The 275,059-nt window shown below is 48.5% G+C and overlaps 22 protein-coding genes, 9 pseudogenes and 10 gene segments (V, D, J or C); 15 read left to right on the top strand and 26 right to left on the bottom strand.

Annotated features, from left to right (window-relative positions):
- The window catches only part of LOC136567169 (histo-blood group ABO system transferase 1-like), an 8,747-nt gene extending 4,660 nt beyond the window's left edge, over positions 1 to 4,087 (bottom strand). The window contains exons 1-3 of the mRNA XM_066566669.1: positions 4,023 to 4,087; positions 2,115 to 2,183; positions 227 to 265 (exon numbers count right to left, since the gene is read on the bottom strand). Coding sequence (XP_066422766.1) covers positions 227 to 265; positions 2,115 to 2,183; positions 4,023 to 4,087 — 173 coding nt within the window. The remainder of the gene's footprint in view (positions 1 to 226; positions 266 to 2,114; positions 2,184 to 4,022) is intronic.
- A 3,188-nt stretch (positions 4,088 to 7,275) lies between these two features.
- On the top strand, positions 7,276 to 11,147 carry LOC136567168 (olfactory receptor 6B1-like). Its single transcript, XM_066566668.1, has 3 exons — positions 7,276 to 7,325; positions 9,936 to 10,011; positions 10,099 to 11,147. Exon 3 carries the CDS (start codon positions 10,188 to 10,190, stop codon positions 11,145 to 11,147), a length of 960 nt encoding a protein of 319 aa, XP_066422765.1. The 5' UTR covers positions 7,276 to 7,325; positions 9,936 to 10,011; positions 10,099 to 10,187.
- Positions 11,148 to 14,885: 3,738 nt separating this feature from the next.
- Positions 14,886 to 18,261, top strand: LOC136567167 (olfactory receptor 6Y1-like). Its single transcript, XM_066566667.1, has 3 exons — positions 14,886 to 15,799; positions 17,758 to 17,807; positions 18,251 to 18,261. Exons 1-3 carry the CDS (start codon positions 14,886 to 14,888, stop codon positions 18,259 to 18,261), a joined length of 975 nt encoding a protein of 324 aa, XP_066422764.1.
- Positions 18,262 to 20,363: 2,102 nt separating this feature from the next.
- On the top strand, positions 20,364 to 21,308 carry LOC136567166 (olfactory receptor 9S13-like). Its single transcript, XM_066566666.1, has one exon. The coding sequence runs from the start codon at positions 20,367 to 20,369 to the stop codon at positions 21,306 to 21,308; it is 942 nt and encodes a 313-aa protein (XP_066422763.1). The 5' UTR covers positions 20,364 to 20,366.
- Positions 21,309 to 23,878: 2,570 nt separating this feature from the next.
- SDR39U1 (short chain dehydrogenase/reductase family 39U member 1) lies at positions 23,879 to 29,415 on the top strand. The gene is made up of 6 exons (XM_066567061.1): positions 23,879 to 23,916; positions 24,401 to 24,507; positions 24,837 to 24,919; positions 25,937 to 26,058; positions 27,100 to 27,243; positions 27,461 to 29,415. The coding sequence occupies exons 1-6, from the start codon at positions 23,886 to 23,888 to the stop codon at positions 27,874 to 27,876; spliced, it is 903 nt and encodes a 300-aa protein (XP_066423158.1). The 5' UTR covers positions 23,879 to 23,885; the 3' UTR covers positions 27,877 to 29,415.
- Positions 29,416 to 31,785: 2,370 nt separating this feature from the next.
- LOC136567377 (olfactory receptor 4D9-like) lies at positions 31,786 to 36,212 on the top strand. Of its 2 annotated transcripts, none has more exons than XM_066566978.1 (2): positions 31,786 to 31,845; positions 35,200 to 36,212. In XM_066566978.1, the coding sequence occupies exon 2, from the start codon at positions 35,209 to 35,211 to the stop codon at positions 36,196 to 36,198; it is 990 nt and encodes a 329-aa protein (XP_066423075.1). In that variant the 5' UTR covers positions 31,786 to 31,845; positions 35,200 to 35,208; the 3' UTR covers positions 36,199 to 36,212. The 2 variants fall into 2 exon arrangements, with proteins under 2 accessions (XP_066423075.1, XP_066423076.1); XM_066566979.1 differs by lacking the exon at positions 31,786 to 31,845 and adding an exon at positions 32,704 to 32,728 and having other exon boundaries at positions 35,237 to 36,212.
- Positions 36,213 to 39,258: 3,046 nt separating this feature from the next.
- Positions 39,259 to 47,971, bottom strand: LOC136567253 (olfactory receptor 10A5-like). Of its 2 annotated transcripts, none has more exons than XM_066566784.1 (3): positions 47,937 to 47,971; positions 41,039 to 41,137; positions 39,259 to 40,209 (listed from the first exon to the last, which is right to left on the bottom strand). In XM_066566784.1, the coding sequence occupies exon 3, from the start codon at positions 40,207 to 40,209 to the stop codon at positions 39,259 to 39,261; it is 951 nt and encodes a 316-aa protein (XP_066422881.1). In that variant the 5' UTR covers positions 41,039 to 41,137; positions 47,937 to 47,971. The 2 variants fall into 2 exon arrangements, with proteins under 2 accessions (XP_066422881.1, XP_066422882.1); XM_066566785.1 differs by lacking the exon at positions 47,937 to 47,971 and adding an exon at positions 41,440 to 41,461.
- LOC136567254 (cathepsin G-like) lies at positions 45,763 to 47,935 on the top strand. The gene is made up of 4 exons (XM_066566787.1): positions 45,763 to 45,854; positions 46,308 to 46,606; positions 46,723 to 46,980; positions 47,519 to 47,935. Exons 1-4 carry the CDS (start codon positions 45,797 to 45,799, stop codon positions 47,696 to 47,698), a joined length of 795 nt encoding a protein of 264 aa, XP_066422884.1. The 5' UTR covers positions 45,763 to 45,796; the 3' UTR covers positions 47,699 to 47,935.
- A 2,022-nt stretch (positions 47,972 to 49,993) lies between the features above and the next one.
- On the top strand, positions 49,994 to 52,411 carry LOC136567165 (cathepsin G-like). The gene is made up of 5 exons (XM_066566665.1): positions 49,994 to 50,086; positions 50,525 to 50,678; positions 51,174 to 51,315; positions 51,432 to 51,689; positions 52,232 to 52,411. The coding sequence occupies exons 1-5, from the start codon at positions 50,029 to 50,031 to the stop codon at positions 52,409 to 52,411; spliced, it is 792 nt and encodes a 263-aa protein (XP_066422762.1). The 5' UTR covers positions 49,994 to 50,028.
- A 2,001-nt stretch (positions 52,412 to 54,412) lies between these two features.
- On the top strand, positions 54,413 to 56,792 carry LOC136567255 (cathepsin G-like). The gene is made up of 5 exons (XM_066566788.1): positions 54,413 to 54,470; positions 54,909 to 55,062; positions 55,558 to 55,699; positions 55,816 to 56,073; positions 56,613 to 56,792. Exons 1-5 carry the CDS (start codon positions 54,413 to 54,415, stop codon positions 56,790 to 56,792), a joined length of 792 nt encoding a protein of 263 aa, XP_066422885.1.
- Positions 56,793 to 64,008: 7,216 nt separating this feature from the next.
- LOC136567164 (olfactory receptor 6E1-like) lies at positions 64,009 to 64,947 on the bottom strand. The gene has a single exon (XM_066566664.1). The coding sequence runs from the start codon at positions 64,945 to 64,947 to the stop codon at positions 64,009 to 64,011; it is 939 nt and encodes a 312-aa protein (XP_066422761.1).
- Positions 64,948 to 69,514: 4,567 nt separating this feature from the next.
- On the top strand, positions 69,515 to 71,605 carry DAD1 (defender against cell death 1). The gene is made up of 3 exons (XM_066566922.1): positions 69,515 to 69,756; positions 70,811 to 70,961; positions 71,422 to 71,605. Exons 1-2 carry the CDS (start codon positions 69,546 to 69,548, stop codon positions 70,939 to 70,941), a joined length of 342 nt encoding a protein of 113 aa, XP_066423019.1. The 5' UTR covers positions 69,515 to 69,545; the 3' UTR covers positions 70,942 to 70,961; positions 71,422 to 71,605.
- Positions 71,606 to 80,330: 8,725 nt separating this feature from the next.
- LOC136567194 (M1-specific T cell receptor alpha chain-like) lies at positions 80,331 to 189,789 on the bottom strand. The gene is made up of 7 exons (XM_066566695.1): positions 189,709 to 189,789; positions 188,999 to 189,295; positions 103,966 to 104,016; positions 85,832 to 86,095; positions 84,501 to 84,548; positions 81,668 to 81,777; positions 80,331 to 81,224 (listed from the first exon to the last, which is right to left on the bottom strand). The coding sequence occupies exons 1-7, from the start codon at positions 189,758 to 189,760 to the stop codon at positions 81,219 to 81,221; spliced, it is 828 nt and encodes a 275-aa protein (XP_066422792.1). The 5' UTR covers positions 189,761 to 189,789; the 3' UTR covers positions 80,331 to 81,218.
- LOC136567192 (Ig heavy chain Mem5-like) lies at positions 137,779 to 150,288 on the bottom strand. Its single transcript, XM_066566693.1, has 8 exons — positions 150,231 to 150,288; positions 149,619 to 149,930; positions 148,804 to 148,815; positions 142,595 to 142,639; positions 139,645 to 139,920; positions 138,905 to 139,012; positions 138,448 to 138,564; positions 137,779 to 138,364 (listed from the first exon to the last, which is right to left on the bottom strand). Exons 1-7 carry the CDS (start codon positions 150,286 to 150,288, stop codon positions 138,449 to 138,451), a joined length of 927 nt encoding a protein of 308 aa, XP_066422790.1. The 3' UTR covers positions 137,779 to 138,364; position 138,448.
- On the bottom strand, positions 158,091 to 165,975 carry LOC136567193 (Ig heavy chain Mem5-like). Its single transcript, XM_066566694.1, has 7 exons — positions 165,918 to 165,975; positions 165,377 to 165,683; positions 162,825 to 162,877; positions 159,862 to 160,137; positions 159,158 to 159,229; positions 158,750 to 158,866; positions 158,091 to 158,666 (listed from the first exon to the last, which is right to left on the bottom strand). Exons 1-6 carry the CDS (start codon positions 165,973 to 165,975, stop codon positions 158,751 to 158,753), a joined length of 882 nt encoding a protein of 293 aa, XP_066422791.1. The 3' UTR covers positions 158,091 to 158,666; position 158,750.
- LOC136567197 (Ig heavy chain V region E1-like) lies at positions 172,910 to 174,695 on the bottom strand. The segment is given in 3 exon segments: positions 172,910 to 173,582; positions 174,180 to 174,297; positions 174,598 to 174,695. Coding segments are annotated over 3 exon segments (285 nt in total).
- Positions 178,132 to 180,058, bottom strand: LOC136567196 (T cell receptor alpha variable 26-2-like). The segment is given in 2 exon segments: positions 178,132 to 179,495; positions 179,967 to 180,058. Coding segments are annotated over 2 exon segments (549 nt in total).
- Positions 180,341 to 182,465, bottom strand: LOC136567139 (T cell receptor alpha variable 4-like). The segment is given in 3 exon segments: positions 180,341 to 180,374; positions 181,644 to 181,989; positions 182,414 to 182,465. Coding segments are annotated over 3 exon segments (432 nt in total).
- A 3,054-nt stretch (positions 189,790 to 192,843) lies between the features above and the next one.
- On the bottom strand, positions 192,844 to 194,707 carry LOC136567163 (immunoglobulin iota chain-like). The gene is made up of 3 exons (XM_066566662.1): positions 194,656 to 194,707; positions 193,567 to 194,141; positions 192,844 to 192,867 (listed from the first exon to the last, which is right to left on the bottom strand). The coding sequence occupies exons 1-3, from the start codon at positions 194,705 to 194,707 to the stop codon at positions 192,844 to 192,846; spliced, it is 651 nt and encodes a 216-aa protein (XP_066422759.1).
- A 1,491-nt stretch (positions 194,708 to 196,198) lies between these two features.
- On the bottom strand, positions 196,199 to 197,284 carry LOC136567162 (T cell receptor alpha variable 4-like). The segment is given in 2 exon segments: positions 196,199 to 196,743; positions 197,233 to 197,284. Coding segments are annotated over 2 exon segments (597 nt in total).
- Positions 197,285 to 198,770: 1,486 nt separating this feature from the next.
- Positions 198,771 to 199,870, bottom strand: LOC136567161 (probable non-functional immunoglobulin lambda variable 1-50). The segment is given in 2 exon segments: positions 198,771 to 199,315; positions 199,819 to 199,870. Coding segments are annotated over 2 exon segments (597 nt in total).
- A 322-nt stretch (positions 199,871 to 200,192) lies between these two features.
- Positions 200,193 to 202,478, bottom strand: LOC136567160 (T cell receptor alpha variable 4-like). The segment is given in 3 exon segments: positions 200,193 to 200,226; positions 201,525 to 201,870; positions 202,427 to 202,478. Coding segments are annotated over 3 exon segments (432 nt in total).
- A 322-nt stretch (positions 202,479 to 202,800) lies between these two features.
- Positions 202,801 to 204,759, bottom strand: LOC136567159 (T cell receptor alpha variable 4-like). The segment is given in 3 exon segments: positions 202,801 to 202,834; positions 203,852 to 204,197; positions 204,708 to 204,759. Coding segments are annotated over 3 exon segments (432 nt in total).
- Positions 204,760 to 208,503: 3,744 nt separating this feature from the next.
- On the bottom strand, positions 208,504 to 209,600 carry LOC136567158 (probable non-functional immunoglobulin lambda variable 1-50). The segment is given in 2 exon segments: positions 208,504 to 209,048; positions 209,549 to 209,600. Coding segments are annotated over 2 exon segments (597 nt in total).
- A 102-nt stretch (positions 209,601 to 209,702) lies between these two features.
- LOC136567157 (T cell receptor alpha variable 1-2-like) lies at positions 209,703 to 211,619 on the bottom strand. The segment is given in 3 exon segments: positions 209,703 to 209,725; positions 210,447 to 210,722; positions 211,564 to 211,619. Coding segments are annotated over 3 exon segments (348 nt in total).
- A 1,302-nt stretch (positions 211,620 to 212,921) lies between these two features.
- On the bottom strand, positions 212,922 to 214,039 carry LOC136567156 (uncharacterized). Its single transcript, XM_066566660.1, has 2 exons — positions 213,988 to 214,039; positions 212,922 to 213,550 (listed from the first exon to the last, which is right to left on the bottom strand). The coding sequence occupies exons 1-2, from the start codon at positions 214,037 to 214,039 to the stop codon at positions 212,922 to 212,924; spliced, it is 681 nt and encodes a 226-aa protein (XP_066422757.1).
- Positions 214,040 to 214,155: 116 nt separating this feature from the next.
- LOC136567155 (T cell receptor alpha variable 1-2-like) lies at positions 214,156 to 216,051 on the bottom strand. The segment is given in 3 exon segments: positions 214,156 to 214,173; positions 214,866 to 215,161; positions 216,003 to 216,051. Coding segments are annotated over 3 exon segments (363 nt in total).
- A 1,309-nt stretch (positions 216,052 to 217,360) lies between these two features.
- Positions 217,361 to 218,478, bottom strand: LOC136567154 (uncharacterized). Its single transcript, XM_066566659.1, has 2 exons — positions 218,427 to 218,478; positions 217,361 to 217,989 (listed from the first exon to the last, which is right to left on the bottom strand). Exons 1-2 carry the CDS (start codon positions 218,476 to 218,478, stop codon positions 217,361 to 217,363), a joined length of 681 nt encoding a protein of 226 aa, XP_066422756.1.
- Positions 218,479 to 222,381: 3,903 nt separating this feature from the next.
- LOC136567276 (feather beta keratin-like) lies at positions 222,382 to 223,594 on the top strand (annotated as a pseudogene).
- Positions 223,595 to 225,366: 1,772 nt separating this feature from the next.
- Positions 225,367 to 227,779, top strand: OR6F1 (olfactory receptor family 6 subfamily F member 1). The gene is made up of 3 exons (XM_066566813.1): positions 225,367 to 225,407; positions 225,504 to 225,579; positions 226,835 to 227,779. Exons 1-3 carry the CDS (start codon positions 225,367 to 225,369, stop codon positions 227,777 to 227,779), a joined length of 1,062 nt encoding a protein of 353 aa, XP_066422910.1.
- On the top strand, positions 226,935 to 232,140 carry LOC136567273 (feather keratin Cos1-1/Cos1-3/Cos2-1-like). Its single transcript, XM_066566814.1, has 2 exons — positions 226,935 to 226,973; positions 231,814 to 232,140. The coding sequence occupies exon 2, from the start codon at positions 231,835 to 231,837 to the stop codon at positions 232,138 to 232,140; it is 306 nt and encodes a 101-aa protein (XP_066422911.1). The 5' UTR covers positions 226,935 to 226,973; positions 231,814 to 231,834.
- Positions 232,141 to 238,546: 6,406 nt separating this feature from the next.
- Positions 238,547 to 239,350, top strand: LOC136567249 (feather keratin Cos1-1/Cos1-3/Cos2-1-like; annotated as a pseudogene).
- Positions 239,351 to 241,310: 1,960 nt separating this feature from the next.
- LOC136567153 (feather keratin Cos1-2-like) lies at positions 241,311 to 241,619 on the bottom strand. Its single transcript, XM_066566658.1, has one exon. The coding sequence runs from the start codon at positions 241,617 to 241,619 to the stop codon at positions 241,311 to 241,313; it is 309 nt and encodes a 102-aa protein (XP_066422755.1).
- Positions 241,620 to 244,580: 2,961 nt separating this feature from the next.
- On the top strand, positions 244,581 to 245,314 carry LOC136567152 (feather keratin Cos1-2-like; annotated as a pseudogene).
- Positions 245,315 to 249,492: 4,178 nt separating this feature from the next.
- On the bottom strand, positions 249,493 to 250,269 carry LOC136567327 (feather keratin Cos1-2-like; annotated as a pseudogene).
- Positions 250,270 to 253,061: 2,792 nt separating this feature from the next.
- LOC136567248 (feather keratin Cos1-1/Cos1-3/Cos2-1-like) lies at positions 253,062 to 253,811 on the top strand. Its single transcript, XM_066566775.1, is given in 3 exon segments — positions 253,062 to 253,100; positions 253,102 to 253,194; positions 253,482 to 253,811. Coding segments are annotated over 3 exon segments (462 nt in total).
- A 3,962-nt stretch (positions 253,812 to 257,773) lies between these two features.
- Positions 257,774 to 258,546, bottom strand: LOC136567369 (feather keratin Cos1-2-like; annotated as a pseudogene).
- A 2,720-nt stretch (positions 258,547 to 261,266) lies between these two features.
- LOC136567302 (feather keratin Cos1-2-like) lies at positions 261,267 to 262,041 on the bottom strand (annotated as a pseudogene).
- Positions 262,042 to 264,790: 2,749 nt separating this feature from the next.
- On the bottom strand, positions 264,791 to 265,586 carry LOC136567362 (feather keratin Cos1-2-like; annotated as a pseudogene).
- Positions 265,587 to 268,349: 2,763 nt separating this feature from the next.
- LOC136567403 (feather keratin Cos1-2-like) lies at positions 268,350 to 269,115 on the bottom strand (annotated as a pseudogene).
- A 2,757-nt stretch (positions 269,116 to 271,872) lies between these two features.
- LOC136567368 (feather keratin Cos1-2-like) lies at positions 271,873 to 272,649 on the bottom strand (annotated as a pseudogene).
- Between the last annotated feature and the right edge of the window lie 2,410 nt (positions 272,650 to 275,059).

The following is a 275,059-nucleotide window of genomic DNA, read 5'->3' as shown; positions in this document are numbered from 1 at the left end:
AATATTCACCATCATTTCTCGGTTTCCTTTCTGAAAATAACAAATTACAGATTCTTCATCTATGCATTTTTGATGGTTTCTGGAAGAGCTGCTTTTCTAGTCAGGCTTTCTATTTCATTCAGTCTGGCTCCCAGGTGTCCTGACCTGTCAGTGCCACTCTGTGTTTCTGACATCAATTGGATTTCATGGTCATGATATTCCATTGTACCAGAGCAGGTGCACTTACCATGGAAGCATCAGAGATGTTTCATCTAAGTCTGCTTTTCTGCAAATGAAAATTAAAAAATATTAGAAATATTCTATAGGGAGAAATAAAAGGTGCATAAATGCATCGTGGCACAGAAGTTTCAGATTTTCTTTTTCTGAGAGATGAGCCCCACAAGAGATCTTTGTGTGGTTCAATGTCAGTGAGCATCCAGACTCCACCACAAACACTATTTTATTATTGATATGAGTTCATATACAATGTGAACTACATTTAACAGGCTGGTGGAAGTAGAGCTGAATGCAAATTAATCAGCTTTACAATTATTTTCAACGTGTCTCTTTCTTCGGTGCATCTTTGGAAAATCCAGTTTTACTTCTACACAGTGAGAGCCTGGTCCAGTAAGGCCAAGTTTATATTTTTGCACCAAGTTTGTATTTTTCTGACAGGTTTATGTCCACAGGACACAGAGCAGAGGTCACTGCTCTCCATTCTCATTGCTTGTGCAGGCTCCTGTGGATGGGTCACTGAGTGGGAACCCACCAGTCTTGATTCCCAGATTTTCCACCAGGAAAAACAGGTTCTGTAAAGTGGAAACACTCACTAAAAGTAACAGATTAAACAGGCTAATAGAGGGAAATTGAAAGAATCACATGTAGAAAGACATCTAGCCATATAAACTTCTTTTTTTTAGGGTGGTGGTATGAAAATGTTCTCATACTGCAATCTTTTAAGTTTCAAATGAATTACAAAAAGACTGGATTGCTTTTGTCATATTGCTTCACTGGCATTAAAGTTTATTTCTCTCCATGTCATATGTGCTGCACTCCTTAGAGCAGCATTTCTAGAGGATTACACAACTGTGTGTGTTCTAAAAGAAGTGATGAAGAGGGGAAACCACAGTAAAAAAAGCAGTGGGGATAAGAAAAGTGGAATTCATAAGAAGTGTAATTTGTAGGTGCAAATCATAATTAAAAAAAAAAAAAAAAGAAAATAGTAAAATAGGGTTCAGTTAAATGAAACTAAGCATTGAAAACCCATTAACCTACCAGGTTAAACTCTTTTTTAATTCCATGTCTGGAATCTCTTCCTTCTCATCAGGTTTGTGGGCAACACTAAACCAGAGGGAACAGACAATCTGCCAAAGGGCCCAAATTGTTTTAATTAATACACAGAAACCTGGATGAGGTCCTGGTTCAGGGACAGCAGCTCCCAGGTGTCCAGATCAGGTGGGATTGAGCTCCTTTTTCACTGCATGGTTTTGGGGGAGCTGCATCGATGGATTCCCATTTCCCCATATGAAATCTCAGGAACCTGAGCCTGCAGGGCCCTGCAGGATGGCTCCCATCAAAATGGAAATCAGCACTTCCAGGGCATGGATCTGGTGCCTAAAAATGAGTCTTTTAGGTGAGTGTTGTCTTCATGGCCTGGAATGATCCTTTGGGGAACTCTCTCCTGTGGTGGTGCTCACAGGGGGCCCAGGACGAGGGGAGAGATGAGAATCCTGACTCCGTGTTTCAGAAGGCTGATTTATTATTTTATGATAGATGTGATATTAAAAGAAAATGATATATTAAAACTATACTAAAAGATAGAAGAAAAGATTTCAGCAGAAGGCTTGAAAGGAATGGAAAGGAATGATAATAAAATCTTGTGAGTCTCAGAGAGTCCGAGACAGCTGGACTGTGATTGGCCATTAATTAGAAACAACCACATGAGCCCAATCCCAGATGCACCTGTTGCATTGCACAGCAGCAGATAACCATTGGTTACATTTTGTTCCTGAGGCCTCTCAGCTTCTCAGGAGAAAAGATCCTAAGGAAAGGATTTTTCATAAAATGTGTCTGTGACACTCTCCAGTATGTCCATAACTCTTTTATTACTTTTTTATTTTGCAGGATGAACTTACAGGAGTGAATCCTCTCCAGGGGAGGCTTTTTGTTCCTGAGTTCTGGCTGGGGAGAAAGGGTAGTGGTACCTTGGACAGGATAGGAAAACAATGAGTCAATGATAAAAACCAAAAATCGGCCTCTCCTCCACTTCCTTTGTGACTGAAACTTTAAAACAAATCTAACAGAGCACACATTTGTGGGGTCAATGTGGTGATGAGGATTTGCAAATCTCAGCTGTTTCAAGACAGGATGTGAAAAATGTGTATTTTATGATTGGCTTTTGGCAAATATTAAAATGAATATTATGTGTTATGTTAGAAAGTTATGCTGTATTAATCTTCTTAAGTAGTGTGTTAAATAGAGTTTTAGGTTATAACATAATGTTAAAATAGAAACTATGCTATGCAAGATACTTTTTAAAGAGAGGACTCAGCAGCCACAGGACACCTGAATCTTTCAGAGAAAGAGAATTTATTGCTCCCTTATCAGAAGAAATGAACTTCTTCCTGCCTTGCTCAGCCCTGAAGACTCAGTCAGGATTCAGAGGAAGAAGCTGACAGTGCCCAGACAGAATCCTGTGTTTGAATGGAATTTATGCACCATGTATGAGGTGTATGAATATGCAACAGGCTGTAGCTTTTAAGGGTTAATCCTCCGTTAATGTGGGTCCTTTTTCAGGCTTATTTTGCCCAGAAAAGGTACCCGGACTGTCCATAACTCTTTTTTTAATTGTCTCATATTGTCCTAAATCCTAATTGTCCAAATTTTTATTACTCTAATTACATTCCTATTTTTATAACCATTTTATTACTATTAAACTTTTAACATTTTAAAAGCGAGCGGTTGGCGTTTTTCACACAGGAATTTAGCCTAAAGTTATCTGCAGGTCAATCAGCCCCGAGGATCTGTGAATGATTTAATTTGCCCTGGACTACTTGCACCAAAGGAAACGTGGGTGCTTTGCAGCAGAGCTCCTCTGCAGCTCCCTCTTGAAGCCAGGTGTTCACAGCATCACTTTGATCCGGCCAGTCTGTGGGATCTCAGTGTAATTTTAAACAAAAATGTGAGCATTTGAGCATTTGTGCTCACATTTGAGCATTTGATGCTGTGCTGTGGAGAAAGAGTGGCTGAAAACTTTTCCTAATTCCTCCAACTGGAACAGATCCAATATTGTTCCAGCCAACTGTGAATTAACCCCACCTGCTCTGATTTCAGGCTCCAGAACACTGAATACACACCTGTCCTGGTGTGAAAGGAAGAGAGCTTTTGGGAGTTTGTAGTCAAACCAATCAGTGCTGAGATTTGAATATTGGCATGAAAGCAACCACCATGAAACAACTTCTTTAGACTGAAGAATATTTGAAATATTCTTGATAATATATATAATATATTTTATATATATATGTATATATTTTTTCTTTATATTATTCTTGATAATACAGGTGAGGGGTTGTTCATGCACACTTTCTGTTCCTTATTTTAGAAGAAGAAAAACTACTTTCAGAATGAACAGTCCAGTGAAACAACTAAAAAATCCTTGCAGCAAACTTAACAACCAAGGGAGACTCAAACCAACCATGATAAATAAATACAGCAAAATCAAACACAGCTAAATTCACTGCACAGAATTCCAGCATCCTTGTGCTGGTCTGGAGCACAGAAGTGTGGGATGTAAACATGAAAACACACATTTGGACTCACAGGAATACACAGAGATAATTAATCAGACTTTTAGAATGTCATAGAAGAGGTTAAAAATGTCCACACCTTGTTTATTTTCATCTTTTGAATGTAAAAGGGGATTTTGAATTTAGCTTTGTGTAAATGCTCACATAGGATCTGCATTAGTTAGAAGAAACCTGTCTCAGCCTGGGCAAGAGAAAGAAATTCTTGTTGAGAATAATTATCAAAAGTTAAACACCCACCAGATTGCACCAGTGATCCCTGCTGTCACTAGAATAGCCAGGCCATGTAATTTTGTCATTCCCATCTCCTCAGTGCTGCAAAAAAAAACCATTGTGAACTCTGGATTGAGAGCAAAGTGGAAAAAAACCAAAACAAACACAAACCCAAAAAAGCAGCAAACACTGCAGTTATTAAATACTGGGTAAGTTTTGTTTTGCACTGCAGGTTTGGACATAATACAGAGAAAAATTAGTTTTGCTAGATGGAAAGTTTTACATCTAGGTATTTATAACACATACTACATCTTTCAACACTGAGCTCTCATTTTACAATAGCATAGTAAAGCATTTTTAATTGTTCAAAGCAATAATTCACATTTCAGATTTTCTCTGAATCAGGTTTTATTTTTTTTTCCCAGCCAGTGCCCTCTCTGCTCTTCTGCTCTTTGTCTTGTCTTTTCTTTTCTTTTCTTTTCATTCTTTCTTCCTCTCCCTCCCTTCTCTGTTTTCTTTCTCTCTTTCTTTCTCTCTCTATTTTATTTTATTTAATTTATATTTTTTTGTCTAGCTCTCCTTTTTGACCTTGCTTCCTTGTGTTTCCTGCTCTGCCCCTCACTGCTGCAGTTCTCTTTTTCCTAAATTGAAGGTCACACACTCCTTTTCTCTGGGTCAGCTTTTCCATCCATTGTGGGGCTGTTCACAGCTGGGGTTCAGCCACATCTTCCTTTGTGCCAGCCTTCTGAAAAGACTTTGGGGCGTTCTGTTTGTCCATATTGACCATCCCCAGCTTTCAGCATCTCCTCCTGCTGTCACCCCTTTCTCAGCCTAATTTCTTATTACATTTCAGTCTTACAAGCCATGAGTTCTACAGCATTTCACTAATAAGCTACAAAATGGCCCCATCTCTCTCTCTACAAGGTCTTTTAGGGGAAAAAAAAACTTATCCAATTGAGAAATGACACCTCAATTATTTTTACTTTTAACCCAATAACCAACCAGTTGTGGCCCACAATGTGGATTTTTTAATCCAATTACACAAAACCACCCAAACCCATGGAGAAGAAGGAGAAGGTGAAGGAAGAGAAGAAGGAGAAGGTGAAGGAGGAGAAGAAGGAGAAGGAGGAAAAGGGAAGGAGGAGAAGAAGAGGCAGAAGGAGAAGGAGAAGGGGGAGAAGGAGAAGGAGGAGAAGGAGAAGGGGGAGAAGGAGAAGGGGGAGAAGGAGAAGGGGGAGAAGGAGAAGGGGGAGAAGGAGAAGAAGAAAGAGAAGAAGAAAGGAGGAGAAAGAAGGAGGTGAAGAAAGAAGGAGGAGAAGAAAGAAGGAGGAGAAAGAAAGAAAGAGGAAAAAGAAAGGAGAAGAAAGAAAGAAGGAGAAGGTGAAGGAGGAGAAAGGAGGAGGAGAAAGGAGGAGGAGAAGGACCAGCCACCACCCTAAAACCTCCATCTTGCTCTTTATTTATTTCTATATTCACAAACCCCAAACTCTAAGTTTTCCACCCTGTGATGTCACACACTTCTACTCAAACTTCACACCCACAATCCCAGTTCTGTCACTCAATTTTGGAAGCTTCTCCATGGCCTCAGGTCAAATGCAGTGTTCTCCTGGGGGTCAGTGCCTGGCAGCACAGAAAGTCTGAAATTCTCAGTGTCCAGGGTTCCAGCACTTACCTGTGTTTCTGCCAATGCTCACAGCCCAGCAGCTGCTGTTCTCTGCTGCTCCCAGCCCTGCTGAACCAGTACCAGCTCCCAGATCCTTCTGTGTGTGTCAGCCCTGGGCTCGGGGCCAGCAGGAACCTCCACCCAAATCCTCACCTTTTGTGGGAGTGCTGTCACCTGAGCAATGGGGAAACAACAAGAAACCTGCAGCAGGCAGTTATTCTCTGACACTGAAACATTTGTGGGTTACCTAAAAGCAGGGACCAGACAAAATTAAGGGGATGAAAAGTGGTTTTATTGATTAAATATATGTGTTTATTGAATGTTTGGGTGTCTTCTCTCTGGGCTGTATCTCACTCTAAGCTGGAGGCACGTTCAAGGAGTTGGATTTCCCCTCTGAATGGTGGCTTTCACACCTAAAATATTATTGCTACTTAATTCTTGAGTACTACTGCCTCTGTGGAACCTCAAGTAATAGTCAACACCAGTGCAATAATAATTTAATTTAAGAGTTGAGACAGAGACAACACAGAGCAACACGCTCCATTTTCAGAAGGCTTAAACTCTTTTTTATTATAGCCTGAATGCTTTTTAACCATTCTTACAAAGCTCATAAGTTTACACTTTACTCATTGGTCACCAGAGACAAACAAAGTGCTCATTGGAACAGGCACTTGAAGTTTCTCTTATTTCTCCTTCTTTCTTTCTTGGTTTCTGTGTCAGCAACCTTGGTAGGAAATTCTTTCAGGGGTAAACATGGATCCTCTGATCCAACTGTTTTCTGGCTCACAGAAGTTACTGTAAAACCTCTTCCACAATTTTACGTACAGAGAAACTAAAGCATTGATGAGTGAAGAGTTTGACTGGTCAGAGCTCCCCATCATGAGCCACCAGCAAGGTACAAATGTCCTGAGCTCTGCTCTGATGCCTTGTCACACAGACAGCACTGACTTGGGAGAAGGGAGAAAGAAAAAAAGAATAATGCTACAATAGTTAGCACATAAAAAAAATAACAAGCAAACAACCAACAGCAGCAGAGCAACACCTTCCATGAGGTTTAGAATAGGCAGTTGAAGTTTCTCTTATTTCTCCTTCTTTCTTTCTTGGTTTCTGTGTCAGCAACCTTGGTAGAAAATTCTTTCAGGGATAAACATGGATCCTCTGATCCAACTCCTCCCTGGCTCACAGAAGTTGCTGTAAAACCTCTTCCACAATTCAATGTATGGAGAAACTAAAGCACTGATAAGTGAAGAGTTTGACTGGTCAGAGCTCCCCATCATGAGCCACCAGCAAGGTACAAATGTCCTGAGTTCTGCTCTGATGCCTTGTCACACACACAGCACTGACTTGGGAGGAGGAAGAAAAAAAATATGAATAGTGCTACAATAGTTAGCACATAAAAAAATAACAAGCAAACAACCAACAGCAGCAAAGCAACACCTTCCATGAGGTTTAGAAAAAAGAGGGGAAATTATTCCCTCTAATTCTGTTCCCAGCTCTCTTGGGCTTTGAAGGATAATGTACTGGGAGATATTTTGGCATCCTGGGAAATCTCCTGCTCAGCTGAAGTGACAAAAGCCTGCAGGAACTGTTTGTGCTCTCTGATTCTAACAAAGCAGCCACCAACAAAGCAGCTTCCAGCCACTGGAGAGAAACAGAACAGCACAGGGGTAAGGTTTAGCTAAATGGAAGCGAGAAAAACATAGATATGATCTCTTGTTAGACAAAAAGCCTTTAATTTCTTTTTCTTTAGGTTTGTTAGAGGTGTTTCTTCTCATCTGATCTCACCTGAGCTCTAAGAATTCCAAGATAAGTTGTGAGTGTCTTGGAAATGGCATCCCCAGTTTTTATCAGGAATTGGAGCAGGACAAGGGGGAACGGCCTCAAACTGAAAAGGAATGAGTTTAGATTAGATATTGGAATGAAATTCTTCCCTGGGAGGGTGGGCAGGCCCTGGCACAGGTGCCCAGAGCAGCTGGGGCTGCCCCTGGATCCCTGGCAGTGCCCAAGGCCAGGCTGGACACTGGGGCTTGGAGCAGCCTGGGATGGTGGAAGGTGTCCCTGCCATGGCAGGGGTGGGTTGGGATGGGCTTCAAAATTATTCCAACCCAAAACCCTCTAGGATTCTCTGATTCTGTGATTTTGTGATTCTGGGATGCTGTGAGCACTTTTCAAGAGAAACATGGACATGTTTGTTAAAGTGTGAGAGAGAAGAGAGAGAGATTGCTTGGAAAGGAAAGCAGAGCTGGATTTAACAGAATAAAAGACCAGAAATATGGAAATTTCTTATTGTACTTTATGTGCTTTTAAAAATCTTACAACCTCTGTTGAGAGTATAAGTTAAATATAACCTTTCCCTCACTCTGTCTCTGTGTTTTCTATGCAATAGCAGTGCTTCTGAGCATGTTTATGTGGTAAAAAAGGCATTTCTATTCTACTTTCAGTGGACTAGAATGTAAAAAAATCATCATTATTTTTACATTGAAAAGCTTCATTCTTGAAACATGGAAATTTTCTTTCTGTGCCACCTGAGAGTGATCTGTTAGTTGAGGGCAGGAACCTGAAATGCTCCAGTTAATCACCCTTTTAAAATTAAAAGTAGTGTCAGTCAGTTCTGACAGTTTAAATTATTTTAATTTAAAATGAAAGTACTGCCAGTCAATATCCTAAGGTACTTTAAAGTAGATCTGGAATTTTTAAATAGAATGGGGAACTATAATTTTTCTTTTCTCTTTTTGATATCCTTTTGGTTCAGGCACTTTTCAATTATGGTTTGTATTGTACAGCATGCTAAATCACTTAAACTAGGGTTTTCCCTTGTACTGCTTGAATCTCTACTGGCTACACTGGAAAATGAGTTACCCGCCCTTCCTGTCAGAATTTACCACAGCTTAAATCTCATGGAAGGCTGGGAGATGTGAAAGCCATCCTTAGAAATGAAATTGTATTTAGTATTCTGTCACTTTATTATCTGGAAGCAGTGATGCACTTGTAATGAAATAAGTAATTATGTAATCAGATTGATTCTACACAGATTATCCATATGAAAGAGAAAAATCCTAATTTGAAATAAATATTTTGAAACCCAAAGACAAATGAATAATGATATCACAAAAATATATATTTCCTTCTCTTCAGGACATAAATGGATTTTTTTTCTCTTAATGCTTTATATGAAAAATATTTTGTGAATAACAAATACTGAATATCATTCAAGAAAGTCAGATGAGTATTGGATAGGAATGTGCAGGAATAGATAAAAAAAGTTGTTTGAAATCTTCCCTAAGAAGTGGAAATAAGAGGCATAAACATCAAACTTCAGGTATTTTGTGAAAAATTAGGATTAATTCTATCAATTAATGCAAAAGAGAAATGATGGATGGCTACTTTAATTATTGTAGCCTAAAACTATGTAAAAACTGTTATCTGGGGGAGAAGTGGCCTATTTTAGTCAATCCATTGAAAATGAGAGAAATTTTCAGCTGCACAGGTCCTTTCCAATTTCGTAAGAAAACCCCAAATCCATAAATCCCTTAACCCTAGCAAACTTATTGAAAGTGCTCTGTGTGGGAGAACAAACACTTATTTTCTTCTGCAAATATTCAGGAGCAAGGGAGATGTGAAACAGCTCAAGCCAAGTTTGCTGTGCATGAGTGCAGGACTGTGCTTGTCTGCGGGGTAGCTCAAACTGAGATCAAATACACATTTAATAACGTTGTCTCTTCCCCTCTGACTGTGTTTTAAGTGAAGATAAGGTCTGTGAAGAATTCAGTGAAGCCCAAATATTTTCTTGGAGGCAGGATCTGAATCACCAATCCTGCTGTAGGCCACAAAAAAAAAAATAGAATTCAGAAGTTAAATAATAAGGAATGGTTAAATAATAAGGAATGTCAATTAAATAACTGGTGTGGAATGTCTAGTTAAACTGTGTATTTGAAAGTCAGGCGTGAAGAGGATGCTTGGGGGAGATAATACAAAATGTTCCCTTATTTCTTTCCTTTTTGCTCCTCATACATTCTACTGTATTTGCAGGGATTTTCGTGGCAGGGAGGAATGATGAATCTGACTCCATGTTCTCAGAAGGCTAATTTATTATTATATTATATTATATTATATTATATTATATTATATTATATTATATTATATTATATTATATTATATTATATTATATTATATTATATTACAATACATCATGTTACATTATATTATATTATATTATACAGAAAGTATACTTACCAAATGCTAAAAAGATAATAATGAAAACTCATCATTCTTTTTAGAGTCTCGACACAGCTTGGCACTGATTGGCCAATGAGTCAAAACAACTCACACCAGAATCCAATGAAACAATCACCTGTGAGTAAACAATTTCCAAACACATTCCAGATGAGCAAAACACAGGAGAAGCAGATAAAATAATTATTGTTTTCCTTTTTCTCTGAGGCTTCTCAGCTTCTCAGGAGAAAAATGCTGAGCAAAGGGATTTCTTAGAAAATGTAAATACCACAACATTCCATGTCTTCAAGGTCATCATGGCACAAGAAAATGATACCCACATCCATGAGTTCATCCTCCTGGGATTCCCCACCAGCAGAGAGCTGCAGGCTGTGCTGTTTGTCATTTTCCTGGCTGTGTATTTGCTGACTGTCACCGAGAACATGGTCATCATCACTCTGATCATCACCCACCCCCAGCTCCACAAGCCCATGTACTTTTTCCTGGGCCACCTCGCTTTCCTTGAGGCCTGCTACATCTCAGTCACCGTTCCCAAGCTGCTGCTCACCTTGGTGGTGAGGAACAAGAACATTTCCCTCATGAACTGCATGGCCCAGCTGTACTTTTTCATCGCCCTGGTGTGCACTGAGTGTGTCCTGCTGGCTGCCATGGCCTACGACCGCTACGTGGCCATCTGCGCCCCGCTGCACTACGCCCTCGCCATGGGCCACAGGGCCTGCCTGCAGCTGGCCGTGGCCTCCTGGCTGCTTGGCTTCCTCATAGCTGTGCTCAAGGTCTCCTTCATTTCCCAGCTCTCCTTCTGTGGGCCTGGGGTCATCAACCACTTCTTCTGTGACATCAGCCCGCTGCTCAACCTCTCGTGCGCCCAGCGGCGCCTTGCCGAGACGGTGGATTTCATCTCGGCCTTGTTTACTTTGTTGATCCCCCTCTCTGTCATCATCGTTTCTTACACCTGCATAATCAGAACTGTTTTGCTCATCCCCAAGGCTCAGAACAGGAAGAAAGCCTTCTCCACATGTGCTTCTCACCTGGCTGTGGTCATCATTTTCTTCTCAGCCACTCTGTTCATGTACGCTCGGCCCAGGAGCGCAGGCTCCAGGGATCTCAACAAGCTGGTTTCCATCATTTACACCATTGTCACCCCAATGCTAAACCCATGCATTTACTGCCTGAGGAACCAGGAGGTGAAGGACACTTTACTGAAGGTCTTGTTTAGCAGGACTGCTCTCTCCAGAGTTTCTGCCTCTGATCACTAATGAATGCTTGGGAGAGGATCTTCCAGCTGAATGTGTCTGAATCCTATGAAAACCTAATAAGATTTTTACTTTGACAGAAAGGGTTATTGGGGTTTTCCAGTTATTGGTAATTGGAGTTAATCTGCATGTTCAGCTAAAATCTCTGAATCTATGTGAATGTAAAAGGTTTTTCTAACTGAACACATCACTCATCATTCCCAAGGAGTGGAAAAGGCAATAAACATAATTGTCTTCTCTGAATGTATTTTTTGGGTATGCATCAAAGAATAAAATTGCATTCTGACCTTGATTCAACTGAATATGAAACTAGGATTCAAGAACTTGAGACACCAAATAAATAGTTATGTCAACTTTCTTCATGGGAACGAGGATGGGAACTTCAGTAATTCAGAAAAAACCAGTCACTTTAGATAGCTGTGATAGGAGACCATGAACCACCACAGAGAAGTTTCTTCTTCATTAACTTCAAATGAAACTTTGGGAAGTAGCTCAGATTCAGAAACCAAACATTTATGTTTGGGGAAGAGAGTTAATTTGCACCATTCAATTTCCATTTTAAATGCTAAATGAGCCTCCTGATTTTTAAATGTTATTTTCCTGTGGTCCTTCTACATTACTTAAGGAAATATAAGCACTGAGAGAACAATCAGTTGCCTAAACACAGATCTTTCCTAAAGGAACATTCAAAGGAGAGGGTCAGGAAGAATGTGAAGGTAATTTAACACACAGACACAAAATCTTGCACCAGCAGGCCTGATGGTAAATGATCCTGGGCTCTGTTTGTTACCCAGGATTACATCAACATTACTGTGTCCAGTTTGGCACTTCCCTCGAGGAGAAGGACAAAATGGACATTCCAGCAGAGAGTTACCAAATGACAGAAGGGTGGGAGCACACCCAGAGACAGATGGGAGCAGTTTTTTAAGTCTGGAAAAGATCATGTTGAGGAGGTTTTTAGCTGCAGTCTGCCACCACCTGAAGAGGGTTAGAGAGGAGGTAGAGGCAATTCTTAATTGGGCATGACTGAAAAGACAAAAGCAACAGGAACTTGTTCCAACCAATTAAATTTAGATAAGATAGAGTGATGAAGCACCACAACACAGCCCCAGAAAGGTCATGAAATCTCTGAGCTTTGCAAAGCTTGACTTCACAAGTCCCTGAAAAACCTGACCACCCTGAAATATGTTTGTGACAGCAGAGTCAGTTAAAATATTCTGGAATTAAAGCTGTTTTTGCAACCCAAGTTTTTGTATGATTCTTTGATCTGGATGTTAAGTGGAAAAGCCTGTGGCACCTCAAACTGCAACAGAAATGGATGTTTAGGGAAGTGAATTTGGCTGTAGGTACCCACAGAGCAGATTTCAACATTAAGCAATGTGTTCAATTCTATCCAGGGAATGGATCCATGTCACTCTTCACTGGGGAGCCAAGAGCTGGGTGCACTATTCCACATGTGAATATATTTATAATTTATATTTTTATAGCACAACTCTGCCCATGTCTCTGTTACATCAGCTGTGCCTTGGTCTAGCTGAGAGCTGAAAATGTCAGAGGTACTAAAATCTCTCAGAGAAGCTGTTTAAGCACTGCCCTGACCTCACATCTAATGGCCCAAATAGCAGCTACTGAGTTGCAAATCATTGTTTTTATCCCCTTTTATAGCTTGTCACTGTTAGACCACAGCACAGCCTCCAAAACCCCATACTGAGCAAACCAAATAACTTCTTTTCATGCTTCATATACCCTGACTCATATCTTCACATCCTAGCAGGCCTTGGTAAGCACCTCTCTAGTTCATCCACATTTTCCTTGAATTGCAGGGTTCCCAAAATTGATCCATGGTAGCTGGACCCTCACCAGCCTCACAGAAATGAGGTAAGAACTAACACTACTCTCCCTTCTCCATGCACTGACATTATTTTAAAGTTGTCTTCTTCATGAGATGCCCTTACATTCCTGAGCATGCACATGTGGCTTTGGCCAGAAGTTAGAATTCAGCAGCACACCATAGGGTATGTCAAATGTCACTAGATTCTTACATATTTGCAAAATAAATCAAACTATGCCCCAACAGCCAAATAACTTCTGTAATTCCAGCTCTCCTAGATGTTAAACTCCCAATATTCTCACTGTATGAATGTAATTTTAGTCATGGTTCTGGCTTAAGGAAGATATCTAATTAATATGAGACCAAGTGGAGGGAGATTTTACAAACAGCTGCTCCCCCTGGCAGCATGGAGGGGACCACATCAGGTTTTGTACTCTTCATGCTACAGAGTCCTGCAGCAGCTCCTCAGCTCTGTTTGGGAGGCAGCTGACCTCATCAGGGGACAGATCAATGTTAACTCTGATCCTCCCTTTGCTCTGAACATATTTGCAGCGTATTATAAAATTCAGAAAATGCATAGCTTGGCTATTTGTGTCTCTGAAGATTGTACACATAACTCCAGTGTGGGTGAAACTACACTTATCCAAAATCACTCACTCCAAATGTGATTATCAGTTAAGGTCACTGATTTAGATTTGGGCACTAAAATATTTTTCTAGGTTACGTTTTGGTAAAAGACTGCCATATCCTCTGCCTCAGGGTGTGTTTTTACTTTCCTCTGCCCTATAAAAATGAGCAGACAACAGCTGCTATTCTTTCATTGTTCAGTGTCTCAGGAAAAAAACCTTCAGAGTTTCTTCTGCTCTGCATGGAATCACAGAGGAAACAATAACATCCCTCCTCTTTCTGTGATTGCTTCCATTGGGAGGCTACTACAATTTCTGAATCAGACCTCCTGAGACACCACAGGTAAATAAAGAGTTGATTTCTCTGTGCTGGTATAAATCACAGCACTGACATATCAGTCCACATCCAGCTGTACCCTACTGATCACATTCTGCAGGACCACTGGATTCCCACTACAGAAGGTTGAGAACAGTTTTGGTTTTAGCAGCACAGGCTGAGCCACTCTTCTTTTTGAAGGATTAATCTGAGTTAGCTGCAAACAAACCAGACCTAGAATTGGAATTTGCTTGCACTTATGCTGTATCTGAGATCTCTGTGTACCATCTCAATAGATTTGTGTAGATGTAAGTGTGCTCAGAGCCAGATACAGAAACCTCTAGTGGGCTCCTTCAGGTGTGTTTGGAGAGGTTTTTTATTTTAAAAATGAATATAGCCTTGTGGTGCTTCACACTTCTCTTAGAGTTCCTGGAAAATATAAAATATAACTTTAGAAATGCTTAGATGTAGAAACTAAAGCATTGGAAATGTGAATGTCTGTCTATAAGCTCATGACCTGTCACTTCTTTATACTGGATGAAAAATATATTAGCATCAGTCATTATTTGTCTAAGGTGAGATTTGTAATGTATATTTATCTCCATGAAATGTAAATTTGTAATGTATATTTATCTCCATGAAATGTAAATTTAAAAGCATGCTTTAATTTCTAAAATGAAAAATTCTGCATTGAGCACATAAATTTCACAAAGTTCTGTAATGTATATTTATCTCCACGAAATGTAAATTAAAAAGGATGCTTTAATTTTTAAAATGAAACATTCTGAATTGAACAGATAAATTTCACAAAGTTCATTTCTAAAAACCCAGCCAAAAAAAAATATGACTGAGCTTTTACAGAGTCTTTAAGTGGTTGTGTAACTTATGGCTATGAATTTAAGCCTGGTAGTCAGGTGTCATTGTATCAATTTATTGCAGGTGGATAAGGTTCATCTTTCTTCTGCAGAATGGGTGGGAGGAATGAAACCAAAGTCCTGTATTTCATTCTCCTGGGTTTTCCAACCACTGGTGAACTGCAGCTGCTTCTCTTCTCTGCTTTACTTCTGGCTTATTTATTAACTGTGTTGGAAAACTTCCTTATCATTCTCGCCATCCGAAATAACCACAGCCTGCAAAAACCCATGTATTTCTTCCTAGGGAATCTGTCTTTCTTAGAGATCTGCTATGTCTCTGTCATTGAGCCAAAGATGATCACAGATGTCCTGTCTCGTGACAAAAGGATTTCATTCCAGGGCTGCATGGCACAGCTGCATTTCTTTGTGACTCTTGTTTGCACTGAGTATGTTCTGCTGGCCGCGATGGCCTACGATCGCCTTGTGGCCATCTGCAAACCCCTCAGGTACCCCCTCATCATGAGCCACAAGCTCTGTGCTCAGCTGGTGGCTGCCTGCTGGGTGTGTGGTTTGACCACCTCCTCCATCAAGCTGAGCTTTATAGCCAGGCTCTCATTCTGTGATGTGGACAAAATCAATCATTATTTCTGCGACATTTCCCCCCTCCTGAACATCTCCTGCAGCGATTCCTCTTTGGCCGAGCTCGTGGACTTCACCTTGGCTCTGCTGGTCATCCTGCTGCCTCTGTGCACTGTGCTGGCCTCCTACATCTGCATCCTGATCACTGTGCTGAAGATTCCTTCTTCCCAGGGGAGGCAAAAGGCTTTTTCCACCTGCAGCTCCCACCTGGCCGTGGTGATTTTGTTCTACTCCACCACTCTTTTCACCTACGCCCACCCCAAGCTCATGTACACCTACCGTGCCAACAAGCTGGTGTCAGTCCTGTACACGGTGGTTGTGCCACTTCTGAATCCTCTCATATATTGCCTTAGAAACAAGGAAGTCAGGGTTGCCACGAGGAAGACTTTTACTTGCAGAAGAGACACCAAAGAAATCAACTGAAGAGTCCCACAGAAGGGGCTTTGCTCATGAAGATCCCCTGGGAGCGCTGAGGAGATGAAGTCAGGAGGTCCAAACTTTAATTCATGCAACCACTGCTCATATTTCTTGAACTAAACCTTGATATATTTATGTATATACTATGGTTTTGACATGAGGTGTGTGGGTTTGGGGTTTTTTTGCTTGTTTTCCCCCTAAGAATCTATGCTGTCACCCTTTCTTAAAAGTCTCCAGCTGAATGACTGCTCTGTTTTTAAAGGTGTTTGGAAATGCTGGAAACTAAAGCCCAGATTTGTTTGCTGTAGATGGAATAGAGTCCAGAAAACACTGTAAAATGCATGTGAAAATCAGCTAGATGTGATTAATTTAGTCCAAGATATTGTGATTATCCCTTGAGAGAAATAGGCAGCAGAAAAGGATGGATAATTGTAACATTCTTAGATTCCTGGTGTAGGATAAAAGGAACCATCCTCTGAAGAAGAAAATGTTTCTGATATGGCATTAGAGAAGGTATAATGTGAATATTCACATGGTGCAGCTGCATTGTCACTTGGCCTCTGTCTCAGCTCCACAACTCCTTCATGAGTTTTTAATTGAAATTTTGCAAGGTTTGAAGTTCCTTGAATGCAGTGATTTCTTTACACACATTGACTGGTTTTAAAGCACTGATCTGAAGTGATTGTTTTGAAATAATGTCAGGGAAATCCTTCAAATACACTGTGAAGAGGATTACCATCCAATTATTATGGGCTTTATGTAAACTATTAATAATATTCTTAGATAACCTGAAACAAATAACTCATAACCTATTCTACAGGGGTTCCTTAGGGAAGGAGAGAATACAGAAAAGTCTTACACAAACCTTTTGAGAAAGCAAGTTCCCTCTTGCATCTAGGCTTATTTCTGGAAGTTTTCCTAATAAACACTTTCACAAAGTCAAGCACCTTTAAAATACTGCAAATAAGTCACTACCCACAAGTAAAGAAGGTAAAACTAAATCCAATCTCAGCTTTTGAGAAACTTTCCTTTTCTCTTAATCTCACTGTCTGCCTGCAGATAAGATATACTGATAGGAATGTATGCAAATGTGAGATAGTCTTGGTTTAGAAGACACTGATCAATTTTCAGTCACAAAATTTGGGAAGCCGTTATATCAAGAACAGGAACATCTATTTCATGCAGATTTATTTAAAACCACATGCCAAAACAAAGAAAATGTAATGTAGTTTGCTGTAACTAAACGTGACACTCCTGTGCTGAGAAGAATGCGAGTTTGCTTTTTGAAAAGCAGCCGTGTCCTGGGGTGTGTGAGATACCCAAACAGGAGCTGGGAGAGGTTTTTCCCTTCCTGGGGTGATTGCTCACCCCAGAGCAGGGTTCCCGTAGAGGCTGGGCCCTCGCCTGGACCAGACTCCTCAGTTTCAGAGGTGAGTGCACTCCTGGAGTCAGAGAAGAGAACACATTGTGTGAAAACTTGCTTTTGTTCAGAGAAAAGAAGCATTATTGCCTGGGGAGAAGGCAAGGGTGTCTGTTCTATTTTGATAATCTGGAAGAGCTTTTACAGTGACTCCTGTGAGCCAGAGAGCAGTTTGAGGAGAGGATCCATGTTTACCCCTGAAAGAATTTCCTACCAAGGTCCTTGACAGAGAAACCAAGAAAGAAAGAAGGAAAAATAAGAGAAACATCAACTGCCTGTACCAATGAGCACTTTGTTTGTCTCTGGTGACCAATGAGTAAAGTGTAAACTTATGAGCTTTGTAAGAATGTATAATAAACATGCAGTCCATAATAAAACCAGTTTTAGAAGCCTTCTGAAAATGGAGTGTGTGGCTTTGTGTTGTCTCTGTCTCAACTACAACACAAGGAAGCAGATTCTAATGGTTAATGAGGTCTTGATTAGGTCCACAGTGTTTTGTTTAGCAGAAAAAAAAATCTACAAGGGGCAGGAAGGGTTCTGCATAAGAAGCAGAGAAAAAAGTAGGGGCAGAAGACACACAGAAACAGCTTTACACTTTATGGTTTGTGTTTGTTATTTTATTCCTTATATTTTTCTTATTTTGCAGGCAAAGGAAAATGGCACAAGGGAAAAATATCTCATTTGAGATTTCAGATGTTTGCTGTGAAGGTCCAGGACTCTGGAAACTGAATCCCTGGTGTTTTTTATGTACACTTATTAAAGTATATATAAGCAACATGCTAAGGAGAATGCTCTTAGAAGCAGTCAGAGGAAAGGCCAGTGATGTATTGGTTACAAGAGAAAAATCAGCTGAGTAGAAAAAATGTTCAGTATTTTTTGGCAATGTGTTCAAGAAACCTGAATTCCAAAAAAAACCAAACCTGGCTTTAATAACTGTACTGCGAGGTATGTGTGTATTGTGGTGTGTGAAATCTGAGCTTTGCTTTGTTGATTGTGGTGACAGAACTGGATTAAGAGTTTCTGCTTGCTCTTTCTTTCATTATATAGAATGTAGTAATCAGGGCTTATGTATACAGTTAGCTCTTCTGGAAATTAAGCACATTATCAGGAAGCCAGTTTTTAATGTGTCTGCATTCTACACTTTCTGTTTGATCAGTCAAGGGGCAGACAGATCCAGAGACTTCTCAGGTGAATCAAAAATCTTCCTTTCTCACTGGCTAAAAAGTATCTCCAGCATCTTCATTCTTAGCTGAGCTGTTTGTTACCCTCTTTAAAAAAGCATTTTCTTCAAGCAGTAGTAATTGTTATTTCAACACAACAATTTTGGATAGGATGTAGGATATCCTTCAATGGACAATATGCTTGATTTCTATGAAATTATATTTCATAAGTTTACACCTACTACATTTAAACCATTGACACTTGCACATAAATCCAGAACAAAAATAAGAATTTAAAAATAAGGTCAATGACATAAGCCAAGACCACACATCTGTTAAATGGCTGACCATAATGACGCAGGATTTTGATGTTTTCTTTTACATTATTGTGGACAAAAGTATCTCTTTTTTTCTTATTCTCTTCTGGCTGGCTTTATTAATTTTTTTATCAAAAACAGCTACTTCTCAGGGACAGTTTTTCCCCTGTTTTGAAGAGGCACTAGAAGAATCACAATGTGGATGCATCTATTTCTCTCTTTTGACAATATGGGAAGCTTTAGGGATTGTGAAAGTTGTGGACAACAAGCTTGAAAAGGCTTTGACTGGATACTTGACCTGACTGCCTAAAACTGAGCTCTCTGCACACAAAAATCCCCAGGAAAAGTAGCAAAAATACTTGATGAGCAAGGTTACACAAAAAAAAAAATCTTTCTCCAAATTTATTTCCCTTTCCTAAGACTCGTGGGTAAATAAGAACAAAGGATTAAATAGAACAAAGGATTAAATATATTAAATACCTTCTGAGGGTACCTAGAGGTGAGGTTGCATTTCAAGGACCATGGAGGGATAGCTGGAGAAATTGTTAAAAATTAATTCGATGCTTTTAAAAGATTAGGTACATGCTGGTTAAGAAAAAGGATCTAATGGAAATGACAGCAAAGCAAATAAAATATCATTTCTGTCACTCAGCTTTTTAGAAAATAATAGAGTTGGAATTTTTTAAAACAATTATCTACATTAAAACATTTCTTGTCTCATATTTTCAATTGTTTTGCATCATCTGAAGTAGCATTTTTCCTTGTTCTTTTGTTTAGGGGAGAATAATCTTGTGGGTTAGTTGCAATCTTAGGGTGAATTTTTTTTCTGCCAGTTAAATCTGAAATAGGTCTTCAACTGTAGAATGAAATGTCTGTTCCTAGTTGGTTGTAAAGTTTATTAAATTAAAATAGGTTGGATAAGCTGCATGCAGAATGTTTCTTTATATTGAAGATAATATTATAGGATTATTAGCTTACAAATTACCCTGTAATAGTTGACAAAAATCTGCAGATATGATATATCAATAAATTTTATACTTTTTCCCATATCCCATTTAATTTATTAATTAATAATTATTTTATAATAATATAAATAGAATATAATTAATATATTATGGTATATACTATATAAAATATATTACATTATATATCAATCATAATTATTATAAAAATATTGATATATGAATTTGTTATTTATATTTATTACTAATATGAATGCTGATATTAATATCCTCTATATTATTTTAATTAATTATATCTAATTAATAATTCTTACAATATTATAGCTATATATATTATTTACATTATATTAATATTTTAAATACTAAAATGTTATTTTATATTATTTTCTATAATTAATACATATAATTTATAATGAGCATTAATTTTATTATATTTCTTATGTTTCATATATCATATATATATATATTGATATCACATATTGAGATATATATTGATATAATATATATTGATATCATATGTATTGATATCATATGTATTGATATCACATATTGAGATATATATTGATATATATTGATATCATATATAATGATATCATATATTGTTGTCTTCTCATACAATTGCTTCTCCAGGCAAACTATCTGCAATCCACTGCATCCTTGTTTCATTTTGGAAAGCAAAGATGGAAAACCACACCAGGATAGGTGAGTTCATTTTGGTGGGGTTCAAATCCCACCCAGGATCCCAAGTCCTTCTCTCAGTTCTCTTCTCCACAATGTACTTTGTCACTGTGGTGGGAAACATCTGCATGATCCTCGTCATCAGGATGGACCCCAACCTGCACAGCCCAATGTATTTCTTCCTGGAGAACCTGTCCACCTTGGACATCTGTTATTCCTCTGTCATCACTCCCAGGGCAGCACTGGCATTCTTGCTGGGCAGAAGGAGCATTTCCTACGTTGGCTGTGCTTCCCAAATGTTCTTCTTCTCTCTCTTTGGCACAACAGAAGCTTTTTTCCTGGCTGTGATGGCTTACGATCGCTTCACTGCCGTCTGCAACCCACTGCTCTACCAGGTCATCATGAGCAGGAGGCTTTGTGTGCTCATGGTGGTGGGCTCTTATCTGTCAGGCTGCATCAACTGCACCATCCAGACAGGCTTCACCTTCAGTCTGTCCTTCTGTGGGCACAGAGAAATAAATCACTTCTTCTGTGAAGTTGCTGCAGTGATCCACACCTCCTGCTCCAACACCCTTGTCAATGAGCTCGTAATGCTGGCTGTGTGTGGACCAATAATTGTGGGCACTGCCCTGGTGGTTTTTGTCTCCTATGGTTATATCATCGCCACAATCATCCAAATGCCTTCAGCTGAAGGCAGGCACAAGGCCTTCTCCACCTGCTCTTCTCACATGGTGACAATCTGCTTGTTCTTTGGGACAGTGTTCTTCATGTACGCTCAGCCTGGAGCTGCATTCTCACCCAGCAAGAGCAACATCATCTCCATCTTCTACACTGTGGTTATTCCCATGCTGAACCCTTTCATTTACACCCTCCGAAACAGGGAGGTAAAAGGGGCTCTGAAAAAACAGTTTAAAAGAAAAGGGTTTTTTAAGCACCTTTCCTGAAGTCGAGAATGAGCACGATGTCCAATTTGTAAAATAAAGGACATCAGGACCTGAATGTAAAATAAAGGACAGGATGTAAGACAAAGGACATCAGGACCTGCTTTCAAGAGTCTTTTGTGTTTCTAGATGGTCAGTAAAAGCAGGATATATAAACAAATCTATGAGACTCTATTGATTGTTATTTCAACTAAACAATTTCTGATAGGATATCCTTCAACGGGCAATATGTTTGATTTCTATGAAATTATTTCATACGTTTACATCTATTACACTTAAATCATTGGTGCTTACACATAAAACCAGAATAAAAATAAGAATTTAAAAGTAAGGTCAATTAAGTAAGTCAAGACCATACATCTGTTAAATGGCTGATCACAGTGAAACACAATTTTGACATTTTCTTTTACATTACTGTGAACAAAAGTATCTCTTTTTTTCTTATTCTTCTCTGGCTAGCTTTATTCCTTTTCTAGAGCAGATGATAGTGAGGTTTCATTTAACCATAATTAGACATTTACAATCCATCTGATCTATAATTTAGGGGCCTCTTATAGCCATTCAAAAGATACCAGCATTTTAAAGCCATAATTAACACGATGGGTTGGACAATTTGAAGAGTACCCAAGTGTACTGAACATGTAAAATAGGACACAAACTCAGATTCTGGCAGAAGAATCTGCTGCCACACCTAAGTGTACTGAACATGTAAAAATAGGACACAAACTCAGATTCTGGCACTTATTTCTGGCACACAGCCAGTTCAGGTGGAGGCATTCTCCCTCTGAACATCCACAGCTAAATTAAGTCAGAGAAGAGTGGAGCACAGAGATGTGCCTTCCTGTGCAAATAACTCTTACATCTCAAATTTCCAGGCTGGCTCCTTGCAGAAAACCCATTTCTTCTTCTCCTAACCACAGGACATGGCACCTTCATAGAGCTGGTGGCCAGAGGGATAAGGAGAGCTGTGGTTGCTTAGTGAAGCAAGGGAGACACCACTCCTGGAAGTGCCCAAAAAGAAACTGGACATGGCACTTGGTGCCATGATTTAGCTCATGGTGGTGTTCAGTCAAACACAACAATCCTGGAGGTCTTTTCCAACCTTAATGGTTCTGTGAGTGAGTGTCAGACTGGGGCTGGGGGAAGGAGGATGGATGGATGGATGGATGGATGGATGGATGGATGGATGGATGGATGGATGGATGGATGGATGGATGGAGGGATGGATGGATGGATGGATGGATGGATGGATGGATGGATGGATGGATGGATGGATGGATGATGGATAGATGGATGATGGATGATGGATAGATGGATGATGGATGATGGATGGATGGATGGATGATGGATAGATGGATGATGGATGGATGGATGGATGATGGATGATGGATGGATGATGGATAGATGGATGATGGATGATGGATAGATGGATGATGGATGATGGATGGATGGATGATGGATAGATGGATGATGGATAGATGGATGATGGATGGATGGATGGATGGATGGATGGATGGATGGATGGATGGATGGATGGATGGATGGATGGATGGACTAAGCTGGATAGGTAGGTGGAAATATCTCTGCCATTTGTTCCTGCTCCAGAAGAGCCTCCAGTGTGTAGAGATCTTGCCTACAGGCTGTTGTCACCCTCTGTTCCTCACAGGACACAGCTAAAAGGAGCTGACAACACGGGCAACTCTGCATGAAGCAAAGGCTGCTCCAGCCGCCTGCAGGTGGGAGGCTGTGTCTCCAATGTGTGTTTCATGGCATCTCAGAAGAGACATTTCAAGCCCAGCGGCAGAATCACATCCTTGAATGAATTTATTTTTCCATGACCCCAAGGAGACATGCAAGTGGGTGCCAGAGAGAAGGGAGGCTCAGGGTCAATGAGAACAGCCCCAAATGCACCATTCTTTGTTTTCTACTAGCAATATTAAAAACACTTAATAGAATAACAGAATCATAGAATCTCAGACTGTTTTGGGTTGAAAGGAGCCCTAAAACTCACTCAGCCCCACCCCTGCCGTGGCAGGGACATCTTCCCTTGTCCCAGGCTGCTCAAGCCCTGTCCAACCTGGCCCTGGGCACTGCCAGGGACGGAGCAGCCAGAGCCTCTCTGGGCGTTCACTCCTGCGCTTTTAGCGAACTGATCAAGTGCCCTGACAATTCCCCGGGCTGCTGTGTCCGGGTGCTGCCCTGCTCAGCTCCGAGCCAGGCACAGGGGCCCAGGAGATCCTCGAGTGTCCCCTCAGCCCCGCTCTGCTCCGTTCACTGAGTGTCCCCTCAGCCCTGGGCCGTTCCCCGAGTGTCCCCTCAGCCCCGCTCTGCTCCGTTCCCCAAGTGTCCCCTTGCTCCCAGGCCGTTCTCCGAGTGTTCCCTCAGCCCCGGGCCGTTCCCTGAGTGTCCCCTCAGCCCTGGGACTCCCCCCGTGTCCCCAGCCCGGTTCCAGCCCGGTTCGCCGCCCATTCCCGGGCACGGCCCCGGCGCTGGGATGCGCTGGCCCTTTAAGGGCCTCCGCGCCGCTGGGGGGCGCTGTGCGCGGCGCGGGGCGCACGCGTGAGGGGCGCTGCTCGGCGCATGCGCGGCGCGACAATGCGGGTGGTGGTGGGTGAGTGTGGGCCTGGGGGAGCGGGAGCGTGAGGGAGCGGCGGACAGAGAGAGAACGGGGCCCGTGAGGGAGCGGAGGTCTGAGGGAACGGGGCCCGTGAGGGAAGGGTGGCCTGAGAGAGCGGCGGTCTGAAGGTGTGAAGCGGGGGCCGTGAGGGACCGGGGGCCGTGAGGGAGCGGAGGCCCTGAGGGAGCGGGAGCCGGAGAGAGTGGGGCGTGAGGGAGCTGCGGCCTGAGGGAACGAGGGCCGTGAGGGAGCGGGTCCCATGAGGGAGCGGGAGTGTTGAGCAGAACGGAGTTTTGGGGAAGGGCCAGGCGGGCCTGGGTTGTGGGTGCTGCCCGCTGGGTTGGAGCCAGGCCGCCGCTTCCCCCCCGGGTATGGGGGCTGCCGTGATGCAGCCCCAGGCACGGGCCGCCTGTGCTGCAGAGGGGTGATGGCACAGGAACACAGCCCTGACGGTCTGTCTGTCTGGCTCTCTCACCAGGTGGTGGGACAGGCTTCGTGGGCAGAGCCCTGACCCAGCTGCTGCGGAGCCGAGGGCACCAAGTGACCCATGTGTCGCGAAGAGGGGGCAAGGATCGGATCAGCTGGGTATGAGCTGAGAGTGGTCACAGCAGGGGGAATGTGACAGGGCTGAGAAACCAGGCTGCGTGCCCTGGCTTTCCATGGCATGGAGGGACCCTGCCAAGGGAGGTCTGGCTCCTCTGGATGTCCTTTTGCTGGGTGTTAAATGGGTCACAGTCACTGGAATGGGTAACTGCTGTAGCACCAAGAAGCAAAGCCTTATCCATTCATGCTTGTCTCTCCAAATGTCAGGAAGAAACTGGCTGAAGTTCTTGGGAGCCTGCTCTGCTTATTTGCAGGGAAGGCTTGAGCAGAGGGGAGGCCTGATGTGTGATGTCTCTGTCACTCCTGCCTAGGAGGAGCTGTCCCACTCCGGGCTGCCCCAGTGCGAAGCTGTGGTCAACTTGGCTGGTGAAAATGTCCTCAACCCTTTCCGCAGGTAACTTGATGTTCCATAGTGCTCTTGGGACAAGGTGGAGGCAAGACAGGCCAGTGTTGTCAGGGAATGTGGAAAGGGAGGAAACAACATGACCACAAAGCTCTTGAGTTAACCAGCTGTTGACATTTGCACCCTCAAGTAACCAGAACATTTCTGTGGGCCTGGTAGGTTCTGAGAGATCTTTGGAAGAAAGGTTTCCTCCTGTATCTACAGCTGGAGGCCAGAACCATTAGTTCCACATTTCCAAAAGGACATTGGGTGGCATGCCTACATCCAGAGTTTGACTTCTGGGAAGAACACCAGCTTTGGTGTCTAGCTCCTCTGCTGACTTTGTCTGAAGCCAGTCCAAACCCCACAGTCTTGTAAGGAAAGTGAAGAGCCACCATCTCCCAAAGTTCCCCTGCCTTTGTGCTGAAAGATGACGTGTCCTCCCTTTGCTCAGGGGTGAGGGGAGTTCCTGTGACCTCTCCTTAATGCCTTGTTAAGCCTGGCCTAGAACAGAGACTGGACAGAGCTAAAGAATAGAGCAGGGATTTATTAGGAGGCCTCAATGGATCCACCTTGGGCAGCACAAGGGCCCAGCCAGGGCTGCACCCAAAATAGTGACAAAATGCCCCACTGGTCACGGGGTCTCTCACTTTTATAAGCTCTGCACCATTTGCATATTGGAATTAATTGTCCATCACAGATTTAACCCATGAAGCCCCATCCTGCTTGCTTTTCTCTCTTCAGCCCAAGCTGTTTATGCTCTTGGGCCTGAGATTTGGATCATTTGTCCTTGGTCCCCAGCTGGAGCAGGAATTGTTTTGTCTCCCTGCTCTGTGCACAGAGCTCACCATCCCCTGATGTGAAGCCCAGACCCACCCACTAAAGCAGCACAGAACCTGAAAAATAGAAAAGCCAAAACCTGAGGCATCACCCTGAGCTTGTGAGCTGGTGTTGGCCGGGGCCCCCTTGGTGGCAGTGCTCCTTGGGGTGTCCTGTGAGGTGTTTAATCCCTGGCTCTCCCTTTCCCAGGTGGAATGATGCCTTCTGCAGGGAGGTCGTCAGCAGCCGGGTGGAGACCACCAAGGCCTTGGCCAAAGCCATCGCTGCTGCTGAGCAGCCTCCCCGTGCCTGGGTCCTCGTCACTGGCGTAGGTATTGGTTGGGCTTGGCCAAGACAGCACTCATGCTGACCTGGAGAGGCCTTACCTGCAGACAGAAACACAATTCCTCAGGAGCACCTTCTTGCCTTGAAATGTCAGCTTTGTTGCCATCAGTGTCACTGTGTTTAGGCAAGCCTTGATAAGCTTTTAGTGCTGCTGGAGAGGAATTTGATTCCCTGTGCTTTGTCTAGGGCAGTTCTGTGTTTTCCTGTGAAAGCCTTTAGGCATCTTGTAGAATCAATTTATGTCAGTAAGGCCTCAGCTGAAGCCCTCTGCATAATCTCCAACTTCTGCTTGCTGCAGTCTTTAAACCTGAGGTTTATCATTAAAGCTGCCATGGTTTATCCTCTGGGATGCCCAATACTGAAGCAGGCACCTTCCAGCCACCTCAGTGTGTTGCTTGCAGGCCTGTTTGGGTTTTGGGGCTGCCTGAGTGTTAGTGCATCCTGCTGAACCTGTAGAGCACATTGTAGTCCAAAAACTTGCCAGCATTGCCATCAGAGACCCAGTGCTGTTCATGTGAGGGATCCCTGGTGGAGTGGTCAGAATCCCAGAATGGTCTGGGTTGGAAGGGGCCTTAAAGCCCATCCAGTCCCACCTCCTGCCATGGACAGGGACACCTTCCACTGTCCCAGGGTGCTCCAAACCCCATCCAGCCTGGCCTTGGACACTTCCAGGGATCCAGGGGCAGCCAGGGCTGCTCTGGGCGCCCTGTGCCAGGACCTCCCCACCCTCACAGGGCAGATTTCCTTCCTAGCAGCCAGTCTAAACTGACTTTCAATTTGAAGCAATTCCCCCTTGTCCTGGCACTCCAGGCCCTTGTAGTCTCTCTCCAGCTTTCTTGTAGGCTCCCTTCAGGTATACTGGAAGGTTGCAGTTTGGTCTCTTTTTCCAGGCTGAACCATCCCAGTTCTCTCAGCCTTTCCTCACAGGAGTTCTGGGCTCCTGGAGGCAGAGAAGATGGTCTGATGGGGAAGGGGGGGGCTTGGTGTGCCTGTTCAACCCTGACCCCCTTTCTGCTGTCACCCTGCAGGTTTTTACCGCCCCAGCCCCACAGCTGAGTACACTGAAGACAGTGCAGGAGGGGATTTTGACTTCTTCTCACGCCTGGTGAGCTCGTGGGAGGCTGCAGCTCTCATCCCTGGGAGCCCAACTCGTGGTGTTGTGGTGAGATCAGGTGAGTTGGGGCATCATGCTTATTAATGGTGATTGCTTTACTGCTGGGGCAAGAGTGGGAAGAGCTGGGTAAAGGGCACCAGTTCTTCTGTCTCTCCTTGTTGGGGTGCTGTTCCAGCCAGTCAGCCCCTTAAGGATTCTCCTGCTGGTAGGTGTGGGTGTGAAGGGGGTTTTGCCCTCTGGCAGGGGCACCTGGTGTCACTCTGTTGTCCCCACAGGTGTGGTGCTGGGTCGCGATGGCGGCGCAATCTCTCAGATGCTCTTGCCTTTCCGCCTGGGACTCGGAGGCCCCATGGGCTCTGGACTGCAGCCCTTCCCTTGGATCCACATCCAGGACCTGGCTGGGATCGTGTGTCACGCCCTGGAGAAGGAGTCTGTGCGAGGCATCCTCAACGGCGTTGCCCCATCCTCGCCTGGCACCTCCAATGGCACCTTTGCCCAGGAGCTGGCGGCAGCCCTGGGCCGGCCGGCGCTGCTGCCGGTGCCCGCCTGGGCCGTGCGGGCCGTGTTTGGGGCAGAGAGGGCAGCCATGCTGCTGGAGGGACAGAGGGTGCTGCCCAAACGCACCCTGGAGAGCGGCTACAGCTTCATCTTCCCTGAGCTGCCTGCAGCTCTGAAGGACATTGTGGCTTGAGGCCTCCCTGCTTGGGCTGGGCCCTGATGGTGTGAGCTCACGTGGCTGCCCATCAAAGAGGGGAGCCCTGCCCCTTGCCACTTCCCCATCCACATACAGAGGGGGTGAGCAGTCCTTTCCCCCGTATCTCACTGTGTGCATCCCCAGTTTAGGAATCATCCCTCTTACTGCCACCTGAATGTTAACATCACCTGCATTTGGGGAAGGGCAGGAGCCCCTCACAGGACTGTGACTGTGGAGTTGCCCATCTTCCCTTTGCATGGTCTGGCAAAGCAGCTGGGGGTGTCATGTCTTCTCCCCTGAGAGATGTGGCAGCAGGAAACAGGTCCTAATGCTGTTGGAATTCCTCCATGGTACTGGAAGTTGCCCTTCCTGTTTTTCCCCATGATGACAGGCAAAGCAGAAGAGCTAAAGTCTCTTTCTTGGTCTTGGTGGTTGTGGGAGAAGATGCATCTTTGGGTGCTGAATACAAACTGCTTGGAGACTCTGCCCTCTCTTGTGGCTGGTAGCAAGTTGATGTGTCAGTACCTTCAGCTGAGTCTAATCCAAAGAGTTACACCCTTCCAGGGTTCCATTCCCCTTGTGCTGTGGCAGGGATGAGGGAGAACCTTGCTTTGCCAGCCTCTAGAGGAAAGGGTGACAATCAGATTGTGGCCCCTGGACTGCTTTGCCTTGGTTGAGTGCCCATCTAAGCTTGAGCTCAGGAAAGCTGGGTGGTACATGCCTGTGTGAGCTTTAGTCTCAGCTTTAGTCCAGAGGAGCATTTCAGCTGTTGCCTTCCTTGTGCTCACCTCAGACCAGGGTGGTTTTCTTTCACTGATCCCATGAGGTGGTGCTGGTGTTCAGGTGTTCCCTCCCTGGACACTGAGGATATCCCAGCTGCCTGCTCTGCCTGGGGAAGCAGTACCTCTTCCCTTGTACAGCAAATTGCAGTTTCATCACCTCACAGTGACAGAAAATGTATCCACATGCTTCCCTTGACCCACTTCCATATCCCAAAGTGGGTTGCAGGGTGTGAAGTCCACAGAGCAGTGAAGTTTATTATAGCAGTACTTCTGGAGAAATTCTCCTATTGTGATGTAAGCTGGGGCTAGAAGATTCTGTTAAAAGGCACTTGAGGCAGATAAAGACCTACTCTTTGCCATCCACAACAACAGCAGTCCACTCATTCCTGGTTTATGCCATGCTGTAGTCAGAGTAGCTGAAGGATCAGTCTTGGTGAAGTGTAGATGACCCTCCTGTCTCTTTGCTCAGTACATGCTGGGGACATCTGTGTGACATCTGTGAGCAGGCTGACCCTGGAGTTTGGGTCTCATTCTGGCAGGGCTGAGTGATCTGCACTGCTGCCTTGCTTTGGGGCTGGCTCTGGCCTGACTGCTAAGTTGCAACACAGTATTAAGGACAGCAAGGCTTAATTCAGAGTTTTCTGCAGCAGTGGTAGTTCTGCACCATTTGTATTGTTAATCTGCTTTACACATTCTTTCACTAATTGTAAGACACTGATTTCCCTAATTAAAGTTGGTATTTCCCTTCCTTGTACCCCTTAATTTCCACTGAACCATGGACTTCAGTAAAACCTTTGACTCAATTTTCCACAGTGCTCTCCTGGCTGCTCCTGGCCTGGATGGGCATTCCCTCCCCTGGGTACAAACCAGCCTGGCCAGCTGAGTACGGGTGGGGAAGGGTTAAACCCAGCTGGTGGCCCATCAGAACTGGTGTTGCCCAGGGCTCAGTACTGGCACCAGTCCTTTTTTGTGTCTTTCACCAGTGATCTGGATGGGGCGGTTGTAGTCAACAATTGTGGTGTTGTGTGGGTTCCAGGACAAGGTGAGGGATGAGAATTGACTCCGAGTTCTCAGAAGGCTGATTTATTATTTTATTATATTAAAAGAAAATGATCTACTAAAACTATGCTAAAGAAAGAGAAAGGAGACATCAGAAGGCTAAACAAGAATGAATAATAAAACCTCATGACTGACCAGAGTCACAACACAGCTGGACTGGGGTTGGTCATTAAGTTAAAACAATTCACATGCTGTGTAAACAATTCTCCAAATCACTTTCCAGAGGAGCAAAACATGGAGAAGCTGAGGCTTCTCATCTTGCCAGGAGAAGAAATCCTGGCAAAGGGATTTTTCATAAAATATCACAGTGACGGGGGTGGAGTGCACTCTTGGTAAGCTGGCAGACACCAGCCTGGGTGGTGGTTTTGGGAGGCTGGGAAGGCTGTGCAGAGGGGTCTGGGGACCCATGGGGCAAGGCCAGTGCTAGGAGGCTCATCAGGGCCAAGAGCTGGGTCCTGCACCTGGGTCACAGCAAATCCATGCATTATATGAAATATTAATCCCAATATTTCTGGGTGGGATGTGCCTGGCTCTGTGACCCTGGCTGCTGGACCAAAGGCGGCAGCTGTGGTGTTTTCACCTCAGAGACACCTTTGGCCAGCTGGGTGCTGCAGCTGGGCACTCACAACAAATCCAGGCAAAATAGGAACTCAGTTTACCTCTGGTGGAAAAGGTTCAGGGGACGGTGAAGAGAAAGGAGAGGATTCTATTGTAGAGTTTTAATCCAGAGTTTTATTCCAGGATGACAGACTCTGAATCTTGTAACAGCTCCCAACAGAATCCAGACCCCATGGTCCCATCTGCTTTTAAGCCCAGGGACAGGGGGAGGGGAAGGGACAGGTGAGGGGAAGGGACAAGTGAGGGGAAGGGACAGGGGAGGGGAAGGCACAGGTGAGCCACCAACCAGGTGTGAGGAGGGGAAGGCTCAGGGGATACAGACACTTGGACAGGCCAATGAGCCCAGACCTGAGGGGCACCTTTGAACTTCTGCCAACCACACCATGACCCTGCTGGAATGTTAAGATTGATGGGCAGCTCTTAGCAGGAGGGCAAAGGGGAAAGGAGAGGTTGGCACACCTGGGGGGTTGGGATAGGTGAACCAGGAAATGGCATCACCCTGCAACAATGCCGTGCTCCAGGCTCAGGGAGGAGGGCCTGGAAAGCTGGAAGGACCTGGGCGTGCTGGGTGACAATGGCTCAGTGTGCCCAGGTGGCCGAGCAGGCCAGTGGCACCATGGACACACAGAATAGAGATCCCTCACCCAGGCAGGAAATCCTGCACTGAGCAGCAGCAGGGCATGGCCAGACAAGTGTGGTTCCTCCCCTAAACATCCCTAGCAAACCTTGGAGCCATCTCAGATGCTTTTCTCCCTCCATCCCATAATGGGTCCTTTATCTCCTGGGCATTAACTCTGCCTCAGGCTGTGAGCTGACCCCACAGCTGCTCCCACTGACCCATTGGAACAGGTCCCACACCCAGCCAGGGGCTGTTGGATCTCCTGGGACAACCCTTGAAGAGCTGGATCAGTGTCCATTTCTCTGGTTAGGTTTCTCTCTGGTTTCTCTACCTGCTGGTGGGCACCTGTGCCCCTTTGTGTATGTGTAGACCAAGTTTTTATTGTATAACCAGAAAAATTCACTTTGTAAAGGAGCAGAGAAGTGTTTTAATCACTGCCCTGAAGGCATTACTGATAAACAATCCTGTAGCAATGACTGAACTTTTTTATTTCAAAGCACAGTTGAACACAAGCTCCAGGCAGCAAGTTGTGAGAGTTATAACTTGAGTCCGTGGTTGGGAGTTATAATTTGCATTTTTTCATCTTGCAAATGGGAGGAGTGACTACACTGCCATGAAAATTCCCATTTTAGTTCTGCTCCAATTATCACAAGGTTCCTTCATCTGCACGTGTCCTGATGCACATGACATGAAGCACTACAAGAACTTTTTAATTAGCCCCATGGTGAGAAAATCTAGTTTTGCTAATTATATTATTGTTATTCTTTTTTGAATGACCAGAAGTGCAAGGTGATTTGGGATTTTGCTTTCTTTTTGAATCCCATCATTTCCCTTAACAAAGGCATCATGAATCCTATAAGGGAAGGTTGTTGGAGTCTTCTGTTGGAGGTAGGTTTGCAATCATCTCCTCTGAGTAGAGCTGTGCTGTTTTATCTTGTAATTTGAGAATGACTTCTTGTAGCTTGTGTGAAGTTGGATCATAGAAACAGGAGTTTGCTGAAGGTATTTGCTCTTTCTGCCAAAAATACTGGAAGGATGAATAATTCCACTTGCTGCCTGTGGCAATGATTATATTGTGAAAGAGGAAATGACCTGAAAATGCTTGTTTATCTTTTTAAATATATAATCTTAACAGAGTCAGCTTCAGAGACACTCCCCATATGTTGGGAGAGGTCTGAGGGAAGGCAGGCATGAATCATACCCGTCTCAGCATTTCTGTATTTCAGGTTTTGCTGGAGCTCAATCTCACTTTTGTGTTAGGGGGATTACTGAGGCAAAAGAGAAAGGTTGGATTAGAGTTGAAAGCAAATTGCTCTTTGTCTCCCCCAAGCTTCTGTGAAAATACTATTTTTGTAATGGAAAATGAGAACAAAGAATCCACAGCATTAACTGTGGATTGTTAGAAAATGTGATTTCCTACCAAAAGTGGTTTTTCTTTTTGGGTCTGTGGAAAAAAAATCTGCAATTTTCAAGCAGAAAATAGGATTAAATATGTAAGGATTTAAAATGGAATTATTCACTGACACTAACGAGGAAACTGTTATAGAAAAAATTACAGTATCCCTTCAGAGTATTCACCAAAGGCAATGAAAATGTGCAGAAAGATCTTGTTTCTACAATTCTCTGAAATTCCATTTTGGGAAGTTTAACAGTTTATAGGGGAAAATAAAAAAGTTGTGGTTTATTGTAAGAAATTGGATTTTTGTTTCAGCAGCCAAGTAGAGGTAGTAACTTCCCATCAGGGAAATGGCTCAGTCATCCTGGGCTGTGGGTGCAGGTGAGCAGCTGCCATCTTCTCTTAGAACTTCCCCACAGGGTCTCCAAATTCACTGAATATTACAACATTCATTTTCTAAAACTTGAGACACTGTGATTTTTAACTCATTTATCCATATGCCATTTATCTGACTGAAAAGAGGTTTGAAAAAGCACTGTGATGCAGAGATCTTTGTAATAATCTAACATAAGGGAAGACCAGAACTTGGCAAGAAATTGGGGTTGAGACTGAGCTGTCCATGGAGCCATAAGGAGGAGTAGCATGGCCACAGTGATGTTACCTTTAGGGTGAGCACATTCCCATTCCCTCTGCAAACTCCCTGACTCTGATGGGAGCTGAGACAGCCACCTCCCCTATCCTGACTTATTTTTTAGTGCACAGATCACCTGGCCTAATGTGGGCTTACCTGCCCAGCCAGCCCAAAGGTGGGAGTGGAAGATTAGCAAAGGCAGGTCCTGTGTGGGTGACTCTTCTGTCTGTATTTACACAGAGAGCCCCTGCAGCTCCCTGGATAAGCTTCAGCCCAGCCTAACTTGCAAGTCCTTGCTTTGGGTGAGGTGCATTCCAGGCAGAGGTGCTGCTCCCCCAGCTGAGTGCTGTGGTCGATGCTCCAGAGGGAAGGGATGCCCTACAGAGGAACCTTGGCAGGACAGAGGTGGGCAAACCTCAGAAAGTTCAGCAAGGGCAAGCACAGGGTCCTGCACGTGGGTGAGGCCAATCCCAAGGCTGAGCAGTGCAGGGATTGAGAGCAGCCCTGAAGGGGAGGACTTAAAGGGTGTTTGGTGGATAAAAAACTCAGTGTGTCCTGTCAATATCTACTCACAGCCCAGAAACTAATCAAACCCTGGGCTGCATCAAAAGCCAGCAAGTCCAGGGAGATAATTCCACCCCCAAGTCCCCTCTCTTGTGACCCCACCTGCAGAATGGTGTCCAGCTCTGGGCCCCAAGCTAAAGGAGCACATGGACCTGCACAGATGGACCATGGACCTGCTGATCAAGGAGGGCCACAGATATGGTCAGGAGGCTGGAGCACCTCCCCTGTGAGAACAGAGCTGGGGTTATTTAATGTATGGAGGGAAGAGAAAGCTCTGGGGAAACCTCTCAGCAGCCTTCCTGCACCAGGAAGTGGCCTGCAAAAGAAATAGAGAGGGACTTTACACAAATTCATGTGGTGATAGGAGTTGAGGAGAGGAAAATGGGGGAAAGGAGTCAGTACACTGGATGGCAGGGCTGGTATTTGTAGGGACAGTTGGGAGAAATAGGTTGGTGTGAAAGTTATAAAGTCTGACATAAGTAAATATCTCATCCTGCTTCTGGGAAAGGACAAGCCTGTGCAATCAGCAGAGGCCAGAGGCCAGGAAGCAGCTTTGTAGATAATTGTCATAGCTGAGATAGAGACAGTACAAAGCAACACTCCATTTTCAGAAGGCTTGAAACCCAGTTTTATTATGGCATGCATGTTTTTTATACATTCTTACAAATCTCATAAGTTTACACTTTCCTCAGTGGTCACCAGAGACAAAGTGTTCATTGGAATAGACAGTTGCAGGTTTCTCTTATTTATCCTTCTTTCTTTCTTGGTTTCTATGTCAATGACCTTGGTAGGAAATTCTTTCAGGGGTAAACATGAATCCTCTTCTCAAACTTCTCTCTGGCTCACAGAAATTGCTGTCAAATCTCTTCCACAGATAATGACCCTGGCAGACAAGCAGCTGAACAGGAGATGGGAATGTGTCCCTCTGTCATAGAAGGGGACAGCTTCAGCTCTGCCAGCAAAGGTCTGGCCAGGTAGAGCAGGGAATGATCCCAGCCCTGCTCAGTGCAGGGAATGATCCCAGCCCTGCCCAGTGCAGGGAACTGATCCCAGCCCTGCCCAGTGCAGGGAACTGATCCCAGCCCTGCTCAGTACAGGGAAATGATCCCAGCCCTGCCCAGTGCAGGGAACTGATCCCAGCCCTGCTCAGTGCAGGACTGGGTCAAGGCCAGCACTCCAGGACAAGAAGGACAGTCATACATACACTGGACTGACATCCTTGGAGGGTCTCCAAATTAATCACTGGGCTGGGTACATGGCATTCAAGGAGAGGCCGGGAGAACTGGGTTTGTTCACCCATACAGGAGAGAATGCTGAGGGGAAATCTGATTTCTGTGTATAACTAGCTGATGAGATGAGGATACAGAGGAGATAGAGCCTTCCTGGAGATGTAGAGCAAAAAGATGAAAGGCAACAGAGACTAACTGGAACATCCTAAATTCTCACTGAATGTAAGGGAATTTTTTTTTTTGTTTTGCTTTGTTTTGTTTTGTTTGGTTATATACTTGAACAGTTCACAGAATTTGTGAGATTTGATGACTTCCAGAAATCCCTCCTGGATTAATCATAAATTATTCTATGATTTTGTGTTCTAATAATTCTATAGTCCAACACCCATTTATACTCATCTTTACTGCTCTTGTTTGTGCAGGGATAAAGAATGGAATCAAAGAACATCACCACCACAGTGGCAGAATTTGTCCTGTTGGGCCTGACACAGAGCCACAAGGTGCAGTATTGTCTCTGTGTGATCTTCTTTCTCATCTATGTGCTAACCTGGCTGCTGAACGTCACCATCATGGCCACTGTGGCTGTGGACCACCACCTCCACACCCCCATGTACTTTCTCCTGGCCAACCTCGCTTTCCTTGACGTCAGTGATTCCTCAGTCAACACTCCCAAGCTGCTGTCAGGCCTCCTCGCCCAGCACAGAGTCATCTCCTTCCACCAGTGTTTCCTCCAGATGTTCTTCTTCCATTTCATTGCAGGTGCCTTGGCGTTTCTGCTCCTGGCAATGGTGGTGGATCGCTACGTGGCCATCTGCGAGCCCCTGCGCTACCGGGCCATCATGAACTGGAGCACCTGCACGGGGCTGGTGGCAGCTGCATGGCTGGGTGGATTTCTTCATTCCATTACACAAACTGGCCCTCTCCTGCAGCTGCCATTCTGTGGCCCAAATGTACTGGACAATTTCTACTGTGATATCCCCCAGGTCATCAAACTGGCCTGCACTGACACTCGCGTGGCTGAGCTGCAGATGGTGTTTAACAGTGGAGTGATCCTCATCAGCCTTTTTGTAATCTTGATTATTTCTTACATTGGCATCTTGCTGAAGATAAGGACGTGCATCACAGAAGGGAAGCGCAAAGCTCTGTCTACCTGTGGAACACAGATAACTGTTGTGAGCTTGACCTTCATCCCCTGCATCCTCACCTATGCCCAGCCTTATAAGAAATCCCCTGGGGACAAGGTGGCCTCTGTCATTTTCACTGTGGTCACTCCAATGCTGAACCCAATGATCTACACACTCAGAAACACTGAGATGAAAAAGGCCATCAGGAGAACACTGGGCAAAATGTTTCTGTCAGCAGGAAAACAGAAACCAGAGCGGACAGTAGATCCAAAGTCGTCAAATCTGGTGTTCCCATGACAAAACTGGTGCTCATGATGCTCATAAGTTCATCACTGATATTCCTGTATAAAAGAATGTAGGGTGCCCCTGACTCTGGGAATGATTGGTATCTGACTCTATTGATTCAGAATGCTGAACAATTGCTTTAATAAACTATACTATATTACATTAAATAAAGTTTTCTTTGTCTCTTCAGTGTGTTGGTTGTTTCTGGCTGCAGGGGGTATAATTATAGAATTGTGGCATCAGCTATGGCTCTGGACTGCTAACTCAGGTGCCTTAGTTAAAGCTGTAAGATGCGTGAATTTATTTGTAATTATTTATTGTATTTATTATTTCTTGTAACTTATACAATTCCTGAACCATGTGGTCTCTAGAAGCCATTGCTAGAATTCTCCAGATCATTTATTCATTCAAAAATTCAATAACTCCAACAATTTTCTTTCTTTCTTTCTTTCTTTCTTTCTTTCTTTCTTTCTTTCTTTCTTTCTTTCTTTCTTTCTTTCTTTCTTTCTTTCTTTCTTTCTTTCTTTCTTTCTTTCTTTCTTTCTTTCTTTCTTTCTTTCTTTCTTTCTTTCTTTCTTTCTTTCTTTCTTTCTTTCTTTCTTTCTTTCTTTCTTTCTTTCTTTCTTTCTTTCTTTCTTTCTTTCTTTTCTTTCTTTTCTTTCTTTCTTTTTCTTTTCTTTCTCTTTCTTTCTTTTTCTTTCTTTCTCTCTCTCTCTTTTTCTCTTTTTTCTTTCTCTCTTTCTTTCTCTCTTTATCTCCCTTCCATTCTATACTACATAGATACATGTATGTTAATAATTCCCTTGTAATGCAAATAAAAAATTAAACTCAACGCTGAACTTTAATGTCATAAGCTGAACTAAAGAAGAACATTCCAACAATGCTAAAACTTCATTATGTGGTTCTAAAGTGAAGAATCAAGTACTGCACCAGCAACACACAACTAATGACTAATTTAGCTGTTTTCTTGGGGCTTCCTTAAGGAGATCAAGTGCACCCATGGCAGGAGGTGATTTGACAGAACCATAAACTGTGGCAGCGTGTTGAGCTCAGCAACCCATTTAAATCAGTACCAATTTTTGCCAGAAAAAGTGAATTAATTAGTTATTGAATACCCCTTCACACAGACTTCTGAAAATAATTAATAGAAAGAAAGTAATGTGTTAAAATAAACTATTTTTTAAAATGCATTCTTCCATAAAAGTGCTAGAATCAATAGTTCACATATTGGGGCTGGGGAGATGAATCCAGGCACAAACTTCTGCCCTGCTCTGTTTTTGAAGCTGTGATGCACTGAATGACATAATTTAACCAGAATTTCCCTTTTTTAATAGAGGAGACAGAATGGTGGAAGTGTGAGCTCAGCTCTAGCAAAACCCATGGCTGTGGTCCTTAGGGACCAAAAATCAGGGCTCCTTGCTAGAGGTGAAATTCTGATTTACAGCAGCCAGAAACCTGCCTTGTTTCCTACCACCCCCGTTTCTGTTTGGGGCATCCTTCATGCACATGTGGAAACAGAAGAGAGGAATTCAGGAAAAAGAGAAAGGTGCTGATAGTGCTTGGTGAGAGGGCACTGCAGCAGGAATAAAAAAGGTTTGTTCCAGATGGATGAGTTATTGTGGATGTCTCTTTCTCCTTGGACCAGAGTCTGAAACATCTTTTAAAAAGGCAAATTAAAAGCTTTAACCATTTGGAATGCAATGTCCCTTAAAGTGATTAACACTACTGTTATTATACTAGTGATTAAACTATTTTTTAAAAGAAATGCTTTTTTCAGTGTTATCTTTTTGAGTAATAAAACAAGAAAAAAATATTCTCTGTTTTTAGAGAGGTAAAAGTAAATCAGCTCCCAGAAGCAAAGTCTGTGGAAATGTAAATGAAGTTTCATTAACTCTTTCTCCAGTGTTCCAATTATAAAGGAAAAAGTGTTTCAACAATCCAGAGACAAGTTAAGTTCCCTAGAGGAGTCTAAGAAACAACATTGCCAAATGCAATTAACACTCTGTCATTAACTCGTTGTTGTGAAGTTTCTGAAGTCAGGCAATGACTTCATCCTGAGATGTCTTACGTTGCCTTCCTCTTTTACAAGCAAGCTAAACCAAAAAAAGAACATTAGACTCAATTTTAGTGCCCTTTTCTGCCTTTATGGCCAGTCAGATGAAACAGAGAGACCTCAGAGGTCAGCATGGCCACATTGGTAGTGAAGATTTCTTTTTCTTGACCTCAAGATGGAAAGCACAGATTGAATGCTGCAGGCTCTGGCCCAGGCTATTCACCAAGCCAGAGCACTTCTTGTATCCAGAATAAACTGCAAAACCCTCCCAAATAAATACTCCCAGGTTGTAGCAGCCCTTTTCTCTGTGTGCTAATCCTCTGGCTCAGCTAATCCTCTGGAAATGCTTCTTTTCATGCCTGGATGAATTTCTCCAGCTGGGACTTGCAGAATGTTCTTATCCCATGGCTCAGACTCCGCAGTGCTTGGAGGGTGTGGGCACTGCATGGCATTAAATGCTGAGTTCTTGCTGGAAATAAGGAATGGCCATCAGTTAATCTTCCTTTCCTTCCCTTTCCCCACACCTTAAATGAAAAACACAAGGCTCTGAAAGAAGTGAACTGATTTCCTCACTACTGCCATTCAGTGGATCTCTTTTCTGCCGGAAGGAATGGAAAACATATAAAAGGGGGGGAAAAAAAAGGCAGAGCAAAACATGGAGTCCCTATCAATTAATGTGTGCTTAGCCTGGAAAATTCACTTTAAAAGTATTTCTTCAGTAAGAGGGTCAGGAGAACTCCTGCAATGGAAGTGAGGAGCTGCAGCCTGGATATCTGAATTAGACATGGGAAGTGCTCTGCTTCAGAAGAAATGTCTGGTATATATATTGTACTCCTAAGGAAGAGATGGAGATAGAAATTCCAAATAATTTGCTTCTGAAGCAAAGAATAAAGACAAAATATTTCCAAGTGTGAAACAGAACTTTGTGCCTGTAGTTTCCCCTGAGCTAGTAAACCATCAGAACTCACCAAAATTGGAAATAAGGTTTTTAATCCACACATTCATGGACAAGAAAATCTTTATTTCTTCATCAACACAGCCATCCCTCTGATTAGTACTTCTTTCACTTCTTTATTCCTCAGGCTGTAAATCAGTGGGTTTAAAGTGGGAATGACAGTGGTGTATATGAGAGCCAGGACTTTCTTAGCCTCCTGTGAATTTTTGGATTTTGGCTGTAAGTAAATCAAAGTCCCACTGGCGCAGTACAACGTTACCACAGTAAGGTGTGAGGAACAGGTGGAGAAGGTCTTGTGCCTGCTCTCTGCAGAGGAAATCCTCAGGATGCTGGAGATGATGCAGGTGTAGGACAGCAGGATGAGGCAGAAGGGCGTGAAGATGACGAGCACCGTGGCTGAGATCAGCTGCCGCTCGTAGCGCGACGTGTCCGCGCACGCGAGCAGCACCAGCGGCGGGATGTCACAGAAGAAGTAGTTGATCCTCCTGGGCCCACAGAAGGACAGGGTGAACACCCAGGCTGTCTGCAGCACCGACACCACCTGGCCACTGCAGCAGGAGAGCAGCACCATGGAGAGGCAAGCCCTGGTGCTCATGATGGCCGGGTACCTCAGCGGGCGGCACACGGCCACGTAGCGATCGTAGGCCATGGCTGCCAGCAGGTACCACTCAGTGGACGCCAAGGAAACCACACAGTAGAGCTGTGTGACACAGCCCAGGTAGGAGATGCTCCTGTCCTCTGACAGGATGTTTACCAGCATCTTGGGGACGACCACTGAGGCTGTGGAAATATCCAGGAAGGACAGGACGCGGAGGAAGAAGTACATGGGCGTGTGGAGGGTGGGGTGAGCTGTGGCCATGCAGATGAGGAGGTTCCCGATGAGAGTCATGCTGTAAATGAAGCAGATTGTGAAGAACAGCAGGTGCTGGAGTTCTGGGTGGCTGGACAACCCAGAGAGGATGAATTCACTCAGCAGGGTGTGGTTTCCTGCATCTTGTTCCTCTGCTGGCTCCATCTGGGAGGAATCAGACAGACTGTCAGACCAGGATCACACTGCTTCCAACCAGGAGCCTCTTGGGGATGCCTGGAGATCTGCTGGATCAAAGGGAGGAAGTCTAGAGCAGGCTGGGCTGAGCACATTGAGAAGGAAGTGGCTGGAAATGCGTGGTGCCAGTGCCCTCCAAGTGTCATTGTTTGGTGGTGTCCCCAAGCCTTTGACCAAGAGGAGCTGGCATTGAAGGGGTGGCTCCATCCTGGGTGCAGGGTTAGCTGCTGAGGATCTGCTCTCCCCCCACATGTCAGGTCTGTGCTCCCAGGCACTTCCTGCAGTCAGGGGAACGCCCAGGTGACAACTGAAACACCCACAGACCACAGAAAGAAAGAAAAACCCTTGTGCTGCCTTAGGGAGCAGTGGGAAATGCTCCTTGCACTCTGTTTCTCCTCCTGAGTGGGCTGACAGTGCAGGCAGCCTCTCTCCGGGACATCTGAAGTTCAGAGCAACCCAACTTCAGATGAGAGCCAGGGAAGTTCAGGCTGTGGGAGGCTTTGGCTCACATTCACATCAACCCCCAGCTGCCAGGAGGACAGAAATGTTTCCAAGAGCCCAGCTGTGGGCAAAACACTCCCAAATGGAGCAAGCAGAAGCTGTGAAGGGAAGCCCTAAGCCAACTCCTTGTCCACAAAAACACCCACAGAGCAAAGAAACCAGCACCAAAGTAAACCAAACAAAAAATCCTGTCTGTAGGCAGGCAAAGGAAGAAGGAATCATTCCAGGCAGAGGTACCCATGGGGAATGATGAGGAAATGCAGAGGGAGAAGCTCAGGACCATCCATTCATGACTCACATGGCCTTGTTCCCCTGAGAAGTGCTGCTGTGTGAGGGATGATCACAAAGTGCTGGACCTGCTCTGTCTTCTCACTGCCCAGGATGGGAAACTGAGGCACTGAAAGAGAAAAGATCTGTTGAGTTTGTGAGGGTCCTCAGGATGAGGCGAGAGATGAGTGAATCTGACTCCATGTTCTTAGAAGGCTATGGTATTATTTATATTATATTATATTATATTATATTATATTATATTATATTATATTATATTATATTATATTATATTATATTATATTATATTTATACTAAAGAAAGAGAAAGATACAGACAGAAGGCTTAACAAGAATGAATAATAAAAACTTGTGACTCCTCAGAGCCTTGACACAGCTGGCCATGATTGGCCATTAAGTTAAAACAACTCACATGTTGGATAAATAATTTCCAGACCACATTCCAGAGCAGCAAACACAGGTGAAGCTCAGGCTTCTCAGCTTCACAGGAGAAAATCCTGGGCAAAGAGATTGCTTTATTATACTGTATTGTTCTATACTATATTACCCTAGTACTATATTACACTATATTACACTATACTTTCTCCCTCGGACAAGGGGTGGGAATGATGCATCTGACTCCATCTTATCAGAAAGCTAATTAATTACTTTATTATACTTTATTATTCTATACTATATTACACTATATTATACTATATTACACTATATTATTCTATACTATATTACACAATTACTATGTTACACTATATTGCACTATTGCTATATTACACTACAGTACACTATATTATTACTATATTACACTATTTTATAGTATATTACACTATATTATTTTTATATTACATTATATTATTACTATATTACACTGTAGTACACTATATTATTACTATATGACACTATTTTATACTATATTACACTATATTATTATTATATTACATTATATTATATTATAACTATATTACACTATATTCCCTCCCCCTGACAAGGAGAGAGAAATGATGCATCTGATTCCATGTTATCAGAAAGTTAATCAATTATTATACTTTATTATTCTATACTACATTACACTATATTACATTACATCTAAACTGAACCTGCCAAGCACTCACTCTGCACACACTGCACAGAATCTCGTGGCTGTCAGTGACAGTCCTGACACACACACACACACACACACCTGGCCCTGACAGGCCAAGGAAACAAATCACCATCACTGTGGGTAAACAATCTCCATGTTGCATTCTACTCTGGCACAAACACAGGCACAGCAAATAATAAGAATTGTTTTCCCTTTCTCTGAGGTTCAGAGAATGTGAAATGCAGAAATATTCTTGGGGAGAATTGTGCCTTGCTCTTCTCTGTGAGGAGAAATGTGGTGACACCACTCTGTCTGTGACTGACACAGGACATCTTCCACCCCTGGGTTTTATGACCTAAACACAAAGCTGTGGATCCTGGAGCCACAGATTACTGAAACACACAAGCACAATAAGGCAACTCCCAATATTCTCAGATATTGGATGCTCTGATGTATTTTAAAGGGATCTTTCTGGGTTTGGCTGTTTCCATTACCACAGGGATGAAAGGACACTTTTGGAGTGGTATTTCAACAGAGCCTGTGCATGACAGATAGAGAATGACATGAAAAGCTCCCTGCAGTCTCTATCAGCACACATTCCCACTGCTTTTAACTTGTTAGATCCATGTAGCTGAAGTGGAAACCACCTAACTCTGCCCTCCAAGCCCATGTGAAAGTTTTAAACTATTGCTGTGATCTTTAGCTCTTTATTAAAGTCAAAAACATCCACAGCAGCCACTGTTTTACTGACAGTTCATCTTTTATTCCCTAATTCAGAACACCTCTCAGAAACAACTCTCAATTTATGTAATTTGTGTAAAAACAAGTAAACTTCTTTTTGTAGTAAGTTTTGGCCTTGGCTCTTCCTTGGATTTCCTTTATACGTTCACAGTAGACATGTTGAAGTAAAGTGTCCTACCTGCAGCAATTCTGCTATCCAGTGCCTCCAAAATGGTTCATTCCAATTTTGATAGAAGTATTTCCCTTGTTTTCTTACATTGGGAATGGTGTTGGGCTGATGATTCCTACTGTCAGCTTACACTGAAGATTAAAAATTATTTAAATTATTTTAATTATTTATAAATGATTTCAAATTATTTTAAATGCAGACAGTCTTCTGCCACAACTGGAATAATCTGTTGGCATTAGCACATGGCATATACCATAGAAAGTCAGCCAAGGACTTGTCTCACAGAGAGGAGGAAAGGGAATTTGTTAGATTTGTTTCAACTCAGTTGAAAGCTGATAGGCCTCAAAGCATTTCTATTTTTTGCCCATAAAGGGAACAGCTGAGCTGCCTCTGCTGCTTAAATAGAGTCTCTTGAAATCCCCAAATCCCCTAGAGGTGGGGTTGATTTAATCTGATTTCAGAGCTGTCAGGGATGGTTGTTCAGAGCTGTGCTCCCTCTGTGGGCAAGGGGATGTAGCAAACATCCTCCCACCAGCACTGAAACGCTGTTCTGGATGGAGCCCTCCCTCACTGTCTGCAAAGAGGGACCCGAGGGACTCCTGCACACACACAGGCATTCCTCTCTTACATGCCCAGGGCTGTGAGCTCTGCATCCTCACCAGCTGGGGACTGATTGTTAACCTGAAAGGGCTGAGCAGCCGCTGGAAGCATCAAGGGATGTGTGACTCCAAGGGCAGAATTAGCCTGGTGCTGCCTTTGTTTAATTGGACTGGTGCCTTTAGAGGCAGTGCTGTCTCTGCTGGGAGAGTTTTCATTCAACTCCAGCCTCTCACAGCTCATTCTTCAATTTTAGTGACTGCTTGTCAACTGTGAATCCTTCCTTCCTTCCTTCCTTCCTTCCTTCCTTCCTTCCTTCCTTCCTTCCTTCCTTCCTTCCTTCCTTCCTTCCTTCCTTCCTTCCTTCCTTCCTTCCTTCCTTCCTTCCTTCCTTCCTTCCTTCCTTCCTTCCTTCCTTCCTTCCTTCCTTCCTTCCTTCCTTCCTTCCTTCCTTCCTTCCTTCCTTCCTTCCTTCCTTCCTTCCTTCCTTCCTTCCTTCCTTCCTTCCTTCCTTCCTTCCTTCCTTCCTTCCTTCCTTCCGCTATGAGGAGCATCACCCTCTGATGTAGTCAGAGACAACTGGTCTGGGAAAAGACTGAGAACCAGAGAATGAGAACCAAGTTTACATCAAAGGAAAAAGGATCAATAACAAAAAGGAGATTGAAGTGAGAGGGGGAAATGAAGCTTCTTCATTCGGTATCAGTGACTGAATCTTTTAATTCCACAGAATTTGCTTCTTACCCATACAAGAGAGGGTAGCAAACAGAGGTTTCTTTTCTGTAGCCATCTGATGGCAGGCAAATGCTGGTGATCTCCTGAGCCAATCACCCTGTGTGGTCAGCAGAGAGGAAAAAATCACTCTGAAGATGGACTTCATGTGAATTTTCCAGATCTTCCATTCCTTCTGAAATTGTACTTTCCCCCAAACAGCTTCCAGGAGGATCCCCAGGACAGGCAGTACAGCCCATGGCCTTTTTAGAACACAGGGTAAGGGGCAATGCCAGTGTGCTCTGGAGGATTTATTTGTGGGCTTTCTCTAGATCAAAGCCATGTAAAATTGGGAACATCCTGGAGGTTTCATTGGAGGCTCATGGAAACAGGGGCTGAGTCCCTTCCAGGCTGTAACACCGAACCAGAGCTGCCAGGGAGGACTCCGAGAGGGCCCAGGCAGGGCTGCTCCCTTCTCATGGGGACACCCTGAGCCTGGTCCTCACCTGAGCTCCAGCTGTGTCTCAGCCAGCCCTGCACCTGTCACCATCACATTTTCAGGAAAAATCCCTTTGCCAGGATTTCTTCTCCTGGGAAGCTGAGAAGCCTCAGAAAAAAAGGAAAACAATAACATCTCATTTGCTTCTCCTGTGTTTTGCTGCTTTGGAATGTGGTTGGAGATTGTTTATCCAACAGGTGGTTGTTTGGTGAGTTTCATGTGAATTGTTTTGACTTGATGACCAATCACAGTCACGCTTTGTCAGACTCTGAGAAGCGAGTCATGAGTTTTAAAATATTATCTTGTTAGCATTCTGCAAGTAACCTTTCTCTATTCTTTAGTATAGTTTAAGTATAGCATTCTTTACTATAATATAGTAACATAATAAATTACCTTTCTGAGAACATGGAGTCAGATTCATCATTTCCTCCCCACGATGGGGGACTATGAAAATACCACATTACACCTGGCCAGGGTTTCTCAAGGACATCTCTGATGGTAATCAGCCCCTCTGATAAAAACCAGGAACTATACCTGACCCTGGCCAGCTCTCCCCATTGCTATCAGGGGATGGGGAAACAAAAAACAAAAAAACCCAACAACAACAACAAAAAAATCCAGTTGAAAGCAGCCCACATGCAGGGTCCCAGAGGCTCTCTCCAAAGGTCTCTGATGGGATTTGCACTCAACAAACACCTCTTTCCTCTCCCTGTGCACTGTGGGTGCTCTGAACCAGCCCAGATCTCTCCATTTTTTGAGAAGATTGTGACAAAAGCGCAGAGAACGTGACATGAGCCCCTCACCAAGCCACAGTTTGGGGGTTGTGAGAACAAAAGCAGTAAATGACACAGCTAGAGGCAGGCTGAGGTTTCCTGTGTCAGCTCCACATGACATATATACAGGTTCTGGACCTGCCATTCTGTACCTGTCTCCTGCCTGGCCACAGCTACTGCTTTGTCTCATCAGGACAGTGGTGGGAGATGCTGCTGCTCCTTCTGCTCACAAATGCTTTTGTCCTTCTGCCCTGGGCTGGGGCTGGTGAGTACACAGAGATGGGCCTTGGGCAGGAAGATGCAAGGGCACAGATGGACTCTGAGCAGTCAGTCTCAGGCAAGGCTCCTGCCTCACCTTCTCTCCTGTCTCTGCTCTCCCACTTTCCTCTCTCCTCTCATCTCCCAGCTCAGCCTGTGCCTGAAGCCAGTGAGGCATTAGAGGCACTAGAGCTGTGCCCTTGGTGGCATTTGAGTCATCCAGAGCCAGGGCTGATCAGACTCCCGTCAGTGCTGCTTGTCTTTCTCTCCTTTGGGCAGCCCCATTGCCTTGGACAGCCGCAGGAAGGAGAATTGTTGGGATCACTGGCACCTGGCATTAGAGGATGAGCCTTTCCTTTCATGCAGCCCCAAACTTGACAGGAAACAGCAGCATTAATTAAATAAATAAATTAACATTTATATTTAACATTCATATTAACATTTCCCATCTCTCTTCCAGAAAGGATCATTGGTGGAAAGGAAGCTGATGCCCACTCCAGACCCTACATGGCTTATTTAAAAATTCAAAGTGGCTCAGCACCCAGTTACTGTGGCGGGTTCCTGATTCGCCCAGACGCAGTGCTCTCAGCAGCTCACTGTGTGCATAAAAAAGGGAGGACAGTGAGGGTCACTGTGATTCTGGGGGCCCACAATGTAAACAAACGAGAACGAAGCCAGCAAAAGATCCGTGTGGGACAATGGGTCATCCATCCTGAATATTCCCCTGATGACTTGAAAAATGACATTGTGCTGCTGAAGGTATGGCCCAACAGATCCTTCCTGCCTGAGGGATCTCCCCCTGCTCACCTCCCCAAACTCTGGACTTGCTCCTAATCCTTTGCTGCCTCTAACCCCGTGTTCTCTCTGCCTGACAGCTGAAGCCAAGGGCCAGGATCAATAAGAATGTGCAGTTTATCTCCATCCCCAGGAGAAATGAACGTTTGAGAGAAGGAGCTTTATGCACAGTGTCTGGTTGGGGCTGGACATCTGTGACAGGAAACAAGACTAACGTGATGAGAGAAGTGAAACTGAAGGTGCAAGAGAAGAAAATCTGTCAGCAGCTTTTCCCTAACTACCAGCGTCAGTCTATGATCTGTGTTGGTGATGAAAACCATAAAAAATCAACTTACAAGGTAAGTGTTGTTTTGGGCTGCAAGCTTGGGAGGAGGTTGGCAATGGAAATTCAGCTTAGTTCCCGGGTGAAAGCAAAAGGACACCAGAATGAACCAGGACCTTCAGAATGATGAGCTGAGGGTCCTCACAGAAGCTCTGAAGCTGATGTGCTCCCTGAATTGGGGTGCATTTTCCAACTATCAGCAACAGTTGCTTTTTTACTTACCTGGGGATGTTCTACCCAGCCTGACCAGTGCTTTGGGGTGTAAATTCCTTGTGATATCCTTGCTCAGATGGCTTAGCTATTTCCCCATGTCTAACGTCAATGTTCTTTTAGAGTTTTTGAAACTCCGAGAGCCTCCAGGCCTGAATTGCTTCATGGGTGGCTTAGAGGAGTAGTGAGGCAGCTACAAACGCTGGGAGCTGGGTCTGGAGGGAGGGAGGTGCTTGGAAGAGGAGGTTCATCCCCTGGAGGGAGGGAAGAGGAAACTTCCTGCTTAAGGCAGGGAGAGCTGAGCTATGGCATGTCTGACCCCTCTCACTCCTTTCATGGCACAGGGTGATTCTGGTGGCCCATTAGTCTGCAATAAGAAGGCTCATGGCATTGTTTCTCATGCACGTGAACAAAACCTCTTCCCTGAGGTATTCACCAGGATCTCATACTTTGAGCCCTGGATCCGTAAGGAGCTGCAGAAATTTTCACTCCAAGATATTCCTGGCTCTCCATCCTCTGACTAAAATGCTCTTTGCCCCTTCTCCACAATGCATCCAACACCTGCTGGTGCTCAGAAGCTCCCAGGGGCAGCTGAAGTGGAGTCAGAGAAGCCCCTGTGGTGCAGGCACAGCTTTGGCACTGAGTCTCCGTGGCAAGCTACAAATGCAGCTCCCAAGTACACCCAGCTTCCCATTGCTCCCTTCCTCCCACTGCTGCTCCAGCTCTGCTTCTGGCCATCAATAAAAGCATGTTCAAACTCACTTGTGTCTGCAGCCTTCTTGGGAGCTGGATTCAAACCCTGAGTGTGAGAATGAGGAGGTGACTGACATTGTGTCCTGGTCGTGGGGGTTGATTGGCACACGTGCCAGGAGTGGCCGTGCCCTGCCTCTGCTGCTGGCAGCCAGGATCGCGGTTCAGCCACTGGCTGGGGTCCTAAACCACCAGAGGCATCCGATAAATGTGGATCCAAGCCCGAAGCATCAGTGCAAAGGAAAAAAGGAAGGACTCTTTCTTGCTTCTTCGAGCTGCTTCAGTTCTTTCCCACGCAGGAGCGGTGCCGGGGTGGCGCCGCGTGGCATCGGCAGCGCGGCACAGGAGCTGCTCCTTCCCGCGGCAGGAGCAGCGCCGAAGCGGGGCAGGGACACAACAGCCGTGGGCAGCGGCAGCGGCAGCGATCTCTCCCAGGGCAGGAGCGCGGCAGCGGATGCCACACTGTGGCACACGCCATGGAGCTTAGGAGAGCTCCACGGAGGATTGAGACTTAACAGCAGCAACTGCTGAGTCATGATGAGACAGCAAAATAAGCTCCTGTCTTCTACCCCTCGCCCCAATGCTTATCTCTGTAACCTCATAGGTCGCTTTTCCCTAACCCTTACCATTGGACAGGTTTGGATCCCCCTATACCCTATAAAAAGGGGCTGGTTTAGCCCATTCGGCAGAAGAAGAGCTGTCGCTGGAACCCTTCGCAGACTCCCCAATAAACCATCGCTGTGGAACCACCAGGACCTCTCCTTCTCCTCTCTCGCCTCTGCTTCTGCCTCAGCCAAAGGCGCCCTAGCAAGGCAGCAAAGAGCTGAAATCCTGAGAGAGCTGAGAATCACTAAAGAGCTGCAATCACTGAGCTTGCTCAGGGCAGCCTGCGGCGGCTGCGAGCTGAGTGGGTATCCGGGCACTCTGTCTCCCACAGGGACTGAGTTATCCGGACTGTCCTGCATTGCTCGGTGATAAGGCCAGGATCGGGACTTATCACCCCGTGGGTGTTCTTCTTTCTCGCGGCAGAGAGCGGTGCTGGCTGCAAAGAGCTGCCCCATGCAGGTGCCGGCAGAACACAGGCGAAGCCACGCGGCTCAAAGAGGGGGCAGTGGCAGAGAGTGCGCAAAAGAGAAAAACAGTGGCGTTAACGCAAGAGGGGATGGAATCCAGGGAGGGACTGTCGGGCTAGCAAGGAGGGGTCTGGGGGACACATGTAAACATAGCCTAGAGCGGGAAAGCCGCAGATCCTGGAGGTTTCATTGGCTCATGGCCAAAGGAGGCTCATGGAAACAGGGGCTGAGTCCCTTCCAGGCTGTAACACCGAACCAGAGCTGCCAGGGAGGACTGAGAGAGGGCCCAGGCAGGGCTGCTCCCTTCTCATGGGGACACCCTGAGCCTGGTCCTCACCTGAGCTCCAGCTGTGTCTCAGCCAGCCCTGCACCTGCCCAGAGCACCTGCTGGACTGGACTGGGCTCACAGAATGACTCCCCAGCTGCACCTCAGACTTGCTCATCACCATGGACTTGTCAGATCCCCATGAACACCAGGGCTGAGGTGATGGGGCTCCACTGGCCTTGTCCCTTAGTGACCCTGACTGGTGGTTTCTGATTTCCCAAGGACATCTCTGATGGCAGTCAGCCCCTCTGATAAAAACCAGGAACTTTGCCTGACCCTGGCCAGCTCTCCCTATTGCTATCAGAGGACAGGGGGAAACAAAAAACAAAAAGAAAAAAAAAATCCAGGAGGAAGCACCCTTCATGCAGGGTCCCAGAGGCTCTCTCCAAAGGACTCTGATGGGATATACACGTACCAGACACCCCTTTCCTCTCCCTGTGCACTGTGGGTGCTCTGAACCAGCCCAGATCTCTCCAGCTTTTTGAGAAGATTGTGACAAAAGCGCAGAGAACGTGACATGAGCCCCTCACCAAGCCACAGTTTGGGGGTTGTGAGACCAAAACAGTAAATGACACAGCTAGAGGCAGGCTGAGGTTTCCTGTGTCAGCTCCACATGACATATATAGAGGTTCTGGACCTGCCATTCTGTACCTGTCTCCTGCCTGGCCACAGCTACTGCTTTGTCTCATCAGGACAGTGGTGGGAGATGCTGCTGCTCCTTCTGCTCACAAATGCTTTTGTCCTTCTGCCCTGGGCTGGGGCTGGTGAGTACACAGAGATGGGCCTTGGGCAGGAAGATGCAAGGGCACAGATGGACTCTGAGCAGTCAGTCTCAGGCAAGGCTCCTGCCTCACCTTCTCTCCTGTCTCTGCTCTCCCACTTTCCTCTCTCCTCTCATCTCCCAGCTCAGCCTGTGCCTGAAGCCAATGAGGCATTAGAGGCACTAGAGCTGTGCCCTTGATGGCATTTGAGTCATCCAGAGCCAGGGCTGGTCAGACTCCCGTCAGTGCTGCTTGTCTTTCTCTCCTTTGGGCAGCCCCACTGCCTTGGACAGCCGCAGGAAGGAGAGATGTTGGGATCACTGGCACCTGGCATTAGAGGATGAGCCTTTCCTTTCATGCAGCCCCAAACTTGACAGGAAACAGCAGCATATTAACATTTGTATTTGACATTCATATTAACATTTCCCATCTCTCTTCCAGGAAGGATCATTGGTGGACAAAAAGTTAAGGCCCACTCCAGACCCTACATGGCTTTTTTAGAAGTTCAAAATAAGACAAACAGTAGTAAGTGTGGAGGGTTCCTGATTCGCCCAGACGCAGTGCTCTCAGCAGCTCACTGTATGGATATAAAAAAGTAAGACTCCATTGTTCTTGCACAGGTGATTTTTTCCAGTCTCACATTGTCCCAGAGGTCACAGCCCTGCTCTGGGCTGAAACAGTACCCTGTGTCTCTTGAGGCAGAGCAGGGATCTCTGGAGCTGAGCTCTCCTCTGTGAGTGCAGGAATTGTCTGCCTGATTGGGGCTGAGTGTCCTTGGGGACAGGAATGCTCACAGGGGTCTCCAGGGTCATGGTTCCTCCCATGGCTTAGAGCTGCTGCTGCTGCTGCTGGAGAAGGGCTCCAGTGTCTCCCCTGCCCTGCTTCCCTTTGTGCTCAGCACGGGGCAGCTGCCACCTGTGTCAGTGTGGGGTGAGGGATCCTCAGCTGGGCTCTGGAAGGAGCCCAGGTGAGAGAGGAGAACTTGCTGAGAGCTGCTCTGGGGGGGTTTCTCAAACACCACCTCCCTCAGCCACCTGCCCTGGGGCTGTTCCTGTCAATGCAGCTGGGATGTGTTGGTGTTTCCTGGCAGCATAGTGAACGTCACTGTGATTCTGGGGGCCCACAACATAATGGACGAAGAATGTAGCCAGCAGAAGATCTGTGCTGCAAAATGGGTCATCCATCCTAAATATTCCCGTAATGTCGGGAAAAATGACATTGTGCTGCTGAAGGTATGGCCCAACAGATCCTTCCTGCCTGAGGGATCTCCCCCTGCTCACCTCCCCAAACTCTGAACTTGCTCCTAATCCTTTGCTGGTTCTAACCCCGTGTTCTCTCTGCCTGACAGCTGGAGGAAAATGCTGAGATCAATGAGAATGTGCGATGTATTTCCATTCCCAAGAAAAATGAACGTGTGAGAGTAGGAGATTTATGCACGGTGTCTGGCTGGGGATGGACATCTAAGAAAGGGGTGATGAGTGATGTCTTGAGGGAGGTGGAACTGGAGGTGCAAAATGAGGAAGTATGTGAGCAGCTTTCCAGGAGATACCAGCGTCACTCTATGATCTGTGTTGGTGATGAAAACAGTGAAAATGTAACTTCCCATGTAAGTGTTGTTTTGGGCTGCAAGCTTGGGAGGAGGCTGGCAAAGGAAATTCAGCTTAGTTCCCGGGTGAAAGCAAAAGGACACCCCAATGAACCAGGACCTTCAGAATGATGAGCTGAGGGTCCTCACAGAAGCTCTGAAGCTGATGTGCTCCCCGAATTGGGGTGCATTTTCCAACTATCAGCAACAGTTGCTTTTTTACTTACCTGAGGATGTTCTACCCAGCCTGACCAGTGCTTTGGGGTGTAAATTCCTTGTGATATCCTTGCTCAGATGGCTTAGCTATTTCCCCATGTCTGAAGTAGGTAAATGTTCTTTTAGAGTTTTTGAAACTCCGAGAGCCTCCAGGCCCGAATTCTTTCATGGGTGGCTTAGAGGAGTAGTGAGGCAGCTACAAACGCTGGGAGCTGGGTCTGGAGGGAGGGAGGTGCTTGGAAGAGGAGGTTCATCCCCTGGAGGGAGGGAAGAGGAAAATTGCTGCTTAAGGCAGGGAGAGCTGAGCTGTGGCATGTCTGACCCCTCTCACTCCTTTCATGGCACAGGGTGATTCTGGTGGCCCATTAGTCTGCAATGAGAAGGCTCATGGCATTGTTTCTCATGGATGTGGTGGCCGTCTCTCCCCTGAGGTATTCACCAGGATCTCATACTTTGAGCCCTGGATCCGTAAGCAGCTAAAGAAGTTTTCACGCAAGGCAATTTCTTGCTTTCCATTCTCTGACTAAAATGCTCATTGCCCCTTCTCCACAATGCATCCAACACCTGCTGGTGCTCAGAAGCTCCCAGGGGCAGCTGAGGTGGAGTCAGAGAAGCCCCTGTGGTGCAGGCACAGCTTTGGCACTGAGTCTCCGTGGCAAGCTACAAATGCAGCTCCCAAGTACACCCAGCTTCCCATTGCTCCCTTCCTCCCACTGCTGCTCCAGCTCTGCTTCTGGCCATCAATAAAAGCATGTTCAAACTCACTTGTCTCTGCAGCCTTCTTGGGAGCTGGATTCAAACCCTGAGTGTGAGAATGAGGAGGTGACATTCAGGTTCCTAAAACCCTCTGCTGCTGCTAATCATTCTGCGTTAAAATAAAATAAAATAAAATAAAATAAAATAAAATAAAATAAAATAAAATAAAATAAAATAAAATAAGTGGAAAGAGCTATCAGGTCAAAGTATTCAAAGCCATGAATCAGCTTCAGCCCAAATATTTCAATTAACGGCTGTGGCCACGGCATCCCAGAAATTTTCTCAATATTGGTTGATAATTATCAATGGATTTTTAATAATTGTTGATTTTCTTTAGCAGTTTTTGTTTCAGGATTCTGCAAGTCTGTTTCATGACCAAAAGGACCTTTCAGGGATGTCAAAGAGCAACATCTCCAGTCAGTGGACTTTCTCCTGAAACTCAGCTGTTTGGACTTGAAACAATGAACAGTTCTTTGCATTGACTTTTGCATTTTCTATATTGTAAGCCTTGTTTTAGTGATATGATAGACGTTGATGTTCTACATGTAAAGAATCTCCTTGATCATTCCACATCAGCAATTGATGGAGGTTTTGATTGGCAACGGATAAACCTCTCGAGATGTGTTTGTTCTTTCTTCTGCAAGGGCCCAGCAGAAGAATTACAAACACAGTGTCTTTTCAGTTTAATTATACAAAAAGGGTGAAATGTCACTGTCATATTTTCAGGAAAAAACCCTTCACATGGAGTTCTTCTCCTGGGAAGCTGAGAAGCCTCAGAGAAAAAGGAAAACAATATCATCTCATTTGCTTCTCCTGTGTTTTGCTGCTCTGGAATGTGGTTGGAGATTGTTTATCCAACATTTGAATTGTTTTGATTTAATGACCAGTCATGGTCAGGCTGTGTCGCACTCTGAGGAAAGAGTCATGAGTTTTTAATTATTATCTTGTTAAGCCTTTTGTAAGTATCCTTTCTGTATTCTTTACTAAAGTTTCAGTATAGCATTCTTTAATATAATATTGTGACATAAAATAATAAATTAGCCTTCTGAGAACATGGAGTCAGATTCATCATTTCCTCCCCATGACGGGGGACCCCAAAAATGCCACACTGCACCTGCCCAGAGCACCTGCTGGTCTGGACTGGGCTCACAGAATGACTCCCCAGCTGCACCTCAGACTTGCTCATCACCATGGACTTGTCAGATCCCCATGAACACCAGGGCTGAGGTGATGGGGCTCCACTGGCCTTGTCCCTTAGTGACCCTGACTGGTGGTTTCTGATTTCCCAAGAACATCTCTGATGGCAGTCAGCCCCTCTGATAAAAACCAGGAACTTTGCCTGACCCTGGCCAGCTCTCCCTATTGCTATCAGAGGACAAGGGGAAACAAAAAACAAAAAGAAAAAAAAATCCAGGTGGAAGCACCCTTCATGCAGGGTCCCAGAGGCTCTCTCCAAAGGTCTCTGATGGGATATACACGTACCAGACACCCCTTTCCTCTCCCTGTGCACTGTGGGTGCTCTGAACCAGCCCAGATCTCTCCATTTTTTGAGAAGATTGTGACAAAAGCGCAGAGAACGTGACATGAGCCCCTCACCAAGCCACAGTTTGGGGGTTGTGAGACCAAAACAGTAAATGACACAGCTAGAGGCAGGCTGAGGTTTCCTGTGTCAGCTCCACATGACATATATAGAGGTTCTGGACCTGCCATTCTGTACCTGTCTCCTGCCTGGCCACAGCTACTGCTTTGTCTCATCAGGACAGTGGTGGGAGATGCTGCTGCTCCTTCTGCTCACAAATGCTTTTGTCCTTCTGCCCTGGGCTGGGGCTGGTGAGTACACAGAGATGGGCCTTGGGCAGGAAGATGCAAGGGCACAGATGGACTCTGAGCAGTCAGTCTCAGGCAAGGCTCCTGCCTCACCTTCTCTCCTGTCTCTGCTCTCCCACTTTCCTCTCTCCTCTCATCTCCCAGCTCAGCCTGTGCCTGAAGCCAGTGAGGCATTAGAGGCACTAGAGCTGTGCCCTTGATGGCATTTGAGTCATCCAGAGCCAGGGCTGGTCAGACCCCAGTCAGTGCTGCTTGTCTTTCTCTCCTTTGGGCAGCCCCACTGCCTTGGACAGCCGCAGGAAGGAGAGATGTTGGGATCACTGGCACCTGGCATTAGAGGATGAGCCTTTCCTTTCATGCAGCCCCAAACTTGACAGGAAACAGCAGCATATTAACATTTGTATTTGACATTCATATTAACATTTCCCATCTCTCTTCCAGGAAGGATCATTGGTGGAACGGAAGCTGATGCCCACTCCAGACCCTACATGGCTTTTTTAGAAATTGAAAGTGGCTCAGAAACTACTAAGTGTGGAGGGTTCCTGATTCGCCCAGACGCAGTGCTCTCAGCAGCTCACTGTGTGCATAAAAAAGGGTAAGACTCCATTGTTCTTGCACAGGTGATTTTTTCCAGTCTCACATTGTCCCAGAGGGCACAGCCCTGCTCTGGGCTGAAACAGTACCCTGTGTCTCTTGAGGCAGAGCAGGGATCTCTGGAGCTGAGCTCTCCTCTGTGAGTGCAGGAATTGTCTGCCTGATTGAGGCTGAGTGTCCTTGGGGACAGGAATGCTCACAGGGGTCTCCAGGGTCATGGTTCCTCCCATGGCTTAGAGCTGCTGCTGCTGCTGCTGGAGAAGGGCTCCAGTGTCTCCCCTGCCCTGCTTCCCTTTGTGCTCAGCACGGGGCAGCTGCCACCTGTGTCAGTGTGGGGTGAGGGATCCTCAGCTGGGCTCTGGAAGGAGCCCAGGTGAGAGAGGAGAACTTGCTGAGAGCTGCTCTGGGGGGGTTTCTCAAACACCACCTCCCTCAGCCACCTGCCCTGGGGCTGTTCCTGTCAATGCAGCTGGGATGTGTTGGTGTTTCCTGGCAGGAGAGTGAGGGTCACTGTGATTCTGGGAGCCCACAACATAAGGAGGAAAGAAGAGAGCTGGCAGAAGATCCGTGCTGCAAAATGGGTCATCCATCCTAAATATTCCCCCGATGACTTCAAAAATGACATTGTGCTGCTGAAGGTATGGCCCAACTGATCCTTCCTGCCTGAGGGATCTCCCCCTGCTCACCTCCCCAAACTCTGAACTTGCTCCTAATCCTTTGCTGGTTCTAACCCCGTGTTCTCTCTGCCTGACAGCTGGAGGAAAATGCTGAGATCAATGAGAATGTGCGATGTATTTCCATTCCCAAGAAAAATGAACGTGTGAGAGTAGGAGATTTATGCACGGTGTCTGGCTGGGGATGCACATCTGAGGAAGAGGTGATGAGTGATGTCTTGAGGGAGGTGAAACTGAAGGTGCAAAACGGGGAAATCTGTCAGCAGCTTTTCCCTAACTACCAGCGTCAGTCTATGATCTGTGTTGGTGATAAAAACCATAAAAAATCATCTTACAAGGTAAGTGTTGTTTTGGGCTGCAAGCTTGGGAGGAGGTTGGCAATGGAAATTCAGCTTAGTTCCCGGGTGAAAGCAAAAGGACACCAGAATGAACCAGGACCTTCAGAATGATGAGCTGAGGGTCCTCACAGAAGCTCTGAAGCTGATGTGCTCCCTGAATTGGGGTGCATTTTCCAACTATCAGCAACAGTTGCTTTTTTACTTACCTGGGGATGTTCTACCCAGCCTGACCAGTGCTTTGGGGTGTAAATTCCTTGTGATATCCTTGCTCAGATGGCTTAGCTATTTCCCCATGTCTAACGTCAATGTTCTTTTAGAGTTTTTGAATCTCTGAGAGCCTCCAGGCCCGAATTCTTTCATGGGTGGGCTTAGAGGAGTAGTGAGGCAGCTACAAACGCTGGGAGCTGGGTCTGGAGGGAGGGAGGTGCTTGGAAGAGGAGGTTCATCCCCTGGAGGGAGGGAAGAGGAAACTTGCTGCTTAAGGCAGGGAGAGCTGAGCTGTGGCATGTCTGACCCCTCTCACTCCTTTCATGGCACAGGGTGATTCTGGTGGCCCATTAGTCTGCAATGAGAAGGCTCATGGCATTGTTTCTCATGGATATGGTGACCACCTCTCCCCTGAGGTATTCACCAGGGTCGCGTATTTTGAGCCCTGGATCCGTAAGCAGCTGAAGAAGTTTTCACGCAAGGCAATTCCTTGCTCTCCATTCTCTGACTAAAATTCTCCACAATGCATCCAACACCTGCTGGTGCTCAGAAGCTCCCAGGGGCAGCTCGAGTGGAGTCAGAGAAGCCCCTGTGGTGCAGGTACAGCTTTGGCACTAAGGAGAGTCTCCGTGGCAAGCTACAAATGCAGCTCCCAAGTACACCCAGCTTCCCCTTGCAGTCCCTTCCTCCCACTGCTGCTCCAGCTCTGCTTCTGGCCATCAATAAAAGCATGTTCAAACTCACTTGTGTCTGCAGCCTTTTTGGGAGCTGGATTCAAATCCTGAGTGTGAGAATGAGGAGGTGACATTCTGGGGGAACCTGGGCATAGGTGGGACATGCAGGACAGGTCTCAGTCCCCAAATGCTCCCCTTGTCTCCATCAGCCCCTTGCAGTCCAGCCAGCAGGTACAGCCTGTACAGAACATTTATCCTTTCAGAAACAGGCATCTCCACATGCAAGGGGAGATCAGGTGGGTTTCTAGTACCAACCTGAATCCCTCTCAGGATGCTTAGACAGAATGAAGACCAGCCAGCCTGTTTACACCCTGTTTCCCTTTCAATTTCCTTGAACTCCAGGTGAAGCATTTTCTTTACACCTCTAAAATGCCTGTGGGTAGAACTGGAAACTGTCTCCCACTGGATCAGCTGATCAGACCTGACTGGGCCAGGAGGTGCCCTTGTGGTGTGGTCATGGGATAGAAAATGTCAAATATGGGGGAGGTCAAAGCAGTATTGCAGAAACAAGCCTGGTCACTTGTGTGAGGAAGAGTTGCATTTCTTTTAGGGTTTTTTTTTTCCTGATCATTTATCTAAGAAGGCACAGAATGTACCCCCAGCATGTTTGATGATGATGCAGAACTGGAGGCTGTTCTGTCTTTCAGTGGGACTTTGACAGGCTGGAGAGTTGGGCAGAGAGAAACCTAAAGAAATTCAACAAGGACAAGTGTAGGGTCCTGCACTGGGGGAGGAATAACCCCAAGTACCAGGCTGGGGGCTGACCTACTAGAGAGCAGCTCTGCCGAGAAGGACCTGGGGCTTTTGGTGGGTGACAAGGTGACCATGAGCTGGCAGTGTGCCCTTGGGGCTAGGAGGGCCAAAAGGATCCTGAGGTGCATCAGGAAGAGTGTGCTCACAGGAGGGGACAGTGCCCCTCTGCTCAGCCCTGTGAGGCACACTTGGGGTGCTGTGTCCAGCACCACCAGCTTCATTGAGTGGCTTAACCCTGGCCCAAGGTGGGTCACACCTCTGGAACTGTGTCTGGTGTCAGAGCAGTGTGAAGGCAGCCCTTGGTCTGTTCTCATGGTGGTGACTGTGCTGAACACCACATCCCTGCTCACCACCACATCCCTGCTCACCACCAGCTCCCTTTCCTGCTCTGATGGTATCACCCCAGAGCTGCCCCCACTGTAGCCTTTCTGGTGCAACCACTGTAGCATTCCTCACCCTGAAGACACTGTCTGCAAACAACTGGTCATGCACAGGAAACCTTGCATGCAGATGGTCACCAGAGCATCAACGGGAGCTGTTTTCTACTCTGCTGCACACTGACACTGCCCTAGAGTCACACCAAAGGATCGAGATGGGAAGGGACCTTCAGCTGTTGTCTGGTCCAATGCCCCTGCTCAAGCATGGCCACCTAAAGCACCAATTGCTCAGGACCAGTTCCAGCTGGTTTTGGAACATCTCTAAGCATGGAGACACCACAACCTCCCTGGCCAAGCTGTACCAGTGCTTGGTCACCCTCACAGATAAAAGTGTTTGCTGATGCTCAGACAGAGCCTCTCATGTGTCAGTTTGTGCCCATTGCCTCTTGTCCTGTCACTGCACACCACTCTGAAATTAACCTGTATTTCTCCTACTTATATCCTACCTTCAGAGATTTACATCCATGGGTAATGTCCCACCACAACCTGCTCTTTCCAGGGTAAAAACTCAGCTGTACCAGGCATTCCCTGTAGGAGAGATGTTCCAGTCCCTCCATCATCTCCAGGCCCCTTTGCTGAACTCTCCCCAGCACATCTGAGTCTCTTTTACTGGGAGCTCAGGACCCACAGTACTCCAGGTGCCATCTCATTAGTACTGAGTAGAAGGGAAGCATCACCTCCCTCAAGCTGTTGGAAACAGCATCCTAGAATAATTTCAGTAGTAAGGGATCATCTAATTCAACCCCTAAGCAATGAGCAGGGACACCTTCTGCTAGACCAAGTTACTCAGAGCACCACCCAGCCTTGAATGTCTCCAGGGAAGGGGCATCTAAAGCTCTCTGGGCAGCCCATTTAATTGTTTTGACACCCTCATCATCAAAAATTTCTTTCTTATATCTAATCTAATAATTAAGATGCTAATCATCTTCTTTATATACATTCTAATAACTAAGTGGTTTATCTACTGTCTTTTAATTTAAAAGAATAATTTTATTTTATTAGCCTTGCAGTATTGCAACAGGCCCCAGTACAGACATTTGAGTCACACAACTCATCTTGATCACCAGGTAGATATTCGGTTTTTCTTCATTTATTGTTTAATATTTCTTATTCTTAATTGTGCCTGAAAATTTCTATGAGCTGTCCATCTCCCCACTGAGCCAGTTCTTTTCAGGGTTCATGTCCTGGGAAAACTGGAGTGCAGGGGAATCAAAGTAAAATATATGACATTATTTGTTAATTAGGATTTTTTTTCTTTCACTCATTGCAAAAGGCCTTGAAAGCCTTTTGCAATGGCGATGAATATTGCTTCTGTCTCTGTGTATAATTAGTACAGCAAGTAAAGGTAGTGCTAATTAGAGCAGAGAAAGGCTTTACAAACAAAGCCTTTGGCACTTCTGTGGGTTGCAGTAAACAGGAGAAGAGGCTGGAATAAGAATTGTCTTATTGCCAGCACATGAATCAAACTTTGACTCAGGTCTCTCCCTGCTTGGTCCCAAAGATATTTTCCTCTCTCTGCCTGATTCCCACCAGGGTATAAACAGGACTAATTCCCTATTAAAATGTTTCCATTTCCATTCTCCCTGTCACAGGTAATTAGAACAAAAGACAAACAGAAATTAAGCTGTAGGTATTCACTGAAACACCGCTGGGAGCTCCCTAATTAACCACACAATGCTTCCAGCACAGGAACAACCACAGAGCTCATTATGGCTGTCAGCTTTTTAATGAGCCCCTGCAGGACCGTGGTGCCACATCCCAGTTCCTCGTGGCTGTGGCACAAGCTGGCAAAGTGCCTTGAGGAAATGACAAGGCAGGAGCAGGAACAAACTTACTGTGAGCTTTAATAGAGCCCAGTGCGAGGTGAGAGAGTTGGACAAAGTGTTCCCAGCAGGGCTCATTAGAGCACAGACTCACAGACTTTGATTACAGACAGCTCAGCAAGCCTCAAACGTCTCCTGCTCCAGCGTTCCCTCTCAGAAGTCAAAGAGCAGGGCCCAGGCAGTGCCAAGGTGGTGCTTTCTGTCAGCATCACCCCAGGCAGGGCAAAGGAAATGGCACGGACACAAACCTGCTCTGCCAAGCCATGGGCAGAGGCAGAGCCTGCTCTGCAAGTGTCAGCTGCAGGGCTCAGCCCAGAGCTGTCACTGCAACAGTGTGGCTGCAAGAGAGTGACTGCAACACTGTGACTGCAACACTGTGACTGCAAGTGTGGCTGCAAGAGAGTGACTGCAACACTGTCACTGCAACACTGTCACTGCAACAGTGTGGCTGCAAGAGAGTGACTGCAACATTGTGACTGCAACACTGTGACTGCAACAGAGTGACTGCAACACTGTCACCACAACACTGTCACTGCAACAGTGTGCAACACTGTGACTGCAACAGAGTGACTGCAAGAGTGACTGCAACATTGTGGCTGCAACAGTGTGGCCACAACACTGTGACTGCAACAGAGTGACTGCAACACTGTCACTGCAATGCACAGCGACTGCATCACTGTCACTGCAACAGAGTGACTGCAACAGTGTGACCGCAACATGGTCACTGCAACTCTGTCACTGCAACAGTGTGACTGCAACACACACAGTCACTGCAACACTGTCACTGCAACACAGTGACTGCAACAGTGTGACTGCAACACTGTCACTGCATCACTCACTGCAACACAGTGACTGCAACAGTGTGACTGCATCCCTGTCACTGCATCACTCACTGCAACACAGTGACTGCAACAGAGTGACTGCATCCCTGTCACTGCATCACTCACTGCAACACTGTGACTGCATCACACACCGCCGACCCCTTTGGACCCAGCAGCCACCCCAGCTCCCAGCTCCCTCCCTGCACCCTGCTCTGGGTGAGCCCTGCATTCAAACATGCAGGTTTAAATGCAGCCCTGTCCTCTGTCCCATCAGAGCTTCAGCACATCCCTCTCTGCTCTGTGAGATAAACCTTAAAGAGGATGCTGGTAAATTCTGCATGTCTGTAGAACTTGTGTTAACTTCTGCCATCAGTGTTTGGCCTAGAAAAGAAAAGTTTTGAAGTTCACATAAATGGCTGAAAACAGCTGGGATGTCAATTACAAACTAATATGAATATGAAGTGTATAAAAGTGTGGAACCAGTTAAGACTTACCACATGTAATTTAATTTTTGAAAAAATATGCCCACTTGCAGCTGTGTAGCATTCACATCCACTGAGACAATTCTAGTCATGTTGGTATAGTTACTTTAGACAAGAGATTGGATTGTTCCCTCTGAATTTGATTTCATTCATCTTTAGATCTATCTTTAGGTGTCTAAAAAAATATTCCTTAAATCTAAAGATTCAGCTGTCCTGAATCACAGAGTGAAATGGGACACTGTGCAGAGGAGTGGGATTGCAATCGGCTGATTTGGGGAATCACTGCTGAGATGAAATCTGAACTGGACACCCAGGCAACTGGTGCAATTAATAAAGAGACAACCCTTTTCCACAGAAAAGTGCCTCATCCTCACTTTGGGCAGTTAAAGTCACTCAGATTAGCCAATTTGATAGTAAAGAGTCAAGGGTAAGTATTATTAGTCACAGGCTCTGAGGGCTAAAAATGTAATGAGAAGTTTTCCTCAAGAACGTTATTTTCTTTCATTGTCTTTTAGGGAAAAAATGCTTACAGTTCCCTAAGCTTTAGGAATTATTCACATTTCTTGATCACTTTGCTCAGAGTATCCTTCACTTCTCTATTTGTCAGACTGTAGATGAGCAGTGGAGGAGCAACAGTGTAAAAACCTGAGAAGATTATTCAGTGCTTTGAGAGCCCTAGTTGTTGGCACATGTCAGGCTGGAATTATACCCAGGGGAAAACATACAGTAAGGAATCACAATTTGAGGGGGTTTGGGAAACTTTGGGAAAGAACACTCTCATCCTTGCATAGGTTTATTGTTTTGGCATCATCAGTGACCTTGGATGTTCAACCACACTTGCACTGTCCAGGAGATTGGGGATATGTCCAGACTTGGAGTGAAGAATCACTCAAGGAAAAGTGGAAAGGACCATTCCAAGTTCCCCTGACTATCCACACATCTGTCAAAATTACTGGTGGAGATTCCTGGATTCACTATACACAGCCAAAGCCAGCCCCAAACCTGGAACTGCCTTTACAGCTAAGACTGAAACAAAATGTTCCATGAATTGTGCTTGGCATCAAGGATTATTGTACTTGGCATCAAGGATTATCTCTACTGAATTAGAGGGAGGACAAGGAATTCTGTTGAAGGGTTCAGGTGCGTATGGTAGTGATTGTAAACACAGCTTTGTGGAAGCTGAAGTTCTAAAAACAAAATTATTAATAAGAATGGTGTTTCTGTACTTGCTTTGTGGCTTGGTAGCTCAATGTGATCTCTGTAGCGTGTGGAGGACCCACATGCACTGACCATAACCCTCCCCACCCACCCTGTGTGCTGGGCACAGTGCTGGAGTACTCTGGAACGAATGAACAAACTTGTTTATTCAGGTGTTTAGTATTTAATTTTGTTTCTCACAATCTAAACTATCTTAGTTGGCAATAAATTACATTGGTCATCCCCAAAACCAGTGTGTTTCACTCCTGGTAGAAATTAGCAAACCATCTCTCTGTATTTATCTCACTCTATGAGAGTTTTTGTTTCTGTTTTTCCTCTTTTCCCACTGTGGGGTGGAAGGTGTGAGTGGGAATTTGGTTACTCACTCAGGCTAACCCATCCCAGCAAGGGGGGAACGCTGAGGCAAAGCTGACACCAGGGAACAGAAGATTAGAAAATCCTTTCTGTGCTGGCATATTTTCATTGCCAACAGGAGGAATTACATAACATCTACAAAGCACAAACCATTTCAAATCAGCATCTTTAATTCACAATACAGATGTTGCACCTGGGAAACAATTCAGATACTTGGATGGGCTACTGCACTGTCACCATCATATTTTCTGGAAAAATCCCTTCACCAGGATTTCTCTCCTGGGAAGCTGGGAAGCCTCAGAGAATAAAGGAGAACAATATTATCTCATTTGCTTCTCCTGTGTTTTGCTGCTTTGGAATGTGGTAGGTGATGGTTTCATTGGTTTCATGTGAATTGTTTTTACTTAATGACCAACCACTGTCAAACTGTGTCAGGGCTCTGGAGACAGTCATGAGTTTTTCATTAGTATCATTCAGCCTTCTGTCTGTATCCTTTCTGTATTCTTTAGAATAGCTTTAGTATAGCATAATACAATACAATATAATATAATATAATACAATACAATACAATACAATACAATACAATACAATACAATATAATATAATATAATAATTAGCCTTCTAAGAACATGGAGTCAGATTCCTTCATTTCCTTCCAACTGACTTGTTCTTAATTTCTCTAACAATCCTCTCAAACTTTTCAATAGATGATCCCAGCTCTCTTGCCATTTACAACGTCTATGAGGATCTTGTACACCAGACTTACTACTGCTGCTCTCTGCAGCTTTATTGCTTCTCAGCTTCTCCCTTGAATATCTTTCCTGCAAACATACTGGAGGACAGCCAGACTGCTGGTTGGGAAGATCTATGTTATAGGAACAGATTTTGGCAGTCAAAACCTGGATATATCACAGTGAAATTTGTATTAGAGCACATCTAGTATAAAAGAAAAGCACCCACTCTGGACAAAGGTGGGATCATATGAAGCAACCATTAGTAAGAGAGAGATAAGCAAATCTTGGCTTATATTTATTATTTTATGATGAGAAATTATTATTATCAGAATAATTATTATTTTATTATCAGAAAACACAAGACTCCACCATTCACATCTGCCTCAGAGAGCCAGAAAACTTCAGAATTTTCTCCTTTAAAGCTTGCTTGACTTGCCTGTTCCTGAGTGAGTAGATGTAAGGGTTGACTGTCTGAGTCAGCACGGAGAAGAACAAAGACAGAACTTTGTCAGAGTCCTGCCCACCTCGCTGGGCAGGGCGGATGTACCTGTAAATACAGGTGCTGTAAAACACCATCACCACCAGGAGGTGAGCTGAGCACGTGGAAAATGCCTTCCTCCTGCCCGCTGATGATGGAATAAGCAAGATGGTGACAATAATGCAGCCGTAAGAAACAGCAGTTACTATCAGGGTACCGGGGAGGATGATGATGAGTATGATGAACATCAGCTCTTCGATGAAGCCTGTGTCTGTGCAGGACAGCTGCAACAACAGGGAAGCGTCACAGTAAAAGTGATTCATGACATTGGGACCACAGAATGACAACTGCACTGTCATGATGGTGGGGGGAAACATCAGGAGAAAAGTCAGTGCCCAGCAGCCCAGGATCAGCTGCAGGCAGAATCTGCTGCTCATGATGGCTGGGTAGTGCAAGGGGTGGCAGATGGCAACATAGCGGTCCAGGGACATCACTGCCATGTAGAAAAGGGTGCAGGTACCCAGGCAGTAGAAAAGCAGCATCTGGAGGAAGCAGCCAGGCAGGGAAATTGTCTTCCTCTCTGTCAGGAGGCTGTACAGGGTGCTGGGAAGGAAGGTGGAGGTGAACGTGATTTCCAAAAGGGCAAAATTCCTGAGGAAGTAGTACATGGGGGTCTGGAGGAAGTTATTGGTAAGAGTGATGCTGATGACAGAAATGTTTCCAAGCAGGATCAAGAGGTAGGCAATGCCAAGGAACACAAAGAGGGTGATCTCCCACTGGCGGCTGTTAGCTAGTCCCAGGAGGACAAACTCCACTACAGCTGTGTGGTTCATTGAGACACCATTGAAAAAGCTGGCAAGAAAAAGAAGAAAACCTGTTTTGGGAACTGTTGGAAAACAGCTGAACATGTGTCAGTTTGGCTTTGCTAACATTACAGGGCAATACCAGCAACAAACCTCTTGTAAAAGACTGCAGCAGCCACAATAACCATGTATTAAAAATCCTGGTCATGTAAAAGGAGTCCCAAGCTCCATTTGTAAGACTCAGTCCTCACTCCAGTTAAAACAATTCCTGAGAGGTGCAGAAGCTGTTATTGGGTCTCTCTGAATGATCTGACAACATCCACACTCCAACAAACCAAAAAAAAAAAGAGCCAAATGCCCAGAATGGGAACTTTGCTGTGTCCAGAGACTTACCACAGAGGAATGCAATCATTCACAGACTGACTCTGAAGCAGGTTAGATTGGTGCAAGGAAACATTAATATTGTAAAAAGAGCAAGTTACTGCAGTTAAAAGGAGGCAGGGAAAGAGAGAGAGGTAGAAGAAGAGAAGAGAGAGAGGTAGAGACTCTTCAGAGAAGAGGCAGACAGACAGCAATGCTGTAAAGTTGAGGCTTCTGGCTACTACTGAGAGAAGGCAAAATGCACAGAGCAGTGCTGGATGTTACAGCAGGCACCAGTGGGACTGAGGGAATGGCAACAACTGTGAGGGCATTGCCTGTTTGCTTACCCTCAGCTCCACACTGCAGTGGATCAGCTCTGATGCTGATCCTTCTTCTTCAGAGCCCCTGTGTCCAAGCACCCCACCCAAGCTCAGTGTTCTCTGCCCAGTGACCCTGTCCGTGGCTCTGCTGCCAAACTCCACCATGGCATCACCTCCTGAAGTGAAACCTGGAACCTCTGTCTGATCCCCTTCAAGCACAGTCTGTTCTTGCAGGTTGCCAGATCCCATCTGTGGTTTTTCAACTCTTCCTCCCAGACACCAGCCCTCCTTGCCCTGTCTTGTTTTGCACTCATATAATCTATTATGTTATCTGGATAGTTTAATCTGGGTTTAGATTAATTTCAGACTCATTGCAGATATTTCTGAATGACTGAAGTAAACAACAACACAATGAATTTCCAGGAAAAGCAAGCCCATCTTATTTAGCTGATAAGCCATATCAAACAAAACACTCACATTTTCCTCCTGAAATGTTAAACAAAAGGATAGCTAGAAACTGGGATGGTACAACCCTTCTTAATGCACTATTCCCACCAAATCTTTCCCCTTAGAGCCCTTTTCAAGCAAAACACAGGAGTTTATTGGCATCATCTTATGGTTGTTTCTCAAAAAACACCAATACAAAACTTCCCTCTAACAAACTATATTAAATATAGGACATATATTCAATGCCACAGATGGACTGATTTAACTTGAAGTTGAGAGAGGTCCCCTAAGCCAAAAAACTCCCTCAGTAACAGCTAAAGGCTTTTACTTTAGTTTGAAGATTAAAAGGTCAGTTTTCCAAGTCAATGCTCCTTTAAACTTTCCCTATTCTTCAGAAAACAACACCCAAACTCTAAGAAATGCTCCAGGTAGTTACCAGTATATCCACAACAATCCAGGATGCTACAAAGAGAATTCTGAGTCTGATTCTGTTCCTCCTTAACTTGGTTTGACAATTGATTTCTGGCAAAAAAAAAAAATTTCCTCTCTCTTCAGCTCCTTTATATAATAGTGGCAGGGTATTACAGTCCTGTGTTTCCTCACTGTGTCAAACCTCAGGGACCAATTAGGTATCAAAATCTGAAAAAAACACCTTGTGGGAAAACACTCGTGAAAGAATAGCAAGAGTATAATCAAACCACAGAGAAAATGAGATTGGGAAGGACCTCTGGAGGTCCAGTCCTTGCTGAAATCAAAACAGGACAGGGTTGCTCATGCCCTTCTCTCAGTAAGTGTGGATATCTCCAAACAGGGCATGTATAAACTTCCCTGCAGTGCCACAACTCCCCTTGTGATTTTTGTGCAGAAAAGATTTACTTGAAGCCCTTTGTGAGAGGTCTGGCTCTAACTTGTCTCTGAGTCCCCTTCAGTGGACTCCTCTTGACTTTGTCTTCTCTCTGCTTCTCCTCAGGTGTGACGTGCCCCAGTTCTCTGATAAACTTGCTTGTCCTCCACTGGACTCACACCATCCTAATAACACCTTTGGGGTTTTTTTTTTGTACTGTGCACAGCTGTCCCAATACACTCTCACAAGTGCCAAGCAGCAAGAATTTAGTGCCAGATCAGCCCATGGGTGCAGCCTGGCAGAAGGCTCACCCAGTGTGCATCTGTGTGCAGACCTGGAGATGAGAAATGCTGACTTGGAAATGCCATGGAGCAGGACAGACACTGCTGAGAGAGAAATGGAAATAGGAAAAAGTTTCAAAGGATGGCATTGACAATACCACTGGATAATTTGGAGAAATAGAACTGTGAAAGATGCATTGTAGTAAGAGCCATGAGGAGTAATTTTAGATGATTGGATTTAAGGCATTTACAGCATGGTGTGGCAAAAGCTGATAGGCCAAGGAATGCTTATAGTGTATTGTAATTAAGAAATAATTGGGTTCTGATTGTGATTGCGTGAATTATAACATCTGTATTGTCTCACCCTTCTCATGAGACTGAAATGGAATAAAAGTTTTTAAAACACCTCTGAGTTACCCCATCTCTGGGTCAGAAAATGGATTGATCCAACATAAACTCAGCAGGGAGTGGTGGCTGACAGAGGATTGCCTGGGGTGGTGTTCACAGGGGTCCCAGGACGAGGGAAGAGATGAGAATCTTGACTCTGTGTTTCAGAAGGCTGATTTATTATTTTATGATATATATTATATTAAAAGAAAATAATATATTAAAACTATACTAAAAGAATAGAAGAAAGGATTTCATCAGAAGGCTTGAAAGGAATAGAACGGAATGATAATAAAATCTTGAGACTGACCAGAGTCTGAGCCAGCTGACTGTGATTGGCCCTTAATTAAAAACAACCACATGAGACCAATCCCAGATGCACCTGTTGAATTCCACAGCAGCAGATAATTATTGTTTACATTTCCTTTCTGAGGCCTCTCAGCTTCTCAGAAGAAAAAAATCCTAGCAAAGGATTTTTCATAAAATAATTCTGTGATAATTGCCAACGCCTCAGAGCTGACCCTGGCCTGGAACAGCTGCTGTACCTCACACAGCCAAAGTGATTCCCACAACCCAGCCTCAGGCCCATCAGATCTGTGTGACTGTTGGGATCAAAGACTTTTTTTTTATGGTTTCCTTGCAGTGTCACTGAAACTGCGAGAAAAGCCCTCCAACAACATATTTAGTGTTAGAGAATGAAGGCATTACTTCATTCTGGCCAGGATGTGCAACAGAAAGAATTTCATCCACACATTGTTGGTGATGAAGAGGGACAGAAAATACCGATTTGGTGATCAGAATCCAAATTTATTGTGGACTACCAATGCTTATATACTTTTTTAAGAAGACTAGCAATGTTTACTACAATGATTAGGTTAAAATCACATACACAAGCATATTACAACTTTTCTTGCTGGCAGAGTTTAATGAAATTTTCTTTTCTGGTAAACCTCTCTGATTGAATCTTCATTTAATCCTCAAAGTTCTGTTTGCTCTTGCCAAGGCATCCTGTTATCAAATCTCTTATGCCAACCAGGTCCAAAGTTGATCATCTGTCTTGTATCCAATATCTCAACAACATATTGCCTGGGTGTGCAGACAAAATCCTTCCATCACACATCACTTTTTACTGGATTTTTCAGATACTTACACAGTCAAAACCCATGGAAATTCATTGTTCAGTGTTCATTGGTTTCAAGTTATGCAGCTCTTAGCATTTGGTTTCCTATTGGTTATGGATCTGTTGGGCTCTGATGTTAATTAGGTCCTCATTCCATGGTTCTCTCATTTTTTCTCAGACCAGGTGTCTCTGACCATGCCAGGGGTGAGGTTTGAGTTGATGTTCATTAATGGTCATTATCTTTTGTGTCTTTTCTGTGCTGCTCCCAGCCTGCTGAGATGTTAAGCTCATCACACCTTGAGTGACAATCCTTTGAAAAGAAACTTCAACTCCTTTCTCCCGGCAAAGGGGAACAAAAAACTGACTAAAGTTACAAAAAAAATTTAAATTTCGTATCATTTTCCAACAGCAGGAGGCAGACTGGGATCGTTTTGCTTTTACCCGGGAGGGGAATCAGTGTCCCCTGGACACTCCTTCAGCCAGGAACCCCCCCCGGACACTCCTTCGGCCACAAACACCAGGACATTCCTTCGTCCAGGAATCCCCCTGGACATTCCTTCGGCGAGGAGCCCCAGACATTCCCTCAGCCAGGTATCCCTGACACCCCCTCAGCCAAGCCGCCTCAGGCAAAGCCCCGCCCCCAGAAGCAGCGCCGGGCTCTGATTGGCTTTTGGAAAGAAAAATTCTCTAATCTGCCCAGCAACAGCCAGCTCTACGCTCTTATTGGCTCTTTGCAAGCACAGGGGTGCGGACACCGCGAACCCCTGAGCGCATGCGCAATTCCCCCTATAGCTCGCCGCCACGTCAGTACGCGCCCGCGCCGTGCGGGCGGGCGACGCGGCGCATGCGCAGAGCGGAGGGCGGCGGTCATGGCGGGCTCGGTGCGGGCTGTGGCGCGGCGCTTTCTGTCCGAGTACGGCGGCGGCACCGCCGGGCGCCTCAAGGCGCTGGACGCCTTCCTGCTCTACGTGCTGCTCACGGGCGCTCTGCAGTTCGGATACTGCCTCGGCGTCGGCACCTTCCCCTTCAACTCCTTCCTCAGCGGCTTCATCTCGGCCGTCGGCAGCTTCATCCTGGGCGGTCAGTGCTGGCCCCTCACGGCCGTGGCGCGGGTCGGGCTCACCCTGAGCCTCTGCCCGGAGGTGGCGGGGAGCCTCAGGAATCAGCAGCGCTCAGAGCTGGCCCTGTAGCGGGGAGCCCCGGGGCCCTCAGCACCCCTGGCCTTTTCCGAGCTCCCCATTCCCCTGCCCGCGGAGCCCCGGGGCCCTCAGCACCCCCGGGGCCCTCAGCACTCCCGGCCTTTCCCAGGTCCCCGTTCTGCTCCCCTGCTCTGCAGCTGCAGGGCCGGCCCGGAGCGTTGTCCCCCGGCTGTCCTTGCAGTTCGGAGGGACTGAGAGTCCCGCTGGGGCACCTGCACGGTGCTGCTGCCCGAAATACCCCAAAGCCGCCCTGTTTCTGTGCAGGTTTGGAAGAGCTGGGGGTGTTCAGGACAGGAGAAGGTTGCAGTGATATCTGAGAGCCCTTTCCATGGCCTAAAGGGGCTCCAAGACAGCTGGAGAGGGATTTTGGACAAGGGCTGGAGTGACAGGACAAGGGAGAATGGTTTCCCACTGCCAGAGGGCAGGGATGGGTGGATAGTGGGATATTGGGAAGGAATTGTTCCCTGTGAGGGTGGAGAGGACCTGGCACAAAGTGCCCAGACTGCCTGAATTCCTGGAGGCATCCAGGGTGAGTTTAGGTGGGGCTTGGAGCAGCCTGGGATAGTGGAAGGTGTCCCTGGGATTGGAATGAGATCTCTAAGGTCCTTCCAGCCCAAATCATTCTGTGTTTCTGACACACCCAGCAGAGGACAGAGGAATATCTACACTCCTGTGTGAGTCCAGGCCTGCTCTGAGCCTGTTCCCCTCAGGATTTGGGCGCCCTGTGGTGTGTGTGGTGCTGTGGGAGCACTGAATCCACCACAGCCCCATCCAGATTCCCTGCCAGTGTCCTGCTCCTCTCTAGGAACGATGGAGTAACTTCTCCCTAAGGGAACAGTGACTCATTCTGGGCTGGGCTGCCCCAGGAAGGCTTTTCTTTCCTCCACGATTTCCTCCTGTGCTCACTGATGGCTCCTTCTTGCTCTGCTGTGCAGTTTGCCTCCGGATCCAGATCAACCCCCAGAACAAGGGCGAGTTCCAGGGCATCTCCCCCGAGCGGGCCTTTGCTGATTTCCTCTTTGCCAACACCATTCTCCATCTCGTCGTCATCAATTTCGTTGGCTGAGCTCTGGGAGAGCCTGACAGGTACTGAGGGGTCACAAAAGGGGCAACCACAGCACTGCAGTGCTTTTGGGGAGAGCTAGAATGAGAATAAATCCAGGAGTCCCCTGAGCTCCTCTGGCCAAGCATAGCTGAGCTGTTGGCCTCTGGGTTGGCACAGAGTGAGGATTTATTTCTGATTTTAACCCTTTTTTGGATTTTGTAATTAAAGAGTTAACTAAGACAGCTACAGAAACCTACCCACATTCCTCTCTTAGGGGAGAAATTCCCCATTCTTCTTTGGGAAGAAGCTCTGTGAGGGGCATGGCTGGGGTTCAGGTCTGGAGTTGTTTGCACATGGGGCAGCAGGGGACAGGGACAGTTGGGAGTGGGGACATTCCCTGTTGTTTCTCTTGCAAGGTGCCACAGGATCACTGGGGCTTGGGGGAGCTCTGTCCCTTCTGCTCTGCAGTGACATTGCTGATGTTGCCTCCTGTCTTTCCAGGTCTTGAACTGCTCCTGATGGCAAAGCCTGGCATGGGGAAGTGCCCAGCTCACTCTCACCTTCTTCTTTGATGGAAGAAGGGATGCAGGGCTCAAGATTTCCCCCCCTCAGAGTGTCCTGTGGAGGGGTCTGCAGCCTCATTGTGTAACTGTGATCCTTTCCATCAATAAAACCCTTTATGACACTGCAGCCTTTTCCATACTGGGGACAAATACAGAGCTTCTCCTGCATCCTGCTTCCCTCTTAGGCATGACTCCCTGGTTTTACCTCTCTCCCTTCCTTTTACCCAACAGGCTTTTTTCCTGTGCCCCAGTTTTGGAGGAAAGCAAGAAACAAGTGGTCATGGAAACTCAGTTGTCATCCACCCTTTTCATCTCCCTCTTTCCTGCATTTTGATCTCCCACAGTCTGTTGCCATCTTGCCCCTGGGCTTCAAAGCTGTGGAAAATTCAGATGAGGCTGTGGTTGGTGGTCACAAAGGGAGGGAAGTGTCCTCCAGCAGATCCCCAGTTTCTGCAGAGGCTCCCACATCCCTCAGAGACACAGGGGACACACCTGGAGAAACAGGGGTCTTCTTGAGCCAGGTCTCATCAGCTCTTGGAGATCTATTTCACACCCAAGATAGCTCAGCTACCTTAGAAGGCATAAAATCAGTAGGATGGCTTCTGTGGTAGTGTTGGAAACAAAAAGGTTTTAATAAAAGGCAAAATAACAAAACTCTACAAAGAAAAACCGAGCCAAGTGCAAGAGGTTCTTGCTGCTGGTAAAACACCTCACAAAAGTGATTTTTTTCTTTGTTTTCTTATTTTTCTAGTAAATTGCTCAGGTGAAACTTTTTGGTTCCTGTCCAATTAGCCATCCTGAAGCTTGAGGTGAAGTCCTCTAAGCCCTATGAAATGTCTCTTCACCTAATTGAAGAGAAAAACTAAGCTTATTTCCTTTTTAAGGGGACAAAAGATACTTTTGTCGCTCCATCAACAAAACCCACATTTCTCTAACCTGGGTGTCCCAGCTGGCCTTTGAGGCTCCCTGAGGGTGATGTGTGGTGTCAGTGTGCCTGCACTCTGCCAAGCACAGGGCTGTTGGGATGGGCTGCCCAGCTGGCAGGGCCTTGGGCTGGCACTGGAGCTGCTCAGGGGCCAGGGAGGAGCTGCCCCCCTCAGAACCACAGAGCCAGGGCTGGAGGATTGTCCAGTCCAGCCATGAACCCAGCTGTGACCCTGTTCATCTCCCTCGGGGTGAGGGAAGAGACGAGGATCTGACTCCATGTTCCAGAAGGCTTGACTGATTATTTTATGATATAGATTACGTTAAAACTATACTAAAAGAATAGAAGAAAGGATTTCATCAGAAGGCTGGCTAAGAATAGAATAGGAAGGAATGATAACAAAAGCTTGTGGCTCGGACTCTCTGAGCCAGCTGGGCTGTGATTGACCATTAATTAGAAACAACCACATGAGCCCAATCCCAGATGCACCTGTTGCATTCCACAGCAGCAGATAACCATTGGTTACATTTTGTTCCTGAGGCCTCTCAGCTTCTCAGGAGGAAAAATCCTAAAGAAAGGATTTTTCATAGAAGATGTCTGTGACACCCAGCAGTGCCACTGTAATCAAACCTCATCACCCAGTGCCAGATCCTGGCACCTCCTGAACAGCCCAGTGTGGTAAAAACAGACAGCCCCAACTCTGGGAATGATTGGCATCTGACTCCAAGGCTTTAGAATGCTGCACACTCACTTTATTAAAACTATACTATATTACATTATACTATAACTATAAATCATACTTATTTCTAACTAACTGCTCAAAACCCCATCTGCTGACAGTCCTGACACCCACACCTGGATCCAACTGCTCAATGAAACAAAACACCATCACCAGAATCCAATCAAGTGATCACCTTGGGTAAACAATCTCCAGAACACATTCCACAGGAGCAGCAAATGAGATAAGAATTGGTTTTTCTTTCTCTGAGGTTCCTTGCTGTGATTCCCAGGAAATATCCTTGGGAAGTTGTGTCACGGACATATTTTCGGAAAAATCCTTTTGCTAGGATTTTTCTCCTTGGAAGCTGAAAGGCCTCAGAAATGAAATGTAAACAATAATTATCTGCTGCTGTGGAATGCAACAGGTGCAGCTGGGATTGGTCTCATGTGGTTGTTTCTAATTAATGGCCAATCACAGTCCAGCTGTCTCAGACTCTCTGGTCAGTCACAAGATTTTATTATCATTCCTTCCTGTTCTTTGCTAGCCTTCTGATGAAATCCTTTCTTCTATTCTTTTAGTATAGTTTTAATATATTATTTTCTTTTAATATAATATATATAATAAAATAATAAATCAGTCTTTTGAAACAGGGAGTGAAAATTGTCATCTCTTCCTTCCTCCTCCAGGGACCCTGCAAACACCACCACAAACTCGTGCCTTGCTTTTGTCTGGGAAGGGAAAGTGGCTCCACCACCTCCCTGGGCAGCCCTTCCAAGGCCTGACCACCCCGATCTGATCTGAATCTCTCCTGTCTCAGCTCAAGGCCATTCCCAGGTCCTTTCACTGCAGGCACAGCACAAGGGACTGACCCCACCTCACTACAGGTGTGATGTGACCCCCCTGAGCCGCCTCTTCTCCACAGAGCAACCCCAGCTCCCTCAGCCACCCCCCAGAAGAGAAATATTTTCTAGTCCTTTTGTGAGCCTTGTTGCTCTTTGTGGAAACCCAGGGATTGTTTCTCTGTCTGCTCTGGGGTGCCCTGAGCCCCAGGGGAGCTCTGACTCTGACCCTCATGCATGGAGAAAGTTTCCCAGATTTCAGGATGGACTGGAATCCACAAAAGTGTGAAATAGATTATAGAGAGTAGTGTAGGTGCATCACTTGGTGAGAAATTGAGGTTTTGGGGTTTTTAGTGTGCTGTGGATGGGAGCAAGATGGAGGGCACAGGGTGTTGTCCTGGGTTTCTTCTTCATGCTGCTTCTTCCTTCTTCTTCATGGGTTTGGGTGGCATTTTGTAATTGGGCAGAAGAGTCTACATTGGGATCAGTTATTGGGTTAAAAGAGAAAATAATCGAGGTGTTGAGTCTTAATTGGATAGTTTGGTCTTAAAAGACCTTGTAACCAGAGATTGTTGGCCATTTTGTGCCTTCTAATGAAAAGCTGCCCAACTCACAGCAGTGAGACTGTTTTACTGATAAGAAAAAATAAACACCTGAGTCTGAACACGAATTACTGTCTCAAGTGCCTTCAATCCAGACCCAGAAAAGCCAACAACTGGTACCACCACAGCTCTTCACCGGACACACTCCAGCCCCTCAAAATCCTTTTTAAAGTGAGGGGTCCAGAACTGAGAGCAGCACTGGAACTGCAGCCTCACCAGCACATACAGGGGCGATCACTGCGCTGTTTTTGGTACAAGCCAGGCTGCTGTTGGCCCCCTTGGCCGCTTGGGCTCACTGTTGGCTCGCAGCTGGAGCCAGCACTGCCAGGTCCCTCCTCCTGAGCAGCTCCTGAGCCTCCCCTCCCCAGCCTGGAGCTGCAGGAGCAGCCCTTGAACCTCATGCCCTGGAGCTTTGCCCACTGATCCAGTCTGTTCAGGCCTCTCTAGAACCTTCAGGAGGTTCTGTTCTCAAGCTGATGCTGCTTTGTGCTTGTCTGGTTTTCTCTCAGCTGAAACGCTGGGGAGGTAAAACCTTGAGAGCCTTGAGACTCCATGGCATGGAAATGTTTGTGTGCTGCACTGAGGAGATGGAGCTTTGGCTCTCTGATGGCTTCAGGACCTCTCAGAATTCTATTCTGGCTCCTCTTTATCACCTTTTTAACATTTCCAGCTGCGCTGCAGCCGTTAAACCTGTAGCCAAAATCTCTTTCCTGACACAGGCTGTGAGATGTGAGGGGTCAGGGTTTTCACTGTCCTGGGTGATGGAGTCTGGCTCTGTGTCAGGGACAAAGAACTCGTGCCAGCACTCCTGGAGTTGTTTGCAGTGGCAGCAGGGCAGGGACAGCAGGCAGGGACTTGTCACAGCCCATGTCACAGTTGAGATGACCATGACACACAGAATATCAGCACAGAGCATCAGAAAGCTTCAACCCATACACGGTAACACCACAGCACTTCAGAAGGTTTCAAACCTTGGCCCTTCTTATTCTTTGGCTAAACCTTTTATCCCCTCATGTGTAGGAATGCGTCCCCTGTTGACAGAGTGACTAAATCATCCTTTGTCTCCTTAAAAAGGAAAAAAAAAGCCCAGAAGTTTCTCTCCTCAATTTAGTAAAAAGACACCTCATAGGACCTTGGGGACTTCACCTCAAACTTAAGGATATCCAATTGGACATAGGCCAAAAGGTCCTGCCTGAGCAATTCACTAGAAAAAGAAGAAAACAAAAGGAACTAATCACTTTTGTGGGGTGTTTTAGCAGGAGCAAGAGCCTCTTACCCCTGGCTCAGGTTTTCTCTGTGAAGAGTTTTGTGTGAAAAACGCCAATCACTTGTTTTTGAAATTTTAAAAGTTTAATAGTAATAAAATGGTTAGAAAAATAGTCATATAATTAGAGTAATAAAAATTTGGACAATTAGGATTTAGGACAATATGACACAATAAAAACAAAGAGTTATGGACAGTCTGGGTACCTCTTTCTGGGCAAAATAAGCCCGAAAAAGGACCCACGTTAACAGAGGATTAACCCTTAAAAACAATAGCCTGTTGTATATTCATACACCTCATCCATGATGCATAAATTCCATTCAAACACAGGATTCTGTCTGGTCAGTGTCAACTTCTTCCTCTTAATCCTGGGGCATCTTCAGTGCTGAGTGAGGCAGGAAGAAGTTCCTTTCTTCTGATAATGGAGCAATAAATTCTCTTTCCCTGAAAGATTCAGGTGTCCTGTGGCTGCTCTCTCAGTGTACCTCATTTCTTTCTTTGAAAAAATATCCTACATACACAGTTTCCATTTAAACATTATGTTATAACCTAAAACTCTATTTAATACACTACTAAAAAAATTAATACAGCATAACTTTCTAACACAACATATAATATCCATTTGAATATTTGCGAAAAGCCAATCATAAAATACACATTTATCACATTTGTTATTTTGCCTTTTATTCAAAATTTCTGTTTCCAACACTGCCACAGAAGTACCACTGAAAAACAGAAAAGCTAAAACCAGAGGCATCACCCCCCCCTACACTTTATAATGCATTTCTGCCCTCCTTTTCCTGCCCACTCTATTCATAGCTCAATCCTTCCTGCTGTGCCCAAACCAGCTCCCCAGGCGCAGGCTGTGGTGAGTTTTCATTCCACTTTGCCTTGTGGTCTAACGTCTGCTGTTCTTTTCCACAGCCTCTCCCCTGCCTGCCACGTGCCGCCCCCAGGCCCTTGGTGCTGCACTTTCCAGAGGAAGTGGTTTTTGTGGTGGGCTGCAGGCGGGCACCAGTGGTGACCCAGATCTCGATTGTGGCGTCATGGAACTCGTGCTGTGGCCTCTTCCTGCCCCAGCTGGGCCACCAGCCCCTTTGCACCCTGTGAAAAATGGGTGGTTTGTGATTGGCTCGTTGCAAATATTCGATTTTTTTTTTCAGATATTTTTTCAAGCTTTGCAAATATTTTGCAAATGCTCTGTTATGTCAAAAAGTTATGCTGCGTTAATTTTTTTTGGTAGTGTATTAAATAGAGTTTAGGTTATGACATAATGTTAAAATAGAAACTATGGATGTGGGATATTTTTTTAAAGAAATGAATGAGGTACTTGCACCAGATAGCAGCCACAGGACACCTGAATCTTTCAGAGAAAAGGAATTTATTGCTCCATTATCAGGAGAAATGAACTTCTTCCCACCTTGCTCAGCCCTGAAGACACCTTAGGATTCAGAGGAAGCAGCTGACACTGCCCAGACAGAATCCTGTGTTTGAATGGAATTTATGCATTATGGATGAGGTGTATGAATATGCAACAGGCTGTTGCTTTTAAGGGTTAATCCTTTGTTAACGTGGGTCCCTTTTTAGGCTTATTTTGCCCAGAAAGAGGTACCCAGACTGTCCATAGCTCTTTGTTTTTATTGTCTCATATTGTCCTAATCCAAATTGTCCAATTTTTTATTACTCTAAATATATTACTATTTTTCTAACCATTTTATTACTATTAAACTTTTAACATTTCAAAAACAAGTGATTGGTGTTTTTCACACACATCCTGTCCTGCTGGGTTATTTCCTGGCTTTGCTTTGCTCTGTGGTTTTTGTAGCTTGAAATAAACAGGAAAATGAAGGGAAGGGGGGGCACGTTGTGGTGGTGGGAGATTGGCAGCTTGATATCTGCAAGTGGCTTTTGAGAAAAACACCAATCACTTGGTTTTAAAATTGTAAAATTTAATAGTAATAAAATAAATTCTTTTTCTCTGAAAGATTTAGGTGTCCCGTGGCTGCTATCTCGGTGTGAGTCCTCTCTTTAAATAAAGTATCTTACATAGCATAGTGGTGTCTCTTTAAATAAAGTTTCTTACATATTTTAACATTTTGTTATAACTTAAAACTATATTTAGCACACTGCTTAAGAAAATTAATACAGCATTACTTTCTAACATAAAGCAAATATTATATTCATTTTAGTATTTGCCAAAAGCCAATAATAAAATATGCATTTTTCACAGCTTTGAAGCAGACCTTGCAAATCCAGGGCTTTGCAGGTCACATGCCTGAAGCCATTTTAGTCAAAATATTTAATTCATCTCCCACTCGGCAAATCCTGTCCCTGGGATCAGTTTAACCTGGAAGAGGAAAAACTCAGGTGTGGAAACAGAAGCAGCACAGTCCTTAAGTCTTGCCCTTTCATTTGGGAGTGAGTTGAAGTGCAACATAAAAAAATTACTATGGTGATTAATTTTAAAAAGTGATGCTAAAGGTGAGTGAGTATGGAAAGTTTTCTTTCACATCCCTGAAATTTTCTGGGATGAGGTGAATTGGTTGGAAATCTGTGAAATACAATGACTTCTGACTTGTTATATAATTCAAATATGGTCTGGGCAGCTGGGCAAACACAAATCCTCCCTGTCTGTGTCCCACAGCCCCGACTGCTCTGGATGATCTGAAGGTGCAGAGGAGCAGGAATGGGGAAGAGGTTTCACAGTGACTTCTGTGAGCCAGAGAGAATTCTGAGAAGGGGATCCATGTTTACCCCTGAAAGAATTTCCTACCAAGGTTGCTGACACAGAAATCAAGAAAGAAAGAAGGAGAAATAAGAGAAACTTCAACTCCCTGTTCCAATGAGCACTTTGTTTGTCTCTGGTGACCAATGAGTAAAGTGTAAACTTATGAGCTTTGTAAGAATGTATAAAAACATGCAGGCCATAATAAAATCAGTTTGAAGCCTTCTGAAAATGGAGTGTTGCTTTGTGTTGTCTCTGTCTCAAGTATGACACCTTAGGATTTTAGCTTTTATATTTTTCACCGATTTCTATCCTGCAGTTCTTCAGTGTAGAACTCTAAACTCCATCATCCAGTGTGAGCTGCTGCTCTCCCATTGTGGTCAGACACAGCAATTGGGAATCAAGGACACCTCACTGCCTCAGGCCCCAGAGATGTGAACAAAAGTGAGTTGGGGGAGAAAACTGGGGGTAAATGACTTCATTAGCTGCATCTGTAATTGGAAGATTAACCCCCAATATGCAAATGGACCAAACTTATAAAAGTGTGAAAACCTATGACCCGTTGTCCATATTTGGGTGTAGCACGTGGGGGGGCTTTCTCTGCCCACAATGTACCTGAAGGCCCTTCAATAAATAGAATCACTTTTTATTCCCTTGATTTTGTCTGGCCTCTGTGTTTAGGGAGTCCTAAAGGCATCAGAAGGTGTTGCAGAAATTGATGTCACAAAAGAAGAACATTTCCCCTCCAGCTTTGCCAGGGACAGACAGAACCTGGAGGCAAGGGGGGCCCATTGGTGTCATCACTGCAAAGCAGGTGCCCCCAGAGTGGGGGACAGCACAGGGATCCCCTCAGGGTCCTGTGCACCCCACAGCAGCACCAAGCTGGACCTGTGACCAGCTCCCTGAGTGTCACCACCACGGTATTTTCTATGAAAAATCCTTTGCCAGGATCTTTTTCTCCTGAGAAGCTGAGAGGCCTCAGAAACGAAATAGAAACAATGGTTATCTGCTGCTGTGGAATGCAACAGGTGCAGCTGGGATTGGGCATTAATGGCCAATCCCAGTCCAGCTGTCTCAGACTCTGGTCAGTCCCAAATTTTATTATCATTCCATTCTTTTCCTTGCTAGCCTTCTGATGAAATCCTTTCTTCTATTCTTTTAGTATAGTTTTAGTATATAATTTTATTTTAATATAAAATATATATAATAAAATAATAAATCAGCCTTCTGAAACATGGAGTCAAGATTCTCATCTCTACCCTCGTTCTGGGACCCCTGCAAACACCACCACACCCTGAGTGTGGCCAAGCCATGATTTTGTTGTCTCCACCCCAAAGCATCTTTGATTGGTCTCATGTGGTTGTTTTTAATTAATGCCCAATCCCAGTCCAGCTGTCTCAGACTCTCTGGTCAGTCACAAGACTTTATCATCATTCCATTCCATTCCATTCCATTCCATTCCATTCCATTCCATTCCATTCCATTCCATTCCATTCCTTGCTAGCCTTCTGATGAAATCCTTTCTCCTGTTCTTTTAGTGTGACCCTGAGTGGGACCAAGCCATGATTTTGTTGTCTCCAACCAGCCCAGCCTCCCCTTGGGGCAGAGGGGCTCCCCCTTCTCTCTCCCCACAGCACAGATGTCCTACCAAAGGACTTTATTCACTTTATTCCCACCCTCCATGCTGGATCCAATCCCGTCCCTCCCACCCCAAAAAAGCTCAGCTGGAAGGGTGAAGCAATGCGTCAAACAACAAATAAAAAAGACCAACAAGTTTCTCGTTTTTTATAAGAATTGTTTGATAACAGCCTCAAGAAATGCCAAGACATCTCATGGGTGCCAGGACAGTTCATGGATTAGCAGCATGCAGACGCCACAGGCAAGCACAGTTCCAAGGTGGGCACACATGGACAGGTAAATATTTCAGTACATTTTTATGCAATTGTTACAAAAAGAGCTTGGGAGATCTCCGGTTGTTAGAAGTAAACAAAAAGAACAAAAGTGGTTTGTATTTTTACTAAACACAAAGCATCTTAAACTGGTTTAAATCAAGATGTTATGGTCAGATAATAAAGAAAGGTCTTTTTTTTTTTCTGTGATATTGAAGTGACAATTTCACTGAATTTGAGACTTCTGGGAAACCTGCAGCTCATCCTTTAGGGAAAAAATGGGATATTTTGCTCTGATCTAGCAAAGGGTGGCAGGACAGTGCATCCTGAGTCAGCCTCCCTTCTCTTTTCAAAGGGTTTCTTTTGCACCTGGAAAGGTTTCTGGGGGTGCACCCTAAAGCTACCAAAATAGGAAAAATTCCCACTCAGGTGATATTTAGCTTGCAGTTTTTAACACACAGCACTGCTCCAGGCAGAAGTTGCCATTTTAATGGCAATGTAAAATTATAGCAAAGTGTGCTTCATGCAAAGGAGGCACTTTATGGTGAATGACCCAGATATCTAGAGGGCAGAACGCTGGAAATCTTTCATTTTGAGCACTTTTATAGCAATGCAAATGAAGCAATTTAGAATCAGATGGCTGGTGTGATGTGTAAGAGCAGCAGGGGGGTGTCCCTTGCACAAGGAATTTCCCTGGGCTCCCTCTTGCTCCCGATGCTCTCTCAAAGCTGATGGGTTTGGCACTTCAGGACTGCCCCAGCTGGTTCCTCTCAGTCCTGTAACAAAAACAAAGGTTTGTTAAATCATTATTTAGGTGACAGCTGCACAACTGCAGAGCTGAAGTGTCCAGGCAAGAGTAAAACAGACGCTGGGGAAAGCTGATATATTAGAATTTATATTAAAGTCAATAATCATTGAGCTGTCCCAGCTGGAGACAGGTGAGGGGAGAAATCTGATGGGTGAATGCAGGCAAGGGAAGGGATGGATGCACCAACAGAAGGGAGAAATGTCTCGAAAGGGAAAATATTTTCTTATGGACCAGGAAGAGCACTTGAGGGGTGGGTGAAAATGGTGTGGCCAGAGGAAGGGAGGGATTTTACTGCTGGCAGACAAAATAAGTCTGGATAGCCTGCAAAAATAGCTGTTCCAGAGGGAAGGAGCATTCACAGCTGAAGAACCAATCCAGATGTTTTCTGACCCCCCCTCCAAGCATCCTCACCTTTTTTTTCTTCCACACAAGCACGGTCATCAGCACGTTAAAAATGATTCCTTTCATTAAAACGATTTTGAGGCCCAGCTGTGACAAAGACAGGGTGTTCAAGTGCTCATCTGGAAAAAATAAACCAGAAAATGAGAGTTGAAAGAGCACCGAGACATCCTCGTGTCCCACATTTTAAGTCCTTTTAAGAGGACTTAAAAGCCCTTTTTAACCAAGTTGTTCCATTGTGTCATGGAGTCAGCTGGTCGGGCAGGAAATGAGGGAGGGAGGAGGACTCAGAAACTTTAATTTCTTCCATTCAATAACCACTTAATTATCCAATAAGCCACTCTGGTTTTAAATACTGTGCACTGTGAACCCAGGATGCTGGGGCAGCCCTCCTTCCCCCTGCTAAATTTTTTTGAAGATGGGCAGGGGGAAAACAATTCAGATTTTAATCATACAACACAATCTTATTTGAATTTTATATTAATCTGAAGTTACAAAACCATTAGTATTCGAAAATAATATAAATCTATATTATATATGATAGAAAAATATATATTGTATAAATATACATGATATAATATATAAATATATAATTATATAATATTTAAAGATATAATTTATATAATAATATAAAAGAAATATATTCTATTTCTTTTATATATTTCTTTTAAATATATAAAAGAAATATATTCTATTTCTTTTATAGATATATTCTTTTATATATATTTATTATATATTAATATAATATTATCTAATATATTTATTTTAGATATATATTAAATATATTAAATATATTAATAATTAATATATAATTATTATATATGATGTTAATATAATATAATAATATATATTATTAATATATTGATATTAAATATATTAATATATATTAAATATATTAAATAATATTATTAATATAATATTATTTAATATATTTCTTTTATATATATATTCTCCATTAGAAACCCATTCTTTTATACATTTTCATTAGAAACCCATTCTTTTATACATTTTTCATTAGAAATCCATTCTTTTATACACCATTCTGATACAGGTGGACCTGATTGGTCATTTAATCAACACCCTTGGCTAATTAAGAAGACAGCCTTTGGTAAACATCTTATGAGAAATCAACTGTTCCAAACACCGGCTGCAAGATTGTTTCAGTTCTTTCTCTCAGCCTTCTCAAAACTCCCCAGAACAATTCCTGGGAAAGTTGATCTGGCTTTTCTCTCTCTGGGACTGAACTGTGAGCACCCCCAGAGCCCTCAGCGACCCCTGAGCACAGAAACCACCTGCGAGCTGCTGTTCCACGAGGTGTTTGTGCACCCAAAATAACCCAGCTCCTCTGAAAGCTGAAATGCAGCGGTGCTGACTCAGAGCAGAACCTGGAGCCACTCTGGGGTGGGCAGCAGAATGATGTTTTTCTCAAGATTTTAAACCTTTAGCAGCAGCAGCTCTGTGGTGAGTCAGAGCAAGAGCATGACTACACTGCATAAAATTATCAACTTGGATCAGCAAGGCTGCACGAACACCACAAATTTCAGCCTTGATGTTTAAAACCTCTGGGGGCCCTTTTGGGGAAATTTTCTGTCATTTTGCTGCTTCAGAAAGAATTCTGCAAGCAGGGAAAACCAGCAAAAACTTGGGAAGATGAGAGAGAGAAGTCTGGTCAGAGAGAGAGAAAGCGAGATTATATTATATTAATTATATTATATTATATTATATTATATATCACATTATATCATATTATATTATATCATATTACATTATATCATATCATATTATATTATATCATATCATATTATATATACATATATTTAAAAATTATATTATGTATACATATATTTAAAATATATTATATTATATTATTATATTTATTATATTACATTATATTACATTATCTATATTTTTATATATATATAAAATTTATATAATATATTATATTATGTATATAATAATTTCCCATGAATTGGCCTTGGGAAGCTTTAGGGAGCTGGGGATAAGCAGTGATAGTCAGATATGAAACAATCTGCAGGTGGTGATTTTTAAAAATTTGTTTTGCTGTTTTCCTCGTAAGGTTGTTTACAAATGGGTGTCTTGTTAACTAGCCAATCATGTGAAATGTATTTATTGGTTTCTCTGGGAAAGGATTGAAGGCACTTGAGATGGTATTAAATGTTCAAACTCAAGTGTTTATTATTTCTTATCAGTAAAACAGTCTCACTACTGTGAGCTCGGCAGCTTTTCATTAGCAAAGCACTAAATGGCCAACAATCTCTGGTTACAAGGTCTTTTAAGACTGAACTATCCAATTAAGAACTGACACCTTGATTATTTTTCCTTTTAACCCAATAACTGATCCCAATGTGGATTTTTCTGCCCAATTACAAAATGCCACCCAAACCCCCGAAGAAGAAACCCAGGACAACACCCTGTGCCCTCCTTCTTGCTTCCATCCACAGCACACTAAAAATCCCAAAACCTCAATTTCTCACCAAGTGATGCACCAACACTGCTCTCTGTAATCTGTTTCACACTTTTGTGGATTCCCAGTCCATGTTGACGTTCAGGAAACTTTCTCCATGCATGAGGGTCAGAGTCAGTGCTCCCCTGGGGCAGCCCAGAGCAGACACAGAAATATTCCCTGGATGCCCTGGCTTTCCACACTGTTGATTAAATGACCAATCAGTTCCACCTGTAGCTAACTAAGGTATGAAAGGGGAGAGGATCAAATAAATGGGATTTTGCCTTTTGATACAACTCTGTGTCATCTGACTCAATGGTGACAGAAAGACATTTACTTTAGTCAGGGCAAACTTTTCTCCTAAAATGCTGTGTTACATACCTGTCCTGAAGTGGAGGGACAGCCCTGTGACACAGACAGCACTGGCACCTGCAGAGAGGGACAATAAATTTGATTAATAACAAAAATATACTTCTTCAGAGGTCTATGGTGATAGCTCTGCTTAGAAGGACTAAATTAGGATTTCTGGCCAACAAACCCTCCCATAAACACTCTTTTCTCTTTTTTTTTCAGGGCAAGCATAAAACATGATCTAATTAAACTTCAAAGTCCCTTTGGACAAAGGAATTTCAAGCTTTCTATCCCCCCACAGTGTGTTCTGCTATGACTGTACCAGTCTGCTGATCCTTAATCCTGTTTCCACCAAGGAGGAAGGGGAAACAATAAAAAAAGGAGAGACAATAAACAAAGGAGAGACAATAATCAAAACCATCAAAAAAGCTTTTTCTGTTCACGAGAGAGGGGGAAATGTGGGGAATGGATTTGTAGGGAATTCTCCAAGCCTAGCAGAAGGCTCACACAGTGGGAATCTGTGTGCAAACCTGGAGATGAGAAATGCTGACTTGGAAATGCCATGGAACAGGACAGACATTGCTGAGAGAGAAATGGAACTAGAAACAAGTTTCAAAGGATGATTTTATAAATAAGATTAGATACTTTGGAGAAATAGAACTATGAAAGATGCATTGTAGTGGGACCCACGAGGGGTAATTTTAGATTATTGGATTTAAGGCATTTACAGCATGGTGTGGCAAAAACCTGATTCCCCAAGAAATGCTTATCATGTTTCCCTTTTCCAGGCTGAAAAATCCCAATTCAGCCTTGAGAGATTAAGTAATACTTAAGTTTCTTGGGAGAAGGAACTATTGCTTGCCAGAGGCTTACAGTGCGGGAAATGAATTTATAGAAAATTCTCCAAACAAGTTCCAAAAGGTGGCCTTACAAAAAAGACTGGATACTTTACAGAAATAGAACTATGAAAGATATATTGTAGTAGGAACCACGAGGGGTAATTTTAGATTATTTGCTTTAAGGCATTTAAGCAAATAATCTAAAATTACCCTTTGTGGGTCTTACTACAATGAGTGTGGTGTGGCAAAAGCTGATAGGCCAAGAAACACTTATAATGTATTATAATTAGGAAATAATTAGCTTCTGATTGTCATAATGTGAATTATAACATCTGTATTGTCTCACCCTTCACATGAGGCTGAAAACAGAATAAAAGCTTTTAAAACACCTCTGAGTTGCCCCATCTCTGGGTCAGAAAATGGATTAATCTGGCAAGGAAAGAGGCAACAAAGCAACATTCCCCTGTCCTGTGGGAGCACAGAGCAGCTCAACCCTGCTGACAGCCCCAGAAATGCCCTCACCACTCTCAGGGTCCTCTCCCTCCAGCTCTCCAAAGCCCTCGTGGCTGGCAGCACAGTGCAGCTGATCCCTCGTGGCCCAGTAGGTGGACAGGTAGCTGGACTCCTCACTGTCCCCATCAGTGGCCACCCCCACCACTGCAGATGTCTGCTGCTCAGCTGAGCTCAGAGTGAGCTTCTCAGGGGAGTAATCTGTGATGAGGCACATTTCCAGACCCTGGGCATCTTTGGAGGTCAGCCTGTAGACCGAGGGAGATGGAGTCACTTCTGCAAAGAGGAGAAAAGAAGATTTAGGTCAGATTACACATCCATAGTTCCTACAATCTTACATACAGCCACTTGGAAATGCAGGATTCTCCATTATTCCAGTGGGAAGCTGCCTGATCATTGGGATTTTGTGCCAGGACACCTTTAGAGAGCCAAAACATCTACAGCAGATGATGCAGAAGCTGCTTCTGTGTGACCGTGTTCACAGGGGCCTGAGGATGAGGGAAGAGGATCTGACTCCACGTTTCAGAAGGCTGATTTATTATTTTATGATATATATTATATTAAAACTATTCTAAAAGAATAGAAGAAAGGATTTCCTCAGAAGGCTGGCTAAGAATAGAAAAAGAAGGAATGATAACAAAAGCTTGTGTCTGGGACAGAGAGTCTGAGCCAGCTGGGCTGTGATTGACCATTAATTAGAAACAACCACATGAGACCCATCCCAGACCCACCTGTTGCATTCCACAGCAGCAGATAACCATTGGTTACATTTTGTTCCTGAGGCCTCTCAGCTTCTCAGGAGGAAAAATCCCAAGGAAAGGATTTTCCATAAAGGATGTCTGTGACGCTTCTATTGTGTGGGAGACACAGAGGCCAAACAGAATCCCTGGAACACCTGAAAAGGCTCATGGACATCCACACCTGGATGTCCATACCCAACCCAGCCATTCCTCTTGGGGGCAACTCACTGGATTCTGTCACCATGGCCTGGGTGCACCAGGGGTGTGTGTGACAGTGGAGAGAGCCCCTGGGCTGGAGATTCTCCGTAATTCCAGTGGGAAGCTGCCTGATCACTGGGATCTTGTGCCAGGACACTTTTAGAGAGCCAAAGCATCTACAGCAGATGGTGCAGAAGCTGCTTCTGTTGTGTGGGAGACACAGAGAGGCCAGGCAGAATTCCTGGAGCATCTGTAAAGGCCAGGAATGATTCAGGGATGATTTTAGGCCATGATTTAGACCTGGCCTGGTGACAGTCTAAATCATGGCCTAAAATCATCCCAGCCTGATGTCTGCTGGGAACTCCCTCACCTCCCCTGCTCCCACTTGGTTTTTGGAAATTTTTTGACTGTTTCTTAGGGAGAGGAAGGCAGGAGCTTGTAAAAAGTTTGATGATAAATGCCTGTATAAAACACAGATGAGCCAGGGCAGGTCACTGCCATGGGGTACATGGAAATGAAAGAGAAGAGGAGGAATTTGTCAGGCTGCTCTCTTTCTCTCTCATCACCAGTACTGTGCTTTCTGAAGAGATAAATATCTACCTCACTCCAAATTAGGGTGTTTTTCTCCTTTTCAATCTGTGCAATACTTTGATCTTGAACACACAAAACAATAAAGTCTTGTTTTTCACAGGAAGCTTCAGCACTTTTGCAAAATATTAGTTTCCTGTTCTTACTCAGAGTGGTGGCTGCCTCTGCTCTGGTGCTGCAGTTCAGTTCCTGTAAGTTCCTCGGTTTGTTTGCCCACTGCTATGAAGGTTTGAGATAATTTTGGTAAAAAACCATTTACTTTAACCACAGCCTTGTGACCTGTTATTCTGGCTTGATGAACTGGTGCCTGTGCTGGAGATGCTGTTTATTTATCACCTCTATTTATCACCTCTCTTTACAGGAAAGTGAGAAGTAAATAATGATGCTCTGAGCTTTCCATGCTGCCCAATTTCATCTTTACTGAAGGATAAAGATGGATAAAGGATAAGGATAAAGCCTTCCATGTGGTAGAGCAGGCTGTGGAAATGACAAAGGGTCTCAGGAGGTTCCTGAGCAGCCACTTGAAGTCTTTTTGTTTTGAAATTGTCACACAGCTGGGTTAATCCATCTCAGAGAGTGGATTAGATAGGCAGAATTGCTCCTTCTGACCCCCAAAATATTTTCTTAACATTGTTGAAAGGAGCAGAAGGGACATCATAGCAATGTCCTCCTGAGGTTTAGAGGTGGGCAATGCCCTTGACAGCTGCCATTCCCCAGATCTTGCTCTGTATTAACAAACTTGAAAATTAGTAAAAAAATCAGGGTAAATGTACCTGGCAAAACCAGAAGTCTCGTCCCAGATCCAAATGTGAATTTGTAATTACCCCCAGAGTTACACAATAGCAAAGGCCTCTACAATATCCAGAACAGCATTAAATGGAGCATTCAACAATTAAATGCTCCACCAAAAAAATCCTGTTTATCTCTGTGAACGCACAGATCCATCTACCTGGGACTTTTCCACCTCCTGACTTTCTTTTCGTGTGGTATTTTGCATTTTGCTCTCCCAAACACACTCTCCTTAATATTCCCCTCAATCATATTTGTCCCACTGTTTCCAGAAAGCCACCTGCACCACAACTCCTATTCTCCATCTTATTCCTCATTTATTTATTCTGCCAGTCAGATTCCTCTATCAAAAATCAATTTATTTACTAAAAAAAATTAAAATGTATTTATTTACATATTTTAGTTTATTTAAACTTATTTATTTGTTTTACTGCACAGATCGCCTAGGGACTGATGGTGCAGTGAAACCTCCATCATCCCATTCTCTTGGATTTGCCATCTGAATTAGTCCAGAGTGATTCCAATAAAGCTGCCATTTAAGTTTTTGAGTAAAAAACTCTTTTTGGTGAGCAATTTCTTTGAGCAATTTCATTGCTCATTCTGCCACTGAACCCTGAGGTTTCAGGATATGTTAGGCACGTTCCCCCAGTGGGACTCTGGAGCAGCTGGACACAGATATGGTAAATCTATGGTAAATTTACCACAATGGTAAATCTGGAGACACCTACATGAACTCAGAGCTCTGATTTATGGCTCCTTTAGCTTGCTGATGGCTCCATGTAAACTTGAGATTCCCATTTCTCTCAGATGTTTTTGAAGAGGGTCAGGAGGGTCATTTAAAATAAAATTACTTTCCTCACAGGTTTCCAGAGGGAATTCTTTCCCTATGTTGATGTTTTTTAACTTTCAGAATAAAATCATGCCATGAGTTGATTTTAGAATCACTGCCATTTAAAAAAAAATGGAAACATTACTTTTCAGGAGTAAACTCACTCAATTTAGATATTAAACAATCCTAAATATATTTTAAAGAAATTTTCCAAATTTCTGTATATTTACAACAAATATCAATATCTTGGCAAGTGTGACTTTCTTTCCCTTTTACAAAGGGTTTCAAACAAGAGAAGAGGTGTAGGATTTTGGGGGAATTTTTTTTTTCATACATTTGTGGCAGCCACAGTCAAAACACACTTTTCTATCCATCCTTTTTTCTCCAAAAAAAAATATATGAGGTAAGGGTCACTTTTCCATCCCTCCACTAAAGCCATTCAGTAATTAACTTTGCTTCTTGCCCTATTTCCCCTCTATCCAAATATTTCTCCCACCCTCAGTTTTAAGGCTGGTCCTGCTGCTCTCCACCAGTTCCACTCACTTCTAAATGTGCTCCAAGCTTCACCTGATGTTGCAGGACAAGGTAAATCAACACAAGCTGGCTGTGACATCAACCTGGCGTCACTCCTGAGCTCCCTACCTTGTGTTTATAGAATTATATGCTCTTTATATTCCGTTTATAAACAGAAACCCACCTCCACTGTTACAGCTCAAGGATCTCCACAGCACTGACCCAATATGTGCATTTTTTATGTCCAAATACATTATGAGCCTGGTTATCTCCAAATATTTCTATCCACATACAAGAAAAGCCCTTTTTACCTCCTACAGCTTTATGGAAGCAGTTTCACCCCTCTGCATTTTGCTGGTCTGCGCTGGTTTTCACCATTTCACTTCTCCTCTGCTTGACAAATTCCCAAGACAAATCCTCTTGCACATCTAAAACCTCTGCCATGTTCATTCTCAGGAACAGAGAGGGGAGAATATCCTTGCAGCCATGGAAATCACTTGCTCTGAACACCATCTGAAAATTCATTGTCCTGGTGCTAAAATATTGTGGGGCGGCAAAATAATTTGTCAGCTGAAAGAAGAATTTCTACTGAATTCTACCTGAATTCTACCTGGATTCTACCTGGATTCAGACATACCTGGAGAAACCACCAGTTTGGTTCCAGCTCCAAAGGTAAGCTTGTTGTAACTCCCAGAATTACACTGTGACACAGCCCTTTGCAAAATGGTGCCCTGGGGTGGGTGCGTGCTGGGTGAAAGCTGGAGAAGATGGCAAGGTTTTGTTGGAAGCAGCTCACAGAATGACAGAATAAATTAGGTTGGAAAAGACCTTTGAGATCATCAAGTCCAACCTATGAGCCAACATCTCCTCATGAGCTAAACCCTGGCACTGAGTGCCCATCCAGGCTTTGTTAAAGCCTCCAGGGATGGTGACACCACCCTCTGAAACCAGCTTCACCCCTCTGCATTTTGCTGGGCTGTGATGGTTTTCACCATTTCAATTCTCCTCTGCTTGAGGAGCCTAGTTCCTGTTGAATTTCCAAGACAAATTCTCTTGCACATGTAAAACCTCTGCCATGTTCATTCTCAGGAACAGAGAGGGGAGAATATCCTTGCAGCCATGGAAATCACTTGCTCTGAATACCATCTGAAAATTCATTGTCCTGTTGCTAAAATATTGTGGGATGGCAAAATAGGCAAAATAATTGGTGAGCTGAAAGAAGAACTTGTACCTGAATTCTACATGAATTCTACCTGGATTCTACCTGAATTCAGACATACCTGGAGAAACCACCAGTTTGGTTCCAGCTCCAAAGGTAAGCTTGTTGTAATTCCCAGAATTACACTGTGACACAGCCCTTTGCAAAATGGTGCCCTGCGATGGGTGTGTGCTGGGTGAAGGCTGGAGAAGATGGCAAGCTCACAGAATGACAGAATAAATTAGGTTGGAAAAGACCTTTGAGATCATCAAGTCCAACCTGTGACCCAACACCTCTTCATGGACTAAACCCTGGCACTGGGTGCCCATCCAGGCTTTGTTAAACCCTCCAGGGATGGTGACACCACCCTCTGAAACCAGCTTCACCCCTCTGCATTTTGCTGGGCTGTGCTGGTTTTCACCATTTCCCTTCTCCTCTGCTTGAGGAGATTGATGTAGGAGCCCAGCTCCTGTTGACAAATTCCCAAGACAAATCCTCTTTCACATGTAAAACCTCTGCCATGTTCATTCTCAGGAACAGAGAAGGGAACATATCCTTGCAGCCATGGAAATAATTTAACACCAACTGAAAATTCATCGTCCTGTTGCTAAAATATTATAGGGCAGCAAAATAGGCAAAATAATTGGTGAGCTGAAAGAAGAACTTATTCTACCTGGATTCTACATGCATTCTACCTGGATTCTACCTGGATTCAGACATACCTGGAGAAACTACCAGTTTGGTTCCAGCTCCAAAGGTAAACTTGCCATAACTCCCAGAATTACACTGTGACACAGCCCTTTGCAAAATGGTGCCCTGGGATGGGTGTGTGCTGGGTGAAGGCTGGAGAAGATGGCAAGGTTTTGTTGGAAGCAGCTCACAGAATGACAGAATAAATTAGGTTGGAAAAGACCTTTGAGATCATCAAGTCCAACCTGTGGCCCAACACCTCTTCATGGACTAAACCCTGGCACTGGGTGCCCATCCAGGCTTTGTTAAAGCCTCCAGGGATGGTGACACCACCCTCTCCCTGGGCAGACAATTCCTGTGCTCAATCAGTGAAGAATTTTTCTTCTTTCAGTGAAGAATTTTTTGCTGATGTCCAACCTGAACTTCTCCTCGTACAGCTTACGGCAGTGTCCTCTCTTTCTGTCTGTGGTCACCTGGGAGCAGAGCCTGTCCCCACCTGGCTGCACCCTCCTGTCAGGGAGTTGTGGAGAGTGATGAGGTCTCCCCTGAGCCTCCTTTTCTCCAGGATAAACAAACACAAGTTCCTCACAGGACTTGTGTTCCAGACCCCTCCCCAGCCTTGTTGGCCTTCTCTGGACACATTCCAGCCCCTCAATGTCCTTTCTAAATTGGGGGCCCAGAACTGGACAAAGCACTCGAGGTGCTCCCCAATCACTGATGAGCACAGGGGAAGAATCACTGCCCTGCTCCTGCTGGCCACACCATTCCCAATCCAGCCCAGAGGTTTTTATGGCTTAGAGCAAAGGATAAACCCACCCCAAACAAGAAGATGTTTTTACCAAGCACAAAGACAGCACAGGCAAACAAGCCTGCCGATGTGGCAAGTAGAAAAAAGGTCTCAGAATTTTCCACTGCGAGAAAACTGAAAAACAACTTCCAGCTTAAACTGTAATGTACTAACGTTGAGTGATTGGAGAATAGTTACGTGAATATGGTAATTACAGTAGTTATGATAGGCTATAGATAAAAGTTAAGGTATAGATTGGTTCTACTGTATGGAGATGCTCAGCAAAGAAAAGTAAATAATGCATTGTAACCAAAACCTCAACTTTTTGGACCTGGCTCATCTATCCAGCCTGTCCAGATCCCTCTGCAGAGCCCTCCTGCCCTCCAGCAGCTCCACACATGCTCACCAACATTATTGGCTGGTGATCCAGTGAAGTTCACCATTACTGGTGAACCTCTACCACCTCAGCATAAATCAGCCCTTCCTTCAGCCCCATTCCTCTGCCTGCTTAATTCATCATCTGTGTGCTCTGTCCTCTCTCTCCGGGCAGCAGCAGCACCTGTGTCCATCCCTGTGTGCACACACAACCTCCCAGGCTGTGTTTGGAGCCTCCTGACTGCTGCTGTTGAATCCCACCAGGCTGTGTCACCTTCCTGCTCTCTCTTCTTGCAATGTCCCCCCTCCATCATGAAGTGCAGGCTGCACTTCATGTTGTAATGATTCACACTTGGAATCTTAGCAACCTGGAAGTGTTCAGGTTGGAAAAGCCCTCCAAGACCACGAAGCCCAACCCATACCCCAGCAGTGCCAGGTTCACCCCTAAACCATTAAATTTAGCAGGGGGTGTCCAAACACATCCTCCCAATCCCAATTTTGGCCCATGTGGGAAACCCAAATCCATGTCAGGGCTGCCAACATTGTGCTTCCCAAAGCTGTGCCACTCCCAACAACCAAAAACAAGAGAGAAATGAAGGAATTCCACCTCCCAGGCCAAGGGCTTGCTCACCTGGCAGGACTGAGAGCACTGTCCCCTTGCCAAAAATGACTCTGGCTGCCACATTTACACCCTGGCACATTTCCTTGCAAAAACTCCTCTGCCAGCCCTGCACTTGATCTCAAGCAAAATTGGTCAGGTTGTGTCACAGACGTATTTTCTGAAAAATCCTTTGCTAGGATCTTTTCTCCTGAGAAGTTGAGAGGACTCAAAAAGGAAATGTAAACAATAATTATCTGCTGCTGTGGAATGCAACAGGTGCACCTTTGATTGGTCTCATGTGGTTGTTCTTAATTAATGGCCAATCCCAGTCCAGCTGTCTCAGACTCTCTGGTCAGTCACAAGATTTTATTACCATTCCATTCCTTTCCTTGCTAGCCTTCTGATGAAATCCTTTCTTCTAGTCTTTTAGTATAGTTTTAGTATATCATTTTCTTTTAATATAATATATATCATAAAATAATAAATCAGCCTTCTGAAACATGGAGTCAAGATTCTCATCTCTTCCCTCATCCCAGGACCCCTGCAAACACCACCACACGTTTGGAAAAGCCCTCCAAGACCATGAAGTCCAGCCCATACCCCAGCAGTGCTATGTTCACCCCTAAACCATTAAATTTAGCAAGGAGTGTCCAAACACATCCTCCCAATCCCCACAACTAACAGGAAACATCCACAGCTCGTGTCATTCCCATTTCTCTCTCTGGGTTGTGGCTCCAGTTCTACAGCTCCCAGCAGTAACCCAGAGGTCACTGCTAGAGCTGCTGCAACAGCCTGAACTGCATTTTGATCTTCCTTTGCAAACATTACCCCTATTTTTGAGTGGACTGAAAATCTCAGTGTCCCAAATCTCAGAAATCTTATTTAGTCTTACACATCCCTGCTCTTGCATTTCACCTACATGTTGTCACTTTTCCAATAATGATTTTCCCCAGCACTCACACATTTCCAGAACACACTGGATAAGCACAAAGTCTCCCACTTCTTTCCTCAGAACATTAAAACCAGCTCAAATTTCTCCACAAATCCACTGTACTTGGTGCAGCTCAGCATTGTCTGTGTCAATGTCTACATTGTTGGGTCCACCTTGGCTCAGAGGGGAGACAACTCACCTGGGGCAATGAGAAGTCTGGTTCCACTCCCCCAGACTGGTTTTCCCCAGTTTGCAGAGGACACACAGTGTGAGAGCTCATTACAAAATGGGCTGGGATCCCCTCAGCCCTGGGGCTGCCCCTGCCAGGGGCTCTGAGCAGATTGCCAGAGATCTCCTCTGGCCTCTCTTTGCCCAAACCCCGTTTCTCTGTTCAATCCCTGGGGAGAACTGCACTGGATTGGGGTCACCAAACCTGGCAGAGATGGGCAGAAGCTCCCCCGCAGTTACCAGGGGACAGTTTGGGATCCCTGCCCCAAAGGCTGCTTGCCCTGCAAGGGCAAAGGGAAGGGAAGAACCCCCTGGAGCAGGGTCCCTGGCACAGGGCACCTTGCCAGCAGCCCAGATCCCAGCTCCAGGAGGCATCTTGGCAGTGCCAGGGGTGTTCCAGCACTGCAAGGAAAACCTTCCTCATCCACAGCACAAAAACCACTAAAGATGGTTTCCAATGGCAAGTGATAAAAGCCACATTACATCAAGTACTTAAAATTAAATCAGATAAAGGCCTGAAAGACGCTTTGTATGGCTGGATTTCACGTTGTGAGCAAAACTGACTGGATAACCTTTTCCATTTCTATTTTATACCATTCTGTGACTTTGAAAGATACAATCCTCTGCTGCTTATAAACCAGGAAATGTTACAATTATTATCTGTATCATATGGACTTTTTTTCCCTTTCTACAAGACAGACAATGACAAGGGGAAAAAGGCAGACAAGTCTGGCACATCCCAATTTTGGCCCATGTGGGAAACCCAAATCCATGTCAGGGCTGCCAACATTGTGCTTCCCAAAGCTGTGCCACTCCCAACAATCAAGAACAAGAGAGAAATGAAGGAATTCCACCTCCCAGGCCAAGGGCTTGCTCACCTGGCAGGACTGAGAGCACTGTCCCCTTGCCAAAAATGACTCTGGCTGCCACATTTACACCCTGGCACATTTCCTTGCAAAAACTCCTCTGCCAGCCCTGCACCTGATCTCAAGCACAAAGCACCTGCAATTCCAGGCACCAGCAAAGCTTCCTGACACACCAGGCTCCATTCCCTGCACAAGGCAACATCTGTTCCCCGCTCCTGTATGAAAAGCAGCAGCTCCCTTTGCCTTTCTGAATTTTGGGCAGCCATGAGAGACAAGTGCCAGCCATGGCAAGGCTTTCCCAGAAAGCTGTTTGTGGCATTCACATTCTCTGAAAAATCCCTTTGCCCAGGATTTTTCTCCTGGGAAGCTGAGAAGCCTCAGAGAAAAGGAAAACAATTCTTATCTCATTTGCTTCTCCTCTGTTTTGCTCCTGTGGAATGAGGTTGGAGATTGTTCACCCACAGGTGACTGTTTAATTAGATTCCTGTGTGAGTTGTTTTCATTCTTTGGCCAATCAGGGCCAAGCTAAGCTGGAACTCTGGAAAGAGTCACAAATTTTATAATTATCTTTTTAGCATTCTGTAAGTATCCAAGTCTATATTCTCTAGTATAGTTTAGTATAGTATTCTTTATGATAATAAAGTATTATAAAGTAATAAATTAGCCTTCTGATGGAGTCAGATTCAGCATTCCTTCCTTCATCAGGGCACCCCACAAATACAATAGATGCTCACTCACTGGGCTGGATGGAGAGTCTGGTCCCTGAGCCAAAGGTCAGCTTGCCATAGCCAGATCCAAAATCACACAGCATTTCCTGCCCTAACAAAAACCTTGCCCACCTCCTGGCAGCATTGCTCAACCATTTCTTGTTTGGCCTTAGATGTTTATCACTTCTTATCTATATTATAGTCTCACAATAGAGACTACTCATCAAAAAATGTCCTTGTCTCACCTAAAACACTATAAATGCCCCTGTCAGCCCCCAAATGCCTTTGGACCAAGCCCTGGCACAGCTGTCAGACTGAGCAGGCTCAGAGGCTCTGCTGGTACCCAGAGGAAGAGAAAATCCACTCCTGAACCCTTGTTCCAAGTGCAGCTCCCTGTGCAAGGGGAGTTTCTGTGCATTGCCAGCATCTCAGAGCCTCTGCTGAAGGTTCCCAGCAGCAGCAGCAATGAATGAAGGAGCCTCTGTGCTCTGCTGCCAATCTGCTCTGTCCCTCACAGAGCACCAGAGCCCACAGGGTGCCCCAGGGGACAGGGAAGGGATTGGGCCAGAGGAGGCCCAGGAAAGCTGAGCACTCACTGGGCTGGATGGAGAGCCTGGTCCCTGCGCCAAAGGTCACCTTGGTGTAGCCTGAATTCACACAGCATTTCCTGCCCTAACAAAAAGCCCCAGCAGCCTCCTGAGAGCAGCAGCTCTGCCCCAGGCTCTGCCCAGCCCTGCCAGGCACATTTGGCTCTCCCAGCAGAGTTGAATGAAGCAGTGAAAGGAAGGGAAAGCAGCAATTGCTGAGCTGGGCCATCCTGCCCCACACTCCCGGCTCAGCCAGAGCGCAACACGTCCCTGGCTCACCTCAAACACAAAACGTCCCGGGCTCATCTAAGCACCAATTGTCCCTGTCTCACCTGAATTAAATGTGTGAGATGGTATTTCTTGTTTGGCTTTAAATATTTATTAGCTCTTATCTATATGAGGGTCTCAAAATTGAGACTCTACATTGGAAAATGTCCCTGTCTCACCTAAATCTCAAATTGTCCCTGCTCCCATAAATCACAAATTGTCCCCGTCAGCCCTTCTGCTGCTCAAACCCTAAACCCACCATCAATGAGGGAAATCCAGATAAACCTGTTTCTTACTTGGTTTCACAAGCAGCTTTGTCCCTTTCCCAAAGGTGAATTTGTAGCCATCATTCACACAGTGAGAAAGGAGCCAACAAAAACCACCCTGCAGGCCATCAGTCAAATCCACAGATATTGTGTGCCCCAGTCATTGAGGAAAGACCCAAAAATGCAGTAGCTGCTTCAGGGAAAGATGGGGCTGGGGCTGTTTCAGTGCCTAATCCAGCTTTTCCTTCTGCCTCAGCTGCTCTGCAGTCTGGGATTTCCAGGGCAAGCAAAGAGAAGCCAGGCAGTCTTTCAAGCCTGTCTAGAGCAGTCATTACACCACAGCATTCCTCTCATAGAATAATTAGATTAAATCATTGCAGGATTAAAAAAAAAAAAAAAAATAAACCCCAAAGACAATAAAGCTCAATTCCCCAGGTTTTAAAGCAAGGAAAGCAAATTGTTTTGCCTCTGGGTTTGTCCAATCCTTTGCACAGATTCAAAGCATGAATTATCCAGGACATTTTCCAACAAAAAGAGAAACTACATTGAGCATTTCACCCCAGTTTCCCCAGCCACTGGCTGGCTGTGGGATCCCACTGAAAGCACAGCTCCCTTTGCACAGGGAAAGGGGGGATTTCTGTGCACAGCATCACTTTGGACACACTAAATCACAAATTGTCCCTGTCAGCCCCCAAATGCCTTTGGACCAAGCCCTGGCACAGCTGTCAGGCTGAACAGGCTCAGAGGCTCTGCTGGTACCCAGAAGAAGGGAAAATCCACTCCTGAACCCTTGTTCCAAGTGCAGCTCCCTGTGCAAGGGGAGTTTCTGTGCATTGCCAGCATCTCAGAGCCTCTGCTGAAGGTTCCCAGCAGCAGCAGCAATGAATGAAGGAGCCTCTGTGCTCTGCTGCCAATCTGCTCTGTCCCTCACACAGCCCCAGAGCCCACAGGGTGCCCCAGGCGACAGGGAAGGGATTGGGCCAGAGGAGGCCCAGGAAAGCTGAGCACTCACTGGGCTGGATGGAGAGCCTGGTCCCTGAGCCAAAGGTCACCTTGTTGAATCCAATATTCACACAGCATTTCCTGCCCTAACAAAAACCTTGCCCAGCTCCTGGCAGCACTGGGCACCCAGGGCCCAGCAGAAGCTGCTGAGTGCCAGGAGGATGCAGGCAGAGCCTGAAGGGAAGAACTGCCAGGATCTGATTGCAGCCCCAAGGGCACTGCTGGAGCTGCAAGGACAAGCCCCTGGCTGAGGGGCTGCTGCCCCTGCTCTGGGCTCAAGGAGTGGGGATCTCCTGCAGGTTCCCATCCCAGAGACGGCCCTGCAGCACCCACAGGCAATGAAATGGCAGCTGAAATCTCCCTGCCCTCACAAAGGTGGCTCAGACACACCAAGGATGTGTGGAGCACTCGGCAGGGGACACTCCAGGACTTTGGACAAAGGACACACAGAAAGCTGAGCACTCACTGGGCTGGATGGAGAGCCTGGTCCCTGCGCCAAAGGTCAGCTTGGAGCCATAGCCTGAACTCACACAGCATTTCCTGCCCTAACAAAAAGCCCCAGGAGCCTCCTGAGAGCAGCAGCTCTGCCCCAGGCTCTGCCCAGCCCTGCCAGAGCTGGGCAAACACAAACCCTCCCTGTCTCTATCCCACAGCCCTGACTGCTCCGGATGATCTGAAAGTGCAGAAGAACAGGAATGTTCAAGAAGTTTCACAGTGACTTCTGTGAGCCAGAGAGAATTTTGGGAAGAGGATCCATGTTTACCCCTGAAAGAATTTCCTACCAAAGTAGGAAAACCAAGACATAGACACAGAACACAAGAAACCAAGAAAGAAAGGAGGATAAATAAGAGAAACCTGCAACTGCCTGTTCCAATGAGCACTTTGTCTCTGGTGACCAATGAGTAAAGTGTAAATTTATGAGCTTTGAAAGAATGTCTAAAAAGCATGCAGGCTACAATAAAAACAGTTTGAAGCCTTCTGAAAATGGAGTGTGTTGCTTTGTTTTGGCAGCTGAGCACTCACTTGGCTGGATGGAGAGCCTGGTCCCTGAGCCAAAGGTCAGCTTGTTGATGTCTGTATTCACACAGCATTTCCTGCCCTCACAAAAACCTTCTCCAGCTCTTTGCAGCACTGCTCACCCAGCAGATAGGGCTGAATGCCAGCACTCTTGGATTTGTGGATGCAAATCCTGCTTGGAAGTCGAAAGGAGGAGATGAGAAGAGAGAGAAGAGAGAGAAGAGAGAGAAGAGAGAGAAGAGAGAGAAGAGAGAGAAGAGAGAGAAGAGAGAGAAGAGAGAGAAGAGAGAGAAGAGAGAGAAGAGAGAGAAGAGAGAGAAGAGAGAGAAGAGAGAGAAGAGAGAGAAGAGAGAGAAGAGAGAGAAGAGAGAGAAGAGAGAGAAGAGAGAGAAGAGAGAGAAGAGAGAGAAGAGAGAGAAGAGAGAGAAGAGAGAGAAGAGAGAAGGAGACGAGAAAGAGGAGAGAGAGAGGAGAAGAGAGAAAGGAGAGGACATGTCACCCCATAACTGAAGAACCTCCAGCCTAGAAAGGGTATCCTGAAAATCTCACTGGCCATGGGACAGTTTTGACCCACATGGAAGGAGTTAACAAGAAATTTGTGCACTTCTCAGCTGAAACTGGAATCTGTGAGTGATTCTCTGCCAATGTGAGCTTGTGCCACAGCTCACACAGCAGTTTTCAGCTCATGCACAAGCTGAGAGAGAAAAGCAACCCCTGCTGGCATGGCCATGGCACAAAATGTGTCCGGGAGCCCACACTGGGTATCTGAAAGGAAGGACAGATCACTGACAGGGTAATTGAAGACATTCTCCACTAGACTTGTCTTCAGCTCATGTGGGAATCAGAAAAACAGAAATATCCACAGACACTGAAGGATTTGATCTGCAGCCCTAGAAGAAGCTTAGATTGATGTAGAGATACAATACAGAGATATTGAGCAGCAAAATAATAAATTTATATTTCTATAGTTGTAGGTGAGAATATGCCTTAAGTAAGTGAGAAACTGTATTGAGTAAGATAGTGAAGAGTCTATAGTATTGTAATTGTATAAAGTAAACTCAGAGTTTAGAAGTTAGAATAGAAGCCACTGTGTGCATGTGAGTTAGCAGCCCATTAAATAAAAGTATCTGCAGTACAACAAAAGCAAGTAAAGGTAATAGGTTAGAAAAGTAAAATAAATTCTGTGGCAACTGTGTATGAGTTTAGAAAGGTCTATATTACCCTGTAAGAAAGAAACTTGTGACTACTCTTGAACTATAGCCAAATACTTAATCCTCTAAAATCTCACAGCCTCTAAAATAAATGTTTATCTAAGCAATAAATAATTCTTAACTTCACTATAGTCCCATCCCTTCATTTCTAGCAACAACAATGATAAGCTCATATCACTAGTATGATCTTTTTCATCTTTTTTCTATCTACAACATTGAGCAAAAACTGGTTTAAACCTTACTTGGTTTTACCCTTAGCTGCACTCCACGTAAAAAGGTGATTTTTTCTCCATAGTTATTCACACAGTGCTTGCCTTCAAAACAAAAACCCTTTTTATCCTCCAGGACCAAATTAGGTTCAACTTGACTTTTTTTTTTAAACTTAGTCTACCCAAGTAAACTCCTTGGCAATTTTAACTACATTTCCTGTAAAGATTTCTCCTAGTTTATGGTCTCATTCAGTTTGGGCAGAGATGGCACTGACTGGAAGTTTTCTCCTTTATTCATGCTAAGAAACCCCACAGCAAAATTCCTCCTTCAGCATTAAATCAGCATTAAAAACAAATATCTCCTCCTGGACCTTCCTGCACCAAACACATTTTTTGATTCCCCCAAACAAAAATTTCCTCTATTACAGCCCAGCTACTTTTTAAAAATTTTTTTTGTTTATTTTATTTTTGTTTTTGTCAAGGAGTGCAAACCTGGATGGAAACCTCTCTGTAGCCAGAAGTAGGAGACACAGAACAAAGGCTAAGAAAGTTTTCCCAGCAGAGAAGGAATTGCAACCTCTGGGAATTAATGAGAACCTTTTCTGGGTTCTGGAAAATGGAAATAAAAGGACAGGGAGAGGTCTGCAGGTCTGGGAGGTTTCTGGGAACAGGCAGTAGTGGTGAGAATTACTCAAAAATCTCACAGCTCTCAGTGACACACATGGCACAGGAAAATCCAGGCCCCCAAGTAGATTTTTAACTTCATAATGATTTTTTTTCCCCTCTGGTGCAAGGTCAAGCTCTGACCTTCAGCTGCTCTCAGAAGGAAAGAACAATGGAATTTAAATTCCATTTAAAATGGCTGTTTCAATGCTTTCCTGGAAAGAGGAATTAGGCCTTTCTATCCATAACTTCCCTCAGGTTTTCCACCTACCTGGTTTCACTACCAGTTGTGTCCCACTCCCAAAGGTCACTTTCCAGCCAGATGCTGAATTCACACAGTGACACACTCGCTAACAAAAACCACACACAGCTTTGGGTCCACACAAATATGTGTGTTTTCCAAAAGAGATCAAGGGGAAAACAGATTCCACCCTTGTCACATCCATTTAAATCTAAATTAGGATGTTTTTCCAGCTGCATACCTCTGATGTCTAGAGACAGAAACAATTCCGAATGCAGGAGAAACCCAAACCCTATCAGCTTAATGTAGCTGAAGCTCTTGGGCAATCTTTGCAATGTTTAGGAGAGAGGAGAATCTCAGCCTTGCCCTTATAATGTGAAAAAAGAATTTGTTTTTATGTGTACCTGCTTTCAGAATTAGTTTTGTGCCTCTCCCAAAGGTGAGTTTCCAGGATGACTCAGTTATCCCACAGTAATCAACCTTTATACAAAAAATGGTAAAGCAGAAAAGCCTCAGCCTTTAACAGCCAGAACACACTGTTTGACATTTCAGAAGGGGATGAAATTTCCACCACGTTTTAAACGAACTAACAGAGCTGTTTCTAAAACTTCTCATGGTCTAAAGAAGGAGTCAGGCAGAGCAGCCAGAAGCTAAGCAAGGGACCAGAGCCATTGAAGAAAGAAGCAAAGAAAAATGAAACAGAAACTTCCAGAAAAAAACCAAACTAGGCTCCTAATTTCTCCTCTTTGTTTAGTTGATAATAAATCCAGTAAGGGAAAGAAGCAAAGAAAAATAAACAGAAACTTCCAGAAAAAACCCAATCTAAGGTCCCAATTTTTTCCTGTTTGTTTAGTTGATAATAAATCCAGTAAGGGAAAGGAGCAAAGAAAAAATGAAACAGAAACTTCCAGAAAAAAAACAATCTAAGGTCCTAATTTTCCCTGTTGACAATAAATCCAGTAAGGGACGCAAAGCCAAGTCCCAGAAAGCAGCTCTGTCTAATTTTCTCAATAAACAAAGGCTATTCATGAATTATGATCTCAAAAACATTCCCCAGGAGGTTCCTCCAGCTGAGGTGCTCCACAACACAAACACATTCACTGATTTTCAGCACAGCAGCACTTTCAGAGCTGCTCCACTCACAGCAACCTGGCAGAGAGTTAGAAACTCATTGTTCAGAATGTGCCCTCCTCCCCCATGCCCTCCTGCCTTCAATTGTAAAGAAGCTTTTCCCTCTGTATCCTCAGGAAGATCTGATAAAAACCCTACAAATGTGTCCTTGGGGAGGAGATACTTACTGGGCTTTACCAGCAGCCTGGTTCCACTCCCAAAGGTCAGTCTGTTTGTCCCTCCTGAGTACACACAGCCAAAAACTCCCTTACAAAAACCCCCAGGCTCCTCTGCACGTTTCAGCTTCCAGGAGACTCTATTGTCACCAAAATAAAACTCCATGTGCAAAATGCCTGTTAGGGACTCCTCCCTACAGAAATCCTAGAGATGAAAATCCATTTCTTTTGAAATAATGGATTTATTTATCCAATAAATAAATAATAAATGATGGATTTTCTAAAGAAACAATTGTAAAGAAGCTTTTCCCTCTGTATCCTATGGAAGATTTGATAAAAACCCTAAAAATGCAGCGTGTCCATGGGGAGGAGATACTTACTGGGCTTTACCAGCAGCCTGGTTCCACTCCCAAAGGTCAGTCTGTCTGCATTTCCTGAGTACACACAGCCAAAAACTCCCTTACAAAAACCCCCAGGCTCCTCTGCAGATTTCACCTTCCAGGGCAGCAGACTCTACTGTCACCAATATGTGCAAAATGCCTGTTAGGGATCCCCAAAAACGAAGGATGGGGTGTCTCTCCTCTGTCCCCTTGCAGTTTTGTGTCAATATTTTTGCAGGTTAAGAATTATGAAGTGCCCTGATCTTGGAAAGCTTTGTCATAGCCAGGAATCAATTAAGACCCTCCCTACAGAAATCCTAGAGATGAAAATCCATTTATTTTTAAATAATGGATTTATTTATCTAATCAATAATTAATATATAGGCGATTTTGTAAAGAAAGAATTGTAAAGAAGCTTTTCCCTCTGTATCCTAAGGAAGATCTGATAAAAAACCTAAAAATGCAGTGTGTCCTTGGGGAGGAGATACTTACTGGGCTTTACCAGCAGCCTGGTTCCACTCCCAAAGGTCAGTCTGACTGCATTTCCTGAGTACACACAGCCAAAAACTCCCTTACAAAAACCCCCAGGCTCCTCTGCACATTTCAGCTTCCAGGAGACTCTGTTGTCACCAAAATAAAACTCCATGTGCAAAATGCCTGTTAGGGAACCCCAAAAAATGAAGTCTAGGGTGTCTCTTCTCTGTCCCCTTACAAGTTGTGTGTCAATATTTTTACAGGTCAAGAACCATGAAGTGCCCTAATTGTGGGAAGCCAGGAATCAATGAAGATTTCTAAAGAAATCTTAGAGTTGAAAATCGATTTCTTTTGAAAGAATGGATTAATTTATCCAATAAATAAATAATAAATAATGGATTTTGTAAAGAAAGAATTGTAAAGAAGCTTTTCCCTCTGTATCCTCAGGAAGATCTGATAAAAAACCTAAAAATGCAGTGTGTCCTTGGGGAGGAGATACTTACTGGGCTTTACCAGCAGCTTGGTTCCACTCCCAAAGGTCAGTCTGTATGCACCTCCTGAGTACACACAGCCAAAAACTCCCTTACAAAAACCCCCAGGCTCCTCTGCACATTTCACCTTCCAGGGCAGGAGACTCTACTGTCACCAAAATCAAACACCATGTGCAAAATGCCTGTTAGGGATCCCCAAAAAATGAAGTCTGGGGTGCCTCTTCTCTGTCCCCTTACAAGTTTTGTGTCAATATTTTTACAGATCAAGAATGATGAAGTGCCCTGATCTTGGGAGGCTTTGGCATAGCCAGGAATCAATTAAGACCCTCCCTATAGAAATCCTAGAGCTGAAAATCCATTTCTTTTGAAATAATGGATTTATTTCTCCAATAAATAAATAATAAATATTGGACTTATTTATCCATTTATTTTGAAATAATGGATTTATTTATCCAATAAATCCATTTATTTTGAAAGCTGTGTTTTGGAAAGACAGACATTCCCAGGAGCTCTGCACTCCCTAGTGCTGAGTGGTTTTGGAGGGGAAGATGTGACTGGGGACAATATCTACCAAGGACACCTGGCTCATTATTTCACCTTAGCAGAGCTTCTGCAGGCTTCTCTATACTTGTTAATACATATTAAATCACTTTTTTAATAGGACAGAGACTTGCCAGTTCTCTGAAGAGCCATCTTCTCCTTTCCTGCTCAAGTAATTCCACACATGAGGAGACCTTATGGTGCTCTTCAAAAGGGATAAATGTGAAAAGCACAAGGAAAATCATTCTTTTACACTGTCTGCAGTATCTCCTTCTACCAAGGAATACCATGAACATCAAGCAGCTTGAGAATTGTGACAGCTCTGTATTTTGGTGAAAGATTTGTCATCTGTCTGGCACTCCACACTGATTTACATGACTTTTCATGATTTTGTCCTTGCATCCTTTGTGTGAGTAGAAAGTCCTGGAAGGACTCCTCTCATAACAGCTCTCCATGAACCCTCAGGCCTCTCCAAAAAAACCCCAGGCTTTTTATTGCTGCTCTGTTTCCACTAAATGTTCCAGCCCCACTCTCATTTCAGCCCCAAGAGCAGCAGATATGGAAGGAGATTCCCCTTCCTCTCCCAGGATAATTACATATTACAGATTTCAAACATCTGATTCTCCAAAGCTTCTCAAAATGCTCTTGTTCAGATCATGCACTTACTTGGTTTAACACTGAGCCTCGTTCCTCTGCCAAACTGCAGCTTTGCATAGCTGCTTCCTGAATTCACACATCATTCAATCCCTTTGCAAAAACCCCTCCTGTTCTGAAAATACACCCAAAGCAGGAAAACTCCTGCTCTGTGATGGTTTCTGGACAGGAGGGAACTCAGATAATCCCCTCCCAGATTTACTGAACCTATCAAAGAAAATCTAGGCATATATCTGGCATCTCAATAAAATATTTCAATTCTGTAATCTATCCAGACAGGAAAACACTTCCAGCCTCACTGCAAGCCTCCATTCCTTGTTCCTCACTAAGAATTCAGAAAACATCTGCTCACTGAAATATAAAGGTGAGGAAGAGGACTTGCCCTTGCAGTTGGATAATTAACCATCCTGCTAATGAGTTTCTGTGATGGATATGCCCATTTCAGCTCTTCCTTGTATATCCTGAGCTGTTCCACACATGTTTAAGTGGATGAATTGCTTATGGGAGGTTTTCAGAAATGCAATAATGAAGATTGCACTAATGCAACCCCACTTAGTTCTCCTTCCTGCACCCAGTCAGGGCACACATCACTCACTGCATCCTGAAAAAATCCAGATAAAAACAAGTCTGCAGATGAATTAACCTACATATTGTGGTGCTCACTTGGGTGAGTCTTGGGTTTCCTCCTGTCATTTTCTACATACCACTTTTCATTACCAGCATTCCCCCCTCCTTCAGGATTTCCTGACATTTGGGCAAGAGAAATGCTTCTCACAGAATTCAGCAAGACCACAGTTCCTCACTTGTGAATCCAAGGCAAAATCTGACAGAAAACACCTTTCTGATGACAAGTCAGGAATGGGGACTTACTAAGATATTTATCCTGATTTCTACAGAACAGGCAGGAAAACAAAGTGTGAGACTGCTGCAGTATTTGAGATCATCACAATTGAAGAAGAATTACACTCAGTGGATCTGCATGATGGAACAGTAATTTGAGCTGGCTGCATTTGCAAAATATCTGGCAGAGTAGGAAGGTAAATAGGTAAAAAAAGCTGCTTCCTTAACCAGACTACTCTTACCACAACTATCTGTGTCCCCTGTCCAAACATCTGCTTTCTCCCTCCTGCAGTGTCACTGCCTGAGAGTTCTCTACAAAAGTCATCTCTGAACTAATCTAAAAGCATGCTGTGAGCCACAGGACCTGCCTATGAAGAAAAAGTTGTGCCCTTCACAGTTCAAAATGGGAAAAAAACCAGAACCAACCAGTCAGATGTAGATAAAAATTATATAGGAATGCTGTCTGGAGTGGTTTTCTTCCTTTCTTCCTCAGGTATTTTATTTAAATTGTGACTGCAAATTGGAGATTTGCATATGAACAAAGGTTTGTTCTGATTTCTTTCTCCAAAGTGAAAAGAAAGTTCATTTTACTCTACTAATTTCTGTTTCTCAGGTATATCTGCCTCCCAAGTACCAATTGGATCCTGGATTTCAGGTTGGTAGAATGAGATTATTTTAAATTTAAATTCAATTTCAGGTTGGAAGTCTAATGACTTCCAATTACATATTGCTTGTTAAACTTGCCCAAACAATGCAGCAGTTTTGAAGTAGCCCTGCCAAAACCTGTGAATGGGTAGGAAATGTGTCCTAGCCCCTGAAAAAGTCTGATATTGGCTTGGGTGTGAAAACTCCTTTATATACAAACTCCTTTCTAAAAAGCACCCAGAATTGAACAGACACTTGCAGTTATCCTGTCTGTTTGTTCTGTGAGGCTCTAGGAGGAATCTGAATTCATAATTCCAGATAAATCTGGAAGAAGATGCCTGGAGCAGAGCACAAGAACATTTCTGCATCCATAAATCTGGAAGAAGATCCCTGGAGCAGAGCACAAGAACATTTCTGCATCCAGCTCTGCTGAGGACTCGGGAGCAGCACAGAATGGGCTCTCACTGGAGCTGGGATGTGCCAAACACCATTTTTGAGTGAAAACAAATGCTGGAACACTGCTTTTCCTGGAAGACTTACTTGGAAGCACAAAGAGATGAGTTCCTCCACCAAAAGTGACCTTCCTGTCACCAGCAGACACACAGTGAGAAGGGTCTTTATAAAAACCACTGCAGAGGAACTGAGCAGATTCTTTGGAATCTGTTCCACTGTGGAAGCAAAATGTCTTGCTCTGCTGCTGATGGTATCCACAGCAATTTACTTCTGCTGCTTGAAATTTTGCTAAACTAAATCTTATCATACATCACAGTATTTAATACTTTTCTGCTCACTTCAGTATGTATTTTGGGTCTGTAAAAGCAAACAAGTCTTCTATTTCACTTTTTTTTCCCCCAATTTTGGGCATATCATGGGTACAAAAAGACAGTATTTAGTATTGCAACATTTCTCTGCAACCATTATTGTGTCAATATATTGATTATAAAAGAACAAAAAAGGTTTGTCTAAATCATTCCGTGCCACTGCCCTGGTAACACAGTACATTTGAGAAGGGTTAAGAAAAATCAATAATGAAAAGGTTTTCAGTCTTATGTACTCACCAGAACAGAGATAAGATTTTCTAAACCTTCAACCAAATAAAATATTTAGAAAAAAAGAACACAGAAGTGTAATTATTAAATTATCCCTCTTCACTTACTTGGTTTTACAATAATTCTTGTTCCTTGTCCAAAAGTTAATTTCCCAACATTTCCTGTGCTCACACAGCCAGAAAGTGCTTTGCAAAAACCATCCAAAGAAATATATTTGCCTTTTTACCTCCTCCTTTCCTAGAAGAGAAACCAACTAAACAAAATTGGGAGTAGTAAATTGTAATACCCATAGTTAATTATGGAATAAGACTCATGGCTTAAGTAGAGATATCACCATCAGCCTGTTGCACCTAATTGGATGTATCCCTTCATTTTCTTTCTCCTTTAAACTGGAAACTGATTTTTTTTTTCACCAAGGAGTAATTATCACTCCATCTTAACTGTATGTCTACTTTCAGCCATAAAAACAATTACAAGGCAATCCTTCACGAGGGAAAAAAAACCCAACATTTTTTCCCCAGTAGCTTATTTCCATTTGTGAAGGTGAATTACCAGTTGCAGGGAGAACTTGGAATAATGCTGTGTGCAGTAATAAAAACCTTAATGGACTCAGTTTCTACTGGTATCTCATTTGCTGGCAAACATATCTGGCTTAAAATTAAAAGAAGTTGCTCTCTGTGAACATTGCCAAAACACACAGCAGCAAATTTCTTCTCATTCTATTAAAGGCTTGTGCCACATCCAATCCCACAGGCAGGAATATTCTCATCCAAAACTCTGAGCCACTGCAGTTGAAATGAAAGCTGCTTTGCATTTATTTCACCTGCAGATAATGAAAATGGGTATTTTTAAAAACTATTAAGTTCTTACCTGCTCCTACAGATAGTCTGATAGCTTACCTGGGGATGAAAATCCATGTACACAGATATTTTCTAAACACTAAAACTGCAGGTTGCCAAAAAAAAACCTAAGAAAAATTGTTGGAAGATAAAGACACTCAAGAAAATTCCCATCAATAGATTCCAGTGATCAAGTTCAGGTAAGGACATGCAAAAATTCTTCAAAATTATAATAATTCAGAAAGAAGGAATTTTCATTTTCCATTTCAAGAGCAGCTCCTGCCTTCCTTAAACAGACACCTGTCTTTTCAAACCCAGACAGTATTATAAAGTTCAGTTTTTGATACATTTCTGGCACTTACTTGGATAAACAGAGAGTTTTGTCCCTTTTCCAAAAGTCAGCTTGTTGTAGCCACCTCCAGAGTTTCACAGTGACAAAGAGCTTTACCAAAACTGCTGGCAGCAGCTTCTGAGTGAAAGGAGATTTTCAGCTTTGATGTGTCCTCACAGATCTCTCAGGGTGTTTTCTTCTCAAACTTTCTAGGTCAAAACCTGACCTGGAGAAGGTGATGATGTCTGGGGAAGGGGATTGGAGTGAGGTGGTCTTTAAGGTCCCTTCCAACCCAGACCATTCTGTGATTGAAATGCTTGGGAAAAAAAATCCTCATGACAATTCCAAACAGTGAATCCCAGAGCTGTGGGATCCTATCTCACCAGCCCAGCTCACATCTATCACAGATTATGGTCCCTCCTCCTGTGATAGCAGCAAAAGTTTCAAAACAAAGGTTTCAAATCGAGGTTTTTCTTCTGTAGAAATCAGAATAATTAACTCTGAGCAAGATGAACAAGAAAAAGCAAGACAGGAGTGGAATTTTCCTACAGCACTTTGTCCATCCACCTCAGTTAGGGCTTATCTTATCCCAGCTTCCACCAGCCTGCAACATCAGGATCTCACATCAAAACTGACTAAACTCCTCATCCAAGTGTCCCCATCCCCTGAACAGCACCAAACAGATGATGAAGCCTTAAGGATTTACTCCTCTATAAGTTAGGAATTTGCTTTTGTCCTCACATTTCCAGTTTTGGGGAAAAAAAACCCCAAAACCAACCAATGAAACAAGACTAAACCCAAAACCAACCAAACCAAACAACAAAACCACAAACACTTCTATAATCTTCTTGTATAACTAAAATTATAGACAGGCAATCTACAGAGCAGCTCCTCTATTTGCATTCCAACAGATGCACAGAGATTTCTAGAAACTGCCATTGCAGCCTCCAAATTCAGTATTTTCTTTTTCTAGCCTACACAAGGCCAGCTACACAGCAATAACTGACAACTTACATGCAAACAGAAGAGTGGAATATACTCTGAAAATTCTTTTTCCTTCACATTGTTTTTTCCTTATTCCTCTTGTATTATACTCACTTGGATTTACCTTCAGAGCAATCCTTGTCCCAAAGCTGAGTGAATTGCCATTGCCAACATTCCCATTGCTGTGGGAATTATCACAAGACCACCTCAAAATGCCACTCTGAACTATTATTTTAAAATCTGTGGAAGCCACACAATTCCAGGAACATTTTATTGTTGGTTCATAGCTACTCTGGAATGATCAGGTTCTTTACTGTTCTTCAGAATCCCTTAACTTTATTATTAAGGTCTTCCTTGACAGAAATTTATTTTCTCAAAACTGGTATATCACAACTGTAAAAAACTTCCCAAAAACTCAAGAAATTTTGCAAAAACCTGAACTTGAAACTTGCTGAGTTCTCACAACTTGAACATGAAGAACTACTTGTTTCAGCTTGGTGTAAAACACCCTTTTCTTTAAGGCACTTCTGAGTATAATTCCAATTAACTCCTTGTAGAGCAGCTGTTTGAAACAGCCACATGCTTCTGCTCCAATCACTTTCCTTCTCAGAATTCTCCATTAGAATTTCACTATAAAACCATAAAAACACCTGTTTTTCACCCAATGGGGCTGTAGGGGCTGCTCTAGTGCTGCTGAGAGATAAACCACTAACCTGTGCTGAGAGCAGTGTAAATTGGTCACTTTGACTTCAGGGACACTGGTTACTGCTGATGATTTCCTGAGGAAAAAATATTATTTTCTCCTGTCTATTTTAGCTGTAAATCAAGAGATTTCATGGAGACGTTTTCCCACATTTGGACTTGGTCCATGCATTCCTCATATTTAAGGAGAAATAAGCTTTTAGACAAAAAACCCACAAACAAACTCAGAAGTTCTTATGCTGAGTGGGTTTTGGTGTGAGATATAATCCCTTGACAAAAAGTAAGCTGGTATTTGCCACAAGTATTTTCAGTACCATAGAAAGGTCTGTAAAATAATTGAATTAAAAAAGAAGCAAATCAATACAGACTGAGGCATGTCATTCATTTTTCACCTCATGCTTCTAGATCTTTTTCAAACTGCTGATGTACAGAAAAAAAAAAAGTATGGGAGGATTTTAATCTCAATTTTCCTTTCTCAAATGTAATCTCAAACCCTTCCACACTGGACAAACAAATTCTAATGGTGTCTGTGTCTCTGAACAGGCAGTAGCTTCCCAACCCTTTCTCATGGAACACTGGACTGGCAACCACAAGCAGTTTGTCCAGCCAGAAACAGGACTGAATTTGCAGTATGGCATCAAACTGAAAACATCTGATTTATTGGTACTGGCCTTCAAAAGTTAAATAAACTTGAATCAAAATAAAATGTAGATAATAAAAAGAAAAAGGCATTTTAAAATTAATAAAAAATTAAAGTAAAATAAAAGATAAAGTAATAAAAATTAAATTAAAATGGTCATCTCTGTGTATTAAGTTCATCTAAATGCACAGGGAATAATGTGATATAATTTGCTTACATCCATCCATTTGCAGTGTTTTTTTCCACTTTTTCTTACTCAGCTGCATTTTCTGTTCTGAATGATATCTCTGGGGATGCCTCATTGCTATATTAGACTAAAGCTTTGAAAGCAATTACTGCAAGCAGAAATTTTACTGATTATCTTAGTTCCTTAATTTTAATATCTGTTTATCTTAATTCCTTATCTTGATATCAGACTATCTTCATTATCCTAATTTTACTGATCTCTTACTTCCCCAAACTGTAGTTGGCCGGGAAGTGATTTGTGCTTCCGTCATTTTTTTTCCCCCATTTTGGAATTGTAAACGGGAGTAAATGGAAACATCACCCCCACATTTCTCCAGCCAAGGAGGAGCAGCTCACCTGAAAGCACTGTCAGCCGAAATCCAGACACAAACTGGAGCGTCTCAATGAGCGTGCCCACAGCAGCTCCACCCTTTACAAAAACTCCTCCTCCCTCCTCTCATGAAATTTAAGTGGCACCTTATGATTTTTAACTGTTCCTTATCACATCAAGGTAATGATAATGTTTGTTTTAAAGTGATTTGAGAATTATAGGCAGGGATTAAATATTTAAAGCTGTGAAAGATCCATGAAAATATCAGCAGCTCTAAAACCAGCCACTCTTTTCTTGGTATGGTATGCTAACAGACATGATTGTGATGAAATCAATAATTCTGTGCTGCTTTCTGAAATAACTGAATACATGCAGATTTTCCTTAGAGCAAATAAAAAATTTGCTCTAAAAAAATTATTCAAAACTTTTACTTTTCCCAGGAACGCAATCTCTCTGTGTCCCACTCTATGCAGGAGAAAAACATTCTGCATGGATATCAGGATCTGCTGAAAAAAAATCTGGGCATCCCTTCCAGAACAGCTCAGTCCATCACTTCCACTCCAGCCAAGCAGTCTCAAAATACATTTACTTACAGCAAATAAGAAAAAGGAAACAATTAGAATCAGCAGCTGATAATATTTTCTTCTTGGCTGCCAAGAACAGCCAGGATTTTGTCTTTACTCAGGGTTATCCTGGCTAAATTGAAGTGTTTGTGGTTCCTGCTCAGCAGTAACTCCCAGTATCACAAAATAATCCCTTCTCACCATGTCCAGGTGAGTTTTTCTCTGTAGCTCAGCCACAGCACAACTGGCACTTGGAATTTTCCCAGGTGCAATTCCCAAAATTACTGTACAGCATAGTGAGGAAGGAAGGAAGTAAAGGAAAGGGAGGGATGAACGGTTATTGTTCAAATTACAAATTATTTCTATACAAATTAATTACATTTCCAAGCCATCCCCTATGTGCAATCCCTACCAATATTTTCAGCTAAAAGCTGGCTGAGATGAGGAAGGAAAAACAGCTGAAAAGCAGCAGATCACATCACTGAAGAGTTTTAAATGTGTCACCCGGATTTCCAAATACACAAACTTGCTCGACAAATGGGAGCTCTCCCACTGATGCTACTATAACATATATAATTACAAAAACGTTATATATTTCTATAAAATACATAGAAAAACCTTTATTAATTCAAAATAATTTAAGGAAAAGAACAGGCCAGTTCTGTGTATTTAAATAATTCCATCCTCTTCCACGTCCCTGCACTGCTTTGCTACAGAACAAGATTTAAGGGATTTAATGGCTGTGTCCTGATTTATAGAGTGAATTATCCACCAAAGGATAATTTGGGTTTTCCCAGAGTCCCACAGCAAGTGACCATATCTGAGGCTGTCCTTTGAGTCCCACCCTCCCCTCATTGCCTGTTCCTTTAGACCCCTTACAGCTGTTCAAAGCACACCCTTGGTGTCAGGATGCCTAAAGCAGATAGCTCCAAAGCACACCCCCTGAATTCCCAGCTGGATTAAATTAAAGAAGTATCATATCCACAGGTTTGTGCCATGCAAACAAACTCACCTGTTGGCAGAAAAAGCGAGGTCCACAAGCAGAACTTGATGTGAGAAGCCCCATTGAGAAACTCCTCGGCAGACATCCAAGGACTGGAGCTCCCGAGGGCACCTCAGCTGCAGGAAGATATCATGAAAATATCAGCAGCTTCCTCACAATATCCTTATCCTGGGCTCCAGGCACTCTGGAACTTGTATTCCCTCATTTTCTTATCAGCCTCTTCATTGTCTGAAGCCAGAAGGTTGGGTTGCATTCCTTGCTGGTTCAGACTTGCTGCTTGCTCAGCCAGGCATCCACACCTCTGGAAGACCTGACTTAGGCGTAACAGCTTCTCGGGGCACAAACCCATTCCTTAACCCCATCAAGACATCTTTCCTCCAGCCCAGGAAATTTTTACCACCAATTCCTTGAATAGTTTGTTGTTTAAAACTCCTTTAGAAATACTGAGGAAATTTGAAAGCAGTGCTGCAAGTGCTGCCTGTATTCTACTCTATTTTCTCTGTTACAAAACACTTCCAGATGTAATCCTGCTTTAGTTTGAACTTTCAAATGCAGTTTTTCAGCTCTTTCATCTTCCTGATCCTGGGCTTTCCAAAGCCTCTGTATCATATAGCAAGAGTTTCCAACTTCACCGGCTGGCAAGGCCAGAAGAGGAGCAAAAGAAGAGCAGAGAGTTTAATCTGTGGCATGTGGAGGCGCAACACTTCTTGTGGGGTTTGGGTGGTTTCTTTGATTGGTTGGCTTTTTGGTTTTTTTTTTTTCCTCCTGCTTGAGCTATTTGCTGGATTTCATAAATTTGAAAGTGTTGTGAGAACAATAAACACTTTGGCCAGAAGAGAGCAGGAGAGATCAGAGAAAGAAGTTCAGTTTACATCAGTAGATCTAATTTTAACAGGAACTTTTTAGTATTTGGGGGAAACAGAACGTGCTGGTCAGAACATACCAGCAAATGCAGGAATATGATTATTACATTGTATTTTTAATGCTGTATAAGAAAACAGAAGGATTCAGTGGCACAAAAAGCTATTTTAAAAAAGCTATTTTGTCCATCCATCACGGAGTTTGATACTGTTTAAGGAAAAATAAGAAAAGAATACATTTATCATCTTATCAAAACATGTCAAAAGGTTTATGTGAAGAGAAAGTGAAACAGAGTCTGGTTTACCTTCTCAAATAAAATATTGAGATTGAAAAGAATATTATGAGGAAATCTAATTTAAAGAAAACAAGGGGGGGAATATTTTTAAACCTCATTCCATATATTTGAATTACTTCTAGCAAATTAAAACTCAAAGAAGTTTTGAGGTTTGCTTTGAGTATCCTGTTAAATATATGCCCACCATTCCTTCCAAACACCAGCCTTGCAGCCGGGGTTTAGTGTTTCACTCTAAATAGATTTTATTTTATATCAAAATACTAAATATTTTATTTATATCAAAATACTAAATATTTTCAGTTTGCCAGTGAGCAAAATATTTCCCCTGCTATTCAGATTTCCTTGTTGTTCACAATGCTTTCTCATGTAACCTCTTGGAAAGAGGTTTATTCTTTCAGGATGCTTTTAATGCTCTCTGCCACAGGAGAGAGCTCTCACCATTTTGACTTGCTCAGCAGGACAGATGTCAGATACCACACTCTGTGGGTGAGACTGTCATGCTTTGAAAGACAGGTGTCTGCTAAGGAAGGCAGAAAACTTACTTGGAATGGAGAATATGACACCCTTCCCTCCGAATTATTATAACTTTGAAATTATGGGGCTTTCTGGCAAAGATATGGGAAAAGAATAACAGTCATTTACTAATAAATATATATATAACAACCCAGCACCAAACAGAACCAGACACCTTGCCAGCCTGTGCTCACAGCCACCCACAAGCCACACATGCTGGCATTTTGTTGCCTTAAAAGCTCAGTTCTGCCTTTCTTTTTCCTATCAATATCCTGGAGCAGTGCCTTGGTTTGAAAGACAGCTGTCTACCAGGGAAGGTGAGAACCTCCCTGGGAATGGAAAAATACGACCCACTTCCCTGTGAATTATTATAACATATTGTATAAATACAATTATATAATTATATAAATTATAATATGGGGTTTTCAGGCAAATATATAGGAAAAAGAATAACAGTCATTTAATAATAAATAAATGTATAACAACCCAAACAAAAACGAAACAGACCCAGACACCCAGGCCCGGCCTCTCTCGGCCGCAGGCGCTTTCCCCTTCGGTGCAGTTCCGGGCACAGCCAGCAGGGGCGCTGCTGGCTCCGGGCCGGGCAGGGCGGGTGCGGTGATTCCCCCGCGCCAGCAGGGGGCGCTGTGGCGCGAGCTCGGCTCCCTCATGAGGCGATGGCGGCTCAGGCGGTGGAGGAGAGGGGAAGTGGCTCCCTTTGCAAAACTCGCGGGGAGCAGCCGGTCTCAGTGCCACTGAGGGTGGTGAATTGTGCTCCAGTAGTGGTCGTGGTGCCCCCCTGGATGGCAAAAGGAGCTGTGGCAGGAAGCTCGGCGTGGCAGCTGGAACGGCAGAGGCAAGCAGATCCCTGCGGGGGGGGGGGGGGGGGGGGGGAGGGGACAGAAACAAAATGTATCAGAAACTCTGCACTGTAGTAGGAGCTGTGGGGTGTCCTGGAGGGCAAAGAGTGGCAGGGAAGAACCCAGAGCTGTGGCAGAGAAGAGGCAGAGCTGGGCAATGGCAGCCTGGCTCCCACACAGCTGGGGAAAGTCCCTCAGAGGTGGCTGAGGGGCTTGGAGTTCTGTACTCCGCCCTCCTTCTCACCCGGATCGGATGGTGAGAGTACTTTCTAATGAGGGAGGGTGTTGATAAGGCCCCAGTCCAACAGGTACTCTTAGGAGAAAAGGCTCACCCACAGTAAGGAAGAAGCAGTACAGGGCTGGGCTCCAGCTGTGGCAGGGAATTCTCCCCACAGCAAGAAACAGCTCGACTGTTCTCCCCCAATGCTGACAGCAAGAGAGAACTAGGAGCTGTGCCCTTGCCCCCAACCCAAAATCTCGAGGAATCCCTGCCCTTCCAAAAGAATGCCCCTCAGACAGTGCAGCCAGCTGCACTCCTCCCTCTCCCGCTTGGCTACATCTTTTATCTCTCTCATGTACAGGTCCTTCTTGTCTCTTAAGAACAAATTCCATGCGGGAAAGAAACAAAAATCCTAGCCCCCAACAAAGATGCACCAAGGTGGAGTAAAAATACATACGCAGTGCTGGAGGTGAAAATTTTCCTAAAATTATTTTTAAAGTTTTATTGAAAACTTTAAAAATAATTTTTATTTCCCATTGTGGGTGGTCTTGTCACCTAAACTGTGGAAAAACTGAAAAGTCTCCAACAATTTTAGAGAATAAGGCATGACTTTATTCTGGCTAGGATGTTGTTCTGGCCAGGATGTGCAACAGAAACCATTTTATCCACACATAGCCTGGGTGTGCAGAGAAAATCCTTCTCACACAAGGTTTTTACTAGATTTTTCACACACTTCTACAGTCAAAATCCATTGGTTCAGTGTTTATTGGTCCCAAGTTACACAGTTGTGGTGCATTCTCCCCCCTACTCCTTTCCATGCTGCAGAAATCTGAGAAATGCTTGTTAGGCCTTGAAAACAGCACCTGGGCTCAGCTCTTTCCAAGATTATCAGAAATGCTGTCTGCTCACAGGAACTGGTAACAAGCTGCTGTTTTCCTTATGACCAGCCTTGGAAAATGTTCCTCTGGCCTGAATGGCACAACATTTCTATTTTCTGTCTGTGTGCATTTTCTAGAGCAAATCTGAGAGAAATACTGCCTTTTTAGATATTTAAGTACCTCAGATATCTAAGTATTCAGGCCTGTAGGTAAGATTAAGTTAGAAGTTTACTTAAGTGCTGCTAAGTGTTGGTTTTTTGCTAAGCTGTTAAACATAAGCAAAGTTTTGCTAAGCATCCTTTTGTTAAGCTGCTAAGTTTGAACTGAAGTTCTATTTATAAGTTAGGTTAAATGCTAAATGCTGTGAAGTGTTTTGATTATTGAGGTTAAGCTATAAATAAAGTTCAAGTTGAGTTGGGTATAAGTTAAGTGCTTTCCCTATGTTAAATTACTAGACTTAAGGTAGAAGTTAAGCTAAAGAACTGTTAAGTTTGAGTGCTGCTATTAAGCTTTTAGGCCATGTTCCTTTTTATATTTGCATGCAGTGTCTTTTCACATGCACACAGCCCCACACACACAACCCTAGAGAGTTCACAGTTCGTTTCTGTTTTGATTGTGTGGATTTTGTTTGGTTTTGCTGTTGCTTGTTTTCCCTTGTGCCTTAGCTGTCCTGTAAGTAGTAGTAACTTGCCCCACTTTGTTGCTTAATATTATATCTGATTTTTGCTCATACACTTGACAGAGATATTGTAATCAATTTCAAACACTCTTGTTTGTGACAACAATTTTTAGTATTTGGTTTCCTATTGGTTACTGATCCCTCGGCCTTCAGTGATACTGAGGTTTTCATTCTTTGTTCTCTTATTCATCTTTCCCAGACCAGATGTCTCTGCCCATGCCAGGGCTGATGTTTGGAGCTGATGTTGGTTTATGTTGTTATCTTTTGTATCTTTGTTACTCACGGTCTCTTGAGATGTTAAGCTCCTCAGGCCTGGAGTGCTGAAATACTCCTTAGCAAAAACTTCAGTTCTTTCCCCCTGGTCAAAGGTGAACAAAACCCATGACTAAAGGGATATAAAGATATTTTGAACTTATAATTTCGCCCAGTATGAGAAAGGTGTCACAGAAATGCAGAAGGATTGGGGCTGGAAGGGAGCTCTGGAGGGGACTGGGTGTCCCCTGCTCTAGCAGGACTGTCTGGAGCTGTTTGCCAAGGACCAGGTCCAGGTGGCTTTTGAATGTCTCCAGGGCCAGTGGCTCAACCCCTGGAGATTTGCAAAGGCTCTATGAGCACAATCAAACATGGAAACATGTAGGAGAATAGGCTAAACTGTAAAAATGTATTGTACCAAAGAGTGCTGCTTATAATCATCCTCCATTCTTTTGGTATCATGGGATCCTTTACAGGCCACTATTGTTTTTTCAGATGTTGGGATAATGCCATATGCAAATGTGCTGCTTTAACAGAGGGTATTTTAATGTGGAGCACAGTTTCCCTCCAGAACTTTCCTCACCTTGTATCAGGTGGCAGATTCTGTCCCCTTCTGTGGAATTAACTGCCCTAAGACAATCTTATTATTGGACTGCATTAAAGTTCCAAGTTGTGAGATTTCTTCAGGAAACACTTCTATCCTCCTGTTTTCTTAAGCTGCATGTTCTGCATTGCCAATGCAAAGTGAAAAGCCACTGCTTGGTGGGGACAATCTGGGACCCTGTCATGAGCTGAGGGCTTGAGGTCAATGAAACCCCCACTGCCAGAGGTGTCAGCAGAAGCAGGTTTAACAGAGATTTGCCAAAGTGTGGCACTGTCCCACAGCAATGTCCACTCTGCAGCTTTACTGCATGGATGAATCAGGGACAGGAACATCAAATTGGAATTAATTTAATGTAAAGATTGATGTGGAGACTGGGGACAAGAAAGGGGCAGAGCTGTAAAAGGAACTCCCTCCCATTGAGTCATGAGGTGCACAGAGGACTCCCCTGCTTCCTAAACTCCTTCTAGAGGAGGTGTGGATGGATCCAATCCTAGTCCCAGACTTCATCAAGAATTTATACTAAGGGGATGTACCAGCTCTTAGTCATTAACCTTTCCCTCCTGTGCATCTGATTCCACTGGTTTTGCCTGAGGGAATATTCTGAAAATAGAAATCTGCCTGAGAGATTGGGAAAAGGTGTGGAGTGCTTGAGAAAAAGGTTCTGGGTGTCATTGGAAAATCAGTATAGAAATGTTGGTGAACAGCTCCCCCTGATTGATGTTGTGGTGGTAGAGTGCACTAAATGTGCATTTCAGTGGATTTGGATTTGCCATGCAAATTTCACAGAGCTTCTGCAGGGGCTGGGGCTCTTGTCTGGGTGTCTGCAGGGCCTGAGGGTGTGAGCAGAGCAAGCTCAGTGCAGCAGCCCTTGCTGTGTGCCGTGCAGAGGCTCTCTTGAGGGCTGCAGGAACTCAGGCAGGGGCAGCAAAGCCTTATTTCCCCTTCAGGATGTGGTTACCTTGTGTTCTCAAAAGCAGGGGAGGGTTGATGCTGCCTGGTGTGACTGAGTCAGAAATGGTGACCACAGCATCCTGCCTGTAGCTTGTGAGAGGGGCATGAGCTGGGGAAGGTGTGGGCTGGGCCCTGTTAGGTAAGAGCCAAGTTGCTATGGAAACTATCACTCCATCAAACCACCCCAGATTATTTTCTGGTGGCCCCTGCCTCCTCTCCCTGAGTGCAAAACAGCAGCAGGGTTTCTTCTCTGCTGACAGGAGCATTTTCCTCCCTCGTGCCTTCAGCAAGGACTCTCCTCACTGAGGCTCCTGAATGTGCCAGAGACATTTCCCTGCACCAAGTCTGCAAAAGACAAATTCAGCCAACAGGAAATCTGCAGTATCAAAGCTGTGTTTCTGATCCCAGTGGGCTTCTAGGGTAGTTAGATTTCAGCAATTTCCATCCCAGCTTTAGAAGAAAAAAACACAGAAAACCCACAGTATTTTGTGCTAGTACATCTTTATTTTTGTCACTACTGCAGGAACCTAAAATGGATGTGTAATACATTTGGCAGAAGAAATACAGGCTTAATCAAGAAATGAACAATATCTGGTTGAATTTAATCATTTCAGATTCTACAGAGCTTTTCTTATCTGCAATACACACTTTTGGGTATCGAAACTATCTAGAACCCTAAGCAACAAAAGGCAGCTCGTGGGCTGGAATTCCCCCAGCAGTGCTACTCCAGTTCCTCGGGCAGTAACACAACGTGCCTGGGAAAGGTGCTTCTCAAAGGCATCTCTCAGCAGTGAGCACTGGAGTTTTCAAAGCTACTGAAGCAGGTTGGACACTGGTGTGCAAATGCCAGAAGAGTGGAGCAATGTCCTTAGCAGGAGGATGAGGATAAATCCACTGTGCTCAGTTGTCAGAGGAGAGGAAAGAGCAAAAGCACTTAAAACTCTTCTGTGTAAATCAGCTGGCCAGGCAGGAGTGAAGAGTGTTGCATGTCTTCAGGGGAAGGTGCTGCCTTGTGTCCTGGCTGGTCTCTGTCAGCAGCTCTGGCCCTGCTTGTTCCACCCCCTTGTGCTGCTGGTTCCCGCTCTTTGCTGCTCTTCTTTGGGTTCATTGCCCATGTCTGGAAGAGCAAAGGGAGGTTTAAAGTACATTTAATGAAATTGGGCCTATGAACCAGTGCTTGATAGCCGTCAGATGAGGACAGATACACTCACAAAAATTAGGCTGGACTATCTTTTGTTCCTCTTCAGATACTTTAATTTTCAGATCTTCCCCCTTCCTCTCTTTACTCCCACATGTTTTTATTTTGGAATCCTTGCCTTTGAATGCTTATTTGTCTAGATTTTTCTCCAGACTTTGTGCTCTGTCACTTGATATAGTCAATGTGATATTTCTTAGGCTGTTCAGGTAATACCAGAGTTTCTCAGGCAAACAAAGTTTGGGAACCAGCCTTAAGAACTGAGCTTTGAATACAGAGAAATGCCTTTTCCTTTGTCCTTTGGGAGTCAGGGTGGGCTTGTCTTAATAGCTTTTTGAGGGGGGGAATTGGTTTTCTTGTGTGTGGTTTGGTCATTGTTGTTGTCTTTTTCCCCAGAATACTTGCAAGGGCTGTGAAATGGATTCAGGAGCAGATGATAGGCCTGATTTCTTGTGGGGCTAAGGACATACACAGGGACAGGAAGTCACTCCTGGCATATGTTTCCAGGCTTTCCAGACACCAAGCTGTGAGCTCCCTTACCTCAGAAAAGAAACAGTTTGATACTCATGAGGGTATTGAAGGCGATGGCTTTTGCCAGCAGGACTCTCAACCCCAACACAGCCATGGACAGCATGTTCACTCTCTGCTCTTCAGGGTCTGCTCAGTGACCAGAAAAGAAGGGAGACATCATGGTCTAAGTTTTGGTGCTGTGATTTTGGCAGAAAGTGGAAAATCCACAGGTGAGAGTTTCAGGGAAAGGAAGAGCAGCAAAGGAACAGCCGAGAGAGAACATGGCAACCAGAGGGGAGCCCAGGGTCTGTCTCTGTTGCTTTTTGCTTCCTGGGGCTTGTGTGTAACTGTAGGAGCAACCTTGGAACAGCGGCTTGTGTATGCTGAATGTGTTGTGTTCTGAGTCCTCTGCCCTGGAGAAAATACATTTCCATGCCTTTATCCCGCAGAGAGCAATGTAACCTCACATCGTGTTTGGGTAACTCACCTTGTGCTGAGGGCTCTGTGCTGTTACAAACCTTTTTACTAGCCCCTTCAGCACCTTTAATGACCTTCAGGACTTCAGAAATAATCCCACAAAGTACAAAATGGGATTTAGTAAAAAACCCCAAAACATGCCAGGCTTTGAACTTTTTGTTGGTGTTGGATTGGCTGTTCCAGGTTTTGCTGCAGCAAGTTTGCTGCTACAGGGTCATGTAAATGTGTATTCATAAGGAAATTATGGTTTTAATCAAATAGATTGTGTCTTCCCTCTTTTCCCCAAAGTTATTAAAGAGTTGAAACCATTTGTTTCAGATGCTTTGGAACATCTTTCAGCTCTCCCTGTTGAAATACCAAATATCTTTCTGATTTCTGCTGGCTGCCCAGGGCAATGCTGACTAGCAGGAGAAGAACACCAAGCCCCATAGGACATTGTGCCTAGAAAAATGTTGCACCTGTGCTGTCAAACTGTACCTGGCAGTATTGTTACCATGCTGCTGTCGAACTTGTCTGTGCAGATCCTCTCTGTTGTGTTCTGTTCCTCAGAGCTGATGTTCTCAGTATGGAAAATCGTAGGCAAAGGTGTTGTTTCCACAGTGGTGCTAACATCTTGTGGTTTAGTTGTTTTCTCCACAATGACCTCTAGGATAGAAGTTTTTGGACTGTATGTAACAAACGCCATGGTTTGGGCATGATTGATTTTACTGCAGGCTTGCCCAAGTGCTGAGTGACTTAAAACTCTCATCTACTCAGCTGTGACTAATTTGTAACAATCCCATTTACTATCTTTTATGTATTATTCCTTATCATTAGAGGTACAAGTAATAAAAGCAGATTTCTTAAACTCCCAACCAGCTGTCTTACAAGAAAACTATTGGTATCAAAAGAATTTAGTTGCCAACAAATCATTGTGGTACCATGATTTGTATTTTAAACAAAATATCTTTGCCTCTAGGTCAGGTCACAGGTGGAGAATCAAGGGTGATCTCACAAACCAATGTCAGGATTTAACTCCAATTTGCAATTTGACTTAGAGGAAAACCATGGAACTGAAAGGAATCCTCCAGCAGCCTTCCATGCCAGAAAGGGCTCAGCTTATGAAAAGCTGCCAGACTCATCCACAAAGATTGACCTGTCTGCTTTGACAGGAGCATCCTGAGGGGTCCCTTGGGTAAAGAGAGGTGCATGAGGCTTTTCATTTAGCATGGTGTCTGCCTTGCAGGTGGGTCAGGAGATCCCCCAGCTCTGACATTTTGTTCATCCCAGGGTACTGATGGAAGTTTGATCAAGGGGCTCTGATTTTACACCCTTTCCCCATCAGCCCTATGCCACTGCTGAGGAACTGAGGTGAAAGCCAAATCGTGCTCTGCCACAACTTCATGGGTCAGCTCTCCTGATCAAACAGGCAGAACTAACACTTGTCCACACCTCCAGCAACCAGACACCCACCAGAAATCCAACATTTCCTTCCCAGCTGTTGTACCAGGCTTGGCCAGAGCCTGTCAGTCCTGTGCATTCTGTGTTCTCTGAGAAGACCTTGAAAGGCTTTTCATGTGGTCTCCTCTCCAGGCTTTCCAAAGAGCCAGAACACAAACAGGCTGCTTCTCTGCAGTAGCTCCCTGGGCAGGATCTTCAGCACGCAATAATGCACACAGTGCAATTGTAGTTCAGAGAGCAGAAGATTTGTTTTATCTGGCCCCAGAAGGCTCACCCGAGTCCCACTCGTTTGCATTCCCTGACAGTACAGCCATGAATTCCTACCACTGCTTGCTTCTGGAAGAGATTCTTGTTTTATGTTCTGAAAATTTATTTGGAGAAAAATTTGTTCTTCTTGTTTGCTTTCATCTTATAAAGTCACAGGAGGAGCCCTCTATTTCAGAACGTAATGGGCCTTAGCATTTTGAATGAATGTTTAATTTGGAATAATCCAGCCTGACCCAAAAGGAAAACCTTCTCTGTCCTTAACTGAGCCCTCAACAGAATATGCCTGGCGTGTCCCACAGTGGCACTAATGGTTGCTATTTATTGTAGAGTTGTCATTTTGATGTAGGGGTATTCTCAAAACTACTAATAACCACGATTATAATGTAAAAATTATATAGTATATAATATCTAATATATGTAACATCTATAACATGTTTAATATAGAATTATGGTAAAATATAAGAATGTATATCTTCATGTGTGCCTGTCAAAATTTATTTTAGTAGCTCTCAAAGGAATTCAAAACCAAAAGGGGGAGGGTGCTTACAACCTGGAAACTTTGGCTTCAATTTATTATTTCTCCAACTTGAAAGGAACTTTGTTTCATAATGACCAAGATCTTTTACTGTCAGACATAATTCCAGAGTCTCTGGTCAGCTCTGAAAACATCCTCTCTTTAGCTATAAAAAGAAAATCACTGAACAGCAAAGAAAGAAGAGGTCTTCCTCCAAAATGGTAAATTTGCATTCCTTTGTCCCTTTGGAATTGGAAATGCAGTGAGATTGTTCCCAAATCCCCATTTATTCCAAGGCACCATATCCTACAGACATGGACAGATATTAGGCAGCACCCAAGGCAGTCCCACATCTTTCTGGTAGGAGAGCAGGAGGTTTTAGGGATGTAAAGTAACATGGGAGGTTCTTGGAGTACTTTGAAAACATGCATACCTCTGAAAGCAAAGCAACAATTCCTGAGGGATGCACCTGATACTTTAGGACCACAGAGATCGTCATTAAAAACCCATCTGCCACCCCAACATTCCCATTTCCCTAGAAAAGCTTGGGGTGACCTGCACCTTTATTGTTCACTACAGAACTCCAAACAAAGATAGGAATAAGTAACGCTGCTTATAATCCCTGCTCCCCACATAGCTCTTTGCAGAACCCACACAACCTGGGAGCCAATTTTCTTTCATTCCAGGAGCTCTTGGATATGAGGCACTGGTGAGAATTTAAGCCCAAGGCTATTTCACCTCCTTCCTGCTCTGTCCCCAGGGCAGTGGACACTGTCAGTGTGGTGCCAGTGTCAAACGAGAACTTCTCCAACCAGGAGTTACAGATGTGTCTCAAACTCCTCATACTGGGAGCTCTTCACTGAGCTCTGCATTCCTGCCCCAAGTCAGTCAGTGCAAGCCGCTGGAGAATTGGACACTGCACAGTAAATTTGGGCCAGAGTGCTGCCCAAAGTGGGAATAGGTTATCACAGGCTAAGCAGTGCCCTGCTGGTGTTTGGGGATCATGGAATAATGCTGTATGCAGAGTCAGCCCAGTTGTTCCTGGGAAACCTTCCTGAGCAGATCCAAGCTGAGGGTTTGGCTTGAAAGCCTGGCTGGAGAGCGAGTGCATTCAAGGGATTATTGCAGCTGAAAATCCTTTCATTGAACCCAACCCTTTAAATTCTCTTGTTCTCCCCCACATTAATTTTAAATGAGTTTTAGAAATAAAGAAATGTCACTTACTTGGTTCAACTGTGAGAGTTGTCCCCGGTCCAGTTACTGTCGTCACACTGCTAAGACTTATTCCAATAACTCACTCTTTCCTCATGGTGTTTAAATTTGTTGTAAATCAAGAGATGGATCACTAGATAGTTGGCCTAATTATCCGTAAGTGCAAGTCCATGAGGACATCCAGAGGTACATTTACTTTATAAACTGAAAATGGAAAAAAATTCCTTAATTAGTTCAATGATTTCAGTTAGCTTAATTGAGTAAAGAATTTGCAACTTCTCCCTTTCTTTCACCTTTTAGAACCTTCATGAGCTCTTTTATGTATCCAGGATACAAGGAAATAGATAAAGGATGTTGTTCTGTTCTTCTTAAACATTACAGTCACCCATCTCCTTTCTTTCCCAAAATACCTCACCTTTATTCCTTCTTTGGGTTTTTATACTGGTCCTTACCCTCTTTATATCATTGTGGTACCCCCAGCCCCCCATACACAGTGATATGTTTCATGGCAAAAACTGTCTCTGTTCCACTAGAAAGAATTTTGGATTCTACAGGCAGTCACATGACTTCTTATGTGGTTTGAGATCCAGCATACCACATGAAAAAATACCATATTGCTTTCAAGAAAGGATCTAAAAGAGTATATGAAATCTTGAGTTGTATATGAGAACTTGGGGATTACATGACACCTCTGAAAAGTCTGATGGAATTAAGTTGGATAGAAAGCAGGAAAGTTATCAGTGCTTTTTTGTTATTTCAAAGCATTTCTGAAACTTCTCCTGACTTGCTGAAAGCTGTCCCCTTTTCCCCCTTTGTTTCAGTGCTCAGAAGCAGGAGGAATGTGCCCTCAGGTCTCTTAGAACTGGTGCCTGGGGGTCATTTAATACCTTAGAAAGTCTTCATGGTGTTTTAGGTAAGAGGTCAAAGTAGGTAAAATGATTGTACTTTGTTGTGTAGGGGCACTGAAACCTTGGGAGTGAAGATCAAAGAGTGAAGAGTCTTGTTCTTCATGCATCTGCTCCTAGCTGTTGTTGGATCTGAAATTAAAAGGATCTTTGTTCTTACCAAAATCTTCCTCTGTGCTCTGAGACAAAGAGAAGAACACCATGATGAACTTAAATAGAAATATCTAAGTACAGAAGGTTCCTGTACACTTGTTCAACTAGAGCTGGTTATCAAATGTCTTAAATGACCTGTCTGTGATAGCCAAGGTCTGAGGCTGAACGATGAGGAAATTGGTAAAATAGAAGAGGTTTTCTGATGTTTGAATAATTCTGGTAAATCAAATTTGTGTATGTGCACACAGTTGTCTGAGGAGAAATAGATGAAGTAAAGCCACCGTGTTTCCTCCTTCAAGAGAAGGGAGGGAGACAGTTTGTGTGTGGTGGTTCAGTTGTTTTCAGTCACTGTGGTATGTAGTTCACACTGTGCTAGGCAGTTCTACAAAAACATTTGTGGGCTTTTCAGTGCCAGGTGATGTCTCCTCTTTCATGTCTTTGTAGTGCTGCCTTTTGTTTTCCTGTCCCTCTACATTGCTCTACTTCTGAACATCTAACACTGTTCCAGAGGACTCCCTAAACTAAAAATATCATTATCATCCTTGCTCTTGAGTAGTTAATTACTCAAAGTAGTAGGCAGATTGAATTAAAATATTGCCCTGATTTTTATGTGGGAGAAGTCACTGAGTCTTAAAAACTTTATTTTCATTCTTTATTCCCTAAGCCCTTCTGGACCTTCAAGCACATCTGTCCTTAAAGCCTATTTGCATGACAAAAAAATCTGTCCATGTTTAGAAATTGTTCAGAAGATATTTTGGTTCAGCTGATGGGTCTTTCGTTGTCTCTCTTTGAATTAATGAACCAAAAAGATGCTTATTTACTCAGCTATTTAATTTTTAGTATTTCTTGAATGAGTTCCGTTTTTATAATGGTCATATGAGTTTTGTCCCAATTAGATCAACATTTTTTTTCCCCTTAAATTTTTTAATCTTGTGAAATGATTATTTGACCACTGAGTTGGCCATTGTTTGGAGTTTTCATTTATTTGTATGGCTTTTCAATGAGTTTCTAGGGAGGGAACGTCTGGTTATAGTTAACTGAAGTTGGCTTTTAATTTGATGTTCTTCTTGCTTTAATAATTTTTAATAATGGTAGCTTGGATTTGTGGACCTTTTCCTCAACCTTGGATGGAGTTCTAAGCTGCAAATAGCATGATTTCATCCTGTTTGCATTGTTGTTATTCGCAAGGACAGAGGTGTGTTTCTCATTTTTAACCAGTGATTATAACATTAAAGCTCCTAATTCCCATTGGTAACTGGCATATGCTCGTCTGCTCTTCCCTTAAGTGTGTCAATTTTTTTTCTCTTCCTTGTTGCTTGAGTCTTGCAGGAAAGCTGGGGAATGTCCTGATGTGATGTTTGCAGTCAGTTCAACCCTTGGCATGAAAAAGAGAACAAGCCCTAAACTCTGCCTACCGCAGGCCTGGGCACACACAGGTGCCTCTCACATCCCCTGCCCTGCCTGGCAAATCCTCCCAGAGCAGTGAGACCTCACCCTGCTCCTCACTGAGACCTCCCAGGCCGTTAAACAGCCCCTTTGCATTCGAGTGGGCACAGAGAAACACCTGTGCTCACAGCCATGACAAGCCACACATGCTGGCATTTTTTTTGCTTTAAAAGCTCAGTTCTGCCTTTTTTTTTTTTTTGCTATCAATGTCCTGGAGCAGTGCCTTGGTTTGAAAGACAGCTGTCTGCCATGGGAGGCAAGAACCGCCTTTGGAATGGAAAAACATGACCCCCTTCCCTCTGAATTATTATGACTTATTATATAAATATAATTATATACATTATTGTCCTGGTTTAGGGCAAATTTGGGAGAAAACCTCCAAAAGGGGGCCCCTCCAGAAAGCAAACCCACACGGCCCCTCCCCGCAACCGGTTTGGGAAGGATTCCTTGGAGAGAAGTGGAAAGAACCTCTTTATTTAACAGGCACAGCACCGCCAGCACACAAAAGGAACAATACCGGATGACATCACTCTTTCACTGCTCTGAAAAAGATGACAAATTCAGAAAGTCTCTCCTGGGGGTGGTCGCTCTCTTATCAGTTGGTTCTGTGCTGGGGTAGCTGCTGCAGGTCACAAGATGCAAATTCTTGGTGTTTCTCAGGTCCCAGTTCAGAGCCGTTTTGAGTAGGTCCAAAAAAAAGGGAAAGGAGAAGAACGGTTCTGGAAAAATTTGGACTGCTTAGCTAAACTAACTAATGAGCAGAAGCGAAAAGCAAGAGCAAAGCAGGAGAGAGAGCGAGAGCAAAGCAAAAAACAAAAGCAGCACCCATGTACTGCCCTGTCTCTGTGTCCTGCCAGCCGTGGGGCAGCAGCTGATAGCAAAACCAAAACAAAACATTTGCTTTTCAAAGCCAGACTTGAAGGCACAGAACATAATATGCAGCATAAACAAAACACACAAATGGGGATACAACCATCATAACGTCACCCTAGGAGAATATTATATGGTGCTTTCAGGCAAAGATACAGGGAAAGGAATAACAGTCCTTTACTAATAAATAAATGTATAACAACTCAAACAAACAACAGCACCAAACAGACCCAGACACCCAGGCCCGGCCTCTCTCGGCCGCAGGCGCTTTCCCCGTCGGTGCAGTTCCGGGCACAGCCAGCAGGGGCGCTGCTGGCTCCCGGCCGGGCAGGGCGGGTGCGGTGATTCCCCCGCGCCAGCAGGGGGCGCTGTGGCGCGAGCTCGGCTCCCTCATGAGGCGATGGCAGCTCAGGCGGTGGAGGAGAGGGGAGGTGGCTCCCTTTGCAAAACTCACGGGGAGCAGCCGGTCTCAGGAGCCTCGGAGTGGCGAGCTGGAACAACAGAGGTGAGCATACATGGGTGGCAAAGAAAGTGTAGCAAAATCTCTGAAGTTGTGGCAGGAGAAGCAGGGGTTGGGCGGACACAGGGTGTAGAGTTCAAGTGTAGCAAAAAGGCCCAAGCAGTGGCAGAAAAAAGCAGGTCTGGGCAGTGGTAGCCGGCCTCCCACAAGCAGTGGGGGATGCTCCCTCAGGGACCCTGGGCTTCCAGGAGTGTTATTCCAAAATTGTCAGTGTGGATCCTTCCTGGGTGCTGGCAGTCACCGGCAGCAGGGAACACACTCCAATAAAGGGGAAGACCTGCTGAGGGGTCTCCCTGAGGCTGATGGTGTTTCCCTGACTGAGTCAGTAGAGCTGCCCTCTGGTATAGCAGGGTGGCTCAGTGCAGGGCCCCCCTAATGGGACACTGACAGAGTGGATGTACACAAGGGCCTTGGCTTTTCTGGGGCACTGACAGAGAAATTAAACACTAGGGGTCAAGGAAATCTCCTCACACTCAGGCTTGAGGAAGCCTCCTGCTTTCATGTGACAGAGACAAAGGTGGGAATCGTGGCAAAGCCTGGGGAGAACTGCCTGACCCTCTGGCATCTGTAGCTCCTGTTTGGGATGCCTCGGGCACTGTGCTCAGGAACAAGCCCATGGATGCATTAGCACAGGTCTCCTTATATCTTCCATGAAAGCCTACACCTGTAAAGAAAGGAATGAATGCACAGTGCTCAGAAGAAGAACAGCTGTGTTTATTGACATGGAGGCAGTGCTGGGAGTGTAGGGAAGGAGTTTTTCATCATATCCTGGGAAATCCATCTTAGCAGCGCAGTTCCTGGTGCAGTGCTGCTCTTTCTTCAGATACAATCAATTGACTGTTGTTATGTGTTACTGCAATGTTATTGTGAGTCTCCCTAAACATCACGAAGTATCCAAATGTGGTTCAGTTCTGCTTCTCCGTGTTAAAACTGCAGCTCTTTTAGTGCCCATTGTGTTTCTTTGTCATGGCTTATCACCGATGGTAACTAAACACCACATGGCTGTTTGCTGTTTTGCCCCCTCATTTGGTGAATTGGAAGGGTAAAAGTGAGAAAATTCATTGTTTAGCACATAACACTTTAATAAATAAAGCAAACACTGTATGTGTGAGCAAAGCAAAGCAAGGAATTCGTGGACTACTTCCCATCCACAGCCAAGAGTTCAACCTTCCAGAAAAGCAGAGCTCTGTCATGTTTAATGGTTACATGGAAATATGAATGTCATCACTCAGTATTCCCCCTTTCCTTTCTCTTCCTCATCTTTATGATGTCCCATGGCCTGGAATCCCCTTTGGGTCAGCTGGGGTCAGCTGAACCAGCTGTGTTCCCTCCCAAATTTTGTGTACCCTCAGCTACTCACTGGTGGGTGGAATGAGGAGCAGAAGAGGCCTTGACTCCATGTAAGAACTGCTCAGCAATAACTCAAACATCCCTGAATTACCAACACTCTTGCCAGCACAGATTGAAAACATGGTCCCATTCTGGCTACTATGAGGAAAATGAACTCTACGCCTCTCCTTTCTCCTGTCCCTTTTCCAGTCTCTGTCCCTGGCTGTTCCTCTCCTCTCCTGGGCTGAGCTCCTGCCTGGCCAAATCCAAGACTCCATGGGAGCCACAGAGGAGCTGAGCAGAGCTGCCCTTCCAGGGTTTTGTCTTTGCTCCAGGGAATTCTGAGCTGGGAAGAGCTGGTGTAGTCTGGGCCTTCAGAAAACCAAAGGCTGAGGTAATATCTCACAGTCTCAGGCAGGACTCATTCTTCTCAGCATCAGTATTGCAATTAGCAAGGAGCAGGATTTAGGAAGGAGGGCTGGGAGGTGCAGCAGAGACCAGAGCAGACATTCCCCAGCTGCCCAAGGTTGAAAACCAAGGTTTGTCCCTCTCAGCTGGTGGGGGATAGGTAGTGGAGCAAATATTGACTATGCAGACATGTGCACCTATGGGGATAGGTGGTGGAGCAAATATTGACTGTGCAGGCCCCCACACAGGAGTAAGTGGAATGGCCTGACAAAATCTGTGACTGCATGGAGAGCTCCCATAGGAGCAGGCTCCTGGCAGGAGCTGTGGTCCCATGCAGTGAGTAGCCCATGCCAGAGGAGGTTTTCTGGCAGGGCCCGTGCCCGACAGAGGAGCCACAGTGCCATGGTCACTTCCTGGAGGGCTGCACCCCATGGAAAGGTCTCATTAGGCTTTAGGAGTTTGTGAGGAACTGCAGCCAGAGGGAAGAACCTGCACTGGAGAAGTTCCTGGAGAAATGTCATCCATGGATCGGACTCTGCACTGAAACGAGGGAAGAGAATGAGAAAGAAGACATGGCAAAGAAATCATGTTTTGAAGTGATTCCAAGCCACATTCAACATCCCTGTGCAGAGATCAGGTGGAAGAGGTGTTTCATGATTTGTTCTTATTTCTCACTAACCTATATTGATTTGATTGGCAATGACATAAATTCCTTTCCCCAAGTCAATGTGTTTGTACATGATGGCACTGCTGGGAAATCTTCCTGCCTTATCTGGGCCAACAAACATAAATTGTGTGTTTTTCCTCCTGTCCAGTAGAAGAGGGGCACTGGGACAGCAGCTTGCTGAGCCCCTAGAGGACAACCAAAGTGAACTTACCACACTTCAACTCCTTCTTCCTGGTCAGGTGCTCTGTAGCAGCCACCCTGTAGAGAAATGTCATCCCTGCTGATCTGGCTTTCCTAAACAGCCTGGCTGCATCCAGAACAGCACTGTGGAAGCTCCAGCCACACATCCCCATCATCCCATGGTTCTGCAGCCAAGGCACAGAGGAGAAATGAGGCTGTGCTGGACAGGAGCCCCGGCAATGTGCACTAAACCTGCACTTCCCCAAACTGCAGCCTCTGCAGTTCCCAGGGCAGATCCTCCTGCACCATCAATGGTACCAGCCCTTCTGGCAGCCCTCCCTCCAGTGCCTTCCAGTGCCACCAGGCCAGAGGGACGTTTCCTGCACCTGCCATTGCCTGACAAGAGCCCTGGGCAGCAGCTGCCAGAAAGAAATGCTGAGAGATCTGTCATCCCCATCTGCTGGTTTTTGGTTCACTCTGCTGCACAGCTGCTCCAGGGTGATTCTTGCCCGACAGTAATACTTTGCCGTATCGCCTGGCTCTGCTGCCCGGATCTGCAGTGGGAAGCTGTTCTTGAACTTCTCATCTTTTATCTGAAAGCGATCCTTGAAACCTTCTCCATAGGTGCCATCCTCCTTGTAAATCCATTCCTGAGAGCCCTGTTGGCGCTCTCGGTACCACGAGACGGAGTAGTACCTCATAGAATCCCCCTTCATGCGGCATTGCAAGGTGACTGCTTTTCCCTCTTGCACGGTCACTTCCCTTGGCTGCTCCAAGGTGGCTGCACCGGCGAGTGAGACGGCTGCAGAGAGTAAGAACAAGGAACAATCACTGCAAGATTCAGCAAAGGTCAGGGCAATGCTGGTGGGACCTTGCACTGGCGCTGGACCAGTTCTAGGACAAAATCCTCCTCTTTGAGGCCAGCTGACACAGATGGGCAGAGCTGGTGGCAGCTAGCAAGGCTCACAAGGAAGGAGACACCACATTTCCCTCCATCCTTTTCCCAGTCACACAGGAAGCTTTTTCTGATTTTCCCCAAAGAAGCAGGAGGGATTTATACCATGGCGGGACAAAAAATTCCTTTGTCCTTGCCAAGACAGGATGGTGAGGAACCACTGTCCATTCCCTGAAGCTGCTGTGGGTGAGCAGAGCAAAGACCAAGGGCTGTCCCAGGCAGTGGGGCCTGTGCCCTGTGCTGCCATGGCCCAGCTGGTCTGTGCCAGAGGGGCAGCAGTGGCCCAGGAGCAGTGTCCAGTGCCAGGGCAAAGCGCTGGGCCCCGAGATGTGAGTGCAGCAGGGAGGTGCCCTGCGTGTGCCCAGGCTGCAGGGGAGGCAGCTGGCATGGAGGTGCCGAGCTCAGAGGCACAAGAGGAGCAGGGCTGCTCTGGCCGTGCTCCACAGGCATGGCTGGGCAGCTGGAGCCGGGCACAGCTGCGGCTGCAAGCGCTCAGCACAGCTGCCCAGAGCCCTGCAGAGCCCAGGGCCACGCTCAGCTCCTGGGGCCAGCAGCCCTTGCCTTCACTTACCTACAATGGGCAAGAAGCCCAGGCACAGGGCACTCCACATGGCCAGGCCCGCTCTCAGTGGCCTCTCTGCAGCTTCTCTGGGCCTGCACAACAGCTCTGCCCACACCTGCCCTGCCTGGGCCTCTGTCACTGCTCTCAGGCCCAGGCCCTGCTGGTCCCTCCCTCTGCCTATGACAACACTGAGGGGGAGAGGTGGGGCACCAGCAGCACAACTTGAAGCTCTTGCTGCCCTCCTGCCTGTCTCTCACCCTGCATGGTCCCCATCTTTCTCTTAAGCCCTCTCCATATTCACACTTTGTGTGATCCTGTGAAAGAGCCTCAGGCTTGATTTGGGGTGACTCAGTGGGAACTCTAAATTGGGAAATTCCAGTCCTAAACCACAACAGCCTCCTTTGGCATCCAGTGTGGGGCATGAAGGGTTGAGATAAGAATAGATCTGCCCAGAGTGGGCTGCAGACCAATCTGATCTCAGCATTAGTTGTATCAGGTCTGGAGCCAGTGGTGCCAATGCTGCTGGGGCTGTTCCTGTGGCTGTGGGACCTAACCCTGTGTATGTTCCCTATGAGCTCCCCATGCTGATATTGTGCAGGGCTGTGGGCACTGAGAAGGGGACTGGGGAGAGGACAGCAACTCTCAGCCTCTGGAGGTGGCTCCTGTCAAGTGTTAGAGAAAGATACTGTCCCAAGGATGATCTAGTAGTGCTCCCAGGCAGGTGGAAGCCCATGGCCAGAGACTCTATTTGTCATCAAAATAAAACTGTGTGCGCACAGTGCCTCTTAGAGGTGTCCATATAATCCGGGCTGGGGTGTCTCTACTCTGTCTCCTTGCAGGTTATGTTTCAATACAGGTCACAAAAGAGGAATTTCCCTGGTTGTCAAAGGCTTTGACATAGGCAGGCATAACTAAGGCCCTCCCTACAGAAATCCTAGAATTGACATCTATTTTCAAGGTTGTGCTTTAGAAAGACAGACATTGCCCAGAGCTCTGCATTCCCCAGTCCTGAGTGGTTTTGTAGGGGAAGATCGGGCTCTTATTACTTCAGTTCAGACAACATCTGCTGACTGAAATATGAGGGAAAGAGAGAAAGAGGACTTGCCCTTATAGTCAGGTAATTAACCATCCTGCTAACAAGTTTCTGAGATGGATATGCCCATTTCAGCTCTTCCTTGTATATCCTGAGCTGTTCCACACATGTTTAAGTGGATGAATTGCTTATGGGAGGTTTTCAGAAATGCAATAATGATGATGTCCTGAATGCAACCCCATGTAGTTCTCCTTCCTGCACATAGTCAGGGCACACATCACGCACTGCATCCTGAAAAAATCCAGATAAAAAGAAGTCTGCAGATGAATTAACCTACATATTGTGGTGCTCACTTGGGTGAGTCTTGGGTTTCCTCCTGTCATTTTCTACATACCACTTTTCATTACCAGCATTCCCCCCTCCTTCAGGATTTCCTGACATTTGGGCAAGAGAAATGCTTCTCACAGAATTCAGCAAGACCACAGTTCCTCACTTGTGAATCCAAGGCAAAATCTGTCAGAAAACACCATTCTGATGACAAGTCAGGAATGGGGACTTACTAAGATATTTATCCTGATTTCTATAGAACACCGACGGAAGCCCAGGTGTGAGACTGCTGCAGTTTTTCAGATTGAGATTCCTAAGGAATTTTGAAGGCAGTGCTGCAAGTGCTTCCTGTATTTACTCCATTTCTTCTGTTTTTCCAGCTCTAACCCTGGTTTAGTTTTAAGTTTCAAATGCAGTTTCCCTGAATCTCCTTTCAGCTTCCTGATCCTGGTCTTTCCAAAGCCTCTGTATCACTTTGCAAGAGTTCCCAACTGCTCCTGCTGGCAAGGGCAGAATGCAAAAGAAGAGCAAAGAAGTTTAATTTGTGGCATGACCAGGCACAACACTTCTTGTGGGCTTTGGGTAGTTTCTTTGGTTGTTTTTTTTTTTGCTTTTTATCTCCTGTTTGAGCTATTTGCTGGATTTCATGAATTTGAGTGCTGTGAGAACAATAAACACTTTGGCCAGAAGGTAGCAGGAGAGACCAGAGAAAGAAGTTCAGTTTACATCAACAGATCTAACTTTACCAGGAACTGTTTAATATTTCAGGACACAAACCAGACAGGTTAGATTATACCCAGCAGATGCAGTAATGTGATTATTAGATTGTACTTCTAATGCTGTGTAAGACAGCAGAAGGATTCAGTGGTATAAAAAGTTGTTTAGTATTGCCCATTGTCATGGAGTTCTTCATAATGTTTTCCCATGTAACCTCTTGGAGAGAGCTTTATTCTTTCAGGATGCTTTTAATGCATCTCTGTGGTGGGTCCCAGGGTGAGGTGAGAGATGAGAATCTTGACTCCATGTTTCAGAAGGCTGATTTATTATTTTATGATATATATTATATTAAAAGAAAATGATATCCTAAAACTATACTAAAAGAATAAAGAAAGGATTCATCAGAAGTCTTGAAAGGGAGAGAAAGGAATGAATAACAAAAGCTCGTGACTCTGAGAGAGTCCGAGCCAGCAGACTGTGATTGGCCATTAATTAGAAACAACCAACATGGACCAATCACAGATCCACCTGTTGCATTCCACAGCAGCAGATAATTATTGTTTACATTTCATTTCTGAGGCCTCTCAGCTTCTCAGGAGAAAAAAATCTTGATGAAAGGATTTTTCATAAAATGTGTCTGTGACACATCTCTCTGCCGCTGGAGAGAGCTCTCACCATTTTGAGTTACTTAGCAGGGCAGATGTCAAATACCACACTCTGTGTGTGATTCACTAAGGGGCAGGAAAAATAATGTGCTAGAGGTGAAAATTTTCCTCCAATTACTTTAAAGTTTTGTTGAAGTTCACATTGTGGCTGGTATTGTCACCGAAACTGTGGGAAAAACAAAAAGTCTCCCACAGCATTTTTTAGTTTTAGAGAATCAAGGCATTACTTTATTCTGGCCAAGATGTGTAACAGAAATAATTTCATCCACACATTGCATGGGTTGTGCAGAGAAAATCCTTCCATCACACAAGGTTTCCATTGGAGTTTTCTTGTACTTCTACAGTCAAACCCAGGGAAATTCATTGGTTCAATGTTCATTGCTCCCAAGTTCCACAGTCTGTAGTATTTGGTTTTTTATTGATCCTTTCACCTTGGATGTTATTTTGGTTCTCAGTCTTGGTTCTCTCATTGAACTTTTCCCAGACCAGGTGTCTCTGACCTTGCCAGGGCTGATGTTTGGAGCTGATGTTCATTAATGGTCGTTATCTTTTGTGGATCTTCTGTGCTGCTCCCAGTCTGCTGGGATGTGAAGCTCCTCATGCCTGGAGTGCTGGAACAGTCCTGTGAAAAGAAACTTCAGTTCCTTTCCCCCTGGGCAAAGGTGAACAAAACCCCTGACTAAATGTATATAAAGGTATTTTGAACTACTTCTTATTGCCCCCAGTATGAAAAAGGTATCTCATAAATGCAGAAGGATTGGGTCTGGAAGGGAGCTCTGGAGGGGACTGGGTGTCCCCTGCTCTAGCAGGACTGTCTGGAGCTGTTTGCCAAGGACCACATCCAGGTGGCTTTTGAATGTCTCCAGGGCCAGTGGCTCAACCCCTGGAGATTTGCAAAGGCTCTATGAGCACAATCAAACATGGATGTAAATTAATCTCTAGGAGAAGAGAATAGTACTGTAAAAATGTATTGTACCAAAGAGTTCTCCTTATAATTATCCTCCATTATTTTGGAATCAGGACAATATTGTTTTGTCAGATGTCAGGATAATTCCACATGCAAATCTGCTTCTTTACAGAGGGTATTTTAATGACCTTTCCCTCCTGTGCATCTGATTCCACTGGTTTTGCCTGAGGGAATATTCTGAAAATAGAAATCTGCCTGAGAGATTGGGAAAAAGTGTGGAGTGCTTGAGAAAAAGGTTCTGGGTGTCATTGGAAAATCAGTATAGAAATGTTGGTGAGCAGCTCCCCCTGATTGATGTTGTGGTGGTAGAGTGCACTAAATGTGCATTTCAGTGGATTTGGATTTGCCATGCAAATTTCACAGAGCTTCTGCAGGGGCTGGGGCTCTTGTCTGGGTGTCTGCAGGGCCTGAGGGTGTGAGCAGAGCAAGCTCAGTGCAGCAGCCCTTGCTGTGTGCCGTGCAGAGGCTCTCTTGAGGGCTGCAGGAACTCAGGCAGGGGCAGCAAAGCCTTATTTCCCCTTCAGGATGTGGTTACCTTGTGTTTTCAAAAGCAGGGGAGGGTTGATGCTGCCTGGTGTGACTGAGTCAGAAATGGTGACCACAGCATCCTGCCTGTAGCTTGTGAGAGGGGCATGAGCTGGGGAAGGTGTGGGCTGGGCTCTGTTAGGTAAGAGCCAAGTTGCTATGGAAACTATCACTCCATCAAACCACCCCAGATTATTTTCTGGTGGCCCCTGCCTCCTGTCCCTGAGTGCAAAACAGCAGCAGGGTTTCTTCTCTGCTGACAGGAGCATTTTCCTCCCTCGTGCCTTCAGCAAGGACTCTCCTCACTGAGGCTCCTGAATGTGCCAGAGACATTTCCCTGCACCAAATCTGCAAAAGACAAATTCAGCCAACAAGAAATCTGCAATATCAAAGCTGTGTTTCTGATCCCAGTGGGCTTCTAGGGTAGTTAGATTTCAGCAATTTCCATCCTGGTTTCAGAAGAATAAGCACAAAAAACCAACAAGATTTTGGGCTAGCAGAACTTTATTTTTGTCCCTACTGCAGAAACCTAAAATGCACATGCAATACATTTGGCAGAAGAAAGACAGGCTTAATCAAGAAGTGAACATTATCTAGTTGAATAAAATCAGATTCTACAGAGCTCTTCTTATCTGCAATACACACTTAGTAAATCAATCTAAACCCTAAGCTACAAGAGGCAGCTCGTGGGCTGGAATTCCCCCAGCAGTGCTACTCCAGTTCCTCAGGCAGTAACACAACGTGCCTGGGAAAGGTGCTTCTCAAAGGCATCTCTCAGCAGTGAGCACTGGAGTTTTCAAAGCTACTGAAGCAGGTTGGACACTGGTGTGCAAATGCCAGAAGAGTGGGAGGGATCTCCTTAGCAGGAGGATGAGGATAAATCCACTGTGCTCAGTTGTCAGAGGAGAGGAAAGAGCAAAAGCACTTAAAACTCTTCAGTGTAAATCAGCTGGCCAGGCAGGAGTGAAGAGTGTTGCATGTCTTCAGGGGAAGGTGCTGCCTTGTGTCCTGGCTGGTCTCTGTCAGCAGCTCTGGCCCTGCTTGTTCCACCCCCTTGTGCTGCTGGTTCCCGCTCTTTGCTGCTCTTCTTTGGGTTCATTGCCCATGTCTGGAAGAGCAAAGGGAGGTTTAAAGTACATTTAATGAAATTGGGCCTATGAAGCATTGTTTGATAACTGTGAGCTCCCTTACCTCAGAAAAGAAACAACTTGATGCTCATGAGGGTATTGAAGGCGATGCTCTTTGCCAGCAGGACTCTCAACCCCAACACAGCCATGGACAGCATGTTCCCTCTCTGCCCTCCAGCATCTGCTCAGTGACCAGAAAAGAGGGGAGACATCATGGTCTAGGTTTTGGTGCTGTGATCTTGGCAGAAAGGGGAAAATCCACAGGTGAGAGTTTCAGGGAAAGGAAGAGCAGCAAAAGAACAGCCGAGAGAGAACATGGCAACCAGAGGGGAGCCCAGGGTCTGTCTCTGTTGCTTTTTGCTTCCTGGGGCTTGTGTGTAACTGCAGGAGCAACCTTGGAACAGCGGCTTGTGTGTGCTGAATGTGTTGTGTTCTGAGTCCTCTGCCCTGGAGAAAATACATTTCCATGCCTTTATCCTGCAGAGAGCAATGTAACCTCACATCGTGTTTGGGTAACTCACCTTGTGCTGAGGGCTCTGTGCTGTTACAAACTCTGTCAGTGGCCCCTGACTCTGTTCTGGTTCTGTTTGGTTCCCCAAACCCTGTTATTGGTTCTTCAGCCTCTGCTTCTGTAGCACGATAAAAAAAAGGCATTTTAGACTATATCCACCTTTTATGGAGGATAAAAAGAAAATGTTTAGATGACATTTCTCATAGAACATTGGAGGAAAGTTCAGAGTGGGCCTCAGCTGGTCAGGAATAATTCCAACATTAATTTGAGCAGACAATTTCTCCATGCAGTTGCAAGAAACAGAAGAATTCCTGCATTGTGTCGTTTTACTCTTTGAGTGACCTTCAGGACTAAAAGAGTAAACATGCCAAATATAACAATTGATTTAATTAAAAAACCCTGACAACACACCCCACCTTTAACTTTGTGTTCATATTGAAAGGGCTGTTCCAACTTGTACTGCAGGCGGTTTCCTGCTCTAGGCTAAAGTATTCAGTCATAAGGAAATTCACATTTTGAAGCAATAGATTGTGTCTTTTCTCCCCAGAAAAGTATCTCAAAGTAATTAAACAGTTGAAAAACCATTTCTTTTAGATGCTTTGAAACATCTTTCATTTTTCCCTGCTGAAATCCCAAATGTCTTTCTTATTTCTGCTGGCTGCCCAGGGCAGTGCTGTCCAGAAGGAGAACACCAAGCCCCACAGGCCACTGTCTCCAGAAATAAGTGACAGCTGTGCCACCAAACTGTACCTGGCTTTGCTGTTATCGTGCGGTTGCCGAATTTGGCCGTGCAGGTCACCTCTGTGTCTTTTGTCACCCTGACCACTTTAATTGCATTGTACAACCCCTGTGACGTCAGAATGGATGGGCTCTGTTCATAGACCACCTCCTGAGAGGGCATCTCCAAGCTGAAGTTCTTTGTAGTGAAGTTCCTTGCCAAACAAGCTGCTTTCCCAGAGCTGCCCCCTCCTTCCAGTTTCTTTGATTTCATCACAATGACTTGAGGATCAGAAGTTTTTGAAATGCCTGAAAAGAAAAGCAAGGTTTGGACAGGATTGATTTTACTGCAGGCTTGCCTGGCTGCTGAGTGACCCAAAATTCACATATGCTTTATCTGTGACTAATTTGTAGCATTAGCAATCACTTTTTGTGGTCTTTATTTCTTGCTGCTTCTTCCAAAAGATCAAATTTAAAGACAGAAATTGGTATGGGGGACATATTTAATAGGAGATTTAATCCCACAGGATCACAACTACCTTTTGCCAAAGCTTGTGCTTGTAAGTGAACCTTTGATTTTATAATAGACCTACAAACAAGAGGGGAGCTTTGATGAATGCCACTCCAAGACTCCACTTATTCTGCTTTCTCAGCCATTTAATTCCAAAACATAACAATTCTACCTGGATTGCCTTGCACATTCATGACAGACATAAATAAATCCTGTTTTTATTTTACGCTCCCCACTAGACACCCAACAGAAATCCAACACATTACCTTGGCTGAACCAGTTCAGTTGAATCCAATCTCTGAACAATTTATTAAGATTAAACTAGTACAGAAATGTTGCATAAGATTTTATTTCATGCTTTTGTACCCTTCTCTCCTATCAGTGTTGTATTTTTAACTCTGACACAAAAGATAGTCTTAGGAACTTGTATGCCAACTTCCACAGACACTTTATTTCCCTTTAGACAGTCCAAGTGTGACTTTAAACCCAACACTGATTATTGCAATCTTATTAAGAAATCTGAATAAGTGGATAGATGTAGGTCCCAAGGAAATTCAGAATGATAGCAGACAGAACTTGGAGTTCAAGTTCTTTGGCAACATCGGGAAGTGGAATAAGAATATTTTTACATATGAATTGTCTAGCTGCATGCAAAAGATTACACATAGAAAGTAAAATTAGTGACTGAAAAACATGAATGAATGTCTGCATAAATTTTAGGGGGAATAAAATACTTGCAAAGGGGGAAACTGAAAGAGTATCAACTCAGAAAATGGTAATGTATAAAGGATACCTACTTGGCTCCACGGTCAGTTGAGTTCCATTCCCAAAGACAAGAGCAGCAGTAACTCACAGTTAAAATGCGTAAATCAAAAAGGGCTCGCTTTGCTATTCTTCCTCTACACATTTCCTTCCCAGTTGCACCATGATTGGCCAGAGCCTGTCAGTCCTGTGCATTCTGTGTTCTCTGAGAAGACCTTGAAAGGCTTTTCATGTGGTCTCCTCTCCAGGCTTTCCAAAGAGCCAGAACACAAACAGGCTGCTTCTCTGCAGTAGCTCCCTGGGCAGGATCTTCAGCACGCAATAATGCACACAGTGCAATTGTAGTTCCGAGAGCAGAAGATTTGTTTTATCTGGCCCCAGAAGGCTCACCCGTGTCCCACTTGTTTGCATTCCCTGACAGTACAGCCATGAATTCCTACCACTGCTTGCTTCTGGAAGGGATTAATCTTTTCTGTTTATGTTCAAATTTATTTGAACAAAAGGGGGAGGTTGCTCACATCCTGGAAACTTTGGCTTCAACACATTAAGTATTTCAGCAGACTCAGAAGGGACTTTGATACTTCAGGTTCAATGTATTTTACTGCCAAACATAATTCCAGACTTTGCAGCTCTGAAAGTATCCTGTCATTAGCTAGAAAAAGAAAGCCATTGAACAGCAAGGAAAGTAGAGGTCTTTCTGCAGAATGGTAAATTTACATTCCTTTGTCCCTTTGGAATTGGAAGTGCAGTGAGATTGTTCCCAAATCCACATTTATTCCCATGTAACATATCCTACAGACATGGACAGATATTAGGCAGCACCCAAGGCAGTCCCACATCTTTCGGAAATAGAGCAAGAGGTTTTAAGGATGGAAAATAACGTGGGATATTCTTGCCGCACTTTAAAGTCATGCAGTCCTCTGAAAGCAAAGCAACAATTCCTGAGGGATGCACCTGATACTTTAGGACCACAGAGGTCACTATCAAAACTCCTCTGCCACCCCAACATTCCCATTTCCCTAGAAAAGCTTGGGGTCACCTGCACCTTTATTGTTCACTACAGAACTCCAAACAAAGATAGGAATAAGTAACGCTGCTTATAATCCCTACTCCCCACCTTGCTCTTTGCAGAACCCACACAACCTGGGAGCCAATTTTCTTTCATTCCAGGAGCTCTTGGAAATGAGGCACTTGTGAGAATTTAAGCCCAAGGCTATTTCACCTCCTTCCTGCTCTGTCCCCAGGGCAGTGGACACTGTCAGTGTGGTGCCAGTGTCAAACGAGAACTTCTCCAACCAGGAGTTACAGATGTGTCTCAAACTCCTCATACTGGGAGCTCTTCACTGAGCTCTGCATTCCTGCCCCAAGTCAGTCAGTGCAAGCCCGCTGGAGAATTGGACACTGGACAGTAAATTTGGGGCAGAGTGCTGCCCAAAGTGGGAATAAGTTATCACAGGCTAAGCAGTGCCCTGCTGGTGTTTGGGGATCATGGATTAATGCTGTATGCAGAGTCAGCCCAGTTGTTCCTGGGAAACCTTCCTGAGCAGATCCAAGCTGAGGGTTTGGCTTGAAAGCCTGGCTGGAGAGTGAGTGCATTCAAGGGATTATTGCAGCTGAAAATCCTTTCATTGAACCCAACCCTTTAAATTCCCTTGTTCTCCCCCACATTAATTGTCAGTGAAGTTTTAGGAAGAAAGAAATGTCACTTACTTGGTTCAACTGTGAGAGTCGTCCCTGGTCCAAATATAAGCTTATCTGTCTTCACTCTGCTAAGACTTATTCCAATAACTCACTCTTTCCTCGTGGTGTTCAAAAGTGTTCCAAAAACAGCTGATTAAAATTCATTAGTCCTAATTATCCATGGGTGCAAGTCCATGAGAGGATCCAGAAGTAGATTTACTTCCAAAACTGGAAAGGGAATAAAGGTTAATTGAATTGTTTCAAATAGCTTCATTGAGTATAGAATTTTCAACTTCTCCCTTTCTTCCACCTTTTAGAACCTTCATGAGCTCTTTTATATATCCAGGATACAAGGAAATACAGGAAGAATGTTGTTTTTCTCTTCTTAATCCTTAGAGTCACCCATCTCCTTTCTTTCCCAAAATTTCTCACCTTCTTTCCCTCTTTCTGTTTTTGTACAGGTCCCTATGCTGTTCATATCATTGTGGTAACCCAGTCCAAAACACAGTGATATATTTCATAACAAAAACTGTCTCTGTTCCACTACACAGAATATTGGATTATTCAGGCAGTCACATGACATCTTCAGTGGTTTGAGATCCAATGCACCACATAAAGAAACACCACATGGCTTTCAAGGAAGGATCTCAAATAATATCATAGGGGTTGAGTTGTAAATGAGAACTTGGGTGTTATGTGACACCTGTGAAAGGTCTGATGGAGTTTAGCTGGATAGAAAGCAGAAAAATTATCAGTACCTCTGGTGTTATTTCAGAGCATTTCTTGCAATGCAGTCTAATCCCCCTACTTCTCTTCTTGTCGGTACTAGTGGTAGTGTGAACAGAGTTCTGGGACGTAGCAGGCTGTCTCTGGGGGTGTTGGGAAGGATTGGATTAAAAACAGAAGACACAGGAGCGTTGTAAATTGCTGAAGTGACCTTCCAGCTGGGAATTACCCTTGGCAGCCCAGGGTGAATGCATCCAGGGATCCTCTAGCATGGATGCAGTTTAGATGCCAGGTCTCTCCTTGCCTCTGCCTGGCTGTTGCTCAGGGATTCCCCCAGGTTAGCAAGGTCTGGAAATAATTGTACTCTGAGTGTGTCTGCGGCTGTTCCATCTGCTGACTGTCGTGCCTAACTTAAGTGATGGTGGCTGTCCTAGTTTGAAAGACAAGTGCCTGCCAAGGAAGACAGGAACCACCCATGGAGTGGAGAATATTCCCTCCAAATTAATACAACTTTGAAATAAAGTGACTTTCTGGCACACACAGAGGAAAGGGAATAACAGTTCTTTACCAGTATGTGTATGTATAACAACTCAAACAAACAACAGCAGTAGCACCAAACTGACCCAGACACCCAGGCCCGGCCTCTCTCGGCCGCAGGCGCTTTCCCCTTCGGTGCAGTTCCGGGCACAGCCAGCAGGGGCGCTGCTGGCTCCCGGCCGGGCAGGGCGGGTGCGGTGATTCCCCCGCGCCAGCAGGGGGCGCTGTGGCGCGAGCTCGGCCACCTCTCTGCATGTGGGTACTGGTGGGTGGGCAGGCAGGAGAGATGGAGAAGGGGCTCCCTTTACAATCCCACAGGAGCAGCCAGTCCCGGTGCCCCTCTGGATACTGAAACCAGCTCCAGCAGGAACCTTGGAGCAGCAGGCTGCAACGGCAGAGGTGAGAACACTCACAGTGGTAAACCAAGTGTAGGGGAAATTCTGAAGCTGCAGCAGGAGCCACGGGTGTCTGGGGAGACAAGGGTTGTCAAATTATAGTGTCGCAAAAATCTCTGAAGCAGTGGCAGACAACAGCAGGCCTGGGTGGGGGATTGCTCCTTTGGACAGCTCACTGGCAATGGCTGGTGCTGGAATCAGCAGTGTGCTCCTGCCTCCCTGCTCCTGGTGTAGCACACACTGGTTCTAGGCTTGCAAGTGACAGGGAAGTAGAGAATCAAGCTGACAATCCCTACTCACAGTGCCAAAGGAAAAGAAAGAAGGAAAAACAGGCAAAAAGCGCAGGGCAACAGTGTCACCAGTCAGACACCCTTGCCGTGTGGCTCCTGAGTTGAGCAGCCCCGCTGGAAGGAAGCAGCAGCCCCTGGCCCCCAACTCTCAGGGGATCCCTGCTGCTCCTCGCCCATCGAGATACTTCCTGAGCCAGGGGAGTCAATGACCATTCTGAACACAAAACAAAGACAAGCCCATGAATGGGTAGGGAATTTAAGCCATTCCCAAGACAGATATATGGGTAGAAAACATGAGAGGAATGGGAAGAAATAGGTGAGGCTTTTGTGGGACAAATGGGACATCCCTGGGCTCTGGCCCTCATGGGGTGCTTGAAGCGTGTCAGGTGTCTGCTGGCAGGACAGCACAGCTGAGCACACGCAGTCAGGAGTTTTCTGGCACGTACTGATGTGAGCTTACTAACACAAATGGCTGTGAGCTGGACCTGTGTGTGCCACTGAGGCAGAATTGGTGGTTGGGGCAGCCTTGGCTGCGGTGACCATGCACTGTTTGAGCTCAGGATCCTGGGAGAAGAGAGCAATGCAAAAACAGGACTGGAGCCCTGGGCTTCAGGAGAGCAGAATTTGGGATCTTCTGGGAGGAATCCCAAGGGTTATGGTCCTGGACAGAGGAGGGGTCTAGGAGAGCTGCTCACATACAGAGATTTGCTTTTTGAACCTCAAGAATAGTTTCTCTTGACAAAGCAGTAAGTCAAGCTTTGTGTCACATGTCCAAAATGATGAACGAAGGGCTCCTAAATCAACTCATAACTGGTTAATACAGAAGGTTCCTGCTGAGTTGTTCAACTGGCCATGATGATCAACTGTCAAAAATGACCTGTTTGCAAGAGCCAAGATCTCAGGTTGAATGGTGAGGAAATTGGTCTTGGACAATTAGGTGGGGTGTTGTGCTGTTTCAGTAATTCTGGTAAATCCATTTTGTGTATGTGCACAGAGTTGTCTGAGGAAAAATAGATGAAGTAAAGCCACCATGTTTTCCTCCTTCAAGAGAAGGGAGAGAGACTGTGTGTGGTGGTTCAGGTGTTTTCAGTCACTGTGGTACGTAGTTCACACTGTGCTAGGCAGTTCTACAAAAACATCTGGGGGGGTTTTCCTTGCCAGGTGATGTCTCCTCTTTCATGTCTTTGTAGTGCTGCCTTTTGTTTTCCTGTCCCTCTACACTGCTCTACTTCTGAACATCTAACACTGTTCCAGAGGATCCCCTAAACTAAAAATAACATTATCATCCTTGCTTTTTTTGGCAGAGTGGACAGTTATTGTTCATCTAACTAGAATATTGCTCTCACACTTTGGAACGGAATATTGTTGTTAGAAGTGCCTCAGAGAAAGGATCTGGTTACTGATTTGTCTTTTAACACACAACAAGTTAGGGTTAAACACTTGAAAGGTTTTCTGGGAAGCATCTCTCAAGCTTATAACTTTTCAAGTTATTTTCATTCTAGATTTACTAAGTTTTCTAGACCTTCAAGCATTAGTCTCCTCAAAGCCTATTTGCATGCCAAAGGAAAAATCAGTCCATGTTTAAGAATTGTTCAGGATTTATTTTGGTTCAGCTGATGGTGCTTTAATTGACTCTATTTGCTGTTGTTATCGTTGACTGAAGTTGGCTTTTAATTTGATTGTTATCTTAATCATAACATTAGTGGTAGCCTGCAATTGTGGACCATTTTCCTAATCCTACTGCAATAACCAGTGATGTTTTGAACTTTAACAGTTGGTGGACGTTAGGATTTTTCCTCTTCTTTCTCTCAGGGAATTTTTCCCATTTTGTTGCCTGTAAGTTCCTTGCCACAGGAGAATGCTCAGAGCAATATCACCAAGAGAAGTTACTTTTCAATAATTTGCCGAAGCACCTGGCTTTGGAAAGAAGGGGAAGAACAAGCATTCTCATTTCACCAGTCTATTGGCTGCTTCCTGGAGCTGGACAAGTCCATTGCTGGTCACAGCTTGTTGAGGAGGGCTGCAATCCTGGCAGAGTAGATAGGAGAAAATTCGATTGAGAAAAGATGAGTAAAAGCTCTTTCTTTCTCCCTTGCACAAATCAAAGGCCCGTGCTGGAGGACTGCAAGGAATTTGTGTGACAAATTTCCCTGCCAGCAATTTCTTGTCTGTACAAAATGCGCCCAGATCTCCCAAGCTCTCCTTATATGTCAGCTGTTCCCTTCCTTGTGTTCATGGCCCTTCACTGCATTTGTTCCCCTCTGTCCATGTCCGTCCCAGGCCTGGGAGCCCAGCAGGGCACACATTGGTCCCCAGTCCCAGCAGTGCTGAGCTGAAGAGGATTCCTCCCCAGGGAGAAAGGAGTCAGGACAACATGCCAGGAGGCTGCACAAACAAACGCGGCTGGGAAAACGTGGGCCCAGTGCTGAATGGGATGGGGACCAGGTGACACAGGATATGGGACAGGGCTGAGGTCCTGAATGCTTTCTTCACCTCAGGCTTCAGCAGCCAGATCAGCCTTCAGAAATTTCATTTCCCACAGCCCAGGAGGAGAGGCTGGGAGGAGGAATATGTACCCTTGCACAATCCATGTCACTGAACCATGGCCATAATGAAAGGATTTGTCTGGGTTTGCAGGGAAGTCAGTGCTGGGAGCTCAACTGAATGAAGAATGCACAACATCCACTCTCTCCTCACCCAGCAAGACCCTTTGTCTGCCTGTTGAAGGCTGTCAATGTGGCTAAGCCAAATCCCCACTTCCCAAAGCCATGCTGACTGTCCCTAAAGAAAAAGGGCTGGGAGCCAAGGCAAGGCACAGAGGAGAAATGAGGCTGTGCTGGACAGGAGCCCAGGCAATGTGCACTAAACCTGCACTTCCCCAAACTGCAGCCTCTGCAGTTCCCAGCACAGATCCTCCTGCACCATCAATGGTACCAGCCCTTCTGGCAGCCCTCCCTCCAGTGCCTTCCAGTGCCACCAGGCCAGAGGGACGTTTCCTGCACCTGCCATTGCCTGACAAGAGCCCTGGGCAGCAGCTGCCAGAAAGAAATGCTGAGAGATCTGTCATCCCCATCTGCTGGTTTTTGGTTCACTCTGCTGCACAGCTGCTCCAGGGTGGTTCTGCTCCACAGTAATACGTTGCTGCATCGCCTGGGGTTGCTGCCAGGAGCTGCAGAGTGAAGCTGTTCATGGAGCTCTGCACTCTTCCTTTAAAGCGATCTTTGAAACCTTCTCCATAATCCTCACCGTCCCTGTAAATCCGTTCCAGAGAGCCCCGTGGACCCTGACGGAACCAGTACATGAGGTAGCTGCTCATAACACCTCCCTTCATGCTGCAGTGGAAGGTGACTTCATCTCCCTCTCGCACAGTCGCTTCCCTGGGGTTCTGCTCCAAGGTCACCTGGCCAGTGACTGCTGCAGAGAGCAAGAACGAGCCACAGTCATTCTAGGATTCAGCAGAGATCAGGGCAATTCTGGCGGGGCTTTGGACTGGCACAGGACCTGTGGGAGGCCAAAATCCTCCTCTTGGAAGCCAGCTGACACAGATGGGCAGAGCTGGTGGCAGCTAGCAAGGCTCACAAGGAAGGAGACACCACATTTCCCTCCATCCTTTTCCCAGTCACACAGGAAGCTTTTACTGATTTTCCCCAAAGAAGCAGGAGGGATTTATACCATGGCGGGACAAAAAATTCCTTTGTCCTTGCCAAGACAGGATGGTGAGGAACCCACTGTCCATTCCCTGAAGCTGCTGTGGGTGAGCAGAGCAAAGACCAAGGGCTGTCCCAGGCAGTGGGGCCTGTGCCCTGTGCTGCCATGGCCCAGCTGGTCTGTGCCAGAGGGGCAGCAGTGGCCCAGGAGCAGTGTCCAGTGCCAGGGCAAAGCGCTGGGCCCCGAGATGTGAGTGCAGCAGGGAGGTGCCCTGCGTGTGCCCAGGCTGCAGGGGAGGCAGCTGGCATGGAGGTGCCGAGCTCAGAGGCACAAGAGGAGCAGGGCTGCTCTGGCCGTCCTCCACAGGCATGGCTGGGCAGCTGGAGCCGGGCACAGCTGCGGCTGCAAGCGCTCAGCACAGCTGCCCAGAGCCCTGCAGAGCCCAGGGCCACGCTCAGCTCCTGGGGCCAGCAGCCCTTGCCTTCACTTACCTACAATGGGCAAGAAGCCCAGGCACAGGGCACTCCACATGGCCAGGCCCGCTCTCAGTGGCCTCTCTGCAGCTTCTCTGGGCCTGCACAACAGCTCTGCCCACACCTGCCCTGCCTGGGCCTCTGTCACTGCTCTCAGGCCCAGGCCCTGCTGGTCCCTCCCTCTGCCTATGACAACACTGAGGGGGAGAGGTGGGGCACCAGCAGCACAACTTGAAGCTCTTGCTGCCCTCCTGCCTGTCTCTCACTCTTTGTGGTGCAGTAACAGACCATTTGTTAGGCAGGAAATGCTGTGGTGGGCTAAGAGTGACGTGGTTCTGAGGGGCCAGCCCTGGCCTTTCTCTCAGGGAGTCTCGCAGGCTGCGACTTTGGAGGTGACCAGGGAGGCTGTCAGCTTGTCCTTCCCCTGGCTCTGCTGGCCCTGGCTCTGCTGGGCGTCTCCTCCCATATGGGACACCCCAGGATCTCAGCTCGGCTTGGCCAGGCCACCCCTAAGCCAAAGTGCTCCTCACCCTGCTCCCAGCACTCTGGCCCTGCACCCTATAGGCTCCCCAGTGGTGACACTTCTCCAGCTGCCTCTTCCTCTCAAAGCCTTCGCGGATCCCTGCCCAGCAGCAAAGGCAGCCCAGGACTCTGCAGGTGCTTTGCATGTTCCACTTAAGAAGGGGACCAAGGAAGGCTGAGTGAGACTGGAGCCAGGCAGTCACCAGGCTGACTGCATGACAGAAAAACCTTGAACCTCCTCTACAGAGTAGAACATTGCAATTGGGACTCAGGGGAAGGAAAGTCTCAGTGCTGGGAAAGGAGCTCTTGATGAAAGGCCAGGATCACTGGTGCTGCGTGGGGATGGCACCTGATTTCTTAGGAACAGCCCTGAAGCACTTTGGAATTCACCATCTCCAAATTTCATGGGTGCTGATCCAGACCCGAGCTGGTTTGTGTTAAAGCCAGGCTGGGTTTCCTGTGCCCGTGTGAACAGCGCAGAAGTAGCGGGCAGAGTCGCGGGGCTGCAGGGTCAGCAGGGAGAGATAAACCTCGGCCCGGGAATTGTCCCGGGACATCTTGGCCCTCCCCTGCACTGACTGGTCAAAATAAACAGCTGTCGCATCAAAACTAATAAAGGACACCCACTCTGGGCTTCCTCCGGGTGCCTGACGGTACCACCAAATATGATAATTCTCGAAGGTGAATCCGGATCCACGGCAGGAGAGGGTGATGGAGTCCCCGGGCGCTCGCTGCCCTCCGCCGGCCTCCTGCAGCCTCGGCTGTGCGCAGAGCCCTGCGGAGGGAGAGCGCAGGGATCGGGCGGGGCGCGGCCGCGGACCGAGGGCGCTGTCCCGGTGTCCCGGTGCCCCCGGCCCGGCACAGCCACAGCCGCCAGCCCCGGCCCACAGCCCCTGTCCCTGGGTCTGCCCCGGCCTTTGCCCGTGTTCCCTGCCCTGCCTCTGCCCCTGTCCTTTCCCCAGCCTCTGGCCTTGTGCCCGTCCCTGTTCGTGCTCCTGCTCCTGTCGCTGCCTGTCGCTGTGGCTGTGCCTGGTTGCCCCGGCCGGGCTCGCTGCCCTCCCCGGCCGGCTCTCACCTGCCGGCCCCAGGGCCAAGGCCAAGGCCAGCAGCCCCGGCCCCGGCCCGGCCAACATCGCGTCCGGCGCCGCGGCAGCCGCACAGGAGCCGAGCGGAGCCGCGCTCGGGCCGCTCCCGCCCGGCCCCGCCTCGCCGGGGCAGCGCCGGCGCCTCTGCCCGCCCCGACACACCCGCCCCGGGCCCCGGGACCGCGGCCCCGCCGGGCGGGACAGGCAGCGGTGCACGAAGGGACGAGCGACAGCGCCGCGTGAGGCTTTATTTTCTCTTCGTCAGCAAAGAGCGGTATAGACACGAGGCTCTGAAACCTCTTGCTTGGAGGCCGTTTTTGTTGCTCCCACTGTCTCGCCAGTGAGTGACTGGGGTTGGGCAATAAGCTGTGATGGGACACAGCAGCACCACTTTTGCCGATTGAGCAAAGGAATATCCCATTCTGTAATATTTCTTTCTCAGAAATAAAGCTCACGGAAAGGAGGAAAGGGGACATTCGGAGTGATGGCCTTTGTCTTCCCAAGGAATCATTCTGTGAAAGACCGATTTTCCTAGAAATGGCTAAAAACCTCCCTGTTGATGGAGAAGTAGGGCAGAATGTCCTCATTTTTCCTGTACTGCAGACTCAGCTTTCTTTGCTTTTCAGCTGCTGATGTGGAGCATCTCTCCAAGTTTAAAAGGCTGTCAGAGCTGGACCTGTTTAGCATAGAGAAGGAGAAGCTGGTTGGGGTTGCACTTTGACAATAAGCCTGGCAGCAAACTAGGATAAAGTTAGAGCAAGGCATTTTCCAATTGCTCGCAATTCTACTCTAAATCGAATTAGCAATAAAGCAGAAGCCCTGCGGTGTGCAGTAAAGGCCAGGAATACCTGAGGTACACAGCGGTGGCACCTGACTTCTTGCAAACAGCCTTGAGACGCATTGGCTCCAGGCCCTGGCAACTCTCACCTTCCCGGCATCTAAAGCAGCCTCTGCTGGGCCCCGGGAGGTTTGTGTTAAAGCTCATCTGCATTTCCTGTCCCCGTGGGACGGCACAGAAATACCGGGCAGAGTCCTGAGCTTGCAAGGACCGCAAAGAGAGATAAGCCTCGGATCGGGAATTGTCCCGGGAAATCTTGGCCCGACCCTTCACCGCTGCCCCGTAGTCCTTTACAGTGCCCTCGGGGCGGCTGATGAAGGACACCCACTGTGGGCGGCCTCCGGGTGCCTGACGGTACCACCAAATAGAACGATCCTTAAAGGTGAATCCGGATCCACGGCAGGAGAGGGTGATGGAGTCCCCGGGCGCTCGCTGCCCTCCGCCGGCCTCCTGCAGCCTCGGCTGTGCGCAGAGCCCTGCGGAGGGAGAGCGCAGGGATCGGGCGGGGCGCGGCCGCGGACCGAGGGCGCTGTCCCGGTGTCCCGGTGCCCCCGGCCCGGCACAGCCACAGCCGCCAGCCCCGGCCCACAGCCCCTGTCCCTGGGTCTGCCCCGGCCTTTGCCCGTGTTCCCTGCCCTGCCTCTGCCCCTGTCCTTTCCCCAGCCTCTGGCCTTGTGCCCGTCCCTGTTCGTGCTCCTGCTCCTGTCGCTGCCTGTCGCTGTGGCTGTGCCTGGTTGCCCCGGCCGGGCTCGCTGCCCTCCCCGGCCGGCTCTCACCTGCCGGCCCCAAGGCCAAGGCCAAGGCCAGCAGCCCCGGCCCCGGCCCGGCCAACATCGCGTCCGGCGCTGCGGCAGCCGCACAGGAGCCGAGCGGAGCCGCGCTCGGGCCGCTCCCACCCGGCCCCGCCTCGCCGGGGCAGCGCCGGCGCCTCTGCCCGCCCCGACACACCCGCCCCGGGCCCCGGGACCGCGGCCCCGCCGGGCGGGACAGGCAGCGCCGGCCGCGCCCGGGCCGCGCACGCAAAGCAGCGCTGCGCGCTTGGACAGCGCCTTCTGCCAAAGGGACCCGTGGCCAACGCGCCCTGAAATTCGCCCTCGTAGCACAGAAGGTCACTGGCATCGGCGCTGCCGTGGGCAAAACGCTGCCCGCACTTGAAGGTGGTGATGGCTCCTCTCTCCTCGGAACTGCTGAAGCCACGCTCGACTACTGGGGACACATCTTGACTCCCCATGACTTTGTCATGTCAGTTGTTTTTCACCTGAGCAGGGAGGACACAAGGATGCTGAGCATACAATCATGAAGGGAGTTTATTCTTTTATACTTCAGCTAAGCACACAGCTGTGCCCTCTCCTAGCCCATGGCCCATCCTGCTGTCAGATCTGGCCAGTGACTCCTGCTCACATAATCCCTGAGTGCTTGTCCTGTGCTGGATCTCTGCACCCTGGTGTCATGCAGGTGGTGCAGACGAGTGGTCAGCAGTGCAGGGAAGTGGATTCTTTGAAACTCAGGCCCCATGCAGAGGCTGGACTTTCTCTGGAATTCTGACTGATTCCACTACTGGACATAGTTCAGTGTCTGGTTTCATTGGAAAATATGTCTTCCGGTGTTTTTCTCTTGTTATGAGGTATTCTGAGCTAGGAAGGGCTGCCTGGAGGTGGGTGATCAGGACAAACCAGCCCTGAGGTCAGAGCTCCTCGTCTCAGGCACTGCTCTTTCTTGTAAGCAGGAGAATATTACAGTTAGCCCTTTCAAAGCTTTTGTCACTGAGGACTTTGAGAAATGACTTGTGCTACAACAGGAGTGTTGAGGACAACCCTGTGTCCTCTTCAGGCTGCAAGTTTCAAAGCTAAAAAGGAACCGGGGAAATCTGCAAATGATACAAAGAAAATTTTGGTTCGGGCAACGAGAGGCACACAGAGGAATGAGGAGAGCTATTCTGCATGGGTTGGTTTTCTGTATTTCTGTTCTTTGCTGCATTTGTGGTATGTGTTCTTCTGTCAGAACCTAAGGTGTGGTGTTGTTCTGTAAGGCTGCAGACACAGGTACAGGCTGCCAAGCTCTCTCCTAAAACTATCAGCCCAGATGCTGTTATTTCTGGAGAGCCAGAATGGGCATAAGGAAAGGTGAGCAGAAGAGGAGGCAGCTCTGTGCCAGTGGGAAGTCAGGAATTAATTCTAGATGTTGTTTGGTTTTTGCATGTTGGTTTTGCCATGATTTCTCAACTCTCTTTCGGCCAAAACACACATTTTCTCACTCCACCCTTCTGTTCCTCTCCCGCATGGCACAGAGGGGGACTGAGTGAGCAGCTGTGTGGGGCTGAGCTGCCCGATGGGGGCAAGGACAGGAGGTGCTCACAGCCTTGTCCTGTTCAGTTGTGAATGTTCTCAAGAATGGAACTTGCAGAGTTTGGGGTATTTCAACTCAGTGTCAGATCCCCCTTAACATTTTCTTCTGCACGCTAAACCAACCCAGATCTCCCAGGCTCTCCTTATATGTCAGCTGTTCCCTTCCTTGTGTTCATGGCACTCCATTGCATTTGTTCCCCTCTGTCCATGTCCTTCCCAGGCTTGGGAGCCCAGCAGGGCACACATTGGTCCCCAGTCCCAGCAGTGCTGAGCTGAAGAGGATTCCTCCCCAGGGAGCAAGGAGTCAGGACAACATGCCAGGAGGCTGCACGGACAAACGAGGCTGGGAAAACGTGGGCCCAGTGCTGAATGGGATGGGGACCAGGTGAACAGGATATGGGACAGGGCTGAGGTCCTGAATGCTTTCTTCACCTCAGGCTTCAGCAGCCAGATCAGCCTTCAGAAATTTCGTTTCCCATAACCCAGGAGGAGGAATATGTACCCTTGCACAATCCATGTCACTGAACCATGGCCATAATGAAAACATTTGTCCAGAAGGTTTGCAGGGAAGTCAGTGCTGGGAGCTCAACTGAATGAAGAATGCACAACATCCACTCTCTCCTCACCCAGCAAGACCCTTTGTCTGCCTGTTGAAGGCTGTCAATGTGGCTAAGCCAAATCCCCACTTCCCAAAGCCATGCTGACTGTCCCTAAAGAAAAAGGGCTGGGAGCCAAGGCAAGGCACAGAGGAGAAATGAGGCTGTGCTGGACAGGAGCCCAGGCAATGTGCACTAAACCTGCACTTCCCCAAACTGCAGCCTCTGCAGTTCCCAGCACAGATCCTCCTGCACCATCAATGGTACCAGCCCTTCTGGCAGCCCTCCCTCCAGTGCCTTCCAGTGCCACCAGGCCAGAGGGACGTTTCCTGCACCTGCCATTGCCTGACAAGAGCCCTGGGCAGCAGCTGCCAGAAAGAAATGCTGAGAGATCTGTCATCCCCATCTGCTGGTTTTTGGTTCACTCTGCTGCACAGCTGCTCCAGGGTGGCTGTGCTCCACAGTAATACGTTGCTGCATCGCCTGGGGTTGCTGCCAGGAGCTGCAGAGTGAAGCTGTTCATGGAGCTCTGCACTCTTCCTTTAAAGCGATCTTTGAAACCGTCTCCATAGATATCTCTATAGTCTTCATAAATCCATTCAATGCCCCGTGGGCCCTGACGGTACCAGTACATGTAGTAGTCGCTCATATCACCTCCCTTCATGCTGCAGTGGAAGGTGACTTCATCTCCCTCTCGCACTGAAACTCCCCTGGGGTTCTGCTCCAAGGTCACCTGGCCAGTGACTGCTGCAGAGAGCAAGAACGAGCCACAGTCACTCCAAGATGCGGCAAAGGTCAGGGCAATGCTGGTGGGGCTTTGGACTGGCACTGGACCTGTGGAAGGACAAAATCCTCCTCTTGGAAGCCAGCTGACACAGATGGGCAGAGCTGGTGGCAGCTAGCAAGGCTCACAAGGAAGGAGACACCACATTTCCCTCCATCCTTTTCCCAGTCACACAGGAAGCTTTTTCTGATTTTCCCCAAAGAAGCAGGAAGGATTTGCACCATGGCGGGACAAATTCCTTTTTCCTTGCCAAGACAGGATGGTGAGGAACCCAGTGTCCATTCCCTGAAGCTGCTGTGGGTGAGCAGAGCAAAGACCAAGGGCTGTCCCAGGCAGTGGGGCCTGTGCCCTGTGCTGCCATGGCCCAGCTGGTCTGTGCCAGAGGGGCGGCAGTGGCCCAGGAGCAGTGTCCAGTGCCAGGGCAAAGCGCTGGGCCCCGAGATGTGAGTGCAGCAGGGAGGTGCCCTGCGTGTGCCCAGGCTGCAGGGGAGGCAGCTGGCATGGAGGTGCCGAGCTCAGAGGCACAAGAGGAGCAGGGCTGCTCTGGCCGTGCTCCACAGGCATGGCTGGGCAGCTGGAGCCGGGCACAGCTGTGGCTGCAAGCGCTCAGCACAGCTGCCCAGAGCCCTGCAGAGCCCAGGGCCACGCTCAGCTCCTGGGGCCAGCAGCCCTTGCCTTCACTTACCTACAATGGGCAAGAAGCCCAGGCACAGGGCACTCCACATGGCCAGGCCCGCTCTCAGTGGCCTCTCTGCAGCTTCTCTGGGCCTGCACAACAGCTCTGCCCACACCTGCCCTGCCTGGGCCTCTGTCACTGCTCTCAGGCCCAGGCCCTGCTGGTCCCTCCCTCTGCCTATGACAACACTGAGGGGGAGAGGTGGGGCACCAGGAGCACAACTTGAAGCTCTTGCTGCCCTCCTGCCTGTCTCTCACCCTGCGTGGTCCCCATCTTTCTCTTAAGCCCTCTCCATATTCACACTTTGTGTGATCCTGTGAAAGAGCCTCAGGCTTGATTTGGGGTGACTCAGTGGGAACTCTAAATTGGGAAATTCCAGTCCTAAACCACAACAGCCTCCTTTGGCATCCAGTGTGGGGCATGAAGGGTTGAGATAAGAACAGATCTGCCCAGAGTGGACTGCAGACCAATCTGATCTCAGCATTAGTTGTATCAGGTCTGGAGCCAGTGGTGCCAATGCTGCTGGGGCTGTTCCTGTGGCTGTGGGACCTAACCCTGTGTATGTTCCCCTATGAGCTCCCCATGCTGATATTGTGCAGGGCTGTGGGCACTGAGAAGGGGACTGGGGAGAGGACAGCAACTCTCAGCCTCTGGAGGTGGCTCCTGTCAAGTGTTAGAGAAAGATACTGTCCCAAGGATGATCTAGTAGTGCTCCCAGGCAGGTGGAAGCCCATGGCCAGAGACTCTATTTGTCATCAAAATAAAACTGTGTGTGCACAGTGCCTCTTAGAGGTGTCCATATAATCCAGGCTGGGGTGTCTCTACTCTGTCTCCTTGCAGGTTATGTTTCAATACAGGTCACAAAAGAGGAATTTCCCTGGTTGTCAAAGGCTTTGGCATAGCCAGGAATCAACTGAGGCCCTTCCTACAGAAATCCTAGATTTGAGATCTCTTTTCAAATTCTGCTTTAGGAAGACAGACATTGCCCAGAGCTCTGCACTCCCGAGTACTGAATAGTTTTGTAGGGGGAAGATTGGGTTCTAATTACTTCAGTTCAGACAACATCTGCTGACTGAAATATAAGTCAAAGAGAGAACTTGCCTTACAGTCAGGTAATTAACCATACTCCTTTTGAGTTTCTGTTTATGTTAGATCTAATTTTGTCAGGAAGTTTATAGGATTTTGGGTCACAACAGAGATAGGTCAGATTTTGCCTAGCAGATGCAGGAATATGATTATTACATTGCCTTTCTAATGTGGTATAAAAACACTGGAGGGTTCAGTGGCACAAAAAGGTGTTTAGTGTTGCCCATTCTCATGGTGTTCTTCACTACGTTTTCCCATGTAACCTCTTGGAGAAAGCTTTATTCTTTCAGGATGCTTTTAATATTCTCTGCCACTGGAGAGAGCTCTCACCATTTTGACTTGATCAGCAGGACAGATGTCAACTACCACACTGCATGTTAGAGAATCAAGGCATTACTTTATTCTGGCTAGGAGGTGCAACCAAAATCATTTCATCCACACATTGCACGGGTTGTGCAGAGAAAATCCTTCCATCACACAAGGTTTTCATTGGGGTTTTCTTCTACTTCTACAGTTGCAACCCAGGGAAATTCATTGGTTCAATGTTCATTGCTCCCAAGTTCCACAGTCTGTAGTATTTGATTTTTTTATTGATCCCTGCACCATGGATGTTATTTTGGTTCTCAGTCTTGGTTCTCTCATTGAACTTTTCCCAGACCAGGTGTCTCTGACCTTGCCAGGGCTGATGTTTGGAACTGATGTTCATTAATGGTCGTTATTTTTTGTGTATCTTCTGTGCTGCTCCCAGTCTGCTGGGATGTTTTATATGTCTGCTGAAATTTCTTTATATAGTTTTAGTCAGGGCATTTGTTCCCCTTTGCCAAAGGGAGAAGGAACTGAAGTTTCTTTTCAAAGGATTGTTTCAGCACTGCAGGCCTGAGGGTGTGAGCAGAGCAAGCTCAGTGCAGCAGCCCTTGCTGTGTGCCGTGCAGAGGCTCTCTTGAGGGCTGCAGGAACTCAGGCAGGGGCAGCAAAGCCTTATTTCCCCTTCAGGATGTGGTTACCTTGTGTTCTCAAAAGCAGGGGAGGGTTGATGCTGCCTGGTGTGACTGAGTCAGAAATGGTGACCACAGCATCCTGCCTGTAGCTTGTGAGAGGGGCATGAGCTGGGGAAGGTGTGGGCTGGGCTCTGTTAGGTAAGAGCCAAGTTGCTATGGAAACTATCACTCCATCAAACCACCCCGGATTATTTTCTGGTGGCCCCTGCCTCCTGTCCCTGAGTGCAAAACAGCAGCAGGGTTTCTTCCCTGCTGACAGGAGCATTTTCCTCCCTCGTGCCTTCAGCAAGGACTCTCCTCACTGAGGCTCCTGAATGTGCCAGAGACATTTCCCTGCACCAAGTCTGCAAAAGACAAATTCAGCCAACAGGAAATCTGCAGTATCAAAGCTGTGTTTCTGATCCCAGTGGGCTTCTAGGGTAGTTAGATTTCAGCAATTTCCATCCTGGTTTCAGAAGAATAAGCACAAAAAACCAACAAGATTTTGGGCTAGCAGAACTTTATTTTTGTCCCTACTGCAGAAACCTAAAATGCACATGCAATACATTTGGCAGAAGAAAGACAGGCTTAATCAAGAAGTGAACAATATCTAGTTGAATAAAATCAGATTCTACAGAGCTCTTCTTATCTGCAATACACACTTAGAAAATCAATCTAAACCCTAAGCAACAAAAGGCAGCTCGTGGGCTGGAATTCCCCCAGCAGTGCTACTCCAGTTCCTCAGGCAGTAACACAACGTGCCTGGGAAAGGTGCTTCTCAAAGGCATCTCTCAGCAGTGAGCACTGGAGTTTTCAAAGCTACTGAAGCAGGTTGGACACTGGTGTGCAAATGCCAGAAGAGTGGAGCAATGTCCTTAGCAGGAGGATGAGGATAAATCCACTGTGCTCAGTTGTCAGAGGAGAGGAAAGAGCAAAAGCACTTAAAACTCTTCAGTGTAAATCAGCTGGCCAGGCAGGAGTGAAGAGTGTTGCATGTCTTCAGGGGAAGGTGCTGCCTTGTGTCCTGGCTGGTCTCTGTCAGCAGCTCTGGCCCTGCTTGTTCCACCCCCTTGTGCTGCTGGTTCCCGCTCTTTGCTGCTCTTCTTTGGGTTCATTGCCCATGTCTGGAAGAGCAAAGGGAGGTTTAAAGTACATTTAATGAAATTGGGCCTATGAACCAGTGTTTGATAACTGTGAGCTCCCTTACCTCAGAAAATAAACAGTTTGATACTCATGAGGGCATTGAAGGCGATGCTCTTTGCCAGCAGGACTCTCAACCCCAACACAGCCATGGACAGCATGTTCCCTCTCTGCCCTCCAGCATCTGCTCAGTGACCAGAAAAGAGGGGAGACATCATGGTCTAGGTTTTGGTGCTGTGATCTTGGCAGAAAGTGGAAAATCCACAGGTGAGAGTTTCAGGGAAAGGAAGAGCAGCAAAAGAACAGCCGAGAGAGAACATGGCAACCAGAGGGGAGCAACCTTGGGACAGCAACCTTGGAACACAATCTGCTGAATGTGTTGTGTTCTGAGTCCTCTGCCCTGGAGAAAATACATTTCCATGCCTTTATCCCGCAGAGAGCAATGTAACCTCACATTCGTGTTTGGGTAACTCACCTTGTGCTGAGGCATTTGTGCGGTTGCAAACCCTGTCAGTGGCTTCTATTCCTGGTTCTTCAGCCTCCTCTTCTGTAGTATGATAAAGAAAAGGCATTTGAAACTATATCCACCTTTTATAGAGGATAAAAAGAATGTTTAGATGAAATTTCTCATAAAAAATTGGAGGCACGATCAGAGTGGGCCTCAGCTGGTCAGGAATAATTCCAACATTAATTTGAGCAGATAATTTCTCCATGCAGTTGCAAGAAACAGAAGAATTCCTGCATTGTTTTGTTTTACTCTTTGAATGACCTTCAGGACTAAAAAAACAGTCCCACCAAATATGACAGTTTACTTAATTAAAAAAGCCTCACAACACACTCCACCTTTAACTTCTTTTGGTTTTAGAGAGGCTGTTTCAGCTTGTGCTGCAGCAAGTTTCCTTCTATAGGCTAGAGTATTCCATCATAAGGAAATTCACATTTTAAAGCAATAGATTGTGTCTTTCCTCTTCTCCCCAGAAAAGTATCTCAAAGTAATTAAACAGTTGAAACCATTTCTTTTAGATGCTTTGAAACATCTTTCATTTTTCCCTGCTGAAATCCCAAATGTCTTTCTTATTTCTGCTGGCTGCCCAGGGCAGTGCTGTCCAGAAGGAGAACACCAAGCCCCACAGGCCACTGTCTCCAGAAATAAGTGACAGCTGTGCCACCAAACTGTACCTGGCTTTGCTGTTATCGTGCGGTTGCCGAATTTGGCCGTGCAGGTCACCTCTGTGTCTTTTGTCACCCTGACCACTTTAATTGCATTGTACAACCCCTGTGACGTCAGAATGGATGGGCTCTGTTCATAGACCACCTCCTGAGAGGGCATCTCCAAGCTGATGTTCTTTGTAGGGGAGTTCCTTGCCAAACAAGCTGCTTTCCCAGAGCTGCCCCCTCCTTCCAGTTTCTTTGATTTCATCACAATGACTTGAGGATCAGAAGTTTTTGAAATGCCTGAAAAGAAAAGCAAGGTTTGGACAGGATTGATTTTACTGCAGGCTTGCCTGGCTGCTGAGTGACCCAAAATTCACATATGCTTTATCTGTGACTAATTTGTAGCATTAGCAATCACTTTTTGTGGTCTTTATTTCTTGCTGCTTCTTCCAAAAGATCAAATTTAAAGACAGAAATGGGTATGGGGGACATATTTAATAGGAGATTTAATCCCACAGGATCACAACTACCTTTTGCCAAAGCTTGTGCTTGTAAGTGAACCTTTGATTTTATAATAGACCTACAAACAAGAGGGGAGCTTTGATGAATGCCACTCCAAGACTCCACTTATTCTGCTTTCTCAGCCATTTAATTCCAAAACATAACAATTCTACCTGGATTGCCTTGCACATTCATGACAGACATAAATAAATCCTGTTTTTATTTTACGCTCCCCACTAGACACCCAACAGAAATCCAACACATTACCTTGGCTGAACCAGTTCAGTTGAATCCAATCTCTGAACAATTTATTAAGATTAAACTAGTACAGAAATGTTGCATAAGATTTTATTTCAAGCTTTTGTACCCTTCTCTGGCTTTTGTACCCTTCTCTGCTATCAGTGTTGTATTTTTAACTCTGACACAATAGATAGTCTTAGGAACTTGTATGCCAACTTCCACAGACACTTTATTTCCCTTTAGACAGTCCAAGTGTGACTTTAAACCCAACACTGATTATTGCAATCTTATTAAGAAATCTGAATAAGTGGATAGATGTAGGTCCCAAGGAAATTCAGAATGATAGCAGACAGAACTTGGAATTCAAGTTCTTTGGCAACATCGGGAAGTGGAATAAGAATATTTTTACATATGAATTGTCTAGCTGCATGCAAAAGATTACACATAGAAAGTAAAATTAGTGACTGAAAAACATGAATGAATGTCTGCATAAATTTTAGGGGGAATAAAATACTTGCAAAGGGGGAAACTGAAAGAGTATCAACTCAGAAAATGGTAATGTATAAAGGATACCTACTTGGCTCCACGGTCAGTTGAGTTCCATTCCCAAAGACAAGAGCAGCAGTAACTCACAGTTAAAATGCGTAAATCAAAAAGGGCTCGCTTTGCTATTCTTCCTCTACACATTTCCTTCCCAGTTGCACCATGATTGGCCAGAGCCTGTCAGTCCTGTGCATTCTGTGTTCCCTGAGAAGACCTTGAAAGGCTTTTCATGTGGTCTCCTCTCCAGGCTTTCCAAAGAGCCAGAACACAAACAGGCTGCTTCTCTGCAGTAGCTCCCTGGGCAGGATCTTCAGCAAGCAATAATGCACACAGTGCAATTGTAGTTCAGAGAGCAGAAGATTTGTTTTCTCTGGCCCCAGAAGGCTCACCTGAGTCCCACTTGTTTGCATTCCCTGACAGTACAGCCATGAATTCCGACCACAGCTTGCTTCTGGAAGGGATTCGTGTTTTATGTTCTAAAAATTTATTTGAACAAAAAGTTGTACTTCTCCTTTACTTTCATCTTACAAAGTCAAAGGAGGAGCCCTCCATTCCAGAAGGTAATGGGCCTTAGCATTTTTTTAGAATGTTTAATCTGGAATAAACCAAACAGTACCTAAAGGAAAACCTTCTCTGTCCTTAACTCTGCCCTCAACAGAATATGCCTGGATATCCCACAGTGGCACTAATGGTTGTTATTTTATGTCATTTTGATTTGGGGAGTTGGCAAAAGATTGGAAAATATCCGTGCTGTAAACACCTTAAAATGCATATTAGTGTCTCCCAAAGGAATTCAAAACCCAAAGGAGGAGATTGCTCACATCCTGGAAACTTTGGCTTCAACTTCTTGAGTATTTCAGCAGCCTCAAAAGGGAGTCTGATACTTAAGGCCCAGCATCTTTTACCATCAAAGTTAATACCAGAATCTCTGTGCAGCTCTAAAAATATCCTGTCATTAGCTAGAAAAAGAAAATAATCAAACAGGATGAAAAGATAGGTCTTTCTTCAGAATGGTGACTTTGCTTGGGGTGACATGCACCTTTTTTGCACAAAATGGAATTCCAAACGAAGATGGGAATAAGTAAAGCTGCTAATAATCCCTACTCCCCACATTGCTCTTTGCAGAACCCACACAACCTGGGAGCCAATTGTCTTTCATTCCAGGAACTCTTGGAAATGAGGCACTTGTGAGAATTTAAGCGCAAGGCTATTTCACCTCCTTCCTGCTCTGTCCCCAGGGCAGTGGACACTGTCAGTGTGGTGCCAGTGTCAAACGAGAACTTCTCCAACCAGGAGTTAAAGATGTGTCTCAAACTCCTCATACTGGGAGCTCTTCACTGAGCTCTGCATTCCTGCCCCGAGTCAGTCAGTGCAAGCCCGCTGGAGAATTGGACACTGGACAGTAAATTTGGGCCAGAGTGCTGCCCAAAGTGGGAATAAGTGATCACAGGCTAAGCAGTGCCCTGCTGGTGTTTGGGGATCATGGAATAATGCTGTATGCAGAGTCAGCCCAGTTGTTCCTGGAAACCTTCCTGAGCAGATCCAAGCTGAGGGTTTGGCTTGAAAGCCTGGCTGGAGAGTGAGTGCATTCAAGGGATTATTGCAGCTGAAAATCCTTTCTGTCAACCCAAACGTTTAAACTATTTTGTCCACCTACACCTCAATTTTCAATGAAGTTTTAGGAAGAAAGATATGTCACTTACTTGGTTCAACTGTGAGAGTTGTCCCTGGTCCAAATATAAGCTTATCTGTCTTCACACTGCTAAGACTTATTCCAATAACTCACTCTTTCCTCGTGGTGTTCATAAGTGTTGTAAATCAAGAGATAGAAAGCCAAATATTTTTTCTAATTATCCATGGGTGCAAGTCCATGAGAGGATCCAGAGGTACATTTACTTCCAAATCTGGAAAGGGAAAAAAGGCTAATTGAATTGTTCAATGATTTTCAATTATTTCAAATAGCTTGATTGAGTGTAGAATTTTCAACTTCTCCCTTTCTGCCATCTTTTAGAATCCCCTTGAACTCTTCTATCTTTCCAGGGTAAAAGGCATTATAGAAAGAATATTCTATTTGTCTCTTTAGTGATTACAGTCACCCATCTCCTTTCTTTCCCAAAATATCTCACTTTTCCCCGTCTTTCTGTTTTTGTACAGGTCCCTATGCTGTTTATATCATTGTGGTACTCCGGCCCCTGTACACAGTGATCTATTTCCTTATAAAAACTGTCTCTGTTCAACTACACAGAATTTAGGATTATACAGGCAGTCACATGACCTCTTCAGTGGTTTAAGACCCAACGTACCACATGAAAAAACACCATAGGGCTTTCAAGAAAGGATATAAGATAGTATCAGAGAGGTTGAGTTGTAAATGAGAACTTGGGGATTACATGACACCTCTGAAAAGTCTGAGAGCATTAAGCTGGATAGGAAGCAGGAAAAGAATCAGTACTTTTCATGTTATATCAAAGCATTTCTGAAAATTCTCCTGACTTGCTGAAAGCTGTCCCTTTCTTCCCCTTTGTTTCAGTGCTCAGAAGCAGGAGGAATGTGCCCTCTGGTCTCTTAGAATTGGTTCCTGGGGTCATTTAGTATCTTAGAAAGTCTTCATGGTGTTTTAGGTAAGAGGAGAAAGTAGACAAATGGATTATTCTTTTTTGTGTCGGGGCACTGAAACCTTGGGAGTGAGGATCAAAGAGTGCAGGAGATGTTGTACATTGATCAAATCCTTCATGATATTCATCTTCTGTATCATAAATCCGTGACAGCCAGAGCTGAACCAGCTGTGCTCCCTCCCATATTTTGTGTACCTATACACTGGTGGGTGGAATGAGGAGCAGAAGAGGCCTTGGCTCCATGTAAGCACTCCTCAGCAATAACTCAAACATCCCTGAATTACCAACATGCTTTCCAGCACAGATTCAAAACATTGTCCCATTCCTGCTATGAAGAAAATTAGCCATACTCAAACCAAAACCATCACATTATTAAAAAAAAAAAAAAAAAAAAAAAACAAACGAAAACACCCTCTTTCCCTGGTTCTTTCTGCCTGTGGGAGATGTTGACAAGGAAGGAAGGAGTTACCACCACATTAATGGTTTGGGGTTTGCTTGTGGGAGACTGCTGTTGTTATTGCTGTAGCACCTCTGCATCTGTTTCTGCAAAAGACAGCCCAGACTAGTCTTGAGAAGTCTGGGAAGAGCCTTGCCTTGCAGCAACCACAAAAGATCTGGCAAGATTAAATCCCCTTCTTCCAATTCTGCCCTGGCACTGCCTGCGTTTCAAGCACTGTGCCCTTTTCAAGTTCTCTCATGCTGCAGAAATAGGTGGCTGTGTCTGCAGCTGCTGGCGAGAGCAGTTGCAGCCTCAGCTGGTTCCTGGAGGGGTCTGCAGAGCTGTTGACTCGTTTCTGGAAGGATGCAGCGATGTGCTGGAGTCCTGTGAAAGGATACTGCATCACCAGGTGCTGCAGCTCTTTGCCAGGAGTCTGCCGGATCCAGTCCCACGCGTAGTTGCTGTCAGCGATGGCTACACCAGAGATGTGGCAGGTGAACCAGACAGACTCTGAGATCTTCCCTACTGTAGGGCCTGAGGCCGCTGTCTTCACTTGAGAAAGGCCACCTGCAGCCCCAGGAGACAAGGGTAAACAAAAAGCAACAGCTTAAGCAATCAGTCTATTCCACCATGTCCCCATGGTTCTGCTTGTGATATACAGGATCCAGCAGCTGCAAACCCATCTGCTCAACAACTCTGTCTCCCTGTAGAACCTCCTATCTTGGAGACGCGCACACAGCCTTCCACATTCTCCCACTGAGCTCCCAAATGACCCTCTAGAATTCCCCATTTCCTCTGCTCATCCCTCAGGCAGCAAAACCTGTGGGCTGGACTGAGTGGAGATGAGCTGTGCCCAAAATCACAGCAGGACTATTCACACACCCATCCATTTGGACTGGATACCTGTAATACTGGAAACCAAGGGAAACAGGAATATTGCTTCAAAGCTGAACCTCTTAGGGGGAATGAGAAGTGAGTTGGCATGACACATGCCAAGAAGATAAACATAAAGGTTAGAGATCCTTTGGGGAGAGCAAAAGGTAGGATTTCCCTGTTAGAATCAAACATTGGAAAACTCTGTGCTGTGTCTACAGCAACCCTGAACATCTGGGCAACACAGACCCCTTTGAGCTCCGAGGCAGAGAGCTGGGATGCTGACAGGTGGTTTGTGTTCAGCCTCAGCTGGATCTGTGTCTCTGTGCGAACAGCACAGAAGTAGCAGGCGGTGTCCCCAGCACGGAGGAGATGCAGGCTGAGAGATGCCACAGACTGGGAATTGTCCCTGGAGGCTGTGGCTCGACCTTCCACTGCTGACCCAAACTGCGTCTGTGATGAGTAATGGCTTATCCAGGACACCCATTCGAATCTGCCTCTGGGTGCCTGACGATACCAACGAACATAATGATTCTCGAAGGTGAATCCGGAGCCGTGGCAGGAAAGGCTCACGGAGTCGCCGGGCGCTCGCTGCCCTCCGCCGGCCTCCTGCAGCCTCGGCTGTGCGCAGAGCCCTGCGGAGGGAGAGCGCAGGGATCGGGCGGGGCGCGGCCGCGGACCGAGGGCGCTGTCCCGGTGTCCCCGGCCGCACCAAGGTGACAAAACCCGCACGGTGACAAAACCTCCTGCCCCCATCTGCATCTGCCGTGTCCCTGCTCATCTTTGCCCCAGTCCCTGTCGCTGCCTGTCGCTGTGGCTGTGCCTGGTTGCCCCGGCCGTGCTCGCTGCCCTCCCCGGTCGGCTCTCACCTGCCGGCCCCAAGGCCAAGGCCAAGGCCAGCAGCCCCGGCCCCGGCCCGGCCAACATCGCGTCCGGCGCCGCGGCAGCCGCACAGGAGCCGAGCGGAGCCGCGCTCGGGCCGCTCCCGCCCGGCCCCGCCTCGCCGGGGCAGCGCCGGCGCCTCTGCCCGCCCCGACACACCCGCCCCGGGCCCCGGGACCGCGGCCCCGTCGGGCGGGACAGGCAGCGCCGGCCGCGCCCGGCCGCGCACGCAAAGCAGCGCTGCGCGCTTGGACAGCGCCTTCTGCCAAAGGGACCCGTGGCCAACGCGCCCTGAAATTCGCCCAGGCTCTCCCTATATGTCAGCTGTTCCCTTCCTTGTGTTCATGGCCCTCCATTGCATTTGTTCCCCTCTGTCCATGTCCTTCCCAGGCTTGGGAGCCCAGCAGGGCACACATTGGTCCCCAGTCCCAGCAGTGCTGAGCTGAAGAGGATTCCTCCCCAGGGAGCAAGGAGTCAGGACAACATGCCAGGAGGCTGCATGGACAAACGAGGCTGGGAAAACGTGGGCCCAGTGCTGAATGGGATGGGGACCAGGTGACACAGGATATGGGACAGGGCTGAGGTCCTGAATGCTTTCTTCACCTCAGGCTTCAGCAGCCAGATCAGCCTTCAGAAATTTCATTTCCCACAGCCCAGGAGGAGAGGCTGGGAGGAGGAATATGTACCCTTGCACAATCCATGTCACTGAACCATGGCCATAATGAAAGGATTTGTCCAGAAGGTTTGCAGGGAAGTCAGTGCTGGGAGCTCAACTGAATGAAGAATGCACAACATTCACTCTCTCCTCACCCAGCAAGACCCTTTGTCTGCCTGTTGAAGGCTGTCAATGTGGCTAAGCCAAATCCCCACTTCCCAAAGCCATGCTGACTGTCCCTAAAGAAAAAGGGCTGGGAGCCAAGGCAAGGCACAGAGGAGAAATGAGGCTGTGCTGGACAGGAGCCCAGGCAATGTGCACTAAACCTGCACTTCCCCAAACTGCAGCCTCTGCAGTTCCCAGCACAGATCCTCCTGCACCATCAATGGTACCAGCCCTTCTGACAGCCTCCCTCCAGTGCCTTCTAGTGCCACCAGGCCAGAGGGACGTTTCCTGCACCTGCCATTGCCTGACAAGAGCCCTGGGCAGCAGCTGCCAGAAAGAAATGCTGAGAGATCTGTCATCCCCATCTGCTGGTTTTTGGTTCACTCTGCTGCACAGCTGCTCCAGGGTGGTCTGTGCTCCACAGTAATACGTTGCTGCATCGCCTGGGGTTGCTGCCAGGAGCTGCAGTGTGATACTGAAGCTCTCCACTGATCCCACAAAGTGTTCATGGAAGCCTTCTCCATAGATATCACCCTCCCTGTAGATAAATTTGAGAGAGCCCCGTGGGCCCTGACGGTACCAGTACATGAGGTAGCCGCTCATAGACCCTCTCTCCAAGCTGCAGTGGAAGGTGACTTCATCTCCCTCTCCCACGGTCGCTTCCCTGGGGTTCTGCTCCAAGGTCACCTGGACAGTGACTGCTGCTGAGAGCAAGAACAAGCCACAGGCACTCTAAGATGCAGCAAAGGTCAGGGCAATGCTGGTGGTACAGGACCAGTGCTAGGACAAAATCCTTCTCTTGGAAGCTAGCTGACACAGATGGGCAGAGCTGGTGGCAGCTAGCAAGGCTCACAAGGAAGGAGACACGTCATTTTCCTCCTTCCTTTTCCCAGTCACACAGGAAGCTTTTACTGATTTTCCCAAAAAAAGCAGGAAGGATTTCCACAATGGGGCAATAAATTCCTTTTTCCTTGCCAAGACAGGATGGTGAGGAACCCAGTGTCCTGTCCCTGAAGCTGCTGTGGGTGAGCAGAGCAAAGACCAAGGGCTGTCCCAGGCAGTGGGGCCTGTGCCCTGTGCTGCCATGGCCCAGCTGGTCTGTGCCAGAGGGGCGGCAGTGGCCCAGGAGCAGTGTCCAGTGCCAGGGCAAAGCACTGGGCCCCGAGATGTGAGTGCAGCAGGGAGGTGCCCTGCGTGTGCCCAGGCTGCAGAGGAGGCAGCTGGCATGGAGGTGCCGAGCTCAGAGGCACAAGAGGAGCAGGGCTGCTCTGGCCGTGCTCCACAGGCATGGCTGGGCAGCTGGAGCCGGGCACAGCTGCGGCTGCAAGCGCTCAGCACAGCTGCCCAGAGCCCTGCAGAGCCCAGGGCCACGCTCAGCTCCTGGGGCCAGCAGCCCTTGCCTTCACTTACTTACAATGGGCAAGAAGCCCAGGCACAGGGCACTCCACATGGCCAGGCCCGCTCTCAGTGGCCTCTCTGCAGCTTCTCTGGGCCTGCACAACAGCTCTGCCCACACCTGCCCTGCCTGGGCCTCTGTCACTGCTCTCAGGCCCAGGCCCTGCTGGTCCCTCCCTCTGCCTATGACAACACTGAGGGGGAGAGGTGGGGCACCAGCAGCACAACTTGAAGCTCTTGCTGCCCTCCTGCCTGTCTCTCACTCTTTGTGGTGCAGTAACAGACCATTTGTTAGGCAGGAAATGCTGTGGTGGGCTAACAGTGACGTGGTTCTGAGGGGCCAGCCCTGGCCTTTCTCTCAGGGAGTCTCGCAGGCTGCGACTTTGGAGGTGACCAGGGAGGCTGTCAGCTTGTCCTTCCCCTGGCTCTGCTGGCCCTGGCTCTGCTGGGCGTCTCCTCCCATATGGGACACCCCAGGATCTCAGCTCGGCTTGGCCAGGCCACCCCTAAGCCAAAGTGCTCCTCACCCTGCTCCCTGCACTCTGGCCCTGCACCCTACAGGCTCCCCAGTGGTGACACTTCTCCAGCTGCCTCTTCCTCTCAAAGCCTTCGCGGATCCCTGCCCAGCAGCAAAGGCAGCCCAGGACTCTGCAGGTGCTTTGCATGTTCCACTTAAGAAGGGGACCAAGGAAGGCTGAGTGAGACTGGAGCCAGGCAGTCACCAGGCTGACTGCATGACAGAAAAACCTTGAACCTCCTCTACAGAGTAGAACATTGCAATTGGGACTCAGGGGAAGGAAAGTCTCAATGCTGGGAAAGGAGCTCTTGATGAAAGGCCAGGATCACTGGTGCTGCGTGGGGATGGCACCTGATTTCTTAGGAACAGCCCTGAAGCACTTTGGAATTCACCATCTCCAAATTTCATGCGTGCTGATCCAGCCCCGAGCTGGTTTGTGTTAAAGCCAGGCTGGGTTTCCTGTGCCCGTGTGAACAGCGCAGAAGTAGCGGGCAGAGTCGCGGGGCTGCAGGGTCAGCAGGGAGAGATAAACCTCGGCCCGGGAATTATCCCGGGACATCTTGGCCCTCCCCTGCACTGACTGGTCAAAATAAACAGCTGTCGCATCAAAACTAATAAAGGACACCCACTCTGGGCTTCCTCCGGGTGCCTGACGGTACCACCAAATATGATAATCCTCGAAGGTGAATCCGGATCCACGGCAGGAGAGGGTGACGGAGTCCCCGGGCGCTCGCTGCCCTCCGCCGGCCTCCTGCAGCCTCGGCTGTGCGCAGAGCCCTGCGGAGGGAGAGCGCAGGGATCGGGCGGGGCGCGGCCGCGGACCGAGGGCGCTGTCCCGGTGTCCCGGTGCCCCCGGCCCGGCACAGCCACAGCCGCCAGCCCCGGCCCACAGCCCCTGTCCCTGGGGTCTGCCCCGGCCTTTGCCCGTGTTCCCTGCCCTGCCTCTGCCCCTGTCCTTTCCCCAGCCTCTGGCCTTGTGCCCGTCCCTGTTCGTGCTCCTGCTCCTGTCGCTGCCTGTCGCTGTGGCTGTGCCTGGTTGCCCCGGCCGTGCTCGCTGCCCTCCCCGGCCGGCTCTCACCTGCCGGCCCCAAGGCCAAGGCCAAGGCCAGCAACCCCGGCCCCGGCCCGGCCAACATCGCGTCCGGCGCCGCGGCAGCCGCACAGGAGCCGAGCGGAGCCGCGCTCGGGCCGCTCCCGCCCGGCCCCGCCTCGCCGGGGCAGCGCCGGCGCCTCTGCCCGCCCCGACTCACCCGCCCCGGGCCCCGGGACCGCAGGGCAATGGGCGGACTCAGGAGAAGGGGGGCTCGGCGAGGGACGCTGGCAGCTGCGGAGGCAGAGGAGCAGAGGCGCCTCGGGAGATGAAGGCTGGTGTCCCGTGGCTATCAGCGCGCCTCCATCGCTCTCCTGGTTTCTTGCTCTTGGGAGCCCTTTCAAAGGTGTTGACCCCTCAGTACTTCTAAGAAAACCCTGCCCAAATACTGCAGCAGAATGGATCATCATCAGGGTGGGGATCTGTGCATCTTTTGTGTCCTGAGTAAAGTCCCCTCTGAGGCTGTGACATTGTGGCGTTGCCAGCATCATCCCCCATGTAGTATTTCCCAACTTCTTATCACCTTTCCCGGGATGTTAATGAAACAGTTCTCTATTCTGAGAGATTAATGCAATTATAGGGAGATACGGCGCCCCCTGGGACAAAACGTCCTGCATCAGGGAGGGTCTTCACGAATTAAAGTAAGGGGAATAGCCTGGAGAAAGGAGGCTCTCAATAACCTTTGAATGATCACAGTGTTTTGGGGAGGTACCCGAGGACTGCTGGCGGAAAGCAAATGTCACTACCTCAAAGAAGGACAAGAAAGAGGACCCAGGAAGCTTCCCTCAAGCCCTGAGATGATGATGGAGCACCTAATCCTGGAAATAATTTCCAGGCACATAAAACACAAGAATGTTTGCAGGACTCACCAAGGAGAACTCACACTTGACAGAGTTGATAATGAACTTCTATGCTGAAATGATTGGCTTTGTAGAGGAGGAGAGAGCAGTGTAGACAAGGAGAGAGCAGTGTGCATTGTTTACCTTGGTTTCAGGAAGGCTTTCAACACTGGCCTTCCAATTTAGGTTCTCCTAAGAGAAGCTGATAAAATCTCAATGGCGTGAGTAGATGGTGATCTGGACAGAGCAGTGGACAGACAGAAGATCCCTAAGATTTGTGACCAGTGGCATAAGGTCTAGTTGGAAGTTAGTGTCTAGCAAGGCACCCCAGGGTCAGTGTTGGGTCTCTTTTAGCATCTTTAGCCATCTTTAGGAAGATGGAAATACAGATGAACCCTAGCAAATTTAATGAAACGAGTAGTACGAGGGGCTGCTACACAGCACGGCTGTGCTGCCACCCAGAGGGACCTCAGCAGGCTGGAGAAATGGAACCTGAGTCGGCTCAAAAAGCTGTACTAATTTTCAGTGGGATAAAGATAATTTTTTTTTTTACAGTACTGCTGATGGCACAGGCAGGGGGATGTTTTATCTGTTGCTCAATAGTGCTGACAGAACATCAAGGTCTTCTCTGATTTGCATACTGCCCCAACAGTGAGTTGGCTTGCCATGGACAAAATGCTGAGAGGAGAAACAGCCAGGACAGGTGATGCCAAATTAGCAAAGGATTATCCCATACACTAATACATCATTTTCAGAAATAAGACTCAGAGAAAGAAGGAGGAAAGGGGCTTTTTGGAGTTATGGCATATGGCACCACAGTGTGAGCATAACCAAGCACCAGAGCAGGTTATCCAGGCCCCCTGTGGAGTCTCCATGCTTGGAGAAACTCACAAACTGTTTGCTTATGGCCTGAAGGAAGTGGAGCCTGTGGAGAAGCCAGGCTAGAGCAGGTTGATTTTGAAGGAGCCATATGACAAGTGTAGGAATTGACCCCTTTCGCACTGGGCTTCTGCTTTTTGGACAGAAGAGGGAGAGAAAGCAGGGATGCAGGATTGAAGACAAACTTGGGATGAAGTGAGGCTTCAGCAGGGCCAAGGTGTTATAATGCTTTTTGATGTTGTTGTCACTCACAATTCCACTCTGTTTCAATTTGGCAATAAACTGGAATCCTGGCAGTGTGCAGTTAAAGCCAGGAACACCTGCCTCTGATCTGACTCTTTGGGAACCCACCTGTGACCCATCAACTCCAGGCTCCTGGTGACTCTGACCTTCCCTCCATCTAACACACCCCATGCCAGGCCCCGGGAGGTTTGTGTTACAGCTCAGCTGGGTTTCCTGTCTCGGTGTGAATGGCACAGAAGTAGCGGGCAGAGTCGCTGGGCTGCAGAGCTCCCAAAACCAGAGACGACTGAGACTGGGAATTGTCCCGTGAGACTGTGGCCCGACCCTGCACTGCTGCTCCGTACCTTTTTACATTGCCAGAGTAGTTGATGAGAGACACCCACTCTGGGATGCTTCCGGGGAACTGACGGTACCAATAAATTCCATATTTACTAAAGATGAATCCGGATCCACGGCAGGAGAGGGTGATGGAGTCCCCGGGCGCTCGCTGCCCTCCGCCGGCCTCCTGCAGCCTCGGCTGTGCGCAGAGCCCTGCGGAGGGAGAGCGCAGGGATCGGGCGGGGCGCGGCCGCGGACCGAGGGCGCTGTCCCGGTGTCCCGGTGCCCCCGGCCCGGCACAGCCACAGCCGCCAGCCCCGGCCCACAGCCCCTGTCCCTGGGGTCTGCCCCGGCCTTTGCCCGTGTTCCCTGCCCTGCCTCTGCCCCTGTCCTTTCCCCAGCCTCTGGCCTTGTGCCCGTCCCTGTTCGTGCTCCTGCTCCTGTCGCTGCCTGTCGCTGTGGCTGTGCCTGGTTGCCCCGGCCGGGCTCGCTGCCCTCCCCGGCCGGCTCTCACCTGCCGGCCCCAGGGCCAAGGCCAAGGCCAGCAGCCCCGGCCCCGGCCCGGCCAACATCGCGTCCGGCGCCGCGGCAGCCGCACAGGAGCCGAGCGGAGCCGCGCTCGGGCCGCTCCCGCCCGGCCCCGCCTCGCCGGGGCAGCGCCGGCGCCTCTGCCCGCCCCGACACACCCGCCCCGGGCCCCGGGACCGCGGCCCCGCCGGGCGGGACAGGCAGCGGTGCACGAAGGAACGGGGGACAGCGCCGCGTGAGGCTTTATTTTCTCTTTGTCAGCAAAGAGCGGTGTAGACACGAGGCTCTGAAACCTCTTACTCAGAAGCCGTTTTTGTTTCTCCCACTGTCTCGCCAGTGAGTGCCTGGGGTTGGGCAATAAGCTGCGATGGGACACAGCCTTTAGCCAACTGAGCAAAGGAGTATTCCATTCTGTTATACGTGGTGCTCAGAAATAAAGCTCATTGAAAGGAGGAAAGGGGACAGTCAGATTGATGTCCTTTGTCTTCCCAAGAAATCATTCTGTGGGAGAAAGACTGTTTTTCCTAGAAATGGCTAAAAATCTGCCTATTGATGGAGAAGTGGGACATAAATTCTTAATTTCTCCTGTATTGTGGAATTAGCTATTTTTGGTTTTCATCTGTTGAAATGGAACATCTCTCCAAGTTACAAAGGCTGTCAGAGCCAGCCCTGTTTGCCATGGAGATGCAGAAGCTGGTTGGCGTTGTCATACGTGAACAGGAACACGACTGTTTTCAGCTTATGCCCATTGGCAGGACAATGATCAATGAGCACAAACAGAAAATGACAAGAGGTTTTCACTGAACATCAGAGAGAAATGCTTTTTCACAGTGTGAAGGTGCCCAAACACTGGCACAGGCTCCTCAGGCACCGCCTGGAGTCTCCGTGGTCGGAGATGTTCACAAACTGTGTGGTCATGAGACTGGGGAGGTGGAGTCTGTGGAGAACCGAGGCTGGACAGGGTTGATTCTGTAGGATGGCAGCTCTTGGGAAGGACCCATGCTGGACCCATTGGACTGCAGCCTGAGGGAGGAAAGGAACAAGAAGCAGGAGAGATGAAGAGCAGTGATTCATTGTTAAGAAATGATCCCACACCTGATTTCTTATTGTCTCTTTTCTTTTTAGAGAGAACAGGCAGAGAATTCAAGAATTTAGGCTCGAGGATGAGTTTGGCAGCAAACTGGGATAAAGTGGGAGCAAGACAATTTGTAATTGCTCACAGTTCTACTCTAAATCAGAAGCCCTGCGGTGTTTAGTAAAGGCCAGGAATACCTGAGGTACACAGCGGTGGCACCTGACTTCTTGCAAACAGCCTTGAGACGCATTGGCTGCAGCCCCTGGCAACTCTCACCTTCCCGGCATCTAAGGCAGCCTCTGCTGGGCCCCGGGAGGTTTGTGTTAAAGCTCATCTGCATTTCCTGTCCCCGTGGGACGGCACAGAAATACCGGGCAGAGTCCTGAGCTTGCAAGGACCGCAAAGAGAGATAAGCCTCGGATCGGGAATTGTCCCGGGAAATCTTGGCCCGACCCTTCACCGCTGCCCCGTAGTCCTTTACAGTGCCCTCGGGGCGGCTGATAAAGGACACCCATTCTGGGCTTCCTCCGGGTGCCTGACGGTACCAGTAAATATAATAATCCTCGAAGGTGAATCCGGATCCACGGCAGGAGAGGGTGATGGAGTCCCCGGGCGCTCGCTGCCCTCCGCCGGCCTCCTGCAGCCTCGGCTGTGCGCAGAGCCCTGCGGAGGGAGAGCGCAGGGATCGGGCGGGGCGCGGCCGCGGACCGAGGGCGCTGTCCCGGTGTCCCGGTGCCCCCGGCCCGGCACAGCCACAGCCGCCAGCCCCGGCCCACAGCCCCTGTCCCTGGGTCTGTCCCGGCCTTTGCCCGTGTTCCCTGCCCTGCCTCTGCCCCTGTCCTTTCCCCAGCCTCTGGCCTTGTGCCCGTCCCTGTTCGTGCTCCTGCTCCTGTCGCTGCCTGTCGCTGTGGCTGTGCCTGGTTGCCCCGGCCGGGCTCGCTGCCCTCCCCGGCCGGCTCTCACCTGCCGGCCACAAGGCCAAGGCCAAGGCCAGCAGCCCCGGCCCCGGCCCGGCCAACATCGCGTCCGGCGCCGCGGCAGCCGCACAGGAGCCGAGCGGAGCCGCGCTCGGGCCGCTCCCGCCCGGCCCCGCCTCGCCGGGGCAGCGCCGGCGCCTCTGCCCGCCCCGACACACCCGCCCCGGGCCCCGGTGGGGGTTGTTTGTGAGCAAAGTGTGGAAACGACTCCCTCTACTTCTACCTCCTTGTCCTACACCCCTTCCCTCCTCACCGCAGAGCTCCCCAGAAGCCCTGGATCATTCTTCCTCCCACGTCGTGCGACCTGTTCTTGCCGGTGTTTCTTGCTGGGCTGTGCTGCCGTCCTGTGGGCGACTCGTGACAGCGGGCTGTGTCTGTTGTGACTTCCCCCACAGGGGAAACAGGAGAGGAACAGTGGGACATGGTGGTAGGGAGATTTTGGGACTGTACAGACCTGCTTAAGTTCTCAGGAGCAAAGCCTCTTTGTCATCCTTCCTAGGGTGGGAAATAATCCCTGAAACATTAAAGTCTGCAAATCAGGACTGCTGTGGATTCACAAACCCCAACTTTCCCCACATTTTTCTGCCTGTATCCTTGTTGTCTCTGCCTGACCCACCTTCACTCTATGCTATGCCAGAGTCAGAGTCCTGTTACTCCTTTGGCATTTACCTGACTTGTGAACCTAAAAGCTGAGGGTTGATGAAGTGAAACCAGTCAAATTTCCAGGGCACCCTTGGTGTCTTTTTCTGTTTTTCTAGGCAGGACACATGAAGGTGTCCCCCAGGTCCCAGCAGTATGGTGATGCCCCATGTACTGTAGGTGAGGTTTCCTGGTGGGAAAACTTCTTGTGAGCAACAGGTTTTCCCCGTAGAATAGGCCAAGCTGAGTTCTACTTGGGCTCTGGGATGCCTAAACCAACTTGCCTTTGAGTTTCCAATTCTACCAAACAGTGAGCCCAATCCAGAGGAAACTCTCACCATGATAATCATCTTCATCCTTGTCTTCAATCCGTTTTCATTATCTGATGATCTCAAGGCACTGTATTAAATATACAGAACCTCTTGCCTGCAGTGCTGTTGGTTGCTTAGGTATTTCAAAGTTTTAGTAGCTTTTCTCTTCATTGGTATTTTTCAAAGTAGCAGATTTCATGGTGGCTGGGGTGTGGGAGGATCTCATCATTTAACCATGTGCAGCACAGAGAAACTTTCCCTGCCCAGTGATGAAGGCATTAAGGTAAAAGCTGCTTTTGTCTTCTTTGGCTGCTCTGCAAAGAGGAGCAAGATGAAAGTCTGTGGTCCATTGGGTTCTCGTGTCAAGGGCTAGGGCTGGCCAGGAGCAAAGCAGAGACACGGATCCTCTGTCTCTTCCCATCTTGGTCAAGGCTTTGGACAGGATGCCCCAGCAGCATTGGATTCTGCAGTGTCAGCTCCCTGGAAGTTCAGGTAAGCGTTGACACTGCAATTGGATGTTATGTCCAGATATGTTGATTGTTTTCTTGAGGGATGTTCTGTATGAAGAAGTAAGAAAAATCCTGTTTCAGCTCATCTGCAAAGAATCCCATGGTCCTGCCTGTCTGAGTCCCTGCTTTGAATACCTCTGCATTGATGAGGACTTTGAGAAAAATAGGCAGGATTTGGGATGGGAGAAGTTGGAAAGGCTGATCTAAGAAGGAGAGAATAATTTCAGGCATGAAAGCACAGCTGAGGCTGGAGGATGGAGAGCCTCACCCCTCCTGTGCTGTTGGTGACAGATTTTGTACGAACGGAAATTTGCCTTAGCTCAAGGTGGAGCCTCAGAGCACAATAATAAATCGCAGTGTCCTGAACAGAGACTCCTGCTATTTCCAAGGGGGCTGTGTTATTTCTGTAGACCACCATAGAGAATCGGCCACTGCGGTACCTGCCATCCCCTGTGCTTTTATGTGCTTGCAGGAGAAATCTCGGAGTATCTCCTGGGAACTGGCGGTACCAGAAGAAGTTGAGATTGCTGTCACTCTCCTTAGTGTTGGACTGGCAAGGAAGAACCACTTGCTGTCCAACTCTGACTAGCATCTCAGAGAAGAATTGCTTCGTGGGATCACCTCCAACAAGACCTGCAACACAGGCATAAGTGTGTCTGCAGAGAAGTTTGCTTCCTTCTCTCCCTTTCTCTGCCCCAATATTTGCTGTCTTTCCAAAGAAATGGAAAGTGCAGATATCTACATCCATCTCCCTTTTATATTTCTCCCTGACTTCATGCTCTTGTTGGTAGACACCTCCAAATAACTTACTAAAAACCATGAGAGACAGCAGGAAGGACACGAATACACCCACCTGACTGGATTAGCAGGACACACGCTGGCACAGCCACGGTGAAGATCATTTTCCCCAGCTCAAGAATCCTTTTCCTTCATGAGACTCTCAGCGCAACGGAACACTCTTGGTAGCACAATGAAAAAGCACCACCCTGCAGAGAGAGTGCAGTGCATGTGTCACACCTCTGTGATGTGGAGGGCTGGAATGAGGCTCAGACACCTTTTGCCTTTTCTTGTGTCCACAGCAGAGAGTGGACAGTCTCAGTGGCTTCCTGTACTTTTCCTTGGGCTTCCTTCTCTGTTCCCAGCATTTACTGTGCGAGGTAACATCTCTGCCTCGCTGCAGAGTGTGTCTGCTTTTGTGTGCTCCTTGATGGTGGGCAGGCTTCTGAAAGCACAGCAGCTCCTCAGAGCGTCCTCAGAGCATTCAGGGCTCTGGGAACACAGGTGTCATGTTCTTTTCAAAGAGTTTTGGGTTTCTCTTAGTTAAGCCTGTGATATTTTGAGAGCAGTTGTTCAGTGTTTCTCCACACATGACAACTCAGTAGACATGGGAGGAAGTTGATTGGTGGGGAAAGGGTGTTTTAATGGTGAACATAAAAATTTCTAAAATAGGGTGATGGAGTCCTGGTTCCAATGGGTTGGCTTAGTGCTGGCTGGGGGAGAGCAAACTGAGGAGGAGGACCCTGCAGCCCCATCCACAGTGCAGTTCTGTACCTGTGCAAGGTGTAAGGGCAGGACTTGGAGCTTTCCAGCCACTGCTGGCACCATGAAAAGGAAAGGGACTTAGATGGGGACAGAGACAGGAGACAAAACTCTGGTGTGTGAATCTGCTGAGCAGAGAAGTGCCAAAGAGCAGCTCCTGAGCAGCACCTCTCTCCCTCTCCAGCTTCCTGGCAAATCCTGAACTTCTGCTCTTTCTCATTTTGGTGCATATTCTGACTAAAATAGAGAGAGACCTTCACTGCTGGGCATCTGATTCTGCAGCAAGGCTGCAAGGTGAGGGTGGCCCTGTAAATCAAAGACCCTCAGCTGAAATCTACCCAGGTGGTGAACATCCCCTGGCCAAAGCAGCCACTGTTCTTTGAGGACCCAGTGATGCCCATGTCTTAGTTTGGAAAGACAGGTGTTTGCTAAGGAAGGCAAGAGCCTCCCCTGAAATGGAAAATGTAAACTCTCTCCTCTGAATTGTTATAAATTTGAAATTAAGGGGTTCTCAGGCAAAGATATGGGAGCAGGAATAACAGTTCTTTATTAGGGAAGAAAATAAAAATAAAATTAACAATGCAGTAAACTAAAACAACACTGACAGAGTCAGATTATGACCTGACACCCTGTGGGTCAGGGTGCTGCTGGCAGTCCCATTGGAATTGTGCCTGCAGCCCTCCTGCAGTGTCAGGGCTGGTTCTGCTGGAGCAGGGATCCTGTAGAAGGGTGTGGTCTTCCTCTGAAGATCCAGTGGAAGAGGCAGCTGCTGTTCCTCTGGGAAATCCAGTGGAAAGGCTGTTCTGCTGTCCCAGAATTTCAGATTGTATCCAGGTAGGAATGCTTGGCTCCTCCCCTTGGGCAGAGCATCTCCCCATGGGATGATGGAATTGGATCAGCCATGCAGGGACCCTCACTGGCCATGAACAGAAGAGATCTCCTGGAGGGAGGGTGGGTTGTGGAAGAGATAAAGAAAACTGCCCAATGAACAGAAGATAACAGATGGCAAATAGAATACACATTGCTTGGCAATCTAGGACAGCCCAGAAGGTGCTCAGGCTCACTGGTCCCTGATGACCCACAGGACCAGTGATTTCAGTGCAAGGTGCAGATGTTTGTGACAGACAGCCCAGCCAATGTGAGCACTTTGAAGGCTACAGTGGGAAGGAGCTGGTGCCTGTGGGAGGGCAGTAAGGTACTCTTGTTTCCCCCTTTTGGACACAAGGGCAGTGTCCTGGAGCTAGGGAGGAACAACCCCATGCACCAGTATGTGCTGGGAGCTGCCCAGTTGTTAAGCAGATTGGCAGAAAACAGCCAGGGGAGTTCTGCTGGGTTGTTCTGCTGGATTCCATGCTGACTGTGAGCCGGTAAGTGACCCAGGTGTCAGTGTCAGTGTTGGTGTCGCTGTTGGTGTCGGTGCAGGTGCCGGTATCGGTCCCGATCCCATTGCCGGTCCCATTGCCGGTGTCGGTCCCGGTGCCGGCGGCGCCCAGGAGCCCGGCGGGCGGAGCGGCAGCGCCCCCTGCTGGCCCCGGCCGGCCCTGCCCGCGGCGGTTCGTGCCCGGCCGCAGCCCCGGCTCCTCTGCCCGTGGCCCCCAGCGCGCAGTAATACACGGCCGCGTCCCCGCGCCGGGGCTCCGCGAGCCACAGCGAGCTCCAACTCCCGTCCTCCGACACCGACAGCGATCCTGCAATGGCCGGCAGGGGCTTGGAGCCTCTAGCAATGATTGCGAGGAATTCGGGTGCTCGGCCCGGGAGCTGACGGTAGAAATGGACGAAATCGGCGCCGCTATCTTTATTGGTATGTGTGCAGGTGATGTTGATGCCGGTGCCCTCGGTAGTCTCCAGGAATGGTTCCTGCTGCACCTGGGCTCTGACCACAGCCACTGAAATGGAGAAAAGAAAAATCAGGTTTTTTTACAGAAAATACCATGCAAGGGGGGAGGGCAGAGGACGCCAGATCAGAGAGATCTTGGATATGTTTTGAGAATAGGGTATGGAGACATGATTTGTCTGAGAGTGTTTCATTGACGATAAGGACCGATGAGGGATGTTTTGAAGGTAAATCAGAAGGAATTGTGAAAAACAGACTGGCTGAGAGGAATTGAAGGATGGATGGATGGATGGATGGATGGATGGATGGATGGATGGATGGATGGATGGATGGAAGGATGGATAGAAATACAAAGGAGAAAAGCCTAGATGGGAAGCAATGATTTAGAGAGGAAAGAAAACAGGTAGGCAGAGGAGGGGACAGAGGGTAAAAAGAACCCAAAAGGAAGAGGACGGTAAAAGATGAATTCTGAGCTGGGGCCGATCTCACATAGCCCGCTGACCCTTTCGCCACCCCCACGCACCGATCAGAACCACGGCCAGCGCCGCCAGCGCCGCGGCCCGAGCCCGCCGCATGCCGCCGCTCCGCCGGCCGAGCCTCGCTGTGCCCCCGAGCCCCGGCTCTGCTGCGGCCGTGCCGCCTCCTCTGGGCCGCCGCCAGCTCCGCCCCGGGGCTGAGCCCTGCGCCGCTGCCGCTCGGGCTCTCGCCGAGTCCTGGCAGGGAACGGAGGCGAGGCGAGCGCGGGGCCTGCGGGGCGGCGCTCGGCTCTCTGCACGTCGCAAGCGGCGGGGCCGGCCTGGGGGGCAGCGATCGGCCTGGGATCGTGGACATCACCATTGACAGTGCCTGCGTTTCCTTTGCTCCCATAATCTGTTCCCTCACATCATCCCTTTGCTGTCATGTGGGGACTCCCGAATTGTCCTTCAGGGCACTGGAGGGAAACCCAGACACATGGATAAAGGACCTGGACATAAAGCCTCAGCCTTTCTCCGTGTCCATGAAACCGATGTCATGCAGCTCAGGGGAGAGTAGCTGTGCACTGGCCTGGAGAGACCTGTCATTATGTCCATCTGTCTGTGGGTCTGTGTTTACAGTAGCTGGATTAGAACGGCTCAGAAAGCAGGTACTGCATTTCAGTGCCTCTTCACTGGACAAATCTCCTGCAGGATCCTACCTCATTGTTCAACTGCACCCAGGCTCCTCCTGAGTCTGAGCAAATGCTGCTCTGTGATGCTCAGGGCAGAGCAATGGAAAGCGTCTCCAGTGTGCTCAATGCATTTCACTGGTTGTGTAACACAGCAGGACACACACAGACACACAGACACAGACACACACTCACAGAGAACACAAGCGTGCACAAACCAGAAGAACAGACAAGGACACAATCAGCCATGGATGCTGCTGAGGTAAACTGGGAACAACTGCAGCAGAGCTGGAACCTTGCGGGGATGGACAAAGAGTCAGAAAAACTCCAGGCATGGTTTGTGTACTCACAGGCTGAAAAAAGAGTAAGGTGTCCAGCGAGGCTTGGCTACTTTCCTGAAGGCAAGTGTAACAACGGAGGGTTGGAACCAGCAGGCCAATGCCAACACATAGGGAGACAAAAGCCAGTGACCATCATGTTGAGCTTAGGAGGGAAGACGGGAGGGCATTTGTGGGAATAGAAACGTCTTGGGATGTGCTTTCTGTGTGCACATCTCTGGACAGGAGTGTTCACATAGATATCTGTGCAAGGACTTGAGTGCAGAAGCAGGAATAGGAGCGAGCATGTGTGTTTGCACATCAGTGGAGAAAAGGCAGAAGGAGAAGCACCTGTGCCTGGATATCCTCTGGAAACGTGAGAGCACACACCTCTTCATAAATGCAGAGCTATGAGTTACTCTTGGGGTGTGTGCATCCTCCAGAGTGTGTTTGTGGAACCGTGAACTCATGTATGTGCAGGAGGAGTTCTTTAAATGCTGCTTCTCCTAGTCTGGGTGCTGCTTTATTCCCAGAATGGCATCCGGGAGTCTCAGGGATGTGATGGAAGTGAGGAGAAGCAGTAGCAGTGCAAGTGAGGGCCAGCAGGCCCGGAGTGTGTGGGCCTTTGGGTGCCATTGGCGCTGTCGGTGCTGCGGGCTCGGGGCAGAGGAAGGAGCTGCGGAGGCGCGGCCCGGGAGCCCGGCGGGCGGAGCGGCAGCGCCCCCTGCTGGCCCCGCACGGCCCCGCCCGCGGCGGTTCGTGCCCGGCCGCAGCCCCGGCTCCTCTGCCCGTGGCCCCCAGCGCGCAGTAATACACGGCCGCGTCCCCGCGCCGGGGCTCAGCGAGCCACAGCGAGCTGGAACTCCGATCTGCCGACACAAACAGCGATCCTGCACTGCCCGGCAGCTCTTTGGACTCTTTAAGAGTGAATGCGAGGAGTTCAGGTTCTCGGCCCGGGAGCTGTCGGTACCACTGGATGCTATCACTGATCTGGATTTTTGGATGTGAGCAGGTGATGTTGATGCCGGTGCCCTCGATGGTCTCCAGTGACAGCTCCTGCTCTACCTGGGCTCTGGCCACAGCCACTGCAACGGAGAAATGAAAAAACAGTTTTCATTTACAGAAAATGCCTTTCAGTGGGCAATGGGAGAGGACGCCAGATCCGAGCGATCTTGGATATGTTTTGAGAATAGGGTATGGAGACATGATTTGTCTGAGAGCGTTTCATTGACGTTAAGGACTGATGATGGATATTTTGAAGGCAAATCAGAAGGAATTGTGAAAAACAGACTGGCTGAGAGGGATAGAAGGATGGATGGATGGATGGACACAGATACAAAGGAGAAAAGCCTAGATGGAAAGGAATGATTTAGAGATGAAGGAAAACATTCAGGCAGAGGAGGGGAGAGAGGCTAATCAGAACTGAAAAGGAAGAGGACGGTAAAAGATGAATTCTGAGCTGGGGCCGATCTCACATAGCCCGCTGACCCTTTCGCCACCCCCACGCACCGATCAGAACCACGGCCAGCGCCGCCAGCGCCGCGGCCCGAGCCCGCCGCATGCCGCCGCTCCGCCGGCCGAGCCTCGCTGTGCCCCCGAGCCCCGGCTCTGCTGCGGCCGTGCCGCCTCCTCTGGGCCGCCGCCAGCTCCGCCCCGGGGCTGAGCCCTGCGCCGCTGCCGCTCGGGCTCTCGCCGAGTCCTGGCAGGGAACGGAGGCGAGGCGAGCGCGGGGCCTGCGGGGCGGCGCTCGCAGCTGTGTCCCACGGAGACAGCGGGGACAATGTGCAGACCTGGAGCCGTTTGTCCCGGAAAGCACAGGACTGAACGATTATTTTCTCCCTTCTCCTCCACCATCTGTTCCTTCCCGTTCCCCCTCCACTAGCACTGGGGATTTCAGATTTGCCCTTTGTGGCATGTCTTTTTGAGAAGGGACGAGGGGCACAAGAGGCCGAGAACTCTGCTGGTCTCAAGAGCCTGAGCTCCTTGTCTGTCAAAGAGAGCAGCTGTGCTCGCAAAAATTAAAAAGGCAGAAAAACTCTTGTGCAACATCAGCGGGAAGAGGGAATAGAGTCTCTGTGAGAGAAACAATGCTGCAGTCAGGAAGGACAGTGAGGAAGGAGGGAGAGGAGCTGCTGCAGGCACCAGAGCACCGCTATTTCTGCAGCCTGTGATGAAGACCATGGTGAGGGAGGCTGTCCCCCTACAGCCTATGAAGATGTGTGTTGGAGCAGAAATGCATCCCATGGAAGATCCTAAGCCACAGCAGGTGGATGTGTCCTTAAGGAAGGTGTGACCCTATGGGAACCCCCCCAGGAGCAAGGCCCTGGCAGGACTGTGCCTCCGTGGAGAGGAGCCCATTCTGGAGCTCATTTTCTGCCAGGACCTGTGGACACATTGTGGACCCATCCTGGAGGCATCTCTTCCTGAAAGTCTGCACTCCATGGACCGGAGGACAGAAACAAGAGGAGAAGCAACCTGATATGGGCTTTGTGGGAATGTGTGTTCTCACTGATGTGTTTCTAAAACAATGCTGACCCACCTTTGCAGACAGGCCAGAGGATGCCCTGCTCCCCGGAAGGCACAGAGCCCTTTCTGAAGGACCAAGAGGTGGCTTGGCACAGACCGTTCTGCCCTCCCTGCCTCACACAGACCACCTCAGTGTGAACATGTAGCTATGGCCTGGCGGGGCTGTTTGCTGCCGTGAGGAGCTCAGCTGGACAAAGCCCGGGCTGAGGAGAGGGGCTGAGCACGGTCTGTGACGCCAAGTGGGGGAGCAGCCGGTGTCAGTATGGGTGCCAGGGTTGGCGTCCGTGTGGGTGCCGGAGTCGGTGTCGATGCTGGTACCGGTGCCGGTGCTGACGTCGGTTCTGGTGTCGGTTCTGGTGGCGGCAGCGCCCCGGCAGCCCGGGACGAGCGGGGCACGGCGGCCCGGCGGGCGGAGCGGCAGCGCCCCCTGCTGGCCCCGCACCGCCCCGCCCGCGGCGGTTCGTGCCCGGCCGCAGCCCCGGCTCCTCTGCCCGTGGCCCCCAGCGCGCAGTAATACACGGCCGCGTCCCCGCGCCGGGGCTCCGCGAGCCACAGCGAGCTGGAACGCCGATCTGCCGACACTGTCAGACTCCCCTCTGGTTCCAGCACGGGTTTCGTGCCTACGACAGCCGTTGCTATCAGCTGGGGTGCTTGGTGTGGGAATTGGCGATACCAGTGGGTAGAGTCGGCAGCAATTTTGGGGTGCTGGCAAGTGAGGTTCACGCCTGTGCCTTCGGTGGTCTCTGCCCAAGGAGTCTGTTGCACTTGGTCTGTGTCCACAGCCACTGCTGGGAAAGGAGGGAGAGAGAACAAACTTCGCCAAAACCGTGGGATTCTGATGTTTCTTTTGCCAGACAGAGTCAGGGACAGTGGCCACAAGGCAGAGGCAGACTGGAACGGAATGAGAGGAATTCGAAATTCATGCATGCAGAGATTAGGCAGAAGTCAGGTGTGCACATGCACAGATGGATGAAGAAATGAAGATTTTAAGTGAAAAACAGGATGCTGTATTCAGGGCAAAAATAAATGCTGGATGTAGAGGGCAAGGTACATGTACACGGAAAAGCAGGAATAAACACATGCAAGCAGGCTTTACCAACACAAATGATGAAGACTTGCTGGGATGAGAGGTGGCAGGGAGACCAGGAGAGAGAAAGAGTTGGGGAGGAGAGGGAAAACTCCGTGCCAGTCTCCCTGGGGAATACACCAGCCCCAGCCCCCGCCCGCTTGGTGCCAAACCCCACGCACCGATCAGAACCACGGCCAGCGCGGCCAGCGCCGCGGCCCGAGCCCGCCGCATGCCGCCGCTCCGCCGGCCGAGCCTCGCTGTGCCCCCGAGCCCCGGCTCTGCTGCGGCCGTGCCGCCTCCTCTGGGCCGCCGCCAGCTCCGCCCCGGGGCTGAGCCCTGCGCCGCTGCCGCTCGGGCTCTCGCCGAGTCCTGGCAGGGAACGGAGGCGAGGCGAGCGCGGGGCCTGCGGGGCGGCGCTCGGCTCTCTGCACGTCGCAAGCGGCGGGGCCGGCCTGGGGGGCAGCGATCGGCCTGGGATCGTGGACATCACCATTGACAGTGCCTGCGTTTCCTTCACTCCCATAATCTGTTCCCTCACATCGTCCCTTTGCTGTCATGTGCGGACTCCCGAATTGTCCTTCAGGGCACTGGAAGGAAATTCACACACACGGATACAGGACCTGGGCATAAGCCTCAGCCTTTCTCCATGTCCAAGAAATGCATGGGATGCAGTTCAGGGGAGAGCAGCTGTGCACTGGCATGAAGCGACCTGTGTGTATATGTCTGTGTGTCTGTGTGACTGTGTTTAGAGCAGCTGGAAAAGGAGGGCTCAGGACCCTGAGACTGCATTTCAGAGCCTCTTCCCTGGACAAATCTCCTGCACGCTGCTGCATCATTGTCCAGTTACACCCGGGCTCCTTCTGAGTCTGGGCAAATGCTGGGATGCTCAGGGCAGGGCAATGCAGAGTGTCCCCAGTGTGATCAACACATTTCACTGCTTGAGTAACACAAAAGGGCACAAACACCCACAGACAGACACACACACCCCCAGAGACTCCTGCACATTGAGGGGGATTCATGCATGGATTTTTGCTCCCACATGGATTCCTGAGGACTGTACCTGAACACAAGTGCAAACAAACCAGGAGCACAGGCAAGGACACAATCAGCCAGGGATGCTGCTGAGGAAATTTGGGAACAACTGGAGCAGGGCTGGAGCCTTGTGGGGAAGGACAAGGAGTCAGGCAAGGCCCTGGCTTGGTTTGTGTACTCACAGGCTGAACTGAGAGTAAGATGTCCAGAAAGGCACTATTGATTTCTTAAAGGCAATTTTAACAAGGCAGGTTCGAAAGCAGCAGCCTGATGGCAACAGATGGGGAGGCAAAAACCACTGACCATCAGCGTGAGCTGAGGAAAGGAGAAGGGAGAGCGTTTGTGAGTGTAGATTTATGTGTGCACATCTCTGGACGGAGTGTTCACATAGATATCTGTGCAAGGACATGGGTGCAGCAGCTGGTATAGGAGCGAGCATGCGTGTTTGCACATCAGTGGGGACATGGCAGAAGGAGAAGTGTCTATGCCTGCGTCTCCTTTGGAAACGTGAGAGCACACACCTCTTCATTAATGCAGGGCTATGAGTGACTCTTTGGGTTTGTGCTAGGTCCAGAGTGTGTTTGTGGTACTATGAACTGGTGTATGTGCAGGAGGAGATCTTTAAAAATTTCTTCTCCTACTCTGGGTGCTGCTTTATTCCCAGAATGGCATCCGGGAGTCTCAGGGATGTGATGGAAGTGAGGAGAAGCAATAGCAGTGCAAGTGAGGGCCAGCAGGCCCGGAGTGTGTGGGCTTTTGGGTGCCATTGGCGCTGTCGGTGCTGCGGGCTCGGGGCAGAGGAAGGAGCTGCGGAGGCGCGGCCCGGGAGCCCGGCGGGCGGAGCGGCAGCGCCCCCTGCTGGCCCCGCACGGCCCCGCCCGCGGCGGTTCGTGCCCGGCCGCAGCCCCGGCTCCTCTGCCCGTGGCCCCCAGCGCGCAGTAATACACGGCCGCGTCCCCGCGCCGGGGCTCAGCGAGCCACAGCGAGCTGGAACTCCGATCTGCCGACACCAACACATGGCCCGCACTGCCCGGCAGCTCCTTGGAGTCTTTGTGAATGCTCACGAAGAGTTCGGGTCCTCGGCCAGGGAGCTGACGGTACCAGTAGATTGTTTGGCCGGTCTGGATTTGGGGATGTGAGCAGGTGATGTTGATGCCGGTGCCCTCGGTGGTCTCCAGTGACGGCTTCTGCTGCACCTGGGCTCTGGACACAGCCACTGCCACGGAGAAAAGCACAATCACTTTTCGTTATCAGAAATTGCCATGCGGTCAGAGATGGGGAGGAAGAGAGAGCAGCGTTAACTGGGCGGCTTTCTGATAATAAAGTATAGAGAGAAAATTGCTCCGAGAGGGTTTGGCAGGGGAAAAGAATTGGTGATGAATATTTAAAAGCACAAATGGAATTTTTAGGAGAGGAAAGGGATGAGGAAAATGGATTTGCATGGATGGATGGATGGATGGATGGATGGATGGATGGATGGAAAATTGGAGTAGCATAGGCAGACTTGCGGGGAAGGATTTCAGTGAGGCAAAAGAAACCCCTATGATGGCAGAGGAGGGGACAGAGAGCAAACAAGAACTGAGAAGGAGAAGAAGGATAAGAGAGCAATCCCAGGACGAGCGGGGTCTCACCCAGCCCCCCGATGTCCCACACTGCTGCTTTCCCCACGCACCGATCAGAACCACGGCCAGCGCCGCCAGCGCCGCGGCCCGAGCCCGCCGCATGCCGCCGCTCCGCCGGCCGAGCCTCGCTGTGCCCCCGAGCCCCGGCTCTGCTGCGGCCGTGCCGCCTCCTCTGGGCCGCCGCCAGCTCCGCCCCGGGGCTGAGCCCTGCGCCGCTGCCGCTCGGGCTCTCGCCGAGTCCTGGCAGGGAACGGAGGCGAGGCGAGCGCGGGGCCTGCGAGGCGGCGCGCGGCTCTCTGCACGTCGCAAGCGGCGGGGCCGGCCTGGGGGGCAGCGATCGGCCTGGGATCGTGGACATCACCTTTGACAGTGCCTGGCTTTCCTTCGCTCCCATAATCTGTTCCCTCACATCCTCCCTTTGCTGTCATGTGCGGACTCCCAAATTGTCCTTCAGCGCACTGGAAGGAAATCCACACACACAGATACAAGACCTGGGCATAAATCCTCAGCCTTTCTCCATGTCCAAGAAATGCATGGGATGCCGTTCAGTGGAGAGCAGCTGTGCACTGGCATGAAGAGACCCGTGTGTATATGTCCGTGTGTCTGTGAGTCTGTATTTAGAACAGCTGGATAAGGAGGGCTCAAGACCCTGGGACTGCATTTCAGAGCCTCTTCCCTGGACAAATCTCCTGCACGCTGCTGCATCATTGTCCAGTTACACCCGGGCTCCTTCTGAGTCTGGGCAAATGCTGCTCTGGGATGCTCAGGGCAGAGCAATGGAGAGGATCCCCAGTGTGATCAACACATTTCACTGGTTGAGTTACACAAAAGGGCACAAACACCCACAGACAGACACACAGACACCCAGAGACTCCTGCACATTGGGGGGGATTCATGCATGGATTTTTGCTCCCACATGGATTCCTGAGGACTGTGCCTGAACACAAGTGCAAACAAACCAGGAGCACAGGCAAGGACACCATCAGCCATGGATGCTGCTGAGGAAATTTGGGAACAACTGCAGCAGGGCTGGAGCCTTGTGGGGAAGGACAAAGAGTCAGACAAGGCCCTAGCATGGTTTGTGTACTCACTGGCTGAACTGAGAGTAAGATGTCCAGAAAGGCACAACTATTTTTTAAAAGGCAATTTCAACAAGGCAGGTTCGAAAGCAGCAGCCTGATGGCAACAGATGGGGAGGCAAAAACCAGTGACCATCAGGGTGAGCGGAGGAGAGGAGAAGGGAGAGCATTTGTGGGAATCGATCCATGTTGGGATGTGATTTATGTGTGCACATCTCTGGACGGAGTGTTCACATAGATGTGTTTGCAAGGACTTGGGTGCAGCAGCAGGAATAGGAGCAAGTCTGCAGGTTTGCACATCAGTGGGGACATGGCAGAAGGAGAAGTGTCTGTGCCTTGGTCTCCTTTGGAAACGTGAGACCACACACCTCTTCATTAATGCAGGACTATTAGGTACTCTTTGGGTTTGTGCTAGGTCCAGAGTGTGTTTGTGGTACTGTGAACTGGTGTATGTGCAGGAGGAGATCTTTAAATGCTGCTTCTCCTGCTCTGGGTGCTGCTTTATTCCCAGCAAGGCATCAGGGAGGCCCAGGGATGTGACGGAAGTGAGGAGAAGCAATAGCAGTGCAGGTGAGGGCCAGCAGGCCCGGAGTGTGTGGGCCTTTGGGTGCCATTGGCGCTGTCGGTGCTGCGGGCTCGGGGCAGAGGAAGGAGCTGCGGAGGCGCGGCCCGGGAGCCCGGCGGGCGGAGCGGCAGCGCCCCCTGCTGGCCCCGCACGGCCCCGCCCGCGGCGGTTCGTGCCCGGCCGCAGCCCCGGCTCCTCTGCCCGTGGCCCCCAGCGCGCAGTAATACACGGCCGCGTCCCCGCGCCGGGGCTCCGCGAGCCACAGCGAGCTGGAACTCCGATCTGCCGACACAAACAGCGATCCTGCAATGGCCGGCAGCTCTTTGGTGTCTTTTATAGTGACTGCCAGGAATTCAGGTCCTTGGCCCGGGAGCAGACGGTACCACTGGATCCTATCACTCATCTGGATTTGGGGATGTGAGCAGGTGATGTTGATGCCGGTGCCCTCGGTGGTCTCCAATGACGGCTCCTGCTCCACCTGGCCTCTGGTCACAGCCACTGAAATGGAGAAAAGAAATCAGTTTTTTTTACAGAAAATACCATGCAAGGGGAGGGAGCAGAGTACGCCATATCAGAGCGATCTTGGATATGTTTTGAGAATAGGGTATGGAGACATGATTTGTCTGAGAGTGTTTCATTGACGATAAGGACCGATGAGGGATGTTTTGAAGGCAAATCAGATGGAATTGTGAAAAACTGGCTGAGAGGGATAGAAGGATGGATGGATGGATACCGATAGGAAGGAGAAAAGCCGAGATGGGAAGCATCGATTTAGAGAGGAAAGAAAACAGGCAGGCAGAGGAGGGGACAGAGGGTAATAAGAACCGAAAAGGAAGAGGACGGTAAAAGTTGAATTCTGAGCTGGGGCCGATCTCACATAGCCCGCTGACCCTTTCACCACCCCCACGCACCGATGAGCAGCGCGGCCAGCGCGGCCAGCGCCGCGGCCCGAGCCCGCCGCATGCCGCCGCTCCGCCGGCCGAGCCTCGCTGTGCCCCCGAGCCCCGGCTCTGCTGCGGCCGTGCCGCCTCCTCTGGGCCGCCGCCAGCTCCGCCCCGGGGCTGAGCCCTGCGCCGCTGCCGCTCGGGCTCTCGCCGAGTCCTGGCAGGGAACGGAGGCGAGGCGAGCGCGGGGCCTGCGGGGCGGCGCTCGGCTCTCTGCACGTCGCAAGCGGCGGGGCCGGCCTGGGGGGCAGCGGTCGGCCTGGGATCGTGGACATCACCATTGACAGTGCCTGGCTTTCCTTCGCTCCCATAATCTGTTCCCTCACATCGTCCCTTTGCTGTCATGTGGGGACTCCCGAATTGTCTTTCATGGCACTGAAAAGAAATGCACTTCCAACAATAAAGGACCTGGGCATAAAGCCCCAGCCTTTCTCCATGTCCACGAAACCAACGTGATGCAGCTCAGGGGAGAGCAGCTGTGCACTGGCATGATGAGACCTGTGTGTGTGTCTGTATATACGTGTATCTGTGTGTGTGTGTGTGAGCTCTCCCAGTCATGCTGAGGTACTCCCAGCACTTCAAACAGAATTAAACCAAAAATAAAAATTTGGGTGACCCCCTCCCTTTTTGAGGCTGTCAATATCCAGTAGCAGATTGTGCTATTTAGAGCAAATGGAAAAGGAGGGTTCTGGAAACAGGGACTGCATTTCAGCGCCTCTTCCCTGGACAAATCTCTTGCAGTCTGCTACATCATTGTACAACTGCACCCAGGGTCCTTCTGAGTTTGGAAAACAGGTGAATCTGATGCCCCTTCCGTTTCTCTTTCTCTTACAAAATTACCCACTTGACAAATTTCTTAGCTGAGGTTATTTTCTTCTGTGCTAAGTCCACTCTCATGGGGAATACATTCACCAAAACAAGGGAATACCTGACGTGCTTAACACATTTTGTGCCTCAGTCTTCAAGATTAGGATTGCTTATCATCAGGACAACTGGCCTCCTGATCTGTGAGACAGGGAGGGCAAGGAGCAAGGAACCCCTGTAATCCGGATGGAGGAAGTTAAAGATTTGCTAAGCCTCTTCGAGACTCACAAGGCCTAAGGGTTGGATGGGATTGGTGCTAGGAAGATGAGGCAGCTGGATCAAAAGCTCATTAAGGCAGTGCTGAGAAGAGGGGCTGAGGGAGGTCGGTGACTCCAAGCTGGAGCTGCCGTTGTCAGTGCCTGTGTGGATGTCGATGTCAATGCCGGTGTCAATGACGGTGTCGGTTCCGGTGTCGGTTCTGGTGGCGGCAGCGCCCCGGCAGCCCGGGACGAGCGGGGCACGGCGGCCCCGGCGGGCGGAGCGGCAGCGCCCCCTGCTGGCCCCGGCCGGCCCCGCCCGCGGCGGTTCGTGCCCGGCCGCAGCCCCGGCTCCTCTGCCCGTGGCCCCCAGCGCGCAGTAATACACGGCCGCGTCCCCGCGCCGGGGCTCAGCGAGCCACAGCGAGCTGGAACTCCGATCTGCCGACACCGACAGCGATCCTGCACTGCCCGGCAGCTCTTTGGACTCTTTCACAGTGAGTGCGAGGAGTTCAGGTGCTTGGCCTGGGAGCTGTCGGTACCACTGGATCCAATCGGTGGGCTGGATTTTGGGATGTGAGCAGGTGATGTTGATGCCGGTGCCATCGGTGGCCTCCAGGAATTTTTCCTGCTCTATCTGGGCTCTGGACACAGCCACTGCCACAGAGAAAAGCACAATCACTTTTCTTTATCAGCAAATGCCATAGAGTCGGAGACGAGGTAGGTAGAGAGAGCACCGTTATCTGGGCGGCTTTCTGATAATAAAGTATAGAGAGAATATTGCTCCGAGAGGGTGTGGAAGGGGAAAAGAATCGATGATGGATATTTTAAAGGACAATTGGAATTTTTAAGAGTAGAAAGGGATGAGGAAAATGGATTTGCATGGATGGATGGATTGAGTGATGGATGGATGGATGGATGGATGGATGGATGGATGGATGGATGGATGGATGGATGGATGGATGGATGGATGGATGGATGGATGGATGGATGGATGGAAAATTGGAGGACCATAGGCAAACTCGCAGGGAAGGATTTCAGTGGGGCAAAAAAACCACCCTATGATGGCAGAGGAGGGGACAGAGAGCTAACAAGAACTGAGAGGGAGAAGAAGGATAAGAGATCAATCCCAGGGCGAGCGGGGTCTCACCCAGCCCCCCGACGTCCCGCACTGCTGCTTTCCCCACGCACCGATCAGAACCACGGCCAGCGCCGCCAGCGCCGCGGCCCGAGCCCGCCGCATGCCGCCGCTCCGCCGGCCGAGCCTCGCTGTGCCCCTGAGCCCCGGCTCTGCTGCGGCCGTGCCGCCTCCTCTGGGCCGCCGCCAGCTCCGCCCCGGGGCTGAGCCCTGCGCCGCTGCCGCTCGGGCTCTCGCCGAGTCCTGGCAGGGAACGGAGGCGAGGCGAGCGCGGGGCCTGCGGGGCGGTGCTCGGCTCTCTGCACGTCGCAAGCGGCGGGGCCGGCCTGGGGGGCAGCGATCGGCCTGGGATCGTGGACATCACCATTGACAGTGCCTGGCTTTCCTTCGCTCCATAATCTGTTCCCTCACATCGTCCCTTTGCTGTCATGTGGAGACTCCCGAATTGTCCTTCAGGGCACTGGAAGGAAATCCACATTCCCAGATTCAAGACCTGGGCATAAAGCCCCAGCCTTTCTCCGTGTCCATGAAACGAATGTGATGCAGTTCAGGGGAGAGCAGCTGTGCACTGTCCTGGAGAGTTCTATCCGTGTATCTGTGTTTCTGTGTGTCTGTGTCTCTGTGTGTCCCTGTGTCCGAGGGTGTGTGAGGACTCCCAGCCATGCTGAGGGTCTCCCAAGAATTCAAACAGAATTAAACTAAAAATCCAAATATAGTTGTAACCCCCTTTATTAGGGCTGGCACTGTACACTAGTAAAATGTTATGTTTAGAGCAGCTGCAAAAGGAGGCCTCAGGAGGCAGGGACTGCATTTCAGTGCCTCTTCCATGCACAAATCTCCTCCAGGCTGCTACCTCATTGTTCAGCCACACCTGGGCTCCTTCTGAATCATGGCAAATGCTGCTCAGTGCAGAGCAGTGGAGAGCGTCTGCAATGCAGTCAAGGCATTTCACTGGTTGAGTAACACAATAGGGCACACACAGACACACAGGCCCAAACACACACACAGAACACAAGCGCACACAAACCAGGAACACAGTCAAGGACACAATCAGATGCTGCTGAGGAAACCTGGGAACAGCTGCAGCAGGGCTGGAGCCTTGTGGGGAAGGAAAAGGGTCAGCCAAGGCCCTAGCATGATTTGTGTACTCACAGGATCAACACAGAGTAAAGTGTCCACTGAGGGACGACCACTTCCCTGAATGCGATTTTAACAGGGGAGGGTTGGAACCAGCAGCCCAAGGCTGACACAAGGAGAGGCAAAAAACTGGTGACCATCACGGGGAGCTGAGGAACGAAGAAGGGAGTGTCTGTGTGAGAATAGATCCGTGTTGTGATGTAATTATTGTGTGCACATCTCTGGACGGAGTGTTCACATAGATGTGCATTCACAGACTTAGGTGCAGGAGCAGGAATGGGAGCGAGTGTGCGTGTTTAGACATCAGTGGAGAAAAGGCAGAAGGAGAAGTGTCTGTGCCTGGGTATCCTTTGGAAATGTGTGTGCACACATCTCCTCATAAATGCAGGGCTATGAGATACTCTTTGGGTATGTGCAAGCTCCAGAGTGTGTTTGTGATACTGTGAACTTGTGTACATGCAGTAGGAGTTCTTGAATTACTTCTCCTACTCTGGGTGCTGCTTTATTCCCAGAATGGCATCCGGGAGTCTCAGGGATGTGATGGAAGTGAGGAGAAGCAATAGCAGTGCAGGTGAGGGCCAGCAGGCCCGGAGTGTGTGGGCCTTTGGGTGCCATTGGCGCTGTCGGTGCTGCGGGCTCGGGGCAGAGGAAGGAGCTGCGGAGGCGCGGCCCGGGAGCCCGGCGGGCGGAGCGGCAGCGCCCCCTGCTGGCCCCGCACGGCCCCGCCCGCGGCGGTTCGTGCCCGGCCGCAGCCCCGGCTCCTCTGCCCGTGGCCCCCAGCGCGCAGTAATACACGGCCGCGTCCCCGCGCCGGGGCTCAGCGAGCCACAGCGAGCTCCAACTCCCGTCCTCCGACACCGACAGCGATCCTGCAATGGCCGGCAGGGGCTTGGAGCCTCTAGCAACGAGGGCGAGGAATTCGGGGCTTTGGCCCGGGAGCTGACGATAGAAATGGATGTAATCGCCCATCCGTTTGTTGGAGTGAGAGCAGGTGATGTTGATGCCGGTGCCCTCGGTGGTCTCCAGGAATGGTTCCTGCTGCACCTGCGCTCTACCTGTCGCCACTGCCGGAGACAGAAAAAGGACAAATCTCATATTCTACACTGCCCTACTGCATAGTACCGATCTCACAGAAACAGTCAGGAACGTACAGAGATGATGACATAAAGAGGAGCGAAGGGATTTCAAGATTAGCAGGAATGGAAGTGTCCATGAATGGTTTGTGCAGAGATGAATGCAGGAATGACAGGAAGAACGGTTCAGTCACAGGACAATGGGCAGATATAGGAGAAAGTACAAAAAAAAAAAAAAAAGAAAAGAAAAAGAAGAAGAAAAGTTAGAATGCCTAAGGACTGGCTTTGTAAATAATAAAGAAGGAGAGGAATGGAATGCTTGCTCAGGGTTAGAGACAGAATCAGGTGATTTTCCTGGGACTATGCAATGAAGAAGAAGGAGAGAAAATCAAGAGTACAGCTATTGGGAAAAGGTCTGAGAATAAGCCAGGGAGGACGGCAGCTTCCAGGGACTTGCGGGATCATCGCAGCCCCCGCCCGCGGCGCCTTCATCACCCCCACGCACCGATGAGCAGCGCGGCCAGCGCGGCCAGCGCCGCGGCCCGAGCCCGCCGCATGCCGCCGCTCCGCCGGCCGAGCCTCGCTGTGCCCCCGAGCCCCGGCTCTGCTGCGGCCGTGCCGCCTCCTCTGGGCCGCCGCCAGCTCCGCCCCGGGGCTGAGCCCTGCGCCGCTGCCGCTCGGGCTCTCGCCGAGTCCTGGCAGGGAACGGAGGCGAGGCGAGCGCGGGGCCTGCGGGGCGGCGCTCGGCTCTCTGCACGTCGCAAGCGGCGGGGCCGGCCTGGGGGGCAGCGATCGGCCTGGGATCGTGGACATCACCATTGACAGTGCCTGCGTTTCCTTCACTCCCATAATCTGTTCCCTCACATCGTCCCGTTGCTGTCATGGGGATTCCCGAATTGTCCTTCAGGGCACTGGAAGGAAATTCACACACATGGATACAGGACCTGGGCAAAAAGCCTCAGCATTTATTCATGTCCAAGAAATGCATGGGATGCAGCTCAGGGGAGAGCAGCTGTGCACTGGCATGAAGAGACCCGTGTGTATATGTCCGTGTGTCTGTGAGTCTGTATTTAGAACAGCTGGATAAGGAGGGCTCAAGACCCCGGGACTGCATTTCAGAGCCTCTTCCCTGGACAAATCTCCTCCAGGCTGCTGCATCATTGTCCAATTACACCCGGGCTCCTTCTGAGTCTGGGCAAATGCTGCTCTGGGATGCTCAGGGCAGGGCAATGGGGAGCATCTGCAGTGTGATCAATGCATTTCACTGGTTGAGTTACACAAAAGGGCACAGACACCCACAGACAGACACACATCCCCAGAGACTCCTGCACATTGGGGGGGATTCATGCATGAACTTTTGCTCCCACATGGATTCCTGCGCACCCTGCCTTAAGACAAATGCACACAAACCAGGAACACAGGCAAGGACACAATCAGCCAGGGATGCTTCTGAGGAAATTTGGGAACAACAGCAGCAGGGCTGGAGCCTTGTGGGGAAGGACAAGTAGTCAAGCAAGGCCCTGGCATGGTGCGTACACTCACAGGCTGAACTGAGAGTAAGATGTCCAAAGATGCATGACTGCTTTCCTGAAGGCAATTTTAAGAAGGCACGTTCAGAACCTGCAGCGGGATGGTGACTGATGGGGAGGCAAAAACCAGTGACAATCAGGGTGAGCTGAGGAGGGAAGAAGGGAGGCCATGTGTGGGAATAGATCCGTGTTGGGATGTGATTTATCTGTGCACGTCTCTGGACAGGAGTGTTCACATAGATGTGTTTGCAAGGCCTTGGGTGCAGGAGAAGGAATAGGAGCGAGCGTGCATGTTTGCACATGAGTGGGGACATGGCAGAAGGAGAAGTGTCTGTGCCTGGGTCCTCTTTGGCAATGTGCATGTACCCACCTCTTCATAAATGCAGAGCTATGAGTTACTCTTTGGTTTGTGCAAATGCCACAGTGTGTTTGTGGTACCGTGAACTCCTGTATGTGCAGGAAGATATGTTTAAATACTGCTTCTCCTGCTCTGGGTGCTGCTTTATTCCCAGCAAGGCATCAGGCAGGCCCAGGGATGTGATGGAAGTGAGGAGAAGCAATAGCAGTGCAGGTGAGGGCCAGGAGGCCCGGAGTGTGTGGGCCTTTGGGTGCCATTGGCGCTGTCGGTGCTGCGGGCTCGGGGCAGAGGAAGGAGCTGCGGAGGCGCGGCCCGGGAGCCCGGCGGGCGGAGCGGCAGCGCCCCCTGCTGGCCCCGCACGGCCCCGCCCGCGGCGGTTCGTGCCCGGCCGCAGCCCCGGCTCCTCTGCCCGTGGCCCCCAGCGCGCAGTAATACACGGCCGCGTCCCCGCGCCGGGGCTCAGCGAGCCACAGCGAGCTCCAACTCCCGTCCTCCGACACCGACAGCGATCCTGCAATGGCCGACAGGGGCTTGGAGCCTCTAGCAACGAGGGCGAGGAATTCGGGGCTTTGGCCCGGGAGCTGACGATAGAAATGGATGTAATCGCCCATCCGTTTGTTGGAGTGGGAGCAGGTGATGTTGATGCCGGTGCCCTCGGTGGTCTCCAGGAATGGTTCCTGCTGCAACTGCGCTCTACCTGTCGCCACTGCTGGAGACAGAAAAAGGACAAATCTCATATTCTACACTGCCCTACTGCATAGTACCGATCTCACAGAAAAAGTGAAGAACCTACAGAGATGGTGAAATAAACAGGAGCAAAGAGATTTTAAGGTTAGCAGGAATGGAAGTGTCCATGAATTGTTTGTGGAGAGATGAATGTGGGAATGACAGGAAGAACGGGGCAGTCACTGGAGAATGGAGGGATGTGGGAGAAAGCACAGAAATAAAAGAAAAAAAGTTAGAAGGGCTAATGACAGACCTTGTAACTAATAAAGAAGGAGAGATTTGGAAAGCTCGCCAAGGGTTGACACAATATGAGGTGATTTTTCTGGGACTCTGGAATGAAGAAGGAGTGAAAAACAATAGAACAGCTCTCGGGAAGAGGTCTGAGAAAAAGCCAGGGAGGACGGCAGCTTCCAGGGACTTGAGGGATCACCCATCCCCAAACCGCGGCGCCTTCATCACCCCCACGCACCGATGAGCAGCGCGGCCAGCGCGGCCAGCGCCGCGGCCCGAGCCCGCCGCATGCCGCCGCTCCGCCGGCCGAGCCTCGCTGTGCCCCCGAGCCCCGGCTCTGCTGCGGCCGTGCCGCCTCCTCTGGGCCGCCGCCAGCTCCGCCCCAGGGCTGAGCCCTGCGCCGCTGCCGCTCGGGCTCTCGCCGAGTCCTGGCAGGGAACGGAGGCGAGGCGAGCGCGGGGCCTGCGGGGCGGCGCTCGGCTCTCTGCACGTCGCAAGCGGCGGGGCCGGCCTGGGGGGCAGCGATCGGCCTGGGATCGTGGACATCACCATTGACAGTGCCTGCGTTTCCTTTGCTCCCATAATCTGTTCCCTCACATCGTCCCGTTGCTGTCATGTGGGGACTCTCGAATTGTCTTTCAGGCACTGGAAAGAAATGCACTCCCACCGATATAGGACCTGGGCATAAATCCCCAGCCCTTTGTCCATGTCCTCGACACCAATGTGATGCAGCTCAGGGGAGAGCAGCTGTGCACTGGCCTGGCGAGACCTGTGTGTTTGTCTGTAAATCCGTGTATTTCTGTGTCTGTGTTTCCATGTGTTTGTGAGTCTGTATTTACAGCAGCTGCATAAGGGGGGCTCAGGACCAAGGGACTGCATTTCAGAGCCTCTTCCTTGGACAAATCTCCTCCAGGCTGCTGCATCATTGTCCAATTACACCCGCGCTCCTTCTGAGTCTTGCCAAATGCTGCTCTGGGATGCTCAGGGCTGAGCAATGGAGAGGGTCCCCAGTGTGATCAACTCATTTCACTTGTGGAGTAACACACTGGGACACGCTGGATACACACAGACACACACACAAACACACAGGTTTCTGCACATTGGGGGCGATTAATGCATGAATTTGTGCTCCCGCATGGATTCCATGGACCCTGCCTGAACACAAGTGCACACAAACCAGGAGCACAGGCAAGGACACCATCAGCCATGGATGCTGCTGAGGAAATTTGGGAACAACTGCAGCAGGGCTGGAGCCTTGTGGGGAAGGACGATAGGTCAGGCAAAGCCCTGGCATGGTTTGTGTACTCACTGGCTGAACTGAGAGTAAGATGTCCAGAGGGGGACGACTGGTTTCCTGAAGGCAATTTTAAGAGAGCAGGGTCAGGGAGGTAAAGCCAGTGAGCTGAGGAGGGAAGAAGGGATGGCATGTGTGGGAATAGTTCCGTGTTGGGATGTAATTTATGTGTGCACATCTCTGGATGGGCATGGTCACATAGATGTGCATGCACAGACGTGGGTGCAGGAGCAGGAATGGGAGTGAGCGTGAGTGTTTGCACACCAGTGGGGACATGGCAGAAGGAGAAGTGTCTGTGCCTGGGTCCCCTTTGGAAATGTGTGTGCACACACATCTCCATAAATGCAGAGCTATGAGTTACTCTTGGGGTGTGTGCAAGCTCCAGAGTGTGTTTGTGGTACCGTGAACTCGTGTATGTGCAATAAGAGTTCTTGAATTACTTCTTCTCCTACTCTGGGTGCTGCTTTATTCCCAGAATGGCATCAGGGAGTCTCAGGGATGTGATGGAAGTGAGGAGAAGCAACAGCAGTGCAAGTGAGGGCCAGCAGTCCCGGAGTGTGTGGGCCTTTGGGTGCCATTGGCGCTGTCGGTGCTGCGGGCTCGGGGCAGAGGAAGGAGCTGCGGAGGCGCGGCCCGGGAGCCCGGCGGGCGGAGCGGCAGCGCCCCCTGCTGGCCCCGCACGGCCCCGCCCGCGGCGGTTCGTGCCCGGCCGCAGCCCCGGCTCCTCTGCCCGTGGCCCCCAGCGCGCAGTAATACACGGCCGCGTCCCCGCGCCGGGGCTCAGCGAGCCACAGCGAGCTCCAACTCCCGTCCTCCGACACCGACAGCGATCCTGCAATGGCCGGCAGGGGCTTGGAGCCTCTAGCAACGAGGGCGAGGAATTCGGGGCTTTGGCCCGGGAGCTGACGGTAGAAATGGACGACATCGCCGCTCAATTTCTTGGTATGTGTGCAGGTGATGTTGATGCCGGTGCCCTCGGTGGTCTCCAGGAATGGTTCCTGTTGCACCTGGGCTCTGCCTGACGCCACTACCGGGGACAGAAAAAGGAGAAGACTGAAATCCTGCAATGCCCTACTTCACAGAAGAAAGCCTGCAGATACAGTGAAGAATGTACACAGATGATGAGAAAATAAGTACTGAGGGGATTTCAACATAAGAGGGAGGAGAAATGGAAGTTACTTGTTTGTGAAGATCTGAAAGTGTAAATGCCAGGAAGAACTGAGCAGTCATTGAAGAAAGGAAGGATGTGGGAGAAAGAACAACAAAAAAAGGGAGTTAGAAGGGGTAAGGACTGACTTCATAAATAATAAAGAAGGAGAGGGCTGGAATGCTTGTGCAGGGTAGGACATAGAATACAAAGGAAATTTCTATTTCCTTTCTATGAATGAGAGGGATGGAGAAGAAGGGAGAAAAACAAGAGCACAGCACTTGGGAAAAGGTCTGAGAATAAGCCAGGGAGGACGGCAGCCTCCGGGCACCTGCGGGATCAGCCAGACCAAAGACCGCAGCCCCTTCGCCGACCCCACGCACCGATGAGCAGCGCGGCCAGCGCGGCCAGCGCCGCGGCCCGAGCCCGCCGCATGCCGCCGCTCCGCCGGCCGAGCCTCGCTGTGCCCCCGAGCCCCGGCTCTGCTGCGGCCGTGCCGCCTCCTCTGGGCCGCCGCCAGCTCCGCCCCGGGGCTGAGCCCTGCGCCGCTGCCGCTCGGGCTCTCGCCGAGTCCTGGCAGGGAACGGAGGCGAGGCGAGCGCGGGGCCTGCGGGGCGGCGCTCGGCTCTCTGCACGTCGCAAGCGGCGGGGCCGGCCTGGGGGGCAGCGATCGGCCTGGGATCGTGGACATCACCATTAACAGTGCCTGGCTTTCCTTCGCTCCCATAATCTGTTCCCTCACATCGTCCCTTTGCTATCATGTGGGGACTCCCGAATTGTCCTTCAGGGCACTGGAAGGAAATTCACACACACGGATACAGGACCTGGGCATAAGCCTCAGCCTTTCTCCATGTCCAAGAAATGCATGGGATGCAGCTCAGGGGAGAGCAGCTGTGCACTGGCATGAAGAGACCTGTGTGTATATGTCCGTGCGTCTGTGAGTCTGTGTTTAAAGCAGCTGGAAAAGGAGGGCTCAGGACCCTGGGACTGCATTTCAGAGCCTCTTCCCTGGACCAATCTCCTGCACGCTGCTGCATCATTGTCCAATTACACCCGCGCTCCTTCTGAGTCTTGCCAAATGCTGCTCTGGGATGCTCAGGGCAGAGCAATGGAGAGCATCCCCAGGGTGATCAACTCATTTCACTTGTGGAGTAACACACTGGGACATGCTGGATACACACAGACACACACACAAACACACAGGTTTCTGCACATCGGGGGTGATTAATGCATGAATTTGTGCTCCCACATGGATTCCATGGACCCTGCCTGAACACAAGTGCACACAAACCAGGAGCACAGGCAAGGACACCATCAGCCATGGATGCTGCTGAGGAAATTTGGGAACAACTGCAGCAGGACGGGAGCCTTGTGGGGAAGGACGATAGGTCAGGCAAAGCCCTGGCATGGTTTGTGTACTCACTGGCTGAACAGCAGGTAAGATGTCCAGAGAGGGATGACTGGTTTCCTGAAGGCAATTTTAAGAGAGCAGGGTCAGGGAGGCAAAACCAGTGAGCTGAGGAGGGAAGAAGGGATGGCATGTGTGGGAATAGTTCCGTGTTGGGATGTAATTTATGTGTGCACATCTCTGGATGGGCATGGTCACATAGATGTGCATGCACAGACGTGGGTGCAGGAGCAGGAATGGGAGTGAGCGTGAGTGTTTGCACACCAGTGGGGACATGGCAGAAGGAGAAGTGTCTGTGCCTGGGTCTCCTTTGGAAATGTGTGTGCACACACCTCTCCATAAATGCAGAGCTATGAGTTACTCTTGGGGTGTGTGCAAGCTCCAGAGTGTGTTTGTGGTACCGTGAACTCGTGTATGTGCAATAGGAGTTCTTGAATTACTTCTTCTCCTAGTCTGGGTGCTGCTTTATTCCCAGAATGGCATCCGGGAGTCTCAGGGATGTGATGGAAGTGAGGAGAAGCAATAGCAGTGCAGGTGAGGGCCAGCAGGCCCGGAGTGTGTGGGCCTTTGGGTGCCATTGGCGCTGTCGGTGCTGCGGGCTCGGGGCAGAGGAAGGAGCTGCGGAGGCGCGGCCCGGGAGCCCGGCGGGCGGAGCGGCAGCGCCCCCTGCTGGCCCCGCACGGCCCCGCCCGCGGCGGTTCGTGCCCGGCCGCAGCCCCGGCTCCTCTGCCCGTGGCCCCCAGCGCGCAGTAATACACGGCCGCGTCCCCGCGCCGGGGCTCCGCGAGCCACAGCGAGCTGGAACTCCGATCTGCCGACACCAACACATGGCCCGCACTGCCCGGCAGCTCCTTGGAGTCTTTGTGAATGCTCACGAAGAGTTCGGGTCCTCGGCCCGGGAGCTGACGGTACCAGTAGATCGTTTGGCTGGTCTGGATTTGGGGATGTGAGCAGGTGATGTTGATGCCGGTGCCCTCGGTGGTGTCCAGTGACGGCTTCTGCTGTACCTGGGCTCTGGACACAGCCACTGCCACAGAGAAAAGCACAATCACTTTTCGTTATCAGAAAATGCCATACAGTCGGAGATGGGGAGGTAGAGAGAGCAGCGTTAACTGGGCGGCTTTCTGATAATAAAGTATAGAGAGAATATTGCTCCGAGAGGGTTTGGCAGGGGAAGAGAATCGGTGATGGATATTTGAAAGGACAATTGGAATTTTTAAGAGAGGAAAGAGATGAGGAAAATAGATTTGCATGGATGTATGGATTGAGTGATGGAGGGATGGATGGATGGATGGATGGATGGATGGATGGATGGATGGATGGATGGATGGATGGATGGATGGATGGATGGATGGATGGATGGATGGATGGATGGATGAATGGATGGATGGAAAATTGGAGGACCATAGGCAGACTCGCAGGGAAGGATTTCAGTGAGGCAAAAGAAACCCCTATGATGGCAGAGGAGGGGACAGAGAGCTAACAAGAACTGAGAAGGAGAAGAAGGATAAGAGATCAATCCCAGGGCGAGCGGGGTCTCACCCAACCCCCCGATGTCCCCCACTGCTGCTTTCCCCACGCACCGATCAGAACCACGGCCAGCGCCGCCAGCGCCGCGGCCCGAGCCCGCCGCATGCCGCCGCTCCGCCGGCCGAGCCTCGCTGTGCCCCCGAGCCCCGGCTCTGCTGCGGCCGTGCCGCCTCCTCTGGGCCGCCGCCAGCTCCGCCCCGGGGCTGAGCCCTGCGCCGCTGCCGCTCGGGCTCTCGCCGAGTCCTGGCAGGGAACGGAGGCGAGGCGAGCGCGGGGCCTGCGGGGCGGCGCTCGGCTCTCTGCGCGTCGCAAGCGGCGGGGCCGGCCTGGGGGGCAGCGATCGGCCTGGGATCGTGGACATCACCATTGACAATGCCTGGCTTTCCTTCACTCCCATAATCTGTTCCCTCACATCGTCCCGTTGCTGTCATGTGGGGACTCCCGAATTGTCCTTCAGGGCACTGGAAGGAAACCCACACACACAGATACAGGACCTGGGCATAAATGCTTCAGCCTTTCTCTGTGTCCAAAAGACCAATCTGATATAGCATAGGGGAGAGCAGCTGTGCACTGGCCTGCAGAGACCTGTCTGTGTGTCCGTGTGTCTGTGTGTCCATGTGTCCCTGTCCCCATGTCTCTGTCTGTCCATGTATCTGTGTGTCCTTGTATCCCAGGCAAGGACACTGCTGAGGAAACCTGGGAACAGCTGCAGCAGGAGCTTTGTGGAGAAGGACAAGGAGTCAGGCAAGGCCCTGGCTTGGTTTGTGTACTCACAGGCTGAACACAGGGTTAGATGTCCAGAGAGGCACAAATACATCCTTATAGGCAGTTTCAACAGGGTAGGTCGGAACCAGCAGACCAAAGGTGACACATGGGAGGCAAAAACCAGTGACAATCAGGGTGAGCTGAGGAGGGAAGGATGGTGGATGTTTGAGCGACTAAAGCCATGTTGGGATGTGAGTTATGTGTGCATATCTCTGGACAGGAGTGTTCATGTAGATGTGCATGCACAGACTTGGGTGCAGGAGCAGGAATGGGAGCGAGTGTGCGTGTTTAGACATTAGTGGGGACATGGCAGAAGGAGAAGTGTCTGTGCCTGGGTCTCCTTTGGAAACGTGAGAGCACACACCTCTTCATTAATGCAGAGCTATGAGGTACTCTTGGGGTGTGTGCTAGTTCCAGAGTGTGTTTGTGATACTGTGAACTGGTGTATGTGCACTAGGAGTTCTTTAATTACTTCTTCTCCTACTCTGGGTGCTGCTTTATTCCCAGAATGGCATCCGGGAGTCTCAGGGATGTGATGGAAGTGAGGAGAAGCAACAGCAGTGCAGGTGAGGGCCAGCAGGCCCGGAGTGTGTGGGCCTTTGGGTGCCATTGGCGCTGTCGGTGCTGCGGGCTCGGGGCAGAGGAAGGAGCTGCGGAGGCGCGGCCCGGGAGCCCGGCGGGCGGAGCGGCAGCGCCCCCTGCTGGCCCCGCACGGCCCCGCCCGCGGCGGTTCGTGCCCGGCCGCAGCCCCGGCTCCTCTGCCCGTGGCCCCCAGCGCGCAGTAATACACGGCCGCGTCCCCGCGCCGGGGCTCAGCGAGCCACAGCGTGCTCCAACTCCCGTCCTCCGACACCGACAGCGATCCTGCAATGGCCGGCAGGGGCTTCGAGCCTCTATAAACAGCTGCGAGGAATTCGGGGCTTTGGCCCGGGAGCTGACGGTAGAAATGGATGTAATCATTGCTCTGTTTCTTGGTATGTGTGCAGGTGATGTTGATGCCGGTGCCCTCGGTGGTCTCCACTGACGGCTCCTGCTGCACCTGGGCTCTCCCTGTAGCCACTGCCGGAGACAGAAAAAGGACAAATCTCATATTCTACACTGCCCTACTGCATAGTACCGATCTCACAGAAACAGTCAGGAACGTACAGAGATGATGACATAAAGAGGAGCGAAGGGATTTCAAGATTAGCAGGAATGGAAGTGTCCATGAATGGTTTGTGCAGAGATGAACGCAGGAATGAAAAGAAGAACGGTTCAGTCACTGGACAATGGGGAGATATAAGAGAAAGTACAAAAAAAAAAAAAGAAAAGAAAAAGAAGAAGAAAAGTTAGAATGCCTAAGGACTGGCTTTGTAACTAATAAAGAAGGAGAGGAATGGAATGCTTGCTCAGGGTTGGAGACAGAATCAGGTGATTTTCCTGGGACTATGCAATGAAGAAGAAGGAGAGAAAAACAAGAGCACAGCACTTGGGAAAAGGTCTGAGAATAAGCCAGGGAGGACGGCAGCTTCCAGGGACTTGAGGGATCACCCATCCCCAAACCGCGGCGCCTTCATCACCCCTACGCACCGATGAGCAGCGCAGCCAGCGCGGCCAGCGCCGCGGCCCGAGCCCGCCGCATGCCGCCGCTCCGCCGGCCGAGCCTCGCTGTGCCCCCGAGCCCCGGCTCTGCTGCGGCCGTGCCGCCTCCTCTGGGCCGCCGCCAGCTCCGCCCCGGGGCTGAGCCCTGCGCCGCTGCCGCTCGGGCTCTCGCCGAGTCCTGGCAGGGAACGGAGGCGAGGCGAGCGCGGGGCCTGCGGGGCGGCGCTCGGCTCTCTGCACGTCGCAAGCGGCGGGGCCGGCCTGGGGGGCAGCGATCGGCCTGGGATCGTGGACATCACCATTGACAGTGCCTGGCTTTCCTTCTCTCCCATAGCCTGTTCCCTCACATCGTCCCTTGGCTGTCATGTGGGGACTCCCGAATTGTCTTTCAGGGCACTGGAAAGAAATGCACTGTCAACGATAAAGGACCTGGGCATAAAGCCCCAGCCTTTGTCCATGTCCTCGACACCAATGTGATGCAGCTCAGGGGAGAGCAGCTGTGCACTGGCATGATGAGACCTGTGTGTGTGTCTGTATATACGTGTATCTGTGTGTGTGTGTGTGTGTGAGCTCTCCCAGTCATGCTGAGGTACTCCCAGCACTTCAAACAGAATTAAACTAAAAATACAATTTTGGGTGACCCCTTCCCCCCCCCCCCCCCCCTTATTGGGGCTGTCAATATCCAGTAGGAGATTGTGATATTTAGAGCAAATGGAAAAGGAGGGTTCTGGAAACAGGGACTGCATTTCAGCGCCTCTTCCCTGGACAAATCTCTTCCAGGCTGCTACATCATTGTACAACTGCACCCAGGGTCCTTCTGAGTTTGGAAAACAGGTGAATCTGATGCCCCTTCCGTTTCTCTTTCTCCTACAAAATTACCCACTCCACAAATGTCTCAGCAGAGGTAGTTTTCTTCTGTTCTAAGTCCACTCTCATGGGGAATACATTCACCAAAACAAGGGAATACCTGACGTGCTTAACACATTTTGTGCCTCAGTCTTCAAGATTAGGATTGCTTATCATCAGGACAATGCCTCCTGATCTGGGAGACAGGGAGGGCAAGCAGCAAGGAACCCCTGTAATCCAGACGGAGGAAGTTAAAGATTTGCTAAGTCTCTTCGAGGCTCACAAGATTTAAGGATTGAATGGGTTTGGTGCTAGGGAGATGAGGCAGCTGGGTCAAAAGCTCATTAAGGCAGTGCTGAGAAGAGGGGCGGAGGGAGGTCGGTGACTCCAAGCTGGAGCTGCCGTTGTCAGTGCCTGTGTGGATGTCGATGTCAATGCCGGTGTGAATGACGGTGCCGGTTCCGGTGTCGGTTCTGGTGGCGGCAGCGCCCCGGCAGCCCGGGACGAGCGGGGCTCGGCGGCCCCGGCGGGCGGAGCGGCAGCGCCCCCTGCTGGCCCCGCACGGCCCCGCCCGCGGCGGTTCGTGCCCGGCCGCAGCCCCGGCTCCTCTGCCCGTGGCCCCCAGCGCGCAGTAATACACGGCCGCGTCCCCGCGCCGGGGCTCCGCGAGCCACAGCGAGCTGGAACTCCGATCTGCCGACACCAACACATGGCCCGCACTGCCCGGCAGCTCCTTGGAGTCTTTGTGAATGCTCACGAAGAGTTCGGGTCCTCGGCCCGGAAATTTTTGGTACCAGTAGATCAATTCGTTTCTCTGGATTTTTGGATGTGAGCAGGTGATGTTGATGCCGGTGCCCTCGGTGGTCTCCGCTGTTGACGCCTGCTCTACCTGGGCTCTGGCCACAGCCACTGCCATGGAGAAACCAACAATCACTTTCCATCGGCAGCAAATGCCTTGCACGGGAAGAGGGAAGAGGGTAGAGGAGGACAGATCACAGGCAGCTGCAATATGCTGACAAAAAAGCATGGAGAGACTGTTTCTCTGAAACGAATTACTTGGAATTAAGAATGTGGTATATTTGGGGGAAATAAGACTGTGGGAGAAGTGTCAGACTGCTGAAGGGGAGACTGGAATGAGGAAAAGAGATTGGCTGAAATGCATGGATTAGTAGATGATTGAATGAATCAATGAATTACTAAAGAAATTGAATAGTAGAGCAGGGGAAGATGGGAGAAAACAGATTCATTGAGAGGAGGCTTGCGGGCAGTGAGAGAAAAAGCACGGAGGAGCAAGAGTGCCAGAGACAAATGCCGAGCCCAATGCTCATCCCAGGCATCCCCAGCCCCGGCCTCCGCCACCTCCACCGCCCCCTCCACGCACCGATGAGCAGCGCGGCCAGCGCGGCCAGCGCCGCGGCCCGAGCCCGCCGCATGCCGCCGCTCCGCCGGCCGAGCCTCGCTGTGCCCCCGAGCCCCGGCTCTGCTGCGGCCGTGCCGCCTCCTCTGGGCCGCCGCCAGCTCCGCCCCGGGGCTGAGCCCTGCGCCGCTGCCGCTCGGGCTCTCGCCGAGTCCTGGCAGGGAACGGAGGCGAGGCGAGCGCGGGGCCTGCGGGGCGGCGCTCGGCTCTCTGCACGTCGCAAGCGGCGGGGCCGGCCTGGGGGGCAGCGATCGGCCTGGGATCGTGGACATCACCATTGACAGTGCCTGGCTTTCCTTCGCTCCCATAATCTGTTCCCTCACATCGTCCCTTTGCTGTCATGTGGGGACTCCCGAATTTACCTTCAGGGCACTGGAAGGTAATCCACATTCCCAGATTCAAGACCTGGGCATAAAGCCCCAGCCTTTCTCTCTGTCCATGAAACCAACGTGATGCATCTCAGGGGAGAGCAGCTGTGCACTGGCCTGGAGAGATCCGTCTGTGTGTCCGCTGTCCGCATGTCTCTCTGTCTGTCTTTAGAGCAGCTGGAAAAGGAGGGCCCGGGAAGCAGAAACTGCATGTCAGCCCCTCTTCCCTGGACAAATGTCCTGCAGGATCTCCTGCGGGCTCCTTCTGAATCTGGGCAAATGCTGCTCTGTGATGCACAGGGCAGAGCAGTGGAGAGCATCTCCAGTGTGATCAAGGCATTTCACTGGTGAAGTAACACACAGATACACACACAGACTCAGACACAGACACACAGACACACAGACACACACGCAGAGGCTTCTGCCCATCAGGGGGATTCATGCCCGAATTTGTGCTCAAACATGGATTCCTGTACACTCTACTTGAACACAAGCACACACAAACCTGGAGCACAGGCAAGGACACAATCAGCCATGGACTCTTCACAGGAAACCTGGGAGCAACTGCAGCAGGGCTGGAACCTTGTGGGGAAGGACAAAGAGTCAGGCAAGGCAATGGCATGATTTCTGTTCTGACAGGCAGAATAGAGTATAAGATGTCCAGAGAGGCACAAATACTTTCCTGAAGTCAATTTCATCAGGGCAGGGTCGGAACCAGAAGTCCAATGCTGACACATGTGGAGGCAAGAAACAGTGACAATCAGAGTGAGCTGAAGAGGGAAGAAGGGAAGGTGTATATGTAAGTGTGTGGGAATTGATCCGTTTTGGGATGTGCTTTTTGTGTGCACATCTCTGGACAGGATTGTTCATGCAGATGTGTGTGCACAGACTTGGGTGCAGAAGCAGGAATGGGAGCGAGTGTGCGTGTTTGCACATTAGTAGGGATATGGCAGAAGGAGTAATGTCTGTGCCTGGGTATCCTTTGGAAATGTGTGTGCACACAGCTCTTCGTAAATGCAGAGCTATGAGTTACTCTTTGGTGTATGCAAGTTCCAGAGTGTGTTTGCGATACTGTGAACTTGTGTAGGTGCAGTAGGAGATCTTTTAATACTGCTTCTCCAACTCTGGGTGCTGCTTTATTCCCAGCAAGGCATCAGGGAGTCTCAGGGATGTGATGGAAGTGAGGAGAAGCAATAGCAGTGCCAGTGAGGGCCAGCAGGCCCGGAATGTGTGGGCCTTTGGGTGCCATTGGCGCTGTCGGTGCTGCGGGCTCGGGGCAGAGGAAGGAGCTGCGGAGGCGCGGCCCGGGAGCCCGGCGGGCGGAGCGGCAGCGCCCCCTGCTGGCCCCGGCCGGCCCCGCCCGCGGCGGTTCGTGCCCGGCCGCAGCCCCGGCTCCTCTGCCCGTGGCCCCCAGCGCGCAGTAATACACGGCCGCGTCCCCGCGCCGGGGCTCCGCGAGCCACAGCGAGCTGGAACTCCGATCTGCCGACACCGACAGACGCCCTTTAGGGACTCGCATCTGCTTGGTCGATTTAGGAGCGAGCACCAGGAGTTCGGGGCTTTGGCCCGGCAGCCGACGGTAAAAATGGATGAAATCACCAGTCCGGATATTGGGGTGTGAGCACTTGATGGTGATACTGGTGCCCTCGGTGGTCTCCAGGAACGGCTCCTGCTGTATCTGGGCTCTGACTGCAGCCACTGCCAGGGAAAGAAAAAGAACAAACATCAACTCCTACTTTCGATACCCAGCTCCGCCTGCCAATCCCCAGAACAAAGCCTGCACAAGCTTTCCCACTTCCTCTGGGAACTGTTTTCCTCCACATCTCTCTCATCACAGAGAGCTGAGGAGGAAAACAGTTCCCAGAGGATGCCATGGAGATATGTAGGAACGGAAGTGTCCATGAATGGTTTGTGAAGAGATGAATGAGTGAATGACAGAAGGATCGGTGCAGTCGCTGGAGAATGGGAGGATGTGAGAGAAAGCACAAAAAGGCAAGAAGAACATTAGTCAGGGGTAAGGTCTGATTTCGTGAGCTATAAAGAAGGAATGTTTGTGCGGGTTTTGAAAGAGAATAGAAGTTCAGGATGGAGAAGAGAGAGGGATGAAGAGGAGAACAGCTCTCGAGAAAAGGTCTGTGCAGAAGCCCGGCAGGGCGGCAGCGTCCGGGCACCTGCGGGATCACCCCAGCCCCACGCACCGATGAGCAGCGCGGCCAGCGCGGCCAGCGCCGCGGCCCGAGCCCGCCGCATGCCGCCGCTCCGCCGGCCGAGCCTCGCTGTGCCCCCGAGCCCCGGCTCTGCTGCGGCCGTGCCGCCTCCTCTGGGCCGCCGCCAGCTCCGCCCCGGCCGGCCTCAGCCCCCGCCTCTCACAGCACCTGCACGACCTGCGACACAAGGACCTTTGGCATGGCCAGGGACAAGGGACAGCTGTGTCCCATCGCACACAGCAGCCACACCGCCTGGGCAGCCGATCCACCCTGCACACACCTGCAGCGGGCGGCTGCCGGCCCCGCTCAGCGGCTCTCAGGCTGTTTGTGAGCCTGGGCAGCTGCTGCTCCGTGCTGTTCGGGGCCAGAGCGGTGCTCGGTGTCCCTGGCATGGTCAGGAAATTCCCTCCCGATCGGGGACACACGCGGACAGAGCCAGGGCCGTCCTACCCGGTGTGGAGCCACAGACAAATCCGTGCTTCACGTGTGTCCATGCAAACGGGGCTGCTCCAAGAGCAACCAAGGCAGGGACACACAAGCAGCCCCGGGCTCTGCTGAGGACATGCGGGGTCAAAAGCAGCAGGGCTGGAGTGTGGAAGGACAAGGTCTCAGGCAAGCACAGGGGGAATTTTTCTTTTTTACTTAGAGACTGCAAAATGCAGAGATAAGTCAATATACTCCAAAATATTTTCCTAAGTGAAGTGCTAGGATGGATGGGGTAAAAACCACCAGACCATTGTACACACTCGTGGATGCAAATTCTGCTGAGTATCAGGGTGAGATCAGAGTCCCTTTGCCAAGCTCAGCCTTGCACTGACACATGCCCTCCCTGGCCTGGGTTGTTGCACAGCTGAGGAAGCTCCCTGCACCAGGGTGTCTTGCACAGCACAGAGGTACAAGGCAGTGTCAGAGAGCTCCACTTCCTCCAGCTGCAGGACACTGGATTTGCCCGTGGTGTTCAGGTACGTGGTGAAACGGCCACTGGGCTTGGGGCCAGCCCCTGCTTGATAGGAGATCAGCTCTGGGGCTCTGCCTTTCCTCAGCTGGTACCACAGCAAGGCATTAAAATAACTGGTGTGGTATTTGCAGGTGGTGTGGAAGGGGTGTCCCTGCTTCACCAAGACTGGTCCATCTTCCTGGGTGACTGTGTCCTGCCCCGTGGTGCCTGGAAGAAAGTGATGCTGAGCAGTTCCACAGGGAAACACAATGGGAAGTGCATGGAAAAGGCTGGTGGAGAAAGGTCCCTGCCTTGTAGCCCAGTCCTGAGAGATTTTGGGCAGGAGTTCGGAGCTCTCTGCTCTGCATCGCCAATAGGAGAGCTGGGCTGTGTCCCTGCTCCTGCTCCCTCTGCTTAAAGGACCGGGGAACATCCTGCCATGCCTGAACTGTGTGTGCTGGAACCAGCAGCCTTCCAGCTCCCTGAGGTGCCCAGCGAGGTACAGCAGAAAGGTTCATCCAGCTTCCCCACTCCTGTCACCTCTGAAAGCTCCTGAGCACACACAAAGCTGAGCTTGGAAAGAGCGAGCCCTGCTTGTGTCCATGCCAGTGAACACGGGAATCTGTGGCAGAGCTGTGTCAGCCTGGAGGCAGAATGGAACACCCTGATAATGGAATGGTATGAAAAACTGTGAGGTGCCTGGGGCAGGTTAGACAGAATGTGGGAATTTACACTAAAACAGGAGCAATATGGCACTGCAGACACAGCTGAGATTTCCTGAGATGACAGCACGTGGATGAGGAGAGAGAGGCAGAGGCAGATGGATTTAAGGTGAGAGAAAAGACACAGAAGGGCCCGAGGTTTCTCTCTCTTCCCTTTCCCTTTCCAAATCGAAGAGCTTCTTCAGGAAACACTTGCAAAACCACAAACAAAAGCAGTTTTTTCTTATCCTTTTCTATTCATTCACTGGCATTTCCCCCACGGTCCTGATTAGGCTTTTGAGGATATCCTGGGCAGAAGAAGAAGAAGAAGAAGAAGAGGAGAGCCTTGGGGAAAAGCCAGGACTTACCCAGGAGCTGGCCCAGGAGGACGGTGAGGATGAGATAAGCGAGGCGCATGCCGAGACCGAGGTGCTGAGTGAGCAAGTGTTTGCTGAGTGAGGCAGAGGCAGAAAGGACGTCCCAGCCCCGAGAGAACGGAGCCGCCGGAAACGACTCTCGGCGGGAGCAAAGGGAGCAGCGGCGGAGCAGGCAGAGCAATGACCTCTCCTTGCAGTGCCTGAAATGCTCCTTGTGCGTTTCTGGCTCCTCCAGCAGCAGCCCCCGAGGCTCCCTCAGCCACTGGCATTGTGAGCATTCCCATGGCAAGGGGCTGTTCCCGCAGTGGGGTCCTCACCTCCGCAGCTGCAATGCCCAGCTCTGCGGCACACCCAGGCCCGGGCATTCAGGGGCTTCTTCCCCGCTGAGGTTTCTCACCCTCCCGAGGTGTCCTCAGCTCTCTGGGGTCATTGCTAATCTCCAAATCCTGATGGCTTTTGAAGAACCTCATGGCTGGAGGCGGAACAGCCTCACAAGCATTCCTTGGTGGGTGCTCCCTAACCCCACAAGACCCCTTCAAACCTCCATTATCCTCATGTTACTCTTGTCCCTTTTGTCACTGACAAAGCTCAGCCAGAGCCAACTCACAGCAGTTTCCTAATGGCCTATCAATTAGAAGCTGGAGAGCTCTGTGCTCTCTCTTTCTCCCCTTATCACCTACTGCTACATTGGTGTCATTGTGTGCTTTGCTCCTCACTTTCCCTTTTCCTTGTTCTTCCCTTGGAAAGGAAAATGGATGTGATGTGAGCCTTAGAGAAGCAGACAGTCTCGCCTTTCACATGCCCTGACTGTGGTCTCAGCTGAACTTGCTCAGCCCAAAGAGTTCCTGAAGATGCTGAAAGGCTCCTGTCCCCAAAGGAAATGGGGTCCTTAGAGCAAGTCTCTGGAGAGAAATATCCTGTGGAGATCAGTCATTCAAGTGTCTCCCTCCAACACTTGCAGCACTGCTAAATCCTGGCATTTGTTCCTCTGGATGCTGGACAGGTTACTAAAGGGAAGGGAAAGGGGCAAACCGAATTCAGGGGGAGGCTGGGTATAAGCAAGCCCTTCAATGATATGAAATGCTCCTCTACTCCAACCAATTGATTGGTCTCCCTACCAGATGTTCTACTGTTTCAGGAAGATGCTGAATGCACATTCATGGATGTTTGTGGACATCTGAGGACGAAAACAAAATGTAGAGAGGTGAATTTCATCCTCAGGTGGCATTAAAAGCACACCTGCCTTACACAGCCAGGAGAGAATGCACTTTGCAGTATGGACCAGAGACATTTCTGCAGAGACAGAGATTTCTTTGTCACCTCAATGCAAACCCCTCTCATGCATTGACCTACTGACCTGACAGCACTCCAGGAATTAGCCGCTGCGTGCCTGTGAGCGCAGCTGCTTTGTCAGCTCCCAGCCCAGGTGCTCTCAAGGAGCGGCCGCAGGAGAGGCCGGGCTGTGTGTGGGGACTGTGTGAGTGCAGGTTGCGGGCGGTTGTGAGGCGTGTTGGGGGCCGTGCGGAGCCGTGCGGGGCCGGTGCTGCGGGCTCGGGGCAGAGGAAGGAGCTGCGGAGGCGCGGCCCGGGAGCCCGGCGGGCGGAGCGGCAGCGCCCCCTGCTGGCCCCGCCCGGCCCCGCCCGCGGCGGTTCGTGCCCGGCCGCAGCCCCGGCTCCTCTGCCCGTGGCCCCCAGCGCGCAGTAATACACGGCCGCGTCCCCGCGCCGGGGCTCAGCGAGCCACAGCGAGCTGGAACTCCGATCTGCCGACACATACAGCCATCCTGCACTGCCCGGCAGCTCCTTGGACTCTTTCATAGTGAGTGCGAGGAGTTCAGGTCCTTGGCCCGGGAGCTGTCGGTACCACTGGATCCAATCTCTGGTCTGGATTTGGGGATGTGAGCAGGTGATGTTGATGCCGGTGCCCTCGGTGGTCTCCGTGAATGGCTCCTGCTGTACCTGGGCTCTGACCATAGCCACTGCCATGGAGAAACCAACAATCACTTTTCTTTTGCAGAAAATGATATTCAGGAACATAGAGAGATGAGGAGGAAAACCGTTCCCATAGGGCGTTAAGATATGCAGGAATGGAAGTGTCCATGAATGGTTTGTGAAGAGATGAATGAGTGAATGACAGAAGAATCGGTGCAGTCGCTGAAGAATGGGAGGATGTGGGAGAAAGCACAAAAAGACAAGAAGGAAATTAGCAAGTGGTATGGAGAGACTTTGTGAGTAATAAAGAAAGAATACTTGTGCAGGGTTGGGTAGAGAAAATAACCCGGAGATTTCTGCGGGACTATGGGATGGAGATGAGGGAGGGATGAAGAGGAGAACAGCTCTCGAGAAAAGGTCTGTGCAGAAGCCCGGCAGGGCGGCAGCGTCCGGGCACCTGCGGGATCACCCCAGCCCCACGCACCGATGAGCAGCGCGGCCAGCGCGGCCAGCGCCGCGGCCCGAGCCCGCCGCATGCCGCCGCTCCGCCGGCCGAGCCTCGCTGTGCCCCTGAGCCCCGGCTCTGCTGCGGCCGTGCCGCCTCCTCTGGGCCGCCGCCAGCTCCGCCCCGGCCGGCCTCAGCCCCCGCCTCTCACAGCACCTGCACGACCTGCGACACAAGGACCTTTGGCATGGCCAGGGACAAGGGACAGCTGTGTCCCATCGCACACAGCAGCCACACCGCCTGGGCAGCCGATCCACCCTGCACACACCTGCAGCGGGCGGCTGCCGGCCCCGCTCAGCGGCTCTCAGGCTGTTTGTGAGCCTGGGCAGCTGCTGCTCCGTGCTGTTCGGGGCCAGAGCGGTGCTCGGTGTCCCTGGCATGATCAGGAAATTCCCTCCCGATCGAGGACACACGCGGACAGAGCCAGGGCCGTCCTACCCAGTGTGGAGCCACAGACAAATCCGTGCTTCACGTGTGTCCATGCAAACGGGGCTGCTCCAAGAGCAACCAAGGCAGGGACACACAAGCAGCCCTGGGCTCTGCTGAGGACATGCGGGGTCAAAAGCAGCAGGGCTGGAGTGTGGAAGGACAAGGTCTCAGGCAAGCACAGGGGGAATTTTTCTTTTTTACTTAGAGACTGCAAAATGCAGAGATAAGTCAATATACTCCAAAATATTTTCCTAAGTGAAGTGCTAGGATGGATGGGGTAAAAACCACCAGACCATTGTACACACTCGTGGATGCAAATTCTGCTGAGTATCAGGGTGAGATCAGAGTCCCTTTGCCAAGCTCAGCCTTGCACTGACACATGCCCTCCCTGGCCTGGGTTGTTGCACAGCTGAGGAAGCTCCCTGCACCAGGGTGTCTTGCACAGCACAGAGGTACAAGGCAGTGTCAGAGAGCTCCACTTCCTCCAGCTGCAGGACACTGGATTTGCTTGTGGTGTTCAGGTACGTGGTGAAACGGCCACTGGGCTTGGGGCCAGCCCCTGCTTGATAGGAGATCAGCTCTGGGGCTCTGCCTTTCCTCAGCTGGTACCACAGCAAGGCATTAAAATAACTGGTATGGTATTTGCAGGTGGTGTGGAAGGGGTGTCCCTGCTTCACCAAGACTGGTCCATCTTCCTGGGTGACTGTGTCCTGCCCCGTGGTGCCTGGAAGAAAGTGATGCTGAGCAGTTCCACAGGGAAACACAATGGGAAGTGCATGGAAAAGGCTGGTGGAGAAAGGTCCCTGCCTTGTAGCCCAGTCCTGAGAGATTTTGGGCAGGAGTTCGGAGCTCTCTGCTCTGCATCACCAAAAGGAGAGCTGGGCTGTGTCCCTGCTCCTGCTCCCTCTGCTTAAAGGACCGGGGAACATCCTGCCATGCCTGAACTGTGTGTGCTGGAACCAGCAGCCTTCCAGCTCCCTGAGGTGCCCAGCGAGGTACAGCAGAAAGGTTCATCCAGCTTCCCCACTCCTGTCACCTCTGAAAGCTCCTGAGCACACACAAAGCTGAGCTTGGAAAGAGCGAGCCCTGCTTGTGTCCATGCCAGTGAACACGGGAATCTGTGGCAGAGCTGTGTCAGCCTGGAGGCAGAATGGAACACCCTGATAATGGAATGGTATGAAAAACTGTGAGGTGCCTGGGGCAGGTTAGACAGAATGTGGGAATTTACACTAAAACAGGAGCAATATGGCACTGCAGACACAGCTGAGATTTCCTGAGATGACAGCACGTGGATGAGGAGAGAGAGGCAGAGGCAGATGGATTTAAGGTGAGAGAAAAGACACAGAAGGGCCCGAGGTTTCTCTCTCTTCCCTTTCCCTTTCCAAATCGAAGAGCTTCTTCAGGAAACACTTGCAAAACCACAAACAAAAGCAGTTTTTTCTTATCCTTTTCTATTCATTCACTGGCATTTCCCCCACGGTCCTGATTAGGCTTTTGAGGATATCCTGGGCAGAAGAAGAAGAAGAAGAAGAAGAGGAGAGCCTTGGGGAAAAGCCAGGACTTACCCAGGAGCTGGCCCAGGAGGACGGTGAGGATGAGATAAGCGAGGCGCATGCCGAGACCGAGGTGCTGAGTGAGCAAGTGTTTGCTGAGTGAGGCAGAGGCAGAAAGGACGTCCCAGCCCCGAGAGAACGGAGCCGCCGGAAACGACTCTCGGCGGGAGCAAAGGGAGCAGCGGCGGAGCAGGCAGAGCAATGACCTCTCCTTGCAGTGCCTGAAATGCTCCTTGTGCGTTTCTGGCTCCTCCAGCAGCAGCCCCTGAGGCTCCCTCAGCCACTGGCATTGTGAGCATTCCCATGGCAAGGGGCTGTTCCCGCAGTGGGGTCCTCACCTCCGCAGCTGCAATGCCCAGCTCTGCGGCACACCCAGGCCCGGGCATTCAGGGGCTTCTTCCCCGCTGAGGTTTCTCACCCTCCCGAGGTGTCCTCAACTCTCTGGGGTCATTGCTAATCTCCAAATCCTGATGGCTTTTGAAGAACCTCATGGCTGGTGGCGGAACAGCCTCACAAGCATTCCTTGGTGGGTGCTCCCTAACCCCACAAGACCCCTTCAAACCTCCATTATCCTCATGTTACTCTTGTCCCTTTTGTCACTGACAAAGCTCAGCCAGAGCCAACTCACAGCAGTTTCCTAATGGCCTATCAATTAGAAGCTGGAGAGCTCTGTGCTCTCTCTTTCTCCCCTTATCACCTACTGCTACATTGGTGTCATTGTGTGCTTTGCTCCTCACTTTCCCTTTTCCTTGTTCTTCCCTTGGAAAGGAAAATGGATGTGATGTGAGCCTTAGAGAAGCAGACAGTCTCGCCTTTCACATGCCCTGACTGTGGTCTCAGCTGAACTTGCTCAGCCCAAAGAGTTCCTGAAGATGCTGAAAGGCTCCTGTCCCCAAAGGAGATGGGGTCCTTAGAGCAAGTCTCTGGAGAGAAATATCCTGTGGAGATCAGTCATTCAAGTGTCTCCCTCCAACACTTGCAGCACTGCTAAATCCTGGCATTTGTTCCTCTGGATGCTGGACAGGTTACTAAAGGGAAGGGAAAGGGGCAAACCGAATTCAGGGGGAGGCTGGGTATAAGCAAGCCCTTCAATGATATGAAATGCTCCTCTACTCCAACCAATTGATTGGTCTCCCTACCAGATGTTCTACTGTTTCAGGAAGATGCTGAATGCACATTCATGGATGTTTGTGGACATCTGAGGACGAAAACAAAATGTAGAGAGGTGAATTTCATCCTCAGGTGGCATTAAAAGCACACCTGCCTTACACAGCCAGGAGAGAATGCACTTTGCAGTATGGACCAGAGACATTTCTGCAGAGACAGAGATTTCTTTGTCACCTCAATGCAAACCCCTCTCATGCATTGACCTACTGACCTGACAGCACTCCAGGAATTAGCCGCTGCGTGCCTGTGAGCGCAGCTGCTTTGTCAGCTCCCAGCCCAGGTGCTCTCAAGGAGCGGCCGCAGGAGAGGCCGGGCTGTGTGTGGGGACTGTGTGAGTGCAGGTTGCGGGCGGTTGTGAGGCGTGTTGGGGGCCGTGCGGGGCCGTGCGGGGCCGGTGCTGCGGGCTCGGGGCAGAGGAAGGAGCTGCGGAGGCGCGGCCCGGGAGCCCGGCGGGCGGAGCGGCAGCGCCCCCTGCTGGCCCCGGCCGGCCCCGCCCGCGGCGGTTCGTGCCCGGCCGCAGCCCCGGCTCCTCTGCCCGTGGCCCCCAGCGCGCAGTAATACACGGCCGCGTCCCCGCGCCGGGGCTCCGCGAGCCACAGCGAGCTGGAACTCCGATCTGCCGACACAAACAGCCATCCTGCACTGCCCGGCAGCTCCTTGGACTCTTTCATAGTGAGTGCGAGGAGTTCAGGTCCTTGGCCCGGGAGCTGTCGGTACCACTGGATCCAATAACCGGTCTGGATTTGGGGATGTGAGCAGGTGATGTTGATGCCGGTGCCCTCGGTGGTCTCCGTGAATGGCTCCTGCTGTACCTGGGCTCTGACCACAGCCACTGCCACGGAGAAACCAACAATCACTTTTCTTTTGCAGAAAATGATATTCAGGAACATAGAGAGATGAGGAGGAAAACCGTTCCCAGAGGGCGTTAAGATATGCAGGAATGGAAGTGTCCATGAATGGTTTGTGGAGAGATGAATGAGTGAATGACAGAAGAATCGGTGCAGTCGCTGAAGAATGGGAGCATGTGGGAGCAAGCACAAAAAGACAAGAAGGAAATTAGCAAGCGGTATGGACAGACTTTGTGAGTAATAAAGAAAGAATACTTGTGCAGGGTTGGGTAGAGAAAATAACCCGGAGATTTCTGCGGTACTATAGGATGGAGAAGAGGGAGGGATGAAGAGGAGAACAGCTCTCGAGAAAAGGTCTCTGAAGAAGCCCGGCAGGGCGGCAGCGTCCGGGCATCTGCGGGATCGCCCCAGCCCCACGCACCGATGAGCAGCGCGGCCAGCGCGGCCAGCGCCGCGGCCCGAGCCCGCCGCATGCCGCCGCTCCGCCGGCCGAGCCTCGCTGTGCCCCTGAGCCCCGGCTCTCTGCTCTGACTCTGCCGCCTCCTCTTCTCTCCTCTCTCTCCATCGCCCCCAGCTCCGCCCCGGACTGAGCCCTGCCCTGGCGCCGCTCGGGCTGTCTGAAAGCACTCGGGCTCTGCACGGACACAGCTTGGTGTCCTGGCAAATGGACTCTCCCCCTCCTCCAGGAAGGACATCTCAGCAAGAATCAGCCGGCACAGCTCCAGCTGCAGCCCGAGGCAGCAACAGGGCCCTGAACCAGGAGATGGAGCAGTTTCCCCGAGCTGTCTCTGTGCTCAGGGGCTGGAAACAGCAGCCAGGGATTTTCTGCAGATGGCAGTGAGGAGGCTGAAAGCCCCATGTTCCAGCAGGTGTTTGTAGCTTAGTCTCCTGTTGCAGAGTCTAGTCTCTATTCCTTGTTTCCTTTCCGCAGGTGTTTCCAGGATTTTCTGGGAACAACTTGGGCAACAGAGGCCAGTTCACTGCCTGTTCTTGGTTGTTCGATGTCACCTCCAAACTTGTGGAGAGTGTCCTCCTTCCCACTATTCACAACATTCATGGTAACATGCAACACTAATGGTCCTACTGCTGATCCCTGAGGGACCCCAGAGTTGTCTGCCAGCTGGGGTTTGAAACAATGGCCACAACACTTTGGGCCTGGTAGGCCAGATAATTTTCCACTCACCTTATCCCAATCTTACTGATCCCTTTTTTCACCAATATGGTCACAGAGGAAGGGCAGCAGAGGAGGCCACTGCAGCTGTCTCCCCCCCAGTGCTGCATAAAGGACAGCAGTCACCTCTCTTGAGCTCCTGGCCACACCTGGTGCAGTGGAGCTGGGGATATAGTTGGACTTCTTTGGCACAAGGGAATATGCACTTTCCCTTTTCAATTGCATGAGTTTCCCATCAGCACATTTCTCCTGCTTGCTGAAGTCCCTCTGGATGCTGGCCTGACTCTCTTCCCAGTTTGATGTTGTCTGCAAACCTGCTGAGGGTCCACTCTGTCCCATCAACCACATCACCAGTGAAGGTGACAAACAGGAGCCATCAAGTCCTGACCATTTGGGTGTACTGGTCTCCAACTTTATTTTGTGGTGCTGATCACTGATCCCTGTGCCTGGCCAGTCACTTTTCATTCTGTCTCACTGTCAGCTCATCCAACATCAACAGCTTCTCTCTGAGGCTCCTACAGGAATCCACACAAAATGTCAAAGGCTTTGCTTACCTCCAGGTAGAGAAGATCCACCATTCTTTCTTCCTCACCATTCTGTCACATCTCCACAGCACTTTGTCAAGAAGATCAGGCATAACTTCCCCTTAGTAAAGCCACACTGCCCCGCTCCTGGTTACTTTCCCATCCCTGCATGCCTTGATTAGGAGAGCTTTCCAGGACTAGCTGCTCTATCACCTTCTAAGGGGCTAAGGTGAGGCTGAGAAGGCTGTAGCTCCCTGGTTCTCCTTTTCCCCTTTTTGAAGACAGAAGTGGCATTTGTTTTGCTCCAGTATCCAGTCACCAGGCTCAGCTGAAGGTAACCAAGAGTGACCTGGCAATGACAGGAGCCAGTTCCCTCACTACTTGTGTCTACATTCCAATAGGACTTAAATATGTGCAGTTTGCTAAGGATTCACTGCCCTGATCTCCATCCTGACTTTACCCCCAGTCTACATCTGGTATTCCTTAAGGCCAGTCTTGCTAATAAGGACTGAGGCAAAGAAGGCCTTCAGCACCTCAGCTTTTTCTCTACCCTGTGTCACCAGGGCCCTTGTCTCATTCAGCAGCAACTTTCCTTACTCTTCCTTTTGTCACCTTTGTCCTAATGGAAGCCCCTTTATCATGCCATTTGCCTTTCCTTCTTACAGCTGAATAAAACCTTCCACCTTTTCTCCCCCTTTCTGTATCCCTGCTGCACGACAGGAGAAGGCAAAGCCAGCCACCTGAATTGTCCTGGGCTCTGTGTTTGGTGGGATACAGTCAAACCCAGGAACAAGGCCACTTCTTTAAGACAAAGGCTCCTAAGATCCCAGTGGAGTGACCCAGACTGACATAATTTACTTTTAATGGACTCCTGTAGTGTGTGAGTCCTGTGCTGACGCTGATGTGTTTTGATGCAGAAATGCTTGGGCCTCTCATCTTGTCATGCAAAAGATTCCTTCATTGAGGAATGTGCCAGAAATAAAGCAGGAAGTGAAAACACAGCAATTTAAAATGCCAAACCACAGCTCACAGCATTAAATGAGATGGTTTGCATTCAAGATGAATTTGTCAGAAAATGATCACCTCCAGAAGGGATACCTCTGGCAGCCTGAGTCAGTAAAGGTCCATGGTGAAAGCCAGCCCAGCTCTTTTCTCTCTCATCCCCTTCTCTTGCCTCCTTCTCCTTGGGAATCAGGTCAGTCTGAAACCCTTTCTCCTTCTCTGCTTTCTCTAAAAGGAGATCTCACCTCAATGGACCACCCACCTGATTCCAGCAGTCTTCTATGATAGCTCTGTTCCATCACTCCCTCTCCTCAGCTGGACAGAGGAGAGAAAATACAAGAGGCTTATGGGTCTAGATAAGGACAGGAAAGATCACTCATCAATTACCCTCATGGGAAAACCCAACTCAGATCAGAGAAATTAATTTGATTTATTGCAATCCAGTCAGCTTAGGGTAACAAGAAATAAACCTAAAATCTAAAACCACCTTCCCCTCCACTGCTCCCTTCTTCTTCAGCTCAATTTCACTGCTAATTTTCTCCTCTCCAAATGATAAGGATTTGGAGTTGTGGTCAGTTCAACACATCTCTGTGGCTCTTTTGTGCTTAGGAGAAGGAACATTCACACACTTGCCCTATGCCATTGTGGGGAGACAGGACTCCCAAAACTTCTCCAATGTGAGTTTTTCACATGGGCTACAGTTCTTCGCAAGTCCTGCTTGCAAACCTGTGCTAGCATGGGCCTGTCACTCACGTGGGCACAGGTCCTGACAGGAGCCTGATCCAGAATGAGGTTTTATGGGGTCATCTGGAGCACCTACCTCCCCTCTTCCCTGAGGGTTGTTTCTCTCACATTGTCTCTCCCCTCTCTTCTGGCTGCTCTTCCACAGTAGGTGTTTTCTCCCTTCCCAAACATTATCCCAGAGCTGCTTCCACCATCGCTGATGAGCTCAGCCTTGGCCAGGGGTGGATGAGTCTTAAATCCATCTGGTGTTGGCTCCCCCACAACCAAAACCTTGCCATGCAGCCCAAATCCAGAGGGTGCAAGGAAAACAGAGCCAGACACTTCTCTGAATTGCCCAGTGAGGGGACCAGAGAAAACAAGCACAGGCTGGAACACTGGTGTGAAACATAGCGAAGCCCTTCTTATTGTTGAGGGTGACCAAGCACTCTCTGACATTGCCCAGATGACTTGAGGATTCTCCCTCCTTGGGAGGACAAAAGGAGAGCTTTAGGAGCAAGAGAATGAAACCCAACAGTGCAGCCCAAATGCCTGAGATTCTGAACACAAATGAACAGTGGAGCAAGTTGGAAGGAATGGAGGAAAGAGACATGGCATATCATTTTGCAATGGTATCATGGCATATCTTTGGGTGACCAGTCAAGGTTTGAAGCCCTGGGAGCAGCTGCACCCCTTGCAATCAACAAGGCCACAGGCAACAACACCAGTGAGCTCCATGCCAACTTAATTTCCCTGCATGCACCCATCCAGCACTCGAGCAGAGGATTCTGCAGACACTGACACATTCCTGCCCTGGAAATCCTGAGGCGTCTCAATCTCAGCACTCAGAAGAAGCCTCCATGAAGAAATGTCTATGAATAAGCCAGGAAATGAAAAGGCGGCAACATGGAAAACAAGCACCCAGCCCATGTCATTAGCTGGGATATTTTCCATACATCATGAGTACCTTAAGAAATTATCACTTTCATAGAAGCCACCTTTGGGCCTGGGGCAACTCAGAGTGACTATAAAAGCCAGCCAGAATTCATGCTCTCTCATCCACTTCTCCTGCCTCCTTCTCCTTGGAATCCAGGTAAGTCCAAAGCCCTTTCCCCTGTCCTTTTCTGGTGAAGCAGATGCATGTTCCTATAGCCTATGAGAGGTTTTAGTGCTAGTGCTGCTGCTGCTGAGGGGTCAGAGAAGAACTAAGGTCTGACTTAGTGTCAAGGATTTGGCTGAGGGAGCTCTTTATTGAAGAGATATTGCAACACTTTGCAGTACTGTGTCAGGATGAGGCTGAAAACCCCTTTCTCTCACTGCCCAGTTTCTCCCTTCTGGCTTAAGCAGGTACCATTGCAATTCTTGCAGCGGGATGATGGATTCATGGCTGATGGCTCCTCACATGTGCCTGTGCTCTGCTTCCTTCCCTTCCCTCTCTCTCAGGTGCATCTGCAGCCCACAGCCATGTCCTGCTACACCCGGTGCCAGCCCTGTGGCCCCACCCCGCTGGGCAGCAGCTGCAATGAGCCCTGTGTCAGGCAGTGCCAGGACTCCACCGTCTTCATCCAGCCCTCGCCCGTGGTGGTGACCCTGCCTGGGCCCATCCTCAGCTCCTTCCCCCAGAACACCGTGGTGGGATCCTCCACCTCTGCTGCTGTTGGCAGCATCCTCAGCTCTGAAGGAGTGCCCATCAACTCTGGGGGCTTTGACATCTCCTCCATCACCAACCGCTACGGTGGCAGCAGGTGCCGTCCATGCTAAAGCCCTCATGAGGACCCCCAGAAACCCAGAAGCTGATGCTGGACTGAGGACAGAGCTCCTGGCCATCAAATTCAGAGGTGCTGAGCAACCAATGCTGCTCTTCTGAAGGAGGGCTGGTGGGGCTCTCTGAAACCATGGCCAGTGTTTGCTTTCCCCGCCTTTCTCTTCCACCTCTCTCTTGTCTTCCATACTTCTGGACTGTAAGACTTTCAGAGCCCCTCTGGGGGATCTGCTAACCCCTGCTTGCTGTAGGGAAGGCAGATGGATGTCCCTTTGGCTCTCCAGTGTCTGTGCCAAAGTGGGCCCAGACTTGCTGCAGTTGCATGTGGTCTCTCACCACCACCACCAGTAGCCTCCTCTATAAGGGAACTAATTTCCCACTTCAATGACAATAAAGCTTTGTGCATCTCATCCTCAGCCTCCATGTAATCCTTTTTTGGTGTCCTTGTCTCAAGTTTCTGAGACCAAAAGGTGTTGCCATGGGTGGTGGAGGAAAAGGTGGGAACACCAGTAGACCACTGATTATTCCCAGAGGAAGGGGAGGGTGGGAAACACAGAAGTGGGGCCCATTCAGGCACTGTCCCTTGGAGCTGAGGAAGACATCCCTGAGTTCTCCACAGACAGCAGGGATCAGGCTCAGCCTTCCAACATTTCTGCTCAGATATGACTCCTTGGTCTCAGAGCATGTCCTGCAGATGAGGAGTACAACCCATCTTCAGGACCAGATCTAACAGACTCTGTAGACTCTTCCCACAGTCAGTGATGGGACATCAGGTCACCCAAGGGACTTACCCATCCCAAAGCAAAGCAGGTGTGCCAGGAAATGGCAAGAATCATCTTTCTGGAGACACAAATCCTGCAGCTGACCAATGGTGGTCCTTCTGAACTACCCAGGTAGGACAAGCTCACAGCAGGGCCTGCATTCCTGGTCATGTGTGCATGGCTTGCTTCATTAAGCGATCACAGGTGAACCCAGAGGCTCCAGCACCTCCATTCCATGGCTAAACCCTACCACCATTTCCATGGATAGGACAGATAAATAGTGGGGAGATGGCTTCATGGTCAGCAAATAGGCTCAAGCTGAGAACTTTGTTCCCATTAGCTGCATCTCCACCTCAAACCAAGTACAGGTCAGTTTTCTCTCAACCACACCAAAACCTGGGACACAGGACTTGCAGAAAATGTCTCTGCCGCATCCAACATCTGTGTGATGGTCCTGGACAGTGCAGACAGACTCTCTCTGGAGGTGAATCTAACTCAAGATGTCTAGAGGATGAGAAGCGTGTGTATTTTTGTGTGTGTGGTCTAAGCCAGCTGACTAGTTTATCTTGAGTGTCAACAGAAGAAAAATAGGTGTCTGTAAGGCCTGTATTGCCTGATCTGTAAGAGATCATTTTTTGTAAGGGTTGAACTAAGGCTTGAGAGTGCCTGTTTCTCTCAGCTGATGATGAATGGAGCAAAGATGAGTACCTGAATAGAAGACACCTTTTCTGGAGTCAGGGGAAATAAATTTTCCTCTACTTATGTCTTGTCTGATTTTGAACTTAGTTCCTCAGTTAAAGCTGAAGACAGAGGCCTTAACTGCACTTAAAGGCTCTGAAATGAGGTAGGTGAGTCCTTTACTCCTTTACTGTCTCTGTATCCATGTGCCCATAGTTGCCATTAGTTACTTCTCACCCTGGAGGTTTCTCGACCCCCTGAGTACCCAGCACCAAATGCTTGACCCCAGTCTCTTGGAACATGACTATTTCAGACATTCCCATGCCAGCTGAGTTCCTGACAAGGTTCTCATACCACAGCTGCAGGTAGGAGGCAAACACCCAGCCTAGCAGGCACTTAGGGAATTGCATTGCTGTTCTTTAATTGGCCTGTGTGAAGAGAGAGTACTATTCATCCCTGACAAGCCCATAAGGCTTCCCAGAGGTCAAATTCCCTGGAGCACACCAGAGGGAAAACAGAAAACAGTCTCCAGGGTGTGGCCAGCTGGAGCTTCATTGTGTTAATGAGGTGGGTGTGGGGATGTTCTTATGCTAATGATGCTGGCGACTCTCTGGTGCATGATCTCATAATATGAAGAGAATTTACACTTTGTGTGTGAGCACACAGAGCTTTCTTTGGTGGAATTACAGTGGTGGCAGTGAGAGGGAAGAAGATCAGGAGTGGAAGCTGTCAGATCCTACTGGATGGAGAGGAAACCAGGTCAGGCAGTTGCCATCAGCTTGAAGTGAGTCAGCAAGGGGAGAGCTGCTCATCCACACACCTTCACCTGAATCCAGAGTTCCTCACAATAAATCTACTTCTTTCCAATGCTCTCCATTAGCCAAGGGGACCATGGCTACCTTGGGAGGATGGTGCATGAAAAAATGTCATTTGGATCATTTCCACTGGCAAATCTGGTGAGTGAAGCCTGCCCAAGACGTGTAGCACAGACTTCCAATGCCTTGCATGTTTAAGGAGAGCTGGTTTAAGGGAGATTTCTTTACCCTTTAAGTACATGAGATTTCTGGTATATATTGCTGTGGAGGAAGATAGGAGAGAAAGGGATTATTCAGGTGGTGATTTAGTCCATCTGTCTTCCACATCCACCTGAAAATATGTTTTCTCTAGAGAACTAATCAAGAATTTTCCCTTGCCTGCAGCAACAGTTCAGCAGAGCTACCTTTAATGGGATTCAACTCAGAGGATTTTACCTTCAGTCTCTGAGGCTGAATATCTCTGCCCAAATTGAGATGTCTAACACCCAGGTGCTTACTAGACTCTTGCCTTACTAGACCTCAGAGACAACCTGGCACTTCTAGAGAGCTTTTTGCCATGCTTTTAGGACAAAATGAGCCATGTTTCCCTCATGCTTTTTCTCTGTCTGTGAAGAAAGAAGGGGGGTAAGCTGAGGAGATGAGATAGGAGTATTTTATTTCACCTTAGATATTCCAGCTTAGTCAGCAGAAATCCTTCCTCTGATTCTGAAATGGCAAAATTGCAAAGAGGTGGATCACACCCCTAGTAGCTATGCTGAGAAGCAAACTTCAGTGAGGGAAATGGAGGTATCTGCAAAAGCTTCCTGTTCTGAGGCTTAAAAGAAAGCAAATATAGGAGACCTTGAGTAGTGACTGGCATACCAACCTGCTGCCCTGTGTGCCTGCAGCTCAGTCTCAATGCTTTGTAATAAACTGACATAGAAGAGGTAGGAAAATCTCTTGCAGTGTCACATTATCATGACAGTATTTGTATTCCTCATTTGATGAAACCACACCTCAGTATTGCCTGCCTTGGAAACTACAAGTTATGTTATTGCCTTCCTATTTGTAACAGCTTTTTCCATAGCTGGAGTGCCTCAGCCTGGTGTCCATAGTTTCCTATATGGGATTTTCATGTCACAGAAGTGACTACATTCCCCATGCTGTAAAGGAGATGCACAATCTGATAAATACTTCTTTAAGTGTTCATTTGTTGGGGGGGTACACCTGATTTTCAGGATTAGATCTAGTTGTCCAAATGTGTTTCATCAGGGGAGGATTTCTATGAAAATTTTAACATAGGAAAAGTCCCATTTTCCTATGCTGTGCACCAACTGCATTTTTGGGGATGGTGATTTTTTTTTTTTTCACTACTTGTAGCATGCAAACTTTCACAGAAACTTTTCTTTCTTTGCAGACAGACCTCAACACTTGGAAGGACATGGCAAATAGGACAAGTGTAAAAGAATTCATCCTTCTTGGCTTCCCAGGGACATGGCAATTCCGAGTCTCCTTTGTGGTGGTGTTTGCACTGATGTACACCCTGACAGTGATAGGTAATGCATCCATCATAGCCCTTGTGTGGAGAAGCAGCAACCTACACACCCCAATGTACTTTTTCCTCTGCAATCTCTCCTTCCTGGAGATCTGGTACACTACGGGTGTTGTTCCCAAAGCCATAGGAGTCATGCTGGGGACTAGCCAGACCATCTCCTTCAGTGTCTGCATCCTCCAGTTGTTCTTTCTTCTCTCTCTAGGCTCCACTGAGTGTTTTCTCCTGTCTGTCATGGCCTATGACCGCTACTTAGCCATATGCTGCCCCCTGAGGTACAGCTCCCTCATGAGCAGTGGCCGCTCTGTTCGGCTGGCACTCAGCTCCTGGCTGGGAGGATTTTTGGCCATTTCCCTGCTGGCCTTTCTGACATCCAGGCTGACTTTCTGTGGGCCAGATGTCATCAATCATTTCATATGTGATATAGATTCCTGCCTTGCCCTCTCCTGCAGTGATACATGGCCTGTGGAGCTGGCAACTTTCCTTGTCTCCATAATTGTTGTGGTGGCCTCCTGTGTGGTCACCTTGGTCTCCTACATGTACATCATCTCCTCCATCCTGCGGATCCAGTCAGGCCATGGCCGGAAAAAAGCCTTTTCCACCTGCTCTGCCCATCTCAGTGTTGTCACCATCTGGTATGGCTCCACCATGTTCCTGTATGTCAAGCCATCAGCCCAGAACTCCCTGGATGTGAACAAAATCGTGAATACCTTTAACACAATGGTAACTCCTTTGCTGAACCCCTTCATTTACACACTGAGAAACAAAGAGGTCAAGCTCGCTCTGGGACGGGCTTTCCAGAAAAAATGAAGTGACTTTTTTCACAGGGCATCAGTTGAACAAACAGATTCATCCCTGCCCTCCCATGACTTCTGCCCTGCAGAAGATCCCCTCTGAAGTGTAGGTTTGTGTGGACATCCCAGGCACTGAGAAGCCACCGCCAATGAGCTCATATCACCTTACAGCCATCTCTGGCTGGGCTGAGCCTCAGTTCTGCTCTCCCACCACCCTCTGTTCATTCCCAGGTAATTCAGAATGCCTTCCAGTCCTTTAAAGTGCCATGCTTGGAAAGGGTCACAAACCCTGTCCATAAATGGTTCTGTAACAAAGCTGGAGGAGTGGTACTCCCACAGGTTTCTACCCCAGTTTGCCAAGTGCTTAATTTTGTCAGGGTTTGTCTGAATCTCCTAAAGAAATCCCAGCAACCTTAGGAAACATTGCTTTAGGAAGTAGACATGTGTTTCTCCATTTAGCCTGATGTTTTGTGATGTATCTATGCCACATTCTTGTAGCTATTTCATCAATTCATACTCTGATTCAAGATAAAATTTGGCAATGTCTGATATCTCTACTTATAGCCATTTTTCCTAGCATAAGACTGCAAACAAAATTTGCATAATTCCTCTTCTTTCCTCTCCTTAGTATCTGAATCCACTCTCTTATTTTTAATTAAAATTATGCAAAACAGTGTGCTTCATTCTAGATGTGTCAGGGCATTTCCACATCTAAAACCCCACATCGTTTTTAGCAGTACATAGTTCCACCCATTTTGGGCTTTGTTGTGGAAAAACTTTAATGTGATTGGCAAAGCACTCAAAGGGCAGAGCTGTGGAAGGCTGGCTGGGAAGCAAGCCTCTCTTTGCACTCATTGGGAGGACATTAGCACTTCCAAACAGTACTTGCTTTTTCCCTCCCAATTTTCATTTCAGAACAGATTAACCATGTTCTCAAAGCTTTTCTTTTGGCACACTGACAGTGAGGATAGTCCATGTAACCACTTCATAATGAGGAGGCATCAGCTCCTCATCATGGTAAACACACCTTTATGGAAAGTGTAGGGTTAACTTCACCTGAACATAGAGCTCTCCAATTGAGATGATTGAGTCTGAACTGGACATCTACTCCTCCCTTCTAGAAGCAATGGCACTTCTGGGGGAGATTCCCAAACCTCCTGCATCCACCTGGGCACTTGGCATTTAGTCCTGTACCCAGGCCCAGGCACCACTGCCCAAGGCACAGGCTCATTCCCACCTTTGTCAGCTGTGCTCTTTTCCAGTGGCATTTGGGAAAATGTCTGGGACAGCAGAAAGAGTCTGAGACTGGATTTATCCTCAGACAGACACCACTGCTTGTCATTTCTGCCTAGGAATGATGCACTTTGGAAAGAATTGTGTATTTGGAGTGTTGAAGCCCTGTACAGTCCTGGAAAGTAACAAAAAGGATCAGAAATGTCCAAGAAATCCAAGACATAGTAGAGTGCAGGACACTGTGACCTGCTGTGAATTCCTCATCAAAACTGCTTAGAGCCCTCTGAGATAACCAGCAGCATTCAAAGCCTCACACAGGGCTGTCAGAGCACATCCTTCTCACTTGGGAGAGGCAGGCTATGCTGGAACAGCAGCAGAAAAACAAATGAGTACCCTGAGATTTCTCGGGCAAAGGGGATGATACTCCATGATCAACAGATTCCAATTCAAAGGGTGGGATCCATCTGGAAACTCAGCACCCTTGAGCTGAGTTTCCATAAGAAGTGCTGTAGTGGGTTTGCCCAAAAATAGGTCCCCGAACCCTTCCTTTAGCTCATGGGAGGAGAGGAGATCACTGAGATGTTGCCAGCTGCTGGACAGAGAAACTGGCACAGACTCAGGAACATGGGAGCTCCCACCAGCACTGGTGATTTCCCTGAAAAGGAGAGACATGAAAAAGAGTGGGACCACTCCCTGGTAGTGGATGAGTGCAGGAAGAATCTTGTCCAGAGTCTGACTGGTGGCTGTTTTCCACTTGCTGATGCAGGGTAAGGAAGAGCCCTTCCCATCTTGGGCTTCTGCCACAATGTCAAAACCATAAGAGCAATTGTGCTCCCTACCAAAGGCCTCATTCTCCAGCTGTGGCCATCAGTGGAGGCCCATGGAGATGAAACAGGAAGAAGAGCCAGCAGGCTACTTGCTCTGAGAATTGCAGTGCTATTGTAAGCAGAGAACATTGACAAGGCTTGTTTGGCTTGTTAATGGTGTAGCCTCCAATAGGTCTGCACCAAGTCTTGGACAGTTTTTATCATCAAAATCCCTGGATCTAGAAGCAACTGTGAAAGTCACACGAGTATGTGCTTCACAGCACCACAGCATCCACTTCCAGGGATGGGGCAGCCAGATCTTCTCTGGACAACATGTGCAGGGCCTCACCACCCTCAGAGGGAAGAATTTTTTCTTAGCAACTAGTACAAATCTATCCTGTTTCAGTGGGAAGCCATTCCCCCTTGCCCTGTCACTACATGCCCTTGTTAAAAAGAGAGAGTTCATCTCTTTTATCCTCTTTGGGCACTGGAATGTGATTTAAGGTATTCCCAAAACCATCTTCAGGCTAAATACATTCATCTCTCCCAGCCCTGTCTCCATAGCAGAAGGGCTGCAGCCCTCTGAGCAACTTTGTGACCTCATCTAGACCTACTTCAGCACTTTCACATTGGTGACCCCAGAAACGGACACAGCACTCCAGCTGGGGGCTCACAAGAGCAGAGAATTGGGGGAGAACCACCTCTCTATACCTAGTGATAACTCTTCTTCTGAGGCAATACAGTTCTGGGATACAATTCCAGGGCTGCATGTGAACGTTGCAGGTCGTGTCCAGCCTCTCATTCACCAGCACACCCAAGTCCTTCTTGGATGGGCTGCTCTCAGTTTACTCATTACCCACTCTGTGTGCATCCTTGGGGATGACCCAACCCAAATTCAGGACCTTACACTTGGCCTTCTTGAGCTTCATGAGGATTTCATGGGCCCACCTCTCTGTCCTGATGAAGTTGAGGTTGTAGGAGCACAATACACTGTGGGCTCTGCTGAGGACACCTGGGGACAACTGCAGCAGGGCTGGAGCACTGTGAGGAAGTACAAGGAGCCAGACAAGCCCATGACATTTTCTCTGCTGCACAAAGAGGGCATGAGTTAAACAAGCCAGAATTTTCTCTTGATAGCAGAGTTAGGCACGTTGGGGTGAAAAACAGTTGCAGAGTCGATGGACACAGGGAGGGAAGAGGTGACCACAGGGAGAGAAAGAGAAGAATAGGACATATCCTCATGCACAGGAGTCCTTGGGCAGCCAGCTGAGGATTGCTGGAACTCAAACAGCCCCACCAGAGTTATCCAGACTGTAATATCACTTGCCCAGCCTGGGCCCATGCAGTACATAAACTGAGTTTTCTGCCTGCACTGCTGCATTCCTGCCTTAGAAATCCCGGGGCCTTTAATCCCAGGGATCAGAAGAAGCCTTCAATGGGGAACGGGCATGGAACAAACCTGGAAATGAAAAGGCAGCAGTGTAGGAAATGAAAGCACAGCCCATATCATTAGGTGTGCTGGTTTGCATTCAAGATGAGCTTGCTGGGAAATTGTTACCTCTGCAAAGGCTGCCCCGGTCCTGCGGCAGTGAAGGGCAGGTATAAAAGGCAGCCCAAGTCTCTGCTCTCTCATCCACTTCTCTTGCTTCCTTCTGCTTGGGAACCAGGTGAGTCTGAAGCCCCTTCTCTTTCTCTGCCAAAGTGAGATCTCCTCTTGGTGGGTATCTCAACTGATGTTGGCTTTCTCATATTTGGGGATTGGAGCATCTGGTCATGAGAGAGGAAAGTGGGGAGGAGGCTGGCATGGAGAGAGGCTGGTGATGGTGGTGCCTTTTGCTTTATTTGCCTGGCAGAGAACTTCCTGAGTCAGGCTGCTCTTTGTAGGGCTCCTGGCCCAGTCTCCAGCTTCCCACTCATGATGGCCTTGGCTCTTTTGTGATGGGGTAAACAGGCTGCTCCTCACTCACCCACCCAACCTTGTGCTCTGTTTCCTCTCTACTCTCTCTGCCAGGTGCATCTGCAGCCTCAAGACATGTCCTGCAACACCCAGTGCCGTCCCTGCCAGCCCTGTGGCCCCACTCCACTGGCCAACAGCTGCAATGAGTGCTGTGTCAGGCAGTGCCAGGACTCCACTGTGGTCATTCAGCCGCCTGCTGTGGTGGTGACCCTGCCTGGGCCCATCCTCAGCTCCTTCCCACAGAACACCGTGGTGGGATCCTCCACCTCTGCTGCTGTTGGCAACATCCTCAGCTCTGATGGAGTTCCCATCAACTCTGGGGGCTTTGACATCTCCTCCATCACCAGGCGCTACGGTGGAAGGAGGGGCCTCCCTTGCTAATGGTGCTGGTCTTGGGAAGTGTCCCCAGGATCTCCAGGCATGGTGCTGGACAAAGGAAGAATCTTCAGGTCATTTCTTTCAGAGGAACTGACCATCTTTAGTTCCTCCTGAATATGCTGGAAAGAAGGACCCAGCTCAGGCACTTGAAAAGCCCTATGTCTTTCCTACATATCTCCTTGTTTCTATTTTCATTGTGTCCTTCTGCTCCCCTCGGCTGCAAGGCTCCTCCAAGCCAGCCTGCACTCTACAGGCAAGGCAGATGCATGTGCTGCATGGACTTCACCATGGCCAAGAGGTGAAGTGTCCTGCTTGTCCCTCCAGATCCCTGCACTGAGGGCCTGTGCTTGTAACAACCTTGATTCCTTCTTTAAACTCAATAAAGATTTTTGCATCTCAGGCTCGGTCTCCAGGTTGTCCTTCCCTCCACATATGCCCTTGCAAGCTCCCAGGGTAGAATGGTGTTGATCCTGGCCGGGGAAAAGGTGACAATGCAGTGAGATCCTTCATCCAGAAAAATGTGAGGTTGGGATACACTGCAGGGGGTGCTATGTGGGGAACAATCCTGGGCCAGGATGCAAAACATCTCCAGCTGAAAGGTGATCAGCCCATTCCCTTCAGCGTCTTTGCCCAGATATACCCCCAACACCTCCTGCAAAAACCTCACGTAACAACTAGAATTTCATGGGAGGTCCTGGAAACAAACCAACCTGCAGGATCATGGGAATTCAGCACCTCTTGCTCTGGTCAGTGCTGTGCTGGGGTAGGCAGAAAATGTTCCCAAAGGATGTCAGAAGTGTGGTTGTGTGGAATAGCCTTGGAGCTGGCCCAAGGCCTCATCTCCATCTTCACTCCACTGCCCAGTCTCAGACCATGGCCAGCACAAATGGGCACAGGCAGCTGGGATCAGTTCCTCATTGCAGCCCTACTGCCACACGTAAGGCCCATGGCAGGGCCCAGGTTTTGGCAGGCATTCAGGCCTGGCATCATTCCCAAGTCAGTGCTGGGATTAACCACTCTGGGCCTCACACTGGGGTCCCTGGGAACCCTCACGGGCCAGGGCAGTCCAAGGACAGTAATGGAAGCCCACAGACCCTTCACTGCTCAGGGGTACCTTGTCGCTCCCAACCACAGATGGAGCTGCTCAGCTCAGCCTCAGGCCCTCACAGACCCTGCTGTGTAAGGTCCTTTTCTGGACCAGTGCTGCTCCAGAAAAGCTCTGTGCAAAGTCATTCTGGACACTCTCAGCAGTATCTGTGAGCTGTCTGTGGCAGACAAGTTTTGTTCACTACTGTCCCTCTTGCTCAGTCTGATGGTCTTGGGCACTGTTTTGATCAAAAGCACATCAGAGGCCTCAGTCAGGAAGGGCTGGATAAAGAGAATCCATCCATCCATCCATCCATCCATCCATCCATCCATCCATCCATCCATCCATCCATCCATCCATCCATGATGGAGACTGTGTAAATTGCCCTTTCCCCATCTGGGAGTCTGGAATGCAGACAGGTGTCCTTTTCTTTCAGAAAGTGAGGTTTTAAAGTCCTTTGATGGCATTTCCTCCTCTTGCCTGTTTGACCAATGTCACAGTGATATTTTATGAAAAATCCCCTTGCCAGGATTTCTTCTCCTGGAAAGCTGGGAAGCTTCAGATTCTCCCTGTTTTGCTGCTTTGGAATGTAATTTGGAAAATTGTTTACCCATCATGTGAATTATTTTAACTTAATGACCAATCCCAGTCTAGCTGTGTCGGGACTCTGGTCTGTCACAGGTTTTTATTATTCATTCTTTTCCAGTCTTCTCTCTGTATCCTTTCTCTATAGTTTAGTATAGTTTTAGTATATAATTTCTTATAATATAATATAATATAATATAATATAATATAATATAATATAATATAATATAATATAATATAATATAATATAATATAATAATAAATCAGCTTTCTGAGAACTTGGAATCAAATTCTCATCTCTCACCTCATCCTGGGGACCTCACAACACCACAGACCAATGATAGGTCAGGGTGAGAGAAGTATTAGGGCACTGAACACAACTCTCTTGGCAATCAGGTTCATGGGGAAGCCAAGTTCTGCAGACTGCAGTTCTAATGAATGTACCCTGTGGATAGCTGTTGGAAATCCTCATATTTTAGCCATCCCTTCACTATTTATAGATGGTGGGTAACAGGACTGATGACAGCATGGCACAGAGTGTCCCTAGAGAAAGTTTGGCCTACTAATGTTCAACATTCTTCATTCTTTCCATGATGTGGTCATTGCAGTAATCTCTGAGTTTCTGTGAAGAACATCTGGCTTCACTATTAATGCAGGAATTTAGGGTTTTTTTTCTGTGATGCTCCAAAATTTCTTTTTTCGACTTCCACCCTCAGCTGAAGTGAGTGATTAAAAGGTTGGGATATCTCAGATGTCCACAGTTCCCTGAATGTAGGGAAGGAGCTGATGAAGGCAAAGATAAGCTCAAACAGCAGCTGAAGCATGAAGGGAGCAACAGGAAAATTTCCCTGCATATTCTTCCTGCTGGAGATTTAGGGATGAGTCTCTGAACTCCTCCATCTATTTGGCCAATGTTCTTGTGATGCCCAGCCTCACACAAGACCTGCACTGCTGCCACTGGGTAAATTGCTAATATAGGGGTGATCCAGCTCCTTGCTCTGCCTGGCACCCTTGGAATCCACAACTCTATCTGCCCCACAGGCAGACCCAGGGCAAAAGCACCACTCCAACGTGGAACACTGTGACATCTGCACCACAGAGCGACTGCTGGGGCATCCCATCTGCCAATAACCCTGTTTATTGGCTTCCCCTACCTATTTGGGCCAAGATCTCAGCCTGACACAGCACCAGGCTGATGATCTGGATGAATACATTTGACATTGGCTTAGGCATGAAGGAAGGCTGTGTCCCGCACCTGAAAGCGCCAACAATTCACTGGAAGCAGATCCATTTGAACATGGCCTGAACAAGGAGAGTAAATAGGATTCCTTATTCTTTCTCCAGGATAAACCAAACCCCATCCTTTTGAACTCTCTAGCAGCTGTGTCCTGACCTGGTGAGGCAGGCTGAGGGGGCCTGCCCATCATGCTGAGGCAGTCCCAATCCTGTTACACTCAGCTAAATTCAGGATCTAAATTGGGACTCCTTGTTAGGCCTTGGCATTACCATCAGTGGAGTAGGAGCTCTGGAGGATCAGGACAAGCAGGGTTCAGGAAATGGATTGATTACAGTGCCTCTTTTTGGACAGATTTCCAGGAGGCTGATGCCATTACCTTTCAGCTACACTTGAGCCCCTGCTGCTTTGCAGAGCTCTTGCACAGGGCTGTGGAGAGTGTCCCTGCCATGAGCAACACAGCCTATTTGTGAGGAGAGACACAAAAGGACATGGGTTCATATACACCTGTCAAATATGCACCTGTGCTGCATTCACATTAGTCTGGTTGCACACAAGAGCACCAAAGACATGAACACATGTAGGAGGAACACACCCTGCTGTGAACTCTGCTGAGGACACCAGGAGACAGGCACAGCAGGGCTGGAGCCTTGTGGGGAAGGGCAATGCCCCAGGCAAGCTCACAGCATTGTTTGTGTACTCACAGACTGCTCAGAGAGTGGACAAGTCAAAACAACCCAGAAGCTTTTCCTGAGGGCAGAGTTAGGTAGGATGGGGTCAGAGCCTGCAGCCCAATGCACACACACAGGGAGGCAACAAAAAACCATCAGGGTGAGCTGAGGAGGGCGGGATAGGGAAGGACATGGCCCATCCTCATGCACAGGAATCCTTGGGCATCCAGCAGCAGACTGGATTTTTAAAGAGGCAAAACAAAGGACCCAGGGAATCACAGACTAGTAGACCTCACCTCTGTGCCTGGGGAGATCATGGAACAGATTCTCATGAAAGCAACTGTAAGTCATACTCAGACAAGGAGGTGATCCAAAACAGACAGCAAGGCTGCTCTTAGGGCAAGTCATGTCTGAGCAATCTGGTGGCTTTCAAGGATGGAGTGACTGACACAGTCAGCAAGGGAAGACTGGCCAGTGTCATCTTCCTAAACTTCTGTCAGGCCTTCAACACAGCCCACACAAAATCCTTATCTCCAAATTGGAGAGATTTGGTGTAGTGGGTTGACCCTGGCTGGTTGCCAGCCACCCACCAAAGGGATAATGAGAAGTAAAGTAAGTCTTATAAAAACAATCCAAAAAACTGAACATCTGCCCCCTACCTCCCCCTCCTTCCCAGTTTATCTCCTCCTCCCCCCCAGCAGAGCAGGGAGACAGGAATGGGGCTCGTGGTCAATTCATCACAGGTTGTTCCTGCTGCTGCTCAAGGAGAGGAGTGGGAACCCTTCCCCTGCTCCAGGGTGGGGTCACTCCCATGGGAGAAGTTCTCCATAAACTTCTTCAAAATGAGAAGGAGCTTAGGAACCATATCCCACAGGCTATGGCTCCCCAAGAACTGCTACAATGTGGGTCACTCTCCCATGGGGTCACTCCTTCAGGAACCCTCACAAAGTCATTCCAGCAAACCTGCTCCAGCATGGGCTCCTTTCTTCACAACTCCCTGCCAGGACTCTGCTCCAGCACAGGCTTCCCTCAGGGTCATGGCCTCCTCTCAGGCATTCACCTGCTCTGGTGTTGGCTCCTCCAGGGGCTGCAGGTGCATCTCTGCACTCCCATGCCCTTTGTGGGCTGCAGGGGCACAGCTGCCTCACCATGGTCTTCAGCATGGGCTGCAGAGAAATCTCAGTTCTGGAGGCTGGAGCAGCTCCTGCTCCTCCTTCTCCACTGGTGTTTGCAGAGCTGTTTCTCTCACATATTCTCACTCTGATTTTCTCTGGCCCCAGCTACACCTGTGCAATAATTTTTTTCCTTCTTTAATGTGTTATTCCTGAGGCATCACTTCCATTTCTGATGGGCTCAGCCTTGGCCAGTCGTGGGTCTGTCTTGGAGCCAGCTGGCTTTGGCTCTGCTGGACACTGAGGAAGCTTCCAGCAAATTCCCACAGAAGCCACCCCTGTAGCCCTCCTGCTACCAAAACCAGTCCATGCAAACCCAATACACATGGATTTGAAGGGTATACTATTGTGAATATGAAAATGGCAGGATGGACACAGCTTTAGACTGTGGCTCTATGACCACATGGAGGTAGGGGAAGAGGGGCATATCTCAAGGCTCTGTCTTGGGACTGGTGCTTTTTGGTATCTTTTTCAATCACAAGCATATTAGATTGAGTGTCCCCTTGGCATGTTTGCAGATGACACAAAGCTGAGCTGACAAAACAGAAGGAGATTTCCATCCAGAGGGAGATTTCCATCCAAGGAGACCTGGAGAAACTTGAGAAGTGGGCCCATGAGAACCTGATGAAGTTTAAGAAGTTCAAGCGCAGGGTGCAGCACCTGCATTAGGAAATCGCAGACGTGAGGACAGACTGGGAGATTAACTCATTGAGAGCAGACCTGTGAAGAGGGAATTGGGAGTTCTCGTGGATGAAAACCTGGATGTGAGCCAACTGTTTGCCCTTGCAGTCCAGAAAGCCATCCTGGGCTGCATCACAAAAGGCCTGACTGGCAGGTTGAGGGCAGTGATTCTCCTTATCTACTCTGATCTTGTGAGATCCCAGATGGGTTCAGACATGGAGACTTCAGCACAAGAAAGACATGGACCTCTTAGAGCAGGTCCAAAAGGAAGCCACAAAGATGCTCAGAGGGCTGGAGCAACTCTGCTATGAAGATAGGCTGAGAGATTTGGGGTTGTTCTGCATGGAGAAGAGAAGGCATTGAGGCCACCTCATTGAGGCCAGTCAGTGCGTGAAGGGGGCTTACAAAAAGATGGATGCCAACATTTTACACAGGCAGATACTGATAGGACAAAGTGGAATGGTTTAAACTAAAAGAGGAAAGATGTAGATTTGATGTTAGGAACAAATTCTTTACTCAAGGGTGGTGAGGCAATGGAACTTCACATAGAAGCTGAGTCTGCCACATCCCTGAAAGTGTTCAAGGCCAGCTTGGATGGGGCTTGGAACAATCTCATCTAGTGCGTGTCGCTGCTTCTCTTTATGAAGGTGTTCCATCCAGACCAAGCCATTCTGTGATTATATGATTCTATGATTCTATGAGTGCTGCATTTTCTTCCTGAAAACAACACTTCAAACAACCCTAGAAGAGTGATCAGGATAGCATCACTTTCCTGGTCTGGGCCCATGCAGTACATAAACTGAGTTTTCTGCCTGCACTGCTGCATTCCTGCCTTAGAAATCCCGGGACCTTTAATCCCAGGGATCAGAAGAAGCCTTCATTGGGGAACGGGCACGGAACAAACCTGGAAATGAAAAGGCAGCAGTGTAGGAAATGAAAGCACAGCCCATATCATTAGGTGTGCTGGTTTGCATTCAAGATGAGCTTGCTGGGAAATTGTTACCTCTGCAAAGGCTGCCCCGGTCCTGCGGCAGTGAAGGGCAGGTATAAAAGGCAGCCCAAGTCTCTGCTCTCTCATCCACTTCTCTTGCTTCCTTCTGCTTGGGAACCAGGTGAGTCTGAAGCCCCTTCTCTTTCTCTGCCAAAGTGAGATCTCCTCTTGGTGGGTATCTCAACTGATGTTGGCTTTCTCATATTTGGGGATTGGAGCATCTGGTCGTAAGAGAGGAAAGTGGGGAGGAGGCTGGCATGGAGAGAGGCTGGTGATGGTGGTGCCTTTTGCTTTATTTGCCTGGCAGAGAACTTCCTGAGTCAGGCTGCTCTTTGTAGGGCTCCTGGCCCAGTCTCCAGCTTCCCACTCATGATGGCCTTGGCTCTTTTGTGATGGGGTAAACAGGCTGCTCCTCACTCACCCACCCAACCTTGTGCTCTGTTTCCTCTCTACTCTCTCTGCCAGGTGCATCTGCAGCCTCAAGACATGTCCTGCAACACCCAGTGCCGTCCCTGCCAGCCCTGTGGCCCCACTCCACTGGCCAACAGCTGCAATGAGTGCTGTGTCAGGCAGTGCCAGGACTCCACTGTGGTCATTCAGCCGCCTGCTGTGGTGGTGACCCTGCCTGGGCCCATCCTCAGCTCCTTCCCACAGAACACCGTGGTGGGATCCTCCACCTCTGCTGCTGTTGGCAACATCCTCAGCTCTGATGGAGTTCCCATCAATTCTGGGGGCTTTGACATCTCCTCCATCACCAGGCGCTACGGTGGCAACAGATGTCGTCCCTGCTAAAGGTGCTGAGAGAGCCCCAACGAGACATCCTGAGGAACTCAGAACACAGTGTTGGGCAGAGGATCTAGGTTTTGAGTGCTGTTTGCACAATATCTGACTGAACTTGCCTTTCTCTCCCTTTCCATTGTTTGCATTGGTTCCTATGTGCTTCTACGTTCCCCAAAGGCCAGCTTGATAGGGACCATTTGGTTTCTCCCCTTTGTGGGACAGGTAGACCAATATTATGCAGGAACTATTCCAGAGCCAAGGAGCGCAGACTCTCTGCTGCCCTTGGTGCTGCCTGTGCTGCTGACCTCTGCTTTCAGTGGCTTTGTTTCCTTCTTTCATTTCATTAAAGTTCTGCTGCATTCAAGTCTGGTGTCTGTGTGGTCCTTCCCTTGGTTGCACTTCTGAATACCAAAGGAGAAAGGTGTTGCTCAGTCATGGGAGTGGGTGAGGGCATAAGGAGACTCTTCTCCATTCACAGAGAAATGGAATTTTGGGGCACCATGGCAGCACAACTATTAAGGGTACAATCTCTTGGAGCTGAGGAAGACATCCCCTGGTTGCTCTGCTTCCAGACACCATCAAGCCTTGTCCTGATGTATCTTTGCCCACAAATACCCAGAAAGCTGGGAGACCTTGAAGTAATAGCAGCCCCATGATTTCCTGAGGAAAGGTGCTCCTGTCAGTGCTCCTGACAGTGCCCCTGTCTCCCTCTCCTCACCCTCTCCTCATCAGTGCTGGGTGACAGTGATACACCCTATGGTGTTTGTTAAGTGGTTTGTTCTGTTGTACCCCCATGTTCTCCATGTTTGCCCCTGGGTTTTACACTCCCTCAAAGCTGTCCCGCATGCCATTTCCTGCCCCTTGTTCCAGCTCTTTCCCTGCCTGTCAAGGCAACCCAGCCCCTTATTCCAGAACCTTGCCTGCCACTCTTACTTTGGCCCAATCCCAGACTATGAGAACCCTTTGGAATTCCCCTAAACTTTGAAGCCCCATTGGCCCATGTGACTTACCCTCTCCTCCCACCTACCCTGATTGGTTCTGATCTGTTGATATAATCCCCTCACTCCTCCCCTGATATCTCTCCATTGGTTGTTTTTTTGTATCCACCCCTTGATTTGTAACTGTATAAAACCCAAGCACTGGAGTGCTTAAGGCTCTTTTATTCCTGATTTCTTCACTTGGTGTGAGCTCTTTTCTGTTGGAACCTCAAGACTAGAGAGCCTCCTCCTTCTCCTTTGCTCAGTCCCTGCTGTGGCTGTGACATTTTTCACTATAGAGCAAGCAGCTCCTCAGTTTCAGTTGCAGGTAAAATCCAAATCTCAGTTGTTCCCCACTCCTAGCATGGTGCCAGAATTTCTCCAGAGGTAGCCCAGGATCCAGTGGCTGCATCACTAGACAATGTAGGGGAGTGGAGGAGAAGGAAGAGATGAAGCTGTCGGCTGGACCCGGGAATTCTTGTTTCCCTTCACAACTGTTGCCTGATGTCTTCCTGATGGCCTTTAGCTGCTGAGTAACCTGGGGAGACATCGTCAGCTCCTAGGAAAAGGGCACAAAGAAAAATCCACTGCAGGGAATCCCATTCTCTGCTTCCTCCACTTATTTTCCCTGAATGGACTGGAAGATTTTCTAGAGAACAAAGGAGGACTTAGAGGCCCAGGCTTGGATGCAAAACAACTTTATTCAGTGTAAAGAAAAAAAGGAGGTGGCGCAAAGAGAGCATCAGAGGCAGCCACTAAGATGCAGTAGAGTCCTGCAGAGTGTGCATCTGCTTGCCCAAAAGAGGGAGGGAGGGTCACGTGTCCCCATTAGACTGGCCTGAGGAGACACAGAAGACAAAGAAAAGAGGAAAAGAAGGTGGAAGAAGGGAACAATGGCTTGATGTTGAAAAGACAATGTTCCAAATCTCTATCTCCTGCCCACATCTGTCTTCTGAGGTCTTGGAAGCTCTTGCCAAAGGACTTTGCCAGCAGATTTAGCAGGGCCGGCATCTGCTGCCACCATAGCAGTTGGTGATGCAGGAGAGGTCAAGGCCCCCAGAGCTGATGGGCACTCCCTGAGAGCTGAGGATGCTGCCAACAGCAGCAGAGGTGGAGGATCCCACGGCGGTGTTCTGGGGGAAGGAGCTGAGGATGGGCCCAGGCAGGGTCACCAGCACAGCAGGCGGCTGGATGGCCACATGGGAGTCCTGGCACTGCCTGACACAGCACTCATTGCAGCTGCTGGCCAGCGGGCAGGGGCCACAGGACTGGCCACAGGGGTTGCAGGGCGGGCAGCAGGACATGGCTCGGGCTCACAGGTGCACCTAGGATGGAAGGAGGGGAGAAGCAGAATGTGAGGACAAAGGAGAACCAACACTACCACCCAAACACCCTGCAGCCAAAGCACCTCCTGGCCCACATTGCAGTGCCCAGCTCAAAGCCCAGGAGCCACCTCAGCCAAGTCTCAGCCTCTCTCTGTCTGCACAAGACCTTGTCTCCCCTGCCCTCTCCCAGCACAAGCAGCTCCCAGCCCTGGGCTCTTGTAGCCCCTCTCAGCTGAGACCTCCAGGCAGGAAAGAGCTGCTCTTGAAGCAGCAGGAGGAGAAGAGGTTTCCAACTTACCTGATTCCTGAGGAGGTGAGAGAAGTGGATGAGAGAGCAGAGACTTGGGCTGCCTTTTATAGGAGACCTGCTCTGCCTCAGGCCCAGAGGCACCTTAGTGGAAGCCATAATTTTGTGACCAGCTCATGTCAAATGTGCGCCATTCCAGGTAATGGTATGAGCTGTGGCCTGGTTTCCTTTACTGCTGCCTTTTCATTTCCTGGCTTCTGCCACGTGCTTGCCTAGGTGAAGATCTCATTCTGTAAGTGCTGGGATGAGAATCTCAAGGATTTCTGAGGTAGAAGTCTCAGATCAAAGTCTGTTGGCATTCCTTGTGGGCAGGTGATGTTCACTTGGGTCATTTTTGAGCGGTTTAGTTTTGTCTAAGTTGTCAGGAAATGGGCACCTCTTTTGTGCTTGTTGCTCACACACCCAAGGACTGCTACGTGCGGGGACATGACAGAGCTTCCTCCCCTCTTTCTTAGCACTTGTTTTCTGTGTCTCCCCAGGCCAGCCTAAGTGGGGATATTTTGCCCTCTCTCCCTCTGCATGACAGGCAGATGGACACCATGCAGGAGCTCCACTGCATTTTAGTGACTGTCCCTGGTGGTCTCCTTTTCTTCCTTAGACTCATTAAAGTTTTTATGCTCTCATGCCTTGGCCTCTAAGTTCTCCTTTGTTCTGTGACAACTCTTCCAATCTGCTCATGTATAAAGTTTAAAAAGGCAGGGGGTGGGAGTCCCTGCAGTGGATTTTCCTCTGTGTTCTTCCCCTTGGAGCTAATGAAGACAACCTTGACTACTGTGCTAACAGAGGCCACCAATGAAATCACATGTTCAAAGGGTGGCAGCAGTGGGCATAAGATATAAAAATTCCTTTGCCTTCAGTCTTGAGTAATGCTCTAATCCATGTCATGCCCTAGATATCCATGGTCTCCTGCATGCAGAAAAGGAAGTCTTCAAGGCACTGCTGGGCTCAGAATAACTCAGGTACAGAATGTCCCATGAAGCCTGTGAGGTTCCACACATGCTCCTGCCCTTAGTTCAGGACGGAGACGTGATCTTTCTCCATTTTACTGGCCCCTGTGCACATCTTGCTAGGTCCAGAAACAAAGGCTTCATCTGCTCCTGCTGAGACCCAAGTGGTCTCAGTTGCCAGCACTCAAATAATCTCCAGTTCCTCTTCATTCAGTGTGTGACCCTCATGGACAGCCCCTCCGTGTTGGTCTTTGTGCTGAAACTCTCAGTGCTCTTGATAGATCCCATTTAATTACTAAAATACTGTGATAAGGTCCTCCCCAAGAGTCCTGTTCTCCAGGGAGAAAAGGCTACACTCCTTCAGTGTTTCCTCGTAGCACAGGTTCTCGAACTCTTTGCTTTACCTTGACACAATGGGGTGGGAGCAGCTGCTGGATCAGGATCAGCAAAGGCCACATCAGGAGACTTGGATTAAGCAATGGCTTTCCTGGGTGGGCCAGGAAAGCAGAACCACCTGGGTGAAGATGACCACAAACCCAATGTACATATGACCAAGGCTTGCAAGAAGCACTGGTTTTCCTGGTGACAAGAAAAGTCTCCATCAGCTTTGATGCAGCAGTGGAGGAGTGCCAGATCTTCACAAAGGCAACATGACGAGGAAGAACAATTGCAGTACGGTCTGCAGGTACTGATTGCTCCATGCAGGGCCATTCTTCACTAGGGTTAGCAGATACGTGGAGAAGAAGATGTTCATTGTATGTGTGGTAATTCCTGATTGCACTGACCTTTTGATTGTCTCATTCTTAATTGTCTAATTCAAATGCCCAAGACTGCTGATAGCTGCACAGTCACAGAATCATGAAAACGCCTTCAAGATCATCAAGTCCAACCTTAAATCTAACACTGCCTGCTCTACCGCTAACCCATGTTCCCATGTGCCACTTTGAAATCACCTCCAGGAGTGGTGACTTAACCACCTTCCTCAACAGTGTGTTCCAATGCTTGATATTGAATTTTTCGCTAATATCCAATCTAAACCTCCCCTGGTGCAACTTGAGGCCAATTCCTCTGGTCTTATCACTTGTTATTTGGGAGCAGACTGACACCCACCTCACTATAGCCCCCTTTCACGTAGTGTTAAGAGTGATAAACTTTCCCCTTGGCCTCCTTTTCTCCAGACAAATCCAGTTCTCTCTAAAAGGTAGCTCATAGGTGAAGGTCACTGGGAAGAGAAGAGAACACAATTTTTCTGAGTACTCTTAATACAGCACTAGGGTCAGACCCTCCCAGCAGAAGCCCACCTGAGTATAACACTGAGTGTTGATCACAGAGTAATAAAGGAAGCAAAATAAAAACTGTTTCATGTCACGTTCAGACCTTGGGCATGTGTACAAGAAGCATGAGAGCAGGGTTGGTTTCTGGCCACCAGAGGAGTCCAGAGGAATGACACAGGTACACATTACCTGGATGCCACTGGCCCTTAATCTAAACCTTCTTTGTCCACTGATGTCTTTCTGCCCTGAAATCCTTGATGCTGTCATACTGGCACTTTGAGAAATGACCCTTCATATAGGAAAGCACGTGGCAGAAGCCAGGAAATGGAAAAGCCACAGTGCAGGAAACTGGGACACAGCTCCTACCATTAGCTGGGATAGCTCACATTTGACATGAGCTGGTCAGAAAATTATGACTTCCACTAAGGTGCCTCTGCACCTGAGGCAGGGCAGGACTGCTATAAAAGGCAGCCCAAGTCTCTGCTCTCTCATTCACTTCTCTCACCTCCTCAGGAATCAGGTAAGTTGAAACCTCTTCTCCTCCTGCTGCTTCAAGAGCAGCTCTTTCCTGCCTGGAGGTCTCAGCTGAGAGGGGCTACAAGAGCCCAGGGCTGGGAGCTGCTTGTGCTGGGAGAGGGCAGGGGAGAGAAGGTCTTGTGCAGACAGAGAGAGGCTGGGACTTGACTGAGGTGGCTCCTGGGCTTTGGGCTGGGCAATGCAATGTGGGCCAGGAGGTGCCTTGGCTGCAGGTTGTTTGGGAGCTGTGCTGCTTCTCATGTGTCCTCACTTTGTGCTTCTCCCTGCCCTCTGTGCCAGGTGCACCTGTGAGCCCCAGCCATGTCCTGCTGCCAGCCCTGCAACCCCTGTGGCCAGTCCTGTGGCCCCTGCCCGCTGGGCAGCAGCTGCAATGAGTGCTGTGTCAGGCAGTGCCAGGACTCCCATGTGGCCATCCAGCCGCCTGCTGTGGTGGTGACCCTGCCTGGGCCCATCCTCAGCTCCTTCCCCCAGAACACCGCCGTGGGATCCTCCACCTCTGCTGCTGTTGGCAGCATCCTCAGCTCTCAGGGAGTGCCCATCAGCTCTGGGGGCCTTGACCTCTCCTGCATCACCAACTGCTATGGTGGCAGCAGGTGCCGTCCCTGCTAAATCTGCTGGCAACCTCCTTGGGCAAGAATTTCCAAGACCTCAGAACATGGTTCTGGGCAGAACATGATTCTGCGCAGGAGACGGAGCTTCTGGACATTCTATTAACAGCTTTAGGATGATTTCTTTCTCCTACTATTCCATATTTCTGTGCTGTCCATGTGTCCCCAGGCCAGCCCAGGGGACCTGTTTGCCTCTCTTTAGGGCAGGCAGATGGACCCCCTGCATGAGCTCCACTGCATCTTAGTGGCTGCTCCTTGTGCTCTCTGTGAACCACATCCTTTTCTTTACACTCAATAAAGTTCTTTTGCATCCAAGCCTTGGCCTCTGAATCATTCTTCATTTTCTGGCAAACCTTCCATATTGCTTAGGGAAAATGGTGGAGGAAGAAGAGGGTTCAACTCCCTTGAAGCTGACAAAGTCATACCTGGCTACTCAACAGCCAAAGGTCATCAGGAAGACCATGGCTCCAAAGTTTGCAAAAGTTGTTTAGGGAAACAGCAATGTCTGGGGACAGCCTATAACCTCACTTCTTTTTCTCCTCCCCTCCATTACCTGGTCTACAGTCCGTGGCCTGCACACAGGAGCATGGGTAGATGAGATACACTCCCTCAGCACATGCAGGACTCAGCTGGTATCCCAGACATGCAGGGCTGAGGTAATTCACAAGTTTCCTATCAGACGTATGCAGGCTAATGCAGTGGTAAATGAATTTCAGCTGAATTTGTGCCAATGTCTTAGGGCTTTATTATAAATTTGTGACATTTCTCACCTGTATGAATGTATGTAATTTGTCCATCGAGTTCTTTCTGGATGAGGCCTTTGATCAAACCAGTGCCCACTGCTGCTGGGTCAACCTTTGACTGACAGTCCACGCTCACTTTGTGACCTCATTCCTGTGTTTGCACAGTACTGTGTTGTGCTTGTCTCCAGGAGAGAGAACAAGGATGTTTGTTGCAAAAATGGGTTGCCTACCTCTGTATGGCCCCTTCTCCAGCCACAGTGTGTTTTTTCTCATGGTGCCTTCTTACCAACAGTCCTTGTTTGGGTCCCTGGCTATCTGTCATTGGTTTTTGAGATGCTTTATCACCCGGGCTTCTGCACCACCTGTGGCTCAAACATCCATATGGACTTGGACTGAAAAAGGAGAAGTAGTGAAGATAGAGAAGGAAGAAAAGCTATATAAACTATCTCTGAATTTGGGGGTTTAATTTCTTTATAATCTCCCACATTTTAATATACAATCTGATTATGAAAATAAAAGGCAAAAATGTTAACATCAGAAGGAAAATCACAGGGTGCAACATTTTATTACGAACTTCAGTTGCTCTTGATGACCATCCAAATAAAATATCCACATAATTGTGTTCCCTGTCTTTCTCTGGTTGCTTCATCACCCGGTGGATTTTTCTACATGAGGATGAATGGTAATCAAAATTTTCTGTCCATTTTCTCCAGCTTCTTTCAATGGCATTTTTCACATCCAAGTGAGGTTCATTCAGTAGGATCAGACTGCTGCTTTTAAGCCAATGCATAATTAAATCATAACAATTGGCAAGATACAAGAGGAGCTAGATAACTAAAATCACATCCCATAATGTCAACAAAGTTACAAGCACAAATACTAGGGTACTTGCATGTACAATAATGTTGTCTACAAATACAAAATCACAAGGGGTTCTCCCAAAAGCACATCCATTCCATCAGGCCCATCTCCATTGGGATCTAATCCTGACATGATTTGGTATATGCTATATACAGAAGCACCATGCATTTTTACAACACAAACTGTGGCTTACGATTAGTGGGGTCATAAATAGTTTCTACTATTATCTAGTTGCTAGGGGTTGAATTCCCTTTTGCATTATCCCAGGTTACCTTTTGAATGCCACCTTCCTTTGTAATTGCTGCTCCAGTAAATTGCACCCACAGGAGAGAAGTGGGTGTAGTGCAGAATGCATATGGTTACCATATTGATTAACATAAACAAAAGAAGCCAGGGTTTCAACCTGTGGGTTGAGCTTGTTGGTGTGTCGACCAAATTTGGTTCCTGCTGGCAATGATTGCTCCAACAAAAATGATAAGCAGTTCTTTGATAAGTAACTCAATTTTCAGTGGGATGTGCTGGCACAATTCCCAGTAATGTTCCTGGAAAGATAAAACAGTACAAGTCTCAGCAGAGCTGGCCTAGACAGGTTACCACTTAATTGCTCAAGGTGTATAACAGCTTGGAGTAAGTACCTTTTACACACATTACAAAAGTACCTTTTTCCACTCAGAGTATCTCTCTTCTGTCTCTTTAAATGCAGTTGAGTTGAGTAATAAAAATGACTTTATTACTAATAACACACTTGGCATGGAAATTGGTGTAAATTATCTTCTACTGTAAAAACACAGTAGTGCACCGTTGTTGGAGGTTAGGATTTTTCCATTTCTTTTCTTTCTCCCAGGGAATTTTTCTCCCATTTGTTGCCTAAGACATGGGAACAATGATACTTGGGAGAGAAAAGATATGGCTGGGATGGGAAGGAGGGGGGAAGGGTGCAGTTGGCTGCAGTCTCTTATCTGGGGGGTGAGCTTGGTGGCCGGGGAGGTTTTCTCTTTGGAAGTGCAGAGACACTGTGGGACTTGGCTGCGGGTGAGGGACTGGGCTCAGCCTTCTCTCACCTTCTCTCTTGGGGGATTGGAGGGGAGACGGTTGTGGTCTTTGTGCTGGACTGCTGCTGTGGGGAGAATTTGATGACACTGCAGAGTTTTGTCCTTCACTGCTTCCCCTTACCATGGGTGAGCCTCTGCTTGAAAGAGGGGCGAGCACTAGCATCTTTCCTACACCCAATCTCACTGGGAGGGACCCTCACTATCTGCTTGGGTGCCTCAGGAAAAGCCTGGGACCCCAGTGTGCTCCCGCTCTCTGGAAGGAGCATCTCCTGGCTGCTTGCAGGAGCCCTGATGCCACTGCCATCCCCAGGACATCACATGGGAGACCTGAGAGCCAGGGGAAAACTCAAAGCAACCCGCTCCCTCACATTCTCTCTCCTTTGGGGGCTGCCCAGCTCCACTGCTTTCTGCCCCCGCTCTGGTGGTTTTTTGCCACATTTTAATTCACCGCCCCATCTCTGCCTGGACTCCCGCTGCTCCTGCCATGGCTTCAGGGTTTTTTGCAATGCTTCGTTTGTCTCCACGAGCCTGCTCATCTCTGTTGTTCCAGCTTGCCTCTCCAAGGTTCCTCCTACAGCACAATTCACCACCCTCAGTGGCACTGAGACCGGCTGCTCCCGTGAGTTTTGCAAAGGGAGCCACTTCCCCTCTCCTCCACCGCCTGAGCTGCCATCACCTCATGAGGGAGCCGAGCTCGCGCCACAGCGCCCCCTGCTGGCGCGGGGGAATCACCGCACCCGCCCTGCCCGGCCCGGAGCCAGCATCGCCCCTGCTGGCTGTGCCCGGAACTGCACCGAAGGGGAAAGCGCCTGCGGCCGAGAGAGGCCAGGCCTGGGTGTCTGGGTCTGTTTGGTTTTGCTGCTGCTGTTGTTGTTTGTTTGCCTTGTTATGTATATTGTAGTATAGAACTGCAGTTCCTTTTCCAACATATTTGTCTGACAGCCCAGCATTTTCAAAGTTATAATAATTTGGAGGGAAGGGTGTAATATTTTCCATTCCATGAAGATTCCCGCCTTCCTTGGCAGACACCTTTGGAGCCATCTTTTCCCTGATTGCCATTGGCTGTGGAGTGGCCAGGGATGTTCTTCAACCACTCCAATGGAAAAGGCAGAAAGGAAAATCCACTACAGGGAGTCCAACGCTCTGCCCATCCACCTTCTACCCTGAGCAGACTGGAACAGTTGCCACGGAAAGAAGGACAACTTAGAGGCCAAGGCTTGGATGCAAAACAACTTTAATGAATGTAAGGTAGAAACAGAGGTGGCTCACAGACAGCACGAGGAGCAGCCACTAAGATGCAGTGGAGCTCATGTAGGGTGTCAATCTGCCTGCCCAAAAGATGGAGGGAGGGCAACACATCCCCCTAGGCTGGCCTGGGGAGACACAGAGAGCAAAGGAAAGACAAAAAAAAGTAGAAGGGAACAATGGCTCAGACATTAAATACCAAGTCTTAAAGCTCTATCTCCTGCGCAGAGCCAGCTTCTGAGGTCTTGGAGGTTCTAGCCTAAAGACTTTAGGCAGCTTTAGCAGGGACGGCACCTGCTGCCACCATAGCAGTTGGTGATGCAGGAGATGTCAAAGCCCCCAGAGCTGATGGGCACTCCGCCAGAGCTGAGGATGTTGCCAACAGCAGCAGAGGTGGAGGATCCCACGGCGGTGTTCTGGGGGAAGGAGCTGAGGATGGGCCCAGGCAGGGTCACCAGCACAGGGGAGGGTTCAATGACAACGTGGGAGCTCTGGCACTGCCTGACACAGCACTCATTGCAGCTGCTGCCCAGCGGGGTGGGCCCACAGGGCTGGCAGCAAGGCTCACAGGGCCGGCAGCAGGACATGGCTCGGGAGCACAGGTGCACCTAGGATGGAAGGAAGGGAGAAGCAGAATGTGAGGACATGTGAGAACCAGCACTACCACCAAACACCCTGCACAATGTGAGCACCTCCTGGCCCACATTGCAGTGCCCAGCTCAAAGCCCAGGAGCCACCTCAGACAAGTCCCAGCCTCTCTCTGTCTGCACAAGACCTTCTCTCCTCTGCCCTCTTCCAGCACAAGCAGCTCCCAGCCCTGGGCTCTTGTAGCCCCTCTCAGCTGAGACCTCCAGCCAGGCAAGAGCTGCTCTTGAAGCAGCAGCAGCAGCAGGAGGAGAAGAAGAGGTTTCCCACTTACCTGATTCCTGAGGAGGAAGAGAAGGTGAGAGAAGTGAATGAGAGAGCAGAGACTTGGGCTGCCTTTTATAGCAGTCCTGACCTGCCTCAGGCCAACAGGCACCTTAGTGGAAGTCGTAATTTTCTGACCAGCTCATGTCAAATGCAAACTATCCCAGCTAATAATGGGGCTGTGTCCTGTTTTCCTGCACTGCTGCCTTTTCATTTCCTGGCTAATTCCGCGTGCTTTCCTATTTGAAGATCTCTTTCTGTAAGTGTCAAAATGAGAGCACCAATGATTTTCAAGGCACAAAGACGTCAGCACAGGAAGAAGTCTCAGATTAATTGTTATTGGCATCCCCTGTGGGGTGGTGATGTTAACCTCTGTCATTCCTGTGGTCTTGGCAGTGACAAAGTTGTCAGAAAATGGTCACTGCTCTTGTACTTCTCTCCCACGTGCCCAGGGACTCTGCTGTGAGGGGACATACTGTGTTTCCACAACAGAGATCTCAGCTAATGACGTTTCCTGACCTTATTTGAATGTACAGTTTTTTGTTTGTTCCATGAAGACATGTGTGAGTACACGTGTGTTAAGTCTAGGCTTGCAGTAAAATTCCTGGTGAAATTAGCAAGAAGGTAGGTAATTCTAGGAGGTATTCAAAAACATTATTAACAAGGCAGTCATTTTTCACAACCAGTGTGAGTTCATGTGAGGAATGCCCTGCTTGTCAAACCTAATTTCCTTTCACAACAAGGTATCCCACCTAGCTGATGAATGGTAGCCAACTGATGCAGTCTTTTATGCAATTCTCTGAAGTTTTTGATACCATTTCTCACAGGATCCTTCTGGACAAAACTAGATAAATACATTTCATGATGGGTGAGCAACTGGCTCATGGGTCAGGCACAAAGGGTGACAGTGGAGGGGTCACACAGAGTGAAAAGGTCCTGGAGATTATTTGAGTGCTGGCAACTGAGACCACTGCTCAGGTCTCACTAGGAGCAGATGAAGCCTTGGTTTCTGGATATAGGAAGAGCCAATCACTAATCTGAAGATCAACATGCTGCTGGCCAAGACTGGGCCAATAAGGGAGGTTGGTAATGTCTCTGTGATGACATATTTAAGAAGAAAATCAAAACGAAGTCACACAGTTTTTCTCCAAGTAGGGAAGAGGAGGAGTTGAGAACATGGGAGGGGAAACAACATGGCAACTCCAAGATGAGTGGAGAAGGAGGGGCAGGAGGTGCTCCAGGTGCCAGAGCCAGGATTCATCTGCAGGCTGTGGTGAAGACCATGGTGAAACAGCTGTGCCTTTGCAGCCATGGGGATCCACAGGGGATGCAGAGATCCACCTGCAGCCCATAGATCCACGGGGGATGCAGAGATCCACCCACAGCCCCTGGGGATCCATGGGGGATGCAGAGATCCACCCTCGGCTCATGGAGAAGGTGCCCTTGCATTGGATGGATGCCTGGAGGATGCTGTGATCCAGTGGGAGACCTGGTAGAGAGAGGGGCTGTGCTTCCAGGCTGTAGCAGTCTGTCCTTGTAGGAGTGCACCCCGTGGAAAGATAGACCCATGTTGCAGCAGTTTTGGGAGGACTGTCTGCCCATGGGAGGGACTCCCATTACAGCTGGTGCGGTAGGGCTGCTGCTCGTGAGAGTGGACCCACGCTGGAGAAGTTCCCGGAGAACTGTCTCCCATGGAAGGGGCCCTATGGCCTCGCAGGGGAAGGACTCCTCTCCAGGAGCAGCGAAAGAAAATCTCAGTGATGAACTGACCCAAAAACCCCTATGCCCTATCTCACTGTCAGTGGGAAGAAGGGAGGGTCTGGGGGAAAAAAGGTGTATAAAGGGATTATTTTGCTTCTCATCGTCCTCCTCTGATTCTGGTAGTAATAAAGTCACTTTGAAACTTTAAGTTGAGCCTGTTTTGCCCTTGAAGCGTTTTCACCTGGTTCTTATCTCACTCATAAATCCTTTGTTATATTTTTTCCCCTCTCCACTGCCCAGCTGTAGCAGGGGAGGGTGAGTGAGTGACTCTTCTGGGTGCCAAGTGTCAAACCACAACACTTGCATAGCTTGAGTGTGCTTGATACCGATTCCAACTTGTGAAATATCTAAGAACTGAATATAACAACAGCAGATGGGCCCTTTAGCCATATGCTAAAGGGGGTGTGAGGTACATATCTGTCCCTCTGTGCTGGCCATGTACCCCAGGCAACAGAACAGAGGAAAAGAAGAGATGAAGCTGTGAACTGTTCCCACGCACTGTTGTTTTCTATCTCCACTACCAGTATATTTTGGATTGGTGGTCTAATCACTATTGGCTGTAGAGTAGCAGGGATGTCTTCATCAGGTCCAAGGGAAAGGGCACAAAGTAAAATCCACTGTAGGTACTCCCACCCTCTTCTTCCTCTATCTTTTTTCCTGAGCAGACTGGAATCGTTCCTACAGGGAGTATGAGGGGCAGACACTAAGATGCAGTGGAGATCCTGGAGGTTGTCCTTCAGCCTCTCCTGTGGAAGGAAGGAGGGAAAAATGTCTTCACTAGACTGGCCCAAAGAGATAAAGACAACAAAAGAAAGAGAAAAGTCAAGAAGGAAATAGCAACCTGAAGCTCTATCTTCTGCCCAAACAATGGAGACCTTGGGCATGAAGGTGAGAAGCACAAGAGTGGTGCCCCTTTCCTGACAACTTTGCCATAAACTAATCCACAGGCATGAAAGAGGTTCACATCACCTACCCACAGGGGATGCTGCCAGCCCTTGATCTGAGCATTGTGCCTGTGCTGATGTCTTTGTGCCCTGAAGTTCTTGAACCTCTCATCTTGACACTTGGAGAAGTTTGCATAAAAGAAAGCACGTGGAATGCACTAGGAAATGAAAAGGCAGCAGTGCAGGAAAACAGGACACAGCCCCATTATTAGGTGGGATAGTTTGCATTTGACATGAGCTGGTCAGAAAATTATGGCTTCCACAAAGGTGCCTGTTGGCCTGAGGCAGGTCAGGACTGCTATAAAAGGCAGCCCAAGTCTCTGCTCTCTCATCCACTTCTCTCACCTCCTCCTCCTCAGGAATCAGGTGAGTGGGAAGCCTCTTCTCCTGCTTGAAGACCAGCTCTTGCCTGCCTGGAGATCTCAGCCGAGAGGGGCTGTCGTAGTGAGGGGATGGGAGCTGCTTTTCCTATGAGAGGGCCGGGGAGAGAAGGTCTTGTGCAGAGAGAGGCTGGGACTTGTCTGAGGTGGCTCCTGGGCTTTGAGCTGGGCACTGCAATGTGGGCCAGGAGGTGCCTTGGCTGCAGGGTGTTTGGGTGCAGTGCTGCTTCTCACGTGTCCTCACATTCTGCTTCTCCCTTCCTTCCATCCTAGGTGCACCTGTGCTCCCGAGCCATGTCCTGCTGCCGGCCCTGTGAGCCTTGCTGCCAGCCCTGTGGGCCCACCCCGCTGGGCAGCAGCTGCAATGAGTGCTGTGTCAGGCAGTGCCAGGACTCCCACGTTGTCATTGAACCCTCCCCTGTGCTGGTGACCCTGCCTGGGCCCATCCTCAGCTCCTTCCCCCAGAACACCGCCGTGGGATCCTCCACCTCTGCTGCTGTTGGCAGCATCCTCAGCTCTCAGGGAGTGCCCATCAGCTCTGGGGGCTTTGACCTCTCCTGCATCACCAACTGCTATGGTGGCAGCAGGTGCCGTCCCTGCTAAATCTACTGGCAACCTCCTTGGGCAAGAACCTCCATGACCTCAGCACCTGGTCCTGGTCAGGAGATAGAGCTTTGGGACATTGTAATTTGAATTTCAAGGCATTGTCCCTTTCTTCTCCTGTCTCATTTTGCTCTTTCCTTTGCTGTCCATGTATCCTCAAGCCAGTCCAGTGGAGACCTGTTACCCTCTCTTCCCTCTGCAGGAAAGCAGAGGGACACCTCCACTGCATCTTAGTAGATGCTTCTGGTGCCCTCTCTGAGCCACTCTGAGTATTTTTTTCCTCTACACTCAATAAAGCTTTTTTGCATTCATGTATGTGCCTCTGAGTCCTCCTTCGTTCTGTAACAACTGTTTCAATCTGCTCAGGGAAAATAGCTGGAGAAAGAAAATGATGGGATTCCCTGTAGTAGATTTTCCTTTGTGCCTTTTCCCTTGGAGCTGACTAAGCCATCCATAGCTTCTCAGCAGCCAAAGGCTGGGAGACTCCCTCTAAAGGGTGGCAGGAATGGGGAAGGGAAAAACAATTCCTGGGACCAGCCCACAACCTCATCTCTTCCTTCTCCACCTTTCCCTTTCCTGGTCGAGGCTCCATGGCATGCAAACAGAATCACAGGCTGGTGAGTTGCACTCCCTCAGCACAGGCAGGCAAAGCTGCTGTCCAGACAATGCAGGGCTGAGACAATTCACAAGCTGGGATTTGTATCAGCCATACTCAGGGTATGCAGTGGTAAATGACTTTTGGTTGACTTTGTGCAATGACTTACTGCTTCACTAAAGGTTCATATTTCTTCCACTTATAGATGGATGTTACCTGAACACCGTCTTCCCTTTTGACCAAACCAGTGCCCAAGAGTATCAGTTAAAGATGATGGACCCTGGTTTTTGTATGCAGTATGTAGCTTATATATAGTTTAGGCTTTTGCAAAGTATTAAAACAGACTATGTGTTAATGTTAAATGCCTTTATTTATGTTAAGAGCTACGTTGGTTCAATGTACTTGTGGAGTATCTTATCTGAATAACAGTGAAAAGAACCAGGAGAATAAACACCAAGAGAAAAATGCAAGGAGAGATTTAATACTGATCCTCCGATTATCAAAAAGTGTCAAACAATGGAATAGAGCTTCCAGAAGTAATTAAATATATAAAATTTATCTACAGGATGGCATTAAGACAAGTCAAAAGTTGAGCCAAACAAAAAAAATTCCCGGAACATGTAAATCCACAAGAATGTTTGAATATGTATAATCCTCATGAATATGCATTTAACCGATGTAATGAAAAAGTATGTAAGAAAATTGTTTTAAGCTAATGGGCTGCTCCTGGCAGTTTGCCAAGCACCTCTGCGCTGGATACTGTCCCTTTTATCCCTTATTAAACTTTTAAAATTTTAAAGAGTGACCCTTGTTTCTCACATCCACTAAGAGAATTGCTAAAAGCTTATAAACGTTGTCCAACTTCATGAAGAGCGATGTGGGCAAAATCTGCAGTTAGTTGCAGAGAAAACTTGAACTTTGGCAAAAGATGGGAGAGGGAACCCCAGCAAAGGAGAAGACCTGGTATCCATACCAGTGGAGGTTGAACTCAAAGAGAAATATGTTGTGGAGCAGCAACAGAAAGATCTGATTGAGTTGCAAATAGCCTTGGGGGCTGAAACAATAGCCCACCTCAGGGCAGACTGAGAATGGAATGCCCAGAAGAAGCTAGCCCAAAACCTGAAAAACCAGTTAAACAAACTTGTCCAAAGCCAAAGAGCTTTGGACTTGCAAATTAACACTGTTGGGGAAGGTGTGAAGAATTAATTAGAGTTTTTCAGCCCTGAGGAAAAGGTGGACCTCCTTAAACATGATGTCACAGTCCTTAGCCCTTGTGAGTTTAATGCAGCAAAACCAAACCCTCCCTGCACCCTTAACTCCACCCACCTGTAAAAATAGAGGAGGCAAAGAGGGAGGCAGGACTCCCTGAGCCTGGTATCACTTCACTCCACTCTCCAGTCAAGAGGTTTGAGTCAGCAAAGCCAATCCTCCACTTCCTTTCATCCCAAGCTCTGCCCACTTGTAAAGACAAAATTCATTTATCAGGAGGGAGAGTTCACAGTCATATTATCTCTGCAACAGAACTGCTTGAGTTACAAGGGAAAATTTGTAATTGTCCCAAAGAAAACGGAACAGAGAAGGTTTTTAAAATTTCACTGATGGGGATTGTCTTGGTTTAAGATAATTTAAAGAGCTAGGCAATCTAAAATAAGTAATCTTCCCTTAATTCCAACCAACCCCTTTCCACCAATAAAGAACAAAATATGAGTAGATATAAATGAAAAAAATAGCAGTTTACTAAATAACGGTAAATTATGGCTAGATACAAAATTGCTGAACCTCAAAAAACCCATGAGAACCAAGAGAGACATGAAATTCCAGAAATATCCTTCCCAAGGTGTCTGCATGGCTTGAGGGACAAGGGGAAGATGGCATCACACCCTTTCCTTCCAAGATGGCAGGTGACCATGTGGTCCTGGGAGAAAAGGGACAAGATAATGGTAAATCCTACCCGGAAGGGCAAGAACCTGTAGACGAGTTCTAGTGGCTGATGAAGACTTGCCAGCTCACGTGGGGTCTGCACTGCTGCCGCCTCCTCCTGCCATTCATGGGGCACCCCTGGTGCTGCTGCTGTGCTCTGCACTCTGCCTGTGGTGGATGGGAAAGGACAGGTCTGTCCACAGCAGCATAGGGTGGTCTGACCCCAGGAACTTGCTCGCTTTTTCACTGCTGGCAGAGTTTTTGAAGTTCATTTCAAAAAAGTTGCTAATTGTGAAATGCAGTCTTTACAAGTGGCTCAAGTTGGTAAATCCAAAGTAACCGCCTTCAAAGCCAAGATCCCAGCTTCAACACAAGGTGAAGAAAAAGAGAAAAGAAGGTGAAGAAAAGAAAAATGTGCCATGAAAGAGAAAGAGTCTCTGTTTCCACATTCTTCTTTCCTGGAGTGGGGGCTAATCCATCTTGACCCGCTTGCTGTAGTGTGGCTGCCTGCGGTGACAGGCAGTACCTGTGTGGTTCACCTCCAGACAGCTCAAAACTGCTACCTGTAGTCTCACTGAGACAATGGAACAAAAACAAAAAGAGAAACCAAAAATGAAGAAGCCTTTCCCAAAGCAAGACCAAGAGCCAATCCAGGCCATAGCCCATGGGGTCTTCGGTTCACAGGAACAGGGACTGCGACTGCGTAGCCTGAATATGGCAGATATTGATATCAGCTTGTGATTCACCTCAGCCTTGCACGTCTGGAGGGCAGCCAGGCCTTGCCAGGTGATGAAGAAGTGTATGGGTTGCTTATCTCATCTGTCTTTGACCATCTGTGCTGACCACAGACCTGTAGACCGTATGATGGAAGGGAGGAGAAGGCAGAGGTGAGCTTGTGGGCTGTCCCCAGAACTTTGTTTCCCATCTCTATTGCTGCGAGCCTTCAAAGCCAGGGTTTCCCTGAAGGCCATTCTCTGTGGGGTAGCCAAGGAAGATTTTGACAGATCCAAAAGAAAAGGCATGAAGTAAAATTCACTGCAGGGAGTCCCTTGCTTTCTCCATCTTTTTCCTAGAGTTGACTGTAAGAGTTGTCATGGAAAGAAGGAGGATTTGGAGGCCATGGCTTGGTTGCAAAACAACTTTATTAAGTCCAAAGAAGAAAAGGAGGTGCCTCAGAGAGAGCATGTGGAAGATCAATAGGATGCAGTAGAGTTCCTGCAGGTTGTCCATCTGCCCACTCTAAAGAGGGAGGAAGAGAAAGGGCAACAAGTTCTCCCATGTTGGTCTGGGGAGACACAGATAGCAAAAGAAAGAGATGAAGAGGAGAGAGGAGAAGAAGGGGACAGCAGCTTGAAACTTGAAGTACAATGTCCCAAAACTCTATCTTCTGCCCAGAATGAGGTCCTGAGGTCATGGAGGTCCTTGCCCGAGGAGATTGCCAGCAGATTTAGCAGGGACGGCACCTGCTGCCACCATAGCAGTTGGTGATGCAGGAGAGGTCAAAGCCCCCAGAGCTGATGGGCACTCCCTGAGAGCTGAGGATGCTGCCAACAGCAGCAGAGGTGGAGGATCCCACGGCGGTGTTCTGGGGGAAGGAGCTGAGGATGGGCCCAGGCAGGGTCACCAGCACAGCAGGCGGCTGGATGGCCACATGGGAGCTCTGGCACTGCTGGACACAGCACTCATTGCAGCTGCTGGCCAGCGGGCAGGGGCCACAGGACTGGCCACAGGGGTTGCAGGGCGGGCAGCAGGACATGGCTCGGGCTCACAGGTGCACCTAGGATGGAAGGAGGGGAGAAGCAGAATGTGAGGACAAAGGAGAACCAACACTACCACCCAAACACCCTGCAGCCCAGGCACCTCCTGGCCCACATTGCAGTGCCCAGCTCAAAGCCCAGGAGCCGCCTCAGCCAAGTCCCAGCCTCTCTCTGTCTGCACAAGACCTTCTCTCCCCTGCCCTCTCCCAGCACAAGCAGCTCCCAGCCCTGGGCTCTTGTAGCCCCTCTCAGCTGAGACCTCCAGCCAGGCAAGAGCTGCTCTTGAAGCAGCAGCAGCAGCTGCAGGAGAAGAGGCTTTGCACTCACCTGATTCCTGAGGAGGGGAAGGAGGTGAGAGAAGTGGATGAGAGAGCAGAGACTTGGGCTGCCTTTTATAGCAGTCCTGCCCTGCCTCAGGCCCACAGGCTCCTTTGTGGAAGTGGTTATTTTCTGACCAGCTCATGTCAAATGCTAACCATCCAAGCTAATAATGGGGCTGTGTACTTATTTCCTGCATTGCTGCCTTTTCATTTCCTGGCTTCTGTCAAATGGCTTCCTATATGAAGGTCTCTCTCTGTAATTGCTGTGCTGAGATGGTCAGTGATTTCCAGGGCAGAAAATGTCAGTACAGGCAGAACATTCTGATCAAGGGCTGGTGGCATCCCTTGTGGTCAGGTGATGTTCACTTGGGTCATTTCTGATTGGATTGTTTATGGCTAAGTTGTCAGGAAATGGGCACCACTGTTGTGCTTCTTGCTCATATGCTTAATAACTGCAACGTGAGGGGACGTGACAGATCTTTTGGTGTTCTTTCTCTCTTCTACTCTGCTCCTTCTTACCTCCTGCTCTCTATGTGTCCACAGGCAGGTGTAGTGGGGATGTGTTGCCCTCTCTCCCTCAGCATGAGAGTCAGATGGACACCCTGCAGGAGCTCCACTGCATCTTAGTGGCTGCTCCTGGTTCCTTCTCTGAGCCACCTTCTCTTCTTCCTTAGATTCATTAATGTTGTGCATCCAAACCTGGACCTCCAAGTCGTCCTGTATTCTGTGGCAACACTTCCAGTCTGCTCAGTGAAAAAGATAGAGAAGCTGGGGATGCTATGGAATAAGTTCTATTTCTTCAAGAAGTTTTTGCAGCAGTGGAGAAGATGCTGGAAAATTCTTTTGACCTTAACACTGAGTGTATGATCCCTATATTCATGGTTGATGCTTAGTTTCGTAGCAGGCAGTGCTTAGTACAAATACCAGAGATTTATGTGGCCTAATGCTTCCTCATTTACTTGTATCAGTGATTAATATGGATTGGCCAATATCCTAGTTTTGAGTACAAGGTTTGTGTGTCAGAGTGAAGAATGATGGAGTAGTACTTTATGACCTGACCACATATTTGGGATACTCTCAAAAAGAAAAAAGATTCATCAGAAAATCTGTAACCATATCCAAACAAATTGATGGAAATATTTAACCTATGTGCATGTATTCAAAAAGTGATGAATATGTATTAGTTTTTGGAATGCAACTTGATCTATTAGGTTAGTGGGCATGCTTAGGGGAGACATCCCCATGCATCCAGCTCTCTAATAAAGTAACGTCAGCTTTCTGACGTAGCTTTCTGAAATTGGTTGGAGAGTTTATTTCCCAATTTTACAGCGGAGCTTTGAGCAGCTTGGTGGAAGGTGTCCCTGCCCATGGCAGTGGGTGGGACAAGATTGTCTAACCTAAACCCTTTGACAACTCTGTGATCTGCGGGCTGTCCTTGGCAGCCCTGTCTTCACCAGGGTCCATCTTCCTTTGTCTGTCTTGCAGTCCCCCCTTGGGCACGGGTTTGGTCAAAGGCTTCCATTGGGAAGGCATTGATGCACAGATTACATCTATCCATACATGGCAGAAATGCGAAATAACAGTGAAGCCCTAAGTCTTCTACACAAACTCAGCCTAAAGTCATTTACCACAGCATATCCTGAGTATGGCTGATTCCAATTCTAACTTCTGAAACATCTCAGCACTGCATCTTAGGACAGAGATGGGCACTGCATGAGCTGAGGGCCCCTATGAGATTGAGATGTGATCCTCATCTGCCTGTGCTGCTGTGTGCAGGCCGTGGACCCTAGACTGGGTAATGGAGGGGAGGAGAAGGAAGGGATGAGGTTGTGGGCTGTTTCCACACATTGCTGTTTCCCAGCTGTTGGGAGGAAAAGGTTGAAACTGAAAGACTTGGAGAGCAGGGTGATAGATTTGCACAAAGTGACCTTGTAGGTGGGGAGGCTGAGAACATCCATGTGGGAAGCTTCACATATTTACTGCTGATTATATCCTGTCTCTTTTGAGAGATAATATAAAAGCTAACGGAACCTTAAGAGGCATCTCTCACAGACAGTCTTGAGCCTCCTGCTGGGAGAGCGAGATATCAAAAAGCTCAAAGGTCATAAATGCACAGCATTGTGATAAACTGCATGTACAAGAGGCCCCTTGAGATACTGGGACAGGCAGTGACCTGCCAGGATTGGACTGACCCTAATGGTGCCACTGTTCCTCTCTTATGTGTCTCTGCAGCTGGCAGTGCCTTGGAACCTGTGACTTAATGAGGTAATGAAATAAATTTACTCTTTGCATTTCAGCTGTGGTTTGGTGACTTGGATGTATCAATTCACACACCAACCCACTGCTGCTACCCTTTGGAGCCAATGGCTGTTCCTGATGGCCATTGACTGTGCAGTACCCAGGTATGTTTTCCTCAGCTCCAAGACAAAAGGCCACAAAGTAAAATCAACTGTGGGAATTCCCAACCTCTACTTCTCCACCGTTTATCCTATACAGACTGGAAGACTTTCAGTGGAAAGAAAGAGAACTCAGAGGAGAGGCTTGGATGCAAAACAGCTTTATTGAGTCAAAAAAAGAAAAGGGGATGGCTCACAGAAGAGCATCAGGAGCTGCCACTAAGGAGCAGAGGAGTTTCTGCAGGGTGTCCACCACCCTGTACTAATGAGGAAGGGAGGACAACACATCTCCACTAGGCTGGCTTGGGAAGATATGGGGAGCAAAGGAAGGAAAGAGAAAAGTAAAAGAAGAGAAAAATGCCACAATGCCATGAAGCTGTAATGAAAATATCCCAAAGCTCAAGGCCCTGGCCAGAAGCAGGTTCTGAGGTCTTGAAGAATCTTTCCCAAGGATGTTTGCAGCACATTTAGCAGGGACGGCACCTGCTGCCACCATAGCAGTTGGTGATGCAGGAGATGTCAAAGCCCCCAGAGCTGATGGGCACTCCCTGAGAGCTGAGGATGCTGCCAACAGCAGCAGAGGTGGAGGATCCCACGGCGGTGTTCTGGGGGAAGGAGCTGAGGATGGGGCCAGGCAGGGTCACCAGCACAGGGGAGGGTTCAATGACAACGTGGGAGCTCTGGCACTGCCTGACACAGCACTCATTGCAGCTGCTGGCCAGCGGACAGGGGCCACAGGGCTGGCAGCAAGGCTCACAGGGCCTGCAGCAGGACATGGCTGGGGCTCACAGGTGCACCTGGCACAGAGGGCAGGGAGAAGAAAAAAGTAAGGACATTTCTTGAGAAGCAGCACTGCACCCAAACACCCTGCAGCCGAGGCACCTCCTGGCCCACATTGCATTGCCCAGCTCAAAGCCCAGGAGCCACCTCAGACAAGTCCCAGCCTCTCTCTGCCTGCACAAGACCTTCTCTCCCCTGCCCTCTCCCAGCACAAGCAGCTCTCAGCCCTGGGCTCTTGTAGCCCCTCTCAGCTGAGACCTCCAGGCAGGAAAGAGCTGCTCTTGAAGCAGCAGCAGCAGCAGGAGGAGGAGAAGAGGCTTCCCACTCACCTGATTCCTGAAGAGGAGGAGGTGAGAGAAGTGGATGAGAGAGCAGCGACTTGGGCTGCCTTTTATAGCAGTCCTGCCCTGCCTCAGGCCCACAGGCACCGTTGTGGAAGTCATAATTTTCTGACCAGTACATGGCAAATGTGCACCATCCCGGTCAATTGTACGGGTTTAATTCCTGGTTTCCTGCACTGGTGCCTTTTCATTTCCCGGCTAATTCTCTGTGCTTTCCTACATGAAAGGCCATTTTTCTAAATGCTGGGATGAGAGATTCAAGGATTTCCTGGGCAAAACCAATGCTGGGTGCATTTAGAATGCTCAGACCATCAGCTGGCAGCATCCTCTGCAGAAAAATATGTTCACCTGTGTCATTCCTGTGGGTTTGGTTTTGTCCAAGTTGTCAGGAAATGGGCGTCAGTCTCGTGCTCCTTGGCCACATGCCCAAGGACTGCCATGTGAGGGCTCATGACACATCATTTTCTGTTGCTTTTCCCATCTCTCCATGATGGTCACTCACTGTTGCACACAGGTCTGCATCTGCTGGTAGGGTTGGACCCTGTTGCTTCTCAAAGAGTGCTCAGAGAAAAATTGTGTTGGCCTCATTTGGCTCATGGTCTTTCTGTGCACTCTCTGTGGGTCCTGTGGGAATACCAAGAGTTATCTGGAGCCTGATCCTTGTCCAGGATAGCTGAGTAATTTTCTGCCACTCTTTTCCCCAGTATCTCCTCATCAGAGTTCCCAGAACTGCACATCTTTTCTGTGTGTTCCTGTCTCTTTGCTAACTCTGTGTGACCATACAGATCATTGCATTATTCCATGCTGGAGTGTTTGAGCACACGTGCATCATTCTGAGCTTGGATGACCCTCCTGAGGGTATGTGCAGGTCAGAGCAGAAGGGCTCTTCCCTGGAGTGTTCATGATCTCAGAGAGAAAGATGTTTCCTTTGCCATCAGGAAAGGCACTTTGTATGGAATCTAACACTGAATGGTTGTGGCTTGAAGGTGGCAGAGAAATGAGCTTCAGCCTCCTGCACTCTCCAATTCTTGTTTTATGGAGAGGGAGAAACACCATGGCTGCTTGCCCACTTCTGCAGGTTGTTATCATTCAGTGGATCCCCTTCTGGTGGAATGTTGCTGGTGGCCAGGATGTGACACAGGCTCCTGCTGTCCAGGCCAATGGCAGATGTATTTCTGCATCTCAGCATCCTGGTGCTGACTGAGCAGGGTGAGACCCCTCAGGAAATGGTTCTTGGACCAAAGGAACCCATATTGAGGTGTTGCTCTACTGTGAGATTTAGGAGAGTGTGATTGACCCACACAGCATAGCTGAGTGTTGCTCCCTCCCCTTTAGAAGCTGTTGAGGGTCAGAATCTTTTCGTTTAATGCTTTTTCCTCAAGGAATTTTGTCTCATAAGTTGCTTGGAAACATTAACAACTGGGTACTTCACAATGAAAAAAGCAGTGGCCAAGCTCAGGGGAGGAGGGAATCTGGCTGCATTTCTCTTATCTGTGGGTTTCTCCAGGAGGCCAGAAATGCAAAGACATTTGGAGTGGGAAAATGGGGTTGGGTGCAGACCCTGGATCTCTTTCTCTCTCAGCTTTCAGAGGGCAGAGAGACTGCAGCACTGTGGGGAGAGTTCAGCCCCATTGCAGTGTTGCATGTCTTGCTGCCTTTTTTTTTACTGTGCCTGGAGCTCTGCTCCTCAGAGCAACTGTTGCACTGGCACCTTGTTTACAGTCTACCTCAGTAAAAGATTGAATTTTCACAAGATGTTCAGGTGCCTGGAATCCCCAGCCCGCCTTTCCTTGCACTGTTTGGAGCTGGGCTGCCTCTGTTGGGCCCCTGCTGCTTTTTTTGGAACTGCTCTGGATTTTGCTGCACTGTAGCCCCCTGCCTGTTGAGACAACCCACAGCTCCATCTAGAGCTGCAGAGCTTCTACTACATCTTATGTACAACCCTGGGATTTTCACTCATTTCTGCCATTACAGCTTGTTACTCCTGAGAGTCCAGCTGGGGCAACAGAATCACGGCTACCCCTTAGTCATTGGAAAGCAAAGCCTTTTTATCATTCCTTCCCGTCTCAATCAAGCCGCCATTACCTCATGGCCTAGGACCTCAGGCCACAGCGCCCTCTGCTGCCATGGGGGAATCATCGCACGCGCCCTGCCAGGCCGGGAGCCAGCAGCGCCCCTGCTGGCTTTGCCCGGAGGTGCGGTCCCCTCAGCCCTGCGTGTCTGGGCAGCAGCTGGGCCCTGCCAAGTGCTGAGAGACTGTGTGAGGTTTGGATCTCATCTCCTTGCTCCCAGGAGGGCTGGCCAAAGGCCCTAGGCCAGGCAATGAAGGAAGGATGGGAAGAGATGAGTTGTGGGCTGTCCCCCGGTGTTGTTGTTTTCCATTCCCACTCCTTTGGACCCAAAGTCTCCATGATGGCATTGGCTGCTGAGTAGCCAGGGATGTTCTTTTTCAGCTCCAAATGAAAAGGAGACAAAATAAGATCCACTGCAGTGAGCCCCTAACATTGCATCCTCCATCTTTCTCCAGAGAAAACTGGAGGGTTTCCCCCAGAAAAACAAACAACTCAGAGGCCAAGGCTTGAATGCAAGACAATTTTAATGAGATTAAAGAAGAAAAGGAGATGGCTCACAGAGAGCACCAGGAGCAGCCACTAAGATGGAGCTCCCATGTGGTGTTCTTTGCACTGCTCTGCAAAGGGAGGAAGGACGGCAGGTCCACACTAGACTGCCATGGGGAGAAAAGGAGAGGAGAATAGAGCAAGGAAGCGATGGTCCAAAGCTCTAAATACAATTTTCTGAAGCTCTATTTCCTCCCCAAAATCATGCTTTGAAGTCTTGGGCGTTGTTGCCAAAAGATATTGCCAGCAGCTTTAGCAGGGACGGCATCTGCTGCCACCATAGCAGTTGGTGATGCAGGAGATGTCAAAGCCCCCAGAGCTGATGGGCACTCCGCCAGAGCTGAGGATGCTGCCAACAGCAGCAGAGGTGGAGGATCCCACGGCGGTGTTCTGTGGGGAGGAGCTGAGGATGGGCCCAGGCAGGGTCACCAGCACAGCAGGCGGCTGGATGGCCACGTGGGAGCTCTGGCACTGCCTGACACAGCACTCATTGCAGCTGCTGGCCAGCGGGCAGGGCCCACAGGGCTGGCAGCAAGGCTCACAGGGCTTGCAGCAGGACATGGCTGGGGCTCACAGGTGCACCTGGCACAGAGGGCAGGGAGAAGCAGAAAGTGAGGACACAAGAGAAGCAGCACTGCACCCAAACACCCTGCAGCCAAGGCACCTCCTGGCCCACATTGCATTGCCCAGCTCAAAGCCCAGGAGCCACCTCAGACAAGTCCCAGCCTCTCTCTGTCTGCACAAGACCTTCTCTCCCCTGCCCTCTCCCAGCACAAGTAGCTCCCAGCCCAGTAGCTCCCAGCTCCCAGCTCAATTGTGGGCTCTTGCATCCCCTCTCAGCTGAGACCTCCAGGCAGGCAAGAGCTGCTCTTGAAGCAGCAGCAGCAGGAGGAGGAGAAGAGGCTTCCCACTCACCTGATTCCTGAAGAGGAGGAGGTGAGAGAAGTGGATGAGAGAGCAGAGCCTTGGGCTGCCTTTTATAGCAGTCCTGCCCTGCCTCAGGCCCACAGGCATCTTTGTGGAAGTCATAATTTTCTGACCAGTACATGGCAAATGTGCATCATCCCAGTCAATAGTACGGGTTTAATTCCTGGTTTCCTGCACTGGTGCCTTTTCATTTCCCGGCTAATTCTCTGTGCTTTCCTACATGAAAGGCCATTTTTCTAAATGCTGGGATGAGAGATTCAAGGATTTCCTGGGCAAAACCAATGCTGGGTGCATTTAGAATGCTCAGACCATCAGCTGGCATCATCCTCTGCAGAAAAATATGTTCACCTGTGTCATTCCTGTGGGTTTGGTTTTGTCCAAGTTGTCAGGAAATGGGCGTCAGTCTCGTGCTCCTTGGCCACATGCCCAAGGACTGCCAAGTGAGGGCTCATGACACATCATTTTCTGTTGCTTTTCCCATCTCTCCATGATGGTCACTCACTGTTGCACACAGGTCTGCATCTGCTGGGAGGGTTGGACCCTGTTGCTTCTCAAAGAGTGCTCAGAGAAAAATTGTGTTGGCCTCATTTGGCTCATGGACTTTCTGTGCACTCTCTGTGGGTCCTGTGGGCATACCAAGAGTTATCTGGAGCCTGTTCCTTGTCCAGGATAGCTGAGTAATTTTCTGCCACTCTTTTCCCCAGTATCTCCTCAGCAGAGTTCCCATAACTAAACATACTTTCTGTTGCTAACTCTCTGGGATCATGCCGATCATTGCATTATTCCATGCAGGTTTGTTTGAGCACTTTTGCCTCATTCTGTGCTTGGGTGACCCTTCTGAGGGCACGTGCAGGTCAGAGCAGCAGGATTCTTCCCTGGAGTGTTCATGATCTCAGAGAGAAAGATGTTTCCTTTGCCATCAGGAAAGGTACTTTGTGTGGAATCTACAGCTGAATGGTCATGGCTTCAAGCAGATCGAGAACTAGCTTCTGAAACTGAGATCAGCTTCTGCCTCCTGCACTGTCCCTTTCTTTTTTTTATGGAGAGGGAGAAACACCAAGGCAAGCTTGCCCACTTCTGCAGGTTGTTATCATTCAGTGGATCCCCTTCTGGTGGAACGTTGCTGGTGACCTGAGTGGTTCACAGGCTCCTCCTGTCCAGGCCAATGCCACATGCACCGCTACATCTCAGCATCCGGGAGCTGACTGAGGAGGGTTCCAAGACCCCCCAGCAAATGGTTCTTGGACCAAAGGAACCCATATTCAGGTATTGCTCTGCTGTGAGATATAACCACAAAACATAGCTGAATCCTGCTCCCTCCACTTTTGTGGCTGTTGAGGGTCAGAATCTTTTCATTTGATTCTTTTCCCTCAGGGAATTTTATCCCATAATTTGCTAGGAAACATTAACGACTGGGTACTAAAGAAAGTGAAAGAAGTGGCCAAGCTTGAGTGAGAAGGGCATCAGGATGAACATCTCTTCTCTGAGGGTTTCTCCTGTAGGCCAGTGATGCTGAGACATTTCGACAAGGATGACGGGCTTAGTTGCTGCCCCTGGCTCTCTTTGTCTCTCAGCTATTGTAGGGGAGAGAAAATGCAGAGCTGTGGGGAGAATTCATCACCACTGCTGGGTTCCGTCTCCTGCTGACTTTATTTTACTGTGTGTGGAGCTCTGCTTGTAAGAGCAGGCATTGATTTGGAACCTTGTCAACATTCTACCTCACTAAAAGTGGGACTTTTCACCATATGTTAATATGTCCAAGTGCTCAGAATCTGCACCCCGCCTTTCCTTGCAATGTTAGAGTCAGGATTCCACTGCAGGGCCCCTGCTGCTTCTTCAGCACTGTTCTGTGTTTTGCAGCACTGTAGCCCTGCAGGCCCAGCCTGCTGAGATATCCCGCAGTTCCAGCTGCAGCTGCAGAGCTGCTGATCAATCTTGTCCACCACCCCAGGAGTTCTTACTTGATCCTGCCATTCCCACTGGTTTCTCCAGAGAGTGCATCTGGGCACTGGATCAGCTGCCCCTCAGACTTTGCAAAGCCAAGCCGTTCTTCCATCCCTTCCCATCTCAGTCGAGCCGTCACTACTGCATGACACCCAAGCACTCGCCACAGTGCCCTCTGCTGCCATGGGGGAATCATCGCACGCACCCCACCCAGCCCGGAGCCAGCAGCGCCCCTGCTGGCTGTGCCCGGAGGTGCCGTCCCCTCAGCCCTGTGTGTCTGGGCAGCAGCTGGGCCCTGCCGAGTGCTGAGGGACTGTGTGAGGTTTGGATCTCATCTCCTTGTTCCGAGGATTGCTGCCCACACACTCTAGGCCAGGCAATGAAGGAGGGATAGGAAGAGATGAGTTGTGGGCTGTTCCCAATCCCTGTTGTTTCCCATTCCCACACCTATGGAGCCAAAGTCTCCATGATGGGCTTTGGCTGCTGAATAGCCAGGGATGTTCTTCATCAGCTCCAAGGGAAATGGGCACAAAGTAAAATATGTTACAGCGAGCCCCAAACGTTGATTTCTCCACCTTTTTCTTGGGCAGTCTGGAACAGTTCCCCCAAAACAACAGATGACACAGAGAGACCAAGGTTTGAATGCAACACAGTTTTAATAAATTGAAAGAAGAAAAGGAGATGGCGCACAGAGAGCACCAGAAGCAGCTACTAAGATGGAGCTCCCATGTGGTGTTCTTTGCACTGCTCTGCAAAGGGAGGAAGGACGGCAGGTCCACACTACACATCCTAGGGGAGTGAGGGACAGAAAAGGAGAGGAGAATAGAACAAGGGAGCAATGGTCCAAAGCTCTAAATACAATATCCAGAAGCTCTATATCCTGCCCAAAACCATGCTTTGAAGGCTTGAGCGTTGTTGCCAAAAGACATTGCCAGCAGCTTTAGCAGGGAAGGCACCTGCTGCCACCATAGCAGTTGGTGATGCAGGAGATGTCAAAGCCCCCAGAGCTGATGGGCACTCCGCCAGAGCTGAGGATGCTGCCAACAGCAGCAGAGGTGGAGGATCCCACGGCGGTGTTCTGTGGGGAGGAGCTGAGGATGGGCCCAGGCAGGGTCACCAGCACAGCAGGCGGCTGGATGGCCACATGGGAGCTCTGGCACTGCCTGACACAGCACTCATTGCAGCTGCTGGCCAGCGGGCAGGGGCCACCGGGCTGGCAGCAAGGGTCACAGGGCCTGCAGCAGGACATGGCTCGGGCTGAAAGGTGCACCTGGCACAGAGGGCAGGGAGAAGCACAAAGTGAGGACACGTGAGAAGCAGCACTGCACCACCCAAACACCCTGCAGCCAAGGCACCTCCTGGCCCACATTGCAGTGCCCAGCTCAAAGCCCAGGAGCCACCTCAGACAAGTCCCAGCCTCTCTCTGTCTGCACAAGACCTTCTCTCCCCTGCCCTCTCCCAGCACAAGCAGCTCCCAGCCCTGGGCTCCTGTAGCCCCTCTCAGCTGAGACCTCCAGCCAGGCAAGAGCTTGCCATGAAACAGCAGCAGGAGGAGAAGAGTCTTCCCACTCACCTGATTCCTGAAGAGGAGGAGGTGAGAGAAGTGGATGCGGGAGCAGAGACTTGGACTGCCTTTTATAGCAGTCCTGACCTGCCTCAGGTGCAGAGGCACTCTTGTGGAAGTCATAATTTTCTGACCAGTACATGGCAAATGTGCACCATCCCAGTTAATGGTATGGGTTCTGTCCTGGTTTCCTGCACTGGTGCCTTTTCATTTCCTGAGTAATTCTCTGTTCTTTCCTACATGAAGAGTCATTTGTCTAAGTGCTGGGATGAGAGATTCAAGGGTTTCCTGGGCAAAACCAATGCTGGGTGCATTTAGAATGCTCAGACCATCAGCTGGCATCATCCTCTGCAGAAAAGTATGTTCACCTGTGTCATTCCTGTGGGTTTGGTTTTGTCCAAGTTGTCAGGAAATGGGCGTCAGTCTCGTGCTCCTTGGCCACATGCCCAAGGACTGCCATGTGAGGGCTCATGACACATCATTTTTTGTTGCTTTTCCCATCTCTCCATGATGGTCACTCACTGTTGCACACAGGTCTGCATCTGCTGGTAGGGTTGGACCCTGTTGCTTCTCAAAGAGTGCTCAGAGAAAAATTGTGTTGGCCTCATTTGGCTCATGGACTTTCTGCGCACCCTCTGTGGTCCTCTCAGAATACCAGGAGTTACCTGGGACTGGATCCTTGTCCAGGATACCTGAGTAATTTTCTGCCACAATTGCCCCTAGTATCTCCTCATCAGAGTTCCCAGAACTGCACATCTTTTCTGTGTGTTCCTGTCTCTTTGCTAACTCTGTGTGACCATACAGATCATTGCATTATTCCATGCTGGCGTGTTTGAGCACACGTGCATCATTCTGTGCTTGGGTGACCCTCCTGATGGCATGTGCAGGTCAGAGCAGCAGGGCTCTTCCCTGGAGTGTTCATGCTCTCAGAGAGAAAGATGTTTCCTTTGCCATCAGGAAAGGCACTTTGTATGGAATCTAACACTGAATGGTCGTGGCTTGAAGGTGGCAGAGAAATGAGCACTGAAATCAGCTTCTGCCTCCTGCACTCTCCATTTCTTGTTTTATGGAGAGGGAGAAACACCATAGCTGCCTGACCACTTCTGCATGTTGTTATCATTCAGTGGATCCCCTTCTGGTGGAATGTTGCTGGTCACCGGGGTGGGACAGAGGCTCCTGCTCTCCAGGCCCATGCCAGATGAATTTCTACATCTCAGCAGCCTGGAGCTGACTGAGCAGGGCTGAAACCTCCCAGCAAATGGGTCTTGGACCAAAGGAACCCATACTGAGGTGTTACTCCACTGTGAGATGTAGGAGAGTTGGATCTACCCACATAGCATAGCTGCGTGCTGCTTCCTTCCCGTTATAAGCTGTTGATGGTTAGAATCTTTCCTTTTGATTCAACTTCCTCAAGGAATTTTTTCCCATAATTTGCTCAGAAGCATTGACGACTGGGTACTTAAGAAAGCAAGAAGAAGTGCCCAAGCTCAGGGGAGGAGGGTTGCACTTCCTTATCTGAGGGTTTCTCCTGAAGGCCAGACATGCTAAGACATTTGGAGTGGTGAAAATGGCATTGGGTGCAGCCTCGGGCACTCTTTCACTCTCTGCTTTCAGAGAGGAGAGAGCCTGCAGTGCTGTGGGGAGAATTCATCACCACTGCAGGCTTCTTTCTTTTTCTGCCTTTCTTCCCCTGTGAGTGCAGCTCAGCTCGTAAGAGCAGCCATTGCACTGGGACATTGTTAAAACAGTACCTCATTAAAAGAGGGACTTTTCACCATATATTCAGGTGATTGGTATCCCCACCCCGCCTTACGTTGTACTGCTTGGAGGTGGGCTGCCACTGCTGGACCCCTGCTGCTCCTTCAGTAATGCTGTGGGTTTTGCTGCACCATAGCCCTGAAACCCCTGCCTGCTGAGACATCCCGCAGTTTTATCTACAGCTGCAGAGCTGTGGATAGATCTTGTCCACTACTCTGGGATTTTTACTCATCCCTGCCATTCCAGCTTGCTGCTCCCGAGAGTTCTGATGTGGCACTGGATCATCTGCCCCTCGGGATTTGCAAAGCCAAGCCTTTCTTCAATCCCTTCCCATCTCAGTCAAGCCGCCATGACTGCATGACCCCTGAGCTTGCGCCACGGCGCCCTCTGCTGCCATGGGGGAATCATCGCACGCGCCCCGCCCAGCCAGGAGCCAGCAGCGCCGCTGCTGGCTGTGCCCGGAGGTGTGGTCCCCTCAGCCCTGCGTGTCGGGGCAGCGGCTGGGCCCTGCCGAGTGCTGAGGGACTGTGTGAGGTTTGGATCTCATCTCCTTGTTCATATGTGTGCTGGACACAGAAGGCAGGCCAGGCAATGAAGGAAGGATGGGAAGAGATGAATTGTGGACTCTCCCCAGGTATTGTTAGTTCCCAACTTCACTGCTTTGGAGCCAAAGTCCCAATGATGGCCTTTGGCTGCCGAGTAGCCAGGGATGTTCTTCACTAGCTCCAAAGGGAAAAGATAAAAAATAAAATCCTCTGCAGCAAGACCCTCACATTGTTTTCTCCAACTTTTTCCAGAACAGACTGGAGAAGTTCCTGTGGAATAACAGACAACACAGAGACCAATGCTTGAATGCAACACAATTTTAATAAATTGAAAGAAGAAAAGGAGATGGCTCACAGAGAGCACCAGGAGCAGCCACTAAGATGGAGCTCCCATGTGGTGTTCTTTGCAGTGCTCTGCAGAGGGGGGAAGGACGGCACGCCCACACTAGACTGCCATGGGGAGAAAAGGAGAGGAGAATAGAGCAAGGAAGCGATGGTCCAAAGCTCTAAATACAATATCCAGAAGCTCTATTTCCTGCCCAAAAACAAACTTTGAAGGATTTGGGCATTGTTGCCAGAAGACATTGCCAGCAGCTTTAGCAGGGACGGCATCTGCTGCCACCATAGCAGTTGGTGATGCAGGAGATGTCAAAGCCCCCAGAGCTGATGGGCACTCCGCCACAGCTGAGGATGTTGCCAACAGCAGCAGAGGTGGAGGATCCCACGGCGGTGTTCTGTGGGGAGGAGCTGAGGATGGGCCCAGGCAGGGTCACCAGCACAGCAGGCGGCTGGATGGCCACATGGGAGCTCTGGCACTGCCTGACACAGCACTCATTGCAGCTACTGGCCAGCGGGCAGGGCCCACAGGGCTGGCAGCAAGGCTCACAGGGCTTGCAGCAGGACATGGCTGGGGCTCACAGGTGCACCTGGCACAGAGGGCAGGGAGAAGCACAAAGTGAGGACACGTGAGAAGCAGCACAGCCCCCAAACACCCTGCAGCCCAGGCACCTCCTGGCCCACATTGCATTGCCCAGCTCAAAGCCCAGGAGCCACCTCAGCCAAGTCCCAACCTCTCTCTCTGTCTGCACAAGACCTTCTCTCCCCTGCCCTCTCCCAGCACAAGCAGCTCCCAGCCCTGGGCTCTTGTAGCACCTCTCAGCTTAAATCTCCTGCCAGGCAAGAGCTGCTCTTGAAGCAGCAGCAGCAGCAGGAGGAGGAGAAGAGGCTTCCCACTCACCTGATTCCTGAAGAGGAGAAGGAGGTGAGAGAAGTGGATGAGAGAGCAGAGACTTGGGCTGACTTTTATAGCAGTCCTGCCCTGCCTCAGGCCCACAGGCACCGTTGTGGAAGTCATAATTTTCTGACCAGTACATGGCAAATGTGCACCATCCCGGTCAATAGTACGGGTTTAATTCCTGGTTTCCTGCACTGCTGCCTTTTCATTTCCCGGCTAATTCTCTGTGCTTTCCTACATGAAAGGCCATTTTTCTAAATGCTGGGATGAGAGATTCAGGGGTTTCCTGGGCAAAACCAATGCTGGGTGCATTTAGAATGCTCAGATCATCAGCTGGCAGCATCCACTGCAGAAAAATATGTTCACCTGTGTCATTCCTGTGGGTTTGGTTTTGTCCAAGTTGTCAGGAAATGGGCGTCAGTCTCGTGCTCCTTGCCCAAATGCCCAAGGACTGCCATGTGAGGGCTCATGACACATCATTTTCTGTTGCTTTTCCCATCTCTCCATGATGGTCACTCACTGTTGCACACAGGTCTGCATCTGCTGGTAGGGTTGGACCCTGTTGCTTCTCAAAGAGTGCTCAGAGAAAAATTGTGTTGGCCTCATTTGGCTCATGGTCTTTCTGTGCACTCTCTGTGGGTCCTGTGGGAATAGCAGGAGTTATCTGGAGCCTGATCCTTGTCCAGGATACCTGAGTAATTTTCTGCCACTCTTTTCCCCAGTATCTCCGCATCAGAGTTCCCAGAACTGCACATCTTTTCTGTGTGTTCCTGTCTCTTTGCTAACTCTGTGTGACCATACAGATCATTGCATTATTCCATGCTGGAGTGTTTGAGCACACGTGCATCATTCTGAGCTTGGATGACCCTCCTGAGGGTATGTGCAGGTCAGAGCAGAAGGGCTCTTCCCTGGAGTGGTCATGATCTCAGAGAGAAAGATGTTTCCTTTGCCATCAGGAAAGGCACTTTGTATGGAATCTACCGCTGAATGGTTGTGGCTTGAAGGTGGCAGAGAAATGAGCACTGAAATCAGCTTCTGCCTCCTGCACTCTCCAATTCTTGTTTTATGGAGAGGGAGAAACACCATGGCTGCCTGACCACTTCTGCAGGTTGTTATCATTCAGTGGATCCCCTTCTGGTGGAATGTTGCTGGTGGCCAGGATGTGACACAGGCTCCTGCTGTCCAGGCCAATGGCAGATGTATTTCTGCATCTCAGCATCCTGGTGCTGACTGAGCAGGGTGAGACCCCTCAAAAAATGGTTCTTGGACCAAAGGAATCCCTATTCAGGTGTTGCTCTGCTGTGAGACATAGGACAGTGTGATTGACCCACACAGCATAGCTGAGTGTTGCTCCCTCCCCTTTAGAAGCTGTTGAGGGTCAGAATCTTTTCATTTCGGTGGTTTTTCCTCAAGGAATTTTGTCTCATAAGTTGCTTGGAAACATTAACGACTGGGTACTTCACAATGAAAAAAGCAGTGGCCAAGCTCAGGGGAGGAGGGAATCTGGCTGCATTTCTCTTATCTGTGGGTTTCTCCGGGAGGCCAGAAATGCAAAGACATTTGGAGTGGGAAAATGGGGTTGGGTGCAGACCCTGGATCTCTTTCTCTCTCAGCTTTCAGAGGGCAGAGAGGCTGCAGCAGTGTTGCATGTCTTGCTGCCTTTTTTTTTACTGTGCCTGGAGCTCTGCTCCTCGGAGCAACCGTTGCACTGGCACCTTGTTTACAGTCTACCTCAGTAAAAGATGGAGTTTTCACGAGATGTTCAGCTGCTTGGAATACCCAACCCGCCTTTCCTTGCACTGTTTGGAGCCGGGCTGCCTCTGTTGGGCCCCTGCTGCTTTTTTTGGAACTGCTCTGGATTTTGCTGCACTGTAGCCCCCTGCCTGTTGACACAACCCACAGCTCCATCGAGAGCTGCAGAGCTTCTACTACATCTTATGCACCACCCTGGGATTTTCACTCATTTCTGCCATTACAGCTTGTTACTCCTGAGAGTCCAGCGGGGGTAATAGGATCATGGCTACCCCTTGGTCTTTGTAAAGCGAAGCCTTTTTATCATTCCTTCCCGTCTCAGTCAAGCCGCCATCACACATGGCCTAGGACCTCAGGCCACAACGCCCTCTGCTGCCATGGGGGAATCATCGCAGGCACCCTGCCAGGCCGGGAGCCAGCAGTGCCCTGCTGGCTGTGCCCGGAGGTGCGGTCCCCTCAGCCCTGTGTGTCTGGGCAGCAGCTGGGCCCTGCCAAGTACTGAGAGACAGTGTGAGGTTTGGATCTCATCTCCTTGTTCCCAGGAGGGCTGGCCACAGACGCCAGGCCAGGCAATGAAGGAAGGATGGGAAGAGATGAGTTGTGGGCTGTCCCCTGGTGTTGTTCTTTCCCATTCCCACTCCTTTGGACCCAAAGTCTCCATGATGGCTTTGGCTGCTGAGTAGCCAGGGATGTTCTTCATCAGCTCCAAACGAAAAGGAGACAAAATAAAATCCACTGCAGTGAGCCCCAAACATTGCATCCTCCGTCTTTTTCCTGAGAAAACTGGAGGGCTTGCC

This window comes from Molothrus aeneus, chromosome 28 (assembly GCF_037042795.1).
Source record: "Molothrus aeneus isolate 106 chromosome 28, BPBGC_Maene_1.0, whole genome shotgun sequence".
Taxonomy (NCBI): Eukaryota; Metazoa; Chordata; class Aves; order Passeriformes; family Icteridae; genus Molothrus; species Molothrus aeneus.
Note: the sequence above shows the minus strand (reverse complement) of the source record. Positions and strands in the feature narration are given on the sequence as shown.

What these genes read in the sequence shown, in the direction of transcription:
- LOC136567168 (XM_066566668.1), top strand. Translation starts at nt 10,188, where the DNA reads ATGGCACAAGAAAATGATACCCACATCCATGAGTTCATCCTCCTGGGA.
- LOC136567167 (XM_066566667.1), top strand. Translation starts at nt 14,886, where the DNA reads ATGGGTGGGAGGAATGAAACCAAAGTCCTGTATTTCATTCTCCTGGGT. An exon ending in GTTGCCACGAGGAAGACTTT is followed by an intron (nt 15,800 to 17,757) that starts TACTTGCAGAAG and finishes TTTAGCAGAAAA; the next exon opens with AAAAATCTACAAGGGGCAGG.
- LOC136567166 (XM_066566666.1), top strand. Translation starts at nt 20,367, where the DNA reads ATGGAAAACCACACCAGGATAGGTGAGTTCATTTTGGTGGGGTTCAAA.
- SDR39U1 (XM_066567061.1), top strand. Translation starts at nt 23,886, where the DNA reads ATGCGCGGCGCGACAATGCGGGTGGTGGTGG. An exon ending in GGTCCTCGTCACTGGCGTAG is followed by an intron (nt 26,059 to 27,099) that starts GTATTGGTTGGG and finishes GTCACCCTGCAG; the next exon opens with GTTTTTACCGCCCCAGCCCC. An exon ending in TGGTGTTGTGGTGAGATCAG is followed by an intron (nt 27,244 to 27,460) that starts GTGAGTTGGGGC and finishes TTGTCCCCACAG; the next exon opens with GTGTGGTGCTGGGTCGCGAT.
- LOC136567377 (XM_066566978.1), top strand. Translation starts at nt 35,209, where the DNA reads ATGGAATCAAAGAACATCACCACCACAGTGGCAGAATTTGTCCTGTTG.
- LOC136567253 (XM_066566784.1), bottom strand. Translation starts at nt 40,209, where the DNA reads ATGGAGCCAGCAGAGGAACAAGATGCAGGAAACCACACCCTGCTGAGT.
- LOC136567254 (XM_066566787.1), top strand. Translation starts at nt 45,797, where the DNA reads ATGCTGCTGCTCCTTCTGCTCACAAATGCTTTTGTCCTTCTGCCCTGG. An exon ending in ATGACATTGTGCTGCTGAAG is followed by an intron (nt 46,607 to 46,722) that starts GTATGGCCCAAC and finishes TCTGCCTGACAG; the next exon opens with CTGAAGCCAAGGGCCAGGAT. An exon ending in ATAAAAAATCAACTTACAAG is followed by an intron (nt 46,981 to 47,518) that starts GTAAGTGTTGTT and finishes TTCATGGCACAG; the next exon opens with GGTGATTCTGGTGGCCCATT.
- LOC136567165 (XM_066566665.1), top strand. Translation starts at nt 50,029, where the DNA reads ATGCTGCTGCTCCTTCTGCTCACAAATGCTTTTGTCCTTCTGCCCTGG. An exon ending in CACTGTATGGATATAAAAAA is followed by an intron (nt 50,679 to 51,173) that starts GTAAGACTCCAT and finishes GTTTCCTGGCAG; the next exon opens with CATAGTGAACGTCACTGTGA. An exon ending in ATGACATTGTGCTGCTGAAG is followed by an intron (nt 51,316 to 51,431) that starts GTATGGCCCAAC and finishes TCTGCCTGACAG; the next exon opens with CTGGAGGAAAATGCTGAGAT.
- LOC136567255 (XM_066566788.1), top strand. Translation starts at nt 54,413, where the DNA reads ATGCTGCTGCTCCTTCTGCTCACAAATGCTTTTGTCCTTCTGCCCTGG. An exon ending in CACTGTGTGCATAAAAAAGG is followed by an intron (nt 55,063 to 55,557) that starts GTAAGACTCCAT and finishes GTTTCCTGGCAG; the next exon opens with GAGAGTGAGGGTCACTGTGA. An exon ending in ATGACATTGTGCTGCTGAAG is followed by an intron (nt 55,700 to 55,815) that starts GTATGGCCCAAC and finishes TCTGCCTGACAG; the next exon opens with CTGGAGGAAAATGCTGAGAT.
- LOC136567164 (XM_066566664.1), bottom strand. Translation starts at nt 64,947, where the DNA reads ATGAACCACACAGCTGTAGTGGAGTTTGTCCTCCTGGGACTAGCTAAC.
- DAD1 (XM_066566922.1), top strand. Translation starts at nt 69,546, where the DNA reads ATGGCGGGCTCGGTGCGGGCTGTGGCGCGGCGCTTTCTGTCCGAGTAC. An exon ending in CGGCAGCTTCATCCTGGGCG is followed by an intron (nt 69,757 to 70,810) that starts GTCAGTGCTGGC and finishes TCTGCTGTGCAG; the next exon opens with TTTGCCTCCGGATCCAGATC.
- LOC136567192 (XM_066566693.1), bottom strand. Translation starts at nt 150,288, where the DNA reads ATGTTGGCCGGGCCGGGGCCGGGGCTGCTGGCCTTGGCCTTGGCCCTG. An exon ending in CTTGGCCCTGGGGCCGGCAG is followed by an intron (nt 149,931 to 150,230) that starts GTGAGAGCCGGC and finishes CTCCCTCCGCAG; the next exon opens with GGCTCTGCGCACAGCCGAGG. An exon ending in CACAGAGCCCTCAGCACAAG is followed by an intron (nt 138,565 to 138,904) that starts GTGAGTTACCCA and finishes GTCACTGAGCAG; the next exon opens with ATGCTGGAGGGCAGAGAGGG.
- LOC136567193 (XM_066566694.1), bottom strand. Translation starts at nt 165,975, where the DNA reads ATGTTGGCCGGGCCGGGGCCGGGGCTGCTGGCCTTGGCCTTGGCCTTG. An exon ending in AACTCTCACAGTTGAACCAA is followed by an intron (nt 160,138 to 162,824) that starts GTAAGTGACATA and finishes TTTTCTTTTCAG; the next exon opens with GCATTTCAAAAACTTCTGAT. An exon ending in CACAAATGCCTCAGCACAAG is followed by an intron (nt 158,867 to 159,157) that starts GTGAGTTACCCA and finishes GTCACTGAGCAG; the next exon opens with ATGCTGGAGGGCAGAGAGGG.
- LOC136567194 (XM_066566695.1), bottom strand. Translation starts at nt 189,760, where the DNA reads ATGCGGCGGGCTCGGGCCGCGGCGCTGGCCGCGCTGGCCGCGCTGCTC. An exon ending in GCTGGCCGCGCTGCTCATCG is followed by an intron (nt 189,296 to 189,708) that starts GTGCGTGGGGGT and finishes TCTCCATTTCAG; the next exon opens with TGGCTGTGACCAGAGGCCAG. An exon ending in CAAGCTGCTGGTAAAGCCCA is followed by an intron (nt 86,096 to 103,965) that starts GTAAGTATCTCC and finishes TCCTCTTTGCAG; the next exon opens with AAGTGACTCCATCTCCCTCG.
- LOC136567163 (XM_066566662.1), bottom strand. Translation starts at nt 194,707, where the DNA reads ATGCGGCGGGCTCGGGCCGCGGCGCTGGCCGCGCTGGCCGCGCTGCTC. An exon ending in GCTGGCCGCGCTGCTCATCG is followed by an intron (nt 194,142 to 194,655) that starts GTGCGTGGGGGT and finishes TGTCTCCGGCAG; the next exon opens with TGGCGACAGGTAGAGCGCAG. An exon ending in GGAATAAAGCAGCACCCAGA is followed by an intron (nt 192,868 to 193,566) that starts GTAGGAGAAGTA and finishes ACTGCATTGCAG; the next exon opens with ACGCTCTCCACTGCTCTGCA.
- LOC136567156 (XM_066566660.1), bottom strand. Translation starts at nt 214,039, where the DNA reads ATGCGGCGGGCTCGGGCCGCGGCGCTGGCCGCGCTGGCCGCGCTGCTC. An exon ending in GCTGGCCGCGCTGCTCATCG is followed by an intron (nt 213,551 to 213,987) that starts GTGCGTGGGGCT and finishes TCTCCATGGCAG; the next exon opens with TGGCTATGGTCAGAGCCCAG.
- LOC136567154 (XM_066566659.1), bottom strand. Translation starts at nt 218,478, where the DNA reads ATGCGGCGGGCTCGGGCCGCGGCGCTGGCCGCGCTGGCCGCGCTGCTC. An exon ending in GCTGGCCGCGCTGCTCATCG is followed by an intron (nt 217,990 to 218,426) that starts GTGCGTGGGGCT and finishes TCTCCGTGGCAG; the next exon opens with TGGCTGTGGTCAGAGCCCAG.
- OR6F1 (XM_066566813.1), top strand. Translation starts at nt 225,367, where the DNA reads ATGGAGAGGAAACCAGGTCAGGCAGTTGCCATCAGCTTGAA. An exon ending in GCAGTTGCCATCAGCTTGAA is followed by an intron (nt 225,408 to 225,503) that starts GTGAGTCAGCAA and finishes GCTCTCCATTAG; the next exon opens with CCAAGGGGACCATGGCTACC. An exon ending in CATTTCCACTGGCAAATCTG is followed by an intron (nt 225,580 to 226,834) that starts GTGAGTGAAGCC and finishes CTTTCTTTGCAG; the next exon opens with ACAGACCTCAACACTTGGAA.
- LOC136567273 (XM_066566814.1), top strand. Translation starts at nt 231,835, where the DNA reads ATGTCCTGCAACACCCAGTGCCGTCCCTGCCAGCCCTGTGGCCCCACT.
- LOC136567153 (XM_066566658.1), bottom strand. Translation starts at nt 241,619, where the DNA reads ATGTCCTGCTGCCCGCCCTGCAACCCCTGTGGCCAGTCCTGTGGCCCC.